Source organism: Papilio xuthus, unplaced genomic scaffold (assembly GCF_000836235.2).
Source record: "Papilio xuthus unplaced genomic scaffold, Pxut_1.1 DF827756.1, whole genome shotgun sequence".
Lineage (NCBI taxonomy): Eukaryota > Metazoa > Arthropoda > Insecta > Lepidoptera > Papilionidae > Papilio > Papilio xuthus.
The window spans coordinates 5,617,599-5,829,084 of record NW_013530893.1 but is presented as its reverse complement, the minus strand read 5'-3'; the positions used below and the strand labels follow the sequence as shown (position 1 = coordinate 5,829,084).

The 211,486-nt window shown below is 34.3% G+C and overlaps 13 protein-coding genes and 3 long non-coding RNA genes across 26 annotated transcripts in view; 10 read left to right on the top strand and 6 right to left on the bottom strand.

Moving 5' to 3' along the window:
- Window positions 1–15,235, bottom strand: part of Hasp (Hig-anchoring scaffold protein) — a 64,896-nt gene extending 49,661 nt beyond the window's left edge. For 3 of the 4 annotated variants that reach the window (XM_013310321.1, XM_013310323.1, XM_013310322.1), the window contains exons 1-3: window positions 15,117–15,235; window positions 955–1,115; window positions 744–846 (exon numbers count right to left, since the gene is read on the bottom strand). In XM_013310321.1, the coding sequence (XP_013165775.1) occupies window positions 744–846; window positions 955–1,115; window positions 15,117–15,171 (319 nt within the window). In that variant the 5' untranslated portion in view covers window positions 15,172–15,235. Of the gene's footprint in view, window positions 1–743; window positions 847–954; window positions 1,116–1,676; window positions 1,836–15,116 lie in introns of those variants that run through there. The other variant, XM_013310324.1, reaches the window with a different exon arrangement.
- A 3,535-nt stretch (window positions 15,236–18,770) lies between these two features.
- LOC106116262 (uncharacterized) lies at window positions 18,771–19,534 on the top strand. The gene is made up of 2 exons (XR_001227794.1): window positions 18,771–18,815; window positions 19,288–19,534. It is a non-coding gene; the product is annotated as an uncharacterized LOC106116262 (long non-coding RNA).
- A 2,117-nt stretch (window positions 19,535–21,651) lies between these two features.
- On the bottom strand, window positions 21,652–22,496 carry LOC106116269 (uncharacterized). Its single transcript, XR_001227797.1, has 2 exons — window positions 22,464–22,496; window positions 21,652–21,728 (listed from the first exon to the last, which is right to left on the bottom strand). It is a non-coding gene; the product is annotated as an uncharacterized LOC106116269 (long non-coding RNA).
- A 1,435-nt stretch (window positions 22,497–23,931) lies between these two features.
- On the top strand, window positions 23,932–24,983 carry LOC106116233 (uncharacterized). Its single transcript, XR_001227791.1, has 2 exons — window positions 23,932–24,005; window positions 24,842–24,983. It is a non-coding gene; the product is annotated as an uncharacterized LOC106116233 (long non-coding RNA).
- Window positions 24,984–28,913: 3,930 nt separating this feature from the next.
- LOC106116116 (pancreatic lipase-related protein 2) lies at window positions 28,914–31,853 on the top strand. Its single transcript, XM_013309856.1, has 4 exons — window positions 28,914–29,210; window positions 30,314–30,461; window positions 30,906–31,046; window positions 31,172–31,853. The coding sequence occupies exons 1-4, from the start codon at window positions 29,108–29,110 to the stop codon at window positions 31,851–31,853; spliced, it is 1,074 nt and encodes a 357-aa protein (XP_013165310.1). The 5' UTR covers window positions 28,914–29,107.
- Window positions 31,854–32,160: 307 nt separating this feature from the next.
- Window positions 32,161–63,570, top strand: LOC106116396 (oxysterol-binding protein-related protein 6). Of its 4 annotated transcripts, none has more exons than XM_013310223.1 (25): window positions 32,161–32,416; window positions 40,946–41,047; window positions 44,935–45,088; window positions 45,203–45,335; window positions 45,821–46,041; window positions 46,395–46,489; window positions 46,937–50,221; window positions 51,455–51,547; window positions 51,915–52,036; window positions 52,779–52,913; window positions 53,282–53,363; window positions 56,812–56,975; window positions 57,414–57,525; window positions 57,974–58,053; window positions 58,473–58,586; window positions 58,931–59,033; window positions 59,434–59,651; window positions 60,144–60,356; window positions 60,722–60,892; window positions 61,199–61,312; window positions 61,608–61,746; window positions 62,041–62,155; window positions 62,511–62,633; window positions 62,940–63,060; window positions 63,382–63,567. In XM_013310223.1, the coding sequence occupies exons 2-24, from the start codon at window positions 40,987–40,989 to the stop codon at window positions 63,040–63,042; spliced, it is 6,150 nt and encodes a 2,049-aa protein (XP_013165677.1). In that variant the 5' UTR covers window positions 32,161–32,416; window positions 40,946–40,986; the 3' UTR covers window positions 63,043–63,060; window positions 63,382–63,567. The 4 variants fall into 4 exon arrangements, with proteins under 4 accessions (XP_013165677.1, XP_013165676.1, XP_013165675.1 ...); XM_013310222.1 differs by having other exon boundaries at window positions 57,962–58,053; window positions 58,931–59,027; XM_013310221.1 differs by having other exon boundaries at window positions 57,962–58,053.
- Window positions 63,571–69,007: 5,437 nt separating this feature from the next.
- On the top strand, window positions 69,008–76,343 carry grsm (probable aminopeptidase NPEPL1 granny smith protein). 3 transcript variants are annotated; one of them, XM_013310246.1, is made up of 12 exons: window positions 69,008–69,179; window positions 69,638–69,801; window positions 70,400–70,582; window positions 71,149–71,314; window positions 71,616–71,785; window positions 72,166–72,393; window positions 72,892–73,037; window positions 73,655–73,719; window positions 74,348–74,439; window positions 74,955–75,131; window positions 75,474–75,584; window positions 75,863–76,343. In XM_013310246.1, exons 2-12 carry the CDS (start codon window positions 69,646–69,648, stop codon window positions 75,962–75,964), a joined length of 1,596 nt encoding a protein of 531 aa, XP_013165700.1. In that variant the 5' UTR covers window positions 69,008–69,179; window positions 69,638–69,645; the 3' UTR covers window positions 75,965–76,343. The 3 variants fall into 3 exon arrangements, with proteins under 3 accessions (XP_013165700.1, XP_013165699.1, XP_013165698.1); XM_013310245.1 differs by lacking the exon at window positions 69,008–69,179 and adding an exon at window positions 69,212–69,338 and having other exon boundaries at window positions 72,166–72,387; XM_013310244.1 differs by lacking the exon at window positions 69,008–69,179 and adding an exon at window positions 69,213–69,338.
- An 846-nt stretch (window positions 76,344–77,189) lies between these two features.
- On the bottom strand, window positions 77,190–105,352 carry LOC106116278 (coactosin-like protein). 3 transcript variants are annotated; one of them, XM_013310041.1, is made up of 5 exons: window positions 105,007–105,352; window positions 80,586–80,668; window positions 80,302–80,412; window positions 79,969–80,098; window positions 77,190–77,992 (listed from the first exon to the last, which is right to left on the bottom strand). In XM_013310041.1, the coding sequence occupies exons 1-5, from the start codon at window positions 105,058–105,060 to the stop codon at window positions 77,876–77,878; spliced, it is 495 nt and encodes a 164-aa protein (XP_013165495.1). In that variant the 5' UTR covers window positions 105,061–105,352; the 3' UTR covers window positions 77,190–77,875. The 3 variants fall into 3 exon arrangements, with proteins under 3 accessions (XP_013165495.1, XP_013165494.1, XP_013165493.1); XM_013310040.1 differs by lacking the exon at window positions 105,007–105,352 and adding an exon at window positions 80,861–81,345; XM_013310039.1 differs by lacking the exon at window positions 105,007–105,352 and adding an exon at window positions 80,858–81,344.
- On the top strand, window positions 78,013–79,946 carry Orc5 (origin recognition complex subunit 5). The gene has a single exon (XM_013310038.1). It carries the CDS (start codon window positions 78,171–78,173, stop codon window positions 79,551–79,553), a length of 1,383 nt encoding a protein of 460 aa, XP_013165492.1. The 5' UTR covers window positions 78,013–78,170; the 3' UTR covers window positions 79,554–79,946.
- LOC106116276 (polyubiquitin-C) lies at window positions 81,646–85,453 on the bottom strand. The gene is made up of 2 exons (XM_013310037.1): window positions 85,304–85,453; window positions 81,646–84,507 (listed from the first exon to the last, which is right to left on the bottom strand). Exon 2 carries the CDS (start codon window positions 84,491–84,493, stop codon window positions 81,749–81,751), a length of 2,745 nt encoding a protein of 914 aa, XP_013165491.1. The 5' UTR covers window positions 84,494–84,507; window positions 85,304–85,453; the 3' UTR covers window positions 81,646–81,748.
- A 788-nt stretch (window positions 105,353–106,140) lies between the features above and the next one.
- Prpk (TP53 regulating kinase) lies at window positions 106,141–107,474 on the top strand. The gene has a single exon (XM_013309889.1). It carries the CDS (start codon window positions 106,267–106,269, stop codon window positions 106,978–106,980), a length of 714 nt encoding a protein of 237 aa, XP_013165343.1. The 5' UTR covers window positions 106,141–106,266; the 3' UTR covers window positions 106,981–107,474.
- A 408-nt stretch (window positions 107,475–107,882) lies between these two features.
- Window positions 107,883–111,748, top strand: mRpL39 (mitochondrial ribosomal protein L39). Its single transcript, XM_013310217.1, has 8 exons — window positions 107,883–108,029; window positions 108,111–108,290; window positions 108,522–108,622; window positions 108,969–109,110; window positions 109,652–109,870; window positions 110,158–110,271; window positions 110,703–110,818; window positions 111,403–111,748. Exons 1-8 carry the CDS (start codon window positions 107,960–107,962, stop codon window positions 111,478–111,480), a joined length of 1,020 nt encoding a protein of 339 aa, XP_013165671.1. The 5' UTR covers window positions 107,883–107,959; the 3' UTR covers window positions 111,481–111,748.
- A 13-nt stretch (window positions 111,749–111,761) lies between these two features.
- On the bottom strand, window positions 111,762–115,626 carry LOC106116392 (gastrulation defective protein 1 homolog). Its single transcript, XM_013310216.1, has 4 exons — window positions 114,996–115,626; window positions 114,518–114,629; window positions 113,782–113,977; window positions 111,762–113,148 (listed from the first exon to the last, which is right to left on the bottom strand). The coding sequence occupies exons 1-4, from the start codon at window positions 115,545–115,547 to the stop codon at window positions 112,026–112,028; spliced, it is 1,983 nt and encodes a 660-aa protein (XP_013165670.1). The 5' UTR covers window positions 115,548–115,626; the 3' UTR covers window positions 111,762–112,025.
- Window positions 115,627–115,995: 369 nt separating this feature from the next.
- Window positions 115,996–126,307, top strand: 26-29-p (C1 family peptidase 26-29-p). The gene is made up of 16 exons (XM_013310242.1): window positions 115,996–116,135; window positions 116,223–116,310; window positions 116,620–116,707; window positions 119,694–119,799; window positions 120,108–120,231; window positions 120,582–120,717; window positions 121,484–121,599; window positions 122,375–122,489; window positions 122,690–122,770; window positions 123,043–123,167; window positions 123,745–123,846; window positions 124,192–124,318; window positions 124,783–124,888; window positions 125,156–125,245; window positions 125,604–125,701; window positions 126,038–126,307. The coding sequence occupies exons 2-16, from the start codon at window positions 116,250–116,252 to the stop codon at window positions 126,222–126,224; spliced, it is 1,662 nt and encodes a 553-aa protein (XP_013165696.1). The 5' UTR covers window positions 115,996–116,135; window positions 116,223–116,249; the 3' UTR covers window positions 126,225–126,307.
- Window positions 126,308–136,222: 9,915 nt separating this feature from the next.
- LOC106116115 (indole-3-acetaldehyde oxidase) lies at window positions 136,223–146,296 on the top strand. Its single transcript, XM_082930797.1, is given in 16 exon segments — window positions 136,223–136,265; window positions 136,994–137,160; window positions 137,550–137,707; window positions 138,529–138,875; window positions 139,477–139,700; window positions 139,986–140,088; window positions 140,587–140,711; window positions 140,818–141,108; window positions 141,540–141,830; window positions 142,106–142,596; window positions 142,823–143,006; window positions 143,324–143,519; window positions 144,058–144,821; window positions 145,327–145,519; window positions 145,983–146,096; window positions 146,226–146,296. Coding segments are annotated over 16 exon segments (3,762 nt in total).
- A 39,829-nt stretch (window positions 146,297–186,125) lies between these two features.
- On the bottom strand, window positions 186,126–195,002 carry LOC106116114 (xanthine dehydrogenase/oxidase-like). Its single transcript, XM_013309855.1, has 14 exons — window positions 194,960–195,002; window positions 194,485–194,651; window positions 193,956–194,113; window positions 193,215–193,576; window positions 191,684–191,808; window positions 191,099–191,389; window positions 190,493–190,783; window positions 189,771–190,261; window positions 189,367–189,550; window positions 188,785–188,980; window positions 187,673–188,436; window positions 187,112–187,304; window positions 186,606–186,719; window positions 186,126–186,196 (listed from the first exon to the last, which is right to left on the bottom strand). Exons 1-14 carry the CDS (start codon window positions 195,000–195,002, stop codon window positions 186,126–186,128), a joined length of 3,450 nt encoding a protein of 1,149 aa, XP_013165309.1.
- Between the last annotated feature and the right edge of the window lie 16,484 nt (window positions 195,003–211,486).

The following is a 211,486-nucleotide window of genomic DNA, read 5'->3' as shown; positions in this document are numbered from 1 at the left end:
GAGTGTTTGTATGTAATGTCGAAAAAAGCATACCAAATGATTTATTTGCGTGGCTGTTGCGTAAAACCATTGATTTTTTATTTTTGTCAGTCTGTCTGTACCTGTTTGTTCCATGTAAATTACAGAATGGGTGGACCGATTTTAACAGGGTTTTCACGGGTAGGTTAGACCGCGGGATTGTTAGAGGCTACTTTTTTATTTCTGCACTAACAAAGTCGCGGGCCACTGCTAGTAATGCATTTAAATAAGCAACGGTCATCGCTAATTCCACAAATGAATGCAGCACATGTTTTCCAATTACGTGTAAATAAGTACGTTTTAATTAAGCAAAGTTTGATCAAACGAAGTAATTAATTTAATCTACTTCATTATTTAAATTAATTGAAATTCCAAATGTACGGCTTTATTTTTAAATTAATCTGGAGTCAAAAATAAATTTTATTTGTAATATTTGTTTTGACGGCAAACCAGGGCGCTGGATAGAAAGCGCGTGTCAAATGTCTACGAATTACACAGTCTCACACAACGCTTTTAACCGCCCCTCCTCCTCCTTTTCTAAAGGCATGGAAATAAAAGCGCCATAGAAATTTCGCCCATTATGCTAGTAGAGTTGGAGTTAATGTGTACGTATTTAATTATGACAATATAACTCGTTGGATTGTGAAAGTCAAATAATTTACCGGTGAATAGGAATCTGGATATCTTAAGAATAATATTCGTTTAGTTTATAGAAGTCCACTGACCTGGCTTTATACAGGACATGCCGCACGCTCCGTCGCAGAGGCATTTCTTCTTCTTGCTTTTGCAGTCTTCATCGGAAGAACACTTACGTAGACATTTCTGGCCCTATTGAAAATTACACATAAGTATTTAAGTCTTTATTATCGTATTCTTTGACGTTTAAGTTACTTTTTAGTCTGTGGTTACTGAGAGATTATTTTATTGTATACTAACTAGTAAGGTAGCCTGTTCCTCGTCACGAGGACAATCAGCGGAAGGCGAGTTGCGCGGATTCTTGTATACGCGGCCGTCGTCGTCGGCATCAGCGCGGCTCTGCGGCGTGGTGTCGTCATCGTCGTCATCATCCTCTGTTGTAGGACTCGGCAGCGACGACACTGGAACAAAACACGATTGACATAAGCAACATTCGTTTAAATGCCTTGTGCTATAACAGTAGCATTGATAAAACTGGTCATAGAATCGACGGTCAATCTTTTTTTTCATATCAAAAGGTGGTAAACGACCGAGCGGTCATCTGAGTTCGCTGTAATTGCATATGGGTTGCCTACCTTTAATGACGGAGGAGAGAATGCACAAAAAGAAAATATTTTCCTCATCCGGAAAGTCCACTTCCACTTCCCATCCTTATCTTTTATGAAAAAAGGTAGGAAGGGAAAGAGGACTAAAATTAAGACTCCGGGACGCACATTAATCAGACGAAAACGGAGTTGCTTCCATTTCACGCCTGTCTTCCGTGTAGTCGTGGTATATCACCGGGCGAACCGGGCCAATTCGTGCGAAGATATTGAAGCGGACTCTACCACTGTTAAATTTATATTCACTTTCTCTTTTATTTTCATCTTTCTGTCCTTTTCTCTCCGTAACGTAGGCACAGTATGTTCTATTTTTCCATACATCTCTATCAACCGTCATATTTGTATTCACACAATCCATACTTTCTTCATACTTCCTCTATCTTTGTAATATAAAACATCGTAATCTAATTTTGCTTCTCCCGCAAAGATGTGACAGTAATTTTCAAAAGCGACAAAATTAATAGAACTAGAAAAACATGGAATATTTTAACATAGCAAGTAAGAGTGAAACAAACAAAATCAAATATAATTTGCATGAGAGTGCCGCGAGTGCACTTGGCTACGCTTCACAGCAAACATAATACTCGGTTACAGTGACAGACGGAGCGGATAGCGGAAATTCTGATCAAATAATCTGTATTATCTATCACGTGTTATGTTTGTCATTAAATCATATATATGAAATTCTCGTGTCACAATGTTAGTTACCATATTCCTACGAAACGACTTAACCATTTGAGAATCGACTACTATCTATTTCTTGTTCCCGCGCGGACGGAGTCGCGGTCGACAGCTAGTCTATAATATAATCTGTCTTATGTTATCTTTGTTTCTCATGTTTTCGAAATAAGCCTAACTGTAGTCGTTTTATTGTTTCTTAAGCATTATTTTAGTACAGATTTAATAGCAATTCTGACTTTGATATTTTTATAGCTTAAAGTTCAAATAAAGAAATATAAACTTTATTGTAGGCTATCAAGAAACAAATTTGTATCATACCAAAGACGTTCTCCTTTCTCTCTCGTTCTCATTAACTTATTTATATCTTTCGTCTCTTTCGTGTAACGAAACGCCTAAACGTGACATGACCTTGATGAAAAAAACCGCTACATCTCGCTTCTAAAGTCTCACTATTTTCATCAGACTGTGTTACGCTCGCTTGTTACGCCGTGACTTTTACCGGAACGACATTCGACGCTATTCCATTTGCTGTGACGTCATCGTACGCCATTTCCCTGAGTACTTACTTGTATAGTAGTAATGTCAAATTGTTTTCTTGAGTTTGTTTAGAAACATATAGTACACTCTGATATTATTTAGAGGTCGCATAGTTTTGTGCAAAATTATCTAGCTATTGCCCGCGACTGCGTCCGCGTAGTATAATATTAAAAAATTTAATAAGTAGCCTGTGTTGTTTCCGACTATGTTCTATATGTATGCCAAATTTCATCAAGATCATGACGAAGATTAGTTACATAAGTGCTTTAACAACCAATGTTATTACTAATATTATAAATCCGATTGTTTGGATGGATGTTTGTTTGTTATCTCCAGAACGGCTGCATAGATTTCCCTAACACTTGGCATACATATAGAACATAGGAAGAACACAAAGGCTACTACTAATTAAGTATTTTTAAAATTCCGCGCAGACGGAGTCGCGGGCAACAGCTAGTACAAATTCTGTCAGAACCGGCTTCAATCGCGGCGGTACGATTATGCCAGCTCGTTTACTAAATAATAAGGAAAGGCATTATGGGATTGACATGTCCGATATTTACAAAAATCCCAAAAAAAAAGAGATTAAAAAAAAAGCTAGTACAACATAAAATCCAACGTTGGAACAATACGAACTAAAACAAAAGAGCGGGTAAATAAACTCAACACGCGATCAATTGTTTTGTCCAATCGCGAAGTATTCGAGTGCGGTTGAGTGCTCACTGCATTGTTTAATAAGACAATTGTTTTGCTTTCGAAGTGAATTTAATTCTCTGACTGTAGTCAGGGAATTAATTTCCCTTTCCACTTAGGTTCGGATATTGTACAGGAAATCAAAGTTCTTCCCGACTTGTACATGTATGCGATATTACGGAAAGATTTATGCAGCCATTCTGATACCTTCTAATATCCATCCATCCATTCATCTAAACATACGCTAAATAACTAAAATTATACATCATGGGAGTTTAGTCAAATTATTAAACAAAAAGGAAATTAAATATCACAATTAAATTAAAAAAAAGTAATCCTCTGCGCGAAATTAAACAAAAACTTAAGGAGTAGATAATGTGTTCTTCCAGACTATGTTCTACATTTGTACCAAATTTCATCAAGATCCGTTTATCCGTTCCGTACTTTCAAACAAACATCCATCCATATCCATCTAAACATTTGCTTTTATAATATTATATTAGAGAGAAGTACGATTAAATTTTCATAGAATAGAGTCACGTGGAATGTAATTAACTCTGACCGGAAATAGTTAAATATATCTAGATAAATTAGTTATATGTCTATTTCCAGTATAAGTTTTTACTAAGTAAAATAAAACCTTAAAAAATATATCGGGACATCTTTATACATCTATCTCTAATCAGGTCAAGGTTCGCAGGTACGTCGGGAAGACGGCTGAAAAATATCCACGTTACGAACGAACGTATTTTACGATTATCAAATTCAACAACGACGCGTAAGCATAAAAAAAATTACATTTAAATATTTTTACATGAAGATTTTGATGATTGCTTTTTTTAAGAATGTGACAAACATGCACGCAGATATTTGAACATCATATACTTTTTTTTTTAAATTATACACTAATTAGTAGGCTATGTGTTCTTCCAGATTATGTTCTACATCTACGCCAAATTTCAGCGAGATACATACAGCCGTTCTGGCAACATTCTATCAAACATCCATCCATCTAACCAAACTTTCACATTTATAATATTAGAAACAATATATACGTAGTATAAAACACTATATTTACTATATGTATATAAAAGTTATATCACATCATAGTATCGCGCTCTAAAAGTTAACCCGACCTTATTAACACATTTGAATAGGCCGTATAATTATACTTAATTAAAATATTTTGATGATGAATTTTAATTATTAAATACTCAACGTATGCTGTAAATAATGTCAAATATTTATTTTATAAATATTTACAAACTGGCAGTCGCACGCGACTCCGTCCGCGCGGAATTAAAAAAGAAATATGTCTATATGTCCTTCCAGATTATGTTCTATATGTATGTATGCTGGATTTCATCGAGATCCGTCCAGCCGTTCTGGAGATACCAAACAAACATCCATCTAAACATTCACATTTATAATATTAGTAAGATAGTAAGATTTGTAAGTTTGCATGTGTTGGTAATCTACAAAATACGATATAAATATTAAAACATCTTTTCTATTCTAGAAGTTTTATGGCTTAAAATTGATTTAACATGTTAGAAAGATTACCACAAACTAAAAACATCTCCTATTTGGGAATGCCAAATAACATCCCAATAGCGTGACCATCAACAAAGGGCAAAAATAACCCTTGTTCAAAACCGGACATACGTGTTACAATGAAAGCCTTACTAAAGAATGCTTTGTTACAACAAAATGATAAATAAAACACTTTATATAAAATATATAAGGGTTTTATAAACTTATTAAACATGTTCATTGATACAATATTGCATTTTAAGAATGAACATAGAAGGAAAGAATATGTTCTTCCAGAGTATGGTCATCTATGCCTTTCAGCAAGATTAGTTGAGCCTTTCTGGAAATACGTTCTAACATACATGCATCTAAAACATCTAAATCTAAACATTCGCATTTACAATACCAATAAGATATATTACGTGAAACGAAAAACACTGTATTGTACAATTTTGAAAAGACACTGAAGTGCGTTATAAAAAAAAACAATATAAAGCCAATACCTAAAGTACAATACAAGTGTAACAACTAGGCCAAGGTCAACCACAGCGACGCTTGAAAGCCTCTTCAGTTCACAAGCGAAGTTATATAAATGCGTCGCCACAAAAACTGTATACAATGCTGTACATAATACAGCTTAACCTAATTATAAAATCATGTTTCGACGAATAAAAAGACAAATATCACATAGTAAAAGATCTTACTAATATTATAAATGCGAATGTTTAGATGGATTAATGGTTTATGAGAACTGACGGCGTAAATAAAGACGCAAAAAAAGTGGGCATAGCAAATTGAAAATCCGTGGCCAAAGATTGACTGAGGTGGAAAAAATTGCTGTAACAAAACAAGGCTCACGAAGGGCTGTAGAGCTAGAAGAAGAAGAATCTGTAGAACAACTCAACAGATCTTATTGTAAATAGTCAATTTAATAAGTTTTTGGTAAATACCGCGCGGAGTCGCGGGTGTCAACTAGTATTAAAGAGCAACAATGCACTTCAATAATGTTAAAAATTGATTACGAATAATAGAAACGTCCAAGTTTAAAATTTCTTAAAATATAAAACCACAATGTGAATGCTATAATTAAGACGCGATATTATCTTTTTTTTATATTCTCAATAAAAAGAAACTTCCAAAGGAAACGATTCCAATTACAATCATTCCACTTTTCACGATAAACTCGGAAATGCTTTCTGTCGGAAACTTCAGTCGAGAATTGCGCCATTTAATTTATATCATTTCAAATGTTATTTTATTTAAAACTAAGTTTGAAATTAAAATATAAACTTAATTAGTAGCCTATGTATTTCCAGACTATGTTCTACATCTATGCCAAAACCTTGTAACAAACAACCATCCATTCATTCGTCCATCTTAACATTTACATTTTAATATTTTACTAATTTTATAAATTCGGATGTTTCGATGGATGGATGAATGGATGTTTGTTTGAAGGTATTTAGCTTCATGCAGAGCCATGGATGACAGCTAGTGTATAATATTAGTAAGATAGTAAGATATAAAATAGGAAAGCCAGCTCTATTAGAACTCTCGTATGAATAGGCCAGCTTAATAGACATATTGGCCCTGAATACAATTACGTACCATACGATGTTTTCAGACTATCAATCAAGAGTCATGTCTGAATCATGTCATTTAACAGTGATAGAGCCAGCTTTAACATCTTCACACGAATTGACCCGGCTCGCCCGGTGAAATACCACGACCACACAGAAGACAGACGTGAAGTGGAAGCTATTCCGCGTTTAGTTCTTTCCCTTCCCGCCCTTTTTCTTATAAGGAAAGGATGGGAAGTGAAAGTGGATTTTCCGGATGAGAGGATGCATGGGAAGGGAAAAAATTTTCTTTCCGTGCATCCTCTCCTCCGTCGATTAATGTAGGTAACGCATATGAATACGTATGTCTATGGGCAACGGTCACTTGGCTATTTCAGTGATTTCAGGGGGCCGCTTGCTCGTTTGCCACCTTATGATATAAAAACAAATCGGATTGGTCTAACAAAATTATTCTAAATCAAGTTAGATCTTTAGCATAAATGTTCATTAAACCTAGATATTTGAAGCGTAAGTTTTTTACTTCATAGCTTTGCATAAAGCTCGTTAGTGTGCTAATACGAATTAAGAATTCACAATTTCACTGATTACGTAATTCTTTTATTTTGTATCTGTCACCCGCGATTACGTACTCTTATGATTAAAATAATACTTATTTAATAGCCTACGTTTTCTTCAGATAATGTTCTACATCTGTGTCAAATTATAGCTAGATCCGTTCAGCCGTTCTGGAGATACCTTCTAACAAACATACATCCATCTATCCAAACATTCGCCTTTATAATATTAGTAAGATAAGATTGGATAAATATTTATCATATAATTTATTAACGAATTAATATTTACGCATAACATAAAATCAAGCAGCAATAGCCTAATGTTCAAAAATTCACAGGATAGTGGTTGATTCGAATTCGCATTTTAAACAGTATTAAATTCCAATGAAAATTACTAACCCTATTAATTAAAACTCATCATATCTTGTAAAATATTTTAATACAGATGACTAATACTTTCCACTTAAAATAACTATGTTTTTAGTTATAAAATTTGAAAAGCATGCAAAGCGAATGTCCGACCCAATTCCAGACTGTACAAGTTGCAACTACTATTAAATTGTTGAAGCGAACTTTAAATTGCAATGAACACGATACTATCGAGCAAATATTAAGTATTTTACTGCTTTCAGATTTATTATAAAACTTTTAAATGTTATACACAACGAAGTGCTTTGTGTACTAAAGGTCTTACTCCTCCTACCATCCTCTTTTAATAGGCATGTGATGTTAAAGGAAAGTGTATCTTGCATAGAAACGGGAAGTTTCCTCTTTTTGTGTTTCCCCTTTTCTATCAATTAAAGATGGATGAGGTACCTGAAATTGCGGATGTCTGGGCAACTGTTAATTCGCTATTTAAGCGAGTTTAAGTAGCCGCTTACTCGTTTGCCACTAAATCTATTTTGACCTATTCAAGCCGATCTTTTTCTATAGCAAACAAGCAGGTGATTAAAGTAACCAGATTTTCATTTGGTTTAACGTTAAATTAATACTAAGACTTCCAAATTATTGTATTTTTTAATATTCACAAAATTAAAACACAACAAGTGTAAAAATAAAAATTTCAAAATCAGAGAGAGAATCAGGAGCAGAGTTACGCGGTAAAACACATAAAAAAAGACGAATAAATAACCTTCTTTCTTTTTGAAGTCAGCTAAAAAACAGATATTTAATTAAATCTCAACGAACAGAAAGCACAGTTGGCAGTGTAATTGTGAATCCATCAATCACTTCAGTTCGTTTTCGAATTTTCAGGTGTCCGAATATCCGAGTGCTACGATGTGCTGCGACGTAGACAAATAGCTACGAAGTGCTACGGATATTTTCGTTGAAGTCTTTTTAGTACCGAAGTACTTTGCGTCATTTTCAGTCAAATTATCGTTAGAGTATTCCCGAGAAACGAACAAATATATTCCTTGAAGCTTTTTGTATGTAATTTGTGAAACATGTTTCTTGTTATTTTCAATGGAAATGAAGAACCAATAGTCTAATTGTTTAGGGTACGAACATCAAGCAGTTGTAGATTAGAATACCAGCATTAAACTATTGTCGTGAACCATACCCAAGTACAAGATTCATGCTTACTTAGCATGTTTAAAAGAAATATCAATAAATTAACAAAAAATCTGCTTATGAACAATAATGTTACAAAGAACATAAGTGATTGTTTGTTTGCAATAAATAGGCTTCGAAACTACGGAACCGATTTGATACATTCTTTCACTGTTGAGACGCTACACTATCCCTGGTTGATAGAAGCTATATTTATAAGTAGTTTATGTTTTTAATTCCGCGCGAACGAAGTCACAGGTAAGTACTAGTTAAAAAATTACGTCTACATTTAACACTTTATGGGTAACATGGAATTGGTAAGATTTTACGGCGCGTGTATACTCGACCTTGCCCCGAATGTTTCGCAAGAGCACGTCGAGTTACAGCCGTCAGATTGAAGTCAATCTAGTACGTAAATCAAGTACTCTTTAGTAGCTTTTCATATTTAATACCACATCAACATTCAACATAATACTTTAAGTACGACAGTACTGTATACAAAATAAAGACTATCTTACTAATATTATAAATGCGAATGTTTAGATGGATGTTTGGTTGAAGGTATCTCCGGAACGGCTGAACGGATCCCGATGAAATTTGACAGGAATGTAGAAGTGTGGAAGGACACATAGGCAACTAATTAAGTTTTTTTCTTAAAAAACGAACGGAGTGGCGGGCGACAGTTAGTTTTTACATATACTAAAACGTCCTTGTATATCAGACAAAGTCGGAATAACGTGAGTTTATCTTATAATCTTAAATCAAATTATTGACAGCATTCTTGTCTGTATATAAATTACAAGATGTCGCCCGCGACTTCGTCCGCCCGGAACTAAAAGAAATTTTAAATAGAAGTCTATGTGTTGTTCAAAGAGATCCATCCATTCAAACATTCACATTTATTATGGAAATACTTGAAAAGGTTTCTTTGTAAATTCTCTATCGCGATGGATGGGAAAATAATTCACAGAACAAATTCCACTCGCTTCAAATAATTCGCGGAACAAATTGGAGCTGCCTTTGAGAGAACTATTTGTGGAACAAATTCCTACATCTGTTAAGATTTTAAGAAACACTTAGAGCTTTATCTATAATGTTATAAAGAGGAAGGGTTTGTTTGTTTGTTTGCATTGAATAGGCTCGAATACTGAACCGATTAGAAAGATTATTTCATTGTTGAGAAGCTACACTATCCCCAGATGATATAGACTATAAATACCAATAGTATAAAGACCAATTTTATAAATGACTAGCTGTCGCCCGCGACTCCGTCCGCGTGGATATATAAAAAAACTTAATATGTAGATAAGTTAAATAAAAAGCAGCTATTCAAGGCTTGAATTTAAAAAAAAAGAATTAATAGTATCCTATTCCGTCTCCTGGCTCTAAGCTACCTCGTCACCAATTTTCTGCCATATCGCTAAGGCCATTCTTGAGTTATAAATAGTGTAACTAACATGACTTTTTAATATATATAGATTACGAATTTTTACCAATATTATAAAAGCGGATTTTTGGAATGAATAGATCCCATCGATCTATATGGATAATCTATAACGGTTGCATGGATGTAGCTGTAATTTGGTATATGTGTAGAACATAGACAGGAAAAACACATAGGCTATTAATATTTTTTTTATTCCGCGCGCACGGCGTCGCAGACGACAGCTAGTTTTTTTATTATTAAATTGTTCCACTTAATTCAATTTACAAGAGAATATTCTTAGAAGAATATCCGAACACTTTTATAGTGAAATTATTTCCGAGACGAGGGACGTTTTTCGAAGTCATTTCTCTGGAATGCGATGGAGCGGCAAATAAACGTTTCGCTTTATAAATTTCGATTACCTTCAAAAGAGGGACGAAATAAAAAAATACTTAGAGTGGACCGTTTTTTTTAATTATATAAAGCATTTCTTTTCAATTGGATAAAAAAAATTGTAAATAACACACAACAGCGAGCAGCAGACTTTTTTTTATTTGGCAGAGGTACTAAGAATTAGAGTACAAATGTCCCATAATAGTGTCATGAGAGTGTCATTCTCCAATGAACTACAGATTCGTTGTCAGTAATGAATAGTGTAATGTCAAAAATCTTACTAATATTATAAATTCGAAAGTTTAGGTGGATGGGTGGATGTTTGTTTGAAGGTATCTCCGGAGCGGCTCAATGGATTTTTATAAAATTTGCCATCATAGCTGTAGAACATAGTCTGGAAGAACATATAGGCGACTTATTACTTTTTTAAATTCCGTGCGGATGGAGTCGCGGGCCACAGCTAGTAATCTTATATTTAAGACATAAGAAAGTATGGTCCTGAAATTGAGGCTTTAAATTGTAAGTCTTTAAAATCTCAATCTCTAACTCTTTCCTTCCTCTCTCTCTCTTTCTCTCTCTCTCTCTCTCTGCTATTGAAGTCTAAAAAAAGTTGAAATAAACTCTAATAAATTAAATATTCCAACAATAAGTAAAAAGGTAACAAATATTTAAACATCCAATACAAACTAAATCAGAGTTCAAGTACGTACGTTTTTTCAATCGCGACTCCAAGCGGTCGGATCAAACGAATTACGCTGACTTTTTGACATTTCACTTTACTGGTTATTTGCTCATTTAATATTTTATGATCTCAATGGATTTATTGATTTACTAGCTGCTACCCGTGACTCCGTGTCCGCCGAATTAAAAAAAAACTTAATAAATAGCCTATGTGTTCGTCTAAACTATGTTCTACATCTATGTCAAATTTCATCGAGATACATGCAGCTGTTCTGGAGATACCTTCAAACAAACATCCATCTATCTAAACATTCGCATTTAAAATGTTATTAAGATTTAACATGCTTATTCATGAAAGAAAAACATCATTTGAATTTTAACAGTGGTAGAGCCAACAACAAACAATAATTACGAATGTGCCGGGCAGTGCAATATAACGAAAACACACAGCAGTCAGGCGTTAAGTGGAAGTAATTCTGAGGACCTTATGAGTGTACGTGTCGGAGGCCTAGTTTTGGTCCATGTTCCTTTCCTAATACTTTTCTTGTAAGGAAATTATGGGAAGGGGAAGGGGTTTTGTCAGAGGAGAGTACGCATAAGAAATATCAGTTTTCCATGCGTCTCTTCCTCTGTTGATTAAAGTTAGGCAACGCATCTGCAATTGCAGATGTCTATGGGCAGCCATCGCTTCGCTATTCCGATAAATTCACGTGACCTCTTATCGTGTGGCATCTTATAATACTTGATTATAATTAGCATGTTTACTTTTTAAGTTTCAATTTTTGAAATAGAAACTAAACTGGTAACATTATTCGATGAATTTGCAGAACTTAAAGGCACGTTTAACGTTGGTTTTCACTGCTAATGACAGTAGTGAAGCATGCGTATAACCAATGGAACTTGTATCATCGATTTTCCCGCGTTTAATTACTTTTCAACCGTTCGCTTTGAGGTCGCATACCGTTTGTAACATTCCGACGCACTGGCGTTTACTCGAATTACAAACGTAATTTGATTGCTTTCTAATGGGCGGTTAATTGATTAATACAAACATATAACTACATACATACAAAACATGCGACTTCTTTTGTTTATTTTTCACAACTTACAAGAGTCGCGTTTTTGCAATAATGATCGTTCCATTATAAAAGGTTCCCATCAGTGATTATTGAGTTTTAAATTAAAAAAATAACAATAATTTATCATCATCAGCCTGCCTTTAACCCTAGAAGAATTCCTTCAAAGAATTCAGTAAAAAAAAAACATGTAATAATGAATCAAAATAAACTATAATGTAGTCTTAAAACTAAGTCCAATCTAACCGCAATACAGATTTCCTATCAATTTAAAACTTACCTAGACAGATTACATATTGACAGAGTTCAAGATCGATTGGTGACATAAACATGTAGCAATATGTACCGCTAAGAGCGATTAGCCTGGGGCCGGCTGCGGGGAATGTCGGCCATTTGTATAGTTACAAACTTAATGCGAAGGGTTAACGGGATCGGACATGAAGGAGATTGCTTGTGACAGCACATATTTAACACTAGCTGTCGCCCGCGACTCCGTCCGCTTGGATATATATATTTTTTTATATATAGATAAATTAAATAAAAAGCAGCTCTTCAAGGCAAAAGAAAGTTGTGTTAGTTACACTATTTATAACTCAAGAACGGCTTTACCGATATGCCTGAAAATTGGTGAGGAGGTAGCTTAGAGCCAGGAGACGGACATAGGACTCTATTTATTCATTTTTTTTTCGAATTTATATCTTGAAGAGCTGCTTTTTTTTTAAGTTATCTATATACTATGTTTTTTATATATCCACGCGGACGGAGTCGCGGGCGACAGCTAGTTTATAATATTAGTAAGATATGATTATACCTCAATCTTCAAATGCAAAAAGGATCCATGTGTAATTATTAATATTTAATTTACCTACATTTTTTATTTAACGTAGTCATTTAGTTGTATCAAAAATATAGATATCTTACGAATAAATGGTTCTGACATTTGACATTATATTCGCAAAGAGAAAAACATTTTGCGGTTATACAATATAAAATCAATTCGATGGAAAATTGATATAAAACTGCCTCCAATTTTATTGCGGGCGGAGATGATTTGAAATAATAAGTTACAGTATAATTTTCTTTGTAACATCTATAGAGTTATGTCTTTTTATTAAATAAAATAATTAGTAGCCTATGTTATCATCCAGACTATGTTTTATAATTATGCCAAAATTCAGCGAGATCCATGCAGCCGTTCTGTACCTTCTTACAAACATCCATCCATCCAAACATTCGCATTTATAATATCAGTAAGATTAGCAGTTGGAATTGCTATCAGGTAGTATTTATGGGGAATTAAATCTAATAATAAAGATAGCCAATGTGAACCTGAATAGTATAGCTTCGCAAATAAAATTATAATGAAATGAACACAATAAATGCAATGGTTATCTTAAAAGATGTTACTCGTATTTTTGTATTCAACAGCACTTGAAAAAATGAGTTTAGTAGGGCTACCACCGCGGGGATTTGGAGTGACCTTAAAAGTGACAAAACGCAGTGATCCAACACAAAATGGCGGCACGTAAATATACATAGAGTTTTGAAAGCGCCCATTTCATGTTTATTCATCTTAACCTCAAAGAAAGATATTAAAATAGAAAGATTCAAATGGAAACTGTAACATTATTTTTGTGTCATATTTCATCAAAAAAAAAACTAAAAACATTATGCCGTATACGTATTTAAAAATAAAGCAATTTAATTCCAAGAAAAACTAAAAGAAAATATTTTGTTTGTTACGTGTTGAAATTAAAAAAAAATAATAAAATGATTGTAAAAATTCCTTTACACAAACTGTGGGTTCAGCCGACATTAAAAAAAAAAAACAAATCGTCATTTTTTTTATGACATGGGGGCAAACGAGCGACGTGAACACCGAGATGATCAACGACACCCATAGGCATCTGCAACACCAGAGGAATGGTGAAGAAAGGAAATGGTGGTCATCCGTATCCTTTTTAGTAAATAATAGACAACAATATATTTTTAACATAAGTTAATTCTAAACAAAGACACATCCTAATTTTCCAAACGAGTATATCATGTATCGTTTGCAAGTTGATTGCGTGTTAAAACAATTCCTAATAAGTTTAATGCCCCACTGACACCGGAACTGCAGCTACACGTTATCCAACTTCTTCACCCGTGAACGGTGATTCAATTCTTAAACCCTTTTTCCTCTAACTAATAATCCGAATAATTCAGCCAACAATGTGCGTACCGTTTTAACTACAACTAGTGCCAAAGTCGCGCTGCTATTTGCTTAGTGAAAATGTTGTTAACCTCATAAAATCTATTCTCTCTACCAATAGGTACTGATATGTTTGTTTATGTATTATACAAAAGGTTATTCTTTATAATATAAGTATGCATGTATTATATTAACTAGCTGTCGTCCACGAGTCCATCGACGCGTATTAAAAAAACTTTACAAGTAGCCTTGTTCTTACAGTACTATGTTTTATACCAAATTTCATCGAGATCTGTAGAGTTGTTCTGGAGATACCTTCAAACAAACATCCATCCATCTAAATATTCGCATTTATAATATCTTAATTATTAATAATTAATTAAATACGAAATAAGATAATAAAATAAAGATTTAAAAAAAACCTTCTTCTATCATCATCATCATCAGCTCAGTATATGTCCCCACCGAGGGGCTCGGAGCCAACCCTAAGTTAAGGGTGATTAGGCCATAGTCTTCTATCATACTTGAAAAAATATATAAATTATTATAAATGGTAACATAATCTATGTACATCATACGAATCATTGTATTTACATATGCAAAAATATCTAATTTCACATGAGATATATTTTACGCGGTTACTCTTTTGATTATTTTTTTATCCATTGTAACTGTAACCTTAACTATTTGAATAATATTAAATAATTTGCTGTATAATTCGATTCGCATATCCCGAAGTCTTCAACAAATCAATCGTACATATTGATTTATATTACAACTATAGTTACATATCTGAGATTTAATCTGTGGCTAATAGTAACATGTAGATATCAAAGTTATAGACAGAACAGTAAGTCGTAACTAAAGAAATTACTTAACTAAGTTATGTAAAATAACTTACCTCCAATCAGACATAGTGCCAGAAAGATAGCTAAAAGCAAATGATACTTCGACATCTTTAAGTTAATAACTTAGCACTTAGAACATGTTTGTAACACGGGCGCGTGTGTACGCTGCGCCTTTCACTCGCGGTCTGAAGCCAGACGTCCCTCTGGAGAGGGGCGCCCTCCCTTCAGACCCATCCCTCCAACTCCCCCGGTATAGGGGATGAAAGGCATGTACTGTACTTGAAATTATTGACTATTGTTACTTAGTCCACAATTAATTTCTACATTGAGCTATAATAAAGTATTTTATTACTTAATATTGTTAACTTACGTTAATTAAATAAAATTCCTTCGATAATATATTGTTATACCAACGCCTATCAAATATTAATAGCAATAACTCATAAGCTTAAATTTTATAGAAACTAAACATGCGTTAAAATAAAAAGGCGCATAGTTTTTTTTTCTAATTTTAATTTTAAAATAATATTTACCTTAAAGACAAGTTGTAAAAAAATAGAATGTAAATTAGATATAAAAAAAAACTTGTTAATAAGTGAACAAGATGAACAGACTCGTTCCTATTTGCTTAGCTACATAGATTTATAACCTATACCTAATTGGGAGCACAAAAGTAAGGCGAAATAAAGGTGAACAGAGACCTTTTGCTAAAGAAAATTGACAATACAAAATAACATTTGCAATATTTACGCCAGATTACTTAGATCAAACTTGTATGTAACACTCCATTTACATGTATTAAAAAAAAATAATAGCTTATATGTTCTTTTAGACTATGTTCTATATCTATGCTAAATTTCATCAAGATCCGTTGAACCATTCCGGAGATATCTTGCCAGAAAAATCCATCCATTTATCTTAACTTTTGCATTTATCATATTAGTAATATGTATTTATGGAGTAATATGACATTTTCATTGATTTGACAGTTTAAAAGACTTGAGTTTTTAAAGGGAACTTGATCATTATTTCCGCTACATGCATAACTAATAGGTTGAATCGTGATATTAAAAAAACACAATCAAAATAAAGATTCATGAGCAAACAAATCGATTTAAGCGTGAAACCGACTAACAAATTGTTCATGAATGTTTGTTGTTTGTGTTTGAATTGTATATACATGCGTTTTCCAATTTGTTATATATCTTTAAAATACTTAGTTAAAAAATAGGACTAAACAAAAAACATAATTATTTATCTTACTATAATTATAAATGCGAATGTTTAGATGGATGTTTGTTTGAAGGCATCTTCAGAACGGCTGCATGAATCTCAATGAAATTTTTGCATAAATGTAAAACATAGCCTGGAAGATCACATTGACTATTAAGACGCTGCGTTATGAACTATCGCGTTTTTAAGGGGTTGAAGGAGGTCGTAATCGTCCGTAAAATAACGTATCTACCGTTCGACCAGAATTTAGATATGATAGATATGTATTAAATAAAGCATTTAGATTTCTTAAATTCATCGTAGATTTGCAGATGCACAGTTTTTCCTAACGTAGAAGGCACATTTCCAAAAAAATAATTTATCGAGAAAATTGCATCCGATAAAAATTCTGTTCGACCAGAATCTAGTTAAAGCAATGAAGTTACACATACTAAAATATGACTAACCAAGTCTTTTTAGATGTCTTGTTCTACGCTTTTTAGTAAGCGTATTTTGCGTCTTACAGGGCCTTAATTAAGTTTCTTTTAATTCGGCGCGGACAGAGTCGCAGGCGACAGCTAATCTAAAGATGAATACTACACATTATAAAAAAATCCATTCTTTTACCTTACAATTTAAATTTGTTTTATTTCCAGAACATTCTAAACAGTCAAATTCACTCGAATCACGAACATCTTTAAAACAGAATACAAAAATATACTAATTAAAATAATTGGCGAAACGAAACGTAACTAATATAAAGCTAGGAACCGTTTACTTCAAAACGGCATGTTTATTATTATAGCTGTTTTACAAAACGTTAGATTTTAATTTATTTTATTTTATTTTACTAATGATCGAAGTTTAAAGGTTATAAAAGGTATGTATTCATTTGTAACTTTTTATCACGTAATTTCATTTATCTATTTTCAATATAACCATCTCTTTCATTGTCTATGAAAAAGACAGAGATAGCAAATTTGTTTTCTTATAATTGTCAAGACATTTAAATTAACGGCCAGTCCACCTTCGAAAATGTATGGAACTGGCACGCACCACAAAGTTTGTCTAACCCCTCAGGTAGCAGACTTGTGGAGCAATTGAGATTATTGGTTTTCTTAACAAACAACATAACTCACGCCCGTAACCAAGATTGGTAGACAGAGACCACATACCTCCATTTGGCGCGATCATCTACGCATACATGCACCTCGGTATCAAGCGCTCTTCATACATTTCTCGAGTATTTCATTAATATGGTATAACCGGTTTCTGACACATAAATCTTTATATATATAATTCTTCTGTGAGTGTGTATGTCACTGAACTTCCCTCAAACGACTGGACCGATTTTTATGAAATTTTTTTTTTTTTGTTCAAAGGGATCTGGGAATGGTTTAGATTCATAATTTTCATCAAATATTAACTTCATATTAATTTATTTAAATTAAAGACGTGTAGACAGGACAACGTCTGTCGGGTCCGCTATCTCTCTATAAAATATATCGTCATCCCTGTCTCTGATCTTTGATATAACAGAGACAACGATATGTTTTAAACGTGGATTTTGCTCTCAGAAACCCACGGTAAGCCCGTCTGGGACGACCCCTACCGGCACTGATGCTCATTTTGGTGCTATTTCCTTTTGTTAATCTCTTTTCGTATAACCTTTCAAAAGATGGAAGAGTCCATACTGCTGATACTACGAAGGGAAAATGATGATGATTTTTTTTGTTTCAGATCACAGATGGCGTTAATTAAACTTTTTATATTACTAACATTGTTCGTATTAGTGTCAAGTTGGCATACGTATAGACGGATTCCTTTGCCTAAGCTGAAAGAAGAACCGGAAGTGAAGAGAATTCATTGTGACCAGACCAATGATTATTGTGGCAGTATTCCTATACCACAGAGGAGAGACTATTGGATCCCATTTCCAGGGTAGTGACATTTTAGCTTGTGTTTACTTTAAATTTTAGAACACGTATTTTTTTCTTAATGTTATTTTGAATAAAGAATTTTATTGTTCGAATTTCAAATTGTTTTATTTTTTATGCCTTGTTTACATTATGCCAGTAAAAGACAGCAGCGATGTCCAACCATGGTCTGTTTTGTATCACTGGCGCCAGGTGTTTACATGCCAATAGTATTCCAGCGCGGATTTTAAGGGCTACTGTCTTACTGTACTGGCAGAATGTAAACTAGGCATTGTTTTCATTTTAATTTTGGAATGACAAACCTGAAATTCGACGTATTTTTAAATATTGCTTATAATAAGACGACTAAGTAATATTATCTTTTTTTATATTAACAATATTTTATAATTATCGCTTGTTTTTTTTGTATTTCAAAAATACCATTCTTTATTTATATCTCGTTTAAATTAAAATTTTTAATTTTAGATAAATTTAATTTTCTATGGTTTAACGTCGTAAAAATAATTTTCAATTATTTTTTTTGGTACGCATCAATTTTATTTACATTATAAATAACGAAAGAAATTAAATCATTCATTCGTCTTCCAGAAACGGTCTAAACGAGTAAGTTAACAAAATATAATTTTCAAAACTCTCATTTTTTTAATATTACAATTATTAATCGTAGGTTTCTTAGACCAAAATTCCAATTTGGTCATATTATCACTGTTTTTAAAGACACAGGGATATATGTTTTAATACAATAATTTTGAGTAATTTTCGTCTCAGAAACCAACGGTAAATAACTCAATATGCTAACGCAATAGGTGCTATGCTATGCTATGTCAGAAAGAAAAAGCCAAAAGATCTTGACAGAGCGGCTTTAGTGAGCTATCATAATTTAGTTTAACTTACAAGTACGAAAGATATTTGTCGATCTACACGTCTGTTACAAATGACGTAATCTCTGTTTCTAACTGTCTAAAGAAAACGTTATGTCATACCTATCATGTTTATGTACACTAAGGGTATCCCTTAGTGACTGAGTAAGGTATAATATAACTATGCCTTAATATAAATAATATCTTATTCTCAGACAGCAATGGCAGCCCTGAAGCTTTTTGTCCTTGTCGCGTTGATTGGAGCTGTGATGTCCGAGGAATGGCTCTCCAGTCGTCGCCGGCTGGCCCCTAAGGAACCTGCCGCAACCGAAGATCCCAACTTCAAAGAGGTTAAGGTTGAACCATGCGATGTTGAAAAGAACAACTTCTGCGGCAGCCTGCCTACTGCACCCGTCCTCAAGCAGGGCGAAGGATTCTACTACCCCGGCTAATAACGACCAAGATATGAGGAAATTGTTTAAAAAATAAATAAAATTTCCCATATATAAAGATATTTTAATATTTATTGAATGAATGTGTCTCCTTCCCTGGTGTCATACGACCACAAAGAAGACAGGTCAAGTGACAATCGTTCTGCGTTTGGTGCTAGTGCGAGACCAATTTTAGTCTCTTTTCCCTTCCCACCTTTTCCTTATAAGGAAAGGATGAGAAGGGGAAGTGTTGACAAACGTGGATGCATAAAGAGTTGAAATATCGTGTGTCTGTGCGTCCTCTTCTCTTATCCAATTGCTACCTTAAAATATTTAAAAAAAACTTCAATATATTTAATGAATGAGGTATATAAGGTCGGCACTTTGTCTCTGGATCTCTTGATATTAATTTCTATGGATACACGGTGGACAGGTCGCTCTGACATAAAAACGCTTAAGTTACTTTCTGAATTAATATACAAAGGTCCTATATTACTACTTATTAATATTAACATTAGTTCGGTTTCCAATACTGTTACTGTCAGCTCAAATGACGAAAATCAAATAGGCACAAAAAATACGGCTTTATAGCCTATCCGGTGAACAAGTCAGTTGCGCTTGAGAAACGCGCCTTTTGAGGTTCCTGGCAGTTAATTCTATCTCTATTCCATCTCTATATTCTATCCAGGACCTACAGATTGCAAATCAAGTGCTTGACCCCTAAGCCACCAACGCATTCAATGGAATTAAATGGAAAGAACTACCTGGAATATCAAATTGCTTTTACACTGATATAACAACGGCTAAACAATCACGTATATTCGTTCGGTGACGGCACCGACTTGTTTCGAGCCCATCGGGGGCCCTTCATCAGGATGAGTGGTACTGGTATCATTTCGCGGACGCGGCCCGTCGCTTACTGCGCCTGCGCTCTTAGGGCGCGTCTTGGGGGGGCGGGGGGTCACGGGATGCGCCGGCGTGGTCGACGAAGTTGATGCCAAAGCGTCGGTGGTGTTGTTGTTCAAGTTTCGGAAATAATACCAGTATCACTCATGCTGATGAAGGGCCCCCGATGGGCTCGAAACTAGTCGGTGCCGCCACCGGACGAATATATATACGTGAGTGTTTAGCCGTTTTTATATCAGTTTAGTATAATGTCTCACGAAAGTTTGAATAATCAATTTGCTTTTGTTATTAATCTCTATTTTATAATAACTTTTTAAAACTCGAATTAAACTATCATATTTTTTGTGATTGAGTAGTCTTCTAGTCTAGCTTCCCCAGACGTGTCCGGCCACAGATTACACATCGGCTAAACCTCGTTTAAGAGTAACTAAGCTCAAGGGCTCCCTCAGGAACCTCGGGTCGGGATGTTACTTCGTTATTATTACCGGATTGAAACTCTACCGTGTTCCGATTAAATTACTTACTAAAAACGTTGCTTAGTTTGTATTTTGCTCAAAATTCACATTGGTATAATCAAAGATTTCAATCTTTTTCTTTATATTTTTTTATTAAAATCACAATTTCTTTAACTTTATAGTTCTCTCACAGATCTATCTAGTCATAAATAATACAAATACTTGACTTCTAATTTCTTTTAATAAACTGACATACACAAGGTCATGTTTTTGTGCGTAAGATTTTATGTATACATAAATATGTTGGTTTGTGTGTAAGTTCCATTGTGACTAGAAGATTAAAAGATTTTGGCATCTGCTCATTCTTACGATTTGTATTCCGTCCCTAATCGTCATAAAGATACAGTTAATGGCAGTGGCGTTAGGGCAGGGCGAGGGGTTATCGCCCAGGGCGCTAGTCATAAGGGTACGCCAAAGTCGGATTTAAAGGGGCGCCTGCCGACCCCAAAGATAATCCTATATATGGAAGATTTCCCTGATACCAAAAAAGTAGGCACCGCAAAAATCTCGCCCAGGACGCATAAAACTAAAACCAGGCCTGGTTATTATGGTGATTGGGTTTTAAAATTAATAAGAACGGTATTTTATTTATCGTTTTTTATTCAGTTCTAAATGTGGTGGTGTGATATTGCCATCGTTGCAGTTGACTGAGTTATCGTTGCAGGGGGATCTCTGTACGTTGGTGGGTTGATTAGCTACCTGGTTTTGTAGCAATCCACTTCGTCTCGTATAATCGTGGTCGCAAACGACAGCTCCAATCACAGCTAAGATCACCAACAGTTTTAACAGCGCCATCTCTGTATCCTAATGAAAAATATAAATGTCAGTTATTTAAATTTTAAATTTGGAACGCAAATTCAAAATTTAAAAGTTCTATTTTATACATCATCTTTGTTGTAAAACCATATGCAGATTGTTTCAATGATAATTTATTAAATACTAGCGATCGCCCCGACTTCGTCAGCACAGGATTTTTTTTTGATATCATAAGGTGGCAAACGAGCGAGCGGCCACCTGAAATTGCTGAAATAGCGAAGTGACCGTTGCCCATAAACATACGCAATTGCATATGCGTTGCCTTCCTTTTATCGACGGAGGAGAGGATGCACAGGAAGAAAAAATATTGTCCCTTTCCATGCATCGTCTCCGGAAAGTCCACTTCCACTTCACATTTTTTCCTTATAAGAAAAAGAGTGGAAAGGGAAAGAGGATTAAATTAGGCCTCCGGGACGCACACTCATCAGACGAAACGCGGAATTGCTTGGGTATTTCACCGGGCGTACCGGGCCAATTCGTGCGAAGATGTTAAGAAGAAATTTTACAAATTGATTTTTCAATATAAGCTAAGCAAATTCTCTATATTGCATACAGACACTCCAATTTTATTAACATGTATATATTAGAGTTAGGAATTAATTGGGCAAACGTAGTTTAATGTCGTTTTATTTTAACTTTTTTTAACTAAATAAATACTGACCTTGTAATATTCAACACAGATTAAAAATATTCAAAATATAATAAACAATTTCTTTAACTTACTTCTCCGGCTGATTCTCAAAAACTTCTGAAAGAATTTAAAATATTGACTATTTAAACTACAGTTAAATTGATGCATAACATAAAATAATTGAGTATTTGTTACGGTGACATGAAAATATAAAATAAATAAAATTATTTTACTATCAAAAATCTATAAAAAGGTTAAAAATATTGAAAAATTAGTTACATAAATATTTTAGGTAAGAACTACATCTTACTAACATTATAAATGCAATTGTTTGGATGGATGGATGTTTGTAAGAAGATATCTACCGAATGGCTGCATGGATGTCGCTGAAATTTGACATAGATGTAGAACGTTAAGTTTTATTTAATGCCTCGCGGACGCAGTCGCTGGCGACAACTACTATAGTATTTACCATACCGTCTCAGGAAGGACAGTATGTTCCAATATTTTGAAGGTTCTGAACTTCGCGAGTGTTAACATTTTTATGTTAATGCCAAAGTACCTTACAACTTATCTTTTTTTGAATACTTATAAAATTGTCATCGTAATTTTTAACGCAAATGCTCACTGAAGGCCGCACTTAGTATAGATTGTTCTTAAGTTAACTAAGGAATAGCATGTTACCTTAAAATTATTGAATGTGTCCATTAAATGAAAATTATTTATTTTTATTTCAAATTGTAACTATGATGAAATTCATTTTGTTGCTATTGTTAGTTTTGGGCGGAGTTTTTTGTCAGAACAGTCGCAGATTACTACCCGAGGATATTCTGGAGTCACGTTATAATAATTCTAAGCCAGACGCTGGTCAGTGTAATGGCGGAAATTGCGGAGGTTAAAATAGACGTGTTAATAATAAAGGATAAATATCAATTTAAATAGAAAAAACATTTAAAAAGTAAAATTATATTGAACTTTAGTATTTATGGTTTATTTATTTTTTATTTTACACATCCATCCTTGAACGAAATGAAGTAAACACAGGAACGTCAAATTCAAACATGGCGGCAATTACGATATTTGACATTTTGTTTATTTCGTGAATTTGTGTTACATTAAGTGAAGCACTATTGTAAAATCTTACTAATATTACAAATACGAAAATACTAATATTATATATACGAGTATATCTCCAAAAAAAATTAAACGGATCTCGATGAAATTTGGCACAAATGTCAAACACGAAAGGAAAGATTTTTTTAATACCGCGTAGGCGAAGGAAGTTATGGACAAATGCTAGTAATAAATAATAAAATAAAATTATTCCTGTTTGATTTTTTCTTGACTTCTTATTGTAATTTTAATTATTGAAATTGTTTTGATAAATATTTCCTTTTTATTGGTAACTTGTTTTAATAAAATTATTTAAAGATAATTTTCTCGCGTTTTAACTTGCGTAGAACACGCACTTTCAATATATTTTATTGTTTACAATTTTTAATAAAACTAATTTACGATTATTTATAGCTATGGATCAATTAATTTGCAATCGCATATAACACAAAGAAAATAAACTATAGTCAACTTCCAGACATGATCGGAGGTGGAATAAAAGAAAAAGGGCGGCAAAAATGGTAAAAAACTGACACGTTAAACTTTAATTTGACTTATTCAAACTTTCGTGAGACATTATACTAAACTGTTATATAAACACGGCTAAACACTCACGTATATACGTCCGGTGGCGGCACCGACTAGTTTCGAGCCCATCGGGGGCCCTTCATCAGGATGAGTGGTACTGGTATTATTTCGCGGACGCGACCCGTCGCTGACTTTTTTTTGATAAGATTCTTGATTTATTTTGATGAGTTTTCATTCTAAGTCCTTTGCCTACAATACCATTCAGTAAGATTTAAGGTGTAGTTGACATGACGGTGGAGAGGACGCACAGATGAAGGATATTTCCCATTTGCAACATCCTATTAAAGGTACGCAACGCATCCGCGATTGCGGTTGTCTATGGGCAAGTCGCTTTGCTATTTTGACGAATTCATGTGGCGCGTTTGTCTGCTGAATAGAAAAGGACAGTCCGACAGACAGACAGACAGTAATAGAGACTCCAATTTTATTTATATATATGTCTATATAGTCTATACAGATTATCTTATATATAAAATTCTCGTGTCACAATTTTCGTTCCCATACTCCTCCGAAACGGCTTGACCGATTCTCATAAAATTTTGTGAGCATATTGAGTAGGTCTGAGAATCGACCAACATCTATTTTTCATCCCCCTAAATGTTAAGGGTAGTCCACCCTACATTTAATCCTTGTCCCTTTCCTAAATTTTTATTTTTAGACAAACACGCGGACGGAGTCGCGGGCGACAGCTGGTTATTTGTAAAAAAAACAAATGACTACTTAAATTCAACAACACGCGTGTTTAAACAAAGATGTTTTTTTTTTCCAGTTAACAATGAAAACTCTCCTCAACGCCTCAATTCTTATAATTATCTTTCATGGAACTTTATGTCACTTAAATCGAAGAGATGGTGGCATTTTAGATATATCAGTGACATCAAAAGTGTTAACACTAAACAGAGATATGACAACAGAACAATGTAATGAAAATAACAACTTCTGTGGTGGAGGTCTCGGACAAACTGAAGTTGTTAATGATGACACCTTTATTCCTCATGGATAAAATGCGTCCACCATAACATGACACCCTTGTGCGATTACGTCATTTTGAACTATTTATAAAACGGAGTTACTACTACTACAATATTACTATTTTAAGGTTATTTTATAAAATTGTATACACCCGTAGCTCTGACGTCATCTGACTAGTCTCTTATGTTAGTAATTAACTTTATTTATGTTAATCTAAATTGTTTTATTCATAATATATTTATATTCTCAGTACTTTACATTAATTATTATATTAAAATGTACATAACATTTTTAATTTTAATGAAACAATGATGAACAACTCGACTATAGTGGTTTCAGGCGGCAACAGTGGTAGAGCCCGCTTTAACATCATCGCACGAATTGGCCCGGCTCGCCCGGTGAAATACCACGACCACACAGAAGACAGACGTCAAGTGGAAGCTGTTCCGCGTACAGTGTAATGAGTGTGCGTCCCGGAGGCCTAATTTAGTCCTCTTTCCCTTCCCACCCTTTTTTTATAAGGAAAATATTTTTTCTTTCTGTGCATCCTCTCCTCCGTCGATTAAAGGTAGGCAACGCATATGCAATTCCATATGTCTATGGACAGCGGTCACTTCGCCATTTCAGCGATTTCAGGTGGCCGCTCGCTCGTTTGCCACCTTATGATATAAAAAAAAAACTATTGACGTTGAATGTTATTTTAAACCAAGTATGCAAGAAACATTTCTAAAGTTCCCGAATGATGGCCAAATGTCTTTGCCGAATTAAACATGTCTATTGAATAAAATCGTTAAACAAATCCACTTACTAAAACATAAATTAACGAACGTGTAAAAGTAGTAAATAATACTCTCCAATTAACCAACTGTTTAAATTTTAATGGCATGTTACATGACCCTTAATATCCAATGCCATGAAACCATAATTATTGCTTGCTCAAGTTATTGCAACAATTGATAATGACAGTTGATTATTTGTGACAACTGTCAAAATATCACCGCGTCCTTGACTTGTTAAATTGTCGTCAATTGAAGACAAGTAATTGTTAAAGTCACGAATAACGTTGCCCAGCTAAGTATATACTGTAATCTCAGTGTATATAATACTAGGTGAGGACTCCGTCTTCGCGGAATTAAATAAAAAATTATAAGTAGCTTATGTGTTCTTCTAGACTATGCTCTACATCTATGCCAAATTTCAGCGAGATCCATTCAACCATTCTGAGAGATTCCTTCTAACAAACATCCATCGAAACATTCGCGTTTATAATATTAGTAAACTTACTAAGAAGTAAGATATAGACACTTTTTTAAGTGAAAATTCCTTCTATCACCGTGTTTTCTTTACGTAATTCGAAAAAACAATTAATCTGTGACAAAAAAGTGTGTCCCAGCTGCATAAAAAACATATTCTTTCGTCTCTGGTTTAGCATTAAAATGATTCAACCGTTATCATTAACATGTTCATAATAAAACAAAAATAACCGTTAATCAAATACTGTTCATTACTCTATGACCTTCGTTCAAGTATAGTTCCATTCAAACTTTATTGCGGCTCGCGACACGTATCGGCGCGGGTACGGAACACTCAGTGTATGAACACATATATCTCTCAAGACATAAACGTCGACATTTTAGTAAGTAACAATACAGAGACACTTCGATGAACTAAGTATACCATAAATAGTGTCCTGGTCTAAAGTAAGTACAGTCAGTAATGTCGCAATTTCTGTCGTATACTAATCGTACTTTAGTGCAGAAACTTTCACCAAGTGTACACACGTCGATAATCTAGAGCCGCCATAAAGTTTGAACTTTGTTATACCATAAAGTTTCGTCACGGAGTTTGTACGGCAGCCATTATTATATCGTTAGAGAGATTATCCAAATCATTGCAACATGCCGGTCAATAATAGCTCGGTTAGGAAATTGCAACTCTTTAAGTTCTATTTAAGCAGTAGAAGCCCACGGTTTCATTTTACTGTAGTAAAATACGATCATCACTGTTCAAATTCTTTGAAACCATACTAATATAATATTATAAATACGAATGTTTAGATGGATGGATGTTTGTTTGAAAGTATCTCTAGAACGACTGAACACACATATAGAACATAGTCTGGAAGAACACATAGGCTACTAATTATGTTTTTCTTATATTCCCCGCGGACGGAGTCGCTGGCAACAACTAGTTGAGAACAAAGTCATATGTCAATTATAAAAATAACTATTGCTAAATGAGGATAAAGTTTACCAACAAATGTATTGGAAATAATTTATAATATAATAATATTTAACATGGGTTTCTGAGACCAAATTCTCTGTTTAAAATATATTTTCATCTCACTTTTGTCAAACATAATGACAGGGATGACGATATGTTTTATACAGAGATTAGATTCTCAGAAACCAACGATTAGTGAATCATAGAAACAGATCGGAAACAAATGTTGCAGTTATCAATACACATTATAAACATACTAGTGCTTGCCCGCGACTTCATCAGTATGGATTTTAAAAAGTAACCTATAATATGCCCGCAAGCATTAGTTATCTTCCCGTTCAAGTCTTGTCAAAATTGATACAACAGTTCCGGAGATTATCCGATACAAACGGACATATGTAGAGGAAGACAAAAATTTAAAAATTGTTTTTTCGTTATAAGCTACGCCATTCGTGTGTCATACAGACATTCCAATTTTATTTATGTGTACATCTGTATAGGTTTATACCCTGGTAATCTCGAAACAGTATGAATGAATGCACTTTATAATTAATTCGACTTTCCAGCTAGTGATTTAACTCTTGTTAAAAGCTGATTTGTACACGCCTGGGACATATAGAAATAACAGTATACTAAATGCGTAGTACATTTCGTTAAATTGAATCTTTATTGGGGTTAATAACTGTATGACTAATGTACAGTTATAGTCCTGTCATTTAAAAGACGAGCGCATTTTGTTTCTCCGTCAATTCCATCGGAAGTACAATGAAGCACATTTTGGTATGTAACCTTTTATGTTACTATTATAAATGCATATGTTTAGATGGATGGATGTTTGTTAGAAGGTATCTCCGGAACGGCTGTATAGATGTCGCTGAAATTTGGCATAGATGTAGAACATAGTCTTAAGAACACATAGGTCAATCATTAAGTTTTTATTTAGTTCCTTGCGGATGGAGTCGCATATGACACCTAGTCTTTTTATATTCGTGCTTGGCACTGTCGTAGTTCTGCCTACAGACGTAACTTTTAAATGTAATTAGGGTCTAATATTTGTGACACGCGTCTTCGTAACGTCATCGTGTTCAATTTAAACGATTTTCGTGGTCCGAATTCGTCTAAAACTAGGTAAAGGACCCTTAAAATTCAATTATTAAATTTGACGTATTGTTATATTAATTCCAGATTTATCTCTTAATTACAATCTGCTTCGTGTCAGCATTACCAAGTCGATCTATCCAAGAGTTAGAACAGCAATATTTGTTTAAATTACCAAGGCCATGGCGCACTCCAGACATACCTTCAAAGTTCCCCAGGAAAGGAGAATATCCTTGCAAAGATGGGATTTGTAAAACGAAGACACCATGTGAAGATTGTCAAGGACCTTTGCCCCTAGATATGGGATGGGATGAATTAAAATTTAACACTTGATTATTGTTTTATTTATAAGTTAAATAAAAAAATATATATATATTAGCCTCACAATTCTATCTACATACAAATATTACCTTTATCTAGAAAAAAATCGCATTGTTGCTATCCTATTAAAATAAATAAAAAGTTAATCTAGTTAGCCAGGCCCAAATTTCGAAACTTTACCAGTTGTGGTAGCTTGCAGTATCAAATATCTTAGTCGGACTGTGGCTGTCTGTGAAAAAGGTCGGTGCGCGAAGCCATTTAAAAAAAAAACTTTCCCGCCATTCATTTGCCGGGCACAAGGACTCATGCGTTCTGCCACTACGTTATAAAAGATGTGCATAAATATTATTGATGAATTTAAATAAAGAAGAACACATGCAAAATAACCAATGTGTTTTACATAAATATTGACAACAGGAAAATGACAGGAACATGTTGGTTTATAATTGTGTTGTATTTTTTATCTGTGAGCATTGGTGACAGAAGATCTGAAGAGGGATATCCCAGAGGACTTATGTCAGTTTGTATGTCTATAACATGATTAATGTTTTAACTCTTCTATTAATATTTTTTATATAAATTAAGATATTTAAAGTTAATAAAACTGTTATGTTAACCTAATCTAACCTTACATAATAATTTAGCAACCTTGTTAGGATATTGCGACCTTTTGACTGACCTCCTGATCTATATGAACTGTTTCCTTATACGAATAGCCTATCTCGTAACAAACGATCACGCATTTCATCCTATTTTGAAACTACACCACGTATGTACATTCCATTTACAATATATTAATTCTAGATTTAATTTAAATAACTATTGGAAATTGAAGATATTCTTTATCTTTTAAAATAAGTCACTTAACATTATTTTAATCACGTATGCTGCATGTCACATGTCACGTCGTCAAAATAAACATAAATAAAATTCAAAACAAATGATGTATTCAATTCCTAAATTAATGTAATATCGTGAATTAGTATATAATTAATAATTTTTAAAATTAACTGATAATCACGACTATTTTTTTAACTTTTTATAGTCTGTTAAAATCACGACGATAGTAAAGACCATAGACAATTTGAAGCAACAGTTACATTTTTTTTAAATCAAATTATATGTCATCAGCCGGCCAGTAATTATGCCCGGCAGCGTACACGTTATGAGGTTATGACGACACCATAGTTATTAATTCCACTGCATGCTTTCATGTAAAACTGTTCTTGGAAATATTGCCAGCAATTTTTAAATCTTAATAACATCTTATTGATTCAAAATAACCTTATAAGATGTTCACATGATAGAAAGCGAAATAAAATACAGATGAAATTAACTAATCATTTTCTAAGACAAAACATTGGGCACTGAGAGAAATATATGTTACTAATATTATAAATTCGAATGTTTGGATGTATGGATACATGTTTTTTAGATGGTATCATCAGAACGGTTTAATGAATCTTTATCAAATTTGGCATAGATGTAGAACAAAGTCTAAAAGAACATAGGCTACTTAAAGTTTTTTTTAATATGGCGCGAACGGTGTTGCGGGCGACAGCTAGTACTAAAATAGAATCCGGCGAAAAATATATGACTACCTATCTAATTTAACTTATCACCATAGGTCCTGGTTCGACCAAGCCAATTACCATCCCCCGAAGTCAGCTGAAGTACTTATTCTTCGTGGTGCAAGGTAAAGGCGGATCAAGACAACGATATAATTACTGGAATGCCAAAAAAATTTCCACAGACCCAAGAATAGACTTCAATAGGTGGGTATTTGTTTAGTATATTTATACAGGCTCACTTACCCTAATCAGCCGTCGTAACTGATATACGATCCTACCTAGGAGATCGAGGGTCAGCTAGATTTGACAAGGTCTCAGTCAATCACACTGGCTGTCAACCCTAAAATGTAATAGTTATATAGTGGCAGTAATCGACGAAATATTGATTTTTGCAACTTATTTTGACTCTTTGATTCAGTAGCGGCATTAGAGTAGGGCGGGGTAGGATGAGTCGAAAGGGGACACTGCAGGCACCAGATTCGGATATAAAGAAGCGCCTGCGGTCTCTAAGATACCCTATCTTTGGAGGATGTTCCTCGACACAAAAAAGGGGACACCACAGAAATCTCGTCCAGGGTGCCGGAAATTATAAAAACGATCCTGCTTTAGTCTACAAATATAAATGAGAAATATATGTTGTCGTTTCAGGAAGACGATTGTTGTGGCTATTGGCTATTTGGACAGTACCAACTTCCCTATCTCTGCGATGTTTGCGAACGAGTATGAAGCAAGGGATTACAATGTTATATTGGTGGACAACCAGAGATTCTCAACTGTACATTACTTTCTGTTAGTTATAATTATTTAATATAAAATTATGGCGCATAAAGCCTAAGGTTTTTAGCAATAATAAAAATAAAGCATGTGCTTACGTCCTTTTTTAATCTTTTTGATTGTGTACTTTCGTCTTTCAGAGCCACTCGTCTGATGCGTCCTGTGGGTTTGCACGTCGCAGAAATCCTAGCTAAACTCACAGAAGCAGGTCTCGATCCTTCAAAACTCGAGCTCTTGGGCTTCAGTCTAGGAGCACACACTGCTAGTTACATAGCTAAAAATTTTCAACTTTTAACTGGCAAGAACATATCTCGAATTTACGCCTTAGAGCCAGCAGGACCTTGTTTCAGAGATTTAAATAAAAACGATAGATTAGATGCTGCAGATGCGGACTTCGTCCAAGTAATTCACACCAACATTGACGCATTTGGAATGGCGGCTTCCATGGGTCATGTCGACTTTTACGTCAATGGTGGGGAGTACCAACCTTCAGACTTGAATCTATTTCCTTGCACAGGAACCTGCAGTCATTTTAAAGTGCTCCCACTTTGGATATTAGCTTTAAAGTATCCAACGAGGTTTATAGCAATCAAATGCGACAGTATTCAACAGGCTAGAGATGCGAAATGCTATGACAGAGTCCCTATAGAGACGAACTTTATGGGGCCGAAAGTCGATGTGACCAAGCATGGCATATTTTACCTATCGACTAGTAAATATTTTCCTTTTTATTTGGGTAAGAACGGATTGAAAGAAGAGTATGCATCATGGAGGACGATTAGTGATATTAATGACAGTGTTGGAACTGAAGTTTTTGTGTAAAAGTGATTATAATTGTTTTATAAAAAGAGTGTTTTATTTATTCTGTATTATGTTTTGATCATACTGATTGGACTGGATTGGTTCGTTCGTTTTGTCCAGTCTTGTGTCATGAAAAAGTTGTTAATTTGATTCATTAATAAATTAACGGTAATCTGTTAATCATAAAAATCAGTATTTTATTTATTCTTTTAAACAAATTTAGTTCAATTTTATTTTTAATTGAAATGGCAAAAAGCTCGGTTTCCATAGCTAAAAGTGAAAAAAGTAGAAGTTGTCGCAATGACGCAAAGCCTGACATAAGCGAAAAACCTTGACGATCTTTCTTCAATTCAATCTTTCAAAATGGTGCTTATATCTCGCGGGTTTCTTTCTAAATTAAATCAATTATAACTAAAATGTCGTACAATTGAAAACAGCATTGAATATTTATTTTAGGATTGTGCTTAAAAAATTTGCGGTTTTCGTTTTCGTTTCGTGAATTTTTAGTGTAAAAAAAATCGACATCGGTGTACCAAATCAATCAGTCTATGATGTTCAAAATCTTGTTATTTAAGGCGTCTTACGTAAGTATAATTATTTTTTTATTATTACACGTGTTCTTAATGTATTACACGCTATTAATATTTGATTCTTTTGATGATTTGGTTCGTACAAAGTCATGATAAATTGCAAAATCGTCATCGCATTTGCGCTGCCTATTATGGTTTTAAAATCAGTTTTACGCTTAATTACGATAATTGACTGATTGTGCGCTTACGGAACCTGTTTTCTAGAACATACATTGTAAAGTATTTGCTATGTGAAAAATTATTTATGATATTGTACATAGAGATTTGGTTATTTATATTTTATGTTATGAATAAAGTTGGCAAACAAAACATTTGGATGATACAACAATTGTAATATACAGGTATGCTGATAAATTAATATTCGGACTTTATTTTAACAACCTTGATTTATGTACATGTACTTTATAAACATAATTATTCAATTAAAATGTGGGAAAACATTTTATATTGTTATTAAGTTGTTTGTTGTTATGTTTATAAGATATAAAAACAAATAAGTGAATACAGTAATAATAGTAGAAAATATTCTAAAGTTTTTAATAAACATAAGCATTTTTTATTTTAAAAAAACAAATGAACTCTATTATAACTTTTAAATTCTATTAAGAATTAATGGCACATTCAGCCATATAAAAAATTATTTGTATTCAAAAAAAAATAATAACTCTTCAATTAAGTTATAAATAAATATTACCAGCAAAATAAATTAAAAACAAATACTACAAGAAAATATTGAGAGAAATGACAATACATGCATAATATTTCTAATACAAAGTAACATAGTTCGTTCATAAGTATATGTATATGAACTTGTGTTTTTAATTCTGCATACTATACTCATTATCTCCATGTCTTTATCACACTCTTAAAAACCATCAACACTTAATAACGACCCAATCCGCAACAGGAAAACCATAAACAAGGCACAACAATCTCAGTCGATGTCAGAGCACCATGGTACCCATTTGCCACTTCCTTAATCATCTGTTTCACAAAATCCATCCATACATTCATAAGCCTATAGCAAATAGAATAAACTTGAACAATTATTTCACATACTGGCCGTCAAATACAACTCTGTGCACGGAATTTTAAAAAAAAGATTAGTAGCATATGTTCTTCCATACAATGTTCTACATCTATGCTATATTTCATTGAGATTTGTTGAGCTGTTCTACATATACCTAACAAACATCTATCCATACATCCAAACATTCGCATTTAAATATGAGAAGAAAAATTATATTATTAAACCTCTGATTCACAAATGTATTTAACCAATTGATGTGAGCCTTTTTTCTTGTATGTAATCTTGTTTTTTATGTGTTTGTATGTTTGTAATATATTGTGACAGCCTAGAGCTTAAAGAAATGAACAAATTTAGAAAATGTGTCATTCACTTTATCTTTTCCCTTGAGTGTCATAGTGATAGAATTTATTACATTGGCACAAAATATATATAGTAGATCATCATCATCAGCTCACTATACATCCCCACTGAGGGGCTCGGAGTCTACCCTAAGTTAAGAGTGATTAGGCCGTAGTCAACGCTGGCCAAGTGCGGCTTGGTTGAACACATGTTTTTGAATTTCTGCTCAGATATGTGCAGGTTGCATCATGATGTTTTCCTTCGGCTTCATATATAGTGGATATAGGAAGTTAAATTCTAAATTAGATACAAAACAAGTTCTTTGGTTATTTGGTATATTTAGTAGTTAATATTAGTATAGTGTCTAGTAGTTTGTATCTTGCTCATCGTAACTTACTTTTTTGAGTATATTTTAAAGAAATCATGAAGGTTTTTTATTTAGTTTAAATTAAAATTATAAAAAAAAAATCTTTTAGTAGTTAAAAGTGTTCTTATTATTATATTTTAACTAAATTTAAGTTAATTTGCTTTTTTTTTTGTTATTTTTGTCCGTGATCAGTGAAGCAATGTGAATACTTCCGTGTAATAAATAAATTAAAATTTTATCAAAATTGTGCAAAACTATGAGTAACCGTAGATCATTTAACGAAAACCTACATCTTGTCATCACTGTTATTTATAAAGAGAATCAATGAAATGGCATTACAAGTTTTTCAACAGTGAAAACCCGCAGTGATACAGTTGTTTTTATTTTAAATACAATCAGCTACTTATAAAGACATCAAATAAACGTGAACAGGTGGTCTTTTGACGCGGCACTTGATCAACTATGTCATACTAATATTATAAATGTGAATGTTAAGATGAATGGATGTTTCTTTGAAGGTAACTCCTAGAATGGCTGAACGAAACTCGATGAAATTTGGCATACATGTAGAACATATTCTGGAAGAACACATAGGCTTCTCATTTAGTTTTTTTTTTAACTCAAGGAGTCGGAGTCGCGGCGGCAGCTAGTCTACAAATAAATCAATTGACGCGCCAGCTGACGATGACAGCGCGTCACACATGTCAAATACTCTTCCCAACAGTAGTGGAATGCTTAAGATATTTACGCCCGGTATCCAAATGGAATTTATGATTGATCTTTTGTTAACGAAACATAGCTAACAAAAGGCCGCGACTTCGTCTGCGCAGAATAAAAAAAAACAAGTATCTCATGTGTTGTCTAGACTATGTTCTATATCTGTACGAAATTTCATTACGATGCGTTGAACGATTGCGGAGTTATCGAGTATCCCACGGGAATCAAACACGTTGCCGGGACAACTATGTCCTTCCTGATTATGTTCTACATCAGAGAAATACGTCATCCAGATTATTGGTAATAGTTTCTAACAAACATTCATCTAAACATTCGCATTTATAATATAAGTAAGATAGGATAAGCATGCAACTAGTGGTCTTCATATTCGGTCGAGGAGCTTAAGCCTACCTTAATTAAGATTACCCAGCTACTAATATATAAAAAAACTATCAATATTAATAATAATATAATAAAATATGTAATAATAATAAGTATCCATTTAATTTTAAATAAAAAGCGCCAATAGTCTAATGGTTAAGGGTACGGATTTCCGATCACGTGGTCGAGAGTTCGAATTCCGCCATTTGACTATTGTTGTAAACCATATCCTAGCACAAGCCTTGAGCTTAGTTGGAATGGAAATAAATATTAGTAAATTCACAAAAATCTGCTAATATTAAAAAAAACATTCTTATTAATATTATAAATGCGAAAGTTTAGGTAGATGGATGTTTGCTAGAAGGTGTCTCTATGGACCTCGATAAAATTTTACATAGTACATAGTCTGGAAGAACACATAGACTATATTTCTGCAATTCCTCGCAGACGATGTCGCGGGCGTCAGCTAGTTGTATATAATCTGTGAAGCAAGTAAAGCGTGTAAACTGTTTTTGAGCTGACACAAGTAATCGTATTAAGTTAGCGATGGCGTAACTTCGCCTCCAAGCCGACGCATCACCTTGTGATGCGTGACTCATAAACTTAACCGTAGGTTTACACTGTATAACTTTGATATATACATGTTATTCCTTTATTCTATATGGAAAGAACAGAGATAAGTGTTTTAACTTATGTCACCTTCATACCCTTTTCCCTACAAAGGGTCGGTACAGTATATGCCGTTATATCTGAATTCATTTTGCCACATATATCCTTCTTTCTATAATTTAACTATTTGTTTATATAAAGTAAGAAAAAAAATCTAGACTCCGTCTGCAAAGAATTAAAAAAAAACCATTATTAGTAGTCCATGAATTCTTCCAGACTATGTTATATATTTATGCCAAATATCATCGAGATGTTGAGCCGTTCTGTAGTTATATTCTATCATCCATCCACTCATTCATACATACAAGAATTCGCTTTTATAATATTAGTAAGATAATTTGATTTTGAAATCTATTAAGCGCTCGCTTTATTCTATATTATGCATAGATCCACTCTCCGAGGCGTTGTGGCGACTTATGATTTAAACGTCGCTCAGAAAGCCTGATTTATTACAGTCCGCCATCTTAGACTGCATAATGTATTCGTTGAGACTGACTCGAAGGACCAACACGTAAAATAAAAAAATAAGTATTTCGTTTTGAGCGACGACTATAAATCTTTTACTAAAACTTTTATTATACCTTAATAGTCTTAAAAATTATTTTTAATTTGTGAATTTAAAAACAATAAACTCTTCTTGTCGTTTTTTTTCTAATGACCTACATATTTGCTATTATGTTTATCTTCCGTTCTTTCAAAACAAAATAGCTACAAAAGGACACATACATATTTTAAAGTAAAGTTAGTTTCAAATGTTAAGTTCTTAGTTTGAAATGTGTTATACTTAAATCGTAAATATCATAACAAAATATTATCACAACATTTAATTGAGATTACGATAATAACATTACAATCTGCAATCCTAAATACAGCTCTTCTTAAATTGCATGTAATTGACATATCTTAGTGTGTTATACGAAAATAGAACTAATGGTGTTGTGATAAGGTGTATTATTATTATCTACATGCTTCGCGTGACACACGCAACTTCTGGGTGGGATGACTTTTGCAATAATGTGCTGAGCTGTCCCGAGTTCTGTTTTTAGCTGTTTTATGACCAACTAGCTGTCGTACGAAACTTCGTCCGCGCGGAATTAAGAAAAAACAATAGGTAACCTATGTGTTCTTGCAGACTATGTTCTACATATATGCAAGATCCGTTATGTCGTTCCGGGGATACCACCAAACATCATTTCAAACTTCGCATTTATAATATTAGTAAGATGGTATCAACGTTAATTGTCAAATAATAGAAAGATTTTCGTAAAATTAAAAAAAAAAAAAAAAAAAACAGGTAAGATTCTCCTTTGTCAATATTCTTGATATTTACGTAATATTTTATTGCTTCCAATGTGCCTTATATAACAAAGTTTATCTTATTATTTGTGAGAAAAATTATATATACAGACTCAAACTACATTTTCGAAGCAATGTGGAGACAATAATGTAACTTTCTAATATAAATTCGACATTGTATGAGTCAGAAATATCTAGTAAGGGCAAATCGCCAACACTGCAATGCGAAAATCTTTTACTCGTTACTTATAAAAGAAACAAATTTAATGTTCCAGAAAATTCTAAATAAATGATTTCAAACTAGCTTTCGCTCGCGTCTCCATCCGCTCGAAATTAAAATAATTAGTAGCCTATGTGTTCTTCCAGACTATGTTCTACATCTATGCCAAATTTCATCGAGATCCGTTCAACCGTTCTGAAGATACCATCTGTACTATACTATTAAAAAAAGTCGAAAAACAATCTTTATTCCAGAAATTTATAACACAAATCGATTTGATTTTAATTAAGGGACTTAAATTATCGAGTAATGGTGATCCTAAATTACTAATATTGACCTACTAACTCTTAATTGGTTACGAATTGCGTCTAAATTAGCTAGCCCGCCAAAACATTTATGACGTCACGTATCCTTGCACAGACTATACAAGCCGTATTACCTCAGCGTCGCTAATTACGTGTTATCTAAGGCAACTGATGTAACGCTGGCCGAATAGAATCATTAGTGGCCAGTGTGCGCGTCTAATTTTTAAATTTAGAACACTTTGGTGTAATAAAAAACCATAGATATTTTATTTTTTTTAGAAGAAAGCAAATGAATGATATTTGATATTTTTTTGCCAGTTTATAAAATAGTTTTTTTTTCTGTTAGAAGATAGAGAAGTCTCCCTTTAGTATTTTGGCTAATCTAATTTAACTGTTTAAAATCGCACAATAATTGCTTTTACTAACAATTTTGAATTCTAAATGTGTTTATTTCTTTATAAAATAAATTCAACTACACAAAGTAATATATATACATATATACATTTTCACATTAACATCGAATTACAAAAAGTTATGAAAAGTACTTTTTTTAATATATACGTTAATAACACCTTTAGAAGCTCTAGTTTATTAAAACACGCCACAAAATTACCTGCAATGCGTCTTTTAACCTCAATATTATGACTAACATTCATTTTTAAGGATTAATTCAAAAAGTTTATTGAAGAAAAAGTTCAAATGTTGGTAAATATGTTAACGAAACATTTGTGTGCCATAGACAACCACGCTGGCCAAGAGCGGGTTGGTTGACTTCACACATATCTTTGTTTTTCTTCTTAGATATGTGCAGCATCAGGATGTTTCCCTTCACCGTAAGAACGTCAGTTAAATGTACATATGTAAATCGGAAATCGAAAAACACATTGGTACATGGCGGGATTCGAACCCATGACCTGCAGATTGCAAGTCAAGTGCTTGACCCCAGAGCCACGGACGCTCTAGAAACCCTTTAGTTAGTACTAAAATAAATAAGATCTTATTCTAAGTTAAAGTGGTAGTTAAAAGCTTTAAACAAAATTAAAAACTCATTATAAGCACGCGAGTTTTGATGCTGAAACCATAAAACTTGAACCATAGAAATAACTGGGGTTATACGAAGAAATAAAAGAAATCCTACGTTATTTTTAACGTCAAAAACATCTAGTACATAGTCTGGAACACATAGGCTACTAGGTTTTTTTTTAATTCTGCGCTGACGGTGGTACGGGCGACAGCTGGTTTTAAATAAAGGTACCTTTCTAAAATTGGAGTAAGTTATCTTTGTTGACTAGTCTCTGTTTACCCCAAAATGTTAGCAAAATAAATCAGTTCATTATCACTTTAGCGGTAAATTGATTACAAAACACTTCGATACAGCGTGTTATCAATATATGATAAGACAAACGATCGCTTCCTTTTGAGTTCTTGCAGTTGCTAGATATGTGTCAAGGTGCGCGCGCTTTTTGACGTTTTAATTTTTTTAATTTTCGTAAGTGCGAAGACAACGCGGTCGTTGAGCCAAGTTTTTTATGTTTTTAATTTATTATAATTAAAAAAAGTTTATAATGAATTTTGGTTTGTTGTTAGATTAACAATTGTAATAGCATATATTATGTGTAGGATGTGTTTAATTTATTGCATGTGAATAGTGATTGTAAATTTTAGTACGAAAATGAAAATGAAAAATCCATTTCGACTCTTATCTTTAGGTTAGTATTATTTTAATAATCTGCTGTGTGGATTTTTTATCATAAGGTGGCAAACGAGCAAGCGGCCACATGAATACGCATAAATAGCGAAGTGACTGCCCATAGAGATTCGTAATTACAGATGCGTTGCCTACCTTTAATCGACAGAGGAAGGGACGCACAGAAATAGGATATATCCAATTCTTATGCGTCCCCTCCACCATCTGTTCGTGTAATGTGTATTGTGTGTTAACACATTGAGTGCTACCATTGCCACCCGTCCTAAAAACGTCCCCACCGAGGATCTTGTTCCTAACCTAATATGTTACGGTTGACTAGGCCTTAATCAAAGCTGACCCAGTGTATATTGATTAACTTCACACGTTCAAAATAAGTGCAGGTAGCATTTTGATGTTTTTGACTCGACATAATGAACTAGTACTTCTTCTGAACTAGTAATCTTACTAATATTATAAATCCGAATGTTTAAATGGATGGATTTGTTTGAAGGTATAGTCTGGATGAACACTTAGGCTACATATTACGTTTATTTTTAATTCCGCGCATACGTAGTCGCGGGCGAGAGCTAGTAATTACTATTTTAAATTCAATGACTTATAAGCGACGAAGGTTCAAGGGTTTGTTCCTATTTTCGATTTACATATGTACATTTATCCTTAGTTCTTATTGTGAAATTCAAAGATATGTGTGAAATCAACTCGCACTGGGCCAATGCTGATTGTGGCCTAGTTGCCTCTAAGTTACGATAGGCCGGTAGCCCCTCAGTGGGGACGTATAGTGAGCTGATGATGAATTTAATGTGGCATTTAAAGTGTTAACTGGTGATGAAAAGACACTTTATAATCCCGTTACAATAAATACAGTCCGGAAATGAATCATAGTGTAGGTGATGTTATCAAATATTGTCTGATAACGTTACCTTATCATTATTCTAATTTAATTTTAATTAAATCGTAAATTAATTTTATGGTACAGATAAAACTAGGCAAATATATAAATTAAATATTTGTATGTTTGTTAAGTATTCAATATTGTTTTAACTACTACTAACTGTCGCCCGCGACTCCGTATGCGTAGAAATAAAAAATAACTTAGTAATCCATGCCGATCAGCCGATCTTGAGATGCCATCTAATAAACATCCATCCATCCATTTATAATATTAGTATGATTGTGTCACATTTGATTTGTACTACAATATAAAACGTATTAAACATTTTATTTAAATGTTGAATCGTATATGAATTTAAAAAGAAAAAATATGACACAACAAATTGTTTTGAAATTTATACTTATTAATAAACAATAGAAACTATTACAAATATTACTATTAGTACCTGTTTCCACTAGGCCACAAGTGGCTGTTTGGTGTAGCAGTTGTGGACACACCAGTGGAAATAAAATAAACAAATAGTGAAACCGCTTCGTGGAAAAAGGCACTTACATTTAGCAGTGTACATTGTCACTTATTGCACGTTTAATCTATTACAGGTGAGATAAGATGGGTGCTGGGAGGCTGTAGGGTGAGAGATATGTCCAACCTGTCGAGCGCGAAGCACGCGCCAGCAGAGCCCGCGCAATTAGAGACTAAAAGTAAGTAATAAAGATTTGATTTTGACTTACCCTTATTGCAAACGTCTTTAGAAAAGAAACAAGGTGTATTTTCCCTCTGTAAAACCGAGATAGTTAGAAATTATTAAAAAAAAATGGTGACAGACAGACGGACGGACAACAAAGTGATTCTATAAGGTCAGTTTTTACTTTTGAGTTACGGAACTATGAATATTACAAATGTAACTCATTTTATCCCTTAAACTGAAAGTTGTCGCCTTAAATCCAATAAGACCTCATTCGTTTTAACATATCAACAAAAAAAATATCCTATTATTAATCGGTCAAAGAGTATTGTGACATTTAGTTATAATGATACTGGGTTTCGTCCGCGACGTCGGCGCGGAATTAAAACCAAAGTGACCCTATAAGGGTTCCGTTTTGTTCCTATGAGGTACGGAACCCTAAAAACATGTTAAGCCTATGTGAATATGTTCCATCATCATCATCATAATCAGCCTAAATATGTCCACTGCTGGACGTTGGCCTCTATGTTCTATATGTCTGCCAAATTTCATCAAGATCCGTTTAGCCGTTCCGGAGATACCTTCAAACATCCATCCATACAAACAATCGCATTTATAAGTAAGATTACTTAAGCGTGGACCTGTACAGATGTAATTTACCGAGCGTTATCAATGTTTTCCTTAAATTATAAACCTTGATGGTACTTTCCTTAAAAGAAATTTCCTTATAGGCAACAATGGACTGTCAAGGTATCTGAGTAAGTTACGTGACATCGAAAAACAGGAAATTTCTAGATCATTCGATCTCTATAGTTTCTCGTTTTGTACTTTTAAACAATCTTACTTCTTACTAATATTATAAATCAGAATTTTTGGATGGAGGAATGGATGAATGTTTGTTTGAAGGTTACTCCAGAACTGCTGAACAAATCTCGATAAAATTTCGCATACATATGTTTTTTTCACACGCGGACGAGGTCGCCGGCGACAGCTAGTATTAGTTAAAATCTTTTGTTTTTTTTAGTTTAATAGCTACATACAAAACAATTATTTCTGTATAACATTTGTATATAAGTTCATCTCTTATGTAGTTCAAAAGCCAAACGAAACATAGTCACCGAAATTGGTAAAAAAAAACAAAAACGAACGCCTAGACATGAACTAAAGTCAACTTTCCCCTTGACTGTCTACCCGCGATAAACTTGAAAAAATATTGAATTGTATGATTTGCATACGAACAATTGCATAAAGCGATTCAGTTGGTTTTTAATTGTTATTTAAATTAGCTAAAATCCTCAGGTTTGAAAACAAAATAGCAAAGAAATTTGACGTACTCATGACAAATATTATTAATGTTATAAATGCGAGTGTTTGGATGGATGTTTGTCAGAAGTTGTCTCCAGAACGGTAGCATGATTTTTTCTGATATCTATATATATAAAAATCAATTGCTGTTCGTTTATCTAGCTAAAACTCGAAAAAGGCTGAAAGGACTTATCTTGGTCTTGAAATTCGAATATTCGCCGGAAACTAATTAAGTATTTTTTTCATTGACGCGGACGGAGTTGCAGTCGTCAGCTAGTGTAATATAAATGAAGGTCATAGTCTGGAAAAACAAATAAGCTGCTAATTATGTTTCTTTTAAGTTTACGCGGACGGAGTAGCAGGCGACAGCTAGTTACCAGATTAAAATAAAAACATTTCCGTTTGGATTATTAATAACAATATAATATTTTGATTTTTCAGTACTTATTATTCAATAGAATTGGCGTTAAGGTAATTTGCATGTAATTACAATGCAAGACGGTCGAAAATTGCGTAAATGTTAACATTGAATTGTGCTCGATGAATACGATTAGTTCACTAAGGACAGGGACACACTTTACGGAAAATATACTAGCACTGTTGTGCTCGGAATGACGTATCCATCATCATCAGCTAACTATACGTCCCCACCGAGAGGCTCGGAGCCTATCCTAAGTTAAGGGTGATTAGGTCATAGTCAACCACGCTGGCCAAGTGCGGGTTGCTTGACTTCACACATATCTTTGATTTTCTTCTCAGACATGTGCAGGTTGCATCACGATGTTTTCCTTCACCGTAAGAATGTCGGATAAATGTACATATGTCAATCGGAAATCGAAAAACACATTGGTACATGGCGGGATTCGAACCCAGGACCTGTAGATTGCAAGTCAAGTGCCTGACCACTGAGCCACCGACGCTCCATACTCTTTGGTAAACATAGATTAAACATTCTGTTAAAAAGGTGGCATAACGACCTAAGAACCTTTGCCTTTTTAATTATGAAAAAATATAAAGAAAATATTCGAGAATCGCGCGGGAAGTCGAAGAGTTAAAAACGACTACAAAATTAAAACAAAACGCTGTATAATTTTAAATTCTATAGAATTTAATTAAAACACGTTTTGTTTTATTTTTCACATTTTCTTTAATTTTTTTCATAATTGAAAGGCAAAGGTTCTTAGGTCGTTATGCCACCTTTTTAACAGAATGTTTAATCTATGTTTACCAAAGAGTATGGAGCGTCGGTGGCTCAGTGGTCAAGCACTTGACGTGCAATCTATTTATATTGTAGAGTCGTATATTTTAGTAGTCATGAAAATTCAATTATCTATATAATTTTCACGACATCACTTGTAACTTTAGTTTCACGTCAAACAATTAATCCGTCCAATTGGAAAAAAATATACAAATATCTGCATATTATGACTAATCGATTCCAAAGAGCGCATGCGAATTGCTGTTGTGTGCGACTATTTAATATAGCTATTAGGTTTCAAGATTCAATTACGTATTTATTTTAAACTAGCTGTCGCACGTGTTTCCGGTCCGAATTAAGAAAAAAAAAATTAAGTTGCCTATGTGTCCTTCCAGACTATGTTCTACATCTGTGCTAAATCAGCGAGATGCAGACGTTCTGGAGATACCTTCTAACAAACATTCGCATTTATAATATTAATAAGAAGTATTACACAAGTTCCTGTTAAAGTTGATTAATTAAAAAATAATTAAGGAAATTAATTATGGTTTATTGCCACGGGAAATTCAATACTATGTTATTTTTAAAGGTTGTAACCTTAAATAGATAATTAATATCAATGTACTCGTATAACAGGAATACGATTTACTACATGCCGTATAAAGTGACAATATATCCGCAATAAACTTCCGATAACACATGTTGATAAACGAGTTTATATTTTATCTGTGCACAAAATAAAAATTATATAAAAAAATATAGAGAATTAAAACAAACGAAGACAGGGCAGGAAAAACGCTGTCACAACGAAATGTAACAGGAAAAGAACATCCTGTATATCATATCTTCTCGCAAATATGTTCTGTTGAACAAAGTAATGAGATTGAATGTGGATAGGCACTAAGACTAGTATACTCTGTTGACCTAGCACGAATATTTCTGATATTGTTAAAGACATATGTATGCAGCTACCCAATAGGACGTAAACACGAAAATCTCATACTAATTTTGACATAATTGATGATACGAAGGCAATTGTCACAAAGGATGGTTGATAAGTAAAATATCGGAGCGTTGGTGGCTCAGGGGTTTAAGCACTTGACTTGCAATCTGCAGGTCCTGTGTTCGAATCCCGCCATGTGCTAATGTGTTTTTCGATCTTAGATTAACATATGTATACATTTATTCGACGTTCTTACGGTGAAGGAAACATCGTGATGCAACCTGCATATATCTGAATAGAAATTCAAAGATATGTGTGAAGTCAACCTGCACTGGGCCAGCGTGGTTGACTATGGCCTAGTCACCCCTTACATAGGGTAGGCTTCTAGCCTCTCATTGGGAATGTATAGTGAGCTGATGATGAAGTATAATATAATAAAAAGTAAATTATCTTCCAGGGTCTCGTCGTCGCGCTGGTGGTAGGGCTGCGGCGCTACGGCGGGCTCCTTCGGATTCTGACTGCTCGGGCGAGACCGCTTCGCTGTCCGCGGACAGTGCGGAGCGCGCGCCCCGGGCTCCGCCCCAGCCCGCGCGACAGACAAAGTCCAGAGGGTAAGTAAACATTCAATTGTAATATTAAATAGTCTCCAATCATCTTACATAGAATTTAATATTTCTGATAAATAAGACTTCTAATTATAATGTTCCATTTTAATAAAACCACAGAAGTCGTCGACGTGGTAGCGAGTGGGAGGTCCTGGAAGGTCTGAAAGATGGGCAGCGGTTTGAAAAGCGGCCCGAAGTCTTTAATGGATATCTTCACAAAAAGAGGAAATGGCCTCTAAAAGGATGGCACAAGGTATATACCCATGTAATATAGCATTTTCACTTATTGACAAAATCAAATTACGATAGTTGATGACTTTGCAAAACTCGACCCCGAGGCCATAGTTAACGCTGGCCCAGTGCGGGTTGACTTCACACATATCTTTGAATTTCTCAGATATGTGCAGGTTGCATCACGATGTTTTCCATCACCGTAAGAACGTCGGATAAATGTACATATGTAAATCGGATATCGAAAAACATATTGGTACATGGCGGGATTCGAACCCAGGACCTGAAGATTACAAGTCAAATGCTTAACCCTCTTATAAGAAAGATGGGAAGAAAAATTTAACTAAAATTAGGTCTCGTCAGACGAAACGCGGAACACACTTGATGCCTGTCTTCTGTGTGGTCGTGGTATACCAAACATGTATACCAACAAATTGACCCGGTCCTATAGGACCGGGTCAATTTGTTCTACTAATTGGTAGATTCAGACAAATATATTCTTTTCAGCGTTTCTTCGTAGTAGACGGTGGGATACTAGTATATGCTCGGTCGCCGTCAGATGTAGCGCGCGGCAGACTGCACGGCTCTGTGGATGTCGGTCTGTCTGTCATATCGGCAAAAGCAAGACGACGTCGTATTGATATTGATGCTGATGAGTTCATATACCATCTCAGAGCTAAGACTCCTGAAGTCTTCAGGACCTGGTTGAATGTTCTGAAGGCGCATAGGCAAGTGATAAAAAAATCAAGTTTAAAACTCATTTTTTTTGTTAATTTACTAATATTTCTTCTACTATTCCAACTAAACGCTTGTGCTAGGTTTACGACAATAGTCGAATCTTGAGGTTCGAACCTTTGGCCTCGTGATGGGAATCCGTACCCTTAACCTTTAGGCTATTGACGCTTCAAATGTTCAATAATTGTGATACATGCATACTCATGTCAGAAAATTAAACTTAAATCTAGCTTAAACTGTTTTGCATTGCTAAAATCAAAATAACCTCAAAAGTGTATATCATATTCATTAAAATCTGTCTATTTATTTAGGGATTAATATTAGGTTTTTTTTTATTTTACTTTAGGTTATATCGTCAACATTTATTGACTTTTGGTGCGAGAGAATCTGTTCCTAAAATCCACGCGCCATTAGAAGATTTACCTACTGACACTCCGACACGTAAGTCTTTTTATTACCAATATAAAATTTTAGTGATTTTCAACCTTATTACTGTATAGATAAGGTTTATTTCTATTATATGCATGCTATTGATTAAATATCCAATAGAAAAAACTTTATAAATGTACGTTATTAAATATACTTAGTGATTTTAAAGAGCTGAATAATCTTACTAATATAAATGCGAATGTCAAGATGGATGTTGGAATGTACCTCTGCAACAGCTGCACGGATCTCGCTAAAATTTGTCATAGATGTAGAACATAGTCTAAAATAACACATAGGCTACTTATTATTTCGTACGAACGGAATCGCGGGCGACAGCTAGTTATTACATTTTTTTTTCTTTAAACAATCGTTAAGTTTGATCTGTAAGTGAGCTATATTATGTCTAATAGTTTCTTAATATCATTCATTTTGCTAAAATAAATATTTTACGAATCACAGATTGGTTAGCAAGGAAAAGGACAAGGACTATATGTTCATCGAGTGACGGTGATCGAATCGATTCTGTAAACTCATCCATACAATCAAACTTGATCCCACCCAAAGCTATACCATCTAATACAACACTTATAAACAAACAAACTAATAACAAGGAATTAACATCACTTAAATGTATATATTCAAGAAAGAAAAACGATTCAATAGATAAAAGAATCGTTTGCTGTTTCAAACGTGTTGCCAATTCTAAAGAATTAGCTAATAATAAAAATAAGGAAGCGAACAGAAATCATCCAAATCATGGTGACTCTGATGATGCAAAGAATAATCCAGAAGAAACGCTCATGCATACCACAAATCTTGAAGTTAAATCAACATATCTAGAATCTTTAATGAGTATCGAATCTTTATATTTAACAAAAGAGAAATCAAATTCTAGTTATAGAAAAACAATACCGAATTTCCAAATAAGTTACAAAAGGAATGAAGAAAATAAACGCGCTAAAACATCTAAAGATACTAACGCGGTTAAAAATGAACCTATAGTATTTTGTTTTACTCATAAACATCGGTCTTGTAGAACTAATGCTAAAGCCCCACTTTTAAAACGTAGTAGAAAATCCACGAATATGGTCAAATATAGAAACGTGTTAGCCGAACCACCTCTCAAACAACCTTTGAATAGAAGTATGCTTTTAGGAAAATATAAATTAAAAATATCACGACACTCCGATGCGAGACCGGCCAGAGTTATACTATTAAATCAAAACCTTAATGAACCTAACGAGAATAAAAAGAATATCCAAAAAGACGAAGCCGATACAGATTTTAATAAAATGACTGAAAAACTTGTCGAAACAGTATTTGAAAATTACGCTAAATTTGAAAATTATCGATCTGAAGATCATTTGAGAAGCTTCATAAACAAAGTTATAGCAGAAATATATTGTTTTAGTTGCGAACAGATAGATGACCATCCAGTTAAAGCGCTATTCAAATGTCTTCTTGAATACTGGATACAAAATAGTTCGTTCCCACATTTAAAAGAAACCATAAAAACTGTTAAATCTATAAGCAAACCATCAAACTATTATTTTACTAAAGACAAAAACACATCAAGTCTTTGCGTACAAAATCAAAGTAAAGAAACACAATGTCACGATTACTATGATATTTTAAGAAAGAAAAAATCTAAACATTCAATAATCTTCAATCCAATTGGATTAATAAAAGTACCTAAAAAGGAAAGCTTTAATAAAGAACAAAAGATACAGGAATTAGAAAGGATGATAAAGAACACTGTCTATTACTGCGACAACACACTAACAGAGCCTAAAGATAGTAAACAAGATGATATTAAAATAACGAAAATTTTAATTGAAAATATTGGCAAAGGATACCCTGATCAATGTACAAATAAATTCAATAAGATACCAAATGAATGTGAATTAATTGAATTACAAAAAGTAATAAACTATTTACTTAGTGAAACATCACTTCCAGTTGATATGGCAAGAGAGATTTTCAAAGCGTATTTAAATATCCTTAAAAATGATAGCATCGATGATATGGCTAGCAGTTTGTCTGTAGACACTCCTAAAAATATTGAACCTAAATCATTTCATTGCGACGTCTTAACTGATTGTGTACAAAAACATATATCCAAAAACATAATGACGCAAAGTTTTCAAGGTTCTTTTAACGAACATTTATCCGTAAATAATTTTAGTGAGATATATTTATATAATGTTTTAAACAAAATAACTTTTAAAACGGACAATGTTAAAATACCATGGGATCGTGACACGCAAAAGGAAAAAATCAAAGAAGCTATGGATGAATATAGACAATTTAAAAATGGATCCGAATTTAAAATACAAACAGATAAAAATGAAATTAATAAAAACAGATTTTTATATCTATCGCAGTATAATCTAGAACATAATACAACAGATAATATACCACTGGTAAAAGAGATGATGTCAATATCAATAAATCTAGATGATAAAACAGAAATTTCTAAACCAAACTATATTTTGCAGGACAATTGTAAACCAAATGTCCCACAACCTGTACTACCAATATTCGATTATAAAACTAATTCTGATAGATTTACAACAGTTAATTCTACAGCAAATTACAATATAAACCCTTATTTAGATTTTAACTGTAATGCATATGATAATATAAGTATTAAACCATTTTGTAGCAGTGATACTTTATCGAAGACATGTTTTAAGAAAATGTATGAGAAAAGATGGGATATTAATGATATTGCTTACGTCGTAAGTGATTTAAACATGACTAGACTATCTTCAGATAAAGGAAAATCTAATGATTTAACTCTTGATGAAAATGCTGATAATATACCAAATACATCGAAGAATACAGAAGAAGTAGATTTTAAAGAAGATAATATATGTATTTCTGGTGACAAAAAAGATGATTTATATTCCTTAAAAAGTAAATTGTCAGACATAATTGATGAAGAATTTAAAAAGTTATTATTAAACAAATTAAGTAAACTATCGGAAACTATACCACCCTTGCATGAAGATATATACAAATTATATCATAAAATTTTGCAAAAATATGACAAAATTGATATTAAAAAATCCACAGAAATTAACAATAATGATGATAACTCGAAAAAAGATATGGCTATTCAATTTGAAATAAATCCAACCAATGAAGGAAATATAAAAAATAACGCAACCGTAAACACGACCAGTTTTACGACATTATTAAAAGAAAATAAATTTATCGATGACAAAGCTGAAAATAGTCAAATTATGGACAAGAAATTAGAATTAGAAAATACTAAAAAAACAACAGAACTTGTTAATAAAAATGCCGAAGTAAAAGTTACAGTACTAAAGGAAAAAAGAAGTAAAGCTGTGTCAAATCAAAAATTATACAGATTGAAATGTACACGAGATTTTACAATGAACACGCCATTTAAATTTAGAAAAAATGAAAAAAATAAACGTACAAATATTATAGTGACATTAAAAAAGAAATCACCCCATAGATTTGATAACAGAGTATTAAAAAATTTAAGAAAAAACTTAATTAATGACAATCAAAAATCGAAAACATCCAATCCTAGCAATGCTCATGAACTTAAAGATAAATTATCGAAGGATTATAAATTTTACCAGCAATACTTTAATAGCAAATATAATATGAAAAAGTACAGCTCTATGCTAACATCTAACACTAAACTGGTCAGTAATGGAGACCTAAAGACGTTGTATCGATGTTCCAGTGATCGTTACCATAAATCTGGTTTGTCAAACTACCTTAACATATATAACTTACTTTAGTTTAAGTAAAAGTGTTATACAGGATGTATTGAACCATCAAAGTTTAATCTAGTTTGAATAGAAGTTACATACAGGATGTATTAATATAACAAAGTTTAATCTAGTTTGAATAGAAGTTACATACAGGATGTATAAATATACCAAAGTTTAATCTAGTTTGAATAGAAGTTAAATACAGGTGTATTAATATACCAAAGTTTAATCTAGTTTGAATTGAAGTTAAATACAGTATGTATAATTACACCAACATTTAATCTAGTTTGAATAGAAGATAAATACATGATGTATTAATATACCAAAGTTTAGTCTAGTTTGATTTGAAGTTACATACAGGGTGTATTAAAATACCAAAGTTTAATCTAGTTTGAATAGAAGTTAAATACAGGATGTATTAATATACCAAAGTTTAATCTAGTTTGAATTGAAGTTAAATACAGTATGTATTAATATACCAAAGTGTAATTTAGTTTGAATAGGAGTTGAATACAGGATGAATTAATATACCAAAGTTTAATTTAGTTTGAATAGGAGTTGAATACAGGATGTATCATTTAACAATTGTTTTCTTTATTGAGTCAACTTTGGTTACTATTTAGTTTGTATTTGTTTTTGAATAGAAAACTGACAGAATATAAGTTGGTCGTGTTTATTTATTATTTAAATTAAATATTATGTAGTTAATTAGATATAAAATTACTAGTATATTTTGCACAATTATTAAAAAAAACATTGGATATAGCATGAGTTCCCGATTGAGTAGTTTTTGTATGAATGAACTTTAAACCCTTATGTAAATTGTGTGTATTTCATTGTTTTTCTCCTTGTTATGTTGATTTAGTTCTTATGTACAGTGGCGGTTAAATGTTAAATGAATAAAAACAAAGACCCGTTAACTTTTAATCTGTTCTTGATAAAATCCCTTACTTCCTTCAATTAGTTCAGAACTTTCTCTTTTTTTTCTTCCAGGCATTTGATTTGGCACCTCTGGAATATGTCAAAACAAAAGTCAAATACCTTATTGCCCTTGATAATCTATTAATATCTATAATCTGCTTTGTTTTGTTAATATTCTTTTGTCATTTCTAAATTATTAATATTTTCTTTACCGGTTCTGACTTAATTGGTCATTTAATATACTTAAATATAATTTTGTGGTATATTTGACCGCCACTGTCAACACCCCAATACCTTGCAGGGCTGGTTAGCCCGACGGGTGCGCCCCTACGCGGCCCGCAAGCCGGCTTTGTGTCCGGCACCCCTGGCGGACGATTGGCTACTTGGATTATAGGTATGGTAGAATCACAAAAAATGGTCCTGCTTGTCATTGTAAAACCAAGAGTAAATTAAAATCTATATTTGTCAAAATTACAACAAAAAACGCCGGAGGGATTTTTTAATATCTGTCTAGTTTACCCCTTTCCTTGTATTGTTGCATGATTTTTTATAATATGTTCGTAAATTACAATTTCAAACAGTTTAATGATACTGTCAATGTCATAATTTTTTTACAAAAACCAAAATTGATTTTTATAACAGCCTGTATATGTGAAAGTGTGAACGTTTTTGCTGCCTACAATAAATAAAACGTCAAATCCAAGGTCATTTTTCTTTAAAATGCAATGGAAATTATGATCTCTATGTTTGCCGTTGTACAGATTCCGGTGGTCCACTAGAGAATGCATCTCGAGAGCTTGGACAAGCACAGCTGTCTGTGCAGCAGCTGCAGCGACTGCTGGATGCACTTGAAATGCAGCAGCAGGTGCATCATGATACTGATGTGAGTGTAACAACCAGCGGCATACACGCGTCGTGGACGCGTTGACGACGGGAACAGGATTTGGGAGAAAAATTACCTTTTGTTAACTACAGATGTTAGCATCATCAAGAGTGATAGTAGCACTAAATATGCCATGGATACACTTTATTTATATAAACAGTACCACAGATATACTAAAAAAAATTATAAACAAATTTTGTGGACTGTAGCCATAGCAACGACTTCTGTCAAATTTCATTCGAAAAATTGAAAAATAGTTTTTTTTTTATTTCATAAATTATAACGAAAAAAAATCTTTTTTACATCTGTATATTCCAATTGCGAAACTTATGATTTTTAATTCTGGCACTCTCAATAACGAATACTTAATTTTTTTTTTTTAAATCTCTACAATGAAATTTGACAACTGACAGATGACATTACTCTTGACGCTGGCGCCGTCTAGAGCCTTTAGTTTTTCTTCCTATCATCTTAATATTATAAATGCGAATGTTTAAATCGATGGATGGATGGATGTTTGTTTGAAGGTATCTCCAGAATGGCTGAACAGATCTCACTGTCAATTAGCATATAACATAGTCTGGAAGAACACATAGGCTCTTAATTCCGCGCGGACGGAGACGCAGACAACTAGTTAGTTATAAAGTAGGATAAACAACATACTAGCGCCGTCTCGAGGTTTGCAGTTAAAAATGTTATGAATTTAATTTAGTTTAAACTTTTAACTTGTCTTTATATCCAGGTATCACTGGAAGGTGCATCTCCTAATGTAAAGAAGGACCGACGTAAGTTCGGTTTAAGAAAAAAGAAATCAAATAGCAAATGCGCTTCCGTAGAACTACAGCCTCCACATATTGATCCATCTAATTCTCATATGGTATGTATACAGGTGTTACAATATTCATTTTTGGGGTTCCGTATCTCGAAAGGAAAAAAACGGAAGCCTTATAGGATCACTATTTTCCGTCCGTCTGTAAGACAAAACTATTTTACTAAAAATTTGAATGCGAATGTCTCGATGGTTGGATGTTTGTTAGAAGGTATCTCCAGAATGGTTCAATGGATCTCGCTGAAATTTGACATACATATAGAACATAGTATGGAAGAACACATAGGCTACTAATTAAGTTTTTATTTTCCTCGCCTACGGAGTTGCGAGCAGCATCTAGTTTTAAATATATTTCTCAGGAATTAAGACCTTTTTCAGACTTTTAAAATGCATTTTTTATTTTTTTGTCTTTCCAGGCTCTGTCAGCACTGACAGCTCCCCCCTCCCCCGGAGGTGGTGCTTCCTCCATTCCCAACTCTGCGGCGTCTCTGCCCATAGGTGAGTGCCCCTACACCTCCTCCTAATGCATTGTGTGTGTTAGTTGCTTCCCTAGGTTTAAATGTGCGCATAATAAATTAATATAATTGGTTTTAAAACGAGATGGCGATGTTCTTAATTTTTTTTTTTGACGTATATTAAATTATCGAATCTTCTTTTATAAGGAAAATTTTGTGGGTAGTCGAATAAATAATTTATGTAAATATTTATCTATAAAATTATATGACAAAGACGAAAGATTTGTTTGTCTGTATGTTTCTTTACATTAAGCAGGATCTGAAACTGAACTGATTTGAAATATTTTCACAGTTTCCCGGGTGTCATAGGCTGTATTTATTAGATTTTTATGTTGCGCGGACAAAGTCGCGGGCACTTGCTAGTTATATTATATTTGTTATGCGCATATATGTAAATGATGTATGTTTGTTTCTAGTGAAAGTGTTGTGTCGTGACAAGTTGAACCCTTCTTTGGATACAGGCACATTTCCCGCTTGACAATGGATACCTACCACTTTATCAACGTAGTTCTGTCTAGATGTGTCATGTTATGTGTTCGTGAATGAATAAATTATTAATTAAAAACATAGTTTTTGTTTGTCTAGATTTTAGTATTAAATGTTGTTTTTAACTATGTCTTCTCGAGGATTCTACGAGATTGGTAAGTCTACGTCGACCATGTACCAACATGGCGGCGTATACACCTCTCTGTCACACATTGCACGATAGAAAGAGAGAGCATGTGCGTTCCATCTTTGTAGATGACGTGCAGTAGACAGTTCGCGCCTTTTACATCTGTCAGAATATTTTTGTTGCTTCATGAATTTAAAAAAAACAAATAACATTAATTTAATTTAAAAAAAATGCATGGGATTTTTTTTAATTCCAAATATTAATTTTATATATTTAAATTCGAAATTATTTGTAAAAGAACTAACATTCGCTTTAATTAAGAAAAGCTTTCGATCTATGATTTGACTATTTTTTTTAAATATCGTTTTTCCATTATTTATAGAAGAAATCATCAGGAAATTTGACATAAAAAAAAAACAAAAATTCTAATTTTAAACTTTTCTCGTTTTGCCTTCCAGCGTTTCTTTCGACATTTCTGGCCACCACTTTAGTTCGTAAGACTGATTTTTATTTTCTCTTTCTACCCCATACACGTGTCCCTTTCACGCATGATCGGTCAAGTCACAAGCAAGCGAATTACGTCTTTAAAATATACACATAAAGTATAAAATCGAATTTATAGATGCATTTTATTTTAATCTATAAAATAGACATTACTGACAACATATTCAATAAAAAAAATATAATTATTGTCTATTTTATAGAATAATAATGCATGTTCTTTATTCAAAAAAATTTAAAATTAATTAGAAACTTTATACGTCTATAGCTATGGGTCATTTTTTTTAAATGCCCAATATTTTATTCACATTTTTAACACGTTCACTGTTCGCTACACACCCTACTAAGTAACGTAACTTCTACGTTAAATTTGTTGTGGCATTCAAAGTGTTAAGCAAAAGTATCACTTTACACTTTAATTTATAAATGAGAAATACACATCTATTTATACTAAAACTCTCTAACTGGTTGGTTTCTGAGACTAAAATCTCTGTATAAAACGGAGATAAAAATATGTTTTAAACGTAGATTTTAGTCTTAGAAACCCACGATTAGGCAATTACAATTAGTCTTTATGTCTTTGTCACATTGCTTTGGAAACGCTTCGAAAACTTTAAAAGTATTTCTCAAATGTAATGCCTTATTTTAACCATACTCTGCCATATACTATATTTAAATTATATACTTCTTACTAATATTATAAATGGATGGATGTATGTTTAAAAGTATCTCCAGAACAGCTGTATGGATGTAGCTGAAATTTGACATACGTATAGAACATAGTTAAGAACACATAGGCTACTTTTTTTTTTAATTCCGCGCAGACGGAGTCACGGGTGACAGTTTTATAAGTCATATGCTTAACCACTGAGCTATAACCGCTTATTTTTTGACACAGTTTTATATTGTTTACTTCACATCTTTAATCTTAGTAACTGGGTTATCACTGATAAGAAAAGATAATCTTCAGATTTAGTTCTCAAATATATTATACAATTTTGAACTTTAAAACTATATTAGTAAGGTTGATTTTTCAATAGCAATACAACATAGCTGTGTAGTCAAGGAAGTTTGCGTGTTTTCTTATAAGTCTGTCTCTTTCACACGGTTGTGATTAAAAAGAGATAGATTGTGTGTTCACATGATTGTCGTAATACTTATTGTCCATTGTGCAAAGATTTTCTAATTTTATTAATTATGGAAATAAACTTTTAATAAATTGTGATGTTTTTCCGTGATGTAATTTTTAGATATTTCGTGTGATTTTTTTTGAAGATGTCTTTTCATAATGGTATTATATTGCCGATAGGTAAAATTGTGTTCAATTATATATTGAAATTAATAAAGGAATGCGAAAAGGAAACATGTGAGTTATATTAAATTAAATAAATAAAATTTGATATTTTAATTAAAAATTATAAATATAATAAGTAAATATATAGTAGAATTTCTAAGTATATAAATAAAATAAATAGCATATTTAGGCATATAGTTAATTTATATAAAAACGGCTAAAACACTCACGTATATAAGTCCGGCGGCACCGACTAGTTTCGAGCCCATCGGGGGCCCTACATCAGGTTTTCTAGTCGGTGCCGCCACCGGACGAATATACGTGTATAAGTTTGAATAATTTAAAGGCCTATAGTTGTTATATGAATAGCATGTATAAAATACTTTTAAAACAATGAAATTAATTTGAAATGACTTAACTTCCATACGATCGTAAGGTGACGGCACCGACAAGTTTCGGACCCGTAGGTTCCATCTGCAGGCCGAGTGTTTGTGCCGTCACCGGTAGTTCAAAATTCAGTTAAGTCGTTCCTAAAATCATCAAAACATTAATATTCCCCACATCTAGTATATAAGTATCGTTTAGTTAGTATATTATGTGTTTAGAATTCATTGTATATAATTCCGTTTATGTACGCAATGACTATAGGTGTAGGTTAACCGTAAGGTTCCACTGGCGAAATATGCTATTGTGTTATCGCAGTGAGAACGCAGAGTTAAATATATACCTAGGTAGTAATATTGTAAGTTCTATTGAATACTAGTAATTTAAGTAAAAGTTATAAGTAGAGTTAATATTTATACGTATTTTTATAGCATTGTGTATTTTACTGTGAGTTTTTATTACCGAAACATTGACACGAACATGTTGTGATATATTTTTTTTAATATGCCATACGATAAAATAAATGACAATTTATTTGGCATGTTGCTATAAGCCGAAACACATTTTTAAGATGTTTTCTCACATGTATACATTTTGAGAGCATTCAAAGTGTTAAAACGTAACCTTTATGTTGTTTAGCGTGTGCGGCAACACGGCCGCAGTCGCTGCCGGGGGCGGAGGCGCTGGCTACCACTGGAGGCGTTTCCCTCGCCAGTCTCACACCTGATCATCAGATCAGAGAAGATTTCACAGTTCTCGCCAAAGATCTGGTGGCCAGCTTGAAAGGGATAGTCGCTACATTGGTAAGTTATAAGTTAATTTTATGTAATTGCTAAGTCATGGCAAGTTTTTCACGTATATAACAACGAATTTATCTGACCCTATAGCAATAAATCAAACTGAATAATAAAAAAAAATCTTGACGGACAACAAAGTGATCCTATAAGGGTTCCGTTGTTTTCCTTTCTAGGTACGGAACCCTAAAAAATGTCACAAGATAATTGTCGTACTGCAGTAGCTTGTCTTGTCAGTTTTTTTTCTTTTATGTCATTTTCTATGCCCATGTAGGTTTTACATATTCTGTGACAATAGTAACCTAAGACCTGCAAGTGCCTTACATAAATACAATCAAACCGGGATAAGCGAGAGTTCAAGGAACCACCATAATTGTAGAGTATATACGTTTATAGAGAATTTTCGTTTAACTTCGATTGTTCATTTCAATAACTTTACGATGTTAGGTGTGCGAGCGAGGCAGACTGCGCGCGGTGGCGGAGGCGGGCGAGGGCGCGGGAGGGGCGAGTCTCGCCGCGCTGCGCTCCAACCTCTCCACTGCATTGCATCAGAACTCCGGTGAGCCGATATCCGCCCCACACCTGCCCCACACATGCCCCACACATGCCCCACACCCGCCCCACACATGCCCCGTACCCGCTCTACATCCGCCCCACACACGCCCTAAATCACATCTACACTCGCCACACAAACGCCCCACACACGCCCCACGTCCGCCCCACACACGCCCCACACCTGTCATTTTTAAACATTTATACTACCCCTGCAATAAACAAACTTCAAAGAACTTGTCTAATTTCAATTTATTTACTCACATTGCTATTATAAAGTATTCAAAGATATGACTAATAATTGACATAGCAAGGACCTTATCGCTACAAGCTATCTCTTCCAGCAATCCAGTGGGACATCACAGTGACATAAATATGATATATAATCAATAGATCATTTGTACATGTCTGTAAGTCTGGTATTTAATTAATGACTGGAGAAGTTTACAACACAGAGCTGCGCTCGCGTCTCTCCCGGATACACGACGCGTCAGACCTCGCTGAGATATCCTCTATGGGACATAACTCGGAACAGGTTAGTTGACATAGCCAAAGAATTTAATTCCCTCCCCACATACATCAACAAACTTTGAATTTTATAACTTATACAGAATGTACAGTTTGTTACGTAAATATGTATACATTTGATGACTAGCTGACGCCCGCGACTGTGTTCGCGTGGGATTAAAAAAAAAACTTAATATGTGGTCATGCGTTCTTCCAGAATATGTACTTTCAGACATTATTAGTTAGAATCCTTTGGCGCGAATGATGCGTTTTCATTACAAAGTCAAGTGTCACATTTTAGTTAAGCTATTGTTGCGCCAGTACACCGGCACTGTGCCGGATTTTCTTGCTAACAGTACATATATGCCGAATTTCATCAGTCGTTCAGTCGTCGAACTCCATCCATCCAAACATTCGCATTTATAATATTAACAAAAATATTTACAGACTCGTCAGTTCCAGCAGTCCCTGAGTTACAGCTCGTCTTGTGTGTCAGCCTCGGAGTTCTTCGATGCTGAGGAGCATGAGGACTTGAAGCCGGAGATCATTGATGCTGACGAGGTAATGTGGCCGCTACGACTTAGTTCTTCAAGAATTGAGCGTATCACCATCTCAAAGGCAATATCTGCGGTGCCTCTGGTATTGCAGATGTTTATGGGTGTCGCAGAATACCTCCCCTAGTTTGCCCCCTACTCTTATAGAAAAAAAAAATGCTTTATAAGTATACAATTAAATAAAAAAACTTCATAAGTAGCCTATGTGTTCTTCCAGACTATGTTTTACATCTATTCCAAATTTCAGCGAGATCCCTGCATTTGTTCTGGAGATGCTTTCAAACATCCATCCATCCATCGAAACATTCGCATTTATAATATTAGTAAGATGTATGTATGTATATGTTACAGGGCGGTGTGATAGAGCTGGACGGGGACTCGTCCTCGGAGGCGGGCTCTCTCAGCAGCGAGGAGGGGTCCGCCAGCTCCGACAACTCTGAGGCCCCCAGTCAGTGTAAATAACATTGTAAACATTACTGCTTTATATACAGCTTATATATTTCTTTTATTACATAAGTTTTAATTATACATAATATTGATTACTTATATTTATGTTAATGTATAATAAAAAAATGTAAAAAATCATGAAATTCGAACGAAAATATGGGAAGTGATCTTTCCGGATGAGAGGATGCATGGAAAGGGAAAATATTTTCTCTCTGTGCATCCTCTCCTCCGTCGATGAAAGGTAGGCAACGCATATGCAATTGCCACTTCGCTATTTCAGCGATTTCAAGTGGTCGTTCGCTCGTTTATCACCTTATGATATAAAAAAAACAGAGATAACGATATGTTTTAAACGGAGATTTTCGTCTCAGAAACCCACGATGATTCTCTTTAATTGTCTGTTTTAGTGGTGACAGCGGAGCCTGTGTCCCTGCTGAATACAAACGGCGGTGTGTGTGTGCGGGGGGCGGTGGGTGAGGGGTGGTCGCGACGCACCCGCCTGCCCAGTCCCCGCCCCACACCCGGTGGTCCCAGCCTCTGGAACCTGCTCTATAAGAACATAGGCAAAGATCTCAGCCAGATATCTATGCCGGTTACAATCAATGAACCGCTTAATATGCTGCAGGTAATTGGAAATAAAAAAAATCTTTGTGGGGTCTCTTGAAATAGTTAAAAGTGTGTTTTGGGAGACAACGCCTTTAAATATTATATTATTTAATAGTGGTAGAGTAAGTAGAAAAGGGAAATATTCTCTTCTGTGAGTCCCCTACTCTGTAGGTTGAATTTATGGTCATTGGTCTTCGCTAATTTGGCGAATTCAATTGGCAACATGACTAAAAATATTAAAAAAAATCCAACCCTACTAATTCATTATTTTTATAAATAATAAAGTATAGATTGATGTATGAATGTGTGTCATTCTTAAATCTAAAAAAAATTGTGTGAATGTTGTATGGATGTTTTGTTTTTTCTAATAGCTTAAAATCTCGAACCGAATATCTGCTACATTGTAAGCGAAAAAACAACACAGTTTTTAACATAGATTTTTTTTCTCATGTCCCAATTTTGGCGAATAATTTATGAGCAAAGCCCAATTATACTTTTTTGATATTTCCAGAGGTTATGCGAAGAGCTAGAATATTCAGAATTGCTAGATCTAGCAGCTAACAGTGAGAGCGGTGTGGAGCGCATGTCTCTGGTGGCTGCATTTGCGGTGAGCGCGTACGCGGCGACCGCACACCGCGCCGCATCTAAACCCTTCAACCCTCTACTGGCAGAGACCTACGAGTGTGTCAGAGAGGACAAGGGCTTCAGATTTGTTGCTGAACAGGTACAGTCAGGACACTTCGCGGTGTTACACTTACAAAAATATCACATAATACCTAATTAGGTAATAGTTAGTTGCACAAACAACGCCATAATAGTAAAAGTCGTACAACAACTGAGTTTTTTCGCACAGATAATTTAAAAACTGTCTTCTGATGGTTATTTTTTCACCATAATTTTCTCAATGCTTACGAATTGTTTAAATTACAGTCGCTTTTAAAGTGGAATACCGCCATTTTCCCCGATAGTACTTAACAAAAAGTGAATTTCAACTGCACTACACGTGTATTGATAGATGTTGTTGTCCCTGTTTTGTCAAAAAGGATGAATAGGATATATATTTCTAACACAGACCTGTTTTTTCTCCAGGTGTCGCACCATCCCCCCATATCTGCGTGCCACGCGGAATCAGCTCGCTGGAGTTTCTGGCAGGAGGCGCGCATCCGCACCAAGTTCTGGGGCAAGTCTATGGAGTTCCAGCCTGCAGGCCGCGTGCACGTGCGTCTGCATACCACTGGAGACCACTTCACATGGAACAAGGTAACATACTGAATAACTCACCCACAAGTAGATGGTGCTAGCGTTAAGAGTGGGTTGTTATGTCATTGCGGCGATTTTTTTTGTTACAATTAATTTAGTAAGTGTTTTAAAAAGATCATTAATTATTGGAGTGCAATTGGACGTCGTTGTAATGACTACAGTCCAACTAATATATTCCAAATTACATCTACATCTATGCCAAATTTCAACGAGATTTCGCTCTTCTGGAAATACGTAACAAACATCCATCCATATCCAAAGTTATGCATTTATAAGTATAATGTATGTATGTATGTGTGTGTGTAGGTGACGACGTGTGTGCACAATTTGTTCGGCGGACAGCGCTGGGTGGATCAGTACGGCGATATGCACATCGCGTGCACCGGCACAGACATCACCTGCAAACTCAACTTCGTCAAGGTAACTGACGTCACATCTACATAATTAGGTCCATATAAATGATCGCTAGTATATCATATTCTTATCTGAGTACTTTCAACATAGAAAAAACTTTAAAATAATTTTAATGTAATTTTTCATCATAGCTATATGACATAAGCTATCTTTTTTATATGACGTCTCTTTATTTCCAAATTACTACTGAATAATTAAAAAAGCAAAATGGCGTAATGTCCGCCATGTATGAAATTTGCAAGTATCTGTTTACTTAATTTTGATTTTGAGATTATTGTGATACTTTTTCTGTATATTTCAGGCAAGTTCGTGGTCGAGCAGCCGGCACGAGGTGCGCGGTGCAGTTTCCTGGTCCGGAGGTCGGCTGCGTCTCGCCGGCCGCTGGTCAGAGACCCTCACTGCAGGAGACCCGCCTAAAGCCAGGTGTCTCTGGAGACCAGGTACAGTCACCTCCAGCAACGGTACCCTACTTACAATAATAATTATTTCTTAATTAAATAAAAAAAAATGTTTGATTGTACTATTATTATACTCAATGGCACTTCACTTATGACATTGAAGTCAGTCAGGCCTACATGTTATTATGGATTTTTCATACATACAAACTTACGCGCGACAAATATTACCTTCCCGAGTCAAATAGGTAAAATATATCATCAAGTAATTCTCTCGGAAAAAAATGTTAACAAAATATGTTTATATACTAGTATTTGAGCAATGTAAACACGTTGTAGGTGCGATGCCGCCGGAGCACGAGGATTATTACGGATTCACGCGATTCGCCATGGAACTGAACGAACTGGAGCCCGGCATGAAGGATGTGCTGCCACACACAGATACAAGGCTTAGGTAACATCTGCACACATAAATATCCCTTAGTGTAACTAAGGAAAATAGGAAATATATGAAAAACTCACACTTTTTGGTGTACAGTCAAACCTGGATATGCTAGAGATAAAAGGATCGCTTTATATTTCTCGTTAGTTTCTTTCTAATCAAAATTTCTCGCATGTGGAGGTCATCCGTAGGGAATGGTCAATGACGCTCGCTTATAGAGGTTTGACTGTGTTACACTTAGCTTTGCAAAAGTTGTAACTACGGCTAATGTCGATAGATTTTGGTCCTTCAAGCAGGACATATCTTAATACTTTGGAAAATCTTTTGTAAGACTTAATATCACTTCCTAAGTATTGTATAATTGCAGGCCGGACCAGCGCGCGCTGGAGGAAGGTGATGTGGACAGAGCGGAGCAGCTGAAGCACCAGCTGGAACAGGCGCAGCGCGAGCGCCGACGTGAGGCACCAGACCACACGCCCGCTTGGTTCCGGTCAGTTTACAATGTGACGGCACTATTTTTCTGACACTGCAATTTTATTTATATGATTTTAGACAATATTAGTTACAATCATTTGGAGCGAATGGCGCACTTTTATTACCAAGTCAAGTGTTAGATCGATTAGTAAGGGTCATGAGCGTTGATATTTTAATAAGGCTAGTGTTGCGGCGATACACCGGCACAGTATCGGTTTTATTCCTAACAGTATAGATAGTTCAACAGTATAGTATTTTTGTTTAATTCCGCGCAGACGAAAATGTAGCAAGAGCAAGTATGTGATAGTGGTTATTGTTGCAGAAAAGTGACAGAGGGTGGCGAGGAAGTTTGGGTGTTCACAGGAGAGTACTGGAAGGAGCGCGAAGCTGGCTTCCCCGGACTGCGCGTGCCTGCCATCTGGTGACCGCGTCTCGCTATACATGTACGTACATATTACTAATTAATTATTAATTATAAATGCGAATGTATGAATGGATGTTTGTTACTAAGTATTTCCAGAACAGCTGAATATATCTTACTGAAATTTGACAAACACATAGGCTACTAATTAAGTTGTCTACTTCCGCGCGAACTGAGCCCTCGCTGAAAGTATAACACCGCGAACTGACCTGACTGTACATATACAGAATACACGCTTAGACAAAAAAGAAATATAACTTTTTTTAATTACGTCCGTAGAAACTAACGTTTATGGTTGAAAATGCTTAACTACCCTACATTTAATTGTATTTTCTCATTTCAGCGTATACCGGCTTGCGAGCTACTCTGCTAGCTTCTTAGCTTCGGCACACGAATATAGCCTCTAATATTTCTTAACTATTCCTTATATTGTACTAAATTAGTTGAAGACATAAGGGCGAGATTTGTATAACATTGATTACGTAAAGCTTATTGTCACAATAGACACTGTAATAGTTCCTTAGTACAGGTTTAGTTACAGGAAACACTAACTAAGGCACTTATCGTTGGTTTCTGACAACGAAATTCGTCTTTATATGTTTTATAGAGATATTTGGCCTCAGAAACCTACGGTTAGTCTACTTAAACATTCACTCAGTGTATATTTGTATTAAATCTACATTAAGGGACTCCTATAATGACCAGTTAATGAATATGAGTTTGGTGGAAACTACATAAATTATATTTCATGCTAAAAGTATTTCGTATTTTACCATTTTGATATTTTTGTTAAGTTCATATAAATATTTGGACTTGAATTTTATTATTGTTGGTTGTCTTAACTTTATTAAAGTTTTGAATTACTAAGTCTTGTCTCTGAATACAATTTAACTATGAGTCTGTAAAATTATCAACTACACAGGATGTTCTAAAATTTTATTCAATTTCAAAACACCCTGTAAATCCAGATTTCATAATTTAAAAGTAACTATCAATGCAAATTTATTTTAAATATAAAATCTATGTTTATTGACTTATTTTGTCCAATAGCGTCAACATTTTGATGCACTGTCTACCTCAAAAACGTAAAAGGCGTAATAAAACGTCTTTAAATATTTTTTTTTGTAAAAATTCTTTCAATTTTAAATTTTGCTTATTATATAAAGGGCTTTCTATTATTTGTATAAGAACCTTTTTCTCTTAACTTCTCGTCTAGTGGAAAAGGACATGAAATATTTATCAATGATGTTGTAAATACAGTGTGTTTCTAAATTACGGCTGTGAAATGTGAAATTTTCAATAGCTTTTTTTATTTATTTTAAATGTATTTAATATTATTTGTTTTAATTTCCTAAAAATAGGAAGCAAAAACTATCTTTTACAACGTCAAAGACGTTTTGGCATAATACTAATATCAAACGCTAAAATCGTCACGGAATAAAAAAAACACTTTTTACAGCTGTCAAAGTGACGTTAGTGACGTAAATCAAGTTTTTAATTCCAAACGATTTGGTATATATCGATATAAACTTTTTTTTTATTTTCTATGATGTTTATTGCCTTGTTAACGGTCAAATTAAGCTTAATAATTTATGATATTAAATAATGAATTAAATAGAATATAACTAACGCCATTATATAAAATAATATACTTATTGTGGGTTTCTAAGACTAAAATATCTATATAAAATATATCGTCAAAACAGATCACAATATGTTTTAAATGGTGATTTTGTCCTCAGAAACCCGGTTTAATGATAATTTCAATGCAATATAAATGAACATGTAAAGTTTTGCAACATGCTGTGAACTGTCAATTGCGGAAGGCTGTTAAGTAAAGTTTACACTGCACAAAATCATTCGAGAGTTTTTAGTACTACATGGAGATTAATAAAACTATAACCGTGGGTCTCCACTGCGGATAATAGTTTCAAGATAATTAAAGGGTTACCTGATGTATTGCAGTGGAAACGCACTTTAAACAAAGCTTAAATATCTAATAATAATAGTACAAATGAATAGTGTTGAAATTAGTATATTAACCCGAAAGTTACAGGATGTTCCTTTTATAATTTTTAATTTCTTAATATTCGTAGAATAATGTGCCTTATGTACTTTTCAAAGGTTTAAAATAGATGCTAGCTAATATATCTAAACTCCATGTAGTACTTGGATTTTGACTGCAGTGGTACTTGTATTAATATTGTTTTTTTTATATAATAATGTGGCAAACGAGCGAGCGGTCACCTGAAATCGCTGAAATAGCGAAGTGACTACCCATAAACATACGCAATTGCATATGCGTTGCCTACCTTTAATCGACAGAGCAGAGGATGCACAGAAAGAAAATATATTCCCTTTCCATGCATTCTCTCATCCGGAAAGTCCACTTGCACGTTCCATCATTTCCTTATAAGAAAAAAGGTGGGAAGGGAAAGAGGTCTAAATTAGGCCTCCGGGACGCCTGTTGTCTCTGTCTTGTCAAAGCGTGTGAAAGAGATGACAATATTAATACAATTGTCACCGCAGTTAACTCTTGCTTGCTATGGCGGCTAAGCGCTTTTGGTATAAAATTCTTCTCTATAAACCTATAGGATATATTTGATGTTGTTGATAGTTGTTAGGTTTTATCGTGATTTTTCATCGCTGAAATAAAAACATAATTAATTTCTCTTTAAAAAAAAATATGGTTATATGTTTTTGTACTCGTGTTTCCGTGAAAACTCACGCTTAGGGTTTTTGTATAATATATTGTGTGATGTTTTTTTTCTTAATAATTAACGCTTCATTGACAATTTTTATCATCCTGTATATATTGCTCTCTTTTTTTTTTCTTTGCAGTTAAAGATTTAAAGGTGTTAAGCTTCTTTTCTTTATTAATAATTGCTTTTTTTTATTTAAAAGTACTAATAAGAAATTTCCTTGTGTATTCAAAATGTGTTAAGTGTACATTTTTCTAATTTTTTAAGCATTTTAAAAGCTTAAAAAGTATAGATTTTTTTTTTATTTATTTGTTCTAGTCATAACTTTTTAAAGTATGATTTCTAGAACTTATGTGATAGTTTTCTTAATCCATGTCAATACGTATATAATATGTTATTTACTATTTATGTATTTATATACTAATGTTATAAATAGGAATGATTTGATTGTTTCCATTAAATACGCTACGAAACAGAAAGGATTTATAAAGTTCTTTCACTGTTGGGAAGCTACACTATCCATGTTTGATGTTGGATTTTATTATTAGATTTTTTTTAATTATGCGCGGACAACGTCAGGTGCAACTACTTGTCATATAGCTTTAGTGCTAATTCATCACCAAGGGGCTCGGAGCATACACTAAGTTAAGGGTGATTAGGCCATAGTCAACCACCGCTGGCCAAGTGCAGTGACTTCACACATATCTTTGAATTTCTCAGATATGTGCAGAATCACGATGTTTTCCTTCCTAAGAATGTCGGATAAATGTAAATCGGAAATCGAAAAACACATTGGTACATGGCGGGATTCGAACCCAGGACCTGTAGATTACAAGTCAAATGCTTGACCACTGAGCCACCGACGCTCTATAATGCTACAGTATGTTGTTTATTATTTATATTTTGGGATAAAATTTGACAATGAAGCGTATCATTCCTTTTTGTACAAGTACGGGTTTTTTTGGTTGTTTTTTTTTATAGTACCCAGTATTTTGGAGTCACGTGTAATCTTTAAAATATTATAATACTGTCACTTAAAGACAATAAGGATGTTTCTTGTATAATATTGTTAATGTTACTGTTATGGATAAAATATATTGAAATTAAAAAAAAATGCAGCTTGGTATTTTTAAAATTTTATCAAATATGCACATTGCTATCATGTTTGGCCTATTTTGAAAGCAATTATAATAATAATTACAATTTTTTTTTAAATATAAGTGAGTTTTTTTTTATGAAATAAAGACAAAATCAAACCTCGTAATACGTTGGCATTCCAACTGTTTACAATTGTTATATTTTTTTTTAATTCGTTTTTAGTATTTTTTTTTTGTTTAATAAGCTTTATAATGCAATTGTGTATTTGTGATTTCATTAAATGACATTTAGAGTCAATTGAATTTTTTAAATGTTTTATTTTGTTAGCTTTGGCTGTATGGTCAGAAGACCTTTGCCCGCTTAGCGAAAAAAAATGTAACTGTCATTAATGTCAAAAGTTGTTTTTTTTATGTTTTTTTTTATTTTGTTATTTAATGCAATGTAATCGTGGTTTTTTTATGTACAATTTATTCAATGCTTTTTAAAGTACTTAATATACTGTTGTAAATGTAATATTTATTTCAATTTTACTGGTGCGCTGTTTTTTTTTTATTGTACAAAAAATTTTTTAAGCTGTGAATTCCAGTTTTGACGTAATTCGATTATATGTTTAAGAATTTTTAATTATTAACTTTTATCATAATTATGGGGATAGGAGTAATCGGTGATATTGTAAAATCTTTTTCAATGTATATTTACATAATGCAGTATAAGTGCCTTTTTAACATTTATTTTTCGTGTCCAAGAGAGAATTAATAGGTAGATGGCTCTAAATAATAATTGTATCATTTTTATATAAATAAACACACAGATAAACAACGATAGAAAATACTGATGAACATTTATTTCTCTTTTTACAGTAAAAAAAAAATTAAACAGTACAAATAAATGTTATTTTGAAGTGGCTATTATTTTTTTATAAATTTAATGTGTTCAGGTCGTTTGCTTCTACATATCTGAGAGCCTATCACGAATATTTTCGATACGCACCTTCGTAACGTTATTGATAAAGTATGTCAAAATTTGTATGAGATTTAAACTGATATATAAACACCGCTAAACACTCACGTAAAATTACCGTCCCGTGGCGGCACCGACTAGTTTCCTATATACCTATATACGTGAGTGTTTAGCCGTGTTTATATATCAGTTTAGTATAATGTCTCACGAAAGTTTGTATGAGATTTTTTGGTGTATTATACGCCCATTGCGGCGCTGCACAAATTTTATTTCAAATTTTGTCGATGACGTTACAAAATCGTTCTCACGAATATTCGTGCTAGGTCCTTGAGTTTACGAATCGATTTGTTAAATCGAAAAATGACAAGCAACATAAAATATCATTTAATTAATCTACGTAGTGTTGATAAATGACTAATCAGTTATTAATTAATTAATATTTTTCAATATATTTACATTAATTTAATAATTACAAAACATAAAGTATCTGAAGTGAAGTTCGACAATTTTGTTTTTTTTTTCTTAAGTCAAATGTCATTTATTAACACTGCCCAGCCAAATAACCTAATTGAACTCACTTACTAAAATAATTATAAGGAAAGTTATATACAAAATAAATTGTCTTATTTATTAATGAAGGCTTCTCAATAAGTAACTATAGGCTAACGCGACAGCAAGTTACCGTGCTACAAATAAAATTTTGTTATGTGGTTTTGTTTAATAGCTGCATATAAGAAAATAAAGAAAAGTTCGATTTAATCAGCCTTTTATTTACTTAAATACCATTTTTATGTAACTTGGGTTTGGGAGAAGTAAAACAGTATCCTAATGTATTCTTCAATTAAGTTTACATACGATGAGAAAAATAAAACATCATTTACACATTATTTACTTTCAAATAAGAAACGACATATCACAATCTTAAAACGAGATAATTTCAGTATTTTATAATTTGTACATGGATATCCATGCTTTAAAATGTTAATGTGAAACGGAACGTAGACGTACGTTCAAAAATCTTACAGTTAGTGCTTTGCAACACAAATGTGTTTGTAGAATTTCAATAAAATAAAAGTTTTATCAAAACTACGTTCAAAAAAAGTAACATGTTTGTTTCAGTTTCGTCAATTTTAAATCACAAGCGATTAAACTATTATATTATAAATTATTCTAAAAGTTTCAGAACGCATTTTATCAAACAATGATTTGGCAAGTTGATTAGAAATAAAGAAAGAAAGAAAAGCATAGTGCTAACACCAGTTTGTTTAATTCTAAAGCTTTAATACTTTTAAGATCTTTTTTATATCACATTTTTACATTATTCAAAGTACAAAAACTAAATGTTACGTAATCCGATAAAGTGATATTTCAATTCAAACAGGTAAACAGTTTGAACTTAGCGCTCTAGATTACACGTTATTTTTATCTTATTTGTTTTGTATATTGTCATTATTAATATTTATGTAAGCTATCATGTTAATACTTAATATATTTCCTAAGTTAGTAACTACAGTTAAGTGTTATCCATTGAAGTATGCAGGTAACTGACCTAAATTTATTTGTCGACTAGAATTTTTTTATTACTTTTTACTTTTACGATATTAAAATGTAAATAACGGATGTAATTATTGCACAAATAAGATTGCAGAATCGCTATACTTTAATATCTTGTCAATCATTATGAACATTTTTAACCATTAAACATTGTATAGGTTAGCTTCTCTATTCAAACTAAACTTGGTCATTAATTTATAGCATTAGTTAATAGTCATAGATGCAATGGTTTCTGCGACTCTGCATTGTATATTGCACATACTAAGTACATTTAATACATTCCAGTCTGCAGAATGTCAACTGCAGCGATGAATGTGAAGTTCCACTATGGGCTGACAGCATCAGACCCGGAAACACATCCGGTGCTGATTGTGGGCCAGGCCACACATCTGAATACACTTACATGGCAAGATGTACGCTGTAAACTTGAACCCAGAGTTACTGAAGAGGTACTAATTATTATTTAATTTATAATTAACTAGCTATTGCCCGCAACCCTGTCTGTGGAGGATTAAAAAAACTTAGTAAATAGCCTAAGTAATTATAGCTATGATCCTTAAAGTGTAATTAATCTATTATATAATACACACGGATTATCTTCATTATATTGAAGTCTTTTTTATAGTTAAAGAATTAAATTTTCTTCCCCCTTAGTTACAGCAGTCATCATAAGAACTATAATTCAACTTACATCTGTGTTACTGTATGTACAGTGTATGTTTGTCACATAATGTTTTTTTTTTCTCAAAGAAAATGTTCTGCGTTCAAGCTACTGTAATATTATTGTTCCGTATAGAGGTCCCCCACTTGTGGAGCTAGGCCATTAGGACAAAACAACAACTTTTTTGGTGCCCATGTTGACCGTTGCACATAGACATAAGCAACTGCATATGCATTGCCTACCTTAAATCGAAGGAGGAGAGGATGAAAAATCTTCCCTTTCCATGCATCCTCTCATCCGGAAAGTCCACTTTCACTTCCCATCCTCAACTCTCTTTTATATCAATTCAGACCCACGGTAAACAATAAAATAACTATTCCATCCAGGTATGGCAACGAGGACTAACAGTAGTATCTGGTGGTGATTCTTGCGAGCTATGGCCTCGTGGAGCATCACTCGCCGCACTACCTGCCCGGCGTTCACGTCACGCAGCACCCTCTAGAGGCCATGCTCTCTCCAAGATTGTGAAGAATGGACAGCGCGGTAATGCTAGCGAGGAATTTGTTGTGGTGAGTTATAATCATGTGTAACTCAAATGAAATAGATGACCTGTAGATCAGCTCACAATTGTGTGATGCAGATCACTGGTTTACAATTCAGCTCAATTTGTATTTGCATAGAGTTATGTCTTCCGAGCGGCGATCTGCTAGTCACCAAGCAACTCGAGGCTTGTCGACTTGCATAGTTATAGAATTTTGCGATGAGCTATGACCTGCCTATTTAGTTGTTGAATTGCAACTCAACAGTTCAAGTCTGTGTGACTTAAACTTTTGAATCAATTCAAAACTGATTTACGCATGTCTAGTTGTAGATATTCAATTAATAAAGTGACACTAAGATTATTATGCAAGTCAACATGTTAACTTGTGGGTTTCTGAGACCTAATGTCCATTTCAAACATATAGATATCTCTATTTTGTCAAAGACAGGGATGACAAAATGTTTTATACAACAAATCATACCTCAGAAATCAACCATGAATTTCTTATCTATAAATATACAATTGCAGTTTATACAATCTGAAGAATCAACATGTTGATAAAGGAGTTTCTATATACCTAATACTATTTTATAGTTGGTATGTCGCAAACAAGATGTACTGGCCAGTGCAGTAGCAATCGCCCGCGCGGTGCCTCAGTACTCGGCGCGTACGGACTCCGCCCCACTGGGCTCCTCGCCTGCGCCTCCTGAGCGCAGGGACCTTACTGTTGAGATTGTACTGGTCGCTGATGAGAAACGAGGTAAGTACTACGATATGTTCTTCTTGGCTTGATAATCCCTACCCTAATCCATTAACCGTGAGTTTCTTAAACTAAAATCTATGTTAAAACATATTATCGCAGTTTTGTCAAAGGTGATGTGGTAATTAGATAATTATGGTCTCAGAAACTTACCATAGGTCAGCATTTTTCAAAGTGTGCCAATTAAGGTCTAGGGAAGGTTTAAAATGTGACAAAAATCGCCGGAAACTAATAGCTTTTTTTGCATTATACGCGGACGGAGTCACGGGCGACAGCTAATGCTATATATTTATGTTTATAGAAGGTGAATCCGATGAGGAAGAATTGGGTGTTGTGGATTCAGTACTGCAAGAGACAAGTCTAAGTGATGGTGAGGTGCGGACACTGCAGCGGCTTGCAGATATGACACGTCTCGCTGCACGCATCACTGACACACCTGCTAACATCATGAATGTTGACAATATTATTGAGGTCAGTATACAATCCAACTGGCACTCCGGAGAAGATAAATCAAAGGGTACTTCATCAAAATCAACTTAATTGTTAAAACTTTAATATTGGTATAAGCAAGGAATAATCTGTTGTAAGAAGGGATGGAAAGGGGTAGTGCATTACATAGAAGAGGGGATGTAAAGGAAGGGGAATCTTTTTTTTGTCCGTCCCTTTTCTGTCATTTGCCCGTATGCAACATGTCTGCAACTGTGGATATCTATGGGCATTGGTCACTATTCGGCACATAATTGTGTACTTGTGAGAAACATTACCCTCAAGAGACTAACTTACTTAGATATAGGATAGTCACATGGTTAAAAAAAAGATTATTTTTGACTAATATTTAAATAATTTAACAGGAGGCGTTCACAGTGGCAAAAACCTTGAACATAGCAGAACCAACAGTGATCAGGGGCGAGGAGCTACTAGCTCGTGGTATGGGCGGATTGTATGGGGTGGGGCGTGCGGCTGCCCAGGCCCCCGCCCTGGTCTGCCTGTCGTACCTTGCGCCCGGGGCGTCACAGTCCGTGGCGTGGGTGGGGAAGGGCATAGTATACGACACCGGCGGTCTCAGTATTAAGGCAAGGGTATGTTTTATTATTGTGATGTCTTGTTTAGAGGCAATTTCCACTAGCGATTGCTATCTCTATGTATATCATTTCCACTGGGTTTTAAATATAACACAGATTCTTAAGTCGTAATATAGAGATTTTCTTGTATTTATGCTGTGCCCGCGACTCCATCTGCACTAAATTGAAGAAAAAAAACAGTCACTATCCTATATGTTCTTCCAGACTATGTTCTAGCTGTTCGGGAGATACCTTCAAACAAACATCCATCTAAACATTCGCATTATTACTAGCTGTCGCTCACGACTCCGTCCGCGTGGAATGAAAAAAAAAATTAACCAGTTCCCGGCAATTATTAGAATTTTTCTCACCTTTTAAACCTTCCCTAGACCTCGACAAACATTTCAAGACCAAGATAAGATAAATCCCTTCAGCCTTTCTCCAGTATTAATGTGACTAACGAACAGTATTTAATTTTATATATATAGATTAATAAGATATATGTTGTATGTACAGAGTTCGATGGTTGGCATGAAGGGTGACTGTGGTGGGGCTGCGGGTGCTCTTGGAGCCTTTGCTGCCTTTGTGTCGGAGCAGCCTGACATCAACGTACATTGTGTGCTTTGTCTAGCTGAGAATGCTGTCGGACCTAATGCCACCAGGTAACACCATGAAAAAATATTAACAGAAATTTAAAAAAAATAATTAGTAGACTGTGTTCTTCCGGACTATGTTCTATATGTATGGCATATTTTACCAAGGTCTATAGAGCCGTTCCGGAGATATCTTCTAACAAACATCCATTTAAATATTTGCATTTATAATATTCCTAAGATTTATATCAATATGAAATAAAAAAAAACAATACAACTAACAAAGATTTTAAAGAAAATTAAAATTGCCCCAGAAGGGGTAAAATTTTTAAGTTTTTAAAAAATGTCATTTATTTTTTTTAATACTTAGAGGGGAATTTTTATTTTATTTTTCCGGTGACCCTTGTAACCACCCCTATCATCCCCCTTCGTATGTACGTAACCTTTTGGGACACCTTGTAATTGTGATGCGTAAACACAAGTATTAATGAAAAATTATATTAATTGTTACAATTATTGTCATTTAAAACACAGCTAAACTTGTACTTGTCAAATTGATTAAAATCATTTTGATGTTAATGGCGACTTAAAAGCCGTGTTTTATTTATGAATCTGCAAACTCTAAAAATTTCAAAAGACACTTTATTTATTTATATTTTGTTAACAAAACACTTTGAATGTTCCAGACCTGATGATATCCATCGCCTGTACTCTGGCCGTACTGTTGAAATCAATAACACAGACGCTGAAGGTAATACAACATAATTAACTTAAATATAACACTAAAAAGCTTACATAGCTGTTGCCGACGACTCCGTCTGCGCAGAATTAAGAAAAAAACTTTATAGCTTATCTTCCAGACTATGTTCTACATGTATGCCAAATTTCAGCAAGATCCATGCAGCTGATCTGGAGAGAACTTCTAACAAATATCAATCATCCACACAGAAGACAGGCGTCAAGTGGAAGCAATTCCGCGTTTCGTCTGATGAGTGTGCGTCCCGGAGGCCAAAATTAGTCCTCTTTCCCTTCCCACCCTTTTTCTTATAAGGAAAGGATGGGAAGTGGAAGTGGACTTTCCGGATGAGAGGATGCATGGAAAGGGAAGATATTTTCTTTCTGTGCATCCTCTCCTCCGTCGATTAAAGGTAGGCAACGCATATGCAATTGCGTATGTCTATGGGCAACGGTCACTTCGCTATTTCGCCGCTCGCTCGTTTGCCACCTTATGATATAAAAAATAATTTATACATTCGCAGTTATAATATTAGTAAGATATCTTTAATTATCAGTAGTTATGTATGTCAGGACTATAGTATAGAGGTCCGTGGTCTCTGCATACCCCTCTGGGTTACATGCGTGATTATATTTGTTTCCAGGTCGTCTAGTACTGAGTGACGGCGTGGTGTACGCACAGAGAGACCTCAAGGCAGATACTATTGTGGATATCGCCACTTTAACTGGTGCTCAGGTTAGTTAGATTCTATTTTTTTTATCTAAGTCCCTCCCCTGGTAATCTCCCTCCTTCCGTCAGTATTTTCTATCTTCTCAAATGTGTTTTAATATAAATCATACATTTTCTGACAATATTCAGCATTGATTTTCATTTTAATGCACCTCGTCAATCTGCCCTGGCCCTGGCCCTGGCCTATCAGTAGATTTAGACCAGACCAGGGCTAAAGGCCTTGTCACTCTTCTATGGGGATGTATCTATGTTTTTTTAATTATATATTCTGTAGAACCTATTTATCTTGTTATTGTAGAATTATTTAATAAATGCATGAAAACATTTTTTATTTTTCTAATGTAATTTACTAGAAGTCACCCGTGACTGCCCGCGCGGTAAAAAAAAAATTAGTAACCTGTGTTCTTCCAGACTGTACTATATTTATGTCGAATTTCATCAAAATACATTGAATCCAGAGATATCTAACAAACATCCATCCATACATTCGCATTTATAATATTAATAAAGTATCCTGACAGGGCACAGCGACTGGAAAGTACCACGCGGCGATAGTATCAAACTGTGGAGGTTTAGAACGTCGCTGTGTGGTGGCGGGGCTGCGCTGCGGCGAGCTGACACATCCTCTGCCGTACGCACCAGAGCTGCACTTCCCGGAGTTCACCAGCGTTGTTGCTGATATGAAGAATAGTGTCGCGGTATGTTATACCATCAATCTTTATCCTTAAGGAGGTTGACACAGTACATGCATCTGTATCAGCCGTCATGTCTGAATATACCTTCTTATGCATATCCTCTCGCGTCATAGTAAGAGATCGAGGATATCTGAACTGGGTATAAGTTAAATTATGACAGCTCAGTAGCGCCCCCATGTCAACTTCAAAAAATGTCATAAAATGACATTTTCTGTACCTAAACAGGTTTTATATATATTCTGACTAAACCAACGATAGAAGCGCCTCTGATCAGTTCAGATATCCTTGTTTGATATGTGACTGTATAGTCTCGTCTCAGAAACCTTCACTAATGTATGTATACAGGATCGTAACAACGCGCAGCCATCCTGCGCTGGCCTGTTCGTGTTGTCGCACCTCGGCTTTGACTTCCGAGGAGGCTGGCTGCACATCGATATGGCTGCGCCTGCGCACTCGGTAACTATCCACCTCCCTCAAGGCACATACTCCAAAACCCACTTAACATAAAAATTTACTACTTGTAGTCAATCATTATAATACTTGCTGTTGCCCGCGTTTTCGTCTGCGTAGATTAAGAAAAACTTAGTAAGTATCCTATGTGTTCTTCCAGACTCTACCTTTGTGTCAAATTTCATCGAGATCCATGCAGCGGTTTTTAGATACCATCGAACAAACATCCATACATCAAAACATTCGCTTTTATAATATTAGTAATATTAACATTTCTATGTCAGGGTGAACGTGCTACTGGTTACGGTGTGGCGCTTCTCAACGTGTTGTTCGGTGCTCACTCCTCCAGCCGACTGCTGCGCGCTCTCGCACCACCCACGAAATGACGTCACACACCGCCCTCACCCCCAACACCTACCCCCTGGTGACGAATGTGACGTCACTGAATCCTCACCAACATCAGTAGTGACGTCATCACAGCATTATCATGCAAACCCTCCCTTAACAACTATGATAAACATGCACCCCTTAACTACCTTACACCATCCCCTACGAGCCCCTACCCTCTCATCCTTTAACTTTGGTTAGTTTCCATCATCCACAACGATCCCCCACTTCCTCATAATCATCCGTGATGTCATCAAAGCCATGACGTCATGCTGACAAACAACCCCCACATATAACAACCCTAAAACTTTGTCCAAATTAAGCATAAAGCAACCAGAAAATAAATCAAATCTCAAAAATTCAATATAAAAATTTGTACTTAAAAAAATCTGATAATTTTCAATAGATTTTGTATTTTTAGATTGAAAACAGAAAATATAGATATTAGAATTAAGTATACAGTGCCTCGTCTGATATATTTTTAATAATTTAATAACAATCATAATAAAATTAAATATTTAAGTACAATTAATTTGATAAAACACAAGTATTTTTTTAATTGGGGCTAATAAGTTTTGAAGGTAAAAAAGTAAAATGTAGGATTTTTATAGACGTAATTTGTAACCGAAATAAACATTTTTACTTAGTGAAATTATAATAGAAAAGTAAAAAAAATGCTGCCCTAAAGTATATCTAAGAAAATTATAGATTTTTTTTAAGAATTATTAAAGGTAGATTTTTTTACTAAAATTACTAAAAAGATAGACTAAGTTCACTACCATTACTTTAGTTTTATTATTCTAAAAATGACGTCTTTTTTAATTAAATTTTTAATTTTTTTTATAGTACAATTGTCCAAAATCAAGGCATAATCAATCTTTTAATATATTAATATGCATTTTTTCATTTTATTGTGCATTTTGACTTTTTTTTTTACATTCTTTTTACTGTTCTTTTTTTTTGATATACGAAAAACACGCGACCATGTGTTCAATAGAGCCAAATGTATTGTTTCGAGTTCATTTCTTTAGTATTTAAGTAAAAAATTGTAGCAATAATTTTGAATAGAAAGTGTTTCGGTATTTGCTATTTCTTGATTAAATGACATGTTGAGTAATTTGTGGTTTTTTTCCTAAGAATTCCAAAAAAACCTTTTTAATTTGATTCAGCTTTTTTAACTTTAATCTGTGGGAATTTTGTGGGAGATTGAAATAAAAAAACAAATAAATTTGGTTATTTGAGTTTATGGGTCGGTTCACCAATAATATTGAACAATTCAATGTATATAAAAGCAGATAAAATCCAAACTTTTTTTTTGTATACAATACAATGTAAAATTTCGACTTGGTCATCAAAATCTGAGTAGACAAAAAAATAAATGCACCTAGCTCGCCTTATACATGGCAACATTACAACTTTTTGGCAAAAACCTCGTAACAAAGATATATAGCGCCTTAACACGTAATTTTAGTAATAAAATTAATCCATAAATAAATTCTGTTCGACCTTACAATGTTAAAAAAATAAATTAACCTTCATAGTAAAAAGGTATTACTTTCGAATTATATTAACTATTATGACTGAAATATTAATGATATAAAAAGCACTACTTAGATAAAAATGCTTAAAAACAAAGCGCGTACAAATTACTTATTGCTCTACGCTGGCAGATGGCGCTATCGCCCGATATGTAGTACAAAATTATTTTAGCAACACTAATAAATCTGGAAAAGAGGCTACAATTTTTACATAATACACACGCTATTTCATGACTTTATAACAAATCAGTTGATTGAAAACATCGTAGTCGACTATAAAACATACGATCTTCAGAAATGAATAAGAAATTGTATTGTCTAAAATCGTTTTATTGCAAATGGTAAGGCGCAGACGATGTTCGATTGTGCAATTCATAAATCCCTGACTCCGGTGCCGTAGTTTGCGCCGCCCGCTCTGTTCAGCGCGTCCTTGAATTGATCGATGTCTATTTCAGCTTGGCTCTCCAACTGCAACTCCACTGCGAAATTCTGAAAAGAAACACGAGAAATAATAAAACAATTTTATTTATATCAAGAAAATAATGCACAAAACGAAACGTTTTAGTTAACGATTAAATGGTTGACAGTTGACAACTGTCATCTGTCACGCAAATTAAACGTTTTCAAAAGTAAACAATTTGAATTTGATGAAAGTAAATAATATAAAATGAAAGAATTACTAAACAAAGTGCCGTGTAGAGAAAAACAACTAAATACTTTATTAGATTTGTTCGGAGAATATGATGAACCGTTACCATATTCTATATTTATCAGCGGAAGTATGGCGACCGGTAAAACTTTATGTTTGACCAATGTACTGGATTATTTGCGTTATAAACACATAACCATCGATTGTATTGAATGTTATTCACCTAAAATCATCTTCGAGACAATACTTGCTGGCCTACAAGACGACGATGTCGAAACAAAATGTGAGACATTGTCTGACCTTACGAATTACATGAACAAGTTTGGTGACGATAAAATAACTTATGAACCTATCATTATCATTTTCGATCGAGCTGAAAGACTGAGGACAATGGATCAGACATTAATGTGTACATTTTTACGTCTGCGCGAATTTTGTAACCTAAATATTTGTACCGTTTTCGTAACGCATTTAGCTTACGACAACTTTTACTTTAAAATAGGCGCTCTAGAGCCGATTCAGATATTCTTTCCTAATTACACAAGAGATGAATTATTTAAGATTATTATTTTAAATCATAAAACATTTATAGATCAAATGTTAAGTCAACATAAAATAGAAGAGGACATATCAAATGAACTCGCTGAGAAACAATTATTTGCTAACTTTTTAAATGCATTTCTAACTGTATTCTACAGACCTTGTAGAGATTTAATAGAACTGCAGCACATGGCACAAATAAATTTCATCAAATACTGCGAACCAATAATTAGAGAAGAAATCAAAGCAAGTGATGTGGATAGACTTTGGCGTCACATAACTCCTGTACTAAAATCCAGTTTAGCGCACTTATATCTTAGAATCAGTGAAGGAAAACCTGTATCACCTAGTAAAGAAAACAAAACTGAGCTACATAAACTTTACAACTTTGAAAATTCATTAAAAGAGGAACTGATGTCTACAAAAACATTTGCACAAAGTTTCGAACTGCCTTATTATGCTAAATTTCTTCTAATAGCTGCATATCTAGCTAGCTATAACCCTCCAAAAGAAGACAAGCGTTTATTCATGAAGAATCATGGGAAACAACGAAAAAGATTACAACAGGTTAAAGCCAAAGCAAAAGTAACTGAGAAACTGACTACTCAACTTGGCCCTAAAGTTTTCACACTGGACAGACTGTTGGCAATATTCTATGCTATTCTAGAAGAGAAGATTGGTCTAACGAGTAACTTATTAGCTCAAATAGCAACACTTGTAGAGTTAAAATTAATTGCAGGAAGTAAGGAGATAGATTTAGACACAGCAAAGTACAAATGCATTGTGGGATACGATTTTATAAGTGCTGTCGCGCAAACTGTCGATTTTAATGTTAGCAAATATTTATATGACTTTATATAAATTAACTAAGCATTAAAACTATGAGAGGAAAATAAAAATTAATCTACAGTTTATTCAAAATCAAGCAGCCTGTACATTTTTAGAATATACCTTTATCATGTTTATTGTATATTTTCTTAATAAACATAGAAAAAAATGATGGCTTTAATTTTTACATACTTCCTATATACTATTACTTAAGATATGGATCACAATAGTCAAATGGGCACTATATCCAGTTAACATTATTCCAGTCCAGTGGTTGAAAAACTGGATTGTAAAGGAAATAATGTAAAAAACTTCACTGAAATATATTGTGTTAAGTTATACATTATTCCAATTTTAATCCAGCACCGATTTCAATCGCTGGACTGGAATTATGTGAACCGGACATTAGACTTTAAGGGCTTAAGTGTAGAGCTACGTGTATACTCACAGATATGATGTCTTTGACGATAGCCTTGTCGGTGGACATCTTGGCGCGGTTGATGACCGACACGTTGGGCCCCACCCACGCCACGAACATGAACTTACGCCGCTTCGACATCTCGTCGCCCATTTGCAACCTAAACGAATCGTAGTACCCTCATTTTAAATTACAGTTGAAAAGGCGAGAAAATTCTGTATGCGAGATGTACGCCAAATAATAGAATATACTTAATTAATTATTTCTAACTACCTCAACTCTTGACATCTCCCCCTCCCAGGTCATACCTACTATGACTTGAGGACAGGACACAAGGGTCCGACTTTCATGCCCTTTTGTTACCTGAGGTATCCGAAGGCGCGTTCATCGTCAGCGAATTGTTTGCGGAACTCGGTGAAGTCACTGCCGCGAGCAGAGCACACGATTCTGGAGCCTTCGAACTTGAACACCGCCCTAGCAACAAACACTAAAATTAGATCCCCTTTTCCCCTGGCACTACTAGTCGCGTGAATATTTTCCTGCGACGCACGTATTTAACGGTTTCGTTTTCTCCCGACTTACATACAAATAGGAACTAGTCAGTAGCTGCTAGTCTTGTAGTGGAATAGGGGTTTAATTCAACTCACCACTCAGTGGGCGTGCCATCGGAGCGCACGTCTTCGTAGGCTGCGCGTATCGTGTCCCGGTCGAGGCCGGTTGTCATGGCGACCTGGTGGGCAGGAGAAAAGACTTAATATTCCATTGATATTAATCAATAATTCATAATCCAAAAACTTTCGGCAATGTTCTAAAAGTACATCAGGTCAGGATTATTGATTTCAGAATTCTACTGGAAGATCTTTTGAAATTTGTCTTACTTTCTCATCAATGTGACAGTGATATGAAACATAGTACAAACTACCTTTGAGGAGGAAGAAACCTCAGAATGACAAGACTCGACATCCTGTACGTCATCACTGGGACAAGAAATGTCTTCCTTTCCCTCCTTTACGATAGCGTATAATTCGTCTATACGTTTCTTCAGAAGACAAACATCGCTTTTGATATTCCTTTTATCTGTAGATTTCTCCTCCAGTGAGCTAATTTTCTCGGAAAATTGAGATACGATACTACGTAACTCCTCCATATTTTGATTGAGAACTTCGAATTTTGTTAAAATATTGTTTTGGTTATTGGATAATTTTGCGATATGATCTTTGAGTGTTTGAAAATTACCCTCCACATGGTCAGACTGGCCATTCGTACTCATATTTGTTATATTTCACGGAAATCTTAGAATAAATTAAACTTTGTACATGATTCAAAGAATACTTTAGAATTCAGAGGTTTTAAGACACAATCTATTTTATTTCATTGTTGATTTTGACGTTTATTACTTTTTTTTATATTATAGTGTCAAAATCTTGCCAGATTTTGATGGATGAGGTCGTCAAGGCGTAGGTTGTATGTCTACAGAGTAATGAAAAATGTTTTAAGTGAATCTTTTTACTTGCACCATGACATTTAATATTTAAGAGCTTTAACGGTATAAAACTTTGCCTACCCTTTTAGCATTGTAAGGCGTGACGTGACGCCTCTTTTGTGCCTAAAACGTTAGCCTTGAGCCTATTTAAAAAAATAATGTTTATATTTGTTTTGGGAGTGAGAACCATAAAAGACAAATCAATAAAACATTTGTTTGTTGTTGAGATCCAAAGCAGTTTATTTGTTTTCTACTCTACATGAAAGGAATGCAAATAAGCTGAACAGTCGCCTCCCCGTGAAGTGGAGAGTGGACTGATGGAAGTCATTACAACACGCCGCCGCGAAGACGGAGCACCAAGTGCAGAGTAGACTCCTTCTGGATGTTGTAGTCCGAGAGTGTACGGCCATCCTCCAACTGTTTGCCGGCGAAGATAAGACGTTGCTGGTCTGGGGGGATACCTTCCTTGTCTTGGATTTTGGCTTTAACATTCTCGATGGTGTCCGAAGGCTCCACCTCCAAGGTGATGGTCTTGCCTGTCAAGGTCTTGACGAAGATCTGCATACCACCACGGAGGCGAAGTACCAAGTGAAGTGTGGACTCCTTTTGGATGTTGTAGTCCGAGAGTGTACGGCCATCCTCCAACTGTTTGCCGGCGAAGATGAGACGTTGCTGGTCTGGGGGGATACCTTCCTTGTCTTGGATCTTGGCTTTAACATTCTCGATGGTGTCGGAGGGTTCCACTTCGAGAGTGATGGTCTTTCCCGTTAAGGTCTTAACGAAGATCTGCATACCACCACGGAGACGCAGTACCAAGTGGAGGGTGGACTCTTTTTGGATGTTGTAGTCAGAGAGTGTACGTCCATCCTCTAGCTGTTTGCCGGCGAAGATCAATCTCTGCTGGTCTGGGGGGATGCCTTCCTTATCTTGGATCTTGGCCTTAACATTCTCGATGGTGTCAGAAGGTTCGACTTCTAAGGTAATGGTTTTGCCAGTCAAGGTCTTGACAAAGATCTGCATACCACCTCGCAGACGTAGTACCAAGTGGAGTGTGGATTCCTTCTGAATGTTGTAATCGGAGAGTGTACGACCATCTTCTAGCTGTTTGCCGGCGAAGATGAGACGTTGCTGGTCTGGAGGGATACCTTCCTTGTCTTGAATTTTGGCTTTAACATTCTCAATGGTGTCTGAGGGTTCCACCTCAAGGGTGATGGTCTTGCCAGTCAAGGTCTTCACAAAGATCTGCATACCACCTCGCAGACGTAACACCAAGTGGAGGGTGGACTCTTTTTGGATATTATAATCGGAGAGTGTACGACCATCTTCTAGCTGTTTGCCGGCGAAGATGAGACGTTGCTGGTCTGGGGGGATACCTTCCTTGTCTTGGATCTTGGCTTTAACATTCTCGATGGTGTCGGAGGGTTCCACTTCGAGAGTGATGGTCTTTCCCGTTAAGGTCTTAACAAAGATCTGCATACCACCACGGAGACGCAGTACCAAGTGGAGGGTGGACTCTTTTTGGATGTTGTAGTCAGAGAGTGTACGTCCATCCTCTAGCTGTTTGCCGGCGAAGATCAATCTCTGCTGGTCTGGGGGGATACCTTCCTTGTCTTGGATCTTGGCCTTAACATTCTCGATGGTGTCAGAAGGTTCGACTTCTAAGGTAATGGTTTTGCCAGTCAAGGTCTTGACAAAGATCTGCATACCACCTCGCAAACGTAGTACCAAGTGGAGTGTGGATTCCTTCTGAATGTTGTAATCGGAGAGTGTACGACCATCTTCTAGCTGTTTGCCGGCGAAGATGAGACGTTGCTGGTCTGGGGGGATACCTTCCTTGTCTTGGATCTTGGCTTTAACATTCTCGATGGTGTCAGAGGGTTCCACCTCGAGGGTGATGGTCTTTCCTGTTAAGGTCTTCACAAAGATCTGCATTCCACCTCGCAGACGCAATACCAAGTGGAGTGTGGATTCCTTCTGAATGTTGTAATCAGAGAGTGTACGTCCATCCTCCAACTGTTTACCGGCAAAGATGAGACGTTGCTGGTCTGGGGGGATACCTTCCTTATCTTGGATCTTGGCTTTAACATTCTCAATGGTATCTGAAGGTTCAACCTCCAATGTGATGGTCTTGCCAGTCAAGGTCTTAACAAAAATTTGCATGCCTCCTCTCAAACGAAGCACCAAGTGTAGTGTCGATTCCTTTTGGATATTGTAGTCCGAAAGTGTGCGACCATCTTCGAGCTGCTTACCCGCAAAGATAAGACGTTGCTGATCTGGGGGAATGCCTTCCTTGTCTTGAATTTTGGCTTTTACATTTTCAATTGTGTCCGAGGGTTCAACCTCTAATGTGATGGTTTTGCCTGTCAAGGTCTTCACAAAAATCTGCATACCACCACGCAGACGGAGTACCAAGTGAAGTGTGGATTCCTTCTGGATGTTGTAGTCAGACAATGTTCGTCCGTCTTCCAGCTGCTTGCCGGCAAAGATCAATCTCTGCTGGTCTGGGGGGATGCCTTCCTTGTCTTGGATTTTTGCTTTGACATTTTCAATTGTGTCAGAGGGTTCCACTTCTAATGTGATGGTTTTGCCAGTCAAGGTCTTGACAAAGATCTGCATACCACCACGCAGACGGAGTACCAAGTGAAGTGTGGATTCCTTCTGGATGTTGTAGTCAGACAATGTTCGCCCGTCTTCCAGCTGTTTGCCGGCAAAGATCAATCTCTGCTGGTCTGGGGGGATGCCTTCCTTGTCTTGGATTTTTGCTTTGACATTTTCAATTGTGTCAGAGGGTTCCACTTCTAATGTGATGGTTTTGCCAGTCAAGGTCTTGACAAAGATCTGCATACCACCACGCAGACGGAGTACCAAGTGAAGTGTGGATTCCTTCTGGATGTTGTAGTCAGACAATGTGCGTCCATCTTCCAGCTGTTTGCCGGCAAAGATCAATCTCTGCTGGTCTGGGGGGATGCCCTCTTTGTCTTGAATCTTGGCCTTAACATTTTCAATTGTGTCCGAAGGCTCCACCTCCAAGGTGATGGTCTTGCCCGTCAAGGTCTTCACAAAAATCTGCATCTTGTAATTGTAATCTGTAAACAATTGATGAATACATTTAATATTTTGACTTATAAAATTTGTTTACTATAATAGAACAAAGAACAATGGATGAATAGTTCTTTATAATTATTGAAGTTATAAGCAAAGCTATTGTTTAGCTAATATTGGATGACTATCAACGAAATATAAATAAATATTAAACAATCAAAATGAATAACAGGAAGAAATGGAAGTAATTTGGGTTACAATTGCATCATTGAAAAATTCTTTTTTCTCATATTTGAAAGTTGTAGAATCATTTCTACCAGATCGAATTTATGTTAAAATATTTTCTTTACCTATATCAAACGTTATAATCTAAATACTGCTGTGTAAAATGCAAACAATGACTTTCAATAATACAAAACGAACAAAAGAAAGATGGCGGATCAAGTGAGGTTCATATGTCGTATATCGTAAAAATCTGGCAAATCCTAGAAATTATTAAATTAATATCCGTGATTACCTAATCAATTACATACCTTGAATTCAAAATATGAAGAATTTGAATTCAATTACTAATACTTTACCAGAAAAAATTATGATTCAAGACAAAGAAATGAGATATAAAGAAATTAAGAGTGACTAACATTGGATTTTATTAGATTATAGTACGATATTTGCTTTTACATTTCGAAATTTACTCTGAAACAAAGGCTTGTTTCATCAGAAAAAAGTAATCAATACCTTGAACCACGTCAAACAAGATGGCGCACGATGAATCTAAATGCGCAATAACAAAATGTAACCCAAATTACTTCAATACTAGTAAAATACATCAGGACTTACCTTTTCACTAGAATTTATCCAATAACTAAAATTTCTAAATAATAATCAGCAACTTTTTAAAAATTATACAATGATCACACACGATGTCTGTCACACGTCTTGTTCCTTTTTCAATTCTCTCGTAAATGCAAGTGCGGGAGGAGGGCGAACGTTTTTATACAGCACAAAAATGCGTCGATCAATACGTTGTCCGACACGACGAACCCCGACCGAAGCCGATGATCTCTAACCTCTCTCGCTCGATCACAAGCAAAATGAGCGAGACAGTAAGATTGGAACGTTCTAGATCGAACACGAAGTTCTCCTTTGTGACGCACTGTGGAAGTACATAACTACAGTGTTCATGAAACGAAAACAAAATATAACATTTTTATATTGTTTTTTTAATGTAATAAATCACGTAAGATTAAAGATAACGTTTATTCAAATGTAATTCATTAATTGCAGATTCAGTTTTATTAAATTATATTAGCGTATAAAGAATAACTTCTAAATTATTATGCCTATTTAAGTAGTAATCTAATTAGGTGATACAATTAGAACATATTAATCATATTATATACATGTTACATGTTTATATTTAAAGTAGACATATAAGAAACGATGTAAGTCCAAGTTTTACGTAACGTAAATCAATAAAACCTTTTTACTAACATCTGCATACAGTATATCGAGATAAATAAAACACACTTGTAATACCAGTATCTTTGTTCAAATACATACATGAAAATACAAACAATTAGCTAAAATAGATTTTTTTAAGTTATTGGTAAATTTCGAAATTCAAGAATTCTAACGATATTTAGGTACTTAACGGTACCTACGACAATTTTTCGGTTAAAATAACAGCAAATTTAGTCCATCCAATTAGTCCAATGAGGTCAAATAATTTTACCGTTTAATTCAGAAAAATAGCACATAAAGTTCGATTTATTAATAATTTCATCATAACAATTTACTTATTGCATCATATAGGATTTTAATATGGATGAGTCATAGATTTTACTTCTCCGTAAAATAGGTTATAGTTAGGTTTAAATAGAAATTTGTTTTTAACCCAATTTTCTATGTATAGTTAACACTATTGAGTTTAGGAAGCTATTTTCTAGAACCTGTGAGATAATTGATTTGCTTTGTATAATACGACAGCGACAGTCTTATTACTATGCATCTTATTATTATAAATGCGAAAGTTTAGATGGATGTTTGTTAGAAGGTTCCTCCAGAACGGCTGCATAAATTTGGATGAAATTTTATAGATGTAAAATAGTATCTAAACAAAGACAATAAGGTTTTTTAATTTCGCGCAGACAGAGTCGCAGCAAAATCTATTAAAAGATAAATACATTGGAAATGTTTTTGCATGTGCGAAGACGGAACATTCACCTTCCCGGTATTATGGAGGTCATAGACATTATTTCTAAAAATGAATTCTGTAGCGAAACGGGTTCATTCAGAGACAAAGGACTTTGTTTTCTTGTTTTTTTTTTGTGAGATTTTATGGCTTAGATTCCTGCTATTAGTTTATGCCATCTGTCTTATAAAGGTGAAATAAAATATAAAAACTTATTAAAAGTTGTTATTTTAAAGTAATTTGCATGATAAAGACTTATTTATCTATGTATATTAGATTTAATGGTCATCTTAACAGATAAACATAGACGTGAATTGATAAATAAAATTAGTAGGAAAACAAAAATATAAATTTTTTGCATATTTGTTATGATTTAGACACAAATTATCGGGCGATCAGTTTGCTGGCAAATGAAAAACATTAAAGATATTTGTATTTATATCTAGAAAGTTTAAAAGCAGATAAAATATAGGTACTTTATAGCTACCCGTCTACGATAAGAACACTTGAATCCTGCAATACGTTTATAAAAATATTAATATTATAAATGTAAATGTTTGGATCGATGTATGGTAGACGATATCATCAGAAAAGGTCAACAGACCTCGATGACATATATGTAGAACATAGTCTGTAAGAACACATAGGCTACTAAGTATTTTTTTCCACACGGACGAAGTCGCGGACGACCGCTAGCTGTAATTAAACCTAACAAGAGAAGAGATTGAATATGGATGGCTACAAAAGTAGAGGAAGACTGATATATGTATGTATGGATTGTGTGAAAGAGTGAATTCAAATATGACAGCTGATAGAGATGTATGGAATAATATTATATGTGAAGATATAAACTCAACAAAATGAAATATTCTTATATCGTTTCAATATGACACGTTATTTATTTATACGAGTTCACAATGGATCGTTATTTCGTAGGTAACGCGCAGTTCCAATATGCACAGTAACATTTCTCAGAGATAGGAAAATAATATGTTTCTCGTACGAAAACAACACTTTTTTCTGTTCAATTTTACACAACAAACGTAGTTTCTTTGTAAACGATGACTAATCGTTTGTTCCCGAGACCAACGGCATGATCACCTGATGTCTGATGGTTATTTTGTTGTTTAAAATTGTGATTTACATTAAATTAACTTTCGCTTAAAAAGTGGAAAGAAGGGTGAAGTACGCAAACAGATATCAGAGTTAAGTAAAAAGATTAGTGCACAGCTCAGAAAGGATAGGAAAATAAAAAGAACAAATACTTTGAAACAACACATAATAAGAACAGGAGGTGTAAGGAAGGGATATAAGGAATTAGACAACAAGAAAGAATGGATGGCGAGTGCAAACACTAATAACGGAACATATACCACTAAGAGATTAGAAATATTAAAAGTCGCCACTGATTACTACAAGAATTTGTATAAGACTCGAAACCCCGTTTTAATAACAACAGAACTAAACATAACAGCGGAAGATGACGAACCAACACCAAAAATAATGAAGGAAGAAACTATAAGAGCTATTCAATCTCAAAAACTTGACAAAGCACCGGGATCGGACCAAATTACTAATGAAATTTTGAAAGCAACAATATCAGCAACCGCCGGAAGATTAACTGAAATTTTTAATGAAATTCTAAATCTAGAGACTGTGCCTGATGATTGGACTAAATCAGTAATAGTACTAATACATAAAAAAGGTAGTAAAGGGGATATCGCGAATTACAGACCAATAAGTTTAATGACCAATATTTATAAAATCTTTTCCAAAATATTACTTTCACGAATTGTTGCAGTACTTGATGACAATCAACCAAAACAACAAGCCGGCTTCCGCAGCAAATTCTCTACCATAGACCACATCCATGTGTTAAGACAGATTCTTCAAAAATACAGAGAATATAACAAAGTCTACTACTTAGGTTTTGTCGATTTCAACAAAGCATTCGATACATTAGAACACAAATATATATGGGAAGCACTAGGTCGTCAAGGCGTTCAGGCGAAATACATAAGAATAATTAAAAACATATACGCTAAGAGCACGGCACGAGTACGAATGGAGTCCCTAGGCGAAGAATTTCCGATCGGAAGAGGAGTTCGGCAGGGGGACCCTATATCCCCTAAACTGTTCTCAGCAGTATTAGAAATGATATTCAGAAACTTAGAATGGTCTTCATACGGCCTTAATATAAATGGAGAGAATCTTAATCATCTTCGCTTTGCAGATGATCTAATTTTGTTTTCCGAATGCCCCAATACCCTACAAAAAATGCTACAACAATTATCAGATCAAAGCGCATTAGCAGGCCTTACAATGAATATCTCAAAAACTAAAGTAATGAGTAACACGACTGTAGCATTCGTTGTGCTATATTTGGCTCGTTCACGTACCGACACGTGTTGCCGGCTCAAAGGTCTGACATCGACTGACGTCCCCTCTCTCCGGCATGTACTTATGGCGTGTACGCTCGAGACAAACAACACTACGTTTACGCATACACTACAACGACGAAAAACTTTGTAATCAAAATTAATAATCAAGAAATAAAAAAAGTCAAAGAATACGTATATTTAGGACAACTAATTTCAGTTGAAAATTTAATGCAAAAGGAAATAGAGAGAAGGGTTGCTAACACTTGGAAGAAATTCTGGTCGCTCAGTGAAATCATGAAAAACAAAGATATGCCTATTAAGGAAAAAAGAAAAGTATTTAATGTATGTATACTACCCTGTTTGACTTATGGCTGCCAAACATGGGCATTGACAGAACAACTACAAAATAAACTAATAATTTGCCAGAATAGAATAGAACGAAGCGTAGTGGGAGCAAGAAGAAAAGATAAAATGCCATTAAAAGAAATAAGGAAGAAAACTAAATTTAAAAACACTCTCGCAACTACTAGGAAATTAAAGTGGAGATGGACAGGTCATATGCTTCGAGAAAAAAAGGAAAAATGGACTAAAGATATTACTGAGTGGTACCCACGGGAAAGTAAAAGAAACAGGGGAAGACAATATAAAAGATGGGAGGATGATTTTAAAAAAGTTGCAGGCCCAGAGTGGACCCGCATAGCAAAAGATAGAGAGAAGTGGAGAACATTAGAGGAGGCCTTTGTCGAAAGACAAGCTGTTTTGCGAGGTCGGGAGCATCCGCTTGCCGATGAGTAGATTACATTGCAAGAGAACTGCAGGACGGTTAGATGTGATTTTATGATTAGTGATTAATATTGTATAACTTTTGTTTTCTAATCTATCATTCTGATCTTGCATTTTCATTGTAAATTCCAAAATTATTGTATTATTTAGAACAGCAATAAAGGCTTATTTTATTTTATTTTATTTTATTTTATTTTATTTTATTTTATTTTATTTTATTTTATTTTATTTTATTTTATTTTATTTTATAACTTTCGCTTGCGATTCCGTCTGCTGGGAATTAAAAATAACATAATTATTATCCTATGTGTTCTGCCAGACTATGTTCTATCATATATGCAAAATTTCAGTGACATACATGCAGCAGTTCTGGAGATATATTCCAACAAACATCCATCTAAGCATTCACATTTATAATATTAGTAAGATTACTATGAAATAACGTGTAATATCATATTCGATTATTACACAATTCATTGAAATATGGGAGATAATAGACCTAAAAAAAAACTTCTTCGCATGACAGACTTATCGACTAAAGTGGGGCAGTATTCTCATATGAATTACTTCTTAAATTTAAAAACTACTGGAAAAGTTTATATGCCATTTAATCCAAAATACAAGTCATTAATACTTATTTTAAATAACGATGATTAAGTAAATTTGATATGATATTATAAAATAATGCATATATTCTTTGCTATTTTTTACCAATAAGTATAAAAAATACATATAAAGAACGTATTTGTAAATCTAGATAAAGACGTATTAATTATACCACTGGCCTCGTAAACTCTTCCTTGAATTAAACTTCATGCGTGGTACAGACTAAAAATAGTTATTTATTCCGACTCAGTCTAGTAACGTTATTAAAACAGAATTATAGCAATGGCGAATCCATATAAGTTTGTCTTCGTATTTATTACATCTTTCGAGAAAATATTTACTAGAAATATTATTGTGTAAATAACAGAATATAAAAAATAAAATTTATCGCAAAACTATTGATTTACGTCACACAATGGTTTACGTTTTAACAAGTCATGTTTTCTCTTGCCTTTTTATTGCGGTACAAAAACAAATACCTACCTAATATTAGAAAAAAGTATTAATATAACTATTTAACACAATGAGCTAATTAAGGATATTTTAATATAATCTCCAAACCGTGTTAAATGTTTAATCATGCCTTTCAATTATAGTATAACGTGACTGAGAAATGAATTTTGTTATAACTGTTTAGTGAAACTAAATTCTACTAAACAAAGAAGGTTATCGGTAAAACATGGGAAATGTAGGTTAATTATTTGTTACGTAGAATAATCGACCTTTTCGTTTTCGCTACTTGATAATTAGCTGCTAGATAAAAACAACGAGTTTATATCGTAGTACAATAGATTGACACTAGATGGCGTTATTTCAAAATTGTTATTCACAAACATTCTTATGCGTATTTGTATACTAGATGTCGTTAGTGATATTGCAGTTGTCTGAAATTGATTGGCGAATCAAACAGCGGCATTTTGTGAAACAATATGGCTCTTATAAAAGGTATTAACGGCTTATTAGTAATGTTATTTTAGAAAAAATGAAGCAATCTTGGTATACGCATACAAATATTTCTAGTGAAATTAGTTTCAAAGATGTCTAGAGTGAAAAATTCGTCAAGAAATCACAGATTAAAAAACAATCACGAACCGCTTGTGCTCGAGAACCGTGAAAGACTCTGAATTCTCTTTCTTGCATCACTTTCTTTTCAGTGAAAACAAATTAATACGCTATTGTTACAAATTGGACCGTGGCAACGGTATTTATATTTATAAATTAAAAAATTAAAATGGACGTTTATTACTTGTGCTTTTAAATTTATTTCCCTTGCTACCGTTTATTGGTATAAATGAAGTCGGCTAAAAATGCGTTTAAGTGTATCAGATATAGACTAGAATTTTTTAAGGATGGTAAACAAAACAATCTTATTGTAATTATCTTTCATTTGATTTCAAAAATTGCTCCAAGTAGTGACATCTTTTAGTGAAATATTGAAATGTTTTAAAGAAACCATTCAGAGAATTTTCTTCGGATAGATGGCGTTATTTATAGTTATAAGATTGTAAAAAGTAACGATTCGTTAGTTATTTGAAAAATCAATATTTTTTTTGTGAAAGCGCATATTTTGATTTACAATTGTCTTTTTAGCTTGTTTATGAGCTTTAAGCATTCGTTCGTTACTTTTTGATAGTCTAATTAAATTTAACGAATTCGTCATCTTAATTAAGCTATTAATTGAGTGTTTCCTTATTAATAATGTGAACAGTGCAAAAATAATGAGGAATACGCTTAATTGATTGTAGCACCGTGTTGTATTATCACCAGTTTTAATGGCCTGGTTAGGTCTTACATTATTTTAAGTAATTTAAGTAGGTTAGATAGTGGAAAAGTTGTAATGGAGCTAGTTCTGCTTATTTAAAGCCACAATGTTCGAAGTCATTTGGCAAACGTCAAAATGGCGCGAAATACAATAACAGCTGTGCTTTACCGGTATTATGGCGTGCGTAGTCATGGCTTTTATGACAAACGGAATTTGCGGTACAACTATTTAGAGAGCCTAGCACGAAAAGCTAGAAATTTAACGTCATCGATAAAATTTGTATTAGATTTGTACCGGGAGTGAAAAGCAACGATGAAACTCATACAAATTTTTACAATATTCGTGATAATTCTTCAGAAATTAATAGTGAACATTTCGTTAGAGTTATATTTTATTAGCGGTAAATAACATTATTTTTAACTGTTGATATATTGTCTTTATTTCTAATCATATAAAATTCCTTATAATAAGCAAGATGGATGACCAAGAAAGCAGGAGGAAACATACATTCTAATTTAATTGAATCGTCTCGCTTGAGCTGGCATTAAATAATGACACGTTCAGGAATCATGGCGTTAGTTTAGTCACATTGCGGGCAATTCGGGTTAATGCACATTCGTATCCTGTTTAATGTTTATCTTTATTGTAAATTGGAATGTACCAAACGGGTGTGCTTTTATTAATATACGGAGCGAAAAAACTAATTTATCAAAGAAAAAAATATAACAATAATCTTATGATTTTTTCTAAATAATATGAATTAATGCTGCCATTAAAAGTTTGGATGTATTGTCATGGTTCCAGTGGTTGGTGATAGCTATTTTTATTATAAACTTGATTAAATCAATTATATAACATACCAGTTGCCCGCGACTACGTCCGTGTTTAAAAATCGAGTAATAAATAGCCTATGTCACTTGGCGATAGTGTAGCTTCACATCAGTGAAAGAATTTTTCAAATTGGTTCAGTTTCAAAACCTATTTAATGCAAATAAACAATCAAGTCTTTCCTCTTTATAATATTATTGTAGATTGCTTCAAGTACAGAGGTAAGAGTAGGGCAAAGAAGAGATGGATGGATTACTTGAAAGGTGACATGAGGCGAGGGTTAGGTGAGGGAAGTGACAAGTGACATGAACGATACGAATCAGACGAGTACGATAACTGCACGGAGATGCTGAAATGCAGCAAGTGAAATTATCAATGTTCACACTTTTAAAGTTATTTCGTAGATTTGATATTTAATTCAATATAGTTAATAAATTATCTATAATTTAAGTATTAAGAAACATCTTTCCCCCCTTATTGCGGGAAAAGGCGAAAGGCGTTCAACTCGGAGAATGCGTCATACGTTTAAATTTATAAACGTGTATTGACCTTGTAGTGTTACCAGGGTACGGGATTTTGCCTAATATTTTGGGAGCATAATATTAGCATCGTATTATCTGTGGTAATTTGACCGAAATCTGTGACGCTAATTATTAAAAAAAATAAATTCTTAATTCAATTGTTCCACTTTTAAACGTAAAAGTATTAACCTATAATATAAGAGATATTTATTATGATTTCTATTTCATCTCTTTGTATAACTTGTGTTTATACTATTATAATCCTATTATAGCAATTAGTACATGTTTACTAATTCCCAAAACAAGATTGTGTAAAAACACAAAAGTGCTCGCAACATTTTAATTGGATCATCTAACGTATTCAAAGTTTTACGTTTGCTTACTTTCTTTGTTGGACTATAGCCAAGACACTAAATATCACCATTTTAATTACGCTTTTCAAATATATTTGTGACTCTTGGTGGCTCATAACCGCTCTGAGCGGCTTACCTCTACAAGTCAAAAGCGCGTGATGTAAAAATAAACTTTTAATTAGAATAATTAAAGACCATTTCAACTGACCATGCAAGGACTATTCGGACTAGTTGACATGATTTTAGGGTTTTTTTTACCGCATCTGGCAACACTGAAAACGTGCGTTTTCTCCATACAAAAATGAGTGATATTTCACAAATCATTGATTATATGATAAAATCGAACGGAACTATAGTGACTTTGCATTACTAACGGATACTCCGTTATAAAGTAGCCGTAAATCTTATTTTGTAATCAGTAGCGAGTCATTAATTTGCAGTAAACTGTCATAAAACATTAATCCATTACATGTCTTATAGCGCAATGAACTAAAATACCCGCTTTGAGTGTGTTCTTAATTTTGATAAGTTATATTTCAGACTAGCTGTCGCTTGCGACTCCGTCTGCGTGGTATTAAACTTAATTAGTAGCCAATGGGTTCTTCCAGACTATGTTTTACATATATACTAAATTTAAGTGGGATCTATGCAGCCATTTTGGAGTTCTTAACAAACATTCATCCATCTAAAGATTCGCAATTATAATATTAGCAAGATGTCTGTATAAATAAAATTAACTAAAAATAAAATAAAAGTTTATGAAAATGTTGCAAGAGAACTAAAGAGAATTAAAGGCAGCTCTGTCGCGGTAACGTAATAGTATATTAAAAAAAACTAAATGTTGGCTTAAATTATTTTTTTTCTGCGTACAAAACAACGTTTTTAACGATCTATTTATTTTTTATTATAACTAAAAAGATTTACTAAAACACCATATTTTTAACAATTTTTGTTACTTTAAACACCTATTAATTCGACCTTTTTTTGTACATTAAAAAACTATGTTCACCTTTTACTGCTCGCTCTTTACGTCACATTTAGAGTTTTTCCGTGTTGACTAATCTGGAATTCGTTACTTACCTGGAAAGAAAGAAAAACATTTTAAAATATAATATTAACATCAGATTGACTTTTAAAGCCTAACTCTTCTAAGGAATATATTAAAATAGTTTGACACAAACGCCATTTGTGATAATCAATGCAAAAACCAAAATGGCGCGAAACGTACAATTCCTTCAAGTGTACGTGTGCCTCTTAAAAAGTGTTATTGCAAATTAGAAAGTTGTCATTTTAATTTGTAGACATTATTTTACAGTGATTCAAACTGTAATCCTTTAGTTTGTATAGATATCGCCATATTCACTGACCGCCTGACTAACATACTGTATACGGGGAAAATCGTAATCCATTTTATCTAATCTGTAATCAATACTTGAAACATATCGCGATCAATGATGTTAGCATCATTAATAGATAAGTATATATTTTGTGGAAACTTTTATTGCTCACTTGGTGCCAGTGACTTTGCGTCGAAATTGACTCTGTTATTTCAAAGAAAAGTAGCGTCAGTGGCTCACGGGTCAAGCACTTGACTTGCAATCTGCAGGTCCTGGGTTCGAAGCCCGCCAAGTACCAATGTGTTTTTCGATTTCCGATTTACATATGTACATTTATCCGACGTTCTTACGGTGAAGGAAAACATCGTGATGCAACCTGTACATATCTGAGAAGAAATTCAAAGATATGTGTGAAGTCAACCAACCCGCACTTGGCCAGCGTGGTTGATTATGGCCTAATCAGCCTTAACTTAGGATAGGCTCCGAGCCCCTCGTTGGGGACGTATAATGAGCTGATGATTAATTTCAAAGAAAACCCACAGTTAAATAAACACGTAACATTTAAAAAACTGCATCTGTCTTTCCAAACGACTCACGTCCTTAACATAAAAATATTTATCTTAATGTGAGTTCGTACCGGACAACCTTGACTCGGAAAGCTTCAAGTTCTCAATAATTTATTAACAACTTTTTCCAATCCCAATTGCCAAATTTAATATGTAATGCAAAACCTGATTTTTATTCTTAAAACGTGTTTAAGTTTAAATATTGTCTACTTCTATTTTCGATCAATTAACGCGGTATTAAAATAACAAAAACATATATTTATAGATTAAGAAGATTTCATTTTTGCTTTTTTTCTACTAATTTTTAGCTAAATTGGGAAATGTTTTTATTATGTCAACACTTTACAATGTTAGATGACAGAAAGAGATTTCACGTTATTATTTTGAATTACAAGATGGCCGCATCACAAACAATCCTTTTAATATTTTTTATGCAATTATAGTCTATATTCCTTTGCAAAACGGTTTAAAATCGTTAACACATAATTGATCAGATGAGAGACAATACTCGTCCGGTTTGGAATGGCACTTTCCAATGCTCCAATATTTTTCTTTTGCGAAGTGATTGTGACAAGTGGGTGATAAAATAATATCTGAACAGACATTTTAAAATTGAACAGTAACAAAGTCAATATCTTTCAGGATTATGTTTAACTTTCTAGCGAATTGTTGCAAACTATTCATTACGTTCAGATAAAGAAAGAAGTTATATTAAGTTGATAGCTACTTAATAATATATATTATTTATAGAAATGTAACTTACACCTGATTTTAACAACAATATATTCTAGTTTAAATTAACCATAGTGGACGAGTTAAATATTTGATCTAAAGCATTTAAATCTGTGCATCTGCGTGGGTCGTTAATCCTCACTGTACAAGGAACTCTCTGTCTGTCAGACAAAGGGCTGCCTGTTTCGAAGAGGGCATCTAAAAGTGCTTATTTCCGGACAATCTTAATGGTACAGATTCTGTATTGACCTTTTTTTACAGTCAAAACATGTCTATTTCATTTTAGTGCTTTTGTTAAGCAAGGAAAATTATAACAAAAAACGTATTTTTTTAAATTAAAATTATCTTTTTATTGGATGTTGTTTAAAGAATATTTTATAATAGGGAACATGGCCTAGCAAGTTTTTTCTATAAATTTTTTGCTATAAAAATCGGACAAACTGCCATGAAACAAATAATTCTTTTAACACTTCTCCACTTCATACTTAATATATACTTAAAAATAAAATACTAAACCGGAGTTTATATTTAGCGCACGCGTTTACAGAATAATTATTTACATTATCCCAAGAAAGGAACGCATACGTCGGAGATTTTGTTCTAAATATACCGAATACAGACCGTACGCGGCGTTAACGAAGTATTAGGGTGGTAACACCTAAAATAGCAAAAGCAGTGTTGCCAACCGCACTGCACTCTCCGGGTTCGAGGTCATTGAAGTTCTAATTACGTACATTCCCACTATTTGAACGCAAAATTCTATCCCTTGGCAGCACATGGTATATTCAAAAATATCGTAAATAAAAAATAGCTGTTTCCCGCGATTTCGTTTGCGTAGAATAAAAACTTAATCTTGCTAGTCCAGACTATATTATTTGTTCTGAATATTATCCAGATCCGTTCAGCCGTTATGAACTTATATGTCAACAAACATATACATATATATAACATTAGCAATTTATGTCTCAAATTAAACTTTATAATTGAAGAATATTAATAAAATAACTTTATAAGGATAAAAACAAGTATTAGTGACATCAATATTTGAAATAAACAATTGAATCATGGAGGCCATGTTGTTTATTATTACGACGCTTGCCAGTATATTCTTACCAAATTTACCTGACAATTTATTAATTGTAATAAAGGGGGAAAATAAAACACGTTTTTAATTGAATTTTAATTTAGGTTTATGTTTAAATATGAGTGATTTGTATATTTTTGGGTAATACCAAAAAAAAGTTAAATGGGTGAACTATTTTCTAGCACAAAAGAAAGTAGTCGTATACTAATCTTTTTCATTATAATATTCTTACAGAGTTTATAGGTCTTGTAATATTTAAATGGGAAACCGTATTTTATAATTTTAACCGTAACACTAGTGAAGGAAAGTATTTTTATTGTTAAACTGGTTTTTAAATGGGTCTTTGAAAACGTTAAAATTTACATCATTATCAATTGAATGATACGTTCACCTTTAAAACAACCTTTTGGCATCATTCTTTTACATTTCCAGTAGTTCTAACCATAGACATATAACCTACAGACAACTAATCCATAGCACAATCCTGAGGCGAGAAATAAGGAAGCCTTTTGCTGAGATAAATTTCTTTTGTGTTGACATTTACAATTTAAAATGATATTTCGAAAATCGAATGTCTATTAGACTTAAAACTTCTACGAAAGACTCCATCTATAGGTTTGTTTTCACAAAATACATTAAAAAAAAACAAAAATGACGGCTATGTAGTTGTGATTATTAATTCTTCTATTCATCAACATCAGCTCACTATACGTCCCCACCGAGGGGCTCGGAGCCTATCCTAAGTTAATGGTGATTAGGCCATAGTCAACCACGCTGGCCAAGTGCGGGTTGGTTGACTTCACACATATCTTTGAATTTCTTCGCATATATGTGCAGGTTGCATCACGATGTTTTCCTTCACCGTAAGAACATCGGATAAATGTATATATGTAAATCGGAAATCGAAAAACACATTAGTACATGGCGGGATTCGAACCCAGGACCTGCAGATTGCAAGTCAAATGCTTGACCCCTGAGCCACCGACGCTCTGTTATTCTTCTATTGATTTGATCGAATTTAGATCTAAATAAAGGAATTGGTTATATTGTAAATTGACTTAATTCACAATTTGACGGATATATAAAATATATATCACAGAGTACAACGCGTCTCCTTCAGAACCGCGTCGACCTTACAGCATAAATACTTATATGGTCATGAAACTCGGACAAGTCCATGTACGATATATTCAATTATAGTGTACTGTGCTTTAAGAAATTTGATACTTGTAAAGGTGAATTAAACGAACTATGATTAAGCTTTAAAACTTCTTTATTGAATATTTAGATGTATACGTACAGAAAGATACTAAATTTGCTTATGTTATTTCTTCTTAAAAAAAGTAAACTATCGTGAGAGTAGGTTCCAAGAATTAAACGCAATTTCTGCATTAATCACCTATGACAAGTCTTGGATTCAGCTCTCTAAAATGGCTATGAGTAAAATGGCTTTGCCTATTTTTCTACGAAAAATATTTGATCCATTTCTTCCAATTAAACCGTTCCAATTAGGATATTCTTTATTTGAATTACGTTTGATTTATTTTTATTTCCTATAACTGTCGATTAAATAAACATATTATTAATGCTTATTGACGTAAAAACACATTTGTTGGATTTCCCAAAAATGAAGCGGTGAAAGGTCACATGCAATACCACTGAATATAACCAATATTGAAAAATAAACTCTGCTGTTATTGAAATAAGACACATTTTCCTTAAACTAGTGCATTGATCGTATTGAATTAAAAAAAACAACTTATCAAGACGTTAAACCATAGCTCGATTGCAGAACAAAAAGGACCATAGACAACGCAAACGTCATTCTAAAATGGCTTCTATTAGTTTGACATAAGGTATAATGAATTTGAAACAGAAAAACATAAGCGTGGGTAATTGATTTGATCGGTTTAAAGGCAGCTCTAAAATAAACCTCGTTCGTGCCGGAGTAAAGGCGAGACGTCTGGAGGCAGCATTGTTGACAGTTACACTTTTATTGTATTTACTATAATAAAAAAAAGTTTTAACTTTCATGAACTGGTTATTTATCTAATAGGAAAATCAGCAAGCGAATCATATAGTTATCACCGCTAACCATAGACATCAGAGATACAGATGTGTTGCCACCATTATTATAATACAAAATGCACAATATTATCGAAAAAGAAAAATGTGTTTACTACTAAATAAAGAATTGTATTATGAACTGAGCGTCGGTGGCGCAGGGGTTAAGCACTTGACTTGCAATCTGCAGGTCCCGGGTTCGAATCCCGCCATGTACCAATGTGTTTTTCGATTTCCGATTTACATATGTACATTTATCCGACGTTCTTACTGTGAAGGAAAACATCGTGATGCAACATGCACATGTCTGAGAAGAAATACAAAGATATGTGTGAAGTCAACCAACCCGCACTTGGCCAGCGTGGTTGACTATGTCCAAGTCACCCTTGACTTAGGGTAGGTTCCGAGCTCCTTCGTTGGGACGTATAGTGAGCTGATGATGATGATTATAAACTATGAATAATATAATTTTGTTATGAATACTACAGAAATGCTATTTTAAGCCGTAGTTGCCACTGTGCCTGACAGATTAGTGTACAGTGGCGGGCAATGTCACGCATTCACTAATAACTAAATGTAATTAAATAAAGATTCATTTGCACGCATGTTTGTATCTTGTTATAGCAACTTGTCGCGTGTTTCAGCGATTAAAAGCTGATGAAAAACTGTGAAACATTGTTAGTGCATAAATAGTCTAGCCATATTAAAAACTGACGTGAAAATTGTGATTTAGAATGATTTTATTATTTTTCGCATGGACTTCTAAACGTAAGGCTGGTTATTTGCCCCGTTTAAGTTGATAGATATCATAGCGTTGATAATGTCAATGACATCTTCTCCCTCTTTCTAGCAACAGGCTTGTTTAGTGAAGTCTTAAATCACTTAAAGAAGTTTTAACATTTATAGCCAATTACTATTCTTATGTAATATGATATCATAATATTAATTTAAATTTTATGCAGTGTTAATATAACATCTTTGATTTTTATTAAATTTTATAACTGTCAATACTTGATACGAGGTAAAAAAACAAAAAAAAGTGACACGTTATTTTTCTTTGTCTATGGTCTCAGATCCAAGTATGGGGGCAGACGTAGGTGTGGGTCATTGACCTCGCAGGCAAGATTTGATTTACTTCTCCGGGTATTCAGTGATTGGGCCAGCGTGTTTGGTGCGATCCCGGATCTAGATCGATTCGGTTGTCATAATAGATGTTAATATCAAATACTTGATTAAGGAGATACATCGATTTATCATGTTGATCTGGTTGAAGGGAATCAAAGACAAACATGAATTTCAAATCATGGACAATGCTGTTTTTTTTTTTAAGTTTCCGGTTGTGATACTGGAAAAACTGTGCAATTGTGGTTGAAAAATGCATTTTTTCTAGTTATTATAATTTACGTCAAAAATAAATGGTACCTAAGTATTTTAACGAAAACAGAGCGTTTATTTTTCCCATTTTAAAACACGACACACAAACAATAGCCACGCATTTAGCATACGACAAGGAAAACAGGAAAAAGCGTAAACACAAAATGCGACGTTCTGAAATTTAAAAAATAAATGTACAGCCTTTTTGTTTATTAAAAAGGATCCTCGCTTTGGAATGGAAATATAAAAACGAGAAGAGCGTCCCTGGAATTAGTCATTTCACAGTTTATTTCGCTGTATAGTTGCCAAAGTGTTTCTATTAGTCGTATAAAATAGAGAAATTGTTTGCTGCTTTGATCCATGCTGTCTTACTAAAAATAAATTTAAATTTGTCTCACAGTCTCTATTGAAATTGTTTAATTTTAATTTTTATACTATTGGCTACAGCGTAATAAACATTACGGGACTAGTCACAATAAAGTTAGGTTATGTTGGTCCATAAAGTTTCTCATTCTTCCCGTCTCAAAACATCCATAAATACTTTTCCTTGATGGCATCAACGTGTTTACTAAATTAGATTAAATCAAAGTCTTTATCTTAAGTGCTTTTAAAAACTACAATTAACTCGCTTTGATTTTATTCTTTTTATCTATGTGTATTAAAATGATAACAAAACTCGTTAATAGTCACTTTAGGTTTAAGAAGGTGTAACATGAAGAACAGTGGTACTTCCAAGCGATTTTAGAAAACAGGTTATGACGGACGAAGTTACCATTTCCCGCGTAACCGTAACGGAATGGCCGTAGAGTTGTAGAGACTGTTGAATTTTGACTTTTTAATTTTTGAAGAAAAAAAAATTCGCGGAACACAGACAGTTTATATTCAGACAACATTGCAACTCTCAAATAACATTTTTATTAATCGACATTTTCTGATTCAATTATTTTTATTATTTTTTATACATATTCGTTGTTTAAATGATCAACTAAAATTGAACCTATTGTATACACTAAATTGCAATATAAAATTTACCTGTACAAAAACTTATCTCTGTCTTATTCAAAGATAATGAAAAGGATGCCAATTTGTTCTAGTACACGTATTTGGAAAGCAAAACCACAGAGTTACATATTATAAAATTGAAAACAGCGTAGTCTTACGCTATTGCGCAAGAAACACTCGTATAATTTTTATGTGAAATAATAAAAAAATGTCTACCTACACACATTTTCATGAGATATCCGATAAAACGTAGGCGACGGAATTTAATTGCACAGATGTTTGATGTAGTTAATTTTTATGTTCACCATAATACCAATACCATGAACTAAACATACGACATTCTGCATATTTTTTAATCCATAGACAACCTATAGATGGAATGTTTCATAATTTGACATCTAATCGAGAGTCTATTTTCGAAATGTCTTTTTCTATTGTAGATGACAACACTGAGGAAATTTATCCTAACAAAAAGCATCCGGAGTCTTTCTATACCCCTCATTTCTATGCTCCAGGTTAGATTTATAGGTCATATATGTATGTTCTTATCTTGGTGGGAACATGTATTAGTTGACGACTCCTATTTGTATCCGAATCGTCGTATAAAATTTCAAAAGACAACTATCGTTTCAACGTCAGGATCGAAAGAGCTGTACAAAAATATGTATCTTATGTGAGAGTCTAAAATCATCTACAAAGCTCATCAATCAAACATAACTCTTTTACCGTACTTATTAGAGAGTTCTATGTGAGAATTTGAAGAGACAATGGATACCGACGTTAAGGTTAAGATGTCAAGGGGGAGGGCAATCGAGAGATAAAATAAATAAATAAACTATTACTAAAATACTAAGATACCTACAATCCAACTACATCAACATAACTCAGAAATTATTTGAGAGTATTCCATTGAAAAATTGGACCACATGTTACGCGTTTTGTTTGAATAAAATAAAAATAATTTTTATTAGTAGACACGCCATACTTGTCAACTTGCGTCGCCTTTTGTTAGGATATAGAGAATGTTAAGGTTTGTTCTAAAATAACCTTTTAAACGATTGATCTAAAATAAAATGCCTAAAGAATCAAAATGAACAATTCAATTACTAAAAATAAAACAGATGTTTTTTTTTAAACTTCATGTTAGCTCAGTGAAAGTCAATTTACTAACATTTCAACAATGAATTACCGGTTACCAATGAGTTTACATTTCGTCGTATTTTTTGACAACAAAAAATTTGCTAGTTAACTTTTTTATTCGCAAACAATTGGCTAAGTATTAAAGTTACATTTTTTTGTAGTGTGTAGCAAGAGCGTTTGTACAGTTTTAATGCATTAAAAGATACATTTTTAATAGATATTTCAGGAGAATAACCGTAGATTTCTGAGACCAAAATCCCCGTTCAAAACATATTGCTATCTCTTTGTTGTCAAAGGTAATGAAAAGGACGACGATATGTTTTATACATAGAATTTTTTTTTAATTTTATGACCTGGTAACATAGTCCTTTGGGTCATTATACATAAAAATGCTATCGATAAATCATAGAGTAGAGTAATCATAGAGTATTCTGACAGTTCAACAGGTCAAATATCTTATGTCAAGTTTTTTGCTTTTGTATATCAAATTGGTCTAGTAACTTTAAAGTAGATGGTATAGTTTTTTATGAATCTTATAAACACTTTTTTACTGATATCAAAGCTCAAGTCGTGTTTGAACTGTAAACAACTTCTATATTTGCTTTGAGAGGTTTGCTTTTTATACAATTCTCAGTAATAATTATCGTACCTGTCCATTTTTTAAGTCCGCGCCAAATAAATGTAGATTGTATAAAAGACTTATGCATAATTTTCGCGTCAGACAGTTACTATGTCGTAAGTTGTGAAACCTTGTTATGCAAATTGAATTTATCGCCCAAATTAATTAAAAAGAAACGCAAGAATAATTATTGCAGACCTTTTGGTGTTTTTTTTAAATAACAACTAGCAATCTGTATTATGCCAATGGGGAAATAGTTATAGCGATTCAATTTGAAACAAAAATATTTAAAACACCGATAAAAATATTTAAAACATTCTTTGTGTATCAAAGATGAATTTAGGCAGGATTTTGCAAACTCCTTAAAAGTTATTTTTGTTATAAGAATTGGCCAGTGAAAATTCTTGATAAATAGTTAATTCGGACTTCTCAACGTGCATTTTCTCATCTTTCATTGTGAAATTGAACAGTTAATTATGTACATATTCTATGCGCTAGTTGGAATGCGTCTTCTAGCACGCGATTTTCTCACGGAGACAATAAAAGAGCGCGTAATTATACAGATTAAAATGTACAAACCAGTCGCTCTTAATTTAAAAAACAATCTAAGCGAAAAAGAGAAAGTGTTATATTTTTTTAATGGGAAATTAAGCTAACTAAAACGAAAACACGTGACTATCATTTTCAAAAATTAGTGATTTTTTTGTTTACGATGGAAAAAAACAAATGCTCAATAGTCATACAGCCAACAATCTCGTCAACGTTGTAATTTTTTTTAAATGTTATTAAACATGATCCTTAAAAGATAAAAACGAAAAATCTTCTAAAAAGAATTGGTAAAATTAAAATAAATATATCAAAAGTTGTTATTCCCGCATAAATCCAGACGGAAATCACATTAGCCTGTGCTCAGCGGCGCGCCTGCATAGTATATCTACGAAAATGCACCCAGACATTTGTATAGTACACCGCCTCACCCTCCTTTACGTATCAATATAGACGCAGGCAACTTTACACATACCTATACGTTCATTTTACCATCTCTTGACTCTACTTATCAATTAAACTATATATTAATTAATGACTGAAAGGTATAGCTTCGCTATTTTTAAGTCATAACTTAGGTTAAATTATGGGTAAAAATATTTGCTTGATGTTCTACTGTAATCCTTAAAAGGAGGAAAATGGACCACTTACTTTTTTAGGGCCATTTTGCACGATGTTTTCGTATTCCAATCCCTCCACAGACATATTTCTCACAATTATAAAAAAACCACAGACACTAAAATAAATGTGTTCGTATTCTTATTTATTTTTCGATTAAAAGCACACGACTTAATTTTCTTATTTTATAAGAGACTGTGTACAAACGTCGCGATTACACCGAATTAATAGTTTGTGTAAATCACAGTCTCTCTTTAAACTATTTGGTAGAATTAAGCGTTCGAGTCTAAACGTAAGTTATGCCGCCGGCCGGCGCGAGTGCAACAACCAATACCACACGCCCACACAGCCTCCCTTGCTCCCCAACGAGTGAATACATACACCCGCTGGCATGCGTACATATACATGACATAGTACAGATATAGTGCCTACGATATTAAATGTAAGGTGCAGTTCATCTACGCCGATTTCGATTTATTTTATTTTACATTCCGTTTTAACTTATGAAAATGTCGCTATGACATATTTTATAGCAACATTTCAATATTTACACATTTTCATCCAACTTGCATACAAGTAAAAACGGAAATTCTTGCTCTACCTCTTATGAAAAGCTACGTTTTGCGACCGTTTTATCAATTTTATAGTATCATTACTAACAAAAACAAACCTGTTGTTTTTTAGTACCATATTTTATGATTTGTTTGGGAAAATTTAAGAAAATCAAAGTGTAAAATGAAGTTATTAAATTATCGTTGGTGAGGTCAAAGACGTTGTCAACAAAAAATAAAATCTTGAAACGGAACGTTTCATTCTCGAAACTGACATGGGCAAATAATATTGCCAACTCCGAAATTTTACTAAAAACGAAGGCACTTTTGAGGAACATAAATAATTTTCAAAGACTCTCTTATAAAGATTGTGCAAGACTTTATTTTTTCTTGTTCAAATACTTACGATCGAAAACTTTAACTGCCTATAAATTGTATGCACCGAAATTAGTTACACAGTACTGGTGGACTTTATGTTCGTATTTCCAATTTGTTATATCTTATTACTTAATTTATTTGTAGTTAAAAAGACACATATAATTGAAAAAATACTTTCTACGTTTCTAGGGGAAAAAACGCAGATTCTGTTAAACAGCTATGGCAACACCTTCTTTGCAAATATTGATTTTCCTCGCACTCAGCAATTTGTCAACAAATAAAAATAGTGAGGTTTTATACTTAACGAAACATAACAATAAATGAATAGTTATTGAGTAACGGTATAATTTTAAGTGAACTGAAAATGTCCGAAGAATTAAAGTTACTAAAACAAGGGGCCGAGGCCAAATTGTTCATATGCAAATACCTCGGAAAACCAACTTTGATCAAAGAAAGATTTAAGAAAAACTATCGCCACCCTGATTTGGACTCTACAATTACAAAGGAAAGGATGAAAAATGAAGCACGATCAATATTAAGATGTATTTTAGCTGAAGTGAAAACACCGGCGCTGTATTTAGTAGATTTTGACAGGCGACGTATTTATATGGAGTATATGGAGACCAGTATTACTGTAAAAGACTTCATTATAAATGTTGTAAAGAATGTAGAAGAAAACGAAGATATTTTAAACTTCATTGCCAAAGTAATTGCGGAATCTGTGCGAAAAATGCACGATAATAACATCATTCATGGCGATTTGACGACATCTAATATGTTGTTAGTCGAGAAAACGCCGACTAAAGTTAAAGGTGATGCTAAATGGTTAAACCATGATAATCTGGAGTTGGTGATGATTGATTTTGGCCTATCATACATAGATTCCAGTGCCGAAGACAAAGGTGTTGATTTGTATGTTTTGGAAAGAGCATTTATAAGCACACATAATAACTATCCGAAACTATTTGATAAATTTCTGGAATACTACAAAAGTTACAACAAGAATAATGTCAAAGAAATATTGAGTAAGTTTGAAGAAGTAAGAGCGAGGGGCAGAAAGAGAACAATGGTCGGTTAGAAGATAAATAACACAGAAGACTAATGGTCATATCCAAAATGACCTTTTTTAAATGGACTGGCTATAAGACTTAGTATTTTGTGCCCATTTGATATTCAACATTTTGGCGCTGGTGGTAACATAACATCAACAGAAGATTTTAATCAAAATGAAAGAAAAGCTGACATTTTCAAGCAATTGTTTATGCATTTATAGAGATCAGTATCCTACCCTGATTTTCCACCGATCTGTATCATGTACCCATAGTATGCAAAATATCTGCATATCTACAGTAAATTAGTGTCATCCATAGACTATACTTCAGTAGTACATGATTGTTAATTGAATTAGTTTCTCCTTTTATCTCCGTCTATCAAAATTAGTCAACATTTTAATATGTAGTATACTTCATTGTATAAGTCATGTTATTCTAGTAGTTGTTAGAAATAGAATAAGATAATTATTATAGTGCATTAACCAATGTATGTTTTAATAAAGTATGCCTTTGAAAGGTTTTTAATTGTTTCATTTTTAAACTTTATGTACCCAAATCCAAGAAATACAATTTAATTCCGAGTTAATTTTGAAACGATATTTACAACGTAAACAATTGATTTATTAACATTTACGGTTTTTATTAAAATCGAAATATGACTTTTGAGCAAGAAAATAATCCATTCAAATTTAGGTTAGCCTTTTTTTTGTCTAAAAGTGCCCTATTTAATTCTTGTTTTATTTTTAAATAAATTTAATTTAGGTATTAGCTTACATTATTGAACTTGGAATATTTAAGAGGGAACTTATCTCCTTAACCCTTACCTTAAATCATCAAAATTCTTCCCTGAAGAATCAACTTCAGATGTAAGAAAAGTGATTCCTTTGTCGGTTATAAAAACACGAAACTGCACCTATCATCTGTCAGTCATCTGTCAATCGCATTGCGGATAACCTCAAAAATTGTTTACAGTTTATTGTATTCATGAAATAGGATTTACTGAAAATGAAGCTACCCATAAGTCAGTTATCAAAATTCATACGGCAAAGTAACAAGAAGGCATTTTTGTCTATAAGTAAGTTGCTGTGTTGACATTGTATTACAAGAAATTATAGTAAGAAAAAACATAACAAATGTATTATAATTAATTTTAAAGGATGTTTGAGTACTCAAGAAGCTACAGAACGTCGGCACCATCTCTTCACTTTAGAAAAGAAGCGGCAATTAGAACTGGTCGGTAGAATAGAAAAGATTGAAGTAAAATACAAGGGTGTACCTCAAGAATGCACATTGGTTATGAATAAAGACATTTCTACACCATACGATTGTGCGAAACGTACGTATTTGTAAATTATTACGTCGTAAATAATTTTCTATTCATACAATGCAACATTTCTTGAATAACTTCGTAATTATAACTTTTGTCTAATAGTGCTTAAAATAATCTTTCATAGTAAATAGCACTATGAATAAAACCTTTGTGGTTTAAAACTAATAAGAATGATATATTAGGACATGGGATAACCTGAAGTGAGTTATGTAATAAAATTAAAATATCATATTCCAGATCTCGGAGAATGGCATATGGAGAGCAGTGCTTTAGCCTTATTGGATAGTTCTGTACATTGGGACATGCATAGACAACTATCAGAGAGTTGCACACTGGAGGTAAATATGCATATTTATATGTACAGCACCACATTATAATTTGGTTTACCATTTGTTTCCGAGACCAAAATCTCTATAAAAAATATCATCATCCCTAACATTATCTATGTCAAAATGAAGTGGCTGCAGTAGTTGGTTATTTAAAAAGTTATAAATGGTTTTTAAATCACACTTAAGACATGACATGATTGCTATGTTAGTTATACTTTAGCCACTGATGCTAGTAACAAATTTTATAAACCAAAGAAAAACAAAATACTATTAAATGTTTACAGCCAGTTTCGTTACTACGTCTTTTCTCTTGTTCACTTGTTTTTTTTTTAATTATAATGTTTATTCCGTTCAGTTCCAGACATTTAACATAGCGGAGCCTCAACAAGTTAACAAAGCATTTTGGCGTACTTGTTCTTTGGTGCTGGGAGCCTGTGCATCTGTTGCCTTTAAGGATAATGTTACAGTCAAATTGCACAGCTTTCCAGGTCCTGATAGTAAGTATATTTTTAAGAATATAGGAACACCGATTAAAGTACATCTTACTAATATAAATGAGAAATTTTAGATGGATGGATGTTTGTTCTCTTATCACATAATTCTAATATTTCTATAGATGTATATTAATATATTTGTACATACGATGTAATTGTTTTCTGATAATGAAAATGCATTTTTTATATTTTTTGTCCGTCTATCTGTATGTCTGTCTGCATAGACGCGTTTGTTTCGGGTAATCTCGTAAATAAGACTTTGTTCGGAAGATATGATGCAGGCATATTATAGGCTGTACTAAGTTGCAGCCAACAGCTAGTCTTACTAATATTGTAAATGCTAATATTTGGATGGATGTTTCTTTGAAATTATCTCCAGAACGGCTCACCAGATTTTGATGAAATTTGTTACAGATGTAAAACATAGTCTGAAAGAACTCATAGGCTACTAATTAAGTTTTTGAATACCGTGTGGACTGTGTCTTGGGCTACAGCTATTTAATAGACTTCCTAAAGATCAAGATTTTTATTATTTATTTTCCAGTTCGCAGTGGATCATTTATCTACGATGTAGATTTACCTACATTACCCGATTGGCAACCCACACAACAAGAATTGCATACATTAAGTGCGGAGTACATCAAACTGACGAGAAGAAATGATTTGATAGAAAGACTAGAAGTTGGAGAAGCGCTAGCGTTAGAAATGTTTGTGGAAAATGAACATAAAACTAAACAGATACCGGATATAGCTAAGGCTAATGGTGAGTTTTTGATGTACAGATGAATTTGGATAGGTGAGAAACCTGTATAAGTTATTGTCTGGTCCGGACAACCTCCATAAGCAAGAAATTTGGGATGCAGATAATCTTCTAAGAATGTGAAACTTGGGTTATAGTAAAACTTCTATAAGCGAGAAAAATATTGCGGTATCTTGGATTCTCGCTTATCCTGATTCGTCTGTAGTATTTAACTAAGTTGCTGTAAGATTTAGTTTGATATTTTTGGGATTGTAAAATGTTTTTTTATTTTTTTCCTATGAACTATGCAGGTAAAGTGACACTATACAGGGTGGGCAATCATGTCGATATATCTAAAGGACCACTAATAAGCAGCACGGGACAAATTGGCAAAGTCACTGTCTCTTCGGTACACAAACTATTGGGTAAGTTGATACAGGATGTTTTTAAATTCATAGACAAGTACCTCCTTTACTGATATACAGCTCTTGAGACACACTCCCAGGGCTTGAGATTATCCTAGTGACCAGGTCTTACTTAACGCTGGCCCTGGGTTGAGTTACTCTTCATATATACAAGGAAAGGATGGGAAGTGGAAGTTGATTTGACGGAGGAGTGGACGCATGTGAGTTGAAAACATTTCTGTGCGTCCCCTCCGTTGATTAAAGGTAGGCAACGGATCTGCAGTTTCGGTAGGCTATCGTCGGTGGACGATTCGCTATTTTGGCGAATTTAACTGGCGGATTTAAAAAAAATATATGAATTTCTTTGCATAAAGATGTTGGTTCTACGATTATTTTCCTTCAACGTAGGATTTGTATTTTATTTTTTTAAACCATTTAATATATTTTACCAGGGTCATCGGAGAGTGAAGTAAAGCAGTTGTATCGTTTCCAAGGCGTGGCGTTGCCGACTGGCGCCATATTGAATCATTTTGCCTTCTCTATATTAACAGATCGCGCTAAGAAATTGGTAAGGATTAACAACTTGTTTTTATTTTTAGACATTATTAATTAGAATCACTTGGCGCGAATGACGTGCTTTCGTTACAAAGTCTAGTGTCAGAATGATTAGTGAGGGGACATAAACGTCGACATTTTAGTAAGGCAGGTGCGTCAATACACTGCCTCATTTTAGGATTTTCTTCCTAACACTATGGATGATTTATTTTCAAGTTTTATCAGTTTTAAGCCTTAATTTGTTATCATTATTAATTATAACTAAGATGAATTATTAGTTTTGTAGCCAAATGTTATTTTCTTTTCAAATAATTTAGCGATTCAAGGTCACCGTTGCGCAGTGCCCTACCCTCACATTCCGCTACACTTTCTAAAAACATAGCATAAAATGATAGAAACATAATCCTAAATATTAGATTAATTATTCATGTTAATGTTCACGGCAAGTTCGGGATAAAAACAAACTCTTTATATAAAGTAAAATATTGCAAAATTTATTTGAGGTTACTACTCAATTAAATAATTTCTCTTTATTGGCTAAGGTAAGGAGGTGAAGCATTTACTAAATTTTTTCATATTATTGTTTGTTTTTTTCAGAATTCAGCAAGATCACCGATCGATCCATTTGGTGAAGGTAGAGAGTTAACTCCACAGAGCATGAAAGCACAAGCTTAAACCAGTAAAGTCAAATGCATAGGCTCTCACATCTCGCTCACTCACATCGATTATTAATAAGACTATCTCTTTCATACAAGAAATCAAGATTTTGGATCATTATTTTTTAGCGCCTTTTTATTTTGACGTAAAATTTAGAAACTATTAAATTGTCGAATAACTTAAATATAAACACTTTATGTTAAAAAGCCTATGCATTACCAAAAAATCTAGTATTTTGTTTAGGATTTTAGATCTAGGTTTATATAAATAAAGCAATAAGATTTCATCATGTTTTTTTATTTATTTACAAATGTACTTGACACTTATAACCTTCCTTATTATATAAATAGACTTATTTACGTTGATCATCTAATAATTACGTGGTTAAATAACGTGACAATTTATTTTTATTGTACTTAGGCTAAGTACACTTCTGTCGAATGTGAATGACACTTATAAATGAACATGACAGTTTCAAATATATGACATTTCCAAGTGAATATGACACTTTAAAATGCATATGACAGAATAAAATATTTTCTACATTAAATCTTTACATAAATTCAAGATGTCTTCTGTTTCTTAGGATCAGGTCCTTCTTCATTTTCATTCTGGAATATCGGCTGCGGTTGAGTTTTTTTATAAGCTGGAGCGACCCAGAATGGATTCTCTTCTGCTTCTTTGGCATATTTCAAGATAGCCTCTCTAGGATCTTGTTCATCATCAACCCTCTTACTTAACCCAAGATTCCTGATCACGAAAGAACTGAGTGTACTTCCAGATGCCGCTACTCTTCCACCTTGACCTGATGTGATTGGTAAGTCTGGCCGTCTTGATTTGACAGGATCTAATCTATCTTTTTCCATTCTTTTCTTACTTGTTCTTAGTTTCTCTTGTCTGAATAAGGGTAATGCATGAGGTGTGATAATTTGTTGGGTACTGACAATCCCTACGGATGATTTCTTTCTATGTGTTTTTACTATACATAGTTTTGCACCTCTCAGACTTCTTTTTTGATCGTAATAACATTTTATAGTTCCATTTCCACAGCCCACAAAGATCTGGTTTAATTTAGCGTGCCATACTGCTTTAATTACATGAGATTTAGACACTTCTATACTAGTTACATGTTTATACATCTTTGTATCATAGAATAATAGTCTACCGATGTCTTGGTTCCTTTGTAATGATTCCCCTGTAAATATCAATCTATCATCAGGACTGAAACCGCAGTCTGTTTGTTCGTATCTTGAAAATAGATTATTAAATATATTTAGTGGCTTTTTAAAATATCTTAAATCCCATAATTTTAAAGTATCGTCATTACCACGACTTGCTAATTGTGAACCGAGATATGAGTAACAAATACTTGATATTTCAGTTTGCTTTTGATGTGCATCTCTTAGTAACGCTGTGGTATTCACAAAGTTTCTTCTATGGTCCCACATCTGTATAGAACCATCAAAACATCCACAAGCAACTGTGTTCCCGTCTCTAGAAAATGTGCAAGCGGTCGGGTTGGTACGTAAACCTCCTTGTTGTCGAGGTTTTATGACGGATTTATGTTGTTTCGGGTTCTCAGTCAACCATAAACGGAGAGTGCCATCCTGTGAACATGTCATGAACTCTTCACGAATGTGCGGATGCCAGCAACCACTGTTTAGAGATGCGGTGTGACCTTTCGTTCTAAAAAAAATTGTAAGGAAAGAATATGATAAGGAGAAATATGTATATCTTTTATAATAATAATAAATTTAATGCTACTAAGATTTTTTAGTAATTTAGAGGAAAAAAAAAACCCGCTAGACTTGATGACATGGAAACTCTTTTTTTTTTTAAACAGGCTGAGTCTGTTATTACCAATTTATAGTGTAAAAATTATTATAATTTACCATACAGGTATCTTACTAATATTATAAATGCGAACGTTTAGATGAATGGATGTTTGTTTGAAGGTATCTGCAGAACAGCTCAACCAATCTCAACGAAAATTGACATAGACATAGAACATAGTCTACTCCTTCTTCTTCTTGAGGTGCCTCTCCGACTAGCGAAGGTTGGCGATCAGTTCTCCATATTTATAGCTATAGCGGCCTTGAAGTCTAAATAACTTCTTAAAAGTCTTATGCAGAAGGCAACGGGAAACCACTGCATAATTTATTCCCTAGTCATCAGTTCACCATAGGCTACTAATGAAGATTATTTAATTCTGCACATACCAAGTCTTAATATATGTTCTTTAATTTACTTCTTTACACCAAACAAACCTAACGGGTATATATTAAATTATTACTCAAAGAGATATAAACAATGTCTTACTTTGCCATATCAGTGATATACTGGTCCCCTTTCACGCATTCCAGCACTTCAAAGCCATCCCTATCAAGGACCTTAGCCTGCGCTGCACCACTGACCACTAGGATGGAGTCACCAGTTGCCGAGTACTGAAGAGCTTTGATAGGATGATTCTCACAAGGTTGTAGTGTTCTGAAGGAACGCATTGATGAATCCATCCCTGTGGGAAATAAAATAGTTTAGCAATCTTTATTTCGTGATAAACATATTTCTTGTTTTGACAATAAATGTGTGTTTGTTGTAAATATAACATAAAAACATAATGCAAATTAAAATAATTTTTTTTTTAAAATAAAATACCTATTTTATTACGCATTATAAAATAATATAATTCTTCTAAGGTGTAATGGAACATCGGTAGCTCAGTGGTCAAGCACTTGACTTGCAATCTGCAGGTCCTGGGGTCTAATCCAGCCTTGTAATAATGTGTTTTTGATTTCTGATTTACATATGTACATTAATTCGACGTTCTTACGGTGAAGGAAAACATTGTGATGCTGCACATATCTAAGAAGAAATTCAAAGATATGTGTAAAGTCAACCTACCCACACTTGGCCAGCGTGGTTGACTATGGCCTAATCACCCTTACCTTAGGGTAGGCTCCGAGCCCCTCGGAGGGGACGTGTAGTGAGCTGATGATGAAGGTGTAATGGTACAAATGTAAAATAAAAAAATAGTACATGTAAAGATTGAACTTGCCAGCAAAATCCCAGAAAGCTACATCATAGTCTACAGATCCAGTTGCCAACCGTGCTCCTGAAGGATCCACAGCTAGAGCTATCACAGCTTTACTACCATGAAGCATTTCCACCTACAAATATATGAAATAACATTGAATAGTTATTAAATTTATTTTTCTTTTAAGTGATTAAACAGAAAACTGTAGTGGTATAATCAAGCTGCATAAGTGACTCAACACATTTACCATGGGTTTCCGGCACCAAAATCTCCGTTTACAATATTTTATCCCTGTCATTAACTTTGACAATACAGAGTTACAAAATATGTTTTAAACTGAGATTTTGAACTCGGAACTCCACAGTTAATACCATAAAATTTTAAGGGGTAGTGGATGTGTTTAATTACTTCCAAAACAGATGAAAATTAACTTTTGATTCTAAGGCTATAGAAAAGTATGTAATATTATTTAATAAAGTATTTATTAACTTTATTTTACCTCATGTGTGTTTGGTATCTTCTTTTCCATGCTAACTTCATCATCATCAGATCCACTCAATTCATCATAACTGTCTTCTTCACTGTTCGATTCATTTTCTTTAGAAGTACTGTTTACTTTAGTGGTATTCTTTGTATTTCCTTCTAAAATTTCTTTAGGTATTGGTGGTCCTATTAGTTCTTCATTCTCGTCTTGCAATCCTGGAGGAGCGGGAGGACCTATATAGCTATCATCTTCACCTTCAGAATTATTTGGTATTTCTTTATTGGTTTCAGCGTCTACTTTATTTTTGGTGACTTCCTGAGCTGTTTTCTTGGCTTGTTCCATCATTTCTTCGACATTAAAGTTCTTCGCTTTCTTCCCGAAGTTTTTAATACCCATAATTTTGTGTACATGTTGATTTTCCAAGTCGTCGGCTATCTCTTCGATTTCCTTTTGCTCTTGAATTGGTATTCTACCAAACGTACCGAATCCCGATGTTGAAGCATCTTCTTTTGCAGGTTTGTTTATATTTAAACTGATTTTACCGAACGATATTTGTTTTTTATTCATATTGACCAAAGTTTAATGTTAAATTGGTTATGTTTAAACATATAAAATATAAAATAAATAATACCTTGATAAGAATTGATGAATTTGACTTTGACAAATGACAGATTTAAATAAAGAGTCCGCAGAGTGAAAATAACTTCACCAAATGTAAAATTAAATTCTGAATTTGATTGTAAACTTAAACTAAAGCTTGAGTATCAAACTGATTAAATTATTTCTGTTTCCAAAATAAAAACGCCAATTTATTTAAAACAGTGTTTTTTTTCATTAAAAAAATATATTTGTGTAGTTTGGCATTTGTTTGCTCTTTGTAAGTAAATTAGGGAGGTTGGGTTATTTCTTTTTTGTCATGCAATTCTAATCCTTATTGCAAAGTGAATAGTATGTTTCTTCTAGATAGACTTGCTTGAAGCCGGTGGTTATCGACAGATTTTGTAACGTATACGTCAGACAATAGAATACAAACTAAAAAGTCTTTACTTTTGAAAAATAAAATACCAACAAATACTCTACTTAGATATACTCAACATTCTTAAGCATTGTTAAAATAACTTCATGTACATTTTCAAGAAAGTTATTAAGTAGCAGGTGCCCTGAATTCTTTTGCATTGTACTGACATAGCATTTCTTGTTTGGTTTAGCTTAATTAAAATTATTTATGTCCATTCTGTTCAGGGCTGGAGAAGCGACCGCTCGTTCAGAATGTTATTCAATTTGCTCTTGTTTCTCTTTGTTGGGACGGTTCTTGGCTATGTGGATAAACGTGAGTATTAACTTAATATTTTACCTTACTTGCATATTTATAACCGGTATTTAAACATTTTTAATCAGCGTTTTCCCTTTTATCAAATATTTAACAATTATCCTCTATTGTTTTAAATTAATATGCGCATTAAGTTTGGAATATTTTCGTTCTGTTTCCTATCAATAATGTAGGTAGATAAAAATAAAATAATATTAATAATGAGCTGGCTTACAATCTAATTTGAAAAATAAAGATGATAAAGAATAAAAAAAAGAAATTTGCGTAAGTAAACATAGACAATAATTAATTTCTTTTTTTTTATTTCAGAAAGTCCACCTCAATGGAGTAATGTTTACACTGTAAAAGGCCTTCTAGTGATTCCTTATGCTGAATTACATGAACCATTTTATTCTTGGTAAGATTTTTTTTGTTTTATTTTATAAATAAAATTATTATTAGACATACAAAAACTTATAACAGTAATCCAGATATAACAATAACTTGCCTTCGCCATAAAAAAAACATTTTTTTAAACTGTATCTCTCTCTCTCTCTCTCTCATCTTTTATCTCTTTTTTATTTAGTGTAAGAGTTTGATGAATTCTTTAAATTTAAATAATGACAAGTTATTTGAAAAGAACTCACATATTTTTATAAAATGTTAATAAATAATTTAATCAATTGGAATGTTTAAATTCCAGACATTTTGCTTGTGTAAAGTTATTTGTATAATTTTTTTTGTGCAAAACTAACTGTCGCTCGCGACGTCATCCATGCGAAATTAATAAAGAAAACTGAAATAGTAGCCTATGTCTTCTTCCAGGCTATGTTCTACATCTATGCCTAATTTCAGCAAGACTAACAAATATCCATCTTTCCATATATTGATCCAAACATTTGCATTTATTAATATTTAGTAAGATTGTTTTTTTTATTCTAAATCCATAAATACAAAACAATTTTGTGTGTAGTTAAATAATATTCCTTGGTATGTTTATATACTGTTATAAACATTTTTATATATCACTAAAATATTTTCCACCAGATATTTACTCAAGTGTGAAGTTCTAGTCTTAATTTGTTTATTGACTCACACTTTTTAAATAGAAAGTCATATATTACGATTAAAAATGGATTCATATGTCATTATTAAAACATATTTCAATAATTTACAGTGAGTTTTGTTATGAAAAATATTAGGTAAATTTAACTTAATATTACTTTTGTAAATTTACCAAAGTATATATTTGTGAAGCAGAATTAAAAAGAAAGTTAATAGTATGTTCTTAAGAACTGTGTTGTAAATCTATGCTAAATTTCATCGAGATCCATGTAGCCGTTCCAGAGATACCTTCTAATAAACATCCATCTAAACATTCGTATTTATAATATTAGTAAGATATAATTTATCATTGAGTCATCTTTTTAAAACAAATAATTACTTAAGTTGCAAGAATTTCTATAAATCTACATATTTTGTATTTAGGTTAAACATTTTAATTATATTTAGTTTTTCTGCTGATTTATATGTTTTGAATGTAATGTTATTCAGTTTTCTTTATTCTTATTACAAACGGCAAATGACATCATTTTTATGATCGACATTGTTTTCTACGTGTACGATTATTAATCTTATACTAAATAAAATCTTTTGTTTAGTTTTTTATTGGCATTTTTAGCATAAATTATTTAAAAAAATAGTCTTTAATACTACTATGGCATTCATTTCCACTGATATTGGAACTATTATAGATTTGTGCATCTCTGAACCGATTCAAATGTTCTGGTCTGTATGACTTGAACTGTTGAGCTGCGACTCAACTAATAAATCACTCACACACTCAACTCACTGTGCTTAAGTTATACAACTATGTTGTTGAGCCTTGAGCTGGTTGGTGACTCGCAGTTTGTAGCTCGGAATACATAATTATGCAAGTATAAATTCTTCTGAGTTAAGAGCCACTGATCTGCTTCACAAAGACGTGAGCTGATCTACTAGTCATCAATTTTAGTTAGGTTAAGTGACTGTATTTTTTTATATTGAATAAGCCAGCGTTTGAACATGATTCCACCTTACGTCAAGTGATATCGAAAGATGGTACGCGCTAGTTTAGTAAATGCCTATTCACTGTTGAAGGCACCTGAGTCATACTAGGACGAAAGAAAGAAAAGAAAGGAAAGTTTTTATTATAGGTAATATAGATTAAACCAAAAACAATAATTAACATAAAAATTGCACATAACTGAGAAATTAAATTAAACTTAAGTTACCATTTATGGTTGTTTTGTGTAATCTAGCGATGCCCACATTAGACAATGCCTGTATCGTGGGCACCAATATGACGGAACATATAGTTGTTTGTCCAGAGTCGAAAGGTTACTCTATAGTTTTGGTTTAAAGTCATTTGAAGGAGAAGAGACAGGGCATTGATCTATCTTTAAGATTATAACACTTTAAATGCTTATTAATTTATTTAATATATTGACATATTTTGTAAGTTTGTCTTGTACGAGTAAATAATAATGTTTATATTTGTCGTTATCTTGGGGTCATTGATAGTGTTGCGGTTATTTATTCTCATTGGCTAAAGTAAATAGATATATGTAAAGCTGTTCTTTGACCTTTACGTGTTTATTAGTCGGCCATTCGAAATCTTATTTCGTTCTAATATTATAAATGCGAAAGTTTTGATGGATGGATGTTTGTTTGAGGGTATCTTCGGAACTTCTGAACGGATTTTCATTTAATTTGGCATAGATTTAGAACACAGTCTGAAAGAACACATGGGCTACTTATTATGCTTTTTTTTTAATTCCGCGCGGACAGAGTCGCGGGCGACAGCTAGTTAGAACATGGTTTAGTAACGATTGGTATAAATATTGGATAAAAATTGCCTTGCTATGATCGACAATACAATGTTAACGGACTGTTTTGTTAAACAATATCAAAGGATTCTCAGTATTTTATATTGTTGACTGACAATACTAAATTTCCTTTATTCCTGGTATTGAAATGCTGTTAACTGTGAATAAAAACAAAAACGCATCGTAAAAACAACAATTTAGAAATCTTACTAATATTATAAATGCGAATGTTTGGATGGATGTTTATTAGAAAGGTTTCTTTAGAACGACTTTATGGATCTCGCTGAAATTTGGAATAGACGTAGAACATAGTCTGAAAGAACACATAGACTACAAATTAAGTTTTTTTTTATTCTGCGCGGACGCAGTCGCGCGCGTATGTTTGTTAACTATATAAAACATCGCAAATAAACTATTCACCTCTAACTATAGAATTGAAAAAATTATTTGAAAATATGTTTTGGATTCTATTTTTAATGATATAAGTTTGGTTTGTACAAAAATCGATATACAGCAACAAGACTTTCTTTGTTGCAGGTACGATGGTAAAAATGGCAAATCACGAATCGACTACTACGGCGCTATGGTTAAGACGTATCAATTGTCGTCCTCAGTCTACCCCAAATATGGTACATCGATAAAGGTAAGGATAGATTGATAGGGATGTTTTATTTATTTACTTTCTGCAACCCCTTTCTTTCGTCAATGCGGAGAGGGGAACAAATCTGGATCTGTAGATAACAAATCCATTCCACTGCCCCACCGACAGTTATTGCGTTGCCTAAATTAAATCGACGGAGGAGATTCACAGAAAGATATTTCTCCTTCCTATGCTTCCCCTCCTCAATCAATTCGGGACGGGGAACAAATATAGACTCTTAGAATTAAAATCCAATGCATAATTGTGCCACTTTTAGCTCTTAAGTCTTAGACTATGTTGTCCTCTTGCAGGTGGCTCCTGTAACAACAGAGAAAGAGTTGAACAAAGACACGTGTCTTCAGGTAAATGGTACAGAAGACCAGAATATCAGCATCCAGTCAGTATTGCCTGATATGACTGATTTTAAGTTTGTTGGTAAGTAACTAAGATCATACGTTTCTTTACAGTTTCCAGAGATTAATTATCATTTAAGCTTTGCCTTAGTGATTTGGCGAATTGAATTTACACTAAGAAGTAGACTTTAGTTATTATTTATGTGCGGGCTTAATTGATTTTAAATATAGATCAGTTTCATACATAGAGTATGAAAAACTAGCGATCGACCGCGACTGTCAACGCAGAAAAAAAAGGAGTCTATAACATGCCCGCGTTCATCAGCTACCTTCCAGTGAAAGTCCCGCCAAAATCGGTCCACCCGTTCAGGAGAATAAACAGTCTTGTAGACAGACAGATACTCCAGTTTTATTTATATGTAAAATATTCAGGTACAGAAACAATGCAAGACGCGGATACATCAAAATGGCGTATGGTACAAACTATAGGTGATAAAGTGAACAAATATACGATGTGGGTTAAATACAAGAAGAGTCTACGAGGTGATCCAGTCCCCATTCCAGTTAGGTAATATATCTTTTTTTTTATATCATAAGGTGGCAAACGAGCGCGCGGCCACCTGATATCGCTGAAATAGCGAAGTGACCGTTGCCCATAGACATACGCAATTGCATATGCGTTGCCTACCTTTAATCGACGGAGGAGAGGATGCACAGAAAGAAAACATTTCACACATTTCACATCTACATATTATATATATTTTCTATTCAACAAGGGTAGAGGCTACTATAACCCGCCAGTAGGGGCGTTAATTTAGGGCGAGGTGGGGCGATCGCCCAGGGCGATGGGCATAAGGAGGCGCCTCAGACGCCATAGTCGGATATAAAGGGGCGCCTCCGGCGCCAGAATTGGTTGCAAAAGGGCGACTGTGGCGCCCCTTATTATACACTATTTTTAGAAGATTTTCCCTGACTAAATCTGATCAGTGGGCGTACTGGAGGGCTAATTTTACTTTTCTTTTCCTTTCCATCCTTTTCTTAAAACAAATAATGGGAAGGAAAGTAGTTTTGACGGAGGAGGCGAATATTCTCTTTGTGTGCCTTCTAACAAACATCCATTTATCTAAAATTTTATATTGACTTTTAACTAGCTAGACTCCGTCGTCGTCATTAATAAAGAAGCTTATTTAATAGTCTATAGGCTTTGCCAGACTGATCTTCATGTGTGTCAAATTTCATAAAAATCCTTTGAGCTGTTCCGGAGATACCTTCAAATAAACATCCATCCATCTAAACATTTGCATTTATGATATTAAGTAAGATTTTATTTACAGGTACGAAATGAAAGGCTTCAACTCTCTGTTAGGGTCCCACTACGACCATTATTATTTAGATTATAAAGACTATAATGTTGAGGATATTGACCCCTCCGTCTTTGATGTTGATCATAGTAAGTATAAAATGATGCAGTTTTTCATCATCATCACCATCATAATCAGCTCAGTATACGTCCCCACCGAGGGACTCAGAGCCTATCCTAAGTTAAGGGTGATTAGGCCATAGTCAACCACGATGGCCAAGTGTCGGTTGGTTGACTTCAGTAGTAGTAGTTTTTATCTCTGTCATTTATATAGAGAATAAAAGAGATGGCGATATCACTTTACTTTGTTATTCGAAACTCTTTGAATAAGCAATGATAATGTTTCAATACAAGTGTCTTGGTGTTCGAAATATAGACCGACTAGGCTATCTGACCCGGTGGTTATAAGTCAATTTATATCAGCTCACTAACGCCCCCCATTTCATCATCATCAGCTCACTATACGTCCCCACTGAGGGGCTCAGAGCCTACCCTAAGTTAAGGGTGATTAGGCCGTAGTCAACCACGCTGGCCAACTGCGGGTTGGTTGACTTCACACATGTCTTTGAATTTCTTCTCAGATATGTGCAGGTTGCATCATGATGTTTTCCTTCACCGTAAGAACGTCGAATAAATGTACATATGTAAATCGGAAATCGAAAATCACATTGGTACAGGGCGGGATTCGAACCCAGGACCTGCAGATTGCAAGTCAAGTGTTTGACCACTGAGCCACCGACGCTCTAGCCACTAACGCCCCCCAATCAACTTTAAACAAGCTAATTTTCATTCTGTAGCTGTGATTGCATGTTTTAGTAATTTTCTATACCTTTTCATTCTCAAACTTTATTTGTTTTGTTATTAGATATGCAATGTACTTCGTTCCCTGGTCCCGGGTCGCGTCACTTCGCTACATTCAACCCGATGAAGGAGTTTGTACATCCCGTGCATGACGCACACGTTGACAACGAGTTTGACAGGTGACAGACTTTGACATTGACACTGACGCTTCTGTGTTGTTAATCTTTGACATTTAGTCATAGAGCAAAAACACTATTGTTAGTTTTTTTTTAAATATTTTGCTGATTAGTGAATTGTTTTAATTTTTAATATATTGATGATAAAAAATATTATATTATAATTAATTTGGTAAATTAATTTTACTCGTTGTTTTATACAGGTTCAAAGCGAAACACAACAAGAAGTACGCCAGTGAGATAGAGCACGCGAAACGACTTAATATATTCAGACAAAATCTCAGGTAATATTTGCTTTTATTTATATTATAGATTCCTAAAAATATTCTAGTAAATACTGTCGGGAAAGCTAAGGAGCTCCCTTGATTTTATAAGGTTTTTTAGGTCCTTGGAAAAAAAAATTGGAAGGAATTTATTTTTCAGTTTCACAAATCAACCGTCAGAAACATGAACGGTTAATTTTTTTTCCACCATCATAGACTTTAAAGAAATCCTTAACTCGAGTTTTTTTTAATTAAAAAATCTTATTATTTTGACCTTTTTTTGGTATTTTCAGATATATACATTCAAACAATCGCGCACGTCGTGGTTTTACATTAGCTGTGAACCACCTCGCTGACTGGGCGGAGGATGAGCTGGCTGCATTAAGAGGCAGGAGATACAGTGGACCTAGCCCACTGGGTAAGTCTACTCCGGTTATAACATCAAACTAGCTGTCGCACACGACTTTGTCCGCGCACAATTAAAAAAATAATAAGTAGCCTATGTATCCTTCCATACAATGCTTTACATCTATGCCAAATTTCACCAAGATCCATACAGCCGTTCTGGGGATACCTTCTAACATCCAAACATCTAAAGATTCGCATTTAAAATATTACTATAAGTGTGGCAAACAAGCAAGCAGTCATCTGAATTCGACTAAATAGCGAAGTAACCGCTGCATTGAATTAATCGCCAGAGTAAGAGATTCACAGGAAGAGAATATTTCCGTTTACTATGTGTTTTCTCCGTCAAATTCACTTTCCTTTCTCATCCATTCCTAAACCCCAAAGATTTTTAACCACTTAACAACATTCAGTAGTTATTACTGCAGATACCTTCTAACAAACATCCATCCATCCAAACTTTTGTATTTCTAATAGTAATATTACATATACCGGTTACAACGACTTTGTATCCCTTAACAGCGTTCAGTCGTTCTAACCGATATAGATATGATGTTCGTCATATATATCGTTGTATCCGATGTTTGCAGGTCTTCAGTTTCCATACGGCGAAGCTGAACTGGAGGAGATGAGTGTGAAGTTACCTCCAGAGTTCGATTGGAGGTTGTTCGGAGCTGTTACCCCGGTTAAAGGTATAATTTTATAATCAGTTCTCCTTATAGTTTCTCTAATATTTTTAATGGAACTAGGACTATGTTCTACATCTATGCCAAATTTCATGTTGACAAACTGAGCCGTTCTGGAGATACCTTTGACAAACATTCAATTAAAACATCCCCATTTATCATAGTATCAACGAAGGATAACGCGCGGATTTGATAAAAAAGCTTCATAAGTAGCTTATGCGTTCTTCCACACTATGTTCTACATCTATGTCAAATTTCAGCGACATCCATGCAGTCATTATGGAGATACCTTTAAACAAACATCCATCCATCTAAACATTCGCATTTATAAGATTATTATTTTGTGTATAGATCAGTCCGTGTGCGGGTCTTGTTGGTCGTTCGGTACTGTGGGCGCGGTGGAGGGAGCTCTGTTCCTGCACAATGGTGGACATCTCGTGCGACTCTCGCAGCAGACTCTCATCGACTGCTCGTGGGGGTATGAACTTATTATCTAACTTACAATCGTCATAAATATTTTGTATTGTATGTTTTCAGATTGTTACTACGATCAGGTAAATTAAAATGAAATGGATTAAAAATTTCGTAGATGAGAGAAAATACAAGTTAAATGATGGATTGAGTACAGCGCCATCTAGCTAACTAACTTAGCGATTACATCTTATTTGAGTACAGCGCCATCTAGCTAACTAACTTAGCGATTACATCTTATTTGAGTACCGCGCCATCTAGCTAACTAACTTAGCGATTACATCTTATTTGAGTACCGCGCCATCTAGCTAACTAACTTAGCGATTACATCTTATTTGAGTACCGCGCCATCTAGCGAACTGACTATAATTCAATGGATATTTCTTGTTGAGTACTGCGCCATCTATCGAATAAGTTACAAAAACAATATGTTTTCAAAATTCTAACCTTTTAAAATTGTTTTTGTTATAGTTTCGGCAACAACGGCTGTGATGGAGGTGAAGACTTCCGCGCCTACCAGTGGATCATGAAACACGGTCTGCCCACTGAGGAGGACTACGGAGATTACTTAGGACAGGTACAGCAGTACTCAGAGTTGTAATGAAAAATCTTATTAGGATAGGTCTTAGAGCCGTGATATCATTCTCATTTATAGAGGTTACTCGCGAGTTTCTTAGCTTAGATATTGTATTGAAAATCAATTACTAATTTTAGAATAATCGTTTAGTTTATTTTTAGTTAATTTCTTGACAACAAGACTCTTTTAGTTTTCATAACTATCATATTATTATTGTAAATTAAATATAATAGTGCTATATAAGGAAAAACCGTTATTTTTTTCCAGGATGGTTACTGTCACGTGGATAATGTAACCTTAGTGACATCAATTAAAGGCTGGGTCAATGTAACAACAAACAATGAAAACGCATTACGTGTAAGTAAAACAACATATTTGTAACTAGATGTCGCCCGTGACTATGTCAACGCGAAATTAAAAAAAAAAAACTAAATTGGTAGCCTATGTCTCCTTCCAGACTCTTTTCTACAAATAAACTAAACTAGCTGTCGCCCGTCGCTGTCCGCGCGGAATTAAAAGTTAACTTAGTAACCTATGTGTTCTTCCAGACTATGTTCTACATGTATGTCAAATTTTAGCAACATCCGTTGAGCCTTTTCGGTGATACCTTCTAACAAACATTCATCCATTCATCCATCCATCCATCCTTACATCTAAACAATCGCATTTATAATATTAGTAAGAAGTGAGATGTACATTTGTTTTTTTTTTCTAGTTGGCGATATTCAAGCACGGCCCAATATCGGTGGCAATCGACGCGTCCCACAAGAGTTTCTCATTCTACTCTCACGGTGTCTATTATGAACCTAAATGGTAATTTTATATTTACTGCTAGCTGTTGTCCGCGGTTCTGTCCGAGAACAGTTAAAAGAAACATAGCCAAATCCTATCAAAATCTGTTTGATATTACACGGGACAAATGCTGCCTTTGGGCAGACACACAGAAAGACATTTTTTTTATTATATTACATACAGACACTAATTTAATTAATATGTTTAGATTACCTATAATCTTAAATCAATTTGACTACTTATTATTTTACAAATTTTCAATTTATAGTGAATCAAATTAAAGCAACCATTTTGTCTTAAACCTACTCTTAATACTTGTTGTTACAGATTGATTTATATTTTCTATTTTTTTTGCAGTAAAAATAAAATTGACGAATTAGACCACGCGGTCCTGGCGGTGGGTTACGGCGTGTTGAATGGTCAGAAGTACTGGCTGGTCAAGAATTCCTGGTCCAATTTGTGGGGCAACGATGGCTACGTGTTGATGTCGTCGAGAGATAATAACTGTGGTGTGGAAAGCGCACCAACTTATGTACTCATTTAACATTAAATCACCTCTATTTTATTGTAATAAGACTTAGATTGCAATTATATTATTAGATGTTAAATGAATCTCATATTCTTGAACGGATTGAATTTAATCAAGTTTGAATTTTTTTTTAATTCAAAATACACCATAGAATTTTGAAATAGTGATAGTGCCATCTATTGTAATAATTTGGAATTAGAAAAACTTTTGCAAATGCTCAAATAGATGGCGCTGTAACTAACGCAGAAATTTTAAGTTTTTTTTGTGAAGTTTGTGAAATTGCCAAATATCTGAAGAATAGAAGCATTAGTTTAAAAAGTAAAATATCTCTTGGAATAACTTAGGTTTCAAGTTTTTATCATTATGAGTTATTGAAGATTTTTTTTATCCATGACAAGAATTTCAACGAAATAAAAATAATAAAATATCTGTCAGCAATTATTAGTTTTTAGGAATTAAATGTGTTTTTATACTCCTCTTTGATAAACACTGGCTGTGTAGTTAAATAAAATTAATAACGGAATTTGTGTTTTATTTGTAGTATTAAGTTTTTTTAATTTTGATTTGAAAAGGTTATTTGGCTTTAGACAATATCAACAAAAAAAAAACAATCAATAATTTGATTTGGACATTAATACTTTAATATCCGCGTTTCTCGTTTGTTTCCGAGACCAAAATGTATAAAACATATTCTTATCTCTTCTTTGTCAAAGATAATGACAGGGATGGCGATATATTTAGTGATTTTTGGGCTCCAAAACCCATGGTTAGGCGTGCGTTAAGCGACCTTTATTAGAACTCTGCGATAGAGTTGTATTTAAGTAAAAACTGAGAGATATTTTGACTACAACATTGGAGTTCGAGGGTAAAATAATGAGAGGTCATGTTATAATGGTTTATTGGTTCAATGGAGCTTATGTATGAGTCTAGTGAGGAGGAACCCATATACACATTCTGCCGCTGGCTATCGTCTCTCCGGGGCACTCGTCTTGGTATATACCTTTTTTGTACTGAATAAAAATAATTATATTAAAACTAGCTGTCGCCTGCGACTCCGTCCGCGCGGGATTGAAAATAGATGTTGGCCGATTCTCAGACCTACTCAATATGTTCACAAAATTTCATGAGAATCGGTCAAGCCGTTTCGGGAACGAAAATGTGACACGAGAATTTTATATAAGATTCCTGTGATACATAAAAGATTTTAAAATTTAAAATTAAAAAAACGTAAAATAATTGTTTAAAAAGAACAAAAGTCTTAAAGATCGAACAATAGATTTGGTAAAAAACATATACTAATCTTGTTGAGAACTTTACAATAGCGAATAGAAAGAAATAACTTTGCGAGTTCTAAGGATGATGCCAGTACAGTAGAGCTTTGCTGGCATGAACTTTTATGATTCACTGGCACCAGGTAGTGTGTATGATACGTCAATTTGATGCCAGTGCTGATTTTGAGTGCTACTGGCATATAAAAAAGGCATTTGTTTAAATCTCTTACCGTCCAAAAACTCCAGAATGGATAATCTGGCAGCCATTTTCTTTTCGGCGTAGTCGTTTTACGATTTGCATTAAGATAATATCCCTTTTGACCGAAACTAGTTTCATCTGACAAATCGTAGCGTAATATTTTCTTATTTTTATTTTCTTTTGGATTTTTTTTTGTTTTATTCAATCCCAATGTGTCGTAGAGATTTTTTATGTAAGTCGCCATGTTTTTATATTTTTGTTTATATGAATTTAAAGTTTTGTATTTCGTGTTCATCCAATTTATTAATTTTAATACGTACGGATTGTTTGTTTGATTTTTTGTCGTGATAAAATAATTTGAATTATCACTTCTATGGATAGTATATTTTTTATCTGCATTTTTATGGAATCTTATTAATGGCTTGTAAAATGTTTTACCAAAATGGCGTCCGAAATTAGTTTTCATGCCGTGAGGTATGATTCTTTTCACTAATATTTTATTAAACGTCAATCCATCAATTGCTCTAATGTCATTACTATTCTCATCTTGGATTAATTTCTTCTCTTTCTCATCACTTTGTACATATTCATTTGGTAATTCATTTATTTTCTCATCGAGATATTTTATTAATTTCTTCGCAATTTTCGTCTGAAACGGATCGTTTATTCTTTCTATTTCTAAATTTGAAATTAAACGTGCAATACATAATATAATAATAAAACATATTATTGTATGAACATCTTTTTGTTTGAACATTTCTACTAACTAATGTTTGAAGAACGTATATTTTTAAATAAGTATATTTTTAATTTTCAAAACAAATTAAGCGTGTAATTTTATTGACTTGGAAAATAATAGAAAAGTTATGTAAAAATTATAAGTTTATTAAGTCCTTTGAATCTGTCTTCTATCTTAGAATATATTGTATTATTCTGCAAATTGAATTGCTGCATGGTTGAAATCTTACGATAAATTAAATGTCTTTGTTATTTTTACGAGCATCAGTGGCTTAGACATTTAGCACTTGCCTTGTAACCTGCAAGTCCTGGCTTCGAATCCAATGTACCAATGTGTTTTTCAACTTCCGATTTATATATGTACGTTTACCCGACGTTCTTACGATTAAAGAAAACATCGTCTGTACATATCTGCGAAGAAATTCAAAGATATGTGTGAAGTCAACCCGCTCTAGGTCTGCATTGACTATACCCTAGTCTCTCGCAATTTAGGGTAGGCTCCGAGCCCCTCAGTGGGGACGTATAGTGAGCTGATGATATTTTTCCTTGTATTGTAAATAAGAAATGAATAGAAATAAAAAGCAAAATAATATTTTAAAGAATATTTATTCTTCGGCAATTTGTTTAATATTTCAGATAAGAATTCCCTTCCTAAATTCATTTCTATGTTATCGACGTGTGCAGAACCGTGGTATGGATTATCATAATCAAAATGTGTTTGTGGTCGTTTCGTTATTTTCTTGTTTCCAGGTTTTTGATTTTGTTTCTTTAATTTCTCTACGTATTCTTTCATGTTGCACCATTTGCAAGTATCGGGATTTATCTTTAAATATTTACGCGCGACCGCCATCTTGGTTTTTGTGTCATTTGACGATGTTGGTGTTGCTATTATTAAAAATATAAATATCGTTGCACAAATGGGGAAAAACATCTGAAAAATATTTTTTTTTAAAGTTGTTTTAAAAAGCAACAGGTGATCGTCGAAATTTATAAATAATTAAAAGATCCTTAATAATAAATTCATACCATTTTTAATATCTACGGATTAATTGGAAAACGCAATAACAAAGTCGAGTAATTTCTTATCTCGATTTCACAGAAATGAAATCAGCGTTACAGTTGATTTTTTGATTTAAACTAAGCTTTAAAATCGTAAAGTTTATGGAATTGAAACAGTTCGTGCATGAAATAGATTTTTTAAATAATGTATTTATGATTTTTTATTCGTATTTTGGTTCATAAAAACTGTAAAAGTAAAATAGGATATAATTTTCGTTACAATCTCTTATAAACACTGCTGAAACACGTGAAAAATAGTCATCCTTTTCATTGTGTTAAAAAAAAGAGACAGCTATATTTTTATGTAAATATGTTTCCGAATCTGGCAACCCGCGGTTATTTGCGAACTGTCGAATCTTCGAATTCCGTTGACAAGACATGTGCAAAATGGCGGAAAAAATAATATTTTGTCAGGTGTACGAATACGCTGTTCAGTTTGTCGTGAAATATACAATTGTGGATATATCGATTTGAAATTACATGACAGGGAAGAGATGACACATTAGAATATAAGGGCGTTCTCTAAATATGACGTGTCGGGCTTTAAGAGCAGAGGGAATAGTCAACTGAGCCCGTACCTTTACCACATTTCCACTTAAAAACAAGTCACTAGATGTCAGTTTGGATGAACAAGAAGTGACCGATCGTCATTTTTTTTAATCACTTTTTTCGTCTATTAAAAGTTGGCAGTTAACAGTAGACATTTCTTGCTGTCGAAGCTCTAAAATAGAGAAATTATAATCGACTTTTACCCTAAGTATAAAAGTTATATAAAGATAGATTAGTGGATATTTGTAGTCAGTATGGTGCAATGTAAACGTAGTGTAAAACAAATGTACGTGTCCGGGGTAGTTTGTTAGCGGGGGCTCGTTAACGAAGTCGCGACGAGACGCCAGAGAGCGCGGGACCTAGAATCGCATGGTCCAAGTCACAAGATTATGGAAGACAAAATCATATATATAAGTCTCGTGTCACAATTTTCGTTCCCATAATCCTCCGAAACGAATTGACCGATTCTCATGAAATTTTGTTAGCATATTGAGTAGGTCTAAGAATCGGCCAACATATATTTTTCATCCCCCTAAATGTTAAGGGTAGTCCACCCCTAAATTTTTATTTTTTAGACAAACACACGCACGGAGTCGCGGGTGACAGCTAGTTATTTTATAAGACAGATTATTTTTTTTGCCTAAATGACATTACTAGGTTTTTGAGCTAAGTGGCTTAAGCACATTATAATATGTTAAATACTAACTGTCGCACACGGCTCCGTTCGCGCGGATTTAAAAAAGGGAGAAAAGTGGATTGCAGAGGTTAGTTTGGTCACGCCAAATGGATGTCCGTGGTCTCTGCGTACCTCTATTGGGTTACAGGCTTGTTTTGTAAGTAAATGTATTCTGTGATAAACCGCTCATCGCTTATGCCTTGTTCGTTGCAAAGTAACGTAGTAGCCTATTGTCTTAGTTTGCAGTAAGAGTACATCTTGCTGTCAGCTCAAAGTTCTTAAGAAACATTCAACAGAATTAAAACTATGACGTGAATTGTTTAATTTATGTCACTTGTGAACATTGTACACTTTTATTAAGACTAAGATTTAGTACAATCAGTACAAGTGTAGGGCGACCGCCCAGGGCGCTAGACAGAAAGGGATGCCGTAGTTGTAGCAAGAAAGGTATGGTAAAAAAGAAAAGGGGCTAAAACCATCGTGATATTGCTTAACTAGCTGTTGCTCTCGACTCTATCCGCGCAGAGTTAAAATAAAACTTAATAAGTAGCCTATGTGTTCTTCCAGACTATGTTCTACATTCTTCTAGTGAGATCCGTAAAGCCGTTCACTATTTATCTGTCGAAACATTCGCATTTAGAAGGTCACTAATTAAATCGACATAAGTTTTTTTAACGAATCTCGACAAAACCAATGCAAAGAAAGAATAAAGAATTGTTAAGTCGATTACTGTTCAAATAGCGTTGTAAATAGAAAGTTAAATGAAGGAGTATTTTATCAGTTGGCTAGCGTAGTAGTCAGGAAACGATGCAGCGGCCAATTGACTGCAGAGAGGTTGATCCAAGTCATACGCTGAAGCGGATTGTGACTTTTGGAAGAAAATCTGAAGTGACGGTGTATCGGAGCAACACTAGTCTTATTGTCAACGTTTATGTCCCCTCACTAATCAATCTGATATTTGACTTGATAAAGAGAGACAGAGCCTAAAACATTTTTTTTAAAATGAATTAAAAATGGTGGATGGATGGATGGATGTTTGTCCGAAGGTATCTCGGGAACGGCTTAACAGATTTTGATAAAATTTGGCATACATATAGAACATAGTCTGAAAGAACACATAGGCTACTAATTAATATATCGGACGGAGTCGCGGGAAATAGCTATTCTTAAATAAATAAGAAGTAACAATTCTTACATTTTTAAATGATTAAAACAGTAAAGAAGTAGAGATATTCTTAACTTGAACCAATACCAAGATAAGTGGCGGCGAGAAATTGCCGTTCAATTAGACGTTTCGCTTCGGCTCATTGTCTTTGCGACGTTTACACTCGAACTTAAGATTTGACTTGCGGCTTGATGTTTATGATTTATGAAAATTATTCTTTAAATATTGCAACGAGTTTTAGAAGTTAACAGTGGTAGAGGCCGCTTTAACATCTTCGCACGAATTGTTAATAGTTGAATAGTTAACAATATGTTTTAAACGGGTATGTTGGTTTCTGAAATTCACTTTATTGTAATCTTTGCCTTAGCAATAATTCATAATCATCAGCTCACTATACGTCCCCACCGAGCGGCTCGGAGCCTACCATAAGTCAAGGGTGATTAGGCCAATCAGTCACGCTGGCCAAGTGCGGGTTGGTTGACTTCACGCATATCTTTGAGTTTCTTCTCAGATACGTGCAGATTGCATCACGATGTTTTCCTTCACCGTAAGAACGTCGGATAAATGTACATATGTAAATCGGAAATAGAAAAACACATTGGTACATGGCGGGATTTGAACCCAGGACCTATATATTGCAAGTCAAGTGCTTTAACCCCTGAGCCTATCACAGATATAATAATATTATAATAGACTAGGTCTTATTTTTATACTTATAGATACAATAAAAGCAAGTTGAATATTAATTAAAATTGCAAGTGATCAGGGCCGGTTGTAGCAGTTTCGGCACCCAGGGGGCACCGTAAGCGCCCCTTTATGGGCGACTTTGGCGCCCGTGACGGGCGCCCTGGGCGGTCGCCCCACCTGGCCGTATTGGTTAGAGCAACTGATAAAAGAAAATGTGTAATTGAATGGATAAACGGATCAATGAAACAGCTTGAACAATTCGTTGCTGGCTTTTCCAAAGCCGTATTACGATATCCAAATTGATTTAAAATTGGTTTGTTTTATTTCCTTTGTTTTCCAATTACCCGTATGTAAAAATGTATTTAATCCATTCTACAAATGGATAGGCTATTGCTTGGAAATTATACTTTTTGCATCGATTTAAAAGCGTATTTTGATGTTACGTGACAATTAATTCTATCAATATTATTATTTCGAATCCACACAACCGCTAGAAAACGCTACCATCAGCGTCAAAATGGCGAAAATCAAATAGTCACATAATACGTCTACGTCTTACAGCCAGTCCATTTATTGAGGTGAATGATTAAAGTCGTTATTGATTCCGTTCCACTAATAATTAAAAATAAATGAAAACATAGTTGTCTCTGTTTTGTTAAAGGGAATGAAAGAGATAACGATAGTAGGTAAAAAAGAGAATATTCTTCCTTTATGTCTAATCTATGGTTAGTTGCAAAAAAAGAAACATGTCAAATACAAGCAACCATATAAATGACCATCATAACAAGGGGCTTTCGAAGACAGACAGCGAAATAATGGATCATATTTTATCGTAAGCGGCTCGTTAAAGGGCAAAAGCATCGTCGTTTTGGAGCCAAGATAAAAAGTTACAGATTATGTATACGTTTTTAAACATTTATAGGTTATTTTATTTATACGAGGATTTTGTAAATACATCTTGCTAACATTATAAATGCGAATGTTGAAATGGATGTTTGTTTGAAGGTATCTCCAGAATGGTTGAACGTATATCGATGAAATTTGGCATACATATAGAACATAGTCTGGAAAAAAACATAGGCTAACTAATTATGTTTTTAAACTGCGCAAACGGAGTCGCAGGCGACAGCTAGGAAAAAACATAAAAGTTGTGGTGAATGATTTTCTTAACCAAGTTTGGCTTGCAAGTTAGGTTATAAAATAAATTAAATCGAAAAAAACGCATTTTGTTAGTTCAATTTTTATGACTCTGTCTACTTATCTTATTATAATTAAAAATATGAATGTTTATTTCGTAGTTTTAAAAACATTTTTCTACATTTAAAATATCAATGAATTTATATACATAATCAAAATTGTAGTGTCTTTAATAAAAACTTTGCTATGAAGTTATTTTAAGGCTTCACTAATTATCGTCCTAAAAGGCTACGAGATTGTAAAAAATATTAACGGATTATTTTAAGCTTTACGAATTAATGGAGAGATGTGGTTTTATTACGCTTTTTTAATAAACGTTAATAAAATAAATGTTATTTTTAACTGAATATTTGTGAATTTAATTTGTACGATTTTGTAATTCATTTGTATTTCAAAGAAAGATTATTTTGTGCTTATCTTTTTAATTTATAATATGATTACATTTCATAATATCTAGTGTTCTTACTAATATTATAAATGCGAATGTTTATGTGGATGTCTGAAGGTATCTCCAGAACGGCTGCATGGATGTAGAACATAGTCTGGAAGAACAAATAGGCTAGTTATTAGCTTTTTTCCCGCGCGGACGAAGTCGCTGGCACAGACAATCTATATATATAAAAGAAAATCGTGTTAGTTACACTATTTATAACTCAAGAACGGCTTTACTGATATGTCTGAAAATTGGTAGGAGGTAGCTTAGAGCCAGGAGACGGACATAGGATTTTATTCTTTTTTTTAAGAATTTATGCCTTGAATCGCTGCTTTTTATTTAACTTAGTAATATTATAAATGCGAATGTTTAGATGGATGTGATGTGGATGGATGGATGGGTTAAGGTTACACTAATTAAGTTTTTTTTATGTATCCACGCGGACGGAGTCGCGGGCGACAGCTAGTGATTAATAAAAATGTTTACAATTTTAAAATTACATAAACAACTCGGAAAAACACTATTCCTATGGTCGTAGTATGTTTTAACAGACATGTACAGTTTTGTTCACCGTTACTATTAAAAAAAAAGAAAAATTTATGGTCAATAACTCCGACTAATGCTCTAAGAGTACTTTACACTTGCATCTGTGTTTGCATGACTTACTAATTGCACTATGGTTTATTCAACCGTGTTTTATGTTCGTATGTATGTATGTACATTTATGAAGGCCTAGAGCCTAAACGACTGAACCGATTCAGACTAGTGAGATGTCATTTGATTTTATTATCAGAGTGTCATCTTATTAATATATTAAACGCGAATGTTTAGATCAGTCTTTCCCAAAGTGTGCGATAACGCCCCCTTTTGGGCGCTACAGGTTTTAAGTTGCGGGTCATAGTAAAAGTTTCGTTTAGAATTCTCCGTTAATATACATATATAGGTCACAATAATTAATTAATTTAATTTGAAGTTATAATGGTTTTTAAATACGCGAAAATATGGTAGCGCTAAAAAAATATTTATTCTCAAAGTTGGCAGTAGACAAAATAAGTTTAGGAACCACTGGTTTAGATGGACTGTATGGATGGATTTTTGTTTGAATGCCATGAAATTTGACTACTAATTGTTTCTTTTAATTCCGCGCGGGAGTCGCGGGCGGCAGCTAGTGACAAATATTATTCTCAGTTCGTTAACAACAAAACAATGGTTATTTGCAAAAATTGGTTAAACAACAAACCTCTTTACAACTATTTTACAGTAATAATGAACAATATTTAAAACGACCAGTGTGTAACACCCTTAATAATCTTTGATGCGTTTCAATGAACTAAGAATGCATATGTCGATTGCTCCAACGTGAACTATCGTAAGTCACAATTTTGCGGTTTACCGTGGCTTTGTGAGATCAAAATCTCTTTATAAAACACTAGCTGTCGCCCGCGACTCCATCCGCGTGGATATATAAAAATCTTAATTAGTGTAGCCGGTGGGTGTAGCCGATGGCTGCATCCATCCATCCACATCACATCCATTTGCATTTATAATTTTAGTAAGTTGAATAAAAAGCAACTCTTCAAGGCATAAATTCGAAAAAAAAAAATTGAATTAATAGTATCCTATGTCCGTCTCCTGGCTCTAAGCTACCTCCTCACCAATTTTCAGCCATATCGGTAAATCCGTTCTTGAGTTATAAATAGTGTAACTAACACGACTTTCTTTTTATATACATATAAGATATCGTCATGTCTGTCATCTTTGACCAAACATAGATAAAATATGTTTTAAACGGGGATTTTGGTCTCAGAAACCCACCGTTACACCTTGTTTTACGAATTATTAAATACTATAATAATAAATATCAAAGTAACTTTAAAAATAACTGAATTTGTTTGACTATTGAATGTTTATGTTTGCGTCGCAATTAATCTAATAATTTGTGTTTTAAACGTATGTTAGTTTACGTAGGAGCCTACGATGTAGAATTTACTATAACACTATGCTATGATCCAGATCTTAGTATAGATAAAGACGCGGCTATGGATAGAATATCATTCAGTGTGAACGGTAGACAATACTCTGGTAAGTAATATACGCTTTTTACTTATTGTTTTCAAGCTAAACTATGTTGCATTTGTTTAAAAATTAACTGTCGTAGGCGTGATAATAAAAAAGACTTTATAAGTAGTCTATGTGTTCTTCCAGACTGTGTTTCATACATATCTATGCCATCTTTATATATATATAATTCTTCTGTGAGTGTGTATGTCACTGAACTTCTCTCAAACGACTGCACCGATTTTGATGAAATTTTTTGTGTGTGTTCAAAGGGATCTGGGAATTGTTAAGATTAACAATTTTCATCAAATATTAACTTCATATTAATTTATTTAAATTAAAGACGTGTAGACAGGACAACGTCTGTCTGGTCCGCTAGTATTTCATTAGGATCCGTTAAGCCGCTCTGGAGATACCTTCTACAAACATCCCTCCATCTAAACCTTTACATTTGTAATATTAGTAAGATAGCTTTATTAAAAAAAAAACAATTTAAATGTTGGTTTTTCCTTATCAGCAACCCATATCATTATACGAATGGGTAATTTAAAACAAAAAGAGTTGGTTTTATTTAGTATTTTCCCCTATAGTTATCGATCTGGATATACACCAGTATCGGCTTATCGTTGAACTTTAGGACACGCTGTATATATATTGTGTATTACACAGCGTGTCCCACTTATCAAATGTCGTATCAAAGTCATCTACAGGAACCAGTTATAAAATAAAACTAACTTCAATATTTACTCCAGTGGGTGCTGAAGTAGACTCTGACGTCTCTCTCAACGATTACCTACGCAATGTACTCAATCTTCGCGGTACGAAGTACATGTGTTAAGAGGGTGGTTGCGGAGCATGCATTGTCGCGGTTACCAACATTGACAACTTTGGTAACAAGAGAACGTTCTCTGTTAATTCGGTAAGTACCAACTCTCCGTAGGATAAAGGCAGACTAATATGCTTATATTGCTTGCTTGTTTACCACTTTTTATCAAAAGCAACCATTGATTTATTTAAAAGATTAAATTAACAACAGCAAATTAAAAAGTTTCAAATGCGTTGGCTACATTTAATAGAGACAGGGGGAGACGTACATAAAGAGTTTACTTCCTCTTCTCAAACGTCCCCTTGTCCATTAAATTGTCTTCCTCTTTCCATAAGAAAATTGTGGGAAGAGAAATAGAACTAAAATTAGGCCTCTGGAACGCACACTAATCAGACAAACCGTAGAATTACTTCAACTTCACGGCTGTCTTCTGTGGTTAAGCTATACTACGTACTGTACTCAATAAAAATGTTGATATTTAGTGCTTAGTATCAATAACATCGTGTGAGGGATGGGAGATAACAACAGTGGAAGGTGTTGGTGGTAGGGGGCGTTACCATCGCGTACAGAAGACGTTGGCGGAGTACAATGGCAGTCAGTGCGGGTACTGCAGTCCAGGATGGGTTATGAGTATGTACAGGTATTGTTATCGTTCCCAGCTGACACTCTCTATAGTATACTTACTATACTCTTTGCTTGTATGACACTGGAAGCACATGGGCGGCTTTGTCGCAATTATTAAAAAAACAATCTACGCGACTTTTCGTTAGGAGTTAAAACTAAACTTAATTAGTAGCCAGTGTTCTTCCAGATCATCATCATCATCATCACTATACGTCCCCACTCGGAGCCTACCCTAAGTTAAGGGTGACTAGGCCATAGTCGACCACGCTGGCCAAGTGCGGGTTGGTTGACTTCACACATATCTATGAATTTCTTCTCAGATATGTGCAGGTTGCATCACGATGTTTTCCTTCACCGTAAGAATGTCGGATAAATGTACATATGTAAATCGGAAATCGAAAAACACATTGGTACATGGCGGGATTCGAACCCAGGACCTGCAGATTGCAAGTCAAGTGCTTGACCACTGAGCCACCGACGCTCCTTGCTTCCAGATATTCTACATATTTTCCGCGAGATATGTACTGTACTAAAATACCTACAAACAAACATCCATACTTATATAATTTCTTATTTATTAAAACGCCAATAGCTTAATGGTTAAGGGTATGGATTTACTATCAGGTGGTTGAAATTTCGAGTCCTGCCATTCGACTATTGTCGTAAACCATATCCTTGCACAAGCCTACAGCTTAGATGGTATGGTACAAGAAATATTAGTAAATTAAAAATATTTAAAAAAAAAAACGTAATTCCCCAGATTGACTGAGCATTACTAACGAGAAAAAGTATTTTAATTTTAACTGTTATGTAATTAATTAAGTTCTTTTATTACAGTTTACTAGAATCAAAGAATTATAATCTGTGCAAAGACGAGATAGAGAAATCATTGGGTGGTAACACATGTCGATGTACTGGATATCGACCTATACTTGATGCTTTCAAGAGTTTTGCCAAAGATATACCTGACATTGAAGACTTAAGTCTTTGTGAAAGCAAAGCTTGTAGCAGTAAATGCGATGATTGGTGTTTTATAGAAGAGAAAATTAATGATAAAATGAAGCAGATTAATTTAAAAGATGGTCGTGTTTGGTACAAAGTATGTAAACTTGAAGATGTTTTTAAAGTTTTTAAAACTGAAGGGACTAATTCTTATATGTTAATCAACGGTAATACAGGAAAAGGTAAGGAGATTGGTAATTTACTTGTCCATAAACTAATAAATACAATAAAGCAGACTGTTGTTGTCTTTATTGATTCTCAAAATTTTACAATCAAGACTTACTTTAGGATCCTGCATCCTCTGGTCTGGTCTGGTAGCTGAGACCTTTATTATACGAGGTAGTGCCTTTTCTTAAACTAGGTTTTAAAAATGTTCTAATTTATGCGGCACTAGCTGTCGTCAGCGACTGCGTCCGCGCGAAATTAAAAAAAAACACAAGTAGCCTATGTGTTCCAGACTACGTTCTACATGTGTGCCAAATGTCATTAAAATCTGTTTAGCCGTTTCGGAGATACCTTCAAACAAACATCCATCCATGCAATTCACATTTATAATATTAGTAAGACGTGCGTGTGTTTGTGTAAGCGTACTTTTAGGTTCCATGAGGTCAATATAAGATTGACATCCTTATAAACTCATATACATAAAAACATACGTATGAAAAATATGATTCAATTATTATTTGATAACAAATAGTGATGAAACATAATTTTGCAAAAATTTAATTGTAAAGTCATTGTTAGAAATTGAAGTAACAAATAAAATGATTTTATTCGTTACAGGTGTATTTCCGATATTAAAACATCCAAAAATATTGATAGATATAAGTTCTATTGACCAATTGAAAACTTATTACATAGACCAAAATTTAGTAATCGGTGCTGGAATGACAATAACAGATGTGATGGATCTCTTCAAAGAAATATCAGAGAAGAAAGAAGAATTTAAATATTTAAATAAAATGTATGAACATTTAGAATTAGTTGCTCATGTGCCAGTAAGAAATGTAAGTGGCTCCATCTATTGAATATTTAACTAACCTATTTTTTTTTAAACTAGCAACTTTGTCAGTGTAGAAAAAAATAAGCCTAAAATGCCTGCCAGCATCGTTTAAATCTGCACATTCGTGAGTTTAACAGAAACAAACAAGAACTAGCGGACAGACAAACAATAATTTCAAAAATTGATTTTAGATGATACCGCAAATATATTTATTATGTTCGCGTAATATATTTTACGATATTACGTTTTTTTATCTTCAAAAAATTGCATTTGTTTTTAAATTTTTCAGATTGGAACTGTTGGTGGTAATTTAATGCTAAAGCATAGAAATCCAGTGTTCGCTTCAGATATTTTTCTACTATTTGAAGTAGTCAGTGCAACAGTTACTATAAGTAAGTAATTCAACTAAACACTACTTGAATATATTAAAAATGATGAAATAAGATCAACTATAATCTTATATATAAAATTCTCGTGTCACAATTTTCGTTCCCATACTCCTCTGAAACGGCTTGACCGATTCTCATGAAATTTTGTGAACGTATTGAGTAGGTCTGAGAATCGGCCAACATTTATTTTTTATCCCGCGCGGACGGAGTCACGGGCGATAGCTAGTTAATAATAAAATCTTACTTCTCTTATTAATATCTTACCAATATTATAAATGCGAATTTTTGGATGGACGGATGTTTGTTTGAAGGTATCTCCAGAAAGGTTAATCGGATCTCGATGAAATTTGGCATACATGTAGAACATAGTCTGGAAGAACATGTAGGCTACTTGTGTTTTTTTTATTTCGCGCAGACGGAGTCGCGGACGACAGCTATTTAAGTTATATTTGATTCAATTTAAGCACGTATTAACTTATTCATTTTATTCTTTATCCATAGGAAATGACAAGCAGATAGTGGAAATGGATCTACAGAATTTTCTAACCATAGACATGCGTGGAAAGACTTTGACAGAAATAAAATTACCGCCATTGTCGTTGAATTATAATTTCGTATCTTTTAAGGTATTTTTACTAAAGATTATTAGAAAAATATTTAAATAATAAAGGTTTTTTCAAACAAAGTGTTTGAGAAAAACCTTCCAAAATCTTATAAATTTAATTATTTTAGGTTATGCCGCGATCACAAAATGCGCCTGCGCAAATCAACGCAGCATTTCTTTACGAATTAGACAGAGACAAAGAGATCGTGCTATCCTCTGCTATAGTAATTGGAGGTTTATCAGATGAATTCGTTCATGCTAAAAATACTGAAGACTTTCTACGAGGAAAGAAATTATTTACAAACGAAACATTGCAATCAGCGCTCAGAGTACTTGAGAAAGAAATCATTGTGAAAGAAATAAAGGGAAATTCAAAAGCAGAATATAGAAAAAAATGTGCTTTGGGATTATTTTATAAGGTAAGGAATGGTAATCTAATTTTGAGCTAATTTTAAATCAAGACTTATTACTCTGAAATTAAAATCTATTTCTGAAATTAGACAAAAAAATAGTCACCCAATGTCTATTTTACTTTATAAAAAAAATTTAAAACCAACTAGACTGACCCAAATTGGCGTCAGAATTGTCTAAGACGAAAGGACTATTATTGAATAAAAAATGATAAAATGACAAATAAGTAAACGGCCGGTTAAAGTCTCAAAAATAGCAAAGCGTCCATTTAATCGATGGAAGAGGGGACGCACCAATAAGGAAATGTTTCCCCTCCTCATGCGTCCACTCTACCGTCAAATGTATCTTCTCATCCTTTCCACAAAAGAAAAATGTAGGAAAGGGGTCTCAAATTATGCCTCTGGCAGGCTGTTCCTGAGACAAAGTGTTTTTTTTAAAGGGATTACTAACACTAATACCAAGAGACAAATTGAAACCAAAATATCGTTCAGGTGCTATGGATTTAAGAAAATCACGTCCTATATCAAAAGGAACTGAAGTATACGACACGAATCCTATTCTTTGGCCGTTGAATGAACCGATGCCGAAGTTGGAATCACTTGTACAATGTTCTGGGGAAGCTTTGTACTGTAACGATGTTGCGACTGAGACAAATGAATTGTTCTGTGCGTTTGTAACTGCTGATGTTTGTGGTGGAGATATTGAAAGTATTGATGCGACTGAAGCTTTGGTAAGTGTAATGTCATGAGAGTTTTTACTAAAGACAGTCCCTTTGTTCTCCTCAAATTAAATTCACACTATGATACTTTAGGTACTTTTAGCTACTCTGAGTGTGGAAGTGGAAGGTGGTTGTTATATAATTACATTTCTATTTTAGCTATCTATCTATACTAAACTGATATATAAACACGGCTAATATACGTGAGTGTTTAGCCGTGTTTATATATCAGTTTAAACAAATTTTTGTATATTTGCTCTTTTATCACGTTCTAAATACGTTTACAGAAATTACCCGGAGTATTATCAATATACACAGCAAAAGACATACCTGGTCAAAATTCCTTTCTGCCAAAAAAAGTCCCAGGAATTCTGATCTCAGAAGAAATCTTATGTGACAAGAAAGTCAAATACTACGATCAACCAATCGGTATTATAGTCGCCGAATCAGAGAAACTAGCAAATCGAGCTACTAAATTAGTTAAAGCAAAATACAAGGATATCAAATCTCAACCTATATTAACAATCGCTGACGCGCTTGCAAGAGAACCTGAACGTGTTTCTTTATTAATGTTCTATCCAGCAAGAGGTAGAGGTTTAAATATAAAGAAAGTAATCAAAGGAAAACAAAGTATTTATTGGCAATATCATTACCACATGGAGACTCAAACTTGCGTAACTAAGTGCACAGAAGATGGTATAGATGTGTATCCAGCAAGTCAATGGCCTAATCAAATACACATTGCTATTTCAGAAATGCTCAAGATAGAACAAAACAGGTAATCACTAGATCATATATGTTCTAAATACAACATAACCACAATCAGCAATTTTATAACAGTTTTGCTAGGACATGGATCATTCTATCCAACCCAGCTCGCGGGAAAATACCAGCTCTTTCAGTCTTGTGTAATTAAGTTTTTTCGAGTATAGAAAAATGGCTATAGAGTGCACCAAAAAACGAATAGTTTATTTGTTCTTCAATCTACTCATCTTTCTTTCCAGGATTAATATCACAATACCTCGTTGTGGAGGTTCTTATGGTGCTAAAATAACTCGAAACGGACTGGTAGCGTGCGCGTGTGCTCTGGTTACACATCTTAGAAGTCGCGCGTGTCGCTTTGTCATGAGTATGGACGCTAATATGAGGGTCATGGGGAAACGGTTGCCGTACTCGTTGGAATATGAGGTGATTGGTACAAAAATCATAACATCATCATCAGCTCACTATAGATCCACAGTGAGAAGCTCGGAGTCTATAGGAATAATTGTAACACTGTGACTTAAACCAGGAATATTAAAACCTAAATGGGTTTATGAAATGATAATCATGTAAAGAATACGCATACAATACACCTCATTCGATAAAATCAGACCAGTTTAGGCTCTAGGCTATCAAGCACCTCACCCATAAAAACACCTCATACTCCTAATAATGCCGAGTATAAATTACTTTTATAAGAAAGAATTATAAAGCATCTTCTTCCACTTTTCACAAATTTTCAGATGGGAGTTGACAAAGCTGGTGAAATACAATACATGGAATATAAGCTTTATGAAGACCATGGTTATATTGTTAGTGATACTGTCACATTGTTTGGTATCGCTGCGATCAAGAATTGCTACAACAACACCAGATGGCAGTACAAATTGTACACCGTCACCACTGATACTGCTTCTAATACTTACGCTAGATCACCAGGTATGCTTATCTATTCGTCATCACCTGGTCTTTATCACAATCTAAGTAGTTTAGGAGTGGCGGTGCCTGGTAAAGCGGGTCACTGATGCTTGATGACCACGACCAGTATGAAAATACTGTAACGACGAAGTAGAAGAAGAAGTAGGTTTCGTTCACCAGATCAATTTATCAATCATTTCAGTCGCCACTTTTTTTTAATGTTTCACGTAAACTATCCATATCTTCCTAGGTCTACTCCTACTGGTGCAGTTACCTTTCCACATTTATATTTAATAGCTGTCGCCCGTCACTCCGTCTGCGTGGAATAAAAAAAACAAAATTAGTATCCTATGTGTCCTTCCAGGCTGTTCTATATGTATGCAAATTTTCATCGAGGTCTATTCGGCTCTTCCGAAGATACCTTCTAACAAACATCTATCCATCTAAACATTCGCATTTAAAATTAGTAGAACACCTTATAATACCATTAATAAGTTACTAGACATATTCTTTTAATATCTGTAGACTAAGTCCAATAAAAGGATTTATTTTATTTAAGGTACATTGGAAACTATAGCTCTAACCGAACACATAATGGAGAGAATATCTTACGAACTAGATTTAGATCCAATACAAGTACGATTGAAGAATCTAAATCCATTACTTACCGATGTTGTAGACATAGTTAAAAATCTTGTCGATGAAAGTGAATATGAAAAACGTAAAGAAGAAATACTGGCATTCAATAAAAATAATCGCTGGAAGAAACGGGGTTTAAGAGTTGCTATGATGAGTTGGCCAGCTGGAACTATCATGGACTATCATATACTTATCACAATCTATCACGGTGATGGTACTATAGTTGTAAAACATGGTGGCATCGAAATAGGTCAAGGTATTAATACGAAAGTCGCTCAAGCGGTGGCATATATATTAAATATATCTATAAACAAAGTGAAAGTCAAATCTTATGACGTAACTTCTAATCCGAATTGTTCGACCACTGGTAGTAGCCGAACAACGCATGCGATATGCTTTGGTGCTATCAAATGCTGTCAAATAATTTTAGATAGATTATCAACGATAAGAGATAAATTAAATAATCCAATTTGGGAAATTCTTATCCAAGCTGCGTTTACCGCTGGTATAAATCTCCAAGCTAGCTATAGAGTGACACCGAATGATGAAGAAATTCACAGATCTGCTGGTGCGGTGGTAACTGAAGTTGAATTGGACATTCTAACAGGAGAACATGAAATTTTGAGAGTAGACATACTAGAGGATGTTGGATTAAGTTTGAATCCAGAAATCGACGTTGGTCAGGTTATACAACTATCTTATTTAAATTGTCTTTTGATTTGATTACTAATAACAGATGTGTTTTGTTTTCTACTAAAGAATAATTTCCAGAAATCAACAGGGATTAAAGAAAATGTATTCGCTCCAAAGCGTTTTCAGAACGAACATCAAAAATATATAGAACTGAGAATAACTTTCGATAAGTCACGTGATTATCGCGCGTCAGTTCCATACGTTTTTGAAGTTCGCTAGGGAATCGCTTTGAAAGCGAATGCCCTTTGTCTAACCCCGCAGAATTCCATGTCACATATCTATAAGTGTCTTCCTTAATTAAGCATTTGTATAAAGTATTTCTGAATTCTGCTAAGCATAGATCACCAAAAAGCCTTTGCATAAAACAGCTTCAAAGGTAGAGGTGGCCAACTTGATTAAACTAGAGATTTACCTTTAGGCCACTCCTGTTCTATGTAATTTAATTATATCTTTACGATAGATTCCAAGAATTCTGAATCACTGTATGCTATTCCAGATAGAAGGAGCGTTTGTAATGGGCATAGGTTATTGGACGTGTGAACAACAAATCTACGATGAGAAAACTGGAGAATTACTCACAACTCGTTCTTGGAATTACCATGTGCCGTTAGCTAAGGATATCCCAATTGATTTTAGAGTTAAGTTACGAAGGAATTCAATAAACCCAGTCGGAACTTTGGGAGCTAGAGGTTCGTTGTATGACTTTAGTAAAATTGATAAATTATGAAGTGACCGATACCCATATGCATCTGCCACAAGCAGATGTATTGCACAGGTCGGTAGATGTATAGAAAGATTGTATTTCCCTTTCCTATTCCTCGTCTCTCCCACCTACTCTACTTCTTCACATCCTGCCTTTGTTAGAAAATCACTAGAATTGGAACACATGCATCAGAATTTCGTCTGATTAGTGTGCTGGAAGACTAAGTTTAGTCTTTTTTCCTGTCCACCCTTTTCTAATAAGGAAACGATGAATGGTACCCATGTACCAGGAGGGGACTCATACGAAGGGGAAATATTCTATTTCTGTGCGTCCTCTCCTCCGGGTGCACTGGGCAAGGGGTCGGACTCTACCATTGTTGTGCTATTCTTCTCTGGAGGGATGTGTATTTTTTTATTACTGTTTGTTTACTTAGATTATGACATTTGCAGCTGTAGGTGAGCCTCCGATATGTCTCGCAGTGAGCGTTGCTTTTGCCTTGCGCGAGGCCATTACTGCATCACGCGTGGACACTGGCTACTCGAAGAATCAGTGGTTTGATGTCGGTGAGTTGATATTTTTATTTTTATTGATAATAAAGAGATTGTGATTTTGTTAGCTTTAGATGAATTTATTTTTTATTTCTTTTTAGTATAAGTTTTAAAAAAATATAAATTTTTCTTTTGTATTTTTAGATGGACCGTACACATTGGAAACGAATGTTTTGAAATCAGATGTACGCCTAGACGAATTCCTTTTCTACTGATCGTTTACTTTCTTTAAAAATAAAGATGTTTAAAAATGTATTTTTGTTTTTTTTTTTTAATTTCCATTTTATATTAAAGCTATAACTTTTAGAAGCCTAACACGCAATTTCCCAACATTTATAAAGTGCTCAATTTATCGTGTTATACCGGGGGAAGTGCCTATAGTTAATTTAATTAAATATTGTTGGCTTTAACCTGTGGCAGATTGCCAACAGAGCAGCTGCCTTGTGCGGTACAATATTAAAACACGTGCTCTCTTTGTTATGGAGTATGGCCAGGAGATGAGCTCGATAAAACTCTGTTATTTTAAATCATAATGGGATTTTAATATTTTATTATACTAAAAAAACGAGCCAAAATGAAGCACCAATAGTCTAATGCATCTATATAAATGGACAAGCAATTGCTTGGAAATTACAGAGTTGTTTTCGTTGCGATTTAACCGCGCCTGTTGAGTTAATTCTATCTATTATTAGTTCGAATCTACATCACCGTTACAAACTGCTACTAAACTAAACAAGCACCAGAATGGGGAAAATGAAATAGGCACAAAAAACTACGTCTCATAGCCACTCCATATGTCTGTGGTCTATGCCTAATGTCTATGGGAAGACCGTTGACATGGCAGTGGGTTCGAATTGTGGCATTCAACTGTTGTAGATTATATGTATGATATACCAATGTATCACATTCTTAGAGCTTAGTATGAACAAATAGTAGAAGTTTAACTGTTTCTACGACACTTTTGTAACCGTTAGAAACCATAGAATAATGGAAACGCGCAGAAATGTTGTGACGGGATTGCACTTCTTATCCAAACTTTTCTTTCAAGGCTTGTTCAACCTTTTTCACAAATTGTACGTTTATTTTTATATTTTGTGGTCTGTGGGGCGTGGACTTGGTGATCCATCACATAGGGTTACCCTAGTTTGGACACCAGTCCCCTGCCAATAGGGGAATAATGGAAGTTATTTTATATACTCGCGAAGTCAAATAAGTTTGAACAGGCTGATCGCATCCTCTAGTTATATATAAACAAAATTATTAACAACATGGTCTTTTGTCTACTTCTAATAAAACAAAAAATGTGTTGTTTTTTCTAATAACCTTTTTTTTTAAAACGGGACTAGATTAGTTGATTAAATTACATGTAAATTAGTGAAGATTTCATAATTAATATTTAAAGGGATACGTTCCATTTATGTGAAGGTTAACAATCATTATAAATGCGTTGATTGGAAACAAAAAAAAATCCTAATTCATAACGAATTATGCATAACGGAAATGAGTTTCCTTTAGGTAATTTTCTAAATTAATTTAATAACAACTACGAAATACAAGTGTTCGAATTCGACTTTCACATTTTTATGTAATACTGTCGCGACTGTGTTCGCGAGGAATTATGATAAAATTTTATTAGTTACCTATGTGTTCTTCCAGACTATGTTCTACATCTATGTAAAATTTTAGCGAGATCCATACACCCGTTATGGAGATACCTTCAAACAAACATCCATCCATCCATCCAAATATTCGTATTTATAATATTAGTAAGGTTAATAATTAGTAAGAATTCAGATAGAAAAAATCATGTAGGTTACGAGATATGAAATCATCATTTAATAAAATGTAATCATCATCAGCTCACTATACGTCCCCACCGAGAGGCTCGGAGCCTACCCTAAGTTAAGGGTGTTTAGGCCATAGTCAACCACGCTGACCAAGTGTCTGTTGACTTCACACATATCTTGAATTTCTTATATGTGCAGCATCACGATGTTTTCCTTCACCGTAAGAACGTCGGATAAATGTACATATGTAAATCGGAAATTGAAAAACACATTGTGTACATGGCGGGATTCGAACCCAGGACCTGGAGATTGCAAGTCAAGTGACCACTGAGCCACCGACGCTCACAGATGTTATAATAAAGAAAATTTACTTACGTGCAAAAATATTTTGTTCCAAGAGAATTGAATGAGGTGATATATTTTGGCACAAATGTTTTTGCAGTGAAAACCCAAGGAATATAATAACAATAAACAATTTTAATCTTACTAATATTATAAATGCTAATGTTTAGATAAGGGGATGTTTGTTTGAAGGTATCTCCAGAACGGCTGAACGGATCTCGATGAAATTTGGCACACATATATAACATCTAGAACAACACATAGGCTACTAATTAAATATTTTTTAATTCAGCGCAGACGGAGTCGCGGGCGACCGCTAGTATGAAAATAAAACAAGCATTTCTTTCATAATGATGTACATTAGTTTTAAAAAATGAGCTTAATAATTCGGCGTTGAAATGGCGTGCATTTAACAACGAAGCATTTGCCTGAGAAATTGTGATGTTTTTTAAAGACGCTTCTTGTAATGAAAGAAAATGTTTTTCTTAAGTAAATGTAGCTCGTCCTTTAAATTACAATCTTACTAGCTATCACCTGCGACTCCGTTCGGGTTAATAAAAAAAAAAACTTAGAAGCTTATGTATTTTTAAAGGTTATGTTAATAAAGCGATAAAAATGCTAGAATTCTGGAGATACCTTCTAACAGATCCATCCGTATATACATCTAAACATTCGCATTTATAATATTAGTTTTTTTTTTTATATCTTAAGGTGGCAAACGATCGAGCTGCCACCTACAATCGCTGAAATAGCGAAGTGACCGTTACCCATAGACATACGCAATTGCATATGCGTTGCCTACCTTTAATCGACGGTTGAGAGGATGCACAGAAAGAAAATATTTTCCCTTCCCATGCATCCTCTCATCCTGAAAGTCCACTTCCACTTTCCATCCTTTCTTTATAAGAAAAAGAGTGGAAAGGGAAAAAGGGTTAAATTAGGCCTCCGGGACGAGTATGAGTAAGATTTAAGAAAATTGTAAGTATTCAGAATAAGCCTTACTATTTGATGATATTTCTTGTGAAATGGTTTAAATGCACGAAGGCTTCAATAACGTTTACTTTTACTAAAGACAAGTACGTCTTTCTTTAAATCCCTTAATACTCCAATTACGACAGACAGAAGCGAATTATTCCATTTGTATCAAACTTGTTGTTGCCCGTTTCTCCGTTCGCGTGAAATTAAAATAAAATCTTAATTAGTATGTGTTCTTCAGCGTTATCCATGTAGCCGTTCTGGAGATACCTTCTAACAAACATACATTTAAACATTCGCATTTATAATATCTATATATATTTAAAAGAAAGTCGTGTTAGTTACACTATTTATAACTAAAGAACGGCTTTAGCAATATGGCTGAAAATTGATGAGGAGGTAGCTTAGAGCCAGGAGACGGACATAGGATACTATTTATTCATTTTTTTCGAATTTACGCCTTGAAGAGCTGCTTTTTATTTAACTTACTAATATTAAAAATGCGAATGTTTAGATGGATGTGATGTTAATGGATGGATGGGTGGGCTACACTAATTAAGTTTTTTATATATCCACGCGGACGGAGTCGCGGGCGACAGCTAGTTAGTAAGGTAAAGAAGCATTTGACCAAAGCATTATGTATTAAGTAAAAAGTTTAAATCAGAATATATTGTCAGAAAAATAAACACGAGTTATACATAGACGTAAAAAATAAAATTAACAAATAATTCACAAAATTCTTTAAATTAATATAAAAAAGCAGGCAAGATTGAAGGCAAGAGACGCGCTGGACGTAGGAAAAAATCGTGGCTACGTAATATTAGGGAGTGGACGGGGATTGGGTCAGCAGAGGAACTGTTTCGCCTTGCGCTTGACTGAACCAAATATTCCAAGTTAGCGGCCAACCTTCAACACTGAAGAGGCACTAGAAGAAGAAGAAAAATAATCAAAACATTTTTTTACATTCTTATGCTGACCGTACCGTAAACATGTAAATTCGATTTGAATTTATGATAATTGTTTCCAGTACTAAAGTTAAAGGGTGTTCTGTCAAAAGGGTGGATTGTGTACATAGTTAAACGTTACAAGGGTTGACTGAAGGAATGTACTAACGCAGTGGTTCCCAAACTTATTTTGTCTACTGCCCACTTTGAGAATAAATTTTTTTAGCACTCCCCCCATATTTTCACATATTTAAAAACCACCTTAACTTGAAATTATATTAATTAATTATTGTGACCTTTATATGTATATTAATGGAGAATTCTAAACGAAACTTTTACTATAACCCGCAACTTGAAACCTGTAGCGCCCACAAGGACGCGTTATCCCCCACTTTGGGAAAGACTGTACTAACGGAATAAGATTTATTGTTAGGATACGTATTATGTGAACTATTCGACAAATTAGCGAATACATTCATTTGAAACAATGTTTTAAAGTACACTCAAGACCAAAAAAAGTAAGGAATAAAAATTAAAAATTACATTAACTCATTCGTAAAAAATGTAAAGACTATAAAATAGCTTAACCAAATTCAACCAAAGTACACGTAATACCTTTCGAATAAAATAAATGAAAATCGGACAACTACAGGCGGAGTTATCGACGAACAAAAACATACAGACGAATTGACAACCTCCTCTTTTTTGAAGTCTGTTAAAAATCATTGTACCTTACATTACGTAAAATTTTAATTCACCGCGATGTTCTAATTATAGTAAAGACGTATGGATGTTTGTTAGAGAGTATCTCAAAACGGTTGCTCGGATCTCACTGAAATTTGGTATAGATGTAGAACATAACCTGCAAAATACATAGGCTATTAAGTTATTATTTATTTATTTTTAATATATTAATCCGTATAATATATTAATCGTTTGCACCCGTCTCCTATAGGAGCAACGAATCGCCTAAAGTCATTTGGTCCGACGGCCTTGGACATCCGCAACGCTAGAGGAACCACAGATGCGTTGCCGGTCTTTAATTTCGCGCAAATGGATTCGCGGGCGACAGCTAGATTGTAACATAAATAAGGAGAAAAGTAAAACATGTGTAATTAACAATTTTTTTTAAATCGGTTAAAAAAGTCAATTTTAAAACAATCTAAACTTCACTATTGGTTCTTGTTATTGGGGACAAAGTAAAAAGGGATATTTTTAAATAACCGTCACTCGGGTAACGAATAAAAACGTATCCAGAGCACTCCGTCAGTCGCGGCTCTGCGCTTGACAGATAAAAGATTTTTACAATAAAAACTGTTCCAATTTACACTCGCCAATACAGTTTTGTTTATTTAAACCCTGTTTCTGAAATGCTTTTCAAACTTTCAAACTAACAGTTATGTTAATTCAATTATTTTAAGTAAATATTTCAACGAAAATACTGAGAAGAAATTCATTGCGCGATCGTATCGTTGAATTTCTTCTCAGATATGTGCAGGTTGCGTCATGCTTTCCTTCACCGTAAGAACTTCAAACAAATGTACAAATGGAAAAACACAGTGGTACATGGGATTCCAACTTAGGACATGGGGATTACATGTCATATGCTTAACCACTGAGCCGCCGACGCCACTTTTTAATACATCAGTGGTGTGTCTCTGTAAAAAAAATTAATAAAAGTATTCCATTTTGTGGATGAGAAAGTGTTACATTCATTACGTAACTTAATCGATCAATTAAGTTTAGTCGTGTGGTGTTAGTCACTTTCTTATTGCAGTCCATCCATCTTCTACACAAGAATGTCGGCCATTACAAATGTCTGTGAAAAAAACAATATATTTAAAGGTTTTATAACAAAAACACTGCTCCTATCAATTTATTTACAAAGAGATGAAGTTAAATTACTGACATCATCATCATCAGTTACATGTCCCCACTGAGGGGCTCGGAGCCTACCCTAAGTTGAGGTTGACTAGGCCTTAGTCAACCACGCTGGCTCAGTGCGGGTTGGTTGACTTCACACATATCTATGAATTTCACAGATATGTGCAGCATCACGATGTTTTCCTTCACCGTAAGACCGTTGAATAAATGTACATATGTCAATCGGAAATCGAAAAACATATTGGTACATGGCGGGATTCGAACCCCGGACCTGCAGATTCCAAGTCAAGGGTTGAAACCCTTGAGCCACCGACGCTATTAACTAACATCAACTCACTATAAATCTTCAGTGAGTGGTTCGGAGTCTATCATAGGGGTGACTAGGCCATAGTCAACGCTGGCGGAGTAAGGGTTGACTTCACATATATCTTTGAATTTCTCAGACATGTGCAGGTTACATCACGTAGTTTTCCTCCACCGTAACGTCGGATTAATGTAAGTATATGTCGGGATTCGAACCAAGTACCTGAAGATTAAAAATCTAGTTTTAAATACTAGAAATATTAGACTTTAGTATGAGAAGTTATAAACGCGTGGTTAAGTCAAACATTGACGTATGAAGGATTTACGTAACAGCCATTTTTAAATAGCCAATTAAAATTCGATTACGCAACAAATCCAATCTGCGTAAAATTGGAATCGTGGCACGAGAACATAAATACGCTAACTGATTTCTCAAGAGAATAAGCACAAATTAAAATTGTCAATTTTTGTTACGTCATAATTGAATAAATAAAAACTTAGACTTGTAATAAAAAGTTTAGTAACGATTAAAAAAAAACCAAACTGGCATATAGCGATGTAAATATTCGAAACCTGGCGATTTTAGTAGATGACTGAAGCCTTCATACTATCATACTTTCGTACTTATTAATTGTTTTTATCTTCTTTTAGACGCTTTCTGACATTGACAATAATAAAATTGTACCTTTCATCATCAGCTGACTATACGTCCTTACCGAGGATTCGGTGCCTACCGTAAGTTAGGGGTGATTGTACCTATTGAACATTAATTAACTCACATTTTTAAAAAGCCTATCTTAATTCTCAGATCCAAATCCACGAATATATTTCGTAGTTCATAATATGAATTTTTGAAGTAATCGATAATAGCCAAATTGTTAGGTCGACCACCTCTAAAAGTAGACCTTGGAATGTTTAAAATGAGATTAGTAAATAGAAATTTGGACTAACATTTTAAAAGCACAAAAAATAAAACTCTGTACTCCTTTCACAAGGAAATTGCATCAACAGATTAAAACAGTTGAAGTGAATAACTATTTAAAAAACCTTAACTAAATCGTGTTCGTATTTTGAATATTATTCGGTTACTAGCATATATTAAAATTATCGTGTCATCTTTGTAAAATAGCTTGAAGAATTTAAGTTCTTAAGTTCAACAAAAGTTGAAGAATGCGGTTAAAACTTTTGTCGAATATAATAGACGACGAAACTTCCAAGTGTCATAAAGAAATAACTTAAGTTGGTACAAAATTGCTTAACACTTCTGAATGGCGTTCACTTGAAGAACTTGTAGGAATTTATAATTAAAAGCCTTTTCTTATGAGTGCTATTTTTGAAGACGATTTATCAAGTAAGATTTTAAATGTAAATCTGTATTTAAGATATATTTATAGCAAACTAGCTGTGGCACGCGACTCCATCTTTAAAAAAAGCATAATTAGTAGCCTATGTGTTTTTCCAGACTGTGTTCTAATTGTATACCAAATTTCCTCAAGATCCATTCAGCGATCCATTCTAGAGATACCTTCACCAAACATCCATCTATCTATATATATTAGTAAGATAGACCAAATTCACGACTCTTAAACATTTCGTTGTATAAAATTTATTTATTTATTTATTTTAATTGGTACACAAAACAGCTTAACACTATTTACATATTCAAAAATAAATGAAGTAATATTAAGGATCTAGGTTATAAGCCAAAGTAAATGTACACAACATGATTATACAAATGTAAAGAGAACGAAAAGAGCAGATTAAACACTTAAAAATTAATTATGTATACTTAAATTTAAACTGTTACAACTATGGGGATTAATAAAAAACACGAAAATGAAGGGATGAGGAAAACTAGACATCGTTACTGCAGTATTTTCCTCGTAATTCCTCGTATTATTTAAAAAAATAAGTAAATGTTTCTGCTTATCCACAATACAAATTTAAAGTGAGTTGTTTTCTTTATTGAGTTTAAACAGTATCAAGATACATAGAGCTGGGACGGGATTATCCACAAGGCGATAGCCTACGGCAAACCTAATGTTTATCTGAGCTTGCGACTTGGAGTTTATTCTTAAAAACAGAAAGAGTAAGTTAAATCAAATCTGTGTTTTTAATTTAGTAGTTTTTTTTCTTTCGAATGTGTAAAGATAAGATGCTTTTATGGTTTGCCATTTATTTCTAAACTATCATAAAAATAAAAGATTTATATTAGTGACATATAAACTCAAAAACTACGTGACGTATTAACTCAAAAACTACGCTGATTGCAAAAATCTTTTACTACACTTATATTATCCCTGAGTTAAGTAGAGTACTTAAAACTTTCAAAATAATACATTTACTTCCTTATTTAGAATCATTAAGGCACTAAAAAGGTTTTTATAGCTTATTTTAAAAAATCTACTCTACTACAGTAATAATAATACCATATTAAAAGGATGTTTTAAACTTGATTTTAACATCCGATCCGTTGTTCCTTTGTTTCTTAGAAGCACCGTTAGATAAACACAAAAGCCGCCGATCACGGAAGAAGCCAACTAAATGTCGTCTTGTATAATTTAACGACGGTTTAAATAATTCGTGGAAATACCGCCCCGCTCACTAACTCCATCCTAATTCAGCAATTGAGATAAATTTCATGTAATTCAAGAGACACATTTTGCCACAAATGTAGAGTTTGTAGAGATTGTTTTTTTTTGATGGAATGATTTATTTTGTATCTCTGAAATAAAAGCCTCAAGAATTATCTTTATTGGAAGTCGAAATATAGACAGAGAGAAGGTTAAGATCAAGAAGCGTAAGCTAGTATCTAAGCGTCTATAGCCTAATGGTTAAGGGTACGGATTTCCGATCACGAGGTCGGGGGTTCGAATCCCGCCATTCGACTGTTGTCGTAAACCATATCCTAGCACAAGCATAGAGCTTATTTGGAATGGTAAAAGAAATATTAGTAAATTTACAAAAAAATCTGCTAATATTAAAAAAAAAAAGAAAATTTATTTAACCCTTTTAAACTTCAAGTAATAAAAAAATTCAAATTTCTTTTCAAAATTGATTCTAGGTTGTTATTGATATTTTAAATAAATGTGTAAAATTTTCATAATCTCTCTTCTTATATAAAAATAATATATTTTCGATATTATAAGATATATTTTGCCTTTAATACGTCTATTGAATTTTCATATCTCGTAGCTTAGATGGCTACGCTGTGACGTTATTAATTTATCTTAGCAAAGGAAGCTCTACGAAGTGCTACGAACTGCTACAAACGTTAGTGTAAGCCGATTACATGTCAAAAAGATAATTTAATTTGATATGAGTAAATTAAATGAGCGTCAGTGGCTCAGTGGTTTACCCCTTGATCTGTGTTCAGGTCCTGGGTTCGAATCCCGCCATGTACCAATGTACATTTATCTGACGTTCTTACGGTGACGGAAAACATTGTGCAACATGCACATATCTGGGAAGAATTTCAAAGACATGTGTGAAGTCAACCCGCACTGGGCCAGCGTGGTTGACTATGTTTTAGTCACTTCTAACTAAGGATAGGCTTCGAGATTCTCAGTCGAGGGTACGTATAGTAAGCCGATGATGATGAAATTAAAAATAATACATTTTTTAAATAATAAACGTCCTCCAATTTATATGTGAAATTAAAGTCGTATGTAACATTGTTTATGTTCAATTAGAATTTTAAATGAGGGGCTTAATACAATTACCAATAACTAGCTAAAAGGACATAACCCGACTACTGAAATAGGTTATTTAGCGCTTGATTGTATAGTGCGGTCACAACGCGCCTTGTGGAGAGGCCATTCACCCCTTCTTTAGCATATAGGTAGTCAGGGTTATAAAATGGAATCGTAGTATACATTTTAAGCATTTTTTATAATCTATTTATTTATTTGCGTTAGAGAGGTAAAGTTTGTTGAAAAAATGTTTATATACTTGTCAAAAAGCTTCTTACTTAATCAATCTTTCTATCTTACTATAATTTATACTCATACTAGCTGTCGCCCACGGCTACGTGCGCTCGGAATTAAAACAAAACATTTATGCCAAATTTCATTGAGATCCGTTCATCCATCCAAACATTCGCATTTATAATATTAGTAAGATTATAATAATGAATTAGAAGTTAAGTTGCGGGCACAATCTAATCTTACTAATATTATAAGTGCGAAAGTTTAGATGTATGGATGGATCTTTGTTAAAAGGTATCTCCATAACGGTTGCATGGATCTCGCTGAAGTGCGGTCGAGGTCGTGGGCTAGAGCTAGTAAATAATAAAAGCACTAAGTGTTTAGTATACCGCTTGTGTAAACGTTCACGTAATGAGAACACAGACTAAGTTGTTTGTCAGAGGTCGCTGCACGACTACTTATTCACTTTTAACTTAACATTAACTTGAGATTCTCGACCTGAATAAATATTAATATAGCTTATATGAACACGAACACTTGTTTTTTAAATTAATAAAAAGTTAACTTAAATTATACATAGGTTTAAAAAATGCTTTTCACCGATTTTGATCTATCAAGAACCGCTGGCAAAGTACAGTTTTTGATCAGAAATTATTTTTGTAAAGTTTTTAAAACTCTGAAATTAAAAGTAAATAGAACTTTAATCATCATCAGCTCACTATACGTCCCCGCAGAGGGGCTCGGAGCCTATTCTAAGTTAGGGTGACTAGGCCATAGTCAACCACGCTGGCCAAGTGCGGGTTGGTTGACTTCACACATATCTTTGAATTTCTTCTCAGATATGTGCAGGTTGCATCTAGATGTTTTCCTTCACCGTAAGATCGTCGGATAAATGTACATAAGTAAATCGAAAATCGAAAAACACATTGGTACATGGCGGGATTCGAACCCAGGACCTGCAGATTGCAAGTCAAATGGTTGACTCCTGAGCCATTGGCGCTCTTAACTTTAATATATTATGTATAAATATTTTATTTTTAATTAATTATTTAGTTATGGCGTTAGAATGGACACGTGTAAATGAACATTTGCAAGGTACATAATAGTTTCCACTGTACCTATGTTTGTCATCAAATCTAGCAAATTAAAAATCCACAGCCCGATTACTGATTGATCTCCTGTAGATAGAACTGGAAGGTGGTCATAGGAATTTCGCAATAAAACCATACAACCTAATCATGTTTGAGCCCGTTCGAACTCATTCATTTGGGCTCATCTTGACCAATAGTTTGTCTTTTAATTTCCAGTGCTTTTTAAACAAGATAATAAAAACTTATTATGGAAATAATTGTTCTTTTTACGGTTCCGTACCTCAAAATGAAGAAAACGGAACCCTTATAGGATCACTTTGTTGTCCGTCCGTCTGTCTGTCGAGTTCCTTTTTCTAAGGAACGCGTGCACGTAGCTGGAATTTATTTTTTATTTGAAAGATCTGATCTCAATTTATATGGTTACTCTACTATTTTCTTAACATAAGTAAAACTAAGTTATAACTGATCGTTATTCGCAATACGATGTATTTCCTTTACCAATATTTCAGGAAAATAATTATTTGGCTAGTAGGAGGTGAGCGTACACAAATAAATCTTTCTGCAACTTCTCTCGTAATGGATTTTCATCGAAAATATTGACCAAACAATTTTCCTTCATAATTCATTTTCTTTATAAACATTAGCTCACTGGTTCTACAATAAAGACGGAAATAACAAAAGATTTCTTGAAAGGTTAGCTATGGCCCGTGACTCCGTGCGCGCGGACTAAAAAAAATACTTAGTAGCCTATGTTCTACATCTATACTAAAAATCTGTGAGATCCTTGCAGCCGTTCTGGTGATACTCACCAACAAATATCCATCCATCTTAACATTCGCATTTAATAATATTAGTATGATTAACTAGCTGAGTTCTAAGTTTTTCCTTACCTAAGATAATCTTTTATATATATGAATAAATATATTTATATAGACTAACCTTGGGGTTCTGACAACAAAATGTATATATAAAATATATCGTCCCTGTCTTTTATATTTGACCAAATAGAAACAACATGTTTTAAAAGGAGATTTTGGAATTAGTAACCTACGATAAAAGAACATTTTTATGAAATAATCTAATAACGTCAAAGCTACAAACAGACATCGTATTGTTAATTACTAACGTACAAGCATCGCTTACAAAGCCGACACTGTAATATGTGTTCAACACGCGAGTTAACAATGTGCTTTAAAATTAATGGCACAAAAGTAACATCTGCTATACTACACTGAAGAACAAAAATTACATTAAATTTTTTTTTACTGACAACACAATAATGTTTTATGCACATTTTTTATATCATAGCTGTCGCCCGCGACTCCGTCCGCGTGGATGTATAAAAAACTTAATTAGTATAGCCCACCCATCCATCCATCCACATCACATCCATCTAAACATTCCCATTTATAATGTTAGTAAGTTAAATAAAAAACAACTCTTCAAGGCGTAAATTCGAAAAAAAATGAATAAATAGTATCCTATGTCCGTCTCCTGGCTCTAAGCTACCTCCTCACCAATTTTCAGCCATATCGGTAAAACCGTTCTTGAGTTATAAATATTGTAACTGTATATATATACAGTTACAATATTGTGGCAAACGAGACTGTGGTCATGCAGAAATAGCGAAGCAATCGCTGCCTATGGATATCCGCTGTTTCAGATGCGTTGCCTACCTTTAATCACCGGAGGAGGGGTTCACGGAAAGGGAATATTTTCCCTTCCCATGCATCCCATCCGGAAAATCTATTTTCAGTTCCCATCCTTTCCTTATTAGAAAAAGGGTGGCAAGGGAAAGAGGGTTAAAATTAGGCCTCCGAGTCGCACACTCATCAGACTGTACGCGGAATTACTTCCACTTGAAGCGTGTCTTCTGTTCGTGGTATTGCACTGGGCGAGCCGGGACAAATCGTGTGAATATGTTAAAGCGGGCTCTACCACTGTTAAAGAAATATTAATGTTAACTGTATCAAATTCCACGTTCATCTGTTTTCTTAAAAATGTGTACTTAATAAAGTTTTCCCTTCGTCTATTTTTAAGGTATCGATATATATTACATTTCGTGTTACATACGTAACAGTAATTCAATTCGATGCAATAAAATGTTTATTTTTATTGCATTTTCGTTGTTATCAATTTCTCTTGTAATATATATTTTATTGATGTAACAAATCAAATGTATTCGTATTTTATTATTGTCATAATATATTATGTTTTTCAACAATAAAACTACATGAATTTACTATTAATAATTTGTAATATTTTATTGCAATTGTAAACTTGATGTTACTAGCTGTCGCCCGCGACTTCGTCCTCGCTGATTTAAAAAAACCTAATTAGCTTCTAGACTATGTGTAAAGCAGTCTCAAAAAGTCTCCCTCTCACTGTAGATGTATCGAGTAGTCACAATGAAACACTGGTTATATCTTGGTGCGAGTCAACTTTAATTAAATTCGATCGGCAAATCGAGAAATCTTTATATATATAATTCTTCTGTGAGTGTGTGTGTCACTGAACTTCTCTCAAACGACTGGACCGATTTTGATGAAATTTTTTGTGTGTGTTCAAGGGGATCTGGGAATGGTTTAGATTCACAATTTTCATCAAATATTAACTTCTTATTAATTTATTCAAATTAAAGACGTGTAGACAGGACAACGTCTGTCGGGTCCGCTAGTATACTAAATAAAATGATACCGCGATCTAACAATATGTTCCGCCATCTATTGATATAATATTATAAACCAAATTGACATAACATTTGACACTATGTACACTAACGCCAGGTGGGATCGTGATCAATCGCTGGCTTATAAAACGTAAAAAAAAAGACTACGTCTTACATCTATGCCAAATTATAGCGAGATCCATGCAACCGTTCTGGAGATACTTTATAATAAACATCCCATCCATCTAAATATTCGCATTTATAATATTAGTAAGATTATTGTGAACTGTAATCCAATAATTCCCAGCACGTGTTGACTTTTAATATCTACATATTGTTTGTAAAAAAAATCCCTTACAATACGTGTTGCCATGAATAAAAGAAAGGGTCAAATTCAAGGGTACGTTTTATGTACTACCGCAATTTAATATAACACCAATGTTTATATAAAATATAATCTGTTATGTATTTATTTCTTCACGTAATAATGTAATAGAATGGAAAGAGTTAAAAATTCCTTATACATAACGATTTATTTAAATAGACAAAATGGCGAAATTCTCTCCTAGCGATCGTCCGAAACATCCTCAGCGCAAAACTTTAAAAAAAAGTAATTAAGAATAGGCTCTCGTTCATCAGCTACCTTTCAGTCCAAGTCCCGTCCAAATCGGTCCACCCGTTCCCGAGATTATCCGTAACAAATGTGGCCCAGCAGACATACAGACAGAGAATAATGAAAAACTGGTTTACGCAAAATTATTGGTAGAAAAGCATATAGTTTTTGAACACCTTTCATTAAAAAAAACAATTGCAGAACAATAGTTAATCGTTGTACTGCAGTGGTCGTTAACAAATTAAATTTACAATCACAAAAAACATTCGAATCGGCGTAATAAAAATTTATTTATTGTTTTTAATACATTAGTTTTCATGTCATGAATTGTTTAAAAAAATCAATACAGATTTTTTTTGGCTTTTTTATATATCATAAAGTGGCAAACGAGCGAGCGGCCACCTGAAATCGCTGAAATAGCGATGTGACCGTTACCCATAGACATACGCAATTGCATATGCATTGCCTACCTTTAATCAACGGACGAGAGGATGCACTGAAAGAAAATATTTTTCCTTCCCATGCATCCTCTCATCCGGAAAGTCCACTTCCACTTCCCATCCTTTCCTTATAAGAAAAAAGGTGGGAAGGAAAAGAGGACTAAATTAGGTCTCCGGGACGCACACTCATCAGACGAAACGCGGCATTGCTTCCACTTCACGCCTGTCTTCTGTGTGGTCGTGGTATTTCACCGGGCGAGCCGGGCCAATTCGTGCAAAGATATTAACGGGCTCTACCACTGTTAGTACATAGTTTTTCATCTGGATTTATTCCACTCACAAGTTTTTATAAATTTTAATATTTTGGCTTAATATTTACAGCTTCTAAACAGGCGTCGGTCCCCAACTCTACTTGTGATATTTTATTATTTTTAAAACGAATGGCTTACAACTGAAAAGTTCCAATTTCCTTTCTTGTAGATTCTATCAAAATCTTACTGGTCGGTAAACCCCATGCATTTCTTTTCTAAATACCATCATCAGTCCAGCCGCTTTAAAAATTAGCCGGAACAAACGTATTTAACAGACAGACAGATATACAATAAAAGTGGATTTTCATTGTACATTACATCGCGAAATGTGATTTTTTTTTCGGTATTCCATACAGAAAATAACATTTTATTCACATATTTTAATGATTCTGATTTAATCACTATTAATACCTTTATTTAAAGATTTTAATGTAAGCAGAGTCATGGGCTAAAGCTAGTGTGTAGAAAAGAATGCAATTTAACTGTAGACGTCACTCGATGAGACTATTTCCGTTTGTTCGCGTTTCGCTGAAGTTTCATCGGACTTTGTCATGTCTTTTTATACACAAAGGACATGGGCGTGTGTTATACAATATTGCTATCACGACTTTTACTCCTAATGGGGTGAATAGCTTGGTGATTGTCATAGAATTATCTGGTTTTAAAATATTGGTAGAAATACGCTAACACCTACTGTATCCTGCCATAACCAGAGCCCTTTTGTTGTTTGTTAATGTATGGATGGATGGATTGATGGAATGTTAGAAGGTATCTCCAGAACGGCTGAACGTATTTTGGTGAAATTTGGCATAGAGGTAGAGTATAGTCTCTATGAACTCATTGGATGCATTAAGATTTTTTTTTAATTCGCGAGGACGGAGCCGCGTGCGACAGCTAATAAAGAATAAAATACAACTTTTGCAAGATGATTTGGTCTAAAGGTTAGTTTAGTAAGTGCCTATTGAGTGAATAGGCACTTAAGTAATCAGCTATTGTTTATTACTGCGTTAAGCGTTGGTTTCTGAAACAAAAATCTCTGTATAAAACATTCAACAACACACAAACAACATCTGAGATATTTTGGTCTCAGGAAGACACGGTAAATTTATATCACCGTACTCCCATAATGGCCAGTTAACGAGTGTGAGTCTTATTGAGTAAATGAATGAAATGAACGATTCCTGTTTTTTTTTGTTTTTTTTTACAGCATTAGCGAGAAATCGCTTTAAGTTAATTTATGGAATCATTTCGTGAAAGCTTTACTTTTTCTACCTTTCCACATAAAATTTGTTTTTCTTTCAGGTATCCATTACTAATGGGCGTTAGACTATTCATTGTTTTATTAACCTCGTCGCACACTACACGCTAATATCTAACTATTATAAATGCGAATGTTTGGATGGATGGATGTTTGTTACAAGGTATCTCCAAAACGGCTGCATGGATCTCGCTGAAATTTGACATGGAAGTAGAACATAGTTTGGAAGAACATAAGCTACTAATTAAGTTTTTTTAATCTGACACGGAAGAAGTCGCAAGCGATAATTATTTGCGCTCTAAAAAAATAGAATATTTAAGATCGAAAATAATATTAGAATTAATTAATTTATGTATATTTTACTGTATTTTTTGTTTCTAATGGATATATTAAATCCATACTAATGTTACATCCCTGCTAAAAAGATTTAACTCTTCCTTTGTTTCTTAGCAACTTAAAAACTAGTAAACTGATTTTAAAATTCACTCATAGAAAGTGCTTTTAATCAGGAAATGATATAAGCATTTTCTTTACACATATCCAATGAAGCTAGTCTTTATGTAAGCCAGGAAATTATACATCTTTGAGATATTTAAGCTATATTTTGTTACTACATTTATACTAAGAAGGTAAGTTTTGTTAGCTTTATAGCGTTTTAATATCTTTGCATGTAGTGTGGGACAGTTTTGTCTTACATTATGTAAAGTGCGTCATTCCAGCTGAGTTGATAAACATGCGGTCGTTACCTAGTTACGCCCCGCGTCTTGCCTCGTCAACGGAAATACACTGTTATTTGTAAAGGCTGAATACTTTATGAATATAGGGTGTTTGTAACTCTACAATGTTGTCTTGTCTGTCGTCTTTAGCTTATTTAACGATAGTCATGTTTTATAAGTTTAAAGTAAAAACAAACACTAAATCAGATTGTCCTAGAAATTTAAATCTAAAAAGTGTCATTCTTTGGATTTTAGGAACCTGTAGAAATCTGTAGTTTTATCTTACTTCTTGTTTAGATGGTTGGCATAGATGTAAAACATAGTTTGGAAGAACACATAAGTAGCTACCTATTTAATATTTTTTATAATTCCGAGCGGACGCAGTCATGGGCGACAGCTAGTTTTTACAAAGCTTTTTAAATTTATTAATGACTAGCTGTCGCCCGCGACTCTGTTCGTGAAATTAAAAAAATCTTAATTAGCAGCCTATGTATTCTTCCAGACTATGTTTTTCAGCAAGATCGGAACAGCTATACCGGAGATTTCTTTAAACCATTCACAAACACAACCTTTAATCCATCCATCTAAACATTCGCATTTATAATATTAGTAGTAAGAAATAAGATTGCTATATATCAGTTTTCTTTCTTTGACATGTTATTTAACTTCGAGTTAAAATATGATGTAACAAAAAATGCGATCTCACGTCCTGAAGTCATAAAGCAACCTCTATAAAAGAGTCCTTTGGTAAGGATCGGAAATGCCAACGTCGGGTTCGTTCCTTTTATTGTTTTCATTTGCGTTGTGCTAACTTTAACGTCTACATTTTGTACGCACATGTCGTATCCTTTTTCTGATATTCATGGAACATACAGAATATTTCTATCTGTTTTAAATCAATGTGTAAATGTCAACAAAGAGTACAAGGATCATCAGCACTATAGGTCCCCCATTGAGGACCTCGGAGCCTTAGTAAGCTTAGGATTTATTAGTCAGGGGTTACTAGGATATAGTATAGCCAGCATAGGCTGGCTCACTGAGGGTTAACTTCACACATATCTTTGAATTACTACTAATTTACTAAGAATGTTTAGATGGATGTTTTTTTGAAGATATCTCCAGAAAGGCTTTATAGATCTTGCTGAAATTTGGCATACATGTAGAACGTAGTCTATAAGAACACATAGGCTATTTGAAAGTTTTTTTTTTTTTAAATCCTGCGAACGGAGTCCAGGGCGACAGCTAGTGTGTTAATATTGTTTAATTTTGATAAATGATAAAACTGATTGATAAATCTTCATCACTCATCAATCTTCGAAGAATAAATTTTATGAAAAGTTTTCAATAACAAACACTAAATTCAATATCTGTCATTATCATTGTAATTAATTACTTTTGAAGTTACTTGTTTATATTTAGTAAGTAATAAATTACAAACGCGAATGTTAAGATGGATGGATGGATGATGTTCGTAAGAAGGTATTTCCATAACTGCTCAACAGATCTCGATGAAATGTTGGACAGATAGTAGAACATAATCTAGAAGAAGACAGGCTACTCATTTAGTAATTTTAGACATTATTAGTTAAAATCCTTTGGCGTGAATGGCGCGCTTTCGTTACAAAGTCAAGTGTCAGAATTATTAGTGAGGGGACGTCATCAGCTCGCTGTACGTCCCCACCGAGGGGCTCGGAGCCTACTCTAGAGGTGAAGGGACATAAACGTTAATATTTTAATAGGGCTAGTGTTGCACCGGTACACCGGCAAGTTGTCGGATTTTCTTATTAATAATAAAATAAAAAAAAGAAGCAAATTTTATATTTTATACTAGTGTTTGAGTGTAGATTTAATCTATACTAAGGGACTCCTAAATTACCAATTAACCCATTAAGTGAGGTAGTAAATGCCAGCTTGTACATACGACTTTTGTTTTTAATACCGAGAATTTACGAAGTCTTCATTCAACTCAGTCTTTGTTTTAATAAAATCTCGGAGTTTCCCTTTATTTTCTTTTGTGGTATTTCTCAAGGACTTTCAAGGGGAAATTAATTTTGTTTTTCAACTCTTTCAGTTAAATGTTTTTGTGTTTTTAAACATCCTGTTAATTCAAGAAAGACGGGAATATAAAGGGTGGTTGGAGTTAAGACTGGGCACTTTTATAATATTAAAATGATTCGGTGGTTTAAAAATACCCATACTGTTTTTTCATTTGCATATAAAGAGAAAAGTGTATATATCATATAATTCTCTCCATATATTTTAATAATATATAATATAGTCCTCTTTTCCTTCCCTTTTTCTTATAAGGAAAGGATGGGAAGTGGAAGTGGACTTTCCGGATGAAAGAATGCATGGGAAGGGAAGATATTTTCTTTCTGTGCATCCTCTCCTCCGTCGATTAAAGGTAGGCAACGCGTGTCTATGGGCAACGGTCACTTCGCTATTTCAGTGATTTCACGTGGCCGCTCGCTCGTTTGCCACCTTATGATATATATATATTTAAGATTGGAGTATTTATTTGTATTATCGAGACAAAAAATATTTTATAGAAAAACTAATTATTTATATTTTAGTTACTCTATCCGTATGTTTGTGTGCAAGGCCACGATTGAGCAAGACCAACTTTGATAAGACCTTAAACGCTAATATACGCGGGAATATTATAGGCTAACTTTTTTTATTCTGCACCGACGAGGTCGCGGGCGTCTACTAGTTATAAATAATATTCTAATGTTTTCATTATACTGTAAGTCTGTTTTTAAAGAGGTATTGAAATTTTAAGTAAGCTAAAAACTTCTGCTAGGAAAAGGTTCATATGGCAAAAGTTAAACATCGGTATTTGAACCCGTGCCCTCAAGACCGCGGGCTTATTACTCTAACCTAACGGTTTCACCGATCCTTGTATAATATTATGTAAATCAAGAAAGCTAATTTATTCAAAAATTCCATCAAACTTCCGACAAAGTTTAATTTGACTCTTGAATTGTAGTTATCGAAAGTAATTTAAGCTTTTATATATCAAATTAACTGTCACCCGCGAGTCTGTCTACGTGGTATTAAAAAAAATAATAATTAGCCTATGTGTTCTTCCATACTATGTTCTCTATGTATGCCAAATTTCATTAAGATCAGTTCAGCCGTTCTGGAGATATCATCAAACAAACATCCATTCATATAAACATTCGCATTTATAATATTAGGAAGATTAATACGTTCATCACTTAATAATGTGTTTATCATCATCATCATCAGCTCACTATACGTCCCCACCCAGAGGCTCGGAGCCTACCCTAAGTTAAGGGTGATTAGGCCATAGTCAACCACGCTGGCCGGTTGGTTGACTTCACACATATCTTTGAATTTCTTCTCAGATATGTGCAGGTTGCATCACGATGTTTTCCTTTACCGTAAGAACCTCGGATAAATGTACATATGTAAATCGGAAATAGAAAAACACACTGGTACACGGCGGGATTCGAACCCAGGACCTACAGATTGCAAGTCAAGTATACATCGGAGCCACCGACGCTCCTGTGTGAAAAATATGTTACAATATAATATTATGTATTTGTTAAATTATATATACATTTTGTTTGCATGATAATGTACATAGATATGTTTAATATCAAATCATACATAAATAATTGCGTGAAGTGTAAAGCTTTGTACTTAATGTTTTACAGGAGGGTAGGCTTGTGTCGCAGAGCAATAGACATCCGCAGTACTCTTATTATACACACTAAGGACTTTCGTACAAGGGTCGCGGACGAAAGCGCACGCGTGCCTGTGGCCTCGCCATCATGCGTAGGAGGAACAGAGGTATTAAGTGGCTATGCGGAAGAAAATCTCCCATAAAGCATTCTCTGGAAAAAAAGGCCCGTCATAAAAGGCGCTACGCAAATCTTCGAAATCCGGTGATTTTAGTTAAAGCTACCTACGCAATCCACATTGGATTCCACAGGCACGAGTTGCCGAAATTCTTTCGGCACCAACCAGTTTGTTACTCGCTCGATTTTTTTTTATATCATAAGGTGGCAAACGAGCGAGCGGCTATCTGAAATCGATGAAATAGCGAAGTGACCGTTGCCCATAGACAAGCAATTGCATATGCGCTGCCTACCTTTAACCAACGGAAGAGGGGATGCACAGAATGAAAGTATCTTCCCTTTCCATGCATCCTGTCATCCGGTAAGTCCACTTCCACTTTCCATTATTTCCTTATAAGAAAAAGGGTGGGAAGGGAAGATCGTCGTGAAAAAAGTAGCGATTTTTAAGATAAAGTAAGTAAGTGGTAATCGTGTAGTAGCTATGATTATATTGACGGTAAAGACTCACATGAACGACACAACGTTGTGTGTTTACGCGCGAAGATTCCACTGCTCTACGACACTACCCTCGTGTGTAAGTGAAAGGCTTTGAGTAGAACACTTAGTGGCTTCTGTGATGTACGTAATGAAAGCCTCATTTCAGTGTATTATAAGGCCGGAAGTCATCCTGTAAAGCTTTGTAAGTTATATGCGTACTTTAACTTCAACTTAGATGTATTCATGTCTTCGCCATAAGTATGTTATGTTTTTAAATTGTGGAATAGAAAGCTATTATTGAATGAAAAAGTAAAATATTGTTAAATAAACTTAGCAATTTATTTAAGACCTGGTCAATATTGCGACAGCGTCCTGAATGTAGCACATGACCGGTCATCGTGGCGATCTTTGGGGGAGGCCTATACCCAGCAGTGCGCGACTTATGGCTGAGAAAGAATTTATTTAATCTACATTCTTCTTCTTCTTCGTTACAGTCTTTTCAGACTGGTCGTGGTTAATCTACATAAGTACTGTTAAACATGCAAAATATTAATAACCATTTTAAAATATTTTTTTTGGTTTTATATAGCGGTGTGAAATAGGCTTTTTGATATAGTCGCTATCTCGAAAATCAAATGATTTGTAAATTAATTACATTAAAAAGGTTTTTTTTTATTTAGTTCGATTAATCTTACTTGTTTGAAGGAATCCATGAAATTTGGCATATATATAGAACATAGTTTGGAAGTACACATAGGCTACTAAAAATGCTTTTTTTATTTCATAGCGGACGGAGTCGCAGGCGACAGCTAGTGTAAAATATTCTTTAATACTCATAACAAACCAATTGTAGTGTAATCTTTATGTCATTTTCGTTATAATTATGTAAATGTCTTACGTGCATACATTGAGTTAATTTAAACATTATTAGTGAGTCCCGTCGCCACTAGAGGTCGCTAACCTAATATTTGTTTTATAAAATTATATACATTTAATAGATAAACCAAAGGACAAACTAATTTTAATACTCCGTAAAAGAGTACACGCCAATAGCCTAATGGTTAAAATACAGACATCCGTCATGTAACTTTGGATTCGAATCCCACCATTCGACTATTCTCGTGATCATATTTTTAGCTTAGTTTAAAGGGTTGAAAAAAATCAGTCCTGTAATTTAGACAGACTGTAATTTTCAGGCTACAATAGAATATACAAACAAACATATCTAAGGAAAGTATTGCCCTCCTGCGAGTCAAGTAATAATTAATTTAACACTCCGAATGCTGAATAATTTCAACAATTTCAGTCCGCACCTGTGCTCAAATTTAGACCCGAGTCGTTGAACTGTTTAATATTAACTTAAAGTAATAAAAGTTATAGAACAAAGCTTTCGTTAAACGTATTTGGAAGTTCATGAGTAAAGGATGTTTTGTGAGCGAAACAAAAAACAAATGAGAAACATGTTCGAGCAAATGTTTTTGTTTTCCACTCTAATCCACTCTAACATGTTTCTGAAATAAAATATGGTTGCTAGTAAAGCTACATGCGCTTAATTTTAATAACGAAACATAAAGACAAGACTTACATATTGTTAACAATATAAAATTATGTTTAAATTCCATAATAATTATTAATTCCTAACTAAAAGTAATTAATGGTAATTAATTTTAATTAATGTTAATTAATATTAATTAACTAAATTAATAAAGTACTCCTGTTCTTTATTGAATTAAATTTAACCACCACAAAACCTACTTAATAACTCTAAGTCAAAAAAATTAACCACCAAATAACTCCGATTATGGTATTTAATCTACACTAAGTAAGGCTGATCACTTTTATCTGTGCGTCAAGTTATTCTATACATGTTTACATTAAAAAATAAAACGCAAGGTTAATAAACGCGTGTTAAAAAACGAGGCCCTTTAGGAATTCAAATTTATTTTTTCCCTACACGATGGGCACTTAGGGGAAAAGGGCAAAAAAATCTAATTTGAAACGTCGGCCTTTGTAAACAGAAGCAGGGCCTTTCGCATCGCGGGTTCGTCTCAATATCGAATTACTTCGTAACTGGATTTTTTTTTAACTTTGACCCACAGTTTTATTAGCTAACTAGCGGTCGCACTCGACTTCGTCAGTGCAGAATTTAAAAAAAAGACTTTAATATATCTGCGTGCACAAGCTATCTTTCTATCAAAGTCCCGTCAAAATCGGACCACCTGTTCCGGAGAGTACATGAAACAAACGCGGCCTTGCGGGACAGACAGACAGACAAAATTGGTGTATTGTTAAGTAACGAGGTTAAAACCGTGGATAAATGTATGTATGTAAATCTAAAATTGAAAAATACATTGGTACATTGCGGGATTCAAACCCAGGACCTGCAGATTACAAGTCTTAACCCCTGAGCCATGGACACTTTTTTCACTATATATTATAATCATTAAATAAAGGCTTAATAAGCGCGATTAAATATGATTTTAATACTTTTATTGTTGTTTTTAAAGACATTAAACGATGTCTGTAAAGCGCTGATAAAGGTCTTACTGCTTTATTGTTCTGTTTGATGACACATCGTTAACTTAATTGCTACGATTCTACCATCTACGCATTTCCTTAGTATAAAGCTTTATTTTAAAGAACAGAGGAGCTAAACGAAATGCATTCAAAGTTTATGGAACTGACGCGCAACAATCACGTGACAGTTAGTGTCAGTTCTATACATCTTGAAGTTTGTTATGGAATCGCTTCGAAGCGAATGCACTTTGTCTAACCCGCCAGGATCATCACCGATTTTATTCTTAAGCGTAGTATTCCACAGCAATGACACTAGAAAATTTTGTTGCCTTTTTTATTATTCGTTTTACAGCAGTGTAATTCTACGGTAAAGATTTATCGGCATTGGATGAAGACATTAATATGCTTTGTATTTCACCCTTATCTTAGGGTAGGATCCGAGCCCCTCGGTGGGGACGTATGGTGAGCTGATGATGATATTTATTCAGTTTACTGATGTTTCCTTTTATTGCTTTCGGAACGGAATCTATACTAATACTAGCTGTCGCACGCGATACCACGGGAATTTAAAAATTAATAAGTAGTCTATATGTTCTACTAGACTATGGTCTACATTTATGCAAAATTTCAGCAAGATCTATGCAGCCGTTTTGAAGATAACATCTTCAAAACGGCTGCAAAACAAGTCAGAACACGTGGCCAGCATTGGTGAGAGGCTAGTGCACCTTCCTTCGGGAACTCGCGCGTTCTGGTCTCTTGCCAAGGCTGTCCAAGGGAACTTCTGTAAGCCGTCCCTACCATCTTTGCGCAGGGGGGACGACTCGTTGGCCCACACCGCAAAAGAGAAAGCCGATCTCCTGGGCTCTCTTTTTGCGGCCAACTCGACTCTGGATGACAAAGGTAACTCGCCGCCGAAAGTCCCACGCGGCGAGACCTCCATGTCCGAAATCCAGTTTATCCAGAGATCAGTGCGAAAAGCGCTGCAATCTCTGGATATTCATAAGTCGAGTGGGCCTGACGGGATACCCCCCCTCGTGCTTAGGACTTGTGCTCCTGAGTTGGCACCGGTTTTAACGCGCCTGTTTCGGTTCTCCTACTCCCTAGGCATTGTCCCGAAGTCATGGAAGACTGCCATTATCCACCCGATCCCAAAAAAAGGTGATGGCTCAGACCCGTCTAACTACAGGCCGATTGCCATTACCACCTTGTTCTCGAAAGTCATGGAAACGACCATCAATTGCCAGCTCATGAGGTACCTTGAGGAGCACCAGCTGATTAGCGATCGTCAGTACGGCTTCCGACAGCGTCGCTCAGCTGGTGATCTTCTTGCGTACCTCACGCATCGATGGTCGGAGGCAATCGAGGGCAAGGGGGAGGCCCTGGCGGTTAGTTTGGACGTGGCCAAGGCCTTTGATCGGGTGTGGCACAAAGCACTTCTTTCGAAGCTGCCTTCCTACGGGCTGCCCGATAAACTACGCGCCTGGATTGCCAGCTTTTTGGAGGGTCGGAGCATCAAGGTCGTTGTCGACGGTGCATGCTCGGACCCCAAACCAATTAATGCTGGCGTCCCACAGGGCTGTGTACTGTCGCCGACCCTGTTTCTTCTGCATATCAATGACATGCTGCAAATTAGCAACATCTATTGTTATGCAGACGATAGCACGGGTGATGCACTGTACACGGCCCGCGCTAACGTTTCTCGGGCCACTGCCGATGAGAACCGGACCAAACTTGTGTCTGAACTGGAGACCCTACTGGGTGAAGTTTCGGATTGGGGTCGGCAAAATCTTGTTGACTTCAATCACAAAAAGACACAAGTATGCGCCATTACCGCTAAAAAACAGCCCTTTGTCGTGGATCTTCGTTTCGAGGGCACTCCCCTGGTTGCCTCAGCCAGTATCAGTATTCTCGGCGTTGACATATCGAATGACGTTCAGTTTCGCGGTCATTTGGAAGACAAGGCCAAGCTGGCCTCCAAAAAACTGGGTGTGCTCAGCAGAGCGAAGCAGTATTTCCAACCGGGCCACCGCCTCCAGCTGTATAAGGCGCAAGTTCGGCCCCACAAGGAATACTGCTCGCATCTCTGGGCGGGAGCACCCCAGTACCAGCTTCTTCCATTTGACCGCATACAACGGAGAGCGATTCGAATCGTCAACGACCGAGCTCTTACTGATCGGCTCGACACTCTGGCGCTGCGGAGGGACGTTAGTTCCCTCTGCATTTTCTACCGCATATACCACGGGGAGTGCTCTGAAGAATTGTTTGGAACGATTCCTGCCGCCGAGTTCCGTCATCGGACGACACGACAGACCGCCAGGTTCCATCCACACCACCTGGATGGCTGGCATTCCACAACGGTGCGATTCTCGCGCAACTTCTTGCCTCGCACAGCCACGTTGTGGAACGGTCTGTCCTCGGCGGTATTTCCAAACCAATACGACTTAGGGTCCTTCAAGAAGCGAGCCTATCACCACCTCAAAGGCCGGCAACGCATCTGCGGTTCCTCTGGTATTGCTGATGTCCATGGGCGTCGTTGAACACTTCGGTGTTCCCGCTGCTCGTTTGCCCCCTTCTGTTATAAAAAAAAAAATCTTACAAACATCCATCTAAACTTTCACATTTATAAGGAGTAAGTAAGATTATAATAAAGAGGAGAATTGTTTGTTTGCATTGAATAGGTTCCGACTCTACTGAACCGATTTCAATGTTTGATAATACATTTAAGCTGATAATACCATTCTATTTTATCACCTCGATTACCTTTACAAAGGAACGTTATACAACGCGACTAACACAAGGCGGGTTGTAACCGCACTATAAAATCACGCGTTGGATACCCATTTGAATACACGGCTTATGTTCTCTTATGTCCTTATTGGTTATTCAATTAAGACCCCTCGTTAACAATTCTATTTGAGTTTAAACACATATTATAATAGAGAGGCCAATGTAACTATAAAAGGTTAAACCCTCGTTAAACTAAAATAATATACCTCAGGCCTGTTAACCCAGATGGGTAGGTTGAGATAATAGTTTTTTTTTCATTCTTGCACATATCTTTTTCTTAATTCTAATAATGGCGAGCGAGCTTAATTTATTTTATATAATAAAATAACTATCCGTAGCCCGTGATTCCGTCGGCGCGGAAATAAAAAAAAACTTAACTAGTAGTCTATGTGTTCTTCCAGACCATGTTTTACATCTATGCCAAATTTCATCGAGATCCGTAGAGCCGTTTCCTAGATATCTTCAAATAAACATCCATCTATCCATCTAAACGTTCGCATTTATAATATTATTAGCTGTCGCACGCGATTCTGTCCGCGCGGAATTAAAAAAGAACTTAACCCTTAGTAGGCTGATTTACATACGAAAGTGATTTATTTTTAATATTACTGTGTTTGCTTGATAAAATAAAACAATAATGAAATTTGTTTTTTTTTTTAATTTCTTTGGAAAGAATATTATACAACAGTAAAATAGGTACAGCCAACCTATAAAAAAAACTAATAGTAATGTGAACATTCGGTTTAAAAGATTGGTATCAAAATTGAAACTCTAGGCTAGTAAGGGTTAAGAACCCTATGTGTTCTTCCAGACTATGCTCTAAATCTTTTCCAAGTTTCATCAAGATCTGTTGAATCGTTCCGGAGATATCTTCTAACATACATACAAATATTCGCATATATAATATTAGTAAGATCTAATAATATTGACTATGTATCAAAGCGGTTTGTTACAAAGTGAATATTGTTACGTTTACTTGAACAATTTTGATGGATTTAGTTTGAACTAGAATTTTGGTTTGAAGCAACGTCAGTTTGTTATAGTACGGAAGTTTGCGAGTCGATAATAAGCTGTATACAAAGTTTGAAGGTGATTTAGCATCCGTTAAACTGTTAGTTATTAATAATAATGTTAGTAAATTACGTAAGTTCAATGTTTATCTTTTTAATATTATAACTACGAATGTTTGTATGGATGGATGTTTGTAAAAAGCTATCTGCAGAACGGCTTAACGCATCTCGATAACATTTTGCGAACATATAGAACACAGTCTGACGGAGTCTAGGAGCTAGTGTTAGTACAAAGTTTTTAAAAATAATTTACATAAATGCAACTTTTCAAGAAGTTCAAAGAGAACAATAAAGGACAAACAGACAAACATGGTAAAATTGGTTTTCCTTATCAGCTATGCAAACACATCACGTGCACGAAAAATGTATTATATACATTATTTTGCTATTACATACAGACACTCTGATTTTATTAATATGTAGGTACAGATATGTATTTATTTGAGAGATACGCTGTTAAGTTGGACCAGCGGCAGCTGCAAGCTATGGACTGGCAACAGACGGCGCAGGACAGGTGGCCTTGGCGATCTGTGTCGGAGGCCAAGAACCACTTTGGGTCGCTGCGCCAGCGTAGTTAGTAAGTATTGTTAGGAAGAAAATCCGACACTGTACCCGTGTATCAGCGCAACACTAGCCTTATTAAAATGTTAACGTTGATGTCCCCTCACTAATCAACCTGACACTTGACTTAGTAATGAAAGCGTGCCATTCGCACCAAAGGATTGTAACAAATAATGTCTAAAAGGAGGTATAGATATTTACTTATGATAGAATAATGTATGGTCAATAATATTATATTTAAAATTCTCGTGTCAATTTTCGTTCCCATACTCCTCCGAAACGGCTTGACCGATTCTCATGAAATTTTGTGAGCATATTGAGTAGGTCTGAGAATCGGCCAACATCTGTTTTTATTGACGGAGTCGCGGGCGATAGCTAGTTAATTTATAAAATCATTTTGTTGCACGGATTTAATCTGTTATAATATTAACGAACTGCTCGTAAAACTTTTGGAGTGCTCGTAAAAGTGAAATGTTCAAATTATTTACGGTGGCAACAAGGTGTGCTGTGTGTATTGTTTTAATAGCTTTTTTTACTGCCGTTTTGGATTGAGAAAAGTTAATAAGAAATTAATTTTATGATCATTATTTTATATTTAAACTAGCTGTCGCTAGCCCGCGATTATGTCCGCGTGGATATATAAAAACCTTAATATATAGACAAGTTAAATAAAAAGCTCTTCAAGGAATAAATTAAAAAAAAATAGTATCCTATGTCCGTTTCCTGGCTCTAAGTTACCTCCTCACCAATTTTTAACCATATCGGTAAGGCCGTTCTTGAGTTATAAATAGTGTAACTAACACGACTTTCTTTTATATATATATATAGATTTACCCGTAACTCCGTCCGCGAGGAATCGAAAAAAAAATTACCTTAAAACTTTACCTTAACCTTAGAAATACCTTAAAACATCCATCCATCTAAATATTTGCATTTATAATATTGTTTATTTTTTTTATCGTTGTATATCACCGGGCGAACCGTGCCAATTCGTGCGAAGATGTTAAAGTGGGCTCTACCTCCTTCCTCTCCTCTTACTCTACCACTGTTAAACTACTGTGTTACTAAACTATGTTAGCTGTACAAAAGCTTTTGTAACCCGCCATGTTACCCTAGTTATGCGACGCTTAACGAAGCGCGTAAAATAGCATTAGTTTGAAATAATAGCGTTTGTTATAACAGTATTAAATAGTTTGCTAATTTTTGTTATTATAATCGCGATGGTCAGCATGCGATGCAATCATTGTTAACTTACTATATGTCCTTACTAAGGGGCTCGGAGCCTACCTTAAGTTAGGAATGACCAGGCCATAGTCAACCATTCTGGTCCAGTTGACTTCACACATATCTTCGAATCTCTTCTCAGATATGTTGCAGGTTGCATCACGATGTTTTCTATCACCGTAAGAACGTCGGATAAATGTACATATGTAAATCGGATATCGAAAAACACATTGGTACATGGCGGGATTCGAATCCAGGACCTGCAGATTGCAAGTTAAGTGCTTGACCACTGAGTCACCGATGCTCCTTACACGTGTTTAAGAATAATGTTTAGCTGTTCTTTTTGGACTTATACATGTAATGATATAGACACGTATCTTTCGTCTCGAAAACGTTATCTCCCTAGCGACTTGTATTCAGATTCAGCCTTCTATGTTTTATGGTGGAATTTTCTTTCACTTTACACGGACGGACGACGAATAAAGGCGAATCCCAGGGGTGGCGTTGTTTGAGTCATCTGTGTACGTGAATGAGTTCTTATAGTCTGCTTTTGAAAGTTCACAGAGAAATTTAAAATGCCATCAGTGGTGTACTGTTAAGTGTACAAAGCGGAATAGATATAACAATTGCTTTAGTCAAACAAAAACGATATCTATAAATTTTTACTGCTTGACAATTATGTTGTAGTTCCTGACAGTTAATTATATCTAAAAAGCGTCGGTGGCTCAATGGTCAAGCACTTGACTTGCAATCTGCAGGTCCTGGGTTCGAATCCCACCATGTACCAATGTGTTTTTCGATTTCCGATTTACATGTGTACATTTATCCAACGTTCTTACGGTGAAGGAAAACATCGTGATGCAACCTGCACATATCTGAAAAGAAATTCAAAGATGTGTGAAGTCAACCAACCCGCACTTGACCAGCGTGGTTGACTATGCCCTAGTCACCCCTCACTTAGGGTAGGCTCCGAGGCACTGAGGTCTCAGCGGGGACGTATAGTGAGCTGATGATAAATTCTATCTACAAGAGGTCGAATCACCAATATGGTTTGACCTCCCTCATAATAGGATCTGTTTCGGCAGCTGACGCAGGCGGGATCGCGGACGAAAGCGAAAGCGTGCCCGTGATCGCCATCATGTGTAGGACGAACAGAGGGGTTTATTCCCATCCAAGGAATCTTACTTCTTATTATCTTAATAATATTATTATTTTTTTCCGTACGGAAGGAGTCGCAGGCGACAGATAGTTTTCAAACAATTGTGATAAAATTATATAAAGTAAAAATTTAAAATATATTTATTAACTACTAACGTTTAGAATTATGTGGCTTTTAAAACTACTAGAAACAAATAACTGCATATAAAAATGTCGAAACCATTGAAAAGTATGTCGAATTTAAAATTGATTTGGTGCAGTGCGTTTCAATTTTCAGTATGATTTCGAGTTTTATGAGCACTTGAGATTTTAATATTGCGGAAAGTTTGCTTATTGTCGACTATTGTTCTTTCAACGAAGATAAACGAGTTATAAATACGATTATTTATAGATTTTATGTTCATCATTTATCTTACTTCTTACTAATATTATAAATGCGAAAGTTTTTTTTTTATTTCGAGCTCACGGAGTCTCGGCCTACAGCAATATTTGATTAAATAAATCTATTCAAAATAAAAATGTATGTGTAAAAAAAGATTAATTATACTAAAAGCAAAAAAAAACAGGGTAATTAAATGAAAAGAGTTAATTCTAGTATGCTTTTTGAATTGCAGCTATGCTAGCTGTCGCCCGCGACTCTGTCTGCGCGAAATTAAAAAAAAACATAATTAGTAGCCTATGTGTTCCTTCAGACTGTGTTCTATATGTATGCCAAATTTCATCGAGATCCGTTCATGCATTGTGGATATAATTTCATACAAACATCCATCCACATCACATTTATAATATTAGTAAGATGGAAATCATATTATTAAATCACTCTTAAAATCTATTGTCTTCATATAAATGGTGACATTAGATGTGGTCTAATGGCTTGAGAACTACGACACTAATGTAAAATGTAATTACGCCTCAGTCAGCTATCTCTATCACGTTCAAAGTCATCTAAAACTATATTTCATGTAATGAAAGTACTAAGAGCGTCGGTGGCTCAGGGGTCAAGCACTTGACTTGCAATCTGCAGGTCCTGGGTTCGAATCCCGCCATGTACCAATGTGTTTTTCGATTTCCGATTTACCTATGTACATTTATCCGACGTTCTTACGGTGAAGAAAAGCATCGTGATGCTGCACATATCTGAGAAGAAATTCAAAGATATGTGTGAAGTCAACCAACCCGCACTTGGCCAGCGTGGTAGACTATGACCTAATCACCCTTAACTCAGGGTAGGCTCCGAACGCCTCGGTGTGGACGTATAGTTAGCTGATGATGATGAAAGAACGAAGTTACAATTATTCAAGTTAACAAATTTTGCCCAATTAAATGATGTCATTCGTCTTATCTTTTATACCAATTATAATCTAATTCATCCAAAAGCATGTAGTCTTGATGCGAAATAGAAAACGCTTTGTTTGTAATAACCTTAGTTTTTTACCGAAAAAGAAAAAAAAAATCCTATACAACGTCTGTCTGCTGCAGCTTTAATGGATTGGTAAAAATGGGATTTTTTAAAAAAGTGTACCACTTATTTTGACATAAAATGTATTACGAACAATGAATAAATCTTAATTTAAACGTGTAGTTCGAACTAAAATTTATTATAATAATTAAATTTAGTAGAAAAATAATATATTTGACAGATCTTTTGATACAAAATAAAAGCATAATAAACGCAGAGAAGTTGAATATCATTTATTAAAGCTTAACTAAGCACTTGCCATTTCTGCCACAATTTCACTTCACGAAAACACCCTGAGGGTGGATAATGAAATTGCACATGCAAATTAAATGGCGTGGGTAAACGGGGGTAGCAAGTTGCTACGACAAATTAAAGTTAATTAATTATTAATTATGTTTTACAAACGATTTAAATACTTATTTATATAAAGTATTTTATTAGTAATCAATCTTTTATTATTTTAAATCGAATTAATTATAAAATAATTCCTTTTTTAAAAGTTAATACTTTCTTTGAATTTATTTGTCATCTTTGACAGCTGCTACGAAATGGTTTAATTAATTCGTAGCTCTACTGAGTCTACGAAGCGTAGCGCAAGCGTTTAAAATTTAATTCCTTCTCTATTCTCTTAATGAATCTTTTAACATAAGTCTAGTCTATATATTTTTATTCAAGTGAAAGAAACAAAATTAGTTTCGTATTAAAAATAAATTTAATCATTTGTTTTTGTTAGTAAAGCCTAATATAAATCCGTGACTTTCACAGAAAAGTAGGATTTCTTTCTTAACATCCCTCTAAAATAAAGAAAAAAGCCCCAATTAATTAAAAGGGACATACAATTTTTTTTATAAATAAGTGTCGTCCGCGACTCTGTCAGCGCAGAATTAAAGTAAACATAAAATAGCCTATGTGTTCTTTCTTACTATGCTCTACATCTGTGCCAAATTTCATCGAGATCCATGTAGCCGTTCTGGAGATACCTTCAAACAAACATCCATCCATTACACATTCGCATTTATAATATTAGTACGATTTAATTTTAAATCACTTAATCGCTGCTATAACACGTTCACTGCCGACCGTCCTGTTCATGTAAAGTATGTAAAAAACGTAGCATCACTGAATGTGTTAAAACCTCGTCGTCGTATGTGTTATCTGTGGTGCGATACTAGCGCCATTTTTAATTAATATTCTCTGATTGGCTCAGGGAATAAGTGCTTCAAGCGAGCGTGTTAATTACAATCACTTATTAATTCAATTGCTTGTTTTAAAGGGGATTTTTAATAATAATTTTAATCCCCGATTTTCTTTTCATTGTACAACTAGCTGTCGCCTGCGACTTCGTCCGCACGGAATTAAAACAAACTCAAAAAGTAGCTTATGTGTTCTTCCAGAGTATGATCTACATACGTCTATGCCAATTTTATCTTGTTCTGTTTAGCTGTTATGGAGATTTCTATCATCTTACTAATATTATAAATGCGAATGTTTAGATGGATGGATGTTTGTTTGAAGATATCTCGAGAACGACTGAACGGATCTCGCTTTAATTTGGTACATATATAGAACATAGTCTGGAAGAACACATAGGCTACTTATTAAGTTTTTTTTTAATTCCGCGCGGACATAGTTGACTACAGCTAGTACATCCAAACATGTAAACATTCGCATTTATAATATTAGTAAGAATATAAATATAAAGATTTAATAAAATACTTTAATACAGCATAAATAACACAAAGAGGAATTAAAATTTTGTTGGAATAATTCATGAGTGGGAGTTAAAAAGGAATTTCTGAGTGTAATTTTCCTAATTTACATTTCCTTCAAAACTGACGATGTTGATGCAAACTGAATATAAAATAATTTGATTATCGAAAAGTTCCTTTTCATTTCAACATAATTAAACAATAATTCATACTAGCATTTCATGATTTTAATATACTTTTTGCTTTATTAAGGTTAAACCTTAGTTAAACTAAAATAACATTACTAACGCTCGTTAACCTAAATGGGTAGGTAGAAATTAAAAATTTTCTTTTGATTCTTGCACATAACTTGTTCTTAATCCTAATCATGGCGTGAGAAACCATTTTACATTATAACTATCCGTAGCCTGCGATTCCGTACGCGCGGAATTAAAAAAAAAACTTAATTAACTTATGTGTTCTTCCAGATTATGTTCTACATCTATGGTAAATTTCAGCGAGATCTATTAAGCCGTAGTAGAGTTATCTTTTAACAAACATCCATTTATCCGAACATTATCATTTACAAGTTAAATTATATGTTTATCTCGTTAACCCCTTTTAGATATGACCTTGACTTTGATGACCTTAAAATCCTTTTCAATTATCGTTGCATGGTGTCACTTATTTTGGGTTAAAAATGAAAGATTAATTAGAAATCTTTATATATATTTTTTAGGTTATAAAATTACCCGCTCAATCTAAATTGACAAATGTAATGAGAGAGAGTTACAAGATATCATAGACATTGTGTTTTTTTTTAAACCCGTAACACATGGCTTAAAAAATTATTGATTACTAAATTATTCTATGGATACATATGAATAATGAAATTAAAAGATGTAAGAAGTCAACCCGCAATGGGCCAATGTTGACTATGGCTTAGTCAACCCTGACTTAGGGTAGGCTCTGAGCCCCTAAGTGGACCTATAGTGCGCACATGGTGGCTAAACTTGAAAAGATCGTAATAAATTCATGTTCCAAATCACGTTTTACAATACCTTTTATGTTATCTATAATCTTAATCCGTAACAAAGGATAAGAACTAGAATATATTAGTCCATCTCGACCCTTCCGACAAAACCTTACTATGAACTGTAGTAGAATAATCTACTCTCATGATCTTAAATTATTGCTTTGCCCTACAATGTAAATCTTATTGTAGATTATCTTTAACGTTACGTATCGTTATATAAAAATACTAACTGTCGCCCGTGACTGCGTCCGCGTGGAATTAAGAAGTACATAATTAGTATCCTACGTGTTTATTCAGACTATGTTCTATATGCATGCCATTCATCGAGATACATTCAGCTGTTCTGGAGATACCTTATAACAAACATCCATCCATCCATCTATCTAAACGAAATATATTAAAGATGGCTCCTAAGAATATTGTAGTAAGACAAAAATGCCGCTTTTCAAAACGACTACTTCAGTGTGCGTAAATAACATGTTTTCTTACATTAAGATTACTTTCCCTTTAAAATGTCATTATTTGAAAATATATGAGGGGGATAAGTCCAATTGGTAAATTACTCAAAAATTAAGTTACTACCTTTTGCTTAAGACTCGTATCTAAGATATACGTACGCTTATAGATTTACTATTAGCGATAGAACAAGACATTTGCCTGATAGTAATCACCAGAATTTGAAATTGTAACGCGATCCTCAAAGGTTTTCGTGTCTCTTTACAAAAGATTCCTATTCAAAATTTTACTTACTCTATCTTTACCTAGATAGAGTAAGTAAAATTCAATCAAATTCAAATCAAAAGCAGTCAATATTAGCAAAAACAATTTTCTATGCAGTAAAAGTTAATTTCCAAATTTTAACGTAACAAAATATTCTCTAGTGAGATTATAAAATAAAGAATGTTCACACTTTTACCGTGGCATGTACAAAACGAAATTCAATTTATGTAGAAATTAAACAACGCTTGCGAACGTTGCCGGGGATTTCACCGAGTGCTCCATTACGTGTAACGTGACAAATTGTATTCACATGCCGCAAATTGAAATGCGATTGAAATTAAGGCTTACGTTACGCTTCAGTAACAGATTAGGCTAGTTAAATACAAAATATACATTTTATATATTGGGTACACATTTTTTTAAGAATAAATGCCGTCTTACATCAATGTTGTAGGGTTCCATACATGGGCCGCGGACGAGAGCGAAAGCGTGCCCGTGGTCCCGTCCCGATGCGTTGGAGGAACAGAGAGGTTTAGTGGGTATGCCTCCGATATGGAGGAGAATCCCACATAACTACCGCGTCCCCCCACGGGGTGCGGAGTATGCATAAAGCATTCCTCTCTGGAAAAAAAGGGTTCCATCCACACCATCTCGCGTTTTGACGAACTTTAGCCCTCACACCGCCGCATTGTGAAATAACCTATCTTTGACGATATTTCCAAACCACTACGACTTATGGTCCTTAAAGAAGCCAGCGTATCACCATCTTAAAGGCCGGCAACAACAAGTTCTTCTGGTATTGCAGATGTGTGTTTTTCCAGACTATGTTCTATATCTATGCCAAACAGCGAGATCCGTTTAGCTGTTCTTCTTCTTCTTCGCATTCTTCATTACTGAAGGTCGTGCTTGTCTTGATATGCTTTTACTGATGCGTCGATGCTGCCTCCACGCCGTCCTGTTTTTGGCTTATCTCAGGGCAGTCGTGGTAGTTGTTCTAGAGATACCAAATAACAAACATCCATCCATCTATACATTCGTATTTATAATATTAGTAATTAAAAGTATTGTATAATTATTGTTTTTTGCAGAATCAGTTTTGTCAAGTTTCTGTTTCTAATTAAGATTGTAAGATTGATAATATTATTTTATAATAACAATACTAAAACATGTGGTTGTTCTTAAAAGCTTATTTGCAACCACACCTGCGTCGTGTGCAGTGAGCTTTCGGTATAAAACTTTGATGTGAACTAAAATTTATGCCTGGAATTTGAAAGCTGTAATATTTTCAGACGATCAAATACTTAGTAATAAGCTTATTTGTATTAATTTATGTACAAAATATTGGAGTTTATTTTAGAATTTATTACAAAACCAGTTTTATTGATACAGTTCTTTTTAAGAAACGTTACATGAGTGAGAAAGAAGATACTGCAAGGTAAAAGAAAGAGAGAGACGTAAATAAATTAACATTATTGTTGTCTCAGTTTATATAATAGGAAAGAAAGGGATCACTGCTTATGCTTTTATTCATTTGTTTCGGCCACTGACTCTCTATACATGGACCGGCTACATGTCGTGATATTTTGTGCCTATTTGATTTTTTTTGGCGCTAATGGTTGTGGTAGTGATTTATTGTGAATAAATTTAACAGGAGCGTTTTAGTCGGAACGGAGAAAATGTATTATATTTTCTAACCATGTCCATCCATTTATAAAGATGTGATTTCGGTATAGTACACAGAATTGAAATGCATGAGTATATCCTCGTATTATTGGTAGAGACTTCATTTATCAAGACGTAGCCTTGCTGTAGCTGCGCCGACAGCTCCGGCCGCTGTTATCTCACGTACTATAAATCAGTTTGTCACCTGTGAGTGTACAGAATAAATGTAATACGTATTTAGAACTACAGGATGTTTATATTTCGCAGTTAAAAAAAACTCTATTATTTATGACCGACTAGTAGTCGCACGCGATTCCGTTTGGGCGGTTTAAAAAACTTAGTAGTTTATGTGTATGTGTATGTGCAGGCTATGTTTTACATCTATCAAATATTTATCCATCTATCCATTCGCATTTATAATATTAGTAAGATATTCCCCGGACTGATCAAGAATACAGTCAGTTATGTTTTATTGCCTTAAACTTAATTGCTAACATGTTTAAAATTTTCATCATCATCAGCTCAGTATACGTCCCCACCGAGGGGCTGGGAGCCTACCCTAAGTTAAAGGTGATTACGCCATAGTCAACCACGCTGGCCCAGTGCGGGTTGGTAGACTTCAAACATCTTTAAATTTCTTCTCAGATATGTGCAGGTTGCATCACGTTTTCCTTCACCGTAAGAACGTCGGATAAATGTACATTTGTAAATCGAAAAACATATTGGTACAAAGCGGGATTCGAACCCAGGACCTGCAGATTACAAGTCAAGTGCTTTACCACTGAGCCACCGACGCTTATTAAAATTTTATTTCTGTTTATCATCAATTTAATGTATAAAGTTTATTTACGTGTTAGAATGTTTTTATTTTGAAATTTGATCAGTTAACTTCAAGTTTAGTGGTCAAAGTTGTGGTCTTCGTTACATCGTTGGTAGACTTAAGTTTGAACTTTCAAAGTTGATAGTTTGAGTTGGAGTTTACACCTTGGCGGCAAACTTTAGTGTAAACTAATAGTTTATTAATTAATAGATGAAAGGCTCTAAGTTTTTTTTACGTTGAATCACATAAGAACAATATTTCCAAAGTAGAGTGAAGCTTACTAAATTATGACATACCATTTTCGAGTCATCACTCGACAAGTTGGATTTTGGTCAAAATTCTTTATGAAGAATGCCGTCTCTTTCTTTAGTTTGAAAAGAAAAGAGATGGCAATATCAAATATTTCGTAAGACCATTTGCTTTTGCAATGTTGAGTAACCAATCGTTTCCATTGCCGAAAAATTTATATCTATCTACTCAGCCATGAGACGCCCACTGCTGGGCATAGGCCTCCTCCAAAGATAAAAATAAAATTTTATATATATAATAAAATTCCAGACATTATAATTTTGATGAAAATAAAACTCCAAAATAAACCAAACAACAATAGTTAACCATTTACGATTTTGTTTGGTTTAAATTTTTTTCCTGTTTCATTTCACCCTTTCTTAATTCTGTTTGTTTTTTTCTTGTTATCTTCTTTTAAAGGATTATTTTGTGTCTTACAAAATCTTTTCCTGTTTATTCATATTATAATATTTTGTAAGTTTATAAACTAAACATAATTAGTATCTTTATGATTTATTTATTGTTTCTCATCTAAGCTACTATTTTAAAGAGATATTATTTGTTAATTTATAAATATTTTTTTTCTATTTATTAGTGTTCCGTCTATTTTAAATTCATCAATAAAAGTAAACTGTATTTCAATCACGTTTCAGCAATAAAATGTCCCCCGTTTACTTTTTAAGAAACGTCAAAGCGGAGAAATCCTTAATCGTATTTTGTTTAGTTATATTGCCTTTTACAAGATATAAGGCAATTTAATTTGATATAGCTTTTACCCAAGACTTCTTCCGTGTGTAATAAAAAAAACTTAGCAAGTAGCCTATCCGTTATTTCAGGTATTTTTCTATCTCTTTGTCTTCCAACAAGATCCGTTTAGCCGTTTTGGTACCTGCAAACATTTATCCATCTATCTAAACTTTCGCAATCCTTAGATTAGTAAGATTGAGTTACATATTTTATTTGTCTTTCTTATTCATATTGGTTATAATTTGAGTTTATTATGAAGCAGTTTTAACAGTGGTAGAGCACGCTTTAACATCTTCGTACGGATTGGCCCGGCTCGCCCGGTGAAATACCACGACCACACAGAAGACACGCGTGAAATGGAGACAATTCCGCGTTTCGTCTGATGAGTGTGCGTCCCGGAGGCCTAATTTAGTCCTCTTTCCCTTCCCACCCTTTTTCTTATAAGGAAAGGATGGGAAGTGGAAGTGGACTTTCCGGATGAGAAGATGCATGGAAAGGGAAAACATTTTCTTTCTGTGCATCCTCTGTGCCAATTAAAGGTAGGCAACGCATATGCAATTGCGTATGTCTATGGGCAACGGTCACTTCGCTATTTCAGCGATTTCAGGTGGCCGCTCGCTCGTTTGCCACCTTATGATATAAAAAAGAAAGCAGTTTTCACACATTTGCATAAAATAACATTATTTTATTGTTGTTTTTCCCATTGTTAGAAATATCCATTCCAGCCATACAAATAACAAATGTATTAATAAAACAAGAACTCCTTCAAATTAACATCAGCTTTTAAAACGTTTGTCTCCAGAGTAAATGGTCCATCTGAAAATAAAAACACATTATTTTTAATCGTCATTATGAATATATGCCTTCCCTAATGCCTGCGACAGTATGCGGCCAGTTAGTTTCAAAGCAATATATAATTTTAAAATATGCAGTCAAAATTGGAGTCACTGTCCGGTTCCGAGGGACCAATTCCATAAGCGAGGAATTCTTTGGAGAGTAACCTCTATAAAGTAAAATATTGCGGTCTCATAGACTCTTTCTAATTCAGGTTCGATTTTAACTATAATTGTGACAGTAACATCAGTGCTGCTATCGGGAAAAAATATGACGATTAGTCTGTACAGAGTGGCAGCGCATCGAGCGCAATCAATATAAAAACTTTATCAAAAAAGACTCTTTCAAGAAAACAATGCTACTTTTATATCTATTCTGGTTATATCCTTACCAAGATGAAACCATTCAGTCCTAGGGTATCCGGTTTCTTCTCTTGATGAAACTATAGCAGCCCTCAAAGCAAACGCCACGCTCACTGCTAAACACATCGGCGGCTCTGTTGTTGCTGGAAAATTAGCGAAGGTATCACAAACAAGAATAGTCGAGGAAACAACTATAAGAAGAGTTATACTACAACAATAAATTACACGACCCTAACCAAGAGGGTGAGCAGAGATTACGGATTATATTTGATCCCATCACACCTCTCTCTCAAGAATTATTATATTTTCTACTATGGGCGAAAAGAACTTGTATCTCTTCAGTTATTATTGTGGTAAAAATAACTTAAAACCTAGTGAATAGCTGATTTTCTCAAACGTTCTTTTAGAAACTCGATTTATTTCAATACACATGATCTTAAACTATGGACGGTATACTCAAAGGTTACAACGTGTATTTTTCTGTTGAGTCATAACGTGAAATTTTACGTTTACATATTGTTCAAATATGACTTACTTTTTGCTCCAAAAACACCAATCGGATTAAATGAGTTCGGTCTCAGTTTGACTCTGAAGTCAATTGGAATGTCTTTAGCTAGAGGCACGTGGTAGTTCCACGCGCGGTCTGTGAGCAACTCTCCAGTCTTTTTGTCGTATATCAAATCCTCACAAGTCCAGTATCCAGTCGCCATTATGAATGCTCCCTCAATCTGATAAAAGAATTTCATTATTTTTAAACGGAATATAAATTAGTCGTTTTAGACATTATTAGTTTGAATCCTTTGGCGCGAATGACGTGCGTTACAAAGTCCAGTGTCACAATGAATTTTTTTTTTGAGACTGAGTAGTTGCTGTTTGCCTTGAAGAGGCATTTACAGCTTCACCGGCCTTGAGGTGGCCGAGCGTAGATGGCGCTTAGCCTGAACCTCGTAAAGCCTGAACTTCCTTTTATAATTAGTGGACACAAATCTCGATATTTTAATAAAGCTAGTATTGAGTATATTGTATAATATATTGACTCATTTTCGGATTTTCTTCCTAAGAGTAGTGAGACAAAAGAATTTCTTAGTTTATTTACCTGCCCTATGTCTAATTCTGGATTTATACTAAATCCAGCATCTTGTAATATATCTGCTCTTAAAATATCATGCTCTCCTGTTAATATATCTAGTTCCACTTCTACCACGGCAGCTCCTGGTACTCTAAAAATTTCTTCATCATTCGGAGTCACTCTGTAACTTGTTTGCAGATTTATACCACGCAAGAATGCAGTTTGTATTAGTAATTCCCACGTAGGATTATTCATTGTCTCTCTAACTGTAGATAATCTGTCTAGAAGTAGTTGACAGCATTTGGTAACACCAAAGCATACTGCGTGAGTTGTCCGACTTCCACCAGTGATATTGGAATTAGGTGTAGCAGAAACTTCTGTTGATTTAATCTTTACCTTATGTAAAGGTATTTGTAGTACATAAGCGACTGTTTGAGCTACTTTCGTGTTAATACCTTGACCGATTTCTATACCTCCATGTCTTACAATCACAGAACCATCACCGTGGTACACTGCTAATAAAACATGAAAGTCCATCACAGTTGACGCAGGCCAACTCATCAGAGCAACACGAAGACCTCGTTTCTTCCAACGATTTAATTTATTAAAAGCCTGTACTTCTTCTTTCCTTTTATGATATTCACTGGTCTCTACAATCATCGCAACAATTTCAGCTAAATCTGAATATTGTGGATTTAAATTATTCAAACGTACTTCTAAAGGATCTTTATCCAGTTCGTAAGATATACGTTCCATTATATGCTCAGTCATAGCTATACCTTCAAGTTCACCTATAAAAATTTGTATTATTAAGATTTATATTAGACATACTTGGCTTTGTTTGCCTTCAATAATCCGCAATCAATCAACGACACAGTGCTTCTAGGTCGCTTGAAGCGGCTAGTAACCAAATAAGGCGCCGCAGGTCTTGGATTGGTCACACTCCGTTGAGATCCTATTCAGATCCCTCGGGAAGCTCTGGACTGGGTGAGGGAGTGGGTTGAAATAAACGCGGCGGTGATTTGTGTCAGTAGACCAACCACAGAGCCCAGTATAGAGAGAGATGACTGTGAACACCCTCTGCCCCATTAAGGGCACTAAGGACGATATATGAAGTACAAAAACGGAGTGGACTGTACCTGGAGATCTGGCATAGGTATTAGAAGCAGTATCAGTAGTAACATTGAATAACTTATAAGACCATCTTCTGTTGTCGTAGCAGTTCTTTACCGCAGAGATAGCAAATAAAAGGACAGGATCGCCAACAACGTATCCATTGTCTGAATACAAATGATATTCCAAATACTGTACTTCCCCAGTGTCATTTACTCCAACCTGAAATGTCATCATTATCAGCTCACTATAGGTCCCCACTCTATGCTAGGAGTGACTAGGCCATAGTCAACCACGCTTGTCCAGTGCGGGTTGACTTGACACATACTTTTGTAATTTCTTCACAGATATGTGCAGGTTGCATCACGATTTTTTCCTTCACCGTAAGAAGGTCGGATAAATGTACATATGTAAATCGAAAACACATTGGTACATGGAGGGGAATTGGTACACGGTAGAGACTTCGTTGAGAGATGATGATGATATCGCAAATACACAAAATCACAATTTAAAATTGTGATACTAATTTAAAATTCTTTTGGTCAATAAATTAATAATAATATTAAACATGCAGTCGGTGTGGCCAGTGATATTAAAATCAATTTTACCTCATAATCTACCATACAAGGGTTCCGTTTACCAACAATCCGAGTATTAGCCTGCATGGACATAACGAAGCGGCAAGGTCGATTGGTAAAGTACGTGCTGAGAGCACAGGCGCTGGCGATGAGGCAGTTGCGGGATATTTTAGCACCGTACGCACCGCCCAGACGTGGTACTGTCAGATTAATTCTGGAAAGAATTATTGACATTTCATCAAAAATCTTTGAAGACAATGCTATCCATCGAAATTAATAAGCCTAACTACTAAAGCTTAGATATTTGGAATTTAGAACAAAGATTTCTGACACTAGTTCCTCAAAGCAAGTTAAAAAGTATCTACTAGCAGGTAGATCATGAAGCGTTTCTAAAAAAATTGCAGGAACTAAATGTAAAATTTACAAAGTCATACCTGCTTTGTTCAATATTTAACACCTGTGAAATTGCGACGTGAATCTGATCAGGCCATTGTGTTGAAGCAATCACATCAATACCGTCCTCACTTGGCTTGGTGACGCACGACTGTGTCTCCATGTGGTAATGGTATTGTGCAAATATATTATTTGATCCTTTCATAATCCTCTGCACATTCAATCCTTTATCTCTTGCAGGGTAGACTATAAAAACTGTTACACGTTCAGGTTCTCTGTCTAATACTTCCCTTATTGTTAAAACTGGCTGTTGTTTTACGTTTTTGTATTTTGCTTTAACTATCAAAGCAGCTCTGTTAGCTATCTTTTCTGTTTCAGCTATGATGATGCCTATTGGTTGATTGTAATATTTAACATCTCGTTCACATAGAATTTCTTCGGGAACCAGTCCACTTTCAATATTGAGAGGCACAAAGTTATTTGATCCAGGTATATCTTTTGCCGATAGGAATGCTAGTACACCAGATAGTCCCTAAAAATAAAAAAGAAATGGTTCTAAAAATTTAAATCCAAACAAACATTTCTATACCAAGAATGAACTGTCGATTCAATGAAAAGCGCAGTAATTAAGTAAATAGAGCCATGTTGAATTCAGGATATGACGGCCATATTGACATTTGACTTTAAAGTTTCACATACAATTTCTATTACATTTTCTGGTCCAATAATCAAGGTTAAGCTTATTAACGTAAATAATACTTACTAATGCTATGGACGGATCGATACATTCAATTTCACCAACACTGATTTCAGAAGGAACGAACGCACAGAAAACTTCTCTTGGTAAAGTTGGAGTGTCATTAACATAAACAGATTCTCCTGAACATTGAATTAGTGCTTCTAATTTTGGCCTGGGTTCATTTAGTGGCCAAAGAGTAGGATTTGTATCATACTCTTGCTTCCCAGAGGATAGAGGCCTTGTTTTTCTTAAATCTCTTTTACCTGATCGATATCTAGGAGCTAATTTTGTTTCAGGAATTAAAGATAGTAAACCCTGAAAAAAATATATGTTTTTAGAACGGTCAATTAAGGTTAAGGAATAATTTTGCAAAGTTATTTTTCTTAAGTTATCAAATTGTCACGAATATTTTGCCAACAAAGTAACTAAGGTTGATGCGAAAGGCATAAAATAGTTTTACAATCTTTCTAATATTATAAATGCGGATGTTTAGATTGATGGATGGATATTTGTTTAAAGATATCTCCGGAACGGCTCAACGGATCTTGATGAAATTTGGTACAAATATAGAATATAGTTTGGAAAAAGACATAGGCTACTGATTAATACATGAAAAAAAATCATTATTACCTTATATAATAAGCCGAGAGCACATTTCTTTCTATACTCCGGCGACAAATACCCTCTTATCTCTTCTACTATCAATTCTCCGTTCAAAACTTCAAGCGCTAGTTGCAAAGTTTCATTTGTAAATATTTTCTTTCCAATAAGACAGGTCTCAGTTTTTACTGCATGTATAAATTTACCAGAGAGACCTCCGTAGACTATTCTCGCAGATTTTACTGTTTCATGATCCACGTCTAGTTCGTAAAGAAAAGCTGAGTGGACTTGAGCATGAGCATTTTGTGATCGAGGCATAATCTGCAATCATTTTTGATATTATCAATTCCAGATCATTATTAGCTTTTGTTTAAAAAACTACGCAGCTACGTAATTTTAGAGAGTGGACAGGGATTAGGTCAGCGGAGGAACTGTTTCGCCTTGCACTTATAGCACGATAGGAACAAATATTCCAAGTTAGCGGCCAACCTTCAAGACTAAAGCTTAGAAGAAGAAGTTTAAAAAATATTTAGGACAAAACCTTGACAAAATGGTAAACTGCCTAGTTATGGTCTAGGACCAGTTTTACGAGGAATATATACGAGGATTACATACCTTAAAAGAAACAAACTCACAATTATGAGACAGTGGAGGTAATTTGATCTGTGTGATTATTCGACCAGTCATATCAATTTTTAGAAAAGTCTCGGGTGTTACTTCGTCTATTGATGAAGCAGAAACTGTAGAATAAAAATTAAATTAATATAAAATTTCAGTTTTGGCTAAACATAATATATTGTCTTTATTAATTTCCAAAAATTTATGATTATGATTATTTTGAGTTTCTGTTAAGACGAGCGGCTGTACGCGACTCCGTCCGCGCATAAATAAAAAAAACACAATTAGTTCTATATGTGCGCCAAATTCCATCGAAATCCGTTAAACCGTTCTGAAGAAACCTTCTAACAAACATCCATCCATCGAAACATTTGCATTTATAACATTAGTAAGATATAATTTTATTAATTTCATCTTACCAATTGTTAGAGTTGCACCTATCGCTTCAAGTAACAAAAACACATCGGATGAAAACGTCAGTTCTCTATGTTTGAGCATCAAATTACCAGCCACTGAGCCTATCTGAAATGTTATATCAGTTTTACAACAAAACAAGAGACAATCAATACGTTTCGCTTTGATACTAGCTGTAGCTGTGGCCATCTGCACGAAATTAAAAAGAAAACCTAACTAGTAGCCATTGTGTTCTTTCAGACTATGATTACTAACAAACATCTATCCATCCTCTTTCCATCTATCCATCTGAACATTCGTGTATATATTAATAAAAAGTTTTAGACGTTATCACTTTGAATCGTTATTGAGTCAAGTGTCAGATTAATTAATAAGGGTACATAACCCTAGACATTTTAATAAGGCTAGTGTTGCGTCGATACACCGGGCACAGTGTCGGATTCTCTTCCTAACAGAAATAAGATTTCATTTGTAATTCACTTACATTTCTTACAGGTATATGTGCAACTAAATTTAAATGATCGTATAATTTCTTTAAATAGTAAAAGTTTTCTTCTCTCTCTGATATATTTTTGAAAAGATCCATCAAATCTCTCAATGTTATTCCCGCGCCGATGACTAAATTCTGATCCATATAATAATTCTTTAATTCTTCAACAGAACTTATATCTATTAAGACTTTAGGAAAGGCGAAAATAGGAACCGCTCCTGTAACAAATGTTTTATTATTAACTCTTGTGGTTTTTGATATTAAATTTTAAATATTACTTTTAACAGTGGTAGAGCCAGCTTTAGCATCTTCACACGAATTGGCCGGTTCGCTCGGTGCAGTACCACCACACAGAAGACAGGAGTAAAGTGGAAGCAAGCAATTCCGAGTTTTGTCTGATTGCCTTCCCACCTTTTTCTTAAATGGAAATTATGGGGAGAGGAAGTAGATTTTCCGGATGATGGGGATGCATGGAAAGGGAAAATATTATCTTTCTGTGTCTGCGTCCTGTGTCGATTAAAGGTAAGCTACGCATATGTTTGTGTATGTTTATGGGCAACGGTCGCTAGTTAAGCGATTTCAGACCTCTCGCTTGTTAGCCACATTATGATATCAAAAACTTACCGCGTCCAGTATTCCCATTAACTAACATGTAAGAGTTTGTACCTTCAGTACTAAATATTTCAAAAACATCTCTTATTTCTTTAACTCTATACCAAATTCTATCATCTTTTAAAGGTATTCTTTTATTCTTATTAATGTTCTCTTTGTGTAACAAACACCAGTTATTATCAAGTTCACATTTATCTTTGTCACTGCAAGTTTTCAGATCCTCGATGTCAGTGAGGTTTGCTTCATGAGCGTCGCAGGCGAAACTTTTGAAAGCGTCAAGTATCGGTCTGTATCCAGTACATCTGCACGTATTGCTGCCAAAAGAATCTTCTATTTGGTATCGAGTTAGTTTGTAGTTATTTTCCTCGAGTAAACTGCAAAAATATACCTTTGAGAATGTTGCCTCCATTGTCTTAGTAAAATAATGTAAATTTACATGAATTTGCATGTATGTCAATTCCAATGTCCAATGGAGTTCTATAGCCGAAATGACTGAACAGAATTCGAAGAGGGAGTTGACATCCGTGAATTGGATTTTTTTTGGATTATCGTTTTTATGTATAAATGCGAATGGATGGATGTTTGTGTGAATGTATCTCCAGATCCGCTAACCGGATCTCGTTAAATTTTTGTATACTTAAAGTACATAGTCTGGACGAACATATAGACATTATGTTTTTTTTTTTAATATTCGTGCGGACGGTGTCGCGGGCGACAGCTAGTTTATGAATAAGTCTTTGAAATGATGAATACCTATACATGCTCATAACCCAAGCAGGACTGCAGTAACCACATTGTGTGCCGTTGTACTTCGCCAGGGTTTTCTGTACGGGATGATAATTCTGCCTGTCGCCGATACCTTCTATGGTCGTTATATCCCATCCATCGCATTGCGTTATAGATACCAAACACTGAAATATACAGGATGTTTCAAATATTGAAGATACCAACCAAATTATCATCATTGTTTGAATTGTTCTTTTGTTTTCTTCCAATTAAGAACAATGACAAGTTGTCGATTCAAACCGCAGCACCAGTGTAGTGATTTGAGCACTAAAATTTCTCGTATCAAATATTAGAAATATTATAATTGCGAATTTTTGGATGGACGTATGTATGTTTGTTTGAAAGTATCCCCGGAACCGCTGAATGAATTTTGATGAAATTTGTTACACATGTAGAACATAGGCTACTTATTAAGTTTTTTGTAATTCTGCGCCGATGGAGTCGCGGGCGACAGCTAGTTTTCTAAAAGGGGGTTAGTATGGCAGTAAATTCTTACAGAGTTAACAGAGAAGGTACGTCGATGTCCATAGATGTCGTTGTTGGTGACGTTAACAATACAGGAACCGCATGTCCCCTGCTGGCACATATACTTGGTGCCACGCAAGTTAAGCTGGTCACGAAGATAGTCGTTTATCGTTACATCTGAATCTACTTCATGGCCCACTGTAAGAAAATGCAAAATAAATTCCAGCTTGATACCTTCACGCTTGAGAAAAAGGGACTTGACTGACGGACAGCAAAGTGATCCTATAAGGGTTCCGTTTTTATCCTTTCTAGCGAACCTTAAAATACTAATATAATAAAAACGAATAGTGACGTCAAGATCAAAGATATTCATTGGATGACATTAAAATCGAAATTAATAAAAATGGGAAGGGTAAAATGAAAACGAATAAGCAAGAGTCAGAGAGGATAAGAAAAAGATAAAGACAGAAAAAAGAAACAATGGATAAGTTAAAAGTAATACTCACCAGAATATTTTTTCTTGTTAACGGTAAATTCTATTCTATCCATTTTAAAAATAAATAATAATAAAAAAAAAAACAAGTGACTGCAATTCTGGATTGTCTAATAATGCGAGTGTTGCATTATTATAAAAATTATGAATTTCAACAAAGGTTTATAAAGAACAACGCCTTCTACGGATGTAGTTAATAATAATTTAAACATTTAAACGATCACATTTATGATAAGAACGAATACACACGAGCGATTTATGGCTTTTTTTTATTTATTCTCTGTCTGTCTATAAAATTTGTATTATTTTTTTTATATCATAAGGTGGCAAACGAGTAAACAGCCACCTGAAATCGCTGAAATAGCGAAGTGACCGTTGCCAATAAACATATGCAATTGCATATGCGTTGCCTACCTTTAATCGACGGAGGAAAGGCTGCACAGAAAGAAAATATTTTCCCTTTCCATGCATCCGGAAAGTCCACTTCCACTTCCCCTCCTTTCCTTATAAGATAAAGGGTGGGATGGGAAAGATGACTAAATTAGGCCTACGGGACGCACACTCATCAGAGAAAACGCGGAATTGCTTTCATTTCACGCCTGACTGCGTGGTCGTGGTATTGCACCGGGCGAGCGGGGCCAATTCGTGCGAAGATGTTAAAGCGAGCTCTACCACTGTTTAAAATGGTGTGTGAATAATTTATGTGGCAAGCTAATGAAGGAAAACTTTGAATATTTGAATCACGGGTGATAGGTCAGGTTTTTGATTTGAAGTTTATTAAACCTTTGATATAAAGTATGTAGCTATAACTACTTAAATAATCATCAGCTCACTATACGTCCCCACTGAGGGGCTCGGAGGCTCCTTAAGTTAGGGGTTACTAGACCATAGTGATCGCTGGCCCAGTGCGGGTCGACTTCACACATATCTTTGGATTTGTTCTCCTTCATATTTGTACATGGCGGGATTAGAAACCAGGACCTACATATGCAATCCAAATTGTAACCACCGAGCCATAATATCGATCGTGTGAACATGATTTAACAAAGGTTGGAAATTTCCATATACTTAACTGCAGTTACTCAACGATAATTAAATTAGTTACGCTTGTTTGATGAATATTTATGAATATGAAATTGAATTACATGTTTTAACACCTATGATGTAACTTTTAAGTAGGCAACACCCAGTAGGACTGGCGGCGCTTGGTGAAGCGGGTCACTGATACATGATGACCACGACCAGTCCGAAAAGACTGCGGCGAAGAAGAAGACACCTCCAGTTTTATGTATAACTAGCTATCGGTCGCGATTCCGTGCGCGCGGAATTTAAAAAAAACATTATAAGTAGTGTATGTGATTTTTCAAACTATGTTCTATGTGTATGCCAAATTTCATCGAGGTCCGTTCAGCCGTTCTGATGATTACCTTCAAACAAACATTCATCCATCCATCTAAATACTCGTATTTATATTGTACTAGCTGTCGCTCGCTACTGCATCAATTATAATTAGTAGTCTATGTGTACTTCCAGACTATTTTCTACATTTATGACTACTAAATTTCAGCGAGATCCATCCATACAGCTGTTCTGGAGACGTCTTTTAACAAACATCCATCGATCGCATTTATAACATTAGTATAAATTAGGATAGGAAATAACTTGACACAATTTTTACGTAGTTTTTCAACTGAAGTTTCCTATTATATTGAAGAGTCCTTCCCTATATTTACTCGTTGTAAAAAAAATCTTTTACTTCGCAAGCGTTGTGAATACAAGGTTCGTCCAACTCTCAAGGACCTTCTTTTATGTTACCTACGTGAATGACATTTTCCTGAAAAAAGAATTTGTTTTTTTATAAGTTGAGTATAAATAGTAGTAAATCTTTAAATTAGATTTGTCTACTTAAGTATTTTTCCTGTCGCTTTTATCGTAGGTTTCTGAAGACTCTGTAAAAACGAATAACAATAATTTGTAAACAAGCATTCTAGCCTCAGAAACCCATTATTAGTGTTTCCCGTTGGGCTGATTGAATCTATGAATTCGATAGAACAAATATAAAAGAAAGTCCCAATGGACCAACGGGTAACACACACTTCAGTTAAAAGAAGACCCTTAGCGTAGTTTAATATGAAAAAGTTACTTTAAGGTTCTGTTAAAATTATCATTGAATTGACTGTAGGAGGTAATTCTTTACTTAGTTTTTTTTTAAATACTAAAACTAAGGAATATCCAAGTTGTACCTTTTAAGTTAAATGAGAAAACTTTTGTCGGTATGGGAATGGTTTTAAAGTAAGTTACCACGTAGTTACTTTTCGATATAACTTGTTAAGAAACAGGGAACGGAGTTATTCGATTTATAATAATTTTATCTATGTATGTACTACTAGCTTTCGCCCGCAGCTGCGTCCGCACGGAATTAAAAAAAAGTAGCTTATGTGTTCTTCCAGACTATGTTTTACATCTATGCCAAGTTTCATCGAAATCCATGCAGCCGTTGCAGAGATACCTTCTAACAAACATCCATACATCCAAACATTCGCACTTATATGATTAGTAAGATTTCGGGACTGGAAACACATAATTACAAATCGTCTAGACATTTCAAAATTTCCAAGACGAATGTAACATTCCTTTGCCTTGTTGCATTTGCATTAAAAAAGTCAGATGTCACTTATTTTGTTTATGGAATAGTTAACAATAAGGTCTGCGTTATAAACTCAAAGTTATTTTTTGCCAAAGCTGGACATAGGCCTTCCCAAATGTCTCCCCAAATATGCTCTGTCTTCCTCATTCAATAACTTCCCGCTGTCTGCAAGTTTTTTTTTACTTATCATACGAAGGAGCGTCGGTGGTTCAGGGGTCAAGCACTTGACTTGCAATCAGCAGGTTCTGGGTTCGAATCCCGCCATGTACCAATGTGTATTTCGATTTCCGACTTACATATGTACATTTATCCGATGTTCTTACGGCGAAGGAAAACATCGTGATGCAACCTGCACCTATCTGAGAAACAATTCAAAGATATCTGTGAAGTCAACTACCACGTACGTTGGCCAGCGTGGTTAATAGTGGCCTAATCACCCTTAACTTAGGGAAGGCTCCGAGCCCCTCGGTGGAGACGTATAGTGAGTTGATGATGATGAGGATCATACGAGATTTTTTTTAAATAGAGATTTTTAAAAATAAATATTTAAAACGTATTTTTTCACGTACTCTAAAAACTAAATAGTAACCGTTAACACAATTTATGTTAATGTTAATCAAATAGTTTGTTGGCTCAAACGAAATAACGCAGCGAACCTTGTATCGTAGGGGGTCAAAATTTAAATTTCGAATTAGTATTCGAGTACACAGGGTGTTTTTAAAACCTCTCTCGTTTACGCCCGCAGTTAAATTTGCATGTTAAATTCTGTCGTACACTTGGCGAACGTTTTGTTGGTTGTAACTTTGTTATGAATTCCAAAGATGAGGTGGGCGAAGTGTTAGGTTGCTATTTACTACTGTAAATTGTTGATACATACAAATGCAATATGCACACTAGTTGTCGTCCGCGACTCCGTCTCCGCTGGTATATACATTAGTAGCCTATGTATTGTTCCAGACTATGTTCTACATTAATGCTAATTTTCATCGAGATCCTTTCAGCCGTTCTGGTGATACCTTCAAACAACCATCCCTCCATCCATCCATCCGACCTAACATTTACATTTATAATATTAGTAAGACAGTTATTTTACCGTGGGTTTCTGACTCCAAAGTCTCGCGAGACAAACACCTCTTGTTTTAGAATCACGCCAAATGGATGTCCACGGTCTCTGCCTACCCCTCTAGGATATAGGCGTATGTTTTTGAAATACAATATTATTCCTGCGAATGAATGTTACATTTAACATAGTTATGTTTATATGTTAGTTAATTTATACAAACCTTTAGAAGCAAGACTTCTATAGAGCGAAGTACATAAATTGTTCGAGACTCAGGTGTTACTAAGTACACATTCATCGAGTTTCGGCAACGAGGAAAATGGATTCCACCTTTGAGTTTTGACATAAAACATACTTATGTTAATTTATACGTTTAATGAAGGAAATGTATTATATATTTTGGTGTTTATTTACGACTAGCTGTAGCCCGCGACTCCGTCCGCGTGGATATACAAAAAAAAAATAGTGTAGCCCACCCATCCATCCATCCACATCACATCCATCTAAACATTCGCTTTTATAATATTAGTGAGTTAAAACAGCTCTTTAAGGCATAAATTCGAAAAAAAATGAATAAATAGTCCTATGTCCGTCTCCTGGCTCTAAGCTACCTCCTCACCATTTTTCCGCCATATCGGTAAAACCATTTTGAGTTATAAATAGTGTAACTAACTCGACTTTCTTTTATATATATTATAATATATATATATATATATTTGTGAATTAATAAACCGGGAAACTTAGTTTTATAAAGAAATAAATCGAACTATGACTCAGTCGTCAAAATCGGATGTTTACGACATTCGCCTTTGGGAAGTCATCGGTAAAATATATTAAAACTAGCTGTCACCCGCGACCCCGTCTGCGCGCAATTAAAAAAAAACTTAATGGCTTATATGTTTTTTTCAGGCTATGTTCTACATCTGTGCCAAATTTCATCAAAATCCACTGAGCCGTTCCGATTGGATCCAATTATACAAATCTTACTATACGGATGGTTGGATGTTTGAACCCCACAACGGCTGAACGGTGAAGAAAAAAGAAGTGAAGAATAAAACTGGCAACATTCTTGTTAGCGTAAAAATAGGCAAGCTAAAATACTATAGCAACACCAAACATTAATATTTCCATCCACGTTCTGCTATAACAGTTTCGCCTGTGTATTGGCAACCCTCTTCAAAAAAATAACCATTTTTATTTGCCTTTGATAACGCGAGATCTCACTTGAATTAATTTACTTTATATCTACGAGTAGATAGGATCTGCGAAGTAGACGAAATAGTATCGAGGGAATTTTGGTTATATGAACATTTTATTTTTAATTAAAGACTAGCTGCCGCCCACGGCTGTCTTCGCGGAATTAAAAAAAAAAAACAAATGAATAGCCTATGTGTTCTACCATACTATGTTCTACATCAATGCCAATTTTCATCGAAATCCTTTCTGCCGTTCTGGAGATACCTTCAAACAACCATCCCTCCATCCATCCATCCAACCTAACATTCACATTTATAATATTTATAAGATAGTTATTTACCGTGGGTTTCCGAGTGCAAAGTCTCCGTTTAAATTATTGTTATCTCTGCGTTGTCAAAGGTAACAGAGATGATACGTTTTATACATAGATATTGACTTCAGAAACCCACCGTTAGTCATATAAATATGGGAGCGTAACTTTTTCTCTTAATAAAGCGTTAAGCTGAGTCAAAGGAGTTGATAAATTAAGGGGAAAGTTGCGTGAAACTCGACTCAGCGGTTTTGTTCTCTCGCGGGAATTCATTATCTGCAAGTTATACGACTAGGTTGTCGTCACAAGAACTTTCTACGCATTACGAGTATGTTTTGATAAGAAATATATCGAATAAAGAACATCTTAATAATATTATAAACGTTTAAATAGATGGATATTTGTTAGAAGGTATCTCCAGAACGCATGGATCTTGCTGAAATTTGTCAGAGATGTAGAGCATAGCCTGGAAGAATACATAGGCTACTAGTTTAGATTTTTTTATTTAGCGCGGACAGACTCGTGTGCGGCAGATAGTCTAGTTATAAAATCCTATATTCCGTTTACCTATCATTCGTTAAATAATATTTTCATTCTTATAAATATCTAGATGTCGTCCCGGATGGAGTCACGGATCAGATTAGAAAAACCATAACCAGACCATGTTCAACATTTATGCCAAATTTCAGCGAGTTCCATGAATAAGTTTTGGAGATATCTTCTAACAAACATACATCCAAACATTCGCATTTATAATATTAGTACTGTCGCCCGCGTCTCCCTCAACGCATAATTAAAAAAAAATAATTCCCGGAAATTATTCGGATTTTCTCACCTTTTAAACCTTCCCTAGACCTTAACGAACATTTCAAGACCAATATAAGATAAATCCGTTCAGCCATTCTCGAGCTTTAGTGAGACTAACGAACATCAATTGATTTGTATATATATAGACTAGCTGTCGCCCGCGACTCCGTCCGCGCGGCATTAAAAATATATGTTGGCCGATTCTTAGACTACTCAATATGCATACAAAATTTCATGAGAATCGGTCTAGCAGTTTCGGAGTAGTATGGGAACGAAAATTGTGACACGAACATTTTATATATAAGATTAAGTAAATATAAAATTCATAAGAATTATATAAAGTCTAATCGAACAGTTCAACCGGCAAAGGCAATAGGTATGCTTTGTGTTACAATTTATGGTTGAACCGTTCGGAGCTATTCCAAGTATTTCCGTTACGCCGTTTCTAAACACAACATAAAGGGAATGGAGATTTGGCTTACATCCAAACGTTGATACACCTATCTCAGTTCAACCAAACTGGTGTATATTGCTTATTGTTTGAATTTTTTTTATATCATAAGGTGGCAAACGAGCGAGCTATCACCTGAAATCGCTGACATAGCGAAGTGACCGTTGCTCATAGACATACGCAATTACATATGCGCTGCCCTTTAATCGACAGACGAGAGAATGCACAGAAAGAAAATATTTTCTCTTCCCATGCATCCTCTTATCCGGAAAGTCCACTTCCACTTCCCAACCCTTCCTCATAAGAAAAAGTTAGGGAAGGGAAAGAGGACTAAATTAGGTCTCTGGGACTTATTTAATCCTCTTTCTTTAATTTTATTAAAAAAAGACTATCAAGTACTCAGCATTTTGTAGAAGGTGGAAAAAAGAAACAGGAGAAGAATTAAAAGATAAATATGCAATTACAATGTTTAATCTGTCTTGGACGTTTCCATTTGCTATTTATTTTTACAACAAAGATCCCAGATGTTTCGTCCTAAATTCTTAGTTACATTGTGGCTAAATCTTCCTTTATTGAACGTATCATTGTTTAATTTTAATTATTACTAATCTATATATATGAAAGAAAGTCGTGTTAGTTACACTATTTATAACTCAAGAACGGTTTTACTGATATGGCTGAAAATTGGTGAGGAGGTAGCTTACAGCCAAGAGACGGACATAGGATACTATTTATTCCTTTTTTTTCGAATTTATGCTTTGAAGAGCTGCTATTTATTTAACTTACTTATATGTACAAGAATTGCTCATTTAAAGATATAAGATAAGATATGATATTGAGTTAGAAAATGTTACCGAAATGTAGCATTTAAAGTCTCAATGAAATACGCAACTGCATAAATCGTTACTATTGCCAGGTGGGGCATACTTTTTTTATTGGAAAATCTTTTCCCCATCAATTGCAATCATTCGCTCTCGAGTGACGGGAAGCGATGGATTTTTTTTATTCGTTATTGGTTTGCGCTTCGGTATTTATTTATAGACGTACAATTTTACCAATATTATGAAATATTTATACAACTATTAGGCAGGAAGTAAATGGAATGTTTATGAAGGTTTAAGCTTTTAGAAGAGAGTTTAATTTTAGTAAAAATATTTAGTTTGTGATTCAATTTGATATTTATGGGATACTTTGTACTTTAAATCGCTACATATAAATTCATAATGTTTGTCTGTCTGTACATTTATCGTCTATTAGTTCAAGTTTTCTTTTAGGTGAAAAATTTGTATCATTAGTGGGTCCGATAATATCTGTATTCCACCTATACCGAGGTAATTTTACCCTTTTTATATAAAAACTAGATGTCGCCCGCGACTCCGTCCGTTTGGAATTAAAAATAGATGTTGGCCGATTCTCAGACCTACTCAATATGCTCACAAAATTTCATGAAAATCGGTCAAGCCGTTTCGGAGGAGTATGGGAACGAAAATTGTGACACGAGAATTTTATATACAAGAAGAAGGCAAATGAGCAGCGGGAATACCTGGGTGTTTTACATAGACCATAGAAATCTGCAATACCAGAGGAATCGCAGATGCGTTACCAGTCATTGAGAAACTGATTCGATCGCTTCTTGTAGGACCCTAAGTAATTTGAGACCTCAAAAGGTTAATAAAAAACGTCTGTTACTATATTGAAACAATACGTAATCCGTTAACCTTATTGTAGCCGTCATCGAGTCAAGCATATGAATCATTTGTGGTATATCATTGAGTCGTTAGTAACTCGTTTAGTTTCCATTAAATTCTTACGCCTAGTTTACGGACCTTCAACACTTTAACTAGCTGAACATTACTAACAATAAATTAACTTTTCAATTTAATTATAGTTTACGACTGTTGGTTATGAAGTTATAAATTTATAACACAGACGCAATACGTTGTGTACGTAGAAGCTTCTCAAATCAAATATAATTTTAAATGATTGCCACAGATTATATTAACCTTTATAGTGTGTGGTGTTTTAGCGTTTCGTATTTTCATTGGCATTGAAAGGGTTAACACCTAAACCAGTGCAGTATTCATTCTGAATAAGGACTTCCAAAGCCGAGTCTAGTCCACGCAGACACAGGATTATGACAAATAGGTTATGAGATTTAATTGTCTATTTATGTCATCATCAGCCCACTATAATTGCATAAATTAGGAGTGACTAGGCCATAGTCGACCCTGACTCGGTGCGTTTTCACTTCACATATATCTTTGAATTTATTTACACTAATTATATTTTATATCAGAGTGTACCAGAGCATTATATTTGTCTAGAAACTCTGTTTGTGTTGTAGCCATCTACAAACGTCGATAGCTTCAGGCGAGAACTGGACATGCGTGTTTCTGCATTCAATTTGTACGTCAAGCGAAATATATAGCATGTACTAAAATCACTGACTACATGGACATGCTATAAGTAATAGTTTTTTGTGCCAATTTGATCTTCGCCATTTAACATTCATAAGAAACGATATTTGAGCTGATACGAAGCTGTTGCCGATATTTCGGCATACTTGGTTCCACCATGAACACCATGCACATGACTCATTTAGTCACTTGTCGTATCTTATTATATATATATATAAAAGAAAGTCGTGTTAGTTACACTATTTATAACTCAAGAACGGCTTTACCGATATGCCTGAAAATTGTTGAGGAGGTAGCTTAGAGCCAGGAGACGGACATAGGATACTATTTATTCATTTTTTTTCGAATTTATGCCTTGAATAGCTGCTTTTTATTTAACTTACTAATATTAAAAATGCGAATGTTTAGATGGATGTGATGTGGATGGATGGATAAGTGGACTACACTAATTAAGAGGTTCACATATCCACGCGGACGGAGTCGCGGGCGACAGCTAGTTTACAATAAGTGTATGTATTCAAACAAAACAAATTATTATTAAGTGTGTTAAGACAATTTACAATAGTTCAGTTTTCCTTTAATACGCTTCATAAATAAAATATTTTTCATACGAACGTTGCTCGAAGTACGCTCGTTCGCCTGTTTATCGTGTTGCAAACTACGCCTCAATGCCGCTTCTAGAGAGCGGATCTGTGTCGAGTACATCTATGTTTCTAGACTCTTCTAGTATACGCAATTATATCTTTACTTTCATTCTATTTATCTTTCTAGACTAACTGTTGCAGAATTGCTTGATGCTTATCCAAACAGTTTTAGCTAGATAGCTTACTTTTACAAAATTTATACTAAGAGTGGTTTTTAAAACGACTTTTTAATTAAATAATTTGGAACTCATAACATCCACGTCTAAACTCCGTTGACGGCACTGCACCAACTGTTATGGAACCTGTCATCATGCGACCGCAAATACTGCTAAAGTACTCGCCTTGAGGAGAGACTCCTAACGGGTACATTAGTTTAAACTATTCAAATTTACTTTTATATAGGCAATGAAACCTTTTATTACTAAGGTTCAGTCGCTAAGCGACTTTACTTTTGTAAAGCTTCGTACACAACGGGCGTCGGCGACATTTCTAACTCACATCGCCAATCACAGTCGCTCACAACCTTCTTGTAAAATCGTCGTGAAAAAAATGGCGGAGCAAATCTATACAGTTGACATGTAGTCGCTTTGTCTATACTGCAGGGCTAAACAATGTATATTCGCTCCAAAGCGATTTCATTACGAACTTGATAAAAGTGTAGAACTTGCAACTTTCGATAATTCATGTGATTGTCGCTCGTCAGTACCATATATTTTTGATATTCATTATGTATACTCTTCGCAGATAATGCACTTCGTCTAACCTCACTGATTGAATAGATTCGCGTTGACGATATCTTTGTGTTTACGAACGCGTTCCTCGCGACGCAACCGTACTTAGTTTCGACTAAATTTCCTTGTGTATGAAAAGCCTAAGAGTTGCCGTGATTTTCAAGTAAAAGTAAGAGAAATAAGTATATTAAAAACGAGTCTACATTTCAAAGAAGTATGAAACTTGTTTTTATTGTTTTTAAAACTGCAATTTTGAATTTTAATGCTAGGCAGTACCAGTTGAAGATATTAAGAGTTGCGTGGAGTTTCCTTTGTGTTGCGAATGAAGTTTATCAAGCATTTATAACGATAATTAGTTCGCTATGTGATATTTTTATTCAACACATAGACTTTACGAGTTTTATTATGTACAAATTAATAAACTTACCGTTTGAATATTAATTTCTGTTTAGTTTTTAATCTGTGTTGTTTGAATTGCTCCGTAGTTTGATTGATATTAATTTTGAAATACTTATTTAGTTCAAACTAGCTGTTGTCCGTGACTACGTCCACGCGGAATAAAAGAAAAAGAAAATTAGTAGCCTATGTGTTCTTCCACACTATGTTTGTGCATGCCAAATTTCATCGAAATACGTTCAACAGTTCTGGTGATACTTTCAAACAAACATCCATCCATCCATCTAAACATTCGCATTTATAATATTACAGTAAGATAGTATTTTAGAGCAAATTCAAAAAAAGTCCTTAAATTATTACTAGATTTATCGAAAGTAGTAACTAATTAAAAAATACCTCACAGATTATATCTGACAGTTATTTTTAATATTTCGAAGAAGAATAAAAATCTTCACGTTTAATTTCGGCAAATTACTTCCTATAAAAATACCATATGCTTTTGCAATATTCATCTTGTTACATGCCTCATTCGTTCATTAAACAATTAACGTAGGCTTCCACTGAACAAATACTTAGAAAAACAAAAATACTATCTCTAAATATATCTTTAAAGAGAGTTATAAGAAAGTCTTTTGTACATACGCCGTGGAAACCTATCTTAATATTCTCCTGTCATAGACTATTAACTTCAGTTAGTCTACCAAGTTCAATATAATTTAAATAAGGTTTAATTCTACACTCTATTGTTAGAATTAATTAAAGGTATTATACGTAGCAGTTGCTCGTTACAATGTTATGCAAACTTAAGATAATATAATTTATTAACGAGACGAAAGACTGTGCAGTAAAACTGGTTATAACGACATCAAAGGGACCGACATTCGAGTAACTTTTAGTTATCACAAACAACAAAGTATTGTTGGCAAACGAGCAATAGGTCACCTTCTTTCGCTAAAATAGCGAAGCCACCTCGGACCAAAGACATTCGCAATAGCAGAAGTGGACTTTCCGGATGAGAGGATGCATGGAAATGTTTTCTTTCTGTGCATCCTCTCCTCCGTCGATTAAAGGTAGGCAACGCATATGCAATTGCGTATTCCTATGTGTAGTGTGTCCTCCATAAAATCCACTTCCCCATCGAATCATTTACTGATAAAAAAGGGTGGGCAGGGAAACAAGACTAAAATTAGGCCTCCCGCACGCACAATTATTAGGTGAAACGCGAAATTGCTTCTACTTGACGCCTGTCTTCTGTGTGGTCGTGGTATTTCACCGGGCGAGAAGGCCAACAAATATGACTGTAGACTGTAATGGCAATAATCTCTTTGTAATTTAAACGATGTCTTAAGTCTTAATTTGTGTTATTTTTACTTATATAAACTAGGGGCTTAAATAGAGTTACTTATATATGTTACATTTTATAATATTTTCAATTTAAAAATGAAAGATGCGTCGAATTTTCCAGTGTGCATAACTGCATAATATTAAAATAAAGTAGAAAAATAATATTTACATTTTTGTTCTCTGCTTGCACTAGGATTTTTTGGCTCAAAACCAAAAGCGCTAAAGTTGCATCAGGTAAAGTTATGTGCATCATAATAGGAAAGTAAAATAAGTTTGCTAAGTACAAAGTTGAAGATATTGCTTTACTTAACAAGTAATTACTTAAAACTAGATAATGTTCTGGGGAAAATATCTCACATTTTAAAATCAGTCAAGATAATTTTGTCTAAATACAGCCTAAAAACATATACAAACTTTATAATTACTAAGCTAAATTATTAATTTAAACTAGTGGTCGTCCGCGACTTCGTCAACGCAGAATTAAAGAATCCTATTACAAGCCCGCGTGTATTAGCTACATTCCCGTCCAAGTCCCGTTAAAATCGATCCATCCAATCACGAGATTATACGGAAAAACGCGACCTTGAGGACAGACTAATCTCTCCGTAAGGTCGCGTTTTTAGCCGACTTCAAAAAGATGGATGTTATTTAGCCGACTTCAAAAAGAAGGAGGTTATCAGTTCGTCTGATTTTTTTTTAATATTAACTTTGATATCATCATCAGTTCACTATAGGTCCCCACTGAGGTGCTCGGAGCCTACCCTAAATTAGGAGTGACTAGGCCATAGTCAACGCTGGCCCAGTGCAGGTTGATTCCACTCATATCTTTGACTTTCTTCGCAGATATGTGCAGGTAGCATGATGTCTTCCTTTACCGTATAACTTTGATTTAAAAACTAACAAATTATTTTTTATATAAAAATAAAATTCAACTTCCTTGCAGAGAGCTACGAAAGTCGTCGTAACGACATAAGACACAAGCCCGGGGCATTTCTTGCCACTTCTAGATTCAAAGACACGACGCGCGTTTAATTAATTCACAAGACAAAGTCTAGTAAAACTTTTGTTTCTAAAACGTAACTGAGTCTTGACTATATCTTTGTTTTTATTTTGCTCGTTACGTAAATTTTAAGTCTTAAATAATTTATTTTTATATTTATAATATTAATATAATATTATGCAACACCAATTACTAAATAGAAATCTTACTTCTTACTAATATGATGGATGTTTATTTGAAAGTGTCTCCGGAACGGCTCAACGGATTTTGCTGAAATTTGGCAAAGATTTTTTTATATCATTACCATAAGGTGGCAAACAGGCGAGCGGCGAAGTATAATAGCGAAGTGACCGTTGTCCATAGACAAACACAATTGCATATGCGTTGCTTACCTTTAACAACGAAGGATAGGATGCACAGAAAGAAAACATTTTCCCCTCCCATGCAACGTCTCATCCGGAAAGTCCACTTCCACTTCCCATCCTTTCCTTATAAGAAAAAGGGGAGGAAGGAAAAGAGGACTAAATTAGCTATTCGGGACGCTCACTCATCAGACCAAACGCGGAATTGCTTCCACTTGACGCGTGTCTTCTGTGTGGTATTACACCGGGCGAGCCGGGCCAATTCGTGCGAAGATATTAAAGCGGGCTCTACCACTGTTGAAATCAGACCACCAGATGTAGAAAATAGTCTGAAAGAAAACCATAGGCTGATTGACTTTTTTAATTTCGCGTGGACGGAGTCACGTGCGACAGCTAGTAGGTATATATTTTATAGTTATACCTGACTAGCTTTAGCATACCTATACATCTGGGTGGAATTAAAAAATAGCCTATATGTTCTACCAGAGATATTGGTGATTATATGTGTTCTGTACATGTGTTTCAACAGTGCAAACTCATGGTAAAACAATTTATTCCACATTGCATTTAGCGCCTATGCCCGTAGCTCATTAGCAGTTTTAGAAAAGTTTGCTCACAAAATAAAGTGACGTATTTACTTAAAAATGAAAACTAATGATGTACGAGCAAAGGGAATTTTTAAGTGTAGAAAACAAGTAAACATGTTTTGTTTTATGTAAGTCTATAGTTATAGTTAGGTCAAAGTAACATTGAAATAAAATCTTCATGAATCGTAAATAGCTTTAGTTTTATAAACTGGTAGATAAATCTTTATTTACTAATTTTAAATATAAATATTCACAGTCCCAATACTCTTAGTGAAAAACAACGTACACACAATGTTGAATCGTCGATGTGAGTCTATTCGGTCAGTACAGACATAGCGGTATGTCAACTGCGATACTTACTCGGCCATTTTGAAAATTGCAGCGGCGAACCTGTATGACATTGTATTACGTACTAGTCGCCCGCGACTCCGTCCGCTTGGATATATAAAAAAACTTAATTAGTTGTAGCCCACCCATCCATCCATCCACATCACATCCATCTAAACATTCGCATTTATAATATTAGCAAGTTAAATAAAAAGGAGCTCTTCAAGGCATAAATTCGAAAAAAAAGAATAAATAGTATCCTATGTCCGGCTCCTGGCTCTAAGCTACCACCTCATCGATTTTCAGCCATATCGGTAAAGCCGTTCTTGAGTAAAAATAGTGTAATTAACGCAACTTTCTTTTATATATACAGATTTTGGACGCCCATGGACATCAGCAATACCAGAGGAACCGCTGATGCGTTGCCGGCCTTTGAGATAGTGATAAGCTCGCTTCTTGAAGGACCCTAAGTCGTAGTCGTAGTCAGATAGATATTGCTTAGCGACTGAAGTCGCTGGGTAGCCAGATTTATGTTACCTTGTGTACAAACAGCTTTATATACAGGCTAAAAACTTTACCCTCTTATCAGTCGGGTAAAATATAAAAGTAACACAACATATACAAAAGTTAAGAACACGTGTCAACGATATACGTTTAGTAATACAAAGTCGAACAACATTCTTTTTCAATCTCCAATAACATAGATCGGAAACATGTTCCGATTTGAAACAAGAAAACTTTAGAATCCTCGTACAATGTGCATCCCAGTTTACCGTATCTGTAAAGTTTCATTCATAGACGATAATGTAAAAGTTTTGTGGAAGACTGTATTGGAAGTGATTTTAGTTTACGATTTATTTTCAACTACCGATAGCCTGCGACTCCGTCCGCACGGAATATAAAAAATTAGTAGTCGATGTGTTCTTCTAGGCCAGTGGTTCCCAAACTTATTTTGTCTACTGCCCCCTTTGAGAATAAATATTTTTTTAGCGCCCCGATATTTTCTCATATTTAAAACCACTATAACTGCAAATTAAATTAATTAATTATTGTGTCCTATATATGTATATTAACGGAGAATTCTAAACAAAACTTTTACTATAACCCGCAACTTGTGACCTGCAGCGCCCACAAGGGGATATTATCGCCCACTTTGGGAAAGACTGTTCTAGAATATTCTATATGCATGCTAAAGTTCGTTGAGATCCATTGAACCGTTCCGGAGATACCTTCAAACAAACATCTATCCATCCATCTAAACTGTTGCATTTATAATATTAGTAAGAAGTAAAATATAGAAGCTAGGAATATACTGAACCTATTTGTAATTTTTTTCACACTCATCATCAGTTCATTATACGTCCCCACCGAAGGGCTCGGAGCCAACCCTGAGTTAAGGGTGATTAGGCCATTGTCAACCACGCTGGCCTAGTGCGGGTAGGTTGACTTCACACATATCTTTGAATTTCTCAAATATGTGCAGGTTGCATCCCGATGTTTTCCTTCACCGTAAGAACGTCGGATAAATGTACATATGTAAATCGGAAATCAAAAAACATATTAGTACATGGCGGGATTCGAACCCAGGACCTGCAGATTGCAAGTCAAGTCCCTGAGCCACCGCCGCTCTTTTTATGCTATTTCTGGATGATATATTTATATGGTTATACTTCTCACCAGATATTTTATAATACCATTCGGACGAAGTCGCGGTTAAGGATATCTTTAATTAAGAAATAAGACACGTCAATTTGTGATCAGTTATTTCTGAAGCTGACTCACAAATTCATCATTGTAAAGGAAATTAATGTCAAACACAAACGCTCCTTCGAATATCGAAATAATATTTTGCCCAAAATGATCTACGTATGCTTTTGCCAATACTAAAAATATTTACTTACTTCTTACTAATATTATAAATGCGAATTTTCAGATGGATGTATGGATGTTTTTAGAAGGCACCTCAAAGGCCGGCAACGCATCTGCGGTTCCTCTGGTATTGCTGATGTCCATGGGCGTCGTTGAACACTTCGGTGTTCCCGCTGCTCGTTTGCCCCCTTCTGTTATAAAAAAAAAAGGTATCTCCAAAACGGCTGACATGGTCTTAAAGAACACATTGGCTATTTATAAAGTTTTTTTTTAATTCAGGACGGAATCGTGGGAGATAGTTAGTAATAAAAATAAATCCGATCATTCGTTACCTTTATGGCTCATAAGGTAGCCAGTTTCGTGCTTTAATAGAATTCCAATAATAGTGTTT

Excerpts from the sequence above, each read along its gene's own strand:
- Prpk (XM_013309889.1), top strand. The coding sequence starts at position 106,267 with ATGTCCGAAGAATTAAAGTTACTAAAACAAGGGGCCGAGGCCAAATTG.
- grsm (XM_013310244.1), top strand. The coding sequence starts at position 69,272 with ATGTTAATACTTAATATATTTCCTAAGTTAGTAACTACAGTTAAGTGT. Across the intron at positions 69,802-70,399 it reads AACCCAGAGTTACTGAAGAG|GTATGGCAACGAGGACTAAC; the intron begins GTACTAATTATT and ends TATTCCATCCAG. Across the intron at positions 71,786-72,165 it reads ATGTTGACAATATTATTGAG|GAGGCGTTCACAGTGGCAAA; the intron begins GTCAGTATACAA and ends ATAATTTAACAG.
- LOC106116116 (XM_013309856.1), top strand. The coding sequence starts at position 29,108 with ATGACAGGAACATGTTGGTTTATAATTGTGTTGTATTTTTTATCTGTG. Across the intron at positions 30,462-30,905 it reads CCAAGAATAGACTTCAATAG|GAAGACGATTGTTGTGGCTA; the intron begins GTGGGTATTTGT and ends TTGTCGTTTCAG. Across the intron at positions 31,047-31,171 it reads TCAACTGTACATTACTTTCT|AGCCACTCGTCTGATGCGTC; the intron begins GTTAGTTATAAT and ends TTCGTCTTTCAG.
- LOC106116114 (XM_013309855.1), bottom strand. The coding sequence starts at position 195,002 with ATGGATAGAATAGAATTTACCGTTAACAAGAAAAAATATTCTG. Across the intron at positions 190,262-190,492 it reads TCGATCCGTCCATAGCATTA|GGACTATCTGGTGTACTAGC; the intron begins GTAAGTATTATT and ends TTTTATTTTTAG. Across the intron at positions 188,437-188,784 it reads TACCTATGCCAGATCTCCAG|GTGAACTTGAAGGTATAGCT; the intron begins GTACAGTCCACT and ends AAATTTTTATAG.
- mRpL39 (XM_013310217.1), top strand. The coding sequence starts at position 107,960 with ATGAAGCTACCCATAAGTCAGTTATCAAAATTCATACGGCAAAGTAAC. Across the intron at positions 109,111-109,651 it reads CAGCTTTCCAGGTCCTGATA|TTCGCAGTGGATCATTTATC; the intron begins GTAAGTATATTT and ends TTTATTTTCCAG. Across the intron at positions 110,819-111,402 it reads CAGATCGCGCTAAGAAATTG|AATTCAGCAAGATCACCGAT; the intron begins GTAAGGATTAAC and ends TGTTTTTTTCAG.
- 26-29-p (XM_013310242.1), top strand. The coding sequence starts at position 116,250 with ATGTTATTCAATTTGCTCTTGTTTCTCTTTGTTGGGACGGTTCTTGGC. Across the intron at positions 116,311-116,619 it reads TCTTGGCTATGTGGATAAAC|AAAGTCCACCTCAATGGAGT; the intron begins GTGAGTATTAAC and ends TTTTTATTTCAG. Across the intron at positions 119,800-120,107 it reads AATATGGTACATCGATAAAG|GTGGCTCCTGTAACAACAGA; the intron begins GTAAGGATAGAT and ends GTCCTCTTGCAG.
- LOC106116276 (XM_013310037.1), bottom strand. The coding sequence starts at position 84,493 with ATGCAGATTTTTGTGAAGACCTTGACGGGCAAGACCATCACCTTGGAG.
- LOC106116392 (XM_013310216.1), bottom strand. The coding sequence starts at position 115,547 with ATGAATAAAAAACAAATATCGTTCGGTAAAATCAGTTTAAATATAAAC. Across the intron at positions 114,630-114,995 it reads AGATACCAAACACACATGAG|GTGGAAATGCTTCATGGTAG; the intron begins GTAAAATAAAGT and ends ATATATTTGTAG. Across the intron at positions 113,978-114,517 it reads AGCTTTCTGGGATTTTGCTG|GGATGGATTCATCAATGCGT; the intron begins GCAAGTTCAATC and ends TATTTCCCACAG.
- LOC106116396 (XM_013310221.1), top strand. The coding sequence starts at position 40,987 with ATGTCCAACCTGTCGAGCGCGAAGCACGCGCCAGCAGAGCCCGCGCAA. Across the intron at positions 59,034-59,433 it reads CTCTGAGGCCCCCAGTCAGT|TGGTGACAGCGGAGCCTGTG; the intron begins GTAAATAACATT and ends TGTCTGTTTTAG. Across the intron at positions 60,357-60,721 it reads TCAGATTTGTTGCTGAACAG|GTGTCGCACCATCCCCCCAT; the intron begins GTACAGTCAGGA and ends TTTTTTCTCCAG.
- Orc5 (XM_013310038.1), top strand. The coding sequence starts at position 78,171 with ATGAAAGAATTACTAAACAAAGTGCCGTGTAGAGAAAAACAACTAAAT.
- LOC106116278 (XM_013310039.1), bottom strand. The coding sequence starts at position 81,208 with ATGAGTACGAATGGCCAGTCTGACCATGTGGAGGGTAATTTTCAAACA. Across the intron at positions 80,099-80,301 it reads CGCGCCTTCGGATACCTCAG|GTTGCAAATGGGCGACGAGA; the intron begins GTAACAAAAGGG and ends CGATTCGTTTAG. Across the intron at positions 77,993-79,968 it reads TCGTCAAAGACATCATATCT|AATTTCGCAGTGGAGTTGCA; the intron begins GTGAGTATACAC and ends GTTTCTTTTCAG.